General features: G+C 40.8%; 11 protein-coding genes, 2 long non-coding RNA genes and 1 other non-coding gene across 22 annotated transcripts; 10 read left to right on the top strand and 4 right to left on the bottom strand.

Annotated features, from left to right (window-relative positions):
- Positions 1-5,364: 5,364 nt before the first annotated feature.
- Positions 5,365-28,543, bottom strand: LOC117773953 (glycine receptor subunit beta-like). 2 transcript variants are annotated; one of them, XM_034606020.1, is made up of 11 exons: positions 28,311-28,543; positions 18,343-18,472; positions 17,293-17,399; positions 15,853-15,920; positions 14,935-15,161; positions 14,230-14,312; positions 13,201-13,338; positions 11,841-11,993; positions 9,177-9,325; positions 7,578-7,733; positions 5,365-6,222 (listed from the first exon to the last, which is right to left on the bottom strand). In XM_034606020.1, the coding sequence occupies exons 2-11, from the start codon at positions 18,465-18,467 to the stop codon at positions 5,929-5,931; spliced, it is 1,500 nt and encodes a 499-aa protein (XP_034461911.1). In that variant the 5' UTR covers positions 18,468-18,472; positions 28,311-28,543; the 3' UTR covers positions 5,365-5,928. The 2 variants fall into 2 exon arrangements, with proteins under 2 accessions (XP_034461911.1, XP_034461825.1); XM_034605934.1 differs by lacking the exon at positions 28,311-28,543 and adding an exon at positions 24,299-24,628.
- A 10,381-nt stretch (positions 28,544-38,924) lies between these two features.
- On the bottom strand, positions 38,925-44,854 carry gstt1b (glutathione S-transferase theta 1b). Of its 2 annotated transcripts, none has more exons than XM_034608516.1 (5): positions 44,450-44,854; positions 43,177-43,264; positions 42,945-43,095; positions 40,291-40,467; positions 38,925-39,236 (listed from the first exon to the last, which is right to left on the bottom strand). In XM_034608516.1, exons 1-5 carry the CDS (start codon positions 44,553-44,555, stop codon positions 39,039-39,041), a joined length of 720 nt encoding a protein of 239 aa, XP_034464407.1. In that variant the 5' UTR covers positions 44,556-44,854; the 3' UTR covers positions 38,925-39,038. The 2 variants fall into 2 exon arrangements, with proteins under 2 accessions (XP_034464407.1, XP_034464489.1); XM_034608598.1 differs by having other exon boundaries at positions 40,291-40,428.
- Positions 44,855-48,441: 3,587 nt separating this feature from the next.
- chchd10 (coiled-coil-helix-coiled-coil-helix domain containing 10) lies at positions 48,442-52,045 on the top strand. The gene is made up of 4 exons (XM_034609843.1): positions 48,442-48,642; positions 50,299-50,521; positions 50,738-50,879; positions 51,813-52,045. The coding sequence occupies exons 1-4, from the start codon at positions 48,602-48,604 to the stop codon at positions 51,830-51,832; spliced, it is 426 nt and encodes a 141-aa protein (XP_034465734.1). The 5' UTR covers positions 48,442-48,601; the 3' UTR covers positions 51,833-52,045.
- Positions 52,046-53,919: 1,874 nt separating this feature from the next.
- On the top strand, positions 53,920-62,336 carry ddt (D-dopachrome tautomerase). Its single transcript, XM_034609976.1, has 3 exons — positions 53,920-54,087; positions 58,324-58,499; positions 61,819-62,336. Exons 1-3 carry the CDS (start codon positions 53,980-53,982, stop codon positions 61,889-61,891), a joined length of 357 nt encoding a protein of 118 aa, XP_034465867.1. The 5' UTR covers positions 53,920-53,979; the 3' UTR covers positions 61,892-62,336.
- Positions 62,337-66,845: 4,509 nt separating this feature from the next.
- LOC117773386 (zinc finger protein 154-like) lies at positions 66,846-85,898 on the top strand. Its single transcript, XM_034605306.1, has 6 exons — positions 66,846-66,996; positions 67,417-67,997; positions 70,543-70,673; positions 76,297-76,494; positions 83,659-83,725; positions 84,923-85,898. Exons 2-6 carry the CDS (start codon positions 67,484-67,486, stop codon positions 85,813-85,815), a joined length of 1,803 nt encoding a protein of 600 aa, XP_034461197.1. The 5' UTR covers positions 66,846-66,996; positions 67,417-67,483; the 3' UTR covers positions 85,816-85,898.
- Positions 85,899-86,907: 1,009 nt separating this feature from the next.
- On the top strand, positions 86,908-101,409 carry LOC117773909 (zinc finger and SCAN domain-containing protein 2-like). The gene is made up of 4 exons (XM_034605793.1): positions 86,908-87,376; positions 92,903-92,991; positions 98,633-98,753; positions 99,613-101,409. Exons 1-4 carry the CDS (start codon positions 87,133-87,135, stop codon positions 100,728-100,730), a joined length of 1,572 nt encoding a protein of 523 aa, XP_034461684.1. The 5' UTR covers positions 86,908-87,132; the 3' UTR covers positions 100,731-101,409.
- An 11,602-nt stretch (positions 101,410-113,011) lies between these two features.
- LOC117770951 (oocyte zinc finger protein XlCOF8.4-like) lies at positions 113,012-143,998 on the top strand. Its single transcript, XM_034600893.1, has 10 exons — positions 113,012-113,543; positions 119,460-119,533; positions 124,469-124,583; positions 127,903-128,935; positions 129,157-129,209; positions 136,483-136,803; positions 137,498-137,601; positions 137,718-137,832; positions 142,186-143,193; positions 143,228-143,998. Exons 1-9 carry the CDS (start codon positions 113,282-113,284, stop codon positions 142,944-142,946), a joined length of 2,838 nt encoding a protein of 945 aa, XP_034456784.1. The 5' UTR covers positions 113,012-113,281; the 3' UTR covers positions 142,947-143,193; positions 143,228-143,998.
- LOC117776582 lies at positions 132,905-133,857 on the top strand. Its single transcript, XR_004616463.1, has 2 exons — positions 132,905-133,205; positions 133,296-133,857. It is a non-coding gene; the product is annotated as an uncharacterized LOC117776582 (long non-coding RNA).
- An 8,730-nt stretch (positions 143,999-152,728) lies between the features above and the next one.
- patl1 (PAT1 homolog 1, processing body mRNA decay factor) lies at positions 152,729-195,173 on the top strand. 2 transcript variants are annotated; one of them, XM_034603786.1, is made up of 22 exons: positions 152,729-152,837; positions 152,956-153,107; positions 170,150-170,273; positions 173,965-174,070; positions 175,496-175,723; positions 175,861-176,121; positions 177,194-177,282; positions 183,079-183,159; positions 183,988-184,188; positions 184,541-184,642; positions 185,140-185,226; positions 185,990-186,210; positions 187,165-187,309; positions 189,641-189,758; positions 189,862-189,959; positions 190,423-190,482; positions 190,582-190,727; positions 190,845-191,004; positions 192,213-192,338; positions 194,466-194,557; positions 194,647-194,796; positions 194,971-195,172. In XM_034603786.1, exons 2-22 carry the CDS (start codon positions 153,070-153,072, stop codon positions 194,990-194,992), a joined length of 2,655 nt encoding a protein of 884 aa, XP_034459677.1. In that variant the 5' UTR covers positions 152,729-152,837; positions 152,956-153,069; the 3' UTR covers positions 194,993-195,172. The 2 variants fall into 2 exon arrangements, with proteins under 2 accessions (XP_034459677.1, XP_034459748.1); XM_034603857.1 differs by lacking the exons at positions 152,729-152,837; positions 152,956-153,107; positions 170,150-170,273 and adding an exon at positions 167,818-167,955 and having other exon boundaries at positions 194,971-195,173.
- Positions 153,568-155,618, top strand: LOC117775546 (zinc finger protein 91-like). Its single transcript, XM_034608866.1, has one exon. The coding sequence runs from the start codon at positions 154,481-154,483 to the stop codon at positions 155,159-155,161; it is 681 nt and encodes a 226-aa protein (XP_034464757.1). The 5' UTR covers positions 153,568-154,480; the 3' UTR covers positions 155,162-155,618.
- LOC117776918 lies at positions 182,011-198,119 on the bottom strand. Its single transcript, XR_004616521.1, has 3 exons — positions 198,109-198,119; positions 196,886-196,888; positions 182,011-182,282 (listed from the first exon to the last, which is right to left on the bottom strand). It is a non-coding gene; the product is annotated as an uncharacterized LOC117776918 (long non-coding RNA).
- On the top strand, positions 197,460-197,550 carry trnar-ucu. Its single transcript is given in 2 exon segments — positions 197,460-197,496; positions 197,515-197,550. It is a non-coding gene; the product is annotated as a tRNA-Arg (tRNA).
- A 6,344-nt stretch (positions 198,120-204,463) lies between the features above and the next one.
- Positions 204,464-209,094, top strand: LOC117774349 (fibrinogen-like protein 1). The gene is made up of 7 exons (XM_034606759.1): positions 204,464-204,886; positions 205,763-205,931; positions 206,901-207,060; positions 207,167-207,264; positions 207,340-207,428; positions 208,384-208,589; positions 208,682-209,094. The coding sequence occupies exons 1-7, from the start codon at positions 204,830-204,832 to the stop codon at positions 208,905-208,907; spliced, it is 1,005 nt and encodes a 334-aa protein (XP_034462650.1). The 5' UTR covers positions 204,464-204,829; the 3' UTR covers positions 208,908-209,094.
- Positions 209,095-209,429: 335 nt separating this feature from the next.
- On the bottom strand, positions 209,430-267,498 carry mtus1b (microtubule associated tumor suppressor 1b). 6 transcript variants are annotated; one of them, XM_034603988.1, is made up of 16 exons: positions 267,064-267,498; positions 261,703-261,931; positions 247,726-247,947; positions 244,386-244,607; positions 239,341-239,508; positions 234,105-234,223; positions 233,439-233,759; positions 223,877-223,943; positions 222,172-222,295; positions 221,952-222,042; positions 220,815-220,920; positions 216,773-216,846; positions 216,074-216,172; positions 214,365-214,481; positions 212,796-212,893; positions 209,430-210,443 (listed from the first exon to the last, which is right to left on the bottom strand). In XM_034603988.1, exons 1-16 carry the CDS (start codon positions 267,436-267,438, stop codon positions 210,230-210,232), a joined length of 2,646 nt encoding a protein of 881 aa, XP_034459879.1. In that variant the 5' UTR covers positions 267,439-267,498; the 3' UTR covers positions 209,430-210,229. The 6 variants fall into 6 exon arrangements, with proteins under 6 accessions (XP_034459879.1, XP_034460046.1, XP_034460132.1 ...); XM_034604155.1 differs by having other exon boundaries at positions 267,047-267,178; XM_034604241.1 differs by lacking the exon at positions 267,064-267,498 and adding an exon at positions 260,450-260,535 and having other exon boundaries at positions 261,703-261,834.
- Positions 267,499-267,823: the final 325 nt, after the last annotated feature.

Genomic DNA, 267,823 nt, shown 5'->3' with positions numbered 1-267,823 from the left:
AAGCCTCAAGTTCATTTCTTCAGTGAGAATACCATTCTAGCTTTCAAGTAACTTTAACATACTATGGCCATCAAAACACACATTTTCACAAAATGTAATATAACACTACTTGTGTTTTGTGAAATGTGTGTTGACCCTTAGGGCCACTGTGTACTGTGACCTCTGTGTGCTGCATCCATTGATATGTCTGCACTGTAACCATACTTGATCCATATAAGAAGAGGTAGGCTACAAAAATGTTTGCGGCTCCAGAGGAATTTGACTAACAAAACCACTTATCACTCTGATTCTTTTTGTCTTGTGTGTTGATTTGTAGTTCAGAGAGATCCGGCAATTCCCAACATCTTTTCAAACATGAGGATGAAGTGAAGAAGGCATCAGCAGTAGCACAGGCAGCAGCCAATGAAATTGTGTTAAAACAAGTGCATGTGCTAGCCAGTGAAATCATGTTAATGCAAATACAGGTCCAGTCCTGGCATCTAGCATCTAACCCTAACCCTGTCAACGTGAGCCTGGAGAGAGGAGGCAGCTGGTCAACCTGGGGTGTGTTCATCTGGCTGTGGAGTTTAATTCCAGTTAATTTCTCCTTTAGCATTGCAAGGACAGCTAGCATGGCACAATTAGCATGAATACTGGCTATGTTGTGTGTCCTGAGCAGAACACTGATGGGTGATGTCGATATGACAGTTGTGCCAGCACCAAACGTCAGGCACACCCACTGTCAAGCATTAAAGCAACGTGTACATGTGTACATGTGAGTGTTAACTCAGCTCCTCTTTTTAGGATGCAGCCTTATGGTGGCTCCACAGAGCTCAGCTGCAGCACAGTATCAGCACCATGAAGAGAGACGTCATCTACCAGCTCTGTTGGTTCAGGATCAGCACCTCAGGCAGCAACACAAGACTCCCTAGGAGAAGACGGCAGGAGGCTCGAACTGCACTCGCCTGGGTGAGCTGAGAAACAGCCAAAGCCTCATGAACTCACCTATTTACATCAGAGTGATCCTCTGTCCTCTCATGTTCTTCAAAACTGCTCATGCGATTGACTTCAAACTTATACTTAATAATTTATACTTTAATTGGTTACCATTTAACTCTTTACTTCATGCTGACATCAATCCAATAATCTATGATAAGTGACAGCTTTATGATCAGAACATTATTAAACTAAGAACAAGTGGAAAAGATTAATCAATTTTAAATTTTAAATATTTTACTTGCTGTAACTATAATAAAAATCAGAAAAGGAACATGAGAAACATCTAACAGAAAAAAACATACTTAGTCAACTTGTAAAAAAAACAGACTAACACTGCTTACAAAAAAGACAGCTTGCACTTGATTGAAACACAATCATATTTAACTTAATCTACTTTTTATATTTTTCAAGTAATTCTTCACCTTCCTCTATTTTCTCTTCAAGGCAACCTTTAGAAATTCAACTAAGTCTCCCTTGTCCCCATTGTGGCATGAGGTTCATCATCATTTTCTATTGAGAGTATGTTTACTTGAACATTATCAGTTGTGCCCCCTGACATTAGTAATGACGGGAAATATGAAGAATAATTGCATGTTTATTTGGATCAAATCATATTCATGAGAGAAGTGTTTTAGTCAACAGTCTATTGAAGTAAATCAATCAAAAGCAGCAAGTTTTGTACATAGCAGCTGAACAGGCGACAGGGCCATCGTTTGATTAAATACACTGAGATAGATAATGTTGGAACAACAACAAAGTCATGTTTTTGGTTTGATACACTTAAAAGAGAGCTTCACTTCAAGAAAAAATATTTTAAATATACAAATGCAAATGTTTCCCAAGATTTTAATACATTAAATGCATGCAAGTAGAAAAGAAAACTTCAGATATAACATAAATTGGATGTTTTTCAACAACAATAAAGATTTGTATGAAAATAGTAATAAAAACATTTGAAAATTTCAGTCTATTGATAGAGGGTTAATATACCATTGCACTGCTTGACTTTCTTCTTCGTCTTTGTACGGTTTATTGGCGGATGGCAACCAACGTCAAGGTGCATTACTGCCATCTACTGTGGTGGTGCACCATTCCTGCAGGTACTGCATTACCAGGTGGATGTGTGGAGTGGACGGAGCATGCCCTATTACGTCTCCCCTATTTGAAAATCTATTTAATATATGGTCCCCCGGATAGGGGACGCATTATTCATTTGCAATCACCTTTACGAGGCTTCTACTTGGATGATTGTATAAATTTTCGCCTTTAATCAATCAAATTCATACCTAACATCTCCAAATAGAATAAAGATTTAGAAATTATTAAAAGTTTATGCTAAAATAAAAACAATCACAGTTTATGCTATACCACCTTGCATGGAAAGTGCATCAGTATACCTATGAGCTGAAAGTATTTTTTTTTTTTTTAAATCAATATTTGAGAGGGATCTATAAACTTTTCACGCAAATTTGAATGGTCCCTAAGGGTCCTCTTGTCCCATATATAAATGGTTGCCACCCTGACATTTGAGAACATACAAGTTGCTGGAAAAGAGCTTTTCAATCTCAATGGCTTCAATTGTATTTGTACAGTTTAATGTATTTGAAAGGTTTATTTAATAAAATTATGCTAAAATATATTTCAAATTTACTATCATTTAAATGTTGTAATAGTTACTTTTAATCAGTTCATTTCCTCAGTTAGTTGCATTTTGAGGTTTCAATATGAAAAAAACTAAAGAATTTATAGTATTTGAAAAGGGATGCCATGAATTTAGTAGTGTTGCAATGCAAGTATTAAATGATTATAAATGTATCTTGACACTTGCAAGTTTTTTAATTATCATGTTATAAAATAATTAATTAGAGTAGGATTATAATTGACTTTTAAATATAACTAAATGCTATTTCTTGAGCAGCAACAGTAAAGTTCACAACAATAAAGTCACAATATATACTCAATATTGGACTGGAAATACAACCAAAAGAACTTCCTCTTGTCCTCTTGTCCCCTGTCCTACTGTCCTCTTGTCCTTTTCCATCTGCTGTTGTTGTGACTCAATTCCTGCTGGTACCACTGGGGAGAGGAAGGGCGAGGCTACATGCAGGCTAAATTCAGACAACTTTAATTTTAGCTTGTGCAGAACAACTTGCTATTATAGTATAACAAGCATGCTGTGGTTGTATAAAACAACATATATAAAAAAAATATATAATTTGTTGTTTTGTGTGTGTTTGTGTGTGTGTGTGTGTGTGTGTGTGTGTGTGTGTGTGTGTGTGTGTGTGTGTGTGTGTGTGACATAACAAGCTGAGCCCTGGCCTTGGTCAAACAGGCAGAGGTTAGTATGACAAAATGACAGCGAGGGTGGTGGTCGTCACAATGCTTACTTCCTGTTGCCAGAGGGTGGAGCCATGACCACGACTGAATACTGGCATCTAAATGTCCTCAGGTTGGGACACGAACAATTAGGGGCAGATTGGACAATGTATATTTGAGGTAAATAAAACTTTGAGACCTATATTAATTGTTATTTTACACCACTTCTTCATGGGGGCCAGGTTTTGCGAGTTTTTGATCATCCAAAGTTTCTCAACAACAATTTCCTTTTTCATAGACATGTCATCAACAGGGCAATGCCATCTCACAACTTTCACAATGAAGCAGTGGATCCAGAGGATTTGGCATCAATTTTGGGAGCTTTCATATTGTCCGTCTTTATTTAAAGTTTCATAACAGTTCCTGTTGCCACAAGGTGGTATGTAGATGTTCTCAGGTTAGGACACCTATTAAACATGACGTTTGGTGTGGATTAAAGAACAGTGTGTATGTTATCTCACAATCTTCATAATTAAGCATCATCAGTCTTTAGGCTTTGCTGACCGCTTTCTGATCTGCTATGAAAAATACACCAAAGTGTAAAACATGTCATTACCTGTAGCCAGCAGATGGCACTATGACTATAACTCAATACTGGCTTTTCTTTTCTTATCTCTTTTTGTCCCCACTGACACATGAAAAGCGTCTTTGGAGCTCTTGAAAGGCGTTATATACATTAAAGCTATTATTATTATGTCAATGTCTTTCCATCAAGTTTCCTCAAATACAAAGCCCATCGACCATCACTGCTTGCAGCTTTAGTTATTATTATTATTATTAGTAGTAGTAGTAGTATCAGTACTAGTAATACATTATTATAACTGATGGTTCTGCTATTAATAACAGCATTATATCTAAAAGCAACACTACTATTATTTTCATCATCACAACCAGTCTGACAGAGCTCAAATATGACAGCTACACAACTGTTCCTGGTCCCCCTGTCTTCCCCCTCCCCTTATCTCTTCTCTCACCACAACCAGTTGAGGCAGATGGCTGCCCACACTAACTGTTGCCAGAGGTTTTTCCCCATTAAAGGGAGTTTTTTTTCTCTTCACAGTCACCAAGTGCCTGCTGTTTGTGGGAAATGTAACTTGAGATAACGTAATGTTTTAATTTGGTGCTATGCAAATTAAATTCAATTCAATAACACCATGGCTATCTCGTATATTTTCTAGGGACCACCCCTTTAGCTATTTTGCTACTTAAAAGTGCTTAAAGTAAAAGAGGGCATCATTGAGCCAACACACACACGTCCATTCCAAATCTCTTATCTATCTATTGAAATACTTGCAAGTCCAAACAGTGGCGCATTGATCTGATCAATATCAATCAACATTACTCTTATCAATAGATCAGTGTTGATCAACCTCATTCTCACTTAGGAAGACTTTGTTAAAGTATGGGAAATAATTCTTCCAAAACTGCACATTAAATTCAAAAAGACTGTCTCCCTATTGGGTTTGGCTTAGGGCTCCAGGAGGCATCTTTGTAAGTCTGAGGATGATATACTTACATGTGAAATGTATGCATGTATAGTTCAAACATACCACAATGTGCCGATTCAAGCTACTTTATCCCAACATGATCCTGTGTTATGTTCCTTAATAATAATCCCTAAAAAAAGGGTCTTTGCATCTTTGTTGGCAGGGACCGTTCAAGCCATGGCATCATCATTTAATGTTCCACCAAGATATTTTAAATTTTTCATAGGTGCTTCAATCTACATTATATTTTTTCTTATTTTACTACACAACAAATCTTAACCTTTTTGTTTTCACAATATACTATATCACTTCATCTTGTTATATGATGAAAACTAATTTTATCATTACAACATGAGAAATATCTTGTTATATCTTCATATTATCTGCTTCAAACGGATCTCCTATTAGGTCTTATCATGGTGGAAGCATTATGGTATTTTTGTAAGTAGTATTTTTATAAATGTTTATATTTTCTTTCTATTTGCTTATTGTGTTAATATTTTTGTTGTTACTAGTAATGTTACCCTCTTTGTAAAGCATTTATTTCTACATAATATACAGCTTTGGGGTATTGGTGGAAGCACATCAAGGTTAAGTTCACATTAAGCACAAAATGATGACAGAAACATGCAGTGCTTGCTAAATGCATAGGTTTAAAGGGGACTCAAGACAACAGCCCCAAGACTTTATAGTTGTGCCACTTTACATTACATGTCATTTAGCTGACGCTTTTATCCAAAGCGACTTCCAATTAGTGCATTTAACATCTATGAGGGGACATTCAGGGTTCAGCATCTTGCCCAAGGACACTTCGGCATGGGGTGGGATTCGAGCCTTCGACCTCCTGGTTCATTAAGTATCACAGACTGCTCTACTAACCCTCAGCCACAGCCGCCCGATTTTACAGTTACTCTTAGAGACCAGAGCCGTCTGTGATACTTAATGATCATGAAATGCTGAAAATCTTTATTTTATCAGTATAGAGTTGTGAATTTGAAGTCTATTTTCCGTTCAATGTAATATGAATATCAGTATGATCGGTATGTATCAGGATACAAACCATTTTATTACCACCCTTCTCCCCCTCTCACAAATAGACCGACCAGTAGACAACATTGAAGAAGAGGAAGGAGAAAGGGAAGAGGGCTCTTGCATAGAGGTCAACACGTTTGGCGGCAGCAGGTATGACAGGTTTAGGTGGTGGGGGTTTCTTGTTACTTTTGTTTTGGGACTTGAGGGCTCCTGACACTTCGACTGGTTTACCATAACAGTCAAAGTTGGAAAGTTCAAAGTCTCGAGGTAAAGATCCCACGATGCTGAAGTCATTCGATCGAAGGTCCGACTTAGAGGTGCAAACTTTCTTACAGCGAGTTTCAACCACCTGGTAAAAAACAGAGACTGATTGAAATTTGCCAATCGACATTGTTGCTCATGGAATTTTGCTGTATAAAATCATGGATAACTTAATTTAGTTCAGTCCTGACATAAAGCTTTCTAGTCCTAAAGGCTAATTTCTGCTCAACGTTAGATATTTAGATGAAAATGGACAGATCTTTTTGTCCATAATTTCGTTTGTATTTGTGCACGTCTTCTGAAAGGTCACAGTTACACAAAAGAGAAGGAGGAGAACAAAAAGAGTTGGACAAAAGAGACTAAATGGAGCTGTACCACCAGAGGTCATAGGGGCCAATGTAGCCAATAGTTCAAGTGGGACGATCATAGGACATGACAAAGAAATCACAACAATGGCGTAACTGTTTGAGGAGAGAGTGAATGTTGGCCAGAAACTATCTACGTATATGTCACTAATGAGGGGTACAGGGACAAACAGACACTTTTACCTTTTTCTCACAATCTCCTCCACAGTCGACATGTTTGTTAAAGGATTTTTGTCAGAAACCCTCTACTCTGCACTGTCCTCTAGTGGATGTCCTGTTTAACAACCATGCCAACATTAAGGAAGCATGGGAGTATGTGGGGAGTGACAGTTACATTGTTTGAAATGCATATTCTGTGTGTGCAGCATGCGACGGCTGCGCTGCAGATCTGCTGCATCTCACAGGAGTCTGTTGTTCACACAGGGAGTGTGTCTGTTGTGTGACTGCAGCGGAGCTGCTTTGTGAGGTTTCCTGTACAACTACTGTGTTTCCTATTTTAAAAGTAGGTTTCAATGTTTATCTGTTGAATATGCCACAAACATTAATGTTCTCAACACTTACTGTACCTGTTTCGAAGTAAAAGCATTTCAGTGTTTCTGTTGACAGAATCCATTCATTTACAGGGTTTTTTTGTTATCGCAAGACCGGAAGATGCACGGCTTCATACCATAGTGTCCTGGCATTTAGTGGAGTACATAACCCGACTTTTAATGCGGGAAATACAGTAGTTATACAACACAGCTGCCACACATGCTGCCAGGATGAATAACAGTCAACCGCGACACACAGCAGAACCAGGATGCCGCCATTCCATGGTGCAACCACTACCAGTGTGGCCCGGGCTTAAGGAGAGCCTCATTAACAATTCTTGCTGGGGCACAGGTATCCTACTGCTGTTCCTCACAATTCAAAATCAAATCAAAATAAACTTATTGAGGGGGTCTTACAGAAAATATGTAATTTAGTCTGATAATGATTAAATCATTTTTAAGTGTGAATGTGATGCTTATTGCAAATAATGTAAGCTACAGAGATATGTTCGTACATGTTGTTGCTCCACTTGGCCAAGTGTTTTTACCTGCAATGTGTTGACATGTATGGGTGTTCCACCTGTCCCATTCACTGTGTTAGTTTTATTTGCCTCCATCTTTCCTTCTTTCTCTTGCAAAGCTTTTTCCTTGTTGGCCATTTTAGTTTTCTCCTCCTCAATTCGTTTGGGGCTGTTCAGCATCACCTGTAGAGAAACAGAGGGTGGAAAAGACAGACAGACAGACAGACATAATTTAGTCCATTTGAATTTTTTGTTTATGTAAATACAACATACAGAGCATACCATCATCTTTTTAGACATTCAGAACCACTTAACTACAAGTAGATTCATTCATAAAAGAGCAATGTACATGTCTAACATTTGTAATCTTCATTTGATTATTTGCAAGAGTATCAGGAAGACAGAATGTTGAGCTCTGCCCTCCCATTCTCTCACTCTGCATAAAAGTGTAGGTACCTGAGGTGGTAGCTCGCTGTTACACTTTACAAAGATGTAACTGTATAAAAACATGGCATAATCCCATAATATTACACTTTACAAAGTTCTGTGGGTTAGCATGTACATTGTACATGTCCAGGCTTGCCTACAGAAATACTGACGACAATTTGAGAGGCTAGACTTTTATTGTCACTCTGACTGTGTATCTTGTCGGTTGATGTGTGTATGGATAGCAGCATAAGTGGTGAAGTATTTTTCAAAAAGTCACAGGTTGATATTAGATTGTCAGTAACCTCAGGGTAGAACGTTTTGAGATGTCTACATACAGTACTTCATTGCACAAGGCCCTATGCACTTAATGTGATGATTCTAGAAACTGTTTGCAAAAAATTGCCCATCAGTACAAAAACAATTGAAGGGCAGCGACACAGGGTTTTTATTCAGACGGGATGTCACAAAGAAATACCAAATGCTCTGTTTTCCTGTAGACACAACCCAGTGTCAGGACAAACAGTTTGTTGTGCAATTCTCCTTGGACGGGAGTACCATTTGTTTTGATTGGGCAAAGACAGTTTGGCTATAATGTGGCACCAAACAAATGTGCTTGCCCTAGGGTGGGAGGTGAGACTCAGCTTAATCTGTGTTGATAATAGTAGTTGGCACAGAGCAACCATTCAAGTGTGGCCTTTTTCAGTTTGCTACACATTTTTCTGCAGCTACAGCTGCATGTGTCTCAAAATACATTTTACAGTTTTTACATAGGCTATAAAATAATTTGCATGAATGTAAGCAGTGTCACTGATTAAGAGGTTAAGCTCATTGTGGGAACTGTTGGGTCTCTATAAATGTATGGTCTTGACCTTTTATGATCTGGCAAATGCATCCATTGATGTTTCTTGAGACATTAACCTTACTCAATTCAAGTGACACTGCTCTTGGTACCACTACTTGTACATTTATGTCAGTAAAATCAAACAATCAATCAACTTGACTATGTCAGTAGCAAATATATTTTTTAATTTAATTCCACCTACCAGTCAACACCCATGGCTGGTGTGCCACCATGGCTGCTTTCTCATTTCTCTACAGACTCTCTCTGGTCAAGGATGGTCTAACCCAGTCATAATATGGAGATGAGCTTTAAATGTACAGTTGTATTAATGTGAAAATTTGTGTGTTAGGACTGACCTGCACCACAGCATATTCCACAAGTGACGAAAACCCAAAAAGCAGACAGGTGATGAGCCAAATATCAATAGCCTTTACATAGGAAACCTTTGGTAGCTCAGATGCCAAGAGCATACTCTCACTGGACAGAGAGAGTACGGATAATATACCTAAAAACACACAGATGGTAACACATTAATGTAAACACTTGTGAATGATTGTTTCCAGTTAATTATTATTTGAGTAAATCAAATTTACTAAGAAAGACAGAAAAGGGGATTTAACACGGTTTGATAGCAACTCTGTATTTATTATGCCACCATTATGTTACCATGTAATTAACCATCAACAAGGTGTGGGATAGCAGTTTTACGGTGCAGTTTTGACATCCACCCATTCAAACACATATTCATACAGTTCCTCTATATGTAACACTGCCGGCACGACATCTCCTGAGCCACAGCCTGAGCTACAGCTGCCCAGAACCATGTTGCTACTAATCTTTTTTTTATATATATATATTTGATTGAGCATCAATGATACAAGGTATCCACAGAACCAGAAACAAGAGAAAGTCCAAGAAACAATGCTCACTTTTTTGTTATTATTTCCCCCCCACCCTATCTCTGGGTGATAGACGCAACAAAAAAAGGGCAAAAACAAAAAACACACAATTAAGAAAAAGAAAAAAAAAGGGATACAGAAAACCATGCTCAGGGCTCAGCCATCCAATTCCTCAGGTACTATATCCAGAGAGTCTATGAGGGACAATAAACAGTTCCAAACTTTGTCAAATTTCTTCAGAGAACCTCTAAGAGAAAACCTTAACATCTCCAGCTTTAGATCACGTAGAACAGATCATAAGATTGGGGCAAAACATTCTTCCAATTTAAAATAATTAGACGCCTGGCCAGCAGGGTGCGGATGGCTATGGCATGTTTTACTTCAGCTAAGAGTTCTTTGTTGTTATGCTGACACTGAAAAATATAACAGCTTTTTTATGGTTAGAGTCCGGCTTTGCAACATCTTTATATTTGCATTCGTTCTTTTCAGTTTCTTGAGTTCTATGTGTGCACACAACACTACGGTCTCATGCCTTTTTATGGGCAATGGCACAGTGTTTACCTATGCTTACTATGAATGTACTAAGACATGGCATTCATCAATATAAGACCAAAAGTGAGAATATTCTGCAGTTTAAGAACACTTTATAAATCAGATGCAGAGTTTCCTTAGGAAACTTTCTAAAAAGAAAATAATAAAGAAAAATCTTAGGAAGATACTGGTGAATGAGGGCCATTGATCTTGGACAGTCCCTTGAACACCTGTCACTAAAGACATGTTCACCAACCATGAACCAAATTTGCTCGTCTTTACCTATCATCACCTTTCCCTCCATTGTCCATAAAGACAAGGTGACAATATACACCAATGCTCAAAAAATTTAAGGGAACACTTAATCGTCACAGCATAACAGCAATTCAGTTAAATTTCAGGGATATCAATCTATCCATTTAGGAAGTGCAATGGAGAAGCAAAATCCAGACAACCCCCAAAAAGGGAATGGTTTTGCATGTGCTGGCCACCGACAGCTGCTGTCTCTTTATCCTTCCTGACTGATTCTTCTCTAGTTTTGTGTTCGGCTAGTGTCCTTGTCACTACTGGTAGCATGAGGCGTTATCTGCTGCCCAATAAGGGGGCACAGGTTGTCCAGCTCCTCCAGGAAGGCACATCCATACGTGCAGTCGCAAGAAGGTTTGCTGTGTCTCCCAGCACAGTCTCAAGAGCATGGAGGAGATACCAGAAGACCGGAAGTTACACAAGGAGAGCTGGACAGGGCCGTAGAAGGCCATCAACCCAGCAGCAGGACCAGTATCTGCTCCTCTGTGCGATGACGGACAGGAGGAGCACTGCCAGAGCCCTACAAAGTGACCTCCAGCAGGCTACAGGTGTGCATGTTTCTGACCAAACTGTCAGAAACAGACTCCATGAGGGTGGCATGAGTGCCCGACGACCTCTAGTGGGACCTGTGCTCCCAGCCAATCACCGTCCAGCTCGATTGGCATTTGCCAGAGAACACCAGAATTGGAAGGTCCGCCATTGGCGCCACGTTCTCTTCACAGATGAGAGCCGGTTCAGACTGAGCACGTGACAGGCGTGAAAGAGTCTGGTTTCATGATTTTGAATCCATCCCTCAATGGGTTGATGATTTTGGTTTCCGTTGACAGTTGTTACATCGTTTTGTTCTCAACAAATTATAGAATGTACATCAGTAAATATTTTCAACTTGAATAATTCGTTAATCAAGATCTGATGTGATTTAAGTGTTCCCTTAATTTTTTTGAGCAGTATTTAGTGGCCATTTGCACATCCTAGGTGTCTTTGATCTGGTGTAGAATTTCAGCAAAACACAGAGTCAAGGGAATTCTATAAAAGTCTTTTTTAGTCTGGAGATATGAGGACATGGACAGAATATTTTCCCTGTATTTGTCCCAATATAAGCATGCTGTGCCTATAAATTCAGAGTTTTGCATGGCAGATTCGAATTAGAAATTTTTACAGCAGAGTTATTATTACTTACCTGTAAGGGTTGGAGGCTAGATAATTGCTGCCCCTATCTGACTACTAAATTGAATGTCAATTTATTCAAACACATCATCTGAAACATATATTGGTGGTACTCACCCAGTGGCACCCTTGCAGCTGAAGCATCAGGGTTTATCCAGAATGATAACCAGGACAAAACAACAATCAACAAAGTTGGGGCATACACTCCCATCAAATAGAAACCAACCTGCCGACGCAATGTAAAAATCACTTCAACACAGGTGTAGTATCCTAGAAACAGACAGAGAATGAGTAATCGTGAATTACTCAAAATTAAATTAGATCAAAATACTTGTAACCATTACAGAGGGTAAGCAGAGGTACATGTTGGGCTTTATTAACCAACTCTTCTCAAGAGGAAATTTCTTCCTAAAGCCCACTTATGCCGTTTTTACAAGGATTCTGACATTCACCAATGTTTTCTTATCTGAGATTTGTTCTTGTTCTTTGTGGGCTTTTTGTATTCTACAATTGTATGATACCATTATTATTTATTAAAAAAAGATATAAGTTTTCAGTGCATATTTTTTTACTTTTACAATCTGTATAAATGTAAGTGTCTCAGAGATTGGGTATGTTGAAGAGAAGGAAGGTTATTCACAAAAATAGGCACTAATCTTCAGGTTTTACACACTGGTGTTCACATTTTAAATGTATCACGTTTCATGGTTTTACAGCTTCAGCTTTTAGTTCAAATGTTCCAATTGTGGAAAATCGAGCTGACTTCCTGACTGAGATGGTAGATCTCAGAGTCCAGCTTAACTAACTCTGTCGAGTCTGCCCCCTCCTTACTGCCCCCCTCTATCTTCTGTGTTTAACAATATTTCTATTGATTAAGATCTTACGACATCAACTATGCGACTTTCTTTCGATACAGCTTTCACTGAACGTGTAACTGCATCCCATGTATTGTTTTTTGTGTTATTTTGTAGCAACGCTGGTCACACTCTACAACAATGGACAGTTGAAGAAAATAGCCACTATGGCCACAATTTACCCAACTTCTAATGGCTACTACCAGTATGATAATGTACCATGTTACAAATCAAAAGTAATCTCAAACTGGCTTCATGAAAATTACAAAGAGTTCACTATGCCTTTAATATATATTATTTCTTTAAACATTTAATTATTCTGTTGATGAAGACTATAACTTATGGAAACCACAATGGCAGTATCATCTGTAGACGTTGCATGGAAATCAGTGCTTAGCAGGAACTAACTAACACAAATAACTCTTTCAGAAATTCTCTCAAAAAGGGTAGCATAACCTTCTCCCTTTCCACACAGCATCAAATGGGTAAAGATATGAATAACGAAAGTGTAAATCTCCAAGAAAGAGGAAGCTACCTCACACAACGAAAGGTTGGAGTTCTAAAACTGTTGATTTCATAGTAGTTACTAATACTATCTATGGTTGTAATAATTGATTACTAACCTGTTCCTTGGTAAAACTTTGTGCAGTTTCCATATTTTATGTCCTCTTGTTTAATGTCAAACTGAGGAAGAGCAATCTCATCCATCTGAACTGGGTCGGACTGCCACATAAACACAAGATCACTGGTGGTATAGCCAACTAAAACATAAAGAAGAAATTGTATTATTTATATTTTCAGATTCAGCTGCTTTTCCATGTGAGTTATTAAACCTTAGACAAATTAACTGTACAATAAATACTAAATCATGTTTATGATTTTAAAAATAATATTTGAAAATTTTTAGTTTTGCACTTTTCCTCCATTGCTACAGACTGGTTTGAGGCCCTTTTCTATTTATCGCTGGTTCAAGCAGCTACATCTGAATGTATGATTTACCTTATGGAGATTTGCACACATTCTAGTTATTAATTATTCCTGAATGTTTGGTAGAGTTCAAATTTCTCAATGTTTCTGGCTCACCAAGTTATCTCCCTTCAGTTAAAAACATGTCCATATGAGTAGGATTTGTGACATTACAACTAGTTTGGATTCCAGTCCTGGTCCAGTAGCAAACTTGTGTGACATAAAAACATAAGGCCAAAATATACTGAGAATGGACCTGTGAAGTAAGAGTTTTCCATTAGTTGTAGTTTGCATGCTTACATACGAATCAGTTGAATTACGTTAACCAAGTATTGTGCTTTTTGTGAGAAATAAAGCATATCAGACATAAATTATTATCTAAAACACGGCTAGAGGGGGTGTTTAATTATTTGGAATCCAGAATGGAGTGAGAATAATGTCTATAAATACACACAGATAAGCAGTCTGTATTTGTTACCATTGTATGTTTACCTCCAAACCATAATTAAATATTATTTGTTTGTTAGACTGCCACAATGGTTAAAAAGAATGAATAAAATGTCATTTTTCAGATCGATTCACTTTCATGAGATAAAATCCTGACCAAATAGACATTTGACTGCAGGTTTTTGATTGGAGTGTGGCTGTGAAAAGTGGAAAGCTTTTCTGAAGGTGTGTGTACTCACAGCTCTCCAGCTGCATCTTACACAGCTGTGTGTCCATTGGGAAGAGTGTAAGATCCAAGGGACAAGACAGCGTCACCGACAGCCTACACCACACAAACTCACAAGGTTAATCAAGAAACAACAACACAGCCCTATAGTATTACAGGATAATGCACACTGGATTTCTAATTTGTCACTTCTACCAATGCTGTAGGCTTTAGCACAATGGCATCATTTAATGTGCACTCAATAAGGGAGCATCTAGAGAGTTTGATCAAATTTATAAGTTTTTTGCAGCTGTGACTTGTGATTTAATGGATCTCCATTCTCTATTTCAAACAGACAAGCATCAACTGGGTCCAAATAACAAAAATTGATTTACTATCATCTAGTATTATGGAATAATAGCTAGAAATGACAAGTAGTTAAGTTTGCTTAACAGTGAACAAAAGAGCAGTGTGATCAATTTGGGGATGGTGGAGAGAATGTTTAGAATATATATTTTCAGGCTATATGACTAAATGATTCAGCAGTTTGTGCTTGTTCCCCAGTGTTTCCCTTTGCTTCAAGTTTAATTCCTGTGTTTTTCCAAGTTTGTTAACTACTAACTACCTAAGTTTTAAGTTTAGAATTTTCTCTTTTGGAGTTTTGGACCACCACAACTAAAGCAATCTATGGCAAACTGTATCTGTAACTGTATAATGGAAATTTGAAGTGTGTGACTACCTCATGCTGATCAAGACATCTCCATTCCGAAAGATGAACAACAGAATATTGTCCTGTGTGACATCATGGAAGTTAGCGTGTTTCTCGTTAGCAAAGAAAAGGTCTGGTTTCCACAAACACTGGAACATCTTGGGATCAACTGTTAGTGCTTCACTCTTAAAGTCAGTTGGAAGTCGTAGGCGCGGATCATTCCATCTCTGACGAAGAAATATATTTATTCTGTAGTCCTACAGAAAGAGATATTGTATTAATAACACATGGCAACCATTGTGACTCCTACTATTTCTAGTACTAGTGCTAGTACTATGCCACTAATAATAATAATAATAATAATACCACATTGTGTTTTACCAGTGGGAAATGGTTGGGTCCCCCATATTATGAAATGCATTATTAAAATTTCCTTAGGGATTTCTAGCAGCAGCTACACAGACAGAGATTTATAATTTGAAACAAAACTAAATTTTAAAAAGGTAAATCTGACAGCAATGTAAAACAGGCTGAACTTCTGTGCTTTGGAGTGCTGGTGGGATGCAGACTGATACAGATGTGAACTTTTGCAACTATTGAAGATGATATTTTAGGCAGCAAGAATGATGCATTGGATATCACATCAGGCAGGCCTGTGACAAGTACATTGCCAGTAGGTGGTGCTATGACTGACTGAATGTTGGTAAAGGACTCTTATCAAATGTGTGAAGTTCAGAATAGATTAGATAACACCTGTACATAATAGAGTTACAACAACGTTCTCTTTATTGGCAAAACATTGAAATTAACCAAGCTGTTCATCAAATACAAAAAACTTTAGAGCTTGGGCCAGAATAATAAACAGTAGAGTTTCAATATGGTCCTCACACTAGTCGATGCTCAGGCCCTATTGACATTATGTGTGTTTGTGGTGTGTGCATGTCTCACCATAGTGGTCTCCTGGATGGACCCAAAGCTATTAATGAAGATGTTTACCTTGGACTCAACCGGGATACCTTAAACACACATACACATGTAAAATTAATTTAAGGCAAGAGGACAATTGACAATTCTATTTTATGTAAAACCAGTTGTCCAGTTGTAAAACCAGACCCAGATGTAGTCCTGAACCTATAACTGATTTAATAATTGATAATAGTACAATTTTAACCGAGCAATTCTATTTTAACTAGCGCACCTTTTTAGCCTTATTGCACTGGTTTAGCAGCCTGGGAAACAGGCTGCTAAACCTAGAATATCCTAGATTAAGAATTTAATTAGACCTAACTTGCAATCATAGCCTAGTCATTGCAACTCATTGATTAATCTTTGAAATCCCTACTGATGACGTTACGCCTTAAAAGTTGCCGGTTGCTGCTGGGTAGCCTTTGAGTGACCCAGTGAATTTAGTAACCTAGAATGTTAATTTGTGAAGATGAAAAGGTGCCATCCTTTCATTTATCATTTACTCTCTCTTCTAACAGTTCTTATTTGGGGTGTTTTAAAAAAAGAAACATTACAAACACAACCGTTAAACATGAATATCTTATCTTGATTACACAATGTCTGCTGGAAATGAAAGCTAGCTTAGCTGAGTTTTCATAGCAAAGCCTGTTAGATGGAGCTGACCTCTGCTGCACTGTAGCATTTCCAATGTGGCATCATTTGCTAGGCAAAAGTGAGTAGATAGAAACAATCAAAACATAAATAATAGTATTCATTTGGCTATATGTTGCTTAAAGCCCTGACAGGGAACTTTTTATTTTTGAGGACAAAAGCGGCAGTGTTTCCACCGTCTCCAGTCGTATAAACCTCGGTCTGTCCAGCAGGTGCATTTGTTTGGAAAGGTGCGAAAGAAAAAAGACACAGCTGTTTGAAGGATGTATAGCGATGAGGTCATGCATCTTTTTGTTGCTGTATGATTGATAACTAATATAACATTGTGAATTATTTTTAGCACTGTTCATACTCTAACAGTAACCCTGCCATAAATCATCTCATCTGACCTTGCCAGTGGTCTGACTCGACCACAGACATTTAGAATAGTTTATCAAAAAAGCCAATTTTCTTTCCTTTGGTGTTGTAGGTCACACAGAGGCAGCACTGTTAAAATGAGACAGTTTCATAACCAGTTAAAAACTCCATCTAGTAGGATGTGTTTAATGACATGCTAATTACAACCCATCACATCCATAGTATTTTCTATTGGTTGACTGACATGTAAAGATTTCAACATTATGAAACTATTATTAAATCAGTCGAACATTTGATATGTTCAGTTGTAAGTGAATAGTGCATGTAAACTTGCCAATGCTGAACCAATGGTTACATGTATCCTTCAAAACAAGCCACAACTCTAAAAGAAAATGTAACCTGTAGTAGAATTACCTTGGAAGTTAGGTCTTATTCTCGGGTCATAACTGACCATCAGACGGTTCAAGATGTTGGAGGTGGAGTTAGCTGGAACCTGGGCCAAATCTTCTGGGGACAACTGGCTGTAAAAATGATTTTAAGGGAAACAGATGAAAATAGACTTCATTAAAGTCTAAAACAATGGGGAGATTGCAAGTTTTCTTTCTTCATTTAGACAATATAAAACAAACTCAATGTGAATGAGTAACATAGGCTGTTGGGGCTTTTCCTATTTTCTGGATAGTCTCCTTGCTGACGTCTGATCCTGTTAATTCCTTTACATCCATCTTTAAGCCTCAACTTTCAGTGAGTGGTCACATACAGATTGTTATCAATTGAACATCATTTGAGGACTTTAGGACCAAAATTCTTCATTAACCTATACATTTACTGCATAGCAAATAACCAAAGTATTCTGCTAATCAGTGAAATGACACATGTATTCAGTTTTATTTATTACACAAATTGATCTGAACACACCCTTTTCTTCCAGAGTCAGCTCAATTGTTATCACACAGATTCAATCACATTTCTATTCATCTTGAGACAGGGCCAATCACAACCAATTATTTGAAATATTAGGAGTGTCGCTAATGTATTTTTGTAGGTAGTCAAGATGGCTGCGACTGATGTGGAGAAGTCTGTTGAATCTACAGAACATTTTTAATGTTGTTACGCACGACATCACACATTGTGTTGCCCTGAGCAGCAGTAGCACTTTGGCCCAAGAAAAATTTCATCCAGAGGCAGAGGAAGAGGAAGAATTAAAATTACATAATGGGAAAAAAGTGAGGGGGTCTCAGTATTGTCAGGTATTGTCAGATATATACTATATATATGTGTGTGTGTGTGTGTGTGTGTGTGTGTGTGTGTGTGTGTGTGTGTGTGTGTGTGTGTGTGTGTGTGTGTGTACATGTCAGAAATATGGATAGTGTGGCATGCTAGTGTAATGGAACAACGACGAACTGAGAAGAAAATAATAGCAGTGTAAAGAGGGGATGTATTTGGACAATACAGTATACTTACGATGGACAGACAACTTGCTTGCCTTTCTTTCCTTTCTTTGTGGATTTTCCCTCTTTGGATGTGATCAATTGACAACAACACAGCAGCAACCCCATAAAGAAACCCAATCTCAATCCAGCAGCCATAGTACCTGAAAAGAGAGTAAATAGTGGCGTAAACACATGCTACATGTGACCCAAAATTCAATATTGACCTTAATAATTTGGTCAGAATGGTCTGTGAATGGCCAATTACCATTGTTCTTCATGTTTGTAAAAAAAAAAGAGTGCTATATAGTACAGGCGATATCCTTTCTAGAGACCCCAACTGATGCAATCATCACAGATCTGCTAAAACATAAGCATCACCTTAACAATTTACCTACAAAAAACAAAATACAAGTTTCTCAGAAATTGACATAAACAAAATTCTAACAAATCTATTATCATATCAATTGTCGATTTTCTTTCAACATTACAGAGAATCACATTCAATAAATTGTTTTGTCTTTGCTACTGACCACCACTCTACACAGGTGGAAATAAATTAATAAACAAACAAATCACCAGGTCAATCCAGACGGATTTTATAAACATTTTATCAACAATTTGAGTCCCTTCTCTCACCACTATTCTTTTATCAATTTAATTCCTCAACAATTAATCAACCAAACGAGTCCTAAAACAAAATATAGACCCTGTGCAATACTCCAGTTACATATGGATGTAGATTTGCAACAGTCGTGTCATGTTCTGAGGGTTTACTAATTTGTGAGGTGAAAATGGTTCCCTCTTCCCCCTGACTCTTTGTCAGGGTTTTTTTTTTTTTTTAAAGAAGAATGTAAGAGAAGAGTAGAACAAGAGCTTAGTGTAAGTAACAACTGAGCTAAATTGAATAAGAATGTGCATCATTCACCGACCGTTCTTAAGAAGGAATTCATTCTCAAAACCTACTGCTACAGTTTTTGGTAAGATAATTAAGCTAATTAAAATGTTCAGTCAAATGGTGGCCTTTTAATTCTGAAAAACATGTTCAAAACTCTCCTTAATCAGGAGGCGAAGTGAATCAGTGTTCAGAGTTTATAATCATGACACATATAGTAAACTGGTTAAGTATAAGATAATTATTAATTCATTACTTATGGAGAAGGGGTGAGATTAAATGAGTTTGTACTTCTTCTCACTCCTTTTCGAATAAGTAGATTAAATCGTTTCTTTTTTTCCCTCATCACTGTTTGGAAATTTATGTATATTTTCACTTGTTTCTTCTATTTACATGTTCGAAACAAATAAATATTAATAAAAGAAATGAAAGAGTACACCGGCAGTGCTGTGTTTCCAATGATGTGCTGCTCCAGCTCAGTAAACTCTGTCAAGCCTGCCCCCATCCCTTTCCATTTTCCTTCTCCCGTCAATATTTCTTTTGACTTCAGATTTGAGATGAAACTATTTTTTTCCTCTATTACTATGCAACTTTCACCCAGTACAGCTTTCACAGAAAATGTAACAACATCCCATGAATAGTTTTTTTCTGTTATTTTATACCCACTGCTGACACTAAATACAACACCTTTTCTTACAGTTTGAGTGCATTGAGCCACTGTCATAATATTTTCTTTCAGACATTCTTGACTTCTAAAACTTTCTTTTAGGTTTGTGTGATTTCTCTGTGTGCACACTGTTGAGGAATTTTTGACCATCCTCACACATTACTGTATACGCCACTATATACGATGCATATTGTATATTACACATTATATCTGTACAGGAGAATAGTGCCTGTCTAATTCCACAGATACTCCCTTCTCTCTCCAAGCAGTACCCAAGGTCAGGTTATAGATAAAGGGCCAAACAACACTACATTGTAGTGTCTACGTTCAGGGACTTTCATATTTAATTTGGATGTGCCAGACAGAGAGACACAAACTTTAACTTTTTTTGCATATTTCACCAGTGGCAAGACGTAAGGACACAATGTGATTTAGGAATACATATTGAGGCTTAACTGTCCAATAGGATGTGAACACCTACATGTAACATAGAGAGTCACAGCAATTCTAGCCATTAACGGATGTGCTGTTACAATGGGTGACACAAGTAGAGGGAGATATACTGGGAGGCTGTGGGAGACATCTGCAGACTTGGGGGTGACAATTGTTCATATTACTCTGTTAGCGTTTGTTTATTGTTCCACCTTCTGGTCTCTTTGATGCATCAAGTCTACATTAAAACCTTCTGCATAAGACATCAGCTGCTGCCTGAGTTCTCCTTTCACCAGATTCCAGAAAACTTCCATAACACACGACACTGCAGTCTCATGTCCTTTTATGGGCATTGGAGGCACATTTACCTATGCTAATTGCAAACTTAAGACATGGCATTCAATAATGTAAGAACACAGATGCAAACTATTCTGCAGTTTAAGAACACATCTTGAAATTATTTCTTACTAACATTCTGTAGAAAAAATTTAAGAAAAAACCCAAGACGATATTAGTGAATGAGGCCTAGTGCTCCGTAGTTAATCCAGACATGTATTTCCATGGAACTAATGAGAACCATATTTTGGGGGAGGTATAAACATTATTTATACAGGAGGTTTGCTACAGCTTGTCAAACTGGGTTGTTTGTCAATGTCAGGCATCATGACCAGGCCAAGGTCATCAAAGGGAGGCATTCCCTTAGAAAATGTGATTATTCAGCCTTAGTCATATCTATTAAGAGGATTTAGATACAACAGACCCCCGTCAAACAGTTTAAGATGCTGAAAAGGCATCAACTTGACCTTTTGGAACTCTTCCTCCCTAAAAACTTGTTGTATACAACTGATAGTTTACCATCTGGGTAAAAACATTACATAACTCTGCTCTTCTTGTGTAATGATCCAACAGACTCACATCAAAAACATTGAGGTTTTAGAGAAGGATGCCCATTATTCCATTACTACTTCTTAGCAATTCCAGCAGTTTTTATGTCAAAATTCATTTTGCCAAACTCAGCTTCTTGTTTGTATTTCCTAATAAATTGTTTCATGTCCTCTCAAGCACTTCTAAACAAAAAAATACAGGAGTACAGTCTTTGCCCATACTGCCCACCTCTGAAGAAGATATATTAACAGTTGTGGAATGTGTAGAATTCTTCCACTGCTTCTTCCACTGCTTCTTCCACTGTCTTTTTTAATCAAGGGAATTGTTTAAACTGCAATGGAGAGCTTATCTAACTAATTAATTAACCAAACTAGTTAGCCTGAACTAACAAGACAAGATCCCCTTTGAGTTGAACTAGTCTGTCTGGCTGATGATAAGCTCATAATTATGGGGTTGACGTATGAACTAATGTATACTTAGCTCATGTCCATACCATATCAGTCATGGAAATCCACTATCAAGTCTGCTCTAATCAGGATGTTAACCTTAAAATTGTGAACATGCAATAATGGCAGAAAGAATTCACTCTTTTCATCAGAGTCTAAATATAGTTTCAGTGAAATCTTTTCACCCTCTAAAATAATCTCTGCTCAGGGGCTTGTACGGGGGTCGAACCTTTGGGGTGGGGCTAACAGCGGTGAAGAAGCCAGATTGGTAAAGAATTCAAGCATCTTCAATCACCTCAAAATGAATACACGTTGGGCCTCATTCACCAACCGTTCTTAAGAAGAAATTTCTTCTTAAAGCCCACTTACACAGTTTTTACTAGATTTTAGATTCTGACATTCACCAATGTTTTCTTATCTGGGATTTGTTCTTAGGTAAGAACAGAATCCAAACCCACTCAAGAGCATTCTTACGCATAATTGACTGGTCCACCGGAAGTGGTTAAACTAGCAGAAGTTAGCACATCCGACGGTCCTTGAATGCACCTCGTAGGAAGATATCAGTGGACCTTTATTGCCTACATTTGAATTGAATAGAACAGTTTCCTGTTAAAATAGCACTGAGCATCTGCACTCGGGGGCTTGATTCTGATATGGAAGCCATCAATGCTGCCCACAACCCTGGCAAATGCTGCTGATCCTACAAGATGTTTAAAGACAGTCCCAATTCTTTGAAGTGTGGTGGAAAGCAAATTACTTTGTATTGGAGCATCATAATTTTGTTTGCCACCCTATGGATTATATCGTTTACCGTGGGATCCAAAGGCTCTTCTGACGACACGGTAAGATGTCGCTCTTGCCAGCCAAAGTAGGAAGACAAGAACCTCTAGGCCATGACCCCAACCATGGTCAAATGGTGAAGGTGAGAAACAGTGGGTCTGGAGAGGCGGAAGTTAAGTCTGAGGTCACACTGGCCATCAAAGTACAGTGCCAAGACAGGTACGTGGTGTTTCAGTACACAGTACTGAGCTAAAAACAGAAATATTGATACTGATAAAACAGTGTATGAAGCTAAGTGACAAAACAAAAGCTAATCGACCCGCACTAGACAAATCTGTGAGTTGTGGCGATTAAACATGTAAACAAGAGCAGAACAGATAATCACAGCACAAACTGCTGCAAAACAAGTTTATTTCTACATTTAAACATGATCATTCAAATCTTTTTTTTTTACATTAAACCATTAATTCTAAGTTAAAAATAATCATTTAAAATTGACTGTTGGGTTTTCCACCAGCCGGTGTTGTTGCTGTACGTCATAATCCTGACGTACAGTAATTACGTAACTACTGTTGTAGAGAAAATGCTCAGGGTAGAGTCCGAAAGTATTTTTTTCTTTTCCCGATGAGCTCACTATATAGTGAATTAGGGAATAGTGAGTGAATGGGTCATTTTGGACACAATTATTAGCCACACAATTTATTAGCCTGATCTCCACGCGATCAGGCTAATAAACGGACTGCCCCCCCTCCTACTTCCACCTGCAAGCCCATCCCCACACACACACAAAAACACATTCCTCCCATCCCCCTGACAATCAGTCAATATAATCGCTCTGGAGATGCACTATACACAAAAGCACTTTAAACGGAATGATGCAACTAACCAAGTGAATGTGAATGTACTTCTTTTAATCTTGGCTTTAATACTATTTTAGATATTATTTATTGCTGTCTTTTTCTCTTTTCTGACACTGTCATGCTTGTGAGAAACAGAATTTAGTTGTTTATGTGGATGGAAAATGACAATAAATGGAATCTTGTATTGATTCATTTTTGGTTTTTGACATTATAAGATATTTTCACAAATGTGTGTGCGACTCAGTACATTTCATTCAAGCCAGGAATTGAAAAACAGCAACTTATTCATTGGATTGGACAATAGAGACAGGCACATCATAAGTGTGATTGACATTGAGTGACATTGTTTTGTGACTGTTTATCACAGTGGCCTTTTTTCAAGAGTAGATACCACAAAAAGGTTGTTTTTTTTCTCCAGTAAACAAAGATGTTTCTACTCAGTTTTTTCAGTGCCTTAAGCCTGTGCAATAAAAGAGCATTGCTGAAGAAAAAAGAGAAGGGAGGAGAATTATCTCAAGCTGACTCAGCAAGAACAATCACACACACACACACACACACACGTTTACAAAGCAGAGACCTTGTCTGGCATGGGTACTGATTGTCTGGTATTAGTACAGATGTTTCGCAGGTATACACTCACACACTCAAACCTTTGACAGCTGTGGAAATCAGCATGGGAGGCCTGAAAGTGAGTAACACCCCAAAAGGTTCAGGTGATTCATTCTTAAAACTTTCTTCTCTAATGATGCATGTAGATCTGGCAGTAATTTGGCCTGCTAATACATGCCTATAGAGCCAGCACCCGTGAAAGCATAACCTCCAGTCAAATTAAGTAAATCCTTTAACTTGGGTCCGGGAATGGGACCACGCCTCAACCACTCCTAATTACCAATCAACCCTTCTTATACCTGGTCAAGCCATCCGGTTCCTTTGGTCTCAGATCTCTCGAAGACAGGCGGAACAAGCTTCACGCTCACCTCAAAGTCAGTAAACTCTAATGGATCCAGAATTGTAGATCAGCTCACCTGAATCGGAAGACGACCTGTATGACGACCTGTTCGAAGCAGAGTATCCTCCAGCCATCACTCAGGCAACAGCCAAACGTCTGCGCTCGGTGGTCAAAATACCACAGCCTCGCCGGCGTTTACATTCAAACTCCATCAGTAAGATATCACCGACTCCTACCGGGTATCAAGCCTCTTCCTGCCCGTCTACACGAGCTGGAAACAGAAAACGCCGCAGACATCGCACACGGGAGTCGGCACCAACAGTCTCCTTGTCATAGACAGCCTCCTCGCTCAGTCACCGGCCATCAACCACAACGTTGTGCGCCCCCCTCTCCATTCCAGCAGTCTCCTCATCCTCAAATCGAGCCCACCAGAGGTTCCTGAAAGGGAAACGCATTCCCTTCCATCGCAGCGACAATAATCCAAGGCTATTTCAACTATATTCAACTTCCACCAACACTACAGCAACAACAAACACTCACGAGCACCCAGTACTTCCGGGTTTCTCATCTGGTACAACCTCCACTGGTTGCGTCAGCCATGACGTCACCAAAACTCCGCCGCCTCAACAGCCACAGCCGCATCGTCAGCTCCCCCTGGTGGGGGACAGGTCGTATTGCCCCCTGCGCATGCTCCGTCTGTTTCTGAGTTTTCTCATGTAATATCAGCTTTCTTTTTATCCCTGTGTTCACAGGCTTTACAAAATCCCTGTGCACATGCATCCTTCCATTCAATTATCCCTTCCTCTTCTCTTCCTTCAGCTGCTCGCTGCAGTAAGACTTTTGCTCCCCCCTTTTCTTTTCCAATCAACACAACAGCACAAGAGCACCATATAGCACCTCAAACAGCGTCATCACAGGCTAATCAAGTTGCTCAGCCTCCTTCATTTTCCACTGGCCTATCCTTGCCTCCCTCCCATAATAACTACTCTCTTGCCACAGCAGCACCACCCATCCAGCCAGCTTCATCACTCACCCCGCCCCCCCCTCTTGTCTTCCCTGCATTACGTCACCAGATCCTATCCGGTAACGTAGATTTAGTGCAGCTACCTCATCCATCCATCATTGACACTAGCCAGCCTAGGGAAATGCAGACCAATCTCTGTACAGTTCTGTCATCCAGTCCCCTCTAGATCTAAGGACTTAACTCTTTCTCACTAGGAGATCTGAATTAGACGATTATCCCTCTATTGTGCTAGACATGGCCTTACGTTTTGTGGGTACAGGCTTCTGCAGCTACCATGTCCATTTTGCCAGCCAGGCAGCTGGCTGGATACAGCAGTTAAATCAGGGAACATACTGGGGCAGCTCGCACATCCCTCCCCACTGCACCCCCACATCCCATCATTCCTAGACCTGTCGACATATGTCCCTCTGTTAACGTCCCCATGCCAAAGGGCGTCGATAAGCATGGCAGGCCAGTCCTCTACAAGAGGGGCAGGATGGTGTGCAATAACTTCAACGACCCGGGCTACACATTTTCCTACTGCTGCCTCCTGCATGTGTGCTCCTTCTGTGGAGGCAGCCATGCTAGTAACACCTTCCCCCACAATCCAACCACATCAGCAGACAGAACAGCATATCAGCACACCCGTTAAGATAAATGTCCTTGTCACAGCGTTCCAGAAAGACAGTTTCCTTATTGGCTAAAGAGGTCAAAGATGGATTGATGATAGGCCCCTTCAACAGTCCTCCTTTTCCAGAGTTCCACATCAGTCCAATAGGCATGACCACATGAAAATACAAAAAAGAGGCTAATAATAGAGTTGTCTTCCCCACACGGCTCACACATACCAAACATTAACAGTCTCATTCTCATTCCTGGTTTCTCCATGCAATATGCAAGAATCAACCACATCATCACTCTCATCCGCTTGGCGGGCCATAGAGCCTGGCTGTCAAAAGCCGACATCACCAGTGCTGTTAAAGTCTTGTCCATCCATCCAGACTTCTGGCATTTTTTCGGCGTTTGCTGGAAATCTTTCGATTCACTTTCAGAAGCCGTGTGCTGGATTCTTACCAACAATTACAGACTCCCATACATGCTCCATCTTCTCTATGATTTTTTTGTTGTAGCCCCACCATCCTCACCTTCTTACTCTGTGCTTTCCACTCTTACAAGAGCTTTCACTGAACTCTGCGTTCTTCTTTCCAAACGGAAAACCTCAGGTCCAAGCACCTCCATTGAGTTGTTGGGCATGACCCTGGACTCAAAATCCTTCCAGGCATCACTATGCTCCTGTTTAACTATCTTCTGGCAGACAGATGCACCAAACTGCAACTATTGTCCCTCCTTGGCCATCTCAATTATGCCATCCACATAATTCCACAGGGGAAATCCTTCCTCTCCAACCTTTTGACCAAAGGAACAGCCGTCCCCTCTCTCCATGATAGAGTCGTCCCGGACAATGCATGCAAAATGGAAATGAGCCTGTGGCATCATTTTCTGTCCTCTTGGATCGGAATTCCATTCTTCTACGATGACTTCATCACTCACCCCGAGGATATCCGACTTTTCACAGATGCAGGTCCTTCCACAGGTTTCGGCAGCTATTGCAGATGGGGATGGTTGGCCTCTGCTTGGCCCCCAGAGTTTAAATCTCTCGATTCAGAGTCCAGCTGTCCTTCATCTGCCCTTTATGAGATATACCCCATAGTCATAGCTGCCATTCGCCAGCATGAATGGTTCAGGAAGTCCATACTTATTATGCAATTCCTGCGCAGAACATCAGTTCATCCTCAGGGCAGCCCACATCCCCAGTTACTATAACATCGTTGATTCACTGTCTCTGTACTCAGACTTTTGGCCTCAGAATCAAAAACGCACCTCATACCAGTCTCACCATTTTCAGCCACAATTTTTTAAAAGCTCCACTTGAAGGCATTTCACGCCACATACCACCTGTCCCTCTGACTCTTTTGGGGTCCGACATCAGCTTGGGTGGAAATGTGCCTGAGACGGAACCCCCGCACAGAGTCTCCATCTGCCCAGTCCACAGCCCATCCCCTCAGACCAGCCTAACAGAGACATTCTTCGTCCATCTTCATCCTCGCCCTTCACATTCATTCTTCCATCCGCAATATCCAATTAAAGCCTGAATTTCCACCAAAGGTTTTAACGATAATTTTATGCCGTCATGGGCGAAAACATAGAAGGAAAATGTATTACAGGTACAGGATTTAATAGACGAGCTAAACCAAAACCCTTCTGCATATGTTTTAAAGAATGAATGGAAGTTAGAGTGCTTTAAATGGGGTTATCATACTTTTGGAAAAGATCCTAGAAGTTGAGGTTTCTATGCTATGATTTAAACCGTAGCGTTGTAATGCGAGGTTCCACCATTTTTATTTACAAAGGAGCAGCTTCAATTTTGCCTTTTCATCCTCTGAAGGACCTTCACAGCCAGGTCCTGTGGTCGATGTCTTAACATTTTAACAGTAAAAAATATTATTGAATTGTTTATATTCTTTATTATGTATGATATTATGAAATATACACCTCTATATGTACGTATGTGTCATCAAGACTAGAAAAGCGCTACATAAATATAGACTATATAGTCTATAAGCCCAATTAGCGAGAGTGTTATTTCACTCGAGCAGAATTACAGTGAGAAACTACAGGGAAAGGGGGATGGAAAGGGGCTCAGGCGAGTAAAGTGATGGGGGGAGCTGGGGGGTGGATACTGCGGCGTTAGACTACACCGTCAGGACACAATGACACAGCTCGCTGGAGCTATTGTGGTCTCTCTCTCTCACACACACACACACACACACACACTCACACACAGATATCGCTCTCTATCTGACAGAGGGAAAACTGTAAGAACTCATTATATATTCCGCACACAGGTATAAAACAGGTTCTCTTAAACACATACTTACAAGGACAGGGCACATAGAAAACCTAAGCCCAAGAACGCTGATTTCCATTCTGCAATGAACATGATTTACTGACTCTTTTTAAACACACACACACACACACACAATGTATCAAACATAAAGAGACATTGCATTTCTTGAATTCCTACCTCTGGTTGGTTGGATTTTCAGTTCTGGTGCATTGCGAGTATCCAGTGGTTAGCCACTAAGATGCTGTCCTGGCTAGAGTCTGACTGTATGTCCTTTCTCCCCCTCTCTCTCTTTCTCTCTCTGCTGAGCTGTCCTGTCTGTGTTCCTTTATCTGCACTGCTCTTGCATCCTATTCTGAGTTCCTCTCTCCCTGCCTTGGGGGGAGTCGCACAGTACTGTTATTGACTCAGAGACTCTTAACACAAGTGCTGAAATTTCCACATCATTACCCTTCATTTTACAGAATAGTTCATTTCGAGGAAGTGCTAACACAGAATAAAAGAACAAAAGAAATTAAATTTAAAATAATTAATCAAATTCTCAATGAAAAGCCCCCAAATTGTACCCCGTATTAAACAATTCTGCAGTTGAATAAAAACCACAATAGCAGCCCATCAAAATTCCATTCACTGTTCAGCTATATAAAGTCTAACAGTACCACTGGATCATTTTATTGATGAGCTGTACACAACTGACTGACTCCACTCATAATACTGGGTGATGTAACATACAGCTTAATAAACACAAAGTAAACTAAATATAAAGAAAGTTAAAACAAGTACTGCAAGTCAGGATATGCAGCATAGATATAAAATGAAAAAAACCTGAAGCCCTCAGTCAGGAAAAATACAGTTCCTGTGGTGCAAGCTTTTGGTCCTGATGGGTGCATCCTCCTGAGAAAAGAGGGTGTCTCAGTAAGTTTGTGTCCATAATGGGAGGGATCTGCCGCAACCTGGAGGCTTACAGGTCCTGAAAGGAATGGCAGATTGCAGCCAGTGATGCTCTTTACAGAGGAAATGATTCGCTGAACTCTGACCTTCTCATTGGCAGTGGAAGCAGCATGGCAGATGGTGATGAAGGAAGGACTCAATAGCGTGAAGTGCACTATTGTCTTTGACAAATGACTGCAGCAGAGAGTTAGGGCTTTGCTGGGCTTTGTTGATGAGTGACTTGATGCTCAGCTTTCACTTGAGGTCCTGTGTGATCATGCCCAGGAAGCAGAAGTACTCTAAAGTATTTACCAGGGGAGTCACACAGGGTAATGGGGATTAGTGGGGCTGGCCTTCGTACTGAAGACATCCGTCTCCACTGTCTTAAAAAGTATTAAAGGGCCCATAATTTACACCTTTCTGGGATTTAATTTGAGGTATTGATACCCCTAAGATCGGTGTCATAGGCATAGAAATGATATGATATCCTCTTAAAATGGCTGATCACGTTTCCTCATGGGAGCACGCACAGCGAAAATCGGATGGGACCATGATTCGAACGTTGTGGGACTCCGTACAATAGTGGAGCCAAGGATGAGATGTTATTTCCAATGGAAACGGAAATTTGTCTATCTGAGAGATAAGACTTGAACCATCTAAGGGCAGTTCCAGATATGCCGACGCACTGCATGAGTCTATTGATGAGAATGTTATGATCAATGGTGTCAAATGCGGAACAGAGTCAAGGACCAGTAATACATTACAACCAACAGCATCGGCAGACATCAATAAATCATTAATAATTTTAAGGGGAGCAGTTTCCGTACTGTGTCGTTTGTGAAATCCAGACTGGAATTTGTCAAAAATTGTATTATATGTTGTCATGTTGTCCTGGCACCAAGATGTCAGGGCTCTGACCTCATCTCTCCATCTCATCGTCGCCGGTTATCAGGCCTATGATGGTTGTGTCATCAGCAAATTTGATGATGGTGTTGGAGCTGTGGGTGGCCACGCAGTCATGTGTGAACAGGGAGTATAGGAGAGGACTGAGCACGCAGCCCTGGGGGGCGCCGGTGTTGAGAGTCAGGGTGGATGATGTGGTGCTGCCTATCCGCACAGCCTGGTGTCTGCCCGTCAGGAAGTTCAGGATCCAATCACAGAGGGGGCAGTTGAGCCCAAGGTCTCTGAGCTTGGTGACGAGCTTCAAGGGCACAATGGTATTAAATGCTGAACTGTGGTCAATGAACAGCATTCTCACATATGTGTCCCTCTGTTTCAGGTGGGAGAAGGCAGTGTGTAAGGTGAGGGAGATTGCATCTGCAGATTACCTATTTGGCCTTTAGGCAAACTGAAGTGGGTCCAGTGAGTCAGGGAGGGAGGGAGGGAAGAGGTGATGAAGGATTTGACTAACCATCAAAGGACTTCATTATGGTGGAGGTGAGTGCTACTGGGTGGTAGTTGTTCAGGCAGAGGGTTTGGGGTTTCTTCGGAACAGGGACAATGATGGTCTCCTTGAAGCATGTGGGGAGTACAGACTGGAGCAGTAACAAGTTGAAAATGTCTGTGAACACATCTGCCAGCTGATCTGCACACACCGTGAGAGCTCGGTCAGGGATGCGATCAGGTCAAGGTGCCTTGTGTGTGTTAATTTGTTTAAGTGATCTCCACATATTTGCCCTGGATATTACAGGGGGGCAGCGGTCCTCCGTTTGTGGTCTCAAAGCATGCATAGAAGGTGTTGTTCATATGGGAGAGATGCAGACACCAACTCAGCTCTGCTGGTCTTCCTTTTGTAGTTTGTGATGGTTTTTAGTCCAGCCCACATGTTCCTAGAGTTGGAGCCCTGGTAGTGAGACTCCACTTTGGAATTCCCCGTACAGTAATCCTCGGTATCACACCATCAATGCATCTGATGATTTAGCTGATGGCCGAGTCCATTTATGTGTTTATGTTGATGACTGAAGCAGTCATGTAGAGCCAAGTCTGAATGGTCGCGCCACCGCTGAATGGTCCGATTCACCGGTCTGTCATGTTTGAGTTTCTGCCCAGAATGGAGAGCCCCTCGGGAACAATGGTATATTCCGGGATCACGGGGTCGAGCCAAGTCTCAGTGAAAACATCTTAACATATCAAAAATCAGACATGTCCTGTCTCAAAAAGATGCAGAAAAACTAGTCCATGCCTTTTTTACATCCAGACTTGATTATTGTAATTCCTTAGTATCAGGCTGCAGCAGTAAGTCGTTAAAGACTCGGCAGCTTATCCAAAATGCTGCAGCACGTGTCCTGACAAGAACCTCACCTTCAAGGCCCTTAATAATATGGCACCATTATACCTTAAAGAGCTGTTAGTACCTTATCAACCCACTAGAGCACTGCGCTCCCAGAATTCAGGCTTACTTGTCGTCCCTAAAGTCTCTAAAAGTAGAGTAGGAGTCAGAGCTTTCAGCTATCAAGCTCCTCTCCTGTGGAATCATATCCCACTTTCAGTTCAGGAGGCAGACACCATCTGTACGTTTAAGAGTAGGATTAAAACCTTCCTTTACGATAAAGCTTATAGTTAGAGCCGGTCCAGGTTAGTCTTAGACCTGCTCTTGGTTATGCTGCTAAAGGTCTAGAATGCCGGGGGACACATGACACAAGGAGCTGCTCTTCCCAGCTTCTCCTTCCTCTTCTCCCTTATCATATCAAAGAACTTAATATCTTATCAATACATGTTACTGACTTGACTTCTTCCCCTGAGTCCCTTTGCCTTATCGTCTGCAAATCTTTGTTTACACCGTGGATTATGATGGTGGATCGCGTATCAGAGATCGTGATCGTAATGGCGGATCCTGTATCGTGCTGGCTGATTGTGATAATATTGGTGGATCCTTTATCGTGTTGGCATCTGATAGTGGTGGTGGACCACGATTGAGGTGGCAGCTGATGGTGGATCCTGATGGCCGCAGTGGATCATGACTGTGGACTATAGTGGCCTCCGATCTTGACTGTGGATCATGATCGTGGTGGCTGCTGACCATGGACTATGATTACAACAAGACTGCTTGATATACAATATTTCTACTCAGATACTCCACCATTATTGACAATAATCCATCAATTCATTTACCTTCAATTATGCTACAAAGTGTTTATTCTAATCAATGCTGCAAATACCCTTATCTTTCTGATTACACGTGAGAGGGATCCCTCACATGTGGCTCTCTCTGAGGTTTCTACCTTCTTTTTACCCTGTTAAAAGGTTTTTTTTATGTAGATTTTCCTTACTCTTGTTGAGGGTTATGGGCAGAGGAGGTCACACCTTGTTAAAGCACTATGAGACGAAATGTGAAATGTGAATATGGGCTATACAAATAAAATTTGATTGATTGATTGAAACCATTTCATTACAGTTCTTCTTCTTCAGTTCTCCTGCTCCGAAGTTGTTCCAGCTTATTATCCAGAGACTGAAAATTAGCCCGAAGAATACTCGATAGTGGAGTCCAGTTTTCGCGACTAGGATTCCGGCCCACTACCCTTGTTTCCTTCGTCGCCTCTGTGCGAACCTGTATGGTTTGATCTGAGATCTGTTTACCAGTGGCCAATTAGATATAGAAGTTGATTCCAGCCGGGTAGGTCTGGATGGTTGAGGACCGGATGTTTTGAATAGAAAGAGCATGGGTGATAAAACTGCAAATAGACAGAGCAGGTGGTATGAGGAGTGAAATGCCTTAAAACTATTCCATCCGGTAAAGTAGGCTGAGAGAGTGCTTGGGGAGAGCATGGCTTCGTGTGAGGTGTAAACAAGGATTTCCAACTGTGGAGTTAGTTGAAAATCCTGGCTAAAATCGGTGGGACTGGTATGGGGTGAGTATCCGATTCTGGGGCCAAGAGTCTGAATTTCTGAAATGAGAACCGATACAGTGAATCGGCGATGTTGTTCTGGTACCCAGGGATGTTGGCTACCCTGAGGATGAACTGGTGTTGGGCTGAGATTAATGTGAGTCCGGCAGGAATTGCATAATGGCTGGATGACCTTTGTTGAGGATTTCTACGACTGCGGTATTATCCGTGTGAATGAGTATGGACTTCCTGGACCATTCATGCCCCCAAAGAATGGAAGCTTTGACTGTGGGATATATCTCATGAAGTGCAAATGAAGGACATCTGGAGTCTGAATCGAGAGATTTAAACTCTGGGGGCCAAACAGAGGCGAAACCATCTCCCTCTGCAATGGCCACCGAAACCTGTTGAGGGAGCTGCATCTGTGAAAAGTTGGATATCCTCAGGGTGAGTGATGAATTCATCATAGAAGAATGAAATTCCTTTTCAAGAGGACAGAAAAAGTTGCCACGGGTGCATTTGCATTTTGCATGCATTGTCCAGGACAACAATCATGGATGGCTGCAGCTTTGGTCAACAGGTTAGTGAGGAAGGATTTCCCTTGTGGAATTATGTGGATGGCATAATTGAGATGGCCAAGGAGGGTTAGTAGTTGCCGTTTTGTGCATCTGTCCGCCAGAAGATAGTTTGACAGGAGCACAGTGATGCCTAGATATATGAAATTAGTATTAAAATATAAACAAATTCCAAATGAATTAAACATTAAACTCTGACATCATCATCCTGTAATCCAGGACTTCTATTCTTCCATTCATCCCTAAAATTAAAGAATGGACAGTAGCAAATCATCTTCAAGCTCATCTAAATAGCAGTTACCTTTTTGAGCCATTTCATTGCGACCTACACATAGGAAAGAAACAAAAATCTAAATTACAAATGATCTCTTTATGCCAACACTTGACCTTTGGGGCTCAGTCTCTCACAATCTCCTTTGGATGCCGTTCAGCTACTTCAGTGTTCCAAAACTATTAACAGCCCTTTTCAAATCCGAGGACAGGACCAACAACTAAGCCTCCCAAGTCAAATACACCAGAGCATGGCAGCATCTGGAAATTTGCATCATGGCAGGATGCACCATCTCCCCGCTAGCATTCACCATGGTTCGCCATCAGTCTCCTCCCTCTGTGTGGCCCTTGACCATTTATGAAATCCCACCCTCCAAGGTTGACAGACTGGAGAGAGTGGTCGTTTCATTTGCAGAAAAAATGGCTTGGTGTCCCTTGGCCTTGGAGAGTGCAGTCCATTCTCCTCGTGGTTGAGGAGGTGCGCTACTAAAAGCAAGAGATGAGGTGTTAAAAGGTCATCTCTCAAGCAAAGCAGGATGCAATTGATGCAATGGGAGGGGGAAGAGAAAGTTCTCTTGGAACAACCTGTGGGACATCGAAGCACATCGAACTAGCTTCATTATACGAGCCACCTATGATGTCCTGCCATCTCCAGTTCGATTGGTAATGTTATCGCAATTAAAAGGCCAAAACACAACGCTGAGATGCACAACTGTAGATATTTCTCTTATCTGTTGGTGGTTGCCAACATCAAGTGGTGGTTGGCGTCTGTGGCAATTGATGATGCCACCGGGGTCTCCCAAACACACTCAGGTATATGTACTCTACAAAGGGATTGTATCCCCTAGTCCTGAAACAGAACTTTCTGCCACCAGATAAGGGCCTTCTCACCACTCACATCCTCCTTGACCTTTGATACCATCTCATTCAATGCTATTGCAATACCTGGTTGGTATTAGAACCAATGGCTCTACACTATTCTGGTTGACATCATAAACATTTTGTACAGGGGACAATGTGTGGTCTGCACCAACACCAGTCACAAATGGCATGCCCCAGGGTTTGTTGTTGGGACCATTTATATTCATTATATACATCCTCCCCCTTGGTAACATTCTCTCTAGATTTGGAATCATCACCCAGCTCCACTGGCTTCCGGTTCAACAAAGGATACAAAATCCTACTGCTTACCCTTCAAAGCCCTCCATAACTTGGCTCCCCCTTACCTTTCCCGTATTTAAACTCAGCACTCCCTAAAACACAACGTACTTCACTACACTACTATATGTACATAATTTACCAGATTTGTCCCGCAGTTTCATGATGCCTCTTTGCCTGCTTGATCCATCTTTCACTGTGCACATTCATGAAGCGGCTGTGGCTGAGGGGGTAGAGCAGTTGTCCTCTAACCAGAAGGTCAGCAGCTTGAATCCCAGCCCATGCTGAATCATCCTTCGGCAAGATGCCCCCCAAAAAATGGCTCCTCATAGATGTTGAATGTACTAATCTTAAGTCTCTTTGGATAAAAGCATCAGGTAATATAAAATGTAATGTGACAAGCATACAGTTTTCTAGCAGGTAGTCACATCCGTGTCACACAAACCTGTGTCATCCCCCTGCCTAATCAGCTCTGAAAGTGGAATATTATTCCCATCAAGTTTGGTGAAAATCCATTCATACATTTTATACAGACAGGGGTGAAAACAATACCCAATATTGTTTCACACGAATCTCCACAAATCAGCAGTGGCTCATTGACATGTAAAGGAACACACCCACAAACAGGCTACTCTGAACAGGGTTTTGAGAAGGGTGTTGTGGTACTTCATCCTTTTGGTATTTTGACCATACAAATGTTTTAAGGGATAGTTCATCCAAAAATGAAAATTCACTAATGATCTACTCCCCCCTATGCCGATGGGGGGATTGGTAAAGAAAAATTCAACTCGAAACAAGGTCATTTACACCATGTTTTAAGCTTAAATTTCCGCTGATATCTTCCAACGAGGTGCATTCAGGGACTGTCGGAAATGCTAATGTCTGCTAGCATAGCCACTTCTGGTTGACTGTTGGGCTTAAAACACGGTGGAAATGACCTTGTTTCGAGGCCATTTGAATATAGCAACTACTCTCCAGCCAGACATTGTCATGTCGTCTGCAATGGAGAAATTACATTACATTTAGCTGACGCTTTTATCCAAAGCGACTTACAATAAGTGCATTCGACCATGAGGGTACAAACCCAGAACAACAAGAATAGAGAAAGTACAATTTCTTCAAAAAAGCTAAACTACAAAGTGCTATAAGTAAGTGCCATTTTAAGTGCTACTAAATTGTTAGTTTTAAAAATGTTATTCAAGGTATAGTCGGAAGAGATGTGTTTTTAGTTTGCGGCGGATGATGTATAGACTTTCTGCTGTCCTGATGTCCATGGGGAGCTCATTCCACCATTTAGGAGTCAGGACAGCAAACAGTCGTGATTTTGTTGAGTGTTTAGCTCGCAGTGAGGGAGCAGCAAGCCGATTGGCAGATGCAGAGCGGAGTGGACGGGCTGGGGTGTAACGTTTGACCATGTCCTGGATGTAGACTGGACCTGATCCGTTCACAGCACGGTACGCAAGTACTAATGTTTTGAAACGGATGCGGGCAGCCACCGGTAACCAGTGAAGGGAGCGGAGGAGCGGATTAAGAAATGCATCTTAATCATCGAGCTGACCTTCCCCTGGGAAGAGGGCATGACAGCAGCCTATGAAAGGAAACACCTCAAGTACTCTGAGCTTGCAGCAGAGTGCCGAGAGGCTGGCTGGAAAAGACAAGGTCTTCCCAGTGGATGTTGGATGTCGGGGCTTTATCTGCGGCAGAAAAAGCTAGCTACTGGCTGTGGCTCAGGAGGAAGGAGAACTATTGGGGTCCAACAACCCCTTAAAGGCAGCTGCAGGGGGGTGGCGGAGGGAAAGTCCCCAATATGCCACTGTGTGCCCATCGGTAGATGTACTGGAAACATCCATGAGAAAATTTTAAGATATTCCCTCAAGCTGATCTTAAGATATCATATTCAAGACAAACATAATTAGAATTGCCCTCCTGTGACAAATCAAATTGTTTTGAATGAAATTGAATAAACATACTTTGTGAGGCCACCGTGACTTTGACTTTTGGTTGCCAAAAGAAATCTAAGTAAAAATAAATGTTTGTACCAAATGTGAAAGGATTCCCTGAAGGGGTTACAGCGATATCACATTCACATGGCAAAAATGTGCTTTGTGAGGTCATAGTGACCTGGACCTTTGACCACCAAATTCTATTCAGGTCATCCTTGAGTCCAAGTGAATGTTTGTGCCACATGTAATGAAATTCCCTATGGGCATTCCTAATTCTGTGTTAAAAAACATACACATATTTTGTGAGGCCACTATAATTAATTTTGATTCCTCTACCGCTTTTGTCCTGGCCCTGAGCCGGGTTGTGACAGTTAGAAATTCATCAGTGTGCTGCTGTAGCAGTGTTGCATGTGTTAACATTTAAGTTTTAAAATAAAAAAAAAGTAAGTCAAATGGTACTGAGTAGTACCATTAATTATACTCATCTTGCACTGTCAGCTCTCTACAGTATGTTAAATTTGTCCTGAGGAAGAAACTGAATGCTTAACTGCTCCTGATGCAAAATCAGCGTGTGGATGAGACATACATTGGAAAGAAAAAAGAAAGAAAGAAATTGTTTAGTTTACTTGTAATAAAAGGTTATATGTGGGTTTTCCACATGGTAACAGCATGGCATTGTTTCAGAAACACTGCCATGCTGCTATCTACCCCGACACAGCAGGAGAAATGACTCAACATCAGACACATGCTAGGTTTATCTTCAATCAATCAATCAATCAATCAATCAAATTTTATTTGTATAGCCCATATTCACAAATCACAATTTGTCTCATAGGGCTTTAACAAGGTGTGACATCCTCTGCCCTTAACCCTCAACAAGAGTAAGGAAAAACTACTTAAAAACCCTTTTAACAGGGAAAAAAGAACGTAGAAACCTCAGAGAGAGCCACATGTGAGGGATCCCTCTCCCAGGACGGACAGAAGTGCAATGGATGTCAAGTGTAAAGGAGAACATCAAGATAAAGGTTTTAGCAGCATTGATTAGGGTAAACATTTTGAAGTATAACTGAAGGTCAGTGAATTGGTGGATTAATGTCATTAATGGTCAAGTGTCTGAGGAGAAATACTATGTATCGAGCAGTCCTGCTGCAATCATAGTCCATGGTCAGCAGCCAGCAAGATCATGATCCACCATCAAGATCGGATGCCACTATAGTCCACAGTCATTGTCCACTGCCGCCATTAGGATCCATCATCAGCTGCCACCTCGGTCGTGGTCCACTACCAGTATCTGATGCCAACACGATAAAGGATCTGCCTTTGTTATCACGATCAGCCAGCACGATGCAGAATCCGCCATACTGGATCCACCATTACGACCTCTGATACGTGATCCACAGATCCTAATCCATGATGTGGCCACAGCCGCGGCCCTGGATCTGCGGACGATAAGGCAAAGGGACTCCGGGGAAGAAGTCAAGTAAAGTCTTAATCGACTTAAAACCTCAAGTAACCGTACTACTTACTTTCTTTCATTAGACAAAATAAGTCAATCAGTATTAGCAATGTTAATTCAAATCAACCAGTACAGAAGCGTCACAACATAAGTATCATTCATGGACTATGTTTTAAGCTGACTATAAAGTGCTGTGTGAAATTTCAAACTGACACAGCTGCCTATGAACATGTGACCTTTTCACAACACACTACTCTATATTATCCTCATGATGACGCAATGAAACTTTCAGTTTGGACCAAAAATCACTATGACTAACAAACACAGAGCACTATTTATTGAGGCTTGAAAGAACATCACATGAAACACAGCTGATTGACTGCATTTGACCACAGAGAAGATTTAAGGAAATATGTGTGCAGTTATCTCAAAGTTCACATTCCTCTATGTTACATAATCAGGCTGCCTGAATAAACAACTGCGCCTTTCTGCCTCCAAGGCCCGGTCCAGCAAATCACATGTTGCAATACTGAGGGAAAACATTCTGGTGCTTTTACTGCCACTGAGGGAAGTCCTCATACAAGGGTTAGGGTTTTAATGACACAATAAGAAAAAAAGTTGTTAAAACCATTGTCATGAACTTGTTCCCCATAGTATTTTATTCGTACCAGATTCATACAACTTACCAACGCTGATTGTAATGAGTTACCACAAAATTTACCAAGCTAGTTTAGACTGAACCAATGTTCTCTTCACATGAACAATTTGAGGATCTTGGGCTTGAAGAACTGCATCTTGCTGGCGTCCATCAATGTCACACTCTCCTGGGCTCCCAGGAGGGACTGGTGGGCGTCATCAAACAGCTCTTTCCCAATTGCAGCCTGGACTCTGTCCCGCCATGCACTCAGTTTGGGTCTGCCCTCAAACACATCCAGGCCGGATCCAACAGGCTGTCAGTGGGACAAAGGAGGGTAGAGAGGGGACCATTAATGTAAAAAGAGCCAACTCTTGAGCCACCTCCTCTGACTACTAACCCCTATGAGAGGTTGCACAAACACAAAACTTATAGTTTTGTTTCAGTCACAAAGCTCTCATCAACCTTGATCAGCAACTGTATTCTGTGCACTAACATCTCCATTTCCAACTGGGGGACTAGGAACAGAACAGATAAGTCACTTCAGCACAAATTAAAAACCAACAGCACAAATATGCTGTGATCTCAAACGCTATTTAGAAGCTAACTGTTGTGTTGTAATGGGGTTGTTGTCTGTGGGTTTTAGCAGCCAGCTGTTGTTCCCTCTTCCTAGTATTGTGTAGTGGCACATTTAGCATTTAGTGGTATTGTGCGGGACGGTACCTGCTTACTTTCACCACAGCTACTACTCTTATAGCATGACTGGATACAAAATACAAGCAGTGTATGTGCCAAGCTAGGTCTTGGATCGGAATGTAAAAATTTGTGTATTTTCAAAATGTAAAGCAGTGTCACTTTTCAACTTACTCTATGCTGAGATGTCTGATTCTCTCACTGGCTTTGGTTGTTTTCTCTTGTCTCTTTTTGGCATGCTGAATTACTTCTCCAGTGCTCCTCTGTTTATATGTGGCCCAAAACTTTTATGTAATGTTACACATGCTGGAACTGGAAATTTGCTGCAACACAGCAGTGTTTTCCATATAGTTTTCTTCCATATCTATCAGATTATTGTCTTGTAGTTGTTGTTCTAACTGGTCAATTTTGACCAGGATGTTTTAATTAAGCAGATAGATTTTTCTGCTCCCAAGTGGACAAAGAGTTCTTTAGTGACTGCTTGGATTTTTAAAGACATTTTAAATATTGTTTTTGTCTTGCCAGTAAAATGAAAAGGTATTATCACTTGCACAGAAATTTCCGACAACACAAGACATCTAAAACAGTGTTGATATTCAAACTGGTTGGCAGAAACGTAAATGACCATGGCCCTTTATCAGTCCTCTGGACTGGACTTAACTATTTTGGATGTTTACCTGCATAACCTCCACAATGGCAACCAGGTCAGCCAATGAGAAGTTATCTCCTGCAATGAATGGCTTGTCCTGGATAAACTTTTCCTCCAGGAGTTTCAAGGATCCATTTAAGTCCTCCAAGGCTGAATCCAACTTGTCCTGCGGGACATCCACGCCCAGAATCTTGGGAATCAAAAGCTACAACACAAACAAATATCTCGATTGGAATTACCTGCAAGAGCTGATTAAAAAACAAAAACTATTCAACTACGTATTTATTAATAGTTCCATTTTTAGCATTTTTCTCCACTCACCCTAACCAGTCGAGGCAGATGGCCACCCACATTGGGTCTGGTTTTGCTAGAGGTTTCTTCCACGTTTTTTCTCTCCACAGTTGCCTAAGTGCTTGCTCGTTGTGGGAACTGTTGGTTTTTCTATAATTTTAAGGTCTCGACCTTACTATGTAAAGTGCCTTGAGATAATGTATGTTATGATTTGGCACTATACAAATAAAAATGAATTGAACACATTACTTTTCCTTTAGTCTAACAGACGTTTTTCTTTCATTCAGCACAAGCTAAATGTATGATGGCACACAATGCTCGGTTAGTGACTATTAATTGTAGACTACTTTTCACGATCCATTGTGGGATACAATGAGTCCACTATATAGAGTATTCAAATTTTCTAATTAAACATTCAGACAGCACTAAAAAAGGGCAAACTCACTATATAGTGGACTTTATCATGAGTAGTGAGAGATCTTTGACACAGCCTGCGACTTTGCTACACAGTGCTACACATGGCACTACACATGTGTAGCACTTTTTCTATGAGAACAGCACAGACGTCAGGGGCAATTTGGGGTTCAGTTTCCTGCCCAAGGACACTTTGGTACGTGCATTTGGGTAGAATTGGATCACTGTCGACTGAAGTGTTGTGGAAGTAGAGCCTCATTTTTAGGATGTTCACAGAAAGCAGGAATTACAGTTAAGACCACACTAATGGTGTGTGAAAAGAAAATGACACAATACAAGACACCTTTTTTGAAAACCACAACTGAGCTTGTTTCCAGTAAGAGGGTATCATTCTATTTCATTGTGTTGGGATCAGTAACAGTGAATAGTGAAACAAATGCCCAGATATACTATAAAAGGCAATAGGAAACAAGTGAAATCTAGAGCTGCTAATGGTTGGGCCATGGTTTTGTGTGAAACCACACTTCGGCCTACATGTGCCATCAAAGCCGGAAGCAGCATGTCCCTCCAGGACTCCGTCTCCCAGGGGCCATTAAAAACCAGAGCAAGGAACTCAATGTCCCAGAGGGCATCAACTTCACACAGAGGGGTGGAAACCCCCCCCAGGGACACAGGTTTCAACTCCCATTGGTCACTCTGGACCCCATGACCTGTGAGGTCACCGGGCCAATATAAGCTAAGTTCTCCAGCTTCTCGCTCTCGATCTCTTCTTTTTCTACACTCCCTCCAAGGAGAGAAGGCTGTCGAGCCAGTTCCTGCCTCTTCCTACGATCCTTCCACAGGAGGGAAGGCTGTCGAGCCTCTTCTCCAGCTCACATCTTCTCTTCCCATCCAACTCTTCGAGAGGAGCACAAAGGTGCAGCTTCCAGCTCATCTTACCAAGGAAACCTCTTCGCACTCCAAGCTCTGCCAACCCTTCAAGCAGCGACTCGATGTCCTGCTGTAAGAACTTCAAACAGCAACTGAACTCAACCGAAACCAGCAAGACGACACAAAACTGCGAACTGCACAGCAACTTCCTTTTTCCCCTTTCCACGGACTGGTAACACATCTGGGCTTAATAATTATACTAGGCTAAGCAAGACTCTTTATTCGATTCTGTGTGAGGTTTATAAGTTTGATTTGTGGTGTTGTGATATTTTGGGTACAAGTTATTGAGAAAGTAATGTTAGTCTGTTATGCTCTTCACAGTCTTTCGTTGCATCCAATCTAGTAACTTCCTCTAATTTGGCACACACACAGACACACGCATAACTCTTCACCTCATTAGCTCTACAGGTCGTAAACATTCCAATAGGTGGGGGACGGGTGTTATCTCTTTGGCCAGCCACCATCTTGAAAGCACGCTGACTCACACAGACACACGCACATACCTATCTTTGTTTAGCAATTAGACCGTTAGTAATTTGTGTTTTTATACTTTATTATATTCATAATAAATGTTTTTCTTTCACAAATGTTTTTTTATTAATGTTGCATAAGTGAATTTCGCCAACCTCTACACTGTCAAGAACCCCATATCTTTCAACTTAGCTAACTATCTATATGGTAATTTTGGTTATAGTTATTAATTTAATTGTTAATCAGAGTTCCAAAATTTGTAGTTAGAACCTGAATCTATGAGACTTAATCAATAAATTGGCTATCTTTTCCCTTCCTTTGAAGGGTGGTGCCCCGAGGTAACTTTAATCAATTAAAGTTATTGTTTAATATTAATAATAAAATATTAATATCTAATATTTTATTTTGATAACCAAATTTATTGAATGCCGAAAGGCACACCATTTTATGGTATCACGTTTGATGCATTATGGCACAACAGGAGCATTGCCCTTATATACTTCCTCAAGCTGAATTCACTTCTTCAAAGCTGGAAGCTGGAGGGAAAAGCTCACACACAGGCGTAAGTGACCATACCCGGAGCCAGAACATCTTGGATCCATGCAGACGGACAGTTGTGTGCTGCCATGACAGATACTCGTTGATGCAAGCGCGTTGGTGGAGGTCAGCTGGGTACCAGAAATCCGGAGTCTTAAACTTCTCTGCCAGATACAGCAGGATGGCAATGCTGCAGAGGCAAACACCACTAATGAGCACCACACAGGACTCACATGCAGGACATATTACCAATAAATGTTTGAATTATCACCTCTCAGCCAGGCAGAAGTCTCCATCTCGCAGAGCAGGGACTTTTCTTATCAAGTTGATCTTCCCAAATTCTTCTCCATACTGCTCGCCTGAAAGAAATTTCAGTCAGTTGTCCTCTCCTCTTTCTCTATTGACGTCCTTGATCTATCGAGAGGGCCCCTTGGCCTTTAAAAATATCCAGGCCTACTCCTATTAGTCAGTCCGTTTTCAAATATACAGACGGTTGTTACTAATTTTTACAATTACTTCCATCATTATTGGCTGCTGTCGTGTTCTTTTATCCTTAGGTATGAGAAGGGTCGGTCTTGGTTCAAAAAGTATTTATTTAGAAGCAATGAAAAGGTACAGCATAGCTATGGGCACTCAATGCACAGCCTCGGCTTTTAGTCCGTAGCTCGGGGTAGTCAAGAGTCGCCCCGAACGGATGACAGGTGCAATATTTATAATAGTAGGTTGAAGGCGTGGTCCCAGCATCTTGGAACTGGAATCCACCAATGATGAGGAGCTGCTCCCAGGTTCGTCCCTCCTTTGATAGTAGCTGGGCAAATCTTCACATTCTGACAGTGTTAAGTTTTGTGTATTAAGAAAAAGCCTTTATCCGGCTGAAGCTTTATGAGTCTTTAGTAGTTTTGCAGATACGGTGTTGTTGTTCATTGGAGTGTGAAACATTGTGTTTCTGTTTTATCGACTGTATGTTCTGTGTGTGTAAGCATGCGTATTTATCAGACAAGACAACGCCTTTCCTATCTGCCCTTCAGAAGCTGGGGCAGCTGCTTGATTTCTTTCTAAGGCATAGGTCACAGTGTCTTAATGAGCACAGTGCATTCATGTATGTGTGATGTTGAATAAAGCTAAAGGAATACTGTAATATATATAAAGGTTTATGTATGAGAACAAGTTTAAGTACAGTGTTATTGTATGCCACGGATTACAGTCTTAACACTGCTTTGTTAATTTCGCAGAATGGTTTTCTTAAGACAACATCTTGAAAAGTCTCTTTCATTTAGAGCACTGATATCTAAAATGTTCAAACGACATTATATTATTGTATAAAACTGACACTTTCTTTGCACTTTCTCATCCAGCGGGCTGGGTACATACGAGTTTATGTGGCCTGTGAAGTCACTTACCACGGATCAAAGTAGAAGAAAGTTAACAAGTATAATTTTCTTCCTCATGTTTTTATCCAAAAAGTAGTGTGGCTTCTGTCCAACTTCTCTGGTCTGGATCTGGATGTGGCTATTCCTCGTGTCTGTGTGTGAACATGAACTTACCTTCCAGCAGAGACAGCTTCTTGAACTCAAAGGGGATGTTGTTCTTTGAGGCGAATATGTAGACGGAGCGGCAGGGCTGAGAGTAGAGGTCCAGGTACAGCTCCATTGCAATGACTGCTCCGCAGCACTGTTTCCTGGGTCTGTCACACTGATATACCGCCACAAGATAGTCCACCCTGGACAAAATACGTCATTCACGTCATGAAAAAAAAAACATGACGTGAAAATAAATGTAAAAAGCGGCGTCCTGGCAGAGTAAACGCCGCTTTTTAGAGTGACGAATTTTGTCCAGGTTTGTCCAGGTTGTGGACAGTGTTAAACACTATTGAAGAATTGGTGGTTTAACTTTAATCATAATAAGGACATGAAGAATGTAGTTTTTCACACTAGTCAACACGTCGCTCCCAAAACAGAACAACTTCCGTTGTTGACCCTTCACAATAAAAGTCCCAAACTGCTACACCTATGATGACAGGAAACACAAATTCACTGACCAACCTTCCACAATAAGGCAACTAAATAAAAGTTTACATAAATTACTTTTAAATAGCCAAACGTTACACTATAAAAACTAACTGGATATAGTTGATGATATAATAAATATGTAAGTTCGTTAGCTATATTATTAGCTATATATTAACTATGTATTGCTTGTTGTGTGTCTTTTTCCTTCGGTATCGGTAATCATGAAAACCGTGAAACCGTGATATTTCCTCTGACAATAATCGTGGCACCAAAATTTCATATCGTGACATCACTAGTGCAGAGTGAAGTTAAAAAGGCTTTGCGTTCAACCTAGCTTGAGTGATTGACTCAACTGGGGGGATTTTTTCAAACATAACATGTCTGCTATTTCAAAGGTCTGTTAAGCAATGGACACAATCTTCAGACCCAAATTCACAACTTTTCACAATAAAAGCAAAAAATAAGTATTGCAGCAAAAAAATGAATGTTGTGCTTTTATTTTGTAGATAAATTCCTTAGGAAGAAGGGATTGTATGAATGTTGCTGCCATGAGATTATCAACATAGTATATCTGTAGCTGTAGTTTATCCAAAGAGGCAGAAGATGACACATTCAACTCAGTCCGCAGAATGAAGATACACTGCCCCACCTCCACTGACTGCTACACAGCGCTGGTCGCTTGTTTATTCAATTTTGATTAATAATCAATGTATTGCACGTCCAAAGCGCACCCAATTCAATTATACTGCTTTACAATTTTTCACTGCTCTTTCTCGGACCAAACAGTTTGTGAGATATGGGTCCCACATACAGACAGACAGAACTTTGTGGAGTAAATAGTTTTGTAAAACTGATAATATAGTCTTATAGAACAGTGTTAAAATGTCTTGATCTTTCATCAGCCAATTCCAAATCAATGTTTTCTGTAATAGATAGTGTTTATATTTATCCTCTCTTTGCAGACAATACTTCTTGTGATACAAGAATTATGTACAAACTTAATTTAACTACAAAAACAAAAACAAAGATAACCAACAAATAGATGCGTGAGGTACTTATTCAAGCTACAATAACTTACAATAATGTCCCTTTAGTCCGTCATGCGTTGAAGAGATTTTTCAAATAACTTGTGTTCATTCTTCCATCCATTGAAATGGGACTTAATGTGAGGCCTAATGAATAAAGCAAGCAACAAAATCAAGTAGTCAATCAGAAAATCCATGTTGTTCTGCTAAATAGGTTCTCCAGCTTCAATCAACTTTAAATAGAATCACTTCTTTGACTTTAGGTAGGATCAACTGTGACAAACCCTCTTTTTCCTTTCCTAGGGCAGTACTGTGCTGATTAAACCTTTTCTAATAAAATTAATTTGTGAAATGCGTGTGTGCCTTCGGGGGGGGGGGGGGCGGGGGCAGTGCGAGACCCTAAGCGTCCGAAGGTTGGTCGGACCACCACTAATGAGCTTTCCGTTTTCATCGTCTTCTCGGCGATCCGAGGGCCTCACTAAACCATCCAATTGGTAGTAGCGATGGGCGGTGTGTACAAAGGGCAGGGACTTAATCAACGTGAGCACATTCCCAATCCATTTATTCCTTGTTAAAAAGTATCCAGGTGCTCATGCAGGAGCTCAGTTGAGTTCAGTCTTTATTATTCTGTCTGAAAGTTGGCTTGCAGCAAAACTAGACTGTGTCCAGTGATGTTTTTCTCTCTGTACCAGCACTGTGCAGGTTGTTAACAAAAGAGGAAAACTATCCTATTTTGTCTGCATATAACTTTTTTTTGTTTTGCCGAGTTATCAAAAGAGGCATTGTGTATCATTGAAGTAAAAAATTCATTTTTACTTTTTACTTTCGTACTTAAGTACATTTCAGAGCTTGTACTTTCTTACTTTTACTTGAGTAAAGGAGTTGAATCAGTACTTCTACTTTTACCAGAGTCTTTTTTTACACAAGTATCTGTACTTCTACTTAAGTAAAGAATATGAGTACTTTTGCCAGCTCTGGAACAGCCTTTTACTGAATTTTTTGCAAAAATACTTCATCTATCAACTGGGTAACATAAGACTTACCCAATACTGCCTTGTCTCCTACGAGCAGGTACTTTGTCTGTATTAAAGCCAGATATATCTCTATCTTGCTTGTTTGATAAAAACCTAAGTGAGCTTCTGTTTATGGAAATTATCAAGGCTGAGTAATAGTTTGTTGGTGTGCTAATCACAAATACCTGACTAAAAGCCAAAATGCCTTTATCATTTCATTACTATCATTCACATTTTAGGTCCCACAGTTCTGTTAGTATCCTTTATTAACTGAGTCTTTAGCTTTCAAAGAATAAATAATCAGTGTGGCAAAATAAATCCCACTTAAATAAAAGCACATTCTTAGCAAAAAATTACAAATTTTACTGTAATAGATGTAATTATGTGGAAAACAAGACCTGTTAAGATTTAGCTTCATTGTAATAAAGCAAAAGTACAAAAGGTTGCATGATGAAATTTGTGATGATGATTTAAGGCCCGTGCTCTCTTTATATTTTCTCTAGACTCTTCTCACTGCTACAACAGGGTGCTAGAAATAGGAGCACTCAGAGGAGGGAATAGAAAGCTGGCCACTTTTCTTGCAGACAGGAGAAATAGTTGAGTAGAGGAGTGAAACCTCTTGCTCCATGTCTTTACTCTCTGCTGTGTCTCAAAGCAGTGTGGAAGTTGAACCAATAATCAGACATGGTGGTATAGAACACTGGGTCGAAGGTGAGAAACTCACATCTGAGGTCTTTTGTAACTCAGACTTCTCTTTGCTCCTGTTGAAATGAGGGCTTATGTAATGTTGTACAAATTATATGCATGTCATTAAATGCACTAATTACATCATTATGTCTTAGCTCTGCAATTGTACAAGTACAACTAATACAATACTAATACTAATATGTAGTCATGCCGGTCTTATATAATTATTTATAAAAAATCTATCAAACCAACATGGCCTCATGGATTATATTTTTTATTGTCAACAAGGTTAATTTTCAAATGCAACAAACTCTGGAGCAAAGCATATTACGTAGCATTCAGGTAAAACTTCATTCGCATTAACAAACAAGTTCATCTTAATCTGGCTGGGTCACACTGACTGAATAAGAGGAATGGTTTAATATGGTTGTGGAGCTGTCTCTCTTATTATTCTCAGATCACATCTTATCATTTTAATAGTGACCATAGTGATTCAACTTTGTTGGCAGCCAATCACTATGGCCTTTCTCCATAATGAAGAGCAGCCACAGTAAGTCTGTTTTCCATCAACAGCCAAGGTGTTTCCAGGTGTTTTTTCACATGCCACAGTTTGTAGAAATCATGAAATGAATGAATGCTGGATTCCATTTAGCTGCCTCATTGTCAGATCCTTGGTATGAAAAACCAACCAAATATGTCACAAGCTCGCAGCTTTGGTGCACATGTGCTGCTGCTCCACTCCAGTAGGTAGAGCCCTGCTCAACCCGCAGAAGAAGCAAAGAAGATCACCCGTTAAGTCTCGCGACATTTGTGAACGCTGCAAGGTCAATTGCATGCACGTGAGCTGCCGGCCTGCCACTGACAGACACCCGGCGGTGACCCGAGCAGAGACATACGTGAGAATAGGACCGCATTTTGCAGAAGTTCACCGGTACGAGCTGCACTAATAGGTGGTGTGAAACATGGCCAGAGGAAGCCGCAGCCGCCCCCCAGCTCCAGCTAGGTAACACACTTTCCAGCCGCCTCCAGGGACACATTACTCCGGCTCACACTGTACCGCTGCGGCGTTCAAGGACGCTCATGTGAGCTGTTATAAGTGAGGCAACACGTTACGTACTGACACGTCACTGAAGGAGTTTATCTGACTGTTATTATTTATATCAATATGACTGTCTCACTCAAACAGCTGACGGTGTGTGTAGCGTAATGTGTAATTAGTGTCATAAGTCACTGAGACCATGTGAGGTAAGAGGTCCCCGCGGCAAACATGAGGGTGCGTTCAGAAAGTCCAAATAATCTGTCCTAACATCTATTCATTGACCCCGAGGGAAAACCTCACGAGGTTAAGGACATATTTAAAGGAGAAGCCGCAAGGTGTTAGGAAAGGAGAATCACGGCCCAGAGAGAATCCGACTCCAATATCACAGTGCGAGTTTTTAAACCAACTTTATCTATAAGAGAAGATGCATACTATACGGTACTCTGTGCTGTAGGCTGTGCGCCTTGTGGGCAAAAAAACGGTCTTAAATTGTACAGTGTATGCCCATCTTTAGGTTAGGGTTATGTCCTCACAAACCCTAACCTAAACCTAATTCTCTGGTACTCACAACTACAGAAAGTCAAGACTGTGCGTGTGTTCATGTGTGTTGCAAGTGTCGTTATATGTGGGGCAAATTAAATGTAATATTTGAATACTAAAACTTTAGTAGATTAATGGAAAAATCAGGTAAACATCCTATTAACTGAAGTACATCTGGACAGAATATTGCTTGTTAAATAGAGTGAGATAGGATGTAATATTTAGGTAACACAGTTATCCCATACTCAAGTGTAATGTTGGTCCTATTGAAGTTAAAGCCACACTGACTCTGTGGAAGTTAATGATGTTTCTTCATGAAATGCCACCTCAGTGTCCAACTTGAATGAAGATGCGTGACAGTCGTCTTGCCTGCTTGGCTCAGTTTGAATAACTGATCCCAAACAGTCAGTGAATCTTCTATGTAATTTAACAAGTGATTATTTCCGTGAGGAACAGTCATCATCATTCTCCTATGCTAACATCCCTTAACCAATATCACTTCTCATAAACTGGTCTTTTGGGGGTTTACTGTAGCTATTTGAAGAATTCACTGTCCGCTAACTTGTCTTGGACACATTACCTGATCCATTTTTCACTTGTTTAAATACCAAACAGATAGGAAGATTTGCTGATTTTCTCTGCCAACGAGGCTGAGATAAATCTATAATTATTGCAGTATGCTGTATGAAGATATATTTTATTCTCATATTCTACATTTCTGATCTGAGTCGGATATGAGAAGTGGTTGGGTGTCAAGGAGGGGAGAAGGGCTTTCGAAGTTGACACAGCAGATTAGGAATTGTCCCTCTAACCCTCTCAAAAGGTGCTTTCAGACATGAAATGATATGGAGCTTTTTTCCTGTCTTTATTCAAGAGCGTGGTCTTTCAGTTTGAGCGCATGACATGTTGAATTTATGTTCAGATTGTGTATGACAGATTTGTTGCTGTTGTGAACAACAGAGAATCTCCTCTGCATTGTGCATGTGTGACAGGAAAACTGCAGCGAAATTTCTCCGGATTTCCTCTGCAGGACATGTTGAACGGCTTAATGTACAAGAAATACGTTTTTTGGGTTTGTAGCCCAGCTCCATCTTATGCTCCAGCTCCAGCTCATCCGCCTCCTGCCTCCCTGGCCCCGGCTCCTGCTCAGTCCCAGGGACCTGGTATCATGGCCCAGATAGCTACTACAGCTGCAGGGGTGGCCGTAGGCTCGGCTGTGGGCCACGTTGTTGGCAGCGCTCTCACAGGAGCTTTCAGTGGCAGTGGCAGCAGCAGTCAAGAGCCCGCCAAGTCCTCGTACCAGGTGAGAGGTTGAGAGGACAAACCAAGGCTTCAACTAGTAACTAAAAACGATATGAAGACATTCTGAATGTGTATTATGACCCAGAGTGTTGTTTTTTGAGTTGTGACCAGTAGCCCCCTACAGAGGCCGACCTCCATCACCAAACCTGTCTGCTGCTTTTCAGCAGCTCTGTTGCTGATGTGAGACTAACTCAGATGTCTGTCGATACCACTGCAGGACCCTCCCCGGCCTGCTCCAGCCCAGCCAGCCCCATGTCACTTTGAGGTCAAACAGTTTCTGGACTGTGCCAGCAACCAAACTGACCTGACTTTATGTGAGGGTTTCAACGAGGCACTCAAACAGTGCAAGCACTCCCACGGTGAGTCTGTAGTGAATGATGGCTGCAGCTACACAACACAATTTTCCTCTGAGACCTTTTAATCTAAAGTGAGTTTTACAGTAAACAGGGTAGCCTAAAAACAAATAAATCTAAGGATGAAACTAATACACAGCCGTCAGAACTTTCTGCACTGCTAACTCACATATTCAATCCGTCATTGTCTGGTAAAATTACATAGAGGTGGTGATACCAGTGGCCCCATACACACCTGGTATTAATGTGATTTTTGTGATCCGATCACAAGTACAGGTGTGAACGCACTCAGATCAGATCGCGATCCGATCACGCAGGGCCACATTCGGAGGTGGTCTGGGCCACATGTGTCCGCATTCTTTTAGCAGTGTGAATGTGAATGCGTCCTGGGCCACATATGCAGGACTGCCTACTCAGCTGACATCTTCTGACCCGTCTGTCTGTGCCCATACGTGGATTTATTTCATGGCCATTGCCAAAATATCAACACTGACCACGACATCATGACTGATACTTTTCTTAAAAGGTGAAATCTTTCTTCATGCAGCTGCACAAGATTCATTCAGTGCCTCCTGACTCCTCTCCCTCATGCCAACAAACAGTGACAATTGGTGACATCTGTATACTGGGTCAAAACATAATATGGTTTTAATTAAGATGAATGACACATGTTTAAGGCAAGTGAGATCCGATCACAAGTGGTCACAGGAGACACATTTAATACGCATTTTAATGCCAGGTGTGAACACATACTTGGCGCTGGCCACTTGTGATTGGATCTCTCAGGATGGATGTTAATACCAGGTGTCAGTGACTTGAATAACTATCATCCAATTGGGGCAGGGGGGTCCGGATTCCTCCATCCTGGGAATAACAGAGATTCAATAAAACAAACATGAATTTAATAAATGTTTACCTTTTTTCCCTGCTTTTCTGTAGGTGTGACTTCACTGGTGTGAAGGACGGATGTCAGCTGCCATGACCAACAGATTTTAGTCATGAGAGATGCCACATAAACACACCCACCCTAACACACACACAAACACACATCTGAATGCTGCTCCTCAGGCCATCAGCATGGTGGTTCTGTTTGTTTTGTTGATCGAAGTGAAATATTTTTACATAATGGACCGTGACCTAGATTTAATAAACAGATGTTATCTATTTCTGTTAATATGAAGTGTCTGTTTTTCTGTTACACCCTTTTTTAAACACAAACTTTCCCTAAATGCAATGATAAATATTTTTATACCTCCGCAATGGCCTCAAGGCGCATCTCCTGAACGCCTTGAAGGAATTTTTTCACATTTGGCACCAACAGTCACTTAAACTTGGAAGGTCACTGTGGCTTCACAAAATATGTTTATGTTTCACTTGAATATGATATCTGAACATCAGCTTGAGGGAATATCTTCAAAATTGGTACAAACGTTCACTTGGACTCAAAGATAAAATTAGATTTTGGTGCATGGATGTCAAAGGTCAAGGTCAGAGTGACCTTACGTTCTTGTCAATGTGATATATTAGGACTGCTTGCAGAGAATTTAATTATATCTGACACAATTAACTCAGACTCATGGATGACCTGATGAGAATTTGGTGGTCAAAGATCACTGTGACCTCAAGCACACGTTTTGCCTTGTGAATGTAATATCCCAGGAACATCTTAAGGGAATTCTTTCAAATATGGCCCACATGTCTCACTGATAAGCTGATTAGATTTTGGTGGTCAAATGTCAAGGTCACGGTGGCCTCAAATAAAGATGTTTTTGGCCTCTTGAATGTGATATCTAAAGACTGTGACTTGGACTCAAAGATGAGGTAATTCAATTTCAGTAGTCAAAGGTCACAGTGACCTTATATGAATCCTTGGAAAAAATGATGTAGAAATATGTACATGGTAATGTTGGAGATAAAAGGTATAATACTGGGCAAGATACTGAGTCTAGACTTCTTTTCCAACAAGTATACACGGCTGCTACTGGAGTCTCAACAGTTAGTCAAAATAATTCACTGGAGATGGTCAGAGTTCAATGCAGTAGAGTTTATTCTTTTACAAGATGGCTCTGGAACCCAACTGAAGGCTGAGGTCCAAACCCTCTGCTTATATGCTCATCCTTGTCTGCTGTTGCCTGTTCAACCAATCAGGAGGTGGATCTCTCCACCTCATTTCTAGTTCAAAACTACTGATTCATCACGAACCTAATGGTGTCATATTTTCCCAAGTTAACTTTGTCGCCCCCTACAGTTACGTCAAGGGTCGATTCTAATGGTGTATTAAAGCAGTGGTTGTTGGTCCAATTTTGACTCCATTATAAATCTTGGAGTTTTGGAGGCCTCTGACTCAGGCCTTATTCAATTTCAATGGTCCTGACCTCATACTCCATTAGATTCGGGCGATGTCTAACTGCATTTTTTATAAATGATTGCATTTCCACACACTAAATATATGTTCAACAAACAACCATTCCATACATGATTACGTAAGGGGGCATACATTATTACATTTCTTTATGCTGGATATATGGTGCTGTCTTGTGAAAGCGTACAGTTGCAACCAGAAATCTGTTTCACATGGGCTTGACCTGTGCTGTAATCACCTGTATCATTATTAACCTGCCTAGCAACTAATTACATTTTCGTTCCGATAGAGACTCTCCCTGTGTCTGCTGTTAATTAGACATTGCCCCTGTAAGTTAGTATTTTACACTGTGGTGTTACTTGAGTTAAGGTTTCTTCGTGTACTTTAATTACCAGTAATGTCGATATGACGAATTAAGGGACCCTGCAGGCTTCATAGCGGGGTCACAGCGTCCGGTTGTGATTTCAAAATAAAAGGTTGACCTAAATAGTAACATTGAATGCATGCAAAAATCCACCATCCAAAAACAGGAAAATATGAATGTCACATTTCAATAGAAATCAATATAGCAAGCAGCGGCAGCAAGTTGGTTAAATCCTGACAAACGCAAAACGTGTATTTCGAAAATGTCAACCGGAAGAAGTACTGTCCGTTATTGTGTCTGATCCATAGGTTTTATATGGTCTGCCGACCTCGTCCTCACACTGAACTGGGAGCGCTGTGAAATATTGAACAGTGTTAAAGATGCCTTTCATCGAGCTCCAAACGAACCTGCCGGTCAGCTCCTTCCCTGAGGCATTCATGATGAAGTTGTGTAGCAACACCGCAGCTGCTCTGGGAAAACCTGAGGACGTGAGTTGTATTTCCACCTCTGTCCTTTTTATTTGTGGAACTACTTAGGGTGGAGGGAGTACTCACATGTACGTAGCACGTTGCTTTACAGCGTGTGCCTGACGCCTGTTGCTGATGGCAAACAACATTTTCAGTTCGGGACACGCAATATACCTGTCAATAAAATGCTACAGGGAAGTATACTGGAAATGAACTCCACAGCTAGACAAACACAACCCAGCTTTATTTAATTTAATTTAATTGTCTCAGTCATTGTGTATTAAAAAGACATGCTATGAGCAGAAACGCCATGAAGAGAATTATATCTGAAATGAGAGACTATAACTAAAATATAATTATGTTTTCGTCATTTTTTGCCACTCCAACTATCCCTACCGCTTTACCATAAAGGCACAAATAGACGCGCAACAACAATCCAAGGGGAGGTTGCTTCACCGTGCTCTCACACATGACGGCTCACTTTACTGCGGTACACTGCCGCTGAAGTCTGTTGTCAATTCTCCGGATTTTACTCGGAGGTCATGTCTGAAAACGGCTTATGTTGCCACATAAAAAGCGAATGAGCCCTCATTGTTATATTTAATTGGGGTGTATTGCACTTGTAAAAATATACTTCATTTGAACTTTATTCTTCTTCTCCTCTTTTCACCTTGCATGTCACACCTTTACCTTACAGCGCCTCTGGCTCATTAACAGGACACGACACTAATGACTCCCGGACTGCGACTTCAATTCACAGTTAACTTTATTGTGACACATAACTTCGACAGCTCTCTCAGAACACGACAGCTCTCTCAGAACACGACAGCTCTCTCAGAACACGACAGCTCTCTCAGAACACGACAGCTCTCTCAGAACACGACAGCTCTCTCAGAACAAGAGCGAACCCTTTCTGGCAGCCTGTCTTACAACTGCCGCAGCTGTCGTTAAACATTCGTGCATACTAAAGTAACTACAGCCACGACTGGTGTGGCTCATACACAACACTCATGACAAGTTAAAGGGTTTAAGTAACAAAAATAAAAGTGCAGAATAGCCAATGTCAGAATAATATATCACAGGATTCTCAGCACATTAAATCTGATGTCAGAGGGTCCCTGCATGTGGACACAGTGGAGGACCTGATTAAAATAAGTCTCAAGGGAACTACCTTGGGGGAGGTTGATGCCAAGGAGGCTGTACACATGAGGTTCAGCCAGGACAAAAGAGCAAGAAGGCCCAACTACAAGGGTTGGCCTTCAGAGGTGCCAGGTCCTAGTGGTCCTCAGGGGGATGTGCTCTAAAGGGAGGGGAAGAAGAGGCATTCTGTAAGAGGAACTTCCTTGTTTACTTGTTTTGTTGTGGTTGTTATTTTGTAGATTTTCATTTATTACCAAAACATTTATCAATAAAACAGTTAAGATGGAGAAAAAATATGAATGTGTTGTGTTGTATGTCATTGTAAGTGAGCCTTAATTTTGTGCTGGTGGCCCTAAAATATTCAATAAGGAGCACCAGTGCTACCAGTGGAAAAAGTTAGTCTGGAGCCCTGACATTGTAATGTCTATTTATGAGGGGAAATGGGAATAATTGCATTGCAGGTCGATTTAAGGGCGCGCCTCTAAATTTTCTGCTTGTGCTCCGAAACCTTTCAGTAATGGGCTACTATCCTAGTAAAAAAAGTAAGTCTGGAGCCCTGCTATTCATTATTCAATGATTGTTGATTTGATTTGAATAATTCAATTGAGTATATATTGATTAACAGAATTGATTGTTTGTGATTTAAATTTTCTTTGCGGTCTTTTGTACTTAGGTAAATAAGGGTTGACTCTCTTACCAGGATATATACAAATTTTGACAGGTGAAGAAGCCCTGTCTGGCGCCCAAATCTTTTATTTTTTCAATTTAGAAAAACTACGCTACAACTTAACCTTGTACTATCGTACGGTGTCAAAATTGAACATCTAATAGTACTTCCACATAAACCGATTTTATCAGACCATAGTTTAATAACCTTAGATTTCTCATTATCAGACTACACACCATCAATGAAAAACTACTTTTCTAGATGTCTACCTGATAGTGCTGTAGCTAAATTTAAGGAAATACTTCCAATTATATTTAACCCCCTACTGTCCGTCGATATACAGTAACCAACGAATTCTTTAAAAACCCTAGCTCCACTGAGATTGACCATCTTGTCGATAGCTCTGTAAACTCATTACGATTAAAATTTGACTCCGTAGCGCCTCTAAAAAAGAAGCGTCTCTAAAAGTAGAGTAGGAGTCAGAGCTTTCAGCTATCAAGCTCCTCTCCTGTGGAATCATCTCCCACTTTCAGTTCGGGAGGCAGACACCATCTGTACATTTAAGAGTAGGCTTAAAACCTTCCTTTACGATAAAGCTTATAGTTAGAGCCGGTCCAGGCTTGTCTTAGACCTGCTCTTAGTTATGCTGCTATAGGTCTAGAAGGTCGGGGGACACATGACACATGGAGCTTCTCTTCCCAGCTTCTCCTTCCTCTTCTAGCTCCTTAACACATCAAATAATCAACTGCTTGATATACAATATGTCTACTCAGATACTCTACCATTACTCACAATAATCCATCAAATTATTTACCTTCCATTATGCTACAAACTGTTTCTTCAAATCATGCACATGCAGAGGGGGGGCGGGAGGTGCTGGAGCACCTGCCCCTTTGCCCTTGATGCCCAAATGTGCCCTTTTGTCAGATGCCCTTTTTTTGCGTGCGTGCGTGCGTGTGTTTTCAGTTATGTCGGCATATGAGCCTTTTTCCATGTGCCCCTTTTGAAATTTTAGCACCTGCTCCTCTAGAGGTCTCTGCACGGCCCTGCTTCTAATCAATGCTGTAAATACTCATACACACAAACAAATTCTGATGTTCTCCTTTACACTTGACATCTATTGCACTTCTGTCCGTCCTGGGAGAGGGATCCCTCACATGTGGCTCTCTCTGAGGTTTCTACATTCTTTTTACCCTGTTAAAAGTTTTTTTTTTTTTGCACATGGCGTAGCTAACGCTCTCAAAGCACCCACATTGGGTTGCGCTTTCATCAGCTCTTTGAAGACGTTGTATGAATGTGTGTCTGCAAGCTAACAAGTTAACTTTTGGGACAAATTACTTTTTAAGCCGATTAATGGTTACCTCAATGTTGTACCTTGTTCTGGAAGAGTGTAGAATAGCCGTTGTCCCTCGGGTCTCAAGCAATGTAGTAAGACTGCACATCGCCTTGTATCTGGCCATGTTTCTCCTCTAGCGTTAATCAGTAGCATGTGGTTATCAAAGATTTTCCACTATGTTTCAAATAGTATTGGCAGCTCACCAACGTAATGAAGAAAGGGTGTTGGACTTGGTACTGAAGCGCTCATCCTCGTTGCCAATTTGTTACATTTTGTGTGAGTCAAGCATAGGAGACAAGTGTATGGTTCTTGAACTGTTAGGGGCTTTATTGAGCAACTGCTAACAATGCCGACATGGCTACATGTTTCCCTTACACACACATTCTGCTTCTCTCTCGTAACTGCTCCTGTACTCTCTACCTACTGTAGCTCCCTCTTCTTTTACTCTCTCTATAGTCTCACAGTGACACTTACTGGTAAGGGGTGATACAGCAGTAGTAAAGCACAGCATAAGCATTCACATTAAATTCTCTTTGTTTGTAAACACAACACTCATATCATTAGCTCTGAACACAAAATATTCTAGACTGGGTGTAACCCGACAGTATAATGAGACACTTTTAATACAGGTGTATGAATTGTTTGCAGCTGTAAATGTATGTAGGTAAGGACAGCCACAGCAGGACAGGAACACACATTTGCACATAACAAATGTTAAAGACTAGTTGTAGACAACATAATGCTGGGCAGCTGAGGCAGTGCAGGATGACTCATTATGTGGATGACTCATTATGTGGTGGCCTCTCTGACACAGCTCCAGTGCTGACCTCTCAAACGGATGCTGGTATGACCTTCTTTCCCAACATCCAGTGTAACTGTTACTGATTGAAATGGAGACTGTGGTGCAACAACTTAACTCAGGGTGTCTATACTATAACAAGGTGGGATAAGAGTTCAGATGTTGATTCAAGGCCATGTTGGTTGGCTTTGACACGCAGGAGAATTAACTCAAACCTCTCATTTCTATGTGTAATTTGTGCTCAAGCTCCCGTTATGATGATCAGTGTTATACTGACTCAGCCTCACTAATGTTGTCTTGGTGGTTGTCTTTCAGAGGATGAATGTGGTGGTGAAACCTGGGCTGCCAATGCTGATGGCAGGCTCTTGCTCTCCATGCCTGATGCTTTCAGTGTCTGCCATCGGTGTGACTGACTCCGCTGAGAAGAACAAGGAGCACAGTGCCAAGATCTTTGAGTTCCTGACCAGAGAACTTGGTCTGACTGACGACAGGTCAGCTCTGCCAACACACTGCACCATCAGGTTATTTTAGAGTAGTAAAAGCACAGTCTGGAGAACAAGGCCTGCTCTTGTTCAAACTTTTATTTGATGATCTTTTCATTTCTTCACAAATTCAAAAGACCTGTTCTCTATAATTGTATTTCTTGGTTATGTAACAGAGTTGTGTATATGTGGTGAACTCACATGTTTGAGAACAAAACAAAATAGTTTAACACAAACTTTGTTAAAAAAAAAAAAAAAGGAACTGAACTAAAAGACACTAGTCAGAACTTCAAAAAGCTGTTAGGCTGTATACCTAAGAAGGCTATTGAAGACAGTCAATCCATCTCATCGCAGAGCATACAGTAGTTTAAATATCAGTCAATCAATCTATCTCGCTGTTGACAGACGGCTAACAGTATGGCACAGGACAGACTGTTAGGGAGCTGACCTGTTAACTTTCATTTTGTTTGGCCTGGTGTGAAAGCTGTAAGGGGAACTTTGGTGTAGAGTTAACAACTGGATTTAGACTGTCTGAGAATGAGGGTCTCTCAGTCCTCTTCCAATCACCTTCTTTCTGTGGTCTGGATCGAGTGAACTGAACCAGGTGTAAAAAGTCTTTGTTATAACTACAATGTACAGGAGTTAAACTGGGCCGAAGCCCACTGGACCTCCATTTGCTTCAATATCACAGTGTTTAGAACACACACACACACAGAGACACTTTTTTAAAACTTCTTTCAGACTGTATCTCTCTGACTGTAGAATTTAGCTTGTTTGGTTTTTTTACAACATCCACATGAGTTTTGATTTACATTTCTTGCAGTCTCTACACATGAATGTTGATGTTTCCTTACTGCTTGCCTCCCACATAAGATCCAATAGTTCCAACTGAGGCTAGGCAAAACCTCTCAGGACCAGGATGGTGCTACTTGTTTTCACGATCCTTGATAAGCAGTTATGTGATGTGTTTTTTTGGGATCCAGGACTAAAGGGTGGATATTGTTATAATCCAGATTAGGGGTGAGCGATATATCGAATATACTCGATGTATCGCGGCTTGTGCCACGTGCGATGTATAAAATGACTATATTGCGACCATCGAGTACAAATTGTCAGGTTAATGTTTTAAGCCGTCAGCATGAAATTCTCTCTGAGTTTCGCTTCTCTCTTCTCATGCCCCTCTCACAGCAGACTGCTCACTCCCCCGCCCATCCAGAAAACTCGACTGCATGCATGCATATTTTTGTACATAGACTGTATATATAGAGTTTTTGTATCAGGAGAAGAGAGAAGAAACTCGTAGCGAGTTAAGTTTACATATACACACAGGCTCCGGGGCTCCCTCACTCACTCACTGAGCTGAGAGGTGCATTCACGTGAAGCAGCTGGTCAGTGACTTTGTTGAAGAACAGTAGAAACAAAGAGTGAAAACACAGTTTCCTCTATGATCCATAGCTGCTCAATGATCAGAAGGCATGCCCTGACATTTATATTCGAGTCAAAACAAGGTCACACCGTGTTTTAAGCCTAAATGTCTGCTGATATCTTCGGACGACGTGCACTCAGGGAGCGTCGGAAATGCTAACGTTCGCTAGCTTAGCCACTTCCTGTCGACTTTTATAAATTTAACATTTTTACAGTGATTAAGAGGAGATTTCAAAATATCAAGATATATATTGTGTATCGCGTTATAGCCTAAACATATCACTTTATATATATATATATGTGCGTGTATATGTATATATATTTTTTTTTTAACCAAGGTGTAGTCGGAAGAGATGTTTCTTTAGTCTATCGTGGAAGATGTGTAGACTTTCCTGAGCAAACAGTCGTGATTTTGTTGAGTGGCTAGCTCACAGTGAGGGAGCAGCAAGCCGATTGGCAGATGTGGAGTGGACAGCCTGGGGTGTAAGGTTTGACCATGTCCTGGATGTTGACTCGACCTGATCCTTCAGTGAAGGGAGCGGAGAAGAAGAGTAGTGTGAGTGAACTTAGGTAGATTGCAGACCAGTCGAGCTGCTGCATTCTCGATGAGCTGCAGAGGTCGGATAGCACTAGCAGGTAGACCAGCCAGGAGGGAGTTGCAGTAGTGTAGGCGTGAGATGACCAGAGCCTGGACCAGAACCTGTGAGAAGGGGACGTATTCTCCTGATGTTGTGCAGCATGTATCTACAGGAGCGGGTTGTTGCAGTAATGTTTGCAGGAAGGGAGAGTTGACTGTCGAATGTCACACCCAGGTTCTTAGGAGACTGGGTGGGGGCTACCACGGAGTTGTCAATGGTAACAGTAAGGTCAAGGGTGGAAGAGCCTTTCCCTGGAAGGAAAAGTAGTTCAGTCTTGTCAAGGTTAATTTTCAGGTGGTGTGTGGACATCCACTAAGAGATGTACCACCACCGACTCTGATCAGGTTTGTGGTATGATCGAAGTCATGCAGGTATTTGAATCTTTGGACAACATGGACAGAATAGGACTGTGATGCAAGGCCCTGTTTGTCAGCAGCAAAAGCATCCCTTATATGAACTTCTTTTCTGCATTTGATGCTGAAGAAATGTTGAATTTGACTGAAGCACCAGATAGTCTCCATCCCTTGCCGAACAGCATTAAAGACTCAGCCGCCCCATCAAGACCAATAGAGATGGCTGCAGTTACTAATAGCATAGTTAGCTGTCTCTCCCCCTGTAACTAGGAGAACTCTGACTACTTTCAAAAGGGCTCTTGTACTGCAGCTAGAATTAATAAGGTAGGAAGTGCATGAATCCTTTTGAGGCTGGTTCACTTCATGAAGGACTCCCAGGTGTTTTCCTTTGCATTTTGGGCAAAGTTTTTGTAGGTCATTATCCAAGGCACTGTGCTCACATGCACATCTCCAGCAGCGCCCTTTTTCTTGGATCTACTTACGCACAGCATCCTTTCATACCTGCAGAAAATCTGGACAGACACATAAGTAATGGTCAGGAACACCACAGAAAGGATAGTTCTGACCACGACGTGAAGCAGACTCGTTTACAGGTTGCTGAGTTTAGTTCTGAAGATGGCTAGTATAGTAGCCACTAATAACAGTAACACAAATTCATACAGTGCATCTATGTGCAGAACTGTCTCCATCATACATCATTCATACACTGCCAGTACATGTTCAGTATCTTGCCCAAGGACATTTGGGAACAAAGAATAGTGGATGACCAGCTCTTCCTCCTGAGCCACAGCCACCCCAATGAAATGTTGCTGAGAAAGATCTCACAGGCAGTAACTGGTCATGTAGTTTGAGTTGTATTCTGTGTTGTTTTCATCTTTGAGTAAATGTTTGACCGTCTCCTCTCATTGACAGGATTGTAATTCAGTTCCACGCGCTGCAGCCTCACCAGGTCGGGAAGAAGGGAACCGTGATGAGCTTCTTGTGAAGGATGTTGTTGTTTCTGACACCGGTCGCGATCTCAGTCCTAGCAACAGACGAAGTAGACAGACAAAATCAGTTTCAATCTCACAGTAAAGTAACGATTGTCACTTTAAAGGCACTTACTGTATTTTCTTTTCATATCAAGGTCTACTATCAAACAGGATACTAAGAAGTTCTCTTTTGAATTATTTAAAGACTAACATTTACTTACAAATGACTTGTATAACAAAGTGTTAAAGAAGACAGCACTAGAACTACAGGGAATAAATGTCACTATTTTCAACAAAATCATTTTGAGAAAACAGAATTACATTGTTTTTTCTTTTTTTAATGCTCAGAATATTGACTTTAATGTTTGTGATGATACAAAAAGTAATGTGGCCTGATCATCTGTTCAGAGGTTTGAAACAGAAAATATATTTTCATTAAAAACATGGAGATTAACTGGACTCTGGACTCTGTGTGTCTCTGTGTGTATCTTGTGGCCTCTAGGAATGAAAACATGTATGAAACTGCTGTCAGACTGATTTCCCAAATTGATTCAATTCCAATCCACAAGGTTTCGATTCTAGTCAATCTAGATTCAGTTAAGGATATTTCATTGTACAATACCAATTTTGCTTGGATATAAAAGGATTTCTCAGAGACCTAAAGCTGTAGACAGCAAAGAAACCTCTAACTTGGTGCATTGTTAAAAGTATTGAGGTAGGACTCCAACAATATTTGTTGACGATATATTGCCCCAGACATTATTGCAATTAAATTATATTATTGTAGTTGTTTTGAAACCACTCGTAAAATGATCATTTATAGCATAATCATGCAATACACCATTTGAAAACGAAATTAACTTAGTTCTTATGAATATTCAGTCTGACATTTTAATTAAAAATATTAATATCCTAAATAAATAAAATATGAATAAAATAAACCACACAGAACCAAAAGAATAAATAAAATGGACTATCTGGCTCTGTAAACAAATTACTCTTGAATAGATATTAAACATCAGAGATGAAGGAGCAATGGGGGTATAAGAGCGGCAACAAGGATCAAGTGACAGGATATATGTAAATAAAAGGGATTTGGTGACATTCATTGCAGGAGGGATTAACAGTACAGCTGTACTGAGAAATCACAGTGGTGGAAGCGTGGGGGAGAGGGGAGGCTGAGACTATAATCAACTAATACAATCATGCAAAAAACTGGATTTGGGTAGTTTACTGAGGATCCAAGGACAAAACAGAAATAAAGTAATATGGTGTGCAGATTTGAATGCTCACAGTACAATATGGGGGGGGGGGGGGGGTTCACATACAGATGCAAATGGGAAGATAATAGAAGATTTGATGGATGAGAGGGATTTGGACTGTATGAACAAGGGTAGTGGAACAAGGATTAACATAACTACAGGGACTGAATCAGCATTAGACATTATACTAGTGTCTTATTTCTTTGGCTAGGGTTAGTAGCTGGGAGGTTTGGACAACAGGCAGCGATCACTATCCAGTATCATGCATTATGGGAGAAAGAGTGGATGTGAGACAAGGTGGTGGAATCCCAAAGTGAATCTTTGGGAAAGCAGAGTGGGAGAAGTTTAAAAATCTGAGTGAGGAATCAATGACTAGGATAGACTTCTGTGAAGATATGGATGAAATAAATAATCAGGTAAGGCTAAGGCAAGCTGGAGGAACTTTTGCAATAAAATAGGTGAAACAACACCTGTGGGAAAGATATGGGGAATGATAAAGAGGATGGGAGAAGACAGAAGAGAATGAGAATATCTCATTATAACATCTGATGAAGAAACGGCCGTCTCCATTTGGGAAAAGCCAGAAATAATGGTCAAATCATTTGCAAGGAAACATAGTTCAGAGAATTTATCAGAAGAAGGGAGAATGAACAATGAATCAGTATACAGGTGTGTTAGACAGGAAAGAAGAAGCAGGTGGAATAACAAATAACAAATCTAACTTTGTCAGAAATGGTGAGCAATAAATAAATCAGGACCAACCTCTCAAGGGAAAGATCAGATTTGTTATGACATGTTAAAGCATCTAGGGGAGGGGCCATACTTGAAACTGCTGCATCTCTATAACAGCTATTAAAGTTTGGGAGGAGGGAAAATTACCTAGTTCATGGAAAGAAGCAGTAGTGATCACGATAACAAAACCCGGAAAGGATCCTTCCGAACCCACTAGGTATAGGTCAACAGCAATAACATCAAACATTTACAAGATAATTGAAATGATGATAGCAGACAGATTATCATATAAACTTGAGAAGAAGGGAATGTTGGCAAGCCATCAGAGTGGTTTTAGGAAGGGCAGGAACCCCATAGACACAGTGATCAGGCTTGAGACCGAAATACGAAAAGTCCAGGCAAACAAAGAATTAGTTCTGGCAGTGTTTTTTGACATAGATGATTGGGATTGTTAATCAAATTGCACTAGATGGGGATTGGTGGAAGACTTTTTAACTGGATAAAGGATTTTCTGTTTGGAAGAAAAATTCAAGTAAGGGTTGGGTCAGATTTATCAAATAAGTACACGGTAAGAAATTGAACACCTCCAGGGAACAAGCACATTACTCTTTATAATAAGGACAAAATGACATCTTCTCAAAGGTACCAGTAGATATAGTAGATGATGGGGCACTGTGGAAAAGAGAAAGAAACATGGAGTACACAATAAGGAAAGTACAAAAAACAATTAATGAGGTGGAGGAGTGGGGTTATAAGTGGGGGTGTAGATTCTCAGTCGAGAAAACTGTCTTTTTCACCAGGAAAACAATTGAGAAAGGGTTGAAGTTAAGGATGTATGGGAAAGAACTAGAAAGGCTGGGCTCATTTAAATTCCCGGGTGTTCTTTTTGATGCACGTTTAACATGGGCCGATCATATCATGAAAAAGAGGAAAGATGCAAGAAAGTATGAAATGTGATGAGGTGTATGACTGGTAGGGAATGGGGAGCAAGCTGTTCAGTGATGAGACAAATGTTTGTGACTTTTTCACCCTACGAAAGAAGTTTTGCAGGAATGCTGGGAGAACGGGAGATATCAAAGGCACAGCTTTAGTCGAGTAGGGAATGAGTGTACGTTTCTCGGATTCATCCTCAGTCCTAGCAAGCTTAAAGTCCCTACATTTAAATGGTCGTAACCAGAACAACAAACCAAGGAAGTCAGGTCAAATGTCTATGTGTTTCAGCACATTTAGGGGTGAAAGGAATGAAAGGTGGATGAGCTGGCAAAGATAAAGAAAATATAGAACTGCAAATTAATATTACTAAGGCAGAGGAAAAACAATGATTTGGGAAAGAAACAACAAATTGTGGCAAGAAAGGTGGGACAGTGAGGGGAAACTAGTGTGTACCAAATTCAAAATAATGTCAAAGTTAAGAGGATAGGTAGTGTTTGACAAGAATTTTCCAAAAAAAACATTTTAATATCAAAGTGAAAACAGATTTTTACAAAATAATGTCAATTAATTAAAGATATATAAGGTAAAGTAAATGATTGCATAAATATTCACCCCCTTCAGGTCAGTATTTGGTAGATGCACCTTTGGCTGCAATCACAGCACTGAGTCTGTGTGGATATGTCTCAATCAGGCTGGCACATCTGGACACTGCAATTTGTCTCCATTCTTCCTTGCAAAACAGCTCAAGCTCTGTCAGGTTGCTCGGGGATCGGGCGTGAACAGCTCTTTTCAAGTCCAGCCACAAATTCTCGATTGGATTGAGATCTGGGCTTTGACTTGGCCACTCCAGAACATTCACCTTGTTGTCTTTGAACCATTTCTGTGTAGCCTTTGCTGTATGCTTGGGGTCGTTGTCTTGCTGGAAAATAAATCTTCTCCCAAGTCGTAGTTCTCTTGCAGACTGAGTCAGATTATCCTCCAGGATTTGGCGATATTTTTCTGCATTCATGTTCCCCTCTACCTTTACAAGCCTTCCAGGGCCTGCTGCTGAGAAGTATCCCCAGAGCATGATGCTGCCACCACCATGCTTCACGGTGGAGATGGTGTGTTTGTGGTGATGTGCAGTGTTTGGTGTTCGCCAAACATAGCGTCTAGTCTGATGGCCAAAAAGCTAAATTTTGTCTCATCAGACCAAAGAACCTTCTTCCAATTGACCTTGGAGTCTCCCACATGCCTTTGGGCAAATTCCAGGCGAGATTCCATATGAGCTTTTTTCAACAGTGGCTTTCTCTTTGCCACTCTCCCATACAGCTTCGACTGGTGAAGAACCCGGGCAACAGTTGTTGTATGTACAGTCTCTCCCATCTGAGCCACTGAAGCTTTGAACTCCTTCAGAGTGGTCGTAGGTGTCTTGGTGGCCTCCCTCACCAGTCTTCTTCTTGCCCGGTCACTCAGTTTGTGAGGACGGCCAGCTCTAGGCAGATTTAAACAAGTGCCATACTCCTTCCATTTCTTAATGATGGATTTAACTGAACTCTGTGGGATGTCCAGTGAGTTTGAAATCTTTTTGTAGCCATCTCCTGACTTATACTTTTCAATGATCTTTTCTCTGAGTTGCTTGGAGTGTTCTTTTGTCTTCATGTTGCAATTGTAGCAGGAATCCTGATGAACCAGAGACTGGACCTCCCAGACACAGGTGTTTTTATACTACAGTCACTTGACACACATCAACTGCACTCGGTGATCTCCATTTCATTAATTGTGACACTGCTGGCATCAACTAGCTGGACCTCTGTTGAATTAGGTCAGTCACTTTAAAAGGGGTGAATATTCATGCAAACACTTATTTTACACTTTATATTTTTAATTAATTGACATTAGTTTGTAAAAATCAGTTTTCACTTTGACATGAAAGAAGCTTTTTTTTGCAAATTCTTGTCAAAAAAGCCAAATTATATTGACCATGATTTCATGTATAAAAGCAACAAAAGGTTGAAACATCCAAGGGGGGTGAATACTTTTTTTTATAGGCATTGTATATGGAATATGGGTAAGAGAGCACAGAACAGGGTGCTGTTGACTTTCTTAAGGGATACAGGGATTTTCTATAGGATTTAATGGGTAAATATAGTATTTGAATTTATCTTTATATATATATATATATATATATTTACATATTATATATATATAAGGCAGGGGTCTTCAACGTTTTTCAGGCCAAGGACCCCCAAACTGATGGAGAGATGGAGCAGGGACCCCCTACTATATATTTTGTATAAAATTGTGTTTTATATTAAACTGGGCCTAGTGCCATGTATAAACATAGCTACCCTGTTATTGTGCATTCAATACTAAGCTATTCAAATAATACACAGGTTCGTATATTCATGTTTTTATTATTGTGTGTCGCTGAATGTGTGCATTGCTGAGTGAAAGATAACGTCTTCTGCCTCCATTTATCCGTTCGCTACAATATGTTGGATTCATGTTAATGTGTACTTAAAGACATTTAAATTAGTGGGGGAATTTTTTTTTACAATTTTTAAAAAATTAAAAATTGTCTAATCAACCCAAAATTTCGCGGACCCCCTGTTGAAGACCCATGATATAAGGGATGTAGAATGTAAGCCTTTTTTGATCCACAGAGCAGAAGGTGGCGGTAATGCACCATTATGCTGGATGCCAGCCGTCGTAAAACAAGAAGAAGTAGAAGAAGAACAAAACAATGTGAGAGTTTCCGGACGGTGCGCAAGTCAACACTCCACATCCTGGCTGTCTGGGCTTTTCTACATTAGTTTAAAAACAACAGTACCTATTTGTGACGTACTTCTGCTCGGACAGTTGCCCTACTCTTCATATCAGCGTCGTCTGAAAGACTGGGGTTCATCTCTATCTACAGTGACCATGTCAGCGGCCGTGGACTTCCATTCTCAGATCGCCTCCATCATGGAGGTTATGGCAAACGCGGCCGTTGCTGAAATCTGTAAAGTTGTGGACGACGGATACTTGGTGATTCACCTGGAAATGTCCCGGAGCCAGAAGGAGAACGAGTTACTGCGGAGGAAGATCAGACTGCTGGAGGTGCAGATCGGCCGCTACCGAGCGGAGAGAGTGAGGGGAGCGGAGGCTTCCATCAACAGCCGCTTCCACGGAGTCCGCCAACTCAACCGGCAGAGCAAGGACTCACCGGCCGGTAAGTTACCACACAACCTCACTCCACTCCACCTGTTTACATATGAACCCAGCAGTTTGTGTGGACGTTCACGTGCCTGTTTTTGTGTAGCCGTTTTCATATATGGCGGGTGTCCGCAGAATTTGGTCTGGACTTTTTCCGGAGTTTGCCTGTCAAACATGAACAAGCGGGAGATTCTCCGCTCAGACGCGTTCACAACAGCACAGATGTTTTCAGAACATTCCAGCCACTATCACTAAGAGCTGTCTTGTTATCCTTGTCAGTTCCTTCTACTTGTATGGCACCGCTTTGTGATTAAAACGTCACCAAGACACCCCCTCGCGTTCCGTGCATGCTGGTGCGTGTGTATAGCAAGTGGCCACCTAGCGGGACGTCACCCAGTGGTTGGTTAACTGCCGTTTTTGAAGCCAGAGTTTCTAATTTGATCAGCAACATATTGGCGATTTGGAGCCAGGCTGAGCCTGACGTTATCATGTTTGTACCTAAAGGAGGATCTGGGTCTGACCTCTGAACTCTCAACCCGAGGAGTGTAAACACAATAAAGACCCTGGCAACAAGAAATCCTAGTCTTCCCCATCTGCATGCCGGGGGGGGGGGGGGGGGGGGGGGGGGGGTCCTTGGTCAAGATACTGAATCGCAAATTGCCCCTCATAGAAAAAAAAAAAGTGCTGTCCATAGATGCACTGTATGAATGTGTGTGGGAATGGTTAAATGGCAAAACTGTACTGTAACCACCACAAAACACAGAGTTAATGCTGCTGTTTAACCACATGTAAGAAGTTACCAAACATTTTGTTGAACTGAACTATCATCACGTCCTCGTGGACTCTTAACAACTCACATTAATGCAGCTCACATCATTTAAACTAAGTCACATGTGGCAGAAACAAAACAAACGTCATGTTAATGTTGGTTATATTTACCTTTTTTATTGAGCTTAACTTTAACACCTGGCTAACACTGGTTAACAGCCCTGAGGGAACTGGTAGGCCTAGCATTGCAAAGCTATCGGCTAACTAGCTAGCTTAGTTAGCATCGTAATTCACATTCACTGGTACAGTAACTAGCATATTAACACTTTCCTCTTCTTCAGTCAGAACACATGGGAGAAGTTGGTCTTTTTTGAATGGCTGTCTATGTAGCCAGTTATTTCTTGGAGCCAGTTTGAGCCAGCCCCTGCTGGATTTCCACAGTATTACACCTTTAAGCACTTCATCTTTTGGAGCCGGAAGCTACATGCATTTTTTATATACATTCTATGGTGTATGGTGAGGGGACCTCTGTCTCCAGCTCAGCGGAAATCAACAGGACAGCAGTATATGTCTTTTCAGGAACACAAACAGTCTCTAGTGGTCAGACTGTTGAGCGACTTGAGTTGCCCCAGGTTTCAAATACAAGATTTCTGGGAATTATAGTTGATGAAACATTGAGCTGGAGAAAACATTTTGAGTTGGTCAACAGAAAAGTAAATAAATCTATTTGTATAATAAGGAATATCATCTTGTCTTCTTCTTCCCCTTTTTTTTATTATAGCCTAATTCATCATCTTGTAATTTTGTATGGGCAACTACTTTTCCTACTGCCCCTACACACAATGCTGGTCCTCCAGAAATTTGTTAGGATATCTACTCGATCAGAGTTACACACCCCATCTGCACCTCTGTTTCAGAAATTGCAGATTCTTACTATTTAGGATTTCAATATTTTTTTAATACATTATTATTAAAAGTACTTTTAATACATGTTTTTATTTTTAAGATGCACTCAACTGAAGGTAATATTCCTTAGCAAATTCAAGATTTACTTAACTCTTCAATCTTCAGATCTTCATCCTCCTAGATTCCACACTAGCAGAGGTACATTTTTTTTAAATTAGATTTAGAGGAGCTAAATTATGGAATGGCTTTTCACAGGTGGCAAAGAGCTCTTCTTTTGTAAAATGTTATAAAAGATGCTCAAAAGACCATTCAATTGCTGCTCTATAGCTGTCTTCTTTATGTATTGTTGTCCTTAGAGATATGATTTGCTTTTTGCTATTGATTGTTATTGCTCAGGAATGATCTAACAGTGTTTTAACTTCATTGAAGAAGCGACGCCCTGTCTATCCATGAAGACATGAACATGAATTCTGCAGTTAATTAGAAAGATCAGTGGGGCAGAGTAGCTGAGTCACGTTAGAAATAATGGTGATATTAATTTGAAGTCATCGCCCAGCCCTATGTGATGCATTGACATGCATGTTTGTTGACGCGTGAATCGTTATTGAATCGTGAGGCTAGTGAAGATTCACACCTCTACTAATGACCTCTACTAGTGGCTCTACGACTAATACATATCTATAGCCATTCACACCTTGACTTGAGGGACCCCATTAACCCACTAGCCGGTGGGGGTTTCAATGACTGTCTGTTTTGCATACCGACTCTCGACATTGGCACTGAAACCTCCAGTTAGTCAGTCAGAATTGACAAAGCCTTTTGGATGAGAGGGGAAACTGGGATGACTGAGAATCTTCACAGATATTCTCCTCCTAATGTCCCTCCAGGCCCCTCTCTGCAGGGCAGGACCAGGTTCCTGAACAGAGGTAAAGGGATTCAGCAGTGTGTGCAGAAAAGCCAGCCTATCAACCTTGACCAGGATCCTGATCAGGAGGTCGTTACCACTGCCAAGACTGAGGTATCTATTCCACATTGCACAAAGACCAGAAACCCATCTTCTCATGGGCATCTGTATGCAGGATCCCTAAAAGTCTGACTTTGACATAGTAGCAGACTGTGTTCATCCAAGCTGCCTTGTTTGATATGTTCCACCAGGACTCACCAAAGTTAGTTGTGATTTTCAAAAGTCTAAAGGGGGGGCACTCAAACTGATGGTATTGTAGTTAATGTAAAATGTCTAAACCAGTACATGGGGATGTCCAAGCATTTGTTTTTCATATTTTACTATGGCAATCTAAACTATTTTACACTGATTGAATGTGAATCACCACAGACATCCAATCACAGATGTGACTTCAAAAGATTATGGTTCGGTGGATTGTCACTTTTTACTCCAGTTTGGACTGTCCCCATATCAAATTTTCACTAAATGATTATCGTGACTAAAAGAATTCCCAATAACTTTGTTCACATCACATCATATATTCAAAAAAACTTAAACAAAAACATTCTTAAATATCAAACCCTCTAAATGACTGACATGTAACATGGTGACTGAAGTAGGCACATGTGACAGCTATTAAAACTACAGTATTCTTACAACTGCTGCCAAACATTATCATATAGCAGTCAGTTATGCAGGGAGTGACACCCACTAACCAGTCAACTACAAACTGATATATTAACTTGCCATCTGAATAAACTGGTCAGTTATATCTCACACTACAAATGATTGTGAACTCAGTACTCTCACTTAAGCTGTATTCAGACATGACCTCCAGGTAAAACCCGGAGAATTGGCTACTGAGTCTACCCAGAGTCTGCCTTTCACACATGCACAACCCAGCGAGAGGCATTTTGCACAGGTGCTTTCACAACAGCATCAAATCCTCTGCGTTATTTAGGTGAGAGGTGGAGAATCTGGGTGCAGCAGACAGGAAAGTGATGCATTATATTTCTTTACACTGTATATACCGGTTTAATTATATTTAGATTTTTTCTATATATTGCAGTATATTTCTATTTCTTTATATTTCAGACTTTGAAAGAATTTAAATTAAATATTTTGACATCTCAAATAAGACATGTCAATGTATTAAAATAGAAATTCAGATAAAATAATGTTGATTCAAAAATAAAGGCTATTATAGAACTGAAAGCCTGATTTAAAAACTGACAAAAGCACATGGAATATTATGCTCAATAAAGAAAAGGAAAAAGGTTGAGCATAGTTTATGTACTTTTAGTGCATGAGAGTAAGGAAGGTTTCTCTATACTTTGGACTCATTTTGGATCATAAAGCTTATCAAATGTTTTGCATAAAAAATAAATTAAATGCACGGACAACATCCCTGAAAAGAGATGTCAATTATTAAACACAATCACTTGAAACAAAATATAAAGTGCATCTTTCATAAAAAAATGAGGGCTCTTATAGAACTGACAGGCTGCTGTATGCGAGTGCATGCAACAATGTCCGTTTCATATTGAAATTGCAAGCTATTTGTTTAGTTGCTTTATTGTGGAAGCTTTTTGTTTTTTTCTTGTCATTCCTGTCTGTTGGGACACTTGTTGTGAAGGGTCACCAACGGAAGTGGTTCTGTCGTGGAGAACGTAAAGAGTAAGAGAGTAAAGAATTAATAAATGGGCATGTTGTCCTGGTTCACCCAATACACTAATGCCTCGCAGTATATATGTAAAGTAAACCCTCGGCTACAATATTATCATCCAGCCACTGAGCCGTCAAACTAACTGGACTGACGTCTGAGGTCCATACAGTGCATCCGGAAAGTATTGACAGCGCTTCACTTTTTCCACATTTTGTTATGTTACAGCCTTATTCCAAAATGGATTAAATTCTACATACAATACCCCATAATGACAAAGTGAAAAAAGTTTGTTTAAAATTTTTGCAAATTTATTAAAAATAAAGAACCAAAATATAACATGTACATAAGTATTCACAGCCTTTGCTCAATACTTTGTTGAAGCACCTTTGGCAGCAATTACAGCCTCAAGTCTTTTTGAGGCTTTTTGTTGTCCTGTTGGAAGATGAACCTTCGCCCCAGTCTGAGGTCCAGAGCGCTCTGGAGCAGGTTTTCATCAAGGATGTCTCTGTACATTGCTGCATTCATCTTTCCCTCGATCCTGACTAGTCTCCCAGTTCCTGCCGCTGAAAAACATCCCCCCAGCATGATGCTGCCACCACCTTGCTTCACTGTAGGGATGGTATTGGCCAGGTGATGAGCGGTGCCTGGTTTCCTCCAGACATGACGCTTGGCATTCAGGCCAAAGAGTTCAATCTTTGTTTCATCAGACCAGAGAATTTTGTTTCTCATGGTCTGAGAGTCCTTCAGGTGCCTTTTGGCAAACTCCAGGCGGGCTGTCATGTGCCTTTTACTGAGGAGTGCCTTCCGTCTGGCCACTCTACCATACAGGCCTGATTGGTGGAGTGCTGCAGAGATGGTTGTCCTTCTGGAAGGTTCTCCTCTCTTCACAGTGCAACGCTGGAGCTCTGTCAGAGTGACCATCGGGTTCTTGGTCACGTCCCTGACTAAGGCCCTTCTCCCCCGATCGCTCAGTTTGGCCGGCCGGCCAGCTCTAGGAAGAGTCCTGGTGGTTCCAAACTTCTTCCATTTACAGATGATGGCGGCCAATGTGCTCATTGGGACCTTCAATGCTTCCGAAATTTTTCTGTACCCTTCCCCAGATCTGTGCCTCGATACAATCCTGTCTCGGAGGTCTACAGACAATTCCTTGGACTTCATGGCTTGGTTTGTGTTCTGACATGCACTGTCAACTGTGGGACCTTATATAGACGGTGTGTGCCTTTCCAAATCCTGTCCAATCAACTGAATTCACCACAGGTGGACTCCAATCAAGTTGTAGAAGCATCTCAAGGAGGATCAGTGGATACAGGATGCACCTGAGCTCAATTTTGAGTGTCATGACAAAGGCTGTGAATATTTATGTACATGGGATTTTTTTGTTTTTTATTTTTAATAAATTAGCAAAAATTTCCCAAAAAGTATTTTCACGTTATCAGTATGGGGTATCGTGTGTAGAATTTTGAGGAAACAAATGATCCATTTTGGAATAAGGCTGCTGCATAAGAAAATGTGGAAAAAGTGAAGCGCTGTGAATACTTTCCGGATGCACTGTATGTCTGTGGTAAAACTTACCTTGGCATCTATCAGACTATGAATGTGTGCGGCGACCACATCATATCGGGCAGGGACACATCTGAAAAGAAGCGGCGACTTTTTTTCCCCTCACTAACGCTGGCTGCAAGCGCTTCGTATTCTCGCCAATCATTGTCGTCGCGATGACAGACTCTAAAGTGACATATGAGATTGGTAGTGTTAAAATTTGATAATTTCTTTCCCTCTCTCGGAACCTTTGCACATTTGGTGCAAATTGCAATCCCACAGTCGATCTTAGAAAGTGTAAAAAACGTCCACACCGGCGCAGTTTTCAGTTCCGATGTAAACACATCACACTGGTATGGACAGGCACAGATGTATGACTATATGAGCGTGACCAGGCACGCTGTGTTTATCGGACGTTTTATCAGCTATGATTTCCGATTCTGATAAATAAATAATAATATAAAATTCCCATTATCGAGCCGATAATATATTGGACCGATATACTGTATATCATGCATCTCTACTTCATGATTAATCATTTACACATTATCTGGTCCAGTGTCTGTTTTTCTTGTTATTATGACACTAAACTGAACTAAACTATCTCAGTTTTGGACTGTTGTCAACAGAGGGGGACATCAGAGCTTTTTGTGGTGTGTTAATGATGTCACAGTGGAGGAGGAGAAGCTTGTGAAATGTGGATGTCAGTAGTTTATTCAGCCCAGAAGAAAACCTGAGGTGTGGTGTTTGGTGTAATCAGTTTGTGACTTGAATACATTTTCTGGGTTTTCTCTACCATTATTAGACCTAGGCTCTGTGTCATAGCTGAATGAATAGAAGTATCTGTGCTGAAAAGTCTCTACTCTGTAGAGACAATATGTCGGGTTCAAAACGATATGTGTTTTCATGGAAATTAGGTTTGAAAAAGTGGGGATCATCTTATATATGAGGATGAGACGATGATGTTTTCATTACATCAGATATGTTTGGACAGAGAGAGTACAAGTGCTAGTAGCCTTAACATTGGTGAGTAGATCCACAGTGTCTTTGTTTGATTGACATGTGAACATACAGCATGCTCTCATGCACACCTGCCTGCCTAGGACAGTAAAACCTTAATGGGTTTTTAGATGGTCCACTGTCCCACTAATTTTTCTCTGTGCTCCTCATGGCTGGTTGACTGTGACAGACTGGTCCGTTGTCATTGCATTGGTGAGAGCACACAATGCTTCAATGATGGAACGGCAAAAAAAAACACAGTTACAGAGTAAAATAAATAAAAAATGAATGTTTTAAATGTGGTTGAACAAATTAAATTACCATGAACAATTGATGGTCAATTACATTGAATTATAAGTATTTCCATTGGGGTGAGGATGTTGCTGTTATGCAGTACAGCACATGCAAGTTTTTCCAGGTGTGGAAAACTTTTTTTGCACATGCAAAGCACACCTTGCTGGGAAGTTTATATGCATCTGTCAGCACCAGCAAGGCTCTTGAGTCATCAGTACCTACAGTACATTTGTTCAGACTAATGAGCAGGGGAAATGTCTGTCTGTCTTTATATATGAGCTGTCTCAAGATTTAGGAAAATATGCTTTAGATACCCTGTTAATTTACTTAAATGTAAGGATAAAATACCTTGTATTCATGATATTTCTTTAAGGGAATCCTGGTAATAATATTTCATGTTAATATCTTTGTGAAGGGACCAGTCAGTTGTCTTTGAGATTGACAGCTTCACAGTCGCCCTTGTGTAGTAAGGCCCGCCGGTTCCAGGAAGAAGAAAACAATCCAAGCATGTAGAGTACCTTCTGTCTTTGCATTGAAATGGATCTATCAAATATTGTTTCTCACATGTTTATTTCTATCAAACCAGGGTGTTTGCTGTAAGGTCACAGTGAGATACATACATGTAGTTGCAGGACTGTTCTCATAACATATAAATAAGTTAGCATTGCATGATTCTGGTAGTAGAAGTACAGCGCTTGCAGAGGGTATGCATGATTGCCCCTCTGATGCTTAAAATTTACCTTGTTTTGTAAGGCTGCCATTAGTATGGAAACCAATAATTATCATAATTCTGTGTTGTTTGCTATGTTAATATGAATGGATATGTATACAGGTTTATTCTTTTTTAAGGGCTGGAACTATTTTAATAAATTATTAATCCCCTCATTGATTTTAATTGTTTAGTATATGATCAAAAAAATGCAAAATAAATAATTGTGTTCTGTCTCGTTTGACCCAGATTTAAAACTCGTTTACAAAGATATATGAAAATGAGACTGGACATATTGTTTCACTGTTTTTAAAAAACAGTATGAACATTTTCTGAAATGATAAATCGATTACACATTTTCTATTCTAACATATTTTCTATCAATTAACTACTACAGTAAAAGACCAGTTGTTTCTGCTGTAATAGGCAGGAACAATCAGTCAACATGTTACTTCCAGCGGTAGTTGTTTTGAATGAGTTTGTCCTCTCAGTCAGCAGGGCTGCAAGAGGAGGGGGAGCTGCACATCATCAAGGTGGAGGGAGCGATGGAGACCATGGGCACCACCGATGAGGCGACCCCAGACTCAGGCATCCGCACTGGAGGAGGCGTCAACTCTACAACCTCACTCCATGCAACCTCAACGGACAGCACCGATGGCCAACCGACAAGATGCAGCAACGTAACGGAGGTCAGTGCATCTGACGTCATCACCTTTGTTGTCGGCAGGACAGCTGAAACTCACGGTGGCAGGGACACCACCCGCGGCCTCCTGCTGACAGGAAGTGATGTCAGAGCAGGGGAAATTCAGCCTTTGAACTCAGACTGTCACTTGATAGCACGCAGGGATGCTGTGCCAATGTCTTGCATTGATGTAACAGATAGCAGGAATGCTACTGTGGCTGCATTAGATACCTCCAAGTCCTCTCTATCAGAGGTGATAGTCATTCATGGAGGGGGGATGTCAGACAAGGAGGGACAGGAGTGTGAGTGGTTACATGTAGGCCAGACAAATAGAGAAGCAGGCAGTGGCAGACCTGAACAAACTACATTACCCCTGATTCAGTGTGCTGGACTGGAATCAGTAGGACACAGATCAGTGCAGGCAAGGTCTGCTGTCCCTGTTGATGACAATCCAGGGACATCATCAAGCGATAACTGTGATGCACCCAGTCTGGTTCTGCTCCGCCCTGTGCCCCCCCCCAACCACAGCCACAACAAACTCATCTCCAGCAGGTGCCACCCCGCTTTGTACCACATCATGGCCATGGATCGTCCGTACGGCTGCACCAGCTGCAGCAAGCGCTTCTTCCTGCAGTCTGACCTGCAGAAGCACATGGCCAGGCACACCAGGGAGAGGCCATACACCTGTCTACTCTGCGGCAAGAGCTTTGTGTGCCAGAGCCAGCTGGACATCCACCGCAACGTGCACACCGGAGAGAGGCCCTTCCCCTGCTCTGTCTGCAACCGACGTTTCTCTCACCCCAGCAACCTCAAGAGGCATGAGAAGATCCAGCACTGAGCACAGACACCAGACCACCAGAAGAGGTCCCCCAGACAAGTGGCTTTGACTCCTCAGAGCTTTTTATCAGAAACAGGAGCAGATTAAAAGAAAAATGCAGATCATTCAAACTGTCACCATTATTATGCCTACGTGCCGGCGAAAGCCAGTGACGTGAGGCATTATGTTTTCGAGTGGTCCGTCCGTCCATCCCATTCCTGTGGTTATCTCAAGAATGCCATTTTTTCAAATTTGGTACAAATATTCACTTGCACTAAAGCAGTGGTTCTCAAACTTTTTCTGTCATGCCCCACTTTGGAGCTAGAATATTTTTCATGCCCCACCCGCTCCCCTGCCCCAACAAAATGATGACAAAATGGGCCAAGTTTAACATGTGTATTTACATAACATACACATGAACATTAAATTCACATTACTTTCAGGAATTTCTGATGTGCAAATAAAAAACCTTTTTCAAACAACTTCTTGTGACATTTGCCACTTTTTTCAAAGAATAGTGCATTAACTTTGCTTAAATTCAACTTAATTGAAGTACTTTTGGAAACATTTATCACTACATTCCTCCATCAGTCTGTACTTTTTCAAAAATAGAGAAAAAATAAATTAAATTATAATCACTTTGTTACAACGATGATAAAGCTCAACCATGTGACTGGGGTGTAATGTTTCTAACTGTCTTCTTAATTTGTTGGGTCTCTGTCAGCTGCCACACTGGTCTCTCCTCATGTCCTCCTTCATTCACTGTGAACCCAAGAGCAAGACAGGCTTCATCGTACTTTCTTTTCAACTTGGTTTTTGAACACTGTATCTTGTTTGTCACTGACTGGCTGCTACACGTGAACGAGCTCTGATCTCACTGTGTGTGTCTCTCTGAGCGAGTGAGTGGGGGCGGAGCCCCGGGGCCTGTGTGTGTGCACGCTGTCTGGTAGTGCACGCGCACGCACACGCACACACAAACACACAAACATTTGCCGGCTCCTGGTATTTCATGCTGGCCTGATACGATGATGATTTAACAAATTAACGTGACGTTCCCTCACGTTCAACATATGAAAACTGATTCGTAAAGTTCCCCGTTCACGAAAATATGCGCGACATGCACAACACTGTACAGGGAGTTTATGATTTTCTTGGACATGAAATCTGAAGATCAACTTAAGGGAATGTCAAATTTGGTACTTAACTGTCTTCACTTTAGGGCTGGGCTATTAACTGAAAATGCATCGAGACCGACATTTATGACCTCTAACTGACTTAATTTTGCTCATGTCAGTTAATTGGGTTAATACTTTTTTCGCTCAGCTATGACGTCAGGGTTAAAGTGACCAGGGGTCTCATTTCTAACCTTTGCGTGTGCACAAAACGGGGCCTGAAAGATGCTTACGCCACTTCTCACACATACATTGGGATTTATGATAACAAACTTGACAGGTGAATCAGCGCACTTCTACGCTAACTCTGACCCATCTGTACGAACATTTTGGAGATGGGAAAGTGGCGATGCAGATGTGAGGTGGTGAACTGAAGCCAGATTATTGATCCACTTCATCATTAACATTAAAACCAACAGCGTTAGTTGCGACTGTTCCATAAGACCCTTCAGGTTTCAGGCTCGGTTCTTTCTGTCGTCCTCTCTCACTCACTGTATTATCCACAGCAGCAGCAGTAGTGTATCAGTGTATTTTCTTTATTACTTTATTACTGATCACTGCTGTCCCATAAAATCACTCGTCACCTCCACCTCACTAACAAACACCTCGATGTCAGTGTCAGAAAGTTGCGCTTCTTTTCATCGCGTGATGCCATGATTCACCGTTAAACCCATTGGTCAGCAGGATCATTTTATATTCACGAGCAGCTTTGCATTGACCATTTATGGTTGAATGTGGGCGTGTAGAGGGCCGAGTGTGAGGCAGATCCACTTACGAAAGTTTCCACTGTGATTTATAAAGGGAACATCGCATTTTGTATGCGTACGATATTTTTGGCTTTTGTGCGCACATACACTTTTAGTATGAATCCTACGCACTGTTTTATAAATGAGGCCCCTGAACAATCCAAATTTACAATCTAACACCATTGATTAATAACTAAACAAATGTGGGACTCAGTTTGTGTAAAGCACGACAGAGACGTGCAGATACCTACACCGACACACCCCTGCAGATTTTTATTTTTCAGAGTAGCTTGTTGACCGGCGCTGAGTAATGTGCTAGGGGGATTATCTTTGTAAATAATCGTCATTAATCGTAATATATAATCGAAATAAATGTGATATTGATTTGAAGACATATAGCCCAGCCCTAGATCACTTGGACACAAAGATGAACTGATTCGATTTTGGTGCTTGGAGGTCAAAGGTCAAGTTCACCTTGACCTCACATACCTGTGAATGTGATATATTCGGTCTGCCTATAGGGAATTTCATTACATTTGGTACAATTCCCCTTGACTAACTGATTAGATTTCGTTGATCAAGGGTCAATGTACAAAAAACATGTATTTGAATGTGATATCTCAAGAGTGCTTGAGGGAACTTTTGATCTGTTGTTACTTAGACTAAGTTTTTCAGATAAAATTATGATGATTCAGTGGTCAAAAGTCACAGTGACCTTATATGAATCTGGAAAGAAAAGTATCAAATATGTAAATACATGGAAACTGCACTGGTTGGTGGAGGCATACAACCGCTGTGCGGTAATTCTTGTTGAAATGCAGGTAGTCTGAACTCTGCGACTAAGACTGTAAAACTACCACATAGAGAATTACAGACTGTAAATACTCTGAATGTTAACTGCAGAAACAACAATGGGCCTCATTCACTAACCTGTGCGCAGAAATGTTGTTACTCTCCGCAGAAAATAAGTGCGTGCGCGAAATCACCGCAGGCTTCATGACACGTGTGCACCAGCCGATTTTGTTCTCACTACCATGCGTATGTTTGTGAATCAGACTCATTCTAAATCGATAGGTGCGTGCCCGCTCTCTGTGATTAGCATACTGCCACTCCTCTATTTCTCCATATAAGCACATCCGTTTGTCATGAAGAGAGCGGTGTGCTGAACAGAGAAGTTGAAGTTATGAGAGAGAAAAGGAATTTCACAGCAGAAATTGTAACAATTGTGTTGGAGGTGGAAGCCACAAAAGGAACACTTCTCTTTAGCGTTTCTTCCAGAGTGACAATGTTTAAAGAAAAAAGAAACCTGGGCTGCAATAACTGAGGTGCTGAATGCTGTGTGCTGCACAGAGCTGAGCACATGCGGACGTGGACTCCTTATATAACACCGCTGCTTCAGGATCAGGACAGATGCACATTAAAGGTCCGGCCGTCCTGTGTCTCTGTCAGGGTCTGCTTCCTCCTCACTCCTCTGACATGCGCTCACTTTACACTTTAAGAATAAACACCATCACTGATCACAAGTTATTAGGACACGTACAGGACTGATGTTAACTTCGTGTTTGTTTGATTCGCTCTAGAGTTTTTTTTTTACTTTTTGTGCTGCACAACATGAGACGTGACGTGACGCGCACAGTCAGGACATGAGGGTCATGAGTAATACGTTATGGCATACAGGTTTAGGGGAGACACTACAGGTGATTACAGTCAATTATAGGCTAATAAACAATTTAATGAAAGCCAAAAGTGTTACATTTCAATATGAACATTCTTATATCCTTTATTGGAAACTAAATATACAATATCAACTGGTATAGTTGAAGATTTTAATTATGAAAATATGAAAAAAATGAAAAGTTGTCAATTTCATAGTAATTTAATACATTTGGTCAATGCATTAGTAAAATAAATTATTGTTGTCTATTAAAGACTTTTTTAGAGTTTTAATATATTATGCATTTGGTTAAAGGGTGTGTGTGTACATTTTCTAGGACAGCCGGGACTTCATTTGTGCGTACTCATGGTCTGAGGAAGTTCTAAATTTGTTCGTACTCTGTGAACAAATTTAGGTAAGAACATATTGATGAATCCCATTTTTCTTTCAAAGCATGGTTTAAGCACAGATCTCTGCGTACGCACTGTTTGTGAATGTCCAATGTCCCTAAATTGTTTTTAAAATAATAACAGAAATAATGATTTTAGCATTAAATCTTTAAATCCTAACATCCTATTGAATTTGGTCTGTAGCCTGTTGCTTTATTGAGCAGGATAAAGGGGGCATGGTATTCTTTCTGTAGAAAAGAAGCATATATTAAATATTTTGAAAGAGCCGATTTCTCTTTTCATGTCAGATCTGTAAAGTGATACATTTTTCTTCCCCTCGTGTGAGAGAATAATGGTTTTAACTTTGAAGCTTTAAACTTCATACAGCAGATCTCATCCTCTTATTTCCAAATTGTATTCATACCAGCTACATCCATGAATTTCTTAATATCCACAAAAACTCTTCACATACAGGATGTCACTTAAAAGAAATCAAACAAGAGTTCCAGCGTCTGTGCTTGTTCAGTGTTGGAAATAAGATTATACTTTTGAACAGTGGTTCCCAATCTAGGGCTCAACAACCCCTGCAGGGTTGCAAGTCATGAGAGGAAGGTTGCAAAATTCTTTCCAGAAAGCAAATTCTTTTCAAAAACCATCTGAAATATAACATTTATATAGTTACATTTAAAATAAAACCATGCAATAATCACCAGCCTTCTGATTTCCTTTGTGTTCACGTAACTCCTGAGGGGATTATGACAGATTAATGACAGCATTAGCTGCAGCAGGTTCATTTACTCAACGGCAGGAAACATAGGCACATAAGGGAGTTTTTGTGAACTGGATCAATTTAATACCCTTTGGGATAATGAGGCTTAAAAGTCTCCGTTACTGTTATTTTTGGGGTTGTGAGCCTGAAAAGTTTAGGAACCTCTTATGTAGAACTCCCTAAATGATTAAAATGAGCTAGGGAATGAGGGGCTGAATCAATGTGCTCTGTGCGGCTCTACAGTCAAATAAGATTTTACCCTTTGAAATGGTAAAGCTCATGTTTGGCTGCGAAGGTGCACCTTCAACTTGGCCCAGGACACATCCACGGTTTTCTTCTCAGTGTTTCACACACATTGAATGATTTATTTTTGATTTATTTGATCTAAGTGACAAGAATTAATCAATCAATCAAATTTTATTTGTAAAGCCCATATTCACAAACCACAATTTGTCTCATAGGGCTTTAACAAGGTGTGAAATCCTCTGCCCTTAACCCTAAAAAAGAGTAAGGAAAAACTACTTAAAAAATAACTTTAACAGGGTAAAAAGAACGTAGAAACCTCAGAGAGAGCCACATGTGAGGGATCCCTCTCCCAGGACGGACAGAAGTGCAATAGATGCCATGTGTAACGGAGAACATTAAAAAAATAAGAGTAAGTTACAACATTGATTAGAATAAACAGTTTGTAGCATAATGGAACTCAAATGAATTGAGGAGTTATTGTCAGTAATGGTAGAGTATCTGAGTAGGTATAAGAAGCTCTCGCTTGAACAAACAATTGAAGTCAGTAGTAGTAGTAGTCATAGGTTGTAGCTTCAACTGTAGAGATGTCTTTGCTTTCATTGCAAAGCCTCACTGTCTTGACATTGCGATATAGGTAGAAAAATAAATGGCATATTAACACCACTAATCCCAGCAGGGATATGAACACAGTATATCAGATATTTATTTAGATGACAGCAGATTTAAATTATGTTTTATTTACAGATATGAGTGTTTCGGTGCATTGAGAATAAATAATCATAGAGTTCTTTTTTATCTAAAAATTATGATTTTTTAAAAATCATCACACTTTAGTATTCCTCCTTTTCTTTTGCACATATTAACCCATAGGGTCAGAGCTGTGATGATTTTAAAAGATTGACAGTATGTGAGCAGCTGGAGCAAACTTGTGGTGTAGTATTGTGCAGTAAACTGTTTTAAAAGCCTGGGTGAAGATTTCCTTGTTGAACATTTCCACCTCAGGCATCCTGTCACTCATCCTCTCACACTCATCACATCATTTTAAAGATGTAACTGCATGTTTAATCATTTAAATGCATATCTTGTAACCAGAGCTAGTAGAGGGAGGTTTACTAACAATTTTATATACTTGTACAAATATCCACACAGTGAAGTGTAAAGGTACCAATAAATCATATTTTCAGAGAGTTTAATTGTATGGTTTCATTTCATTAATAGTAGTGCAATAGACAAAGTGAATAACTGATCAGTTTATATCGAGCACATACAGTATATTTTACACATCAACCCAATGACTCCTGTCTGAAGTAATAATTATTTTGTATGTCAGAGCCTCGTGGTTCTTTTTGTCAGCTAAACGCCTTCCTCCTTTTTCCAGGGCCAGGGACGTCTGAAAAACACAAGCAGTCCTCAGAGCCCGGAGGAAAAGATGCATGAAGCGCAAGGTATCCTTCTGTTTTTCATTTCCCATTGTTTTCTTGTGCTGGAAACGCCACTGACATCACTTGGACCTGCACCAAGCACCATCACTACCAAGCACTGGCTGCCCAAACAGTAGTGAACCATTTTCTGTATAGAACACATCCATGTTTTCCTCCTTAGCTGCTCTGTGATGCTTCATATAAGATTGAAAGTTGTTTCTGATAACGGAACACATTTCACATATACAGAATCAGAAGCGTTTTTTATTGCCAAGCAGGTTTACACATAAAAGGAATTTTCTGTACTGTATTTGTGCACTGCATTAGGGCTGTCAAAATGAATGTGTTAGCGCGTGATGATTAATTTGTGGAATAAATTTTTTTAACGCCCCCCCCCCCCCCACCACCACTCACTCGCTCAGAGCGACACACGCAGTGAGATCAGAGGTCGTTCACGTTAAGCAGCCGGTCAGTGACTTTGTAGAAGAACAGTGAAACAGAGTTTCTCTGGTCACAGGGGTTCAGTTTGTGTATGCGGAGTTCCTGCTTATTGCACAGCACAGAGCACAGTAGTTTGTTGATTTATATTGTGAAACTTGTGACTACATACACACCTGTTATCAGCTTAACTTCTTACAGCACCGTCAGACTTTTTATTGCAGGTTTTTGTTCCATGAAAGAACAGAATTGCTGTAAAAACATCTGCTAAATGATCATCACATTTTAAAATGTTTCTGATTTTATGACACCATTTTTCTGCAACAACCAGTTGATTAATTGGTTTATCGATTATCAGAAAAATGATTTGCAACTGTTTTGATTATAGATTCATATTTTTTATTGATTTTCCTGGCAAAATGTCAACACAAATCCTCTTTACAGCCTCCAAAATTTCAGCTCTTCTCTGTTTTCTATCTTTATGAACTGTTTTTCCTTGGGTGTTGGTCATTGATCTGAAGCCGCCTCCTTGGATTCTGGGAAACTGGGACAAAGAAATTTTATAGACAAATCCATTGATTGATTTAGAAAATAATGGTAAAACTGATTGATATTGAAAATAAGCACCTCTAGTTACTACTCAAAGCTGGGATGTCAACACAGAACACTGGTTATTATGCTTCTTTAAGCTGACATGTAAAAACCTTATATAGTGCACCATACGTGAAAAGAATACAGTAAATATGTTTCTCTCATTGTGTTTCTTTGCTGTTGGTTCATCAGGTGACACCCCAGAGAAAGAGAGACCTCCCCACACCCTGCTGGACTGGCAGGAGAGCAGTGAGACTGAAGATATGCAGCAGCCATCTTGCTCCAAATACACACTACAGAGTGTACCAGCAAACTCCTCATTCAGTCAAACTAGGACAAATGTGGCCTGTGCCTTCCCAGCTGTCCCAAGAATGCCTGAGTGCAACAGGGACGGGGTGAGCCATGAGTCTAAACAGGACATCATTGTAATAAACTCAAACAGCTGCAGGGAGGCACCGTCTTCTGGACGAGGTGGAGGTGACAGAGCTGATGAAGAGACACCTCTTGGCAATGTCAGGTCCCAGTATCAGCCACTGCTGTGTATTCAGATCAGTGACTCCCCCAGTGAAGTGATCTTTAACAGCCCCCCTGTTTCCATCGCAACAGTGGACTCCCAGCATCAGCAAACACAATATTCATGGTCTGAAATGGGCCAGATGCACAGTGCTTGCTCCTCCAGTAAAAACCACCTTCCAGAGTCTGGTTCAGCTCAGACCCAGCAGCAGCAGCAGCAGCAGCAGCCCTGCCTCGCCTATGCATGCACCTACTGCTCCCGCCGTTATGCCCACCAATGCCAGCTGCGCATCCATGAGCGCGTCCACACGGGAGAGAAGCCATACCAGTGCACCCATTGCGGGAAAAGCTTCGGCCAGTTCTGCAGCCTCAAGCGCCATCAGATGGTCCACACGGGGGAGAGGCCCTTCCCCTGCCCACATTGCGGGAAGCAGTTTTCAACCTCCACCAACCTGAAGGTCCACCAGAGTGTCCACACTGGGGAGAAGAGGTTCCACTGCTCCAAGTGTGGCAAGAACTTCTCCTTCCTCAGCAACCTTATTAGACACCAGGCTCTGCACTCTGTGAAGTAGAGCCAGGTACACCCTGTATGTTCTTTTGGGGACAAAATAATATGAACAGCTTACAGTAGGATGCAACCAGAACAAAACCACAATGACCCAGGGCTGTTTGTCATATTCACATTTTTGTGTCATGCTTACATTATAGTTTCATGTTCACGTTGTGTAACGTGCACATTATTTCACATTATTGTCATGTGCACATTATTTCATATTATTGTAGCATGCACACATTACTGTGTCATGGTCACATTATCATGTGCTGCTGATTAATGTAAAGACATTTAATCATAGTTTGTTATGTCTGAGACATCCAGAAATTCTGTATTTGTTTACCTCAGTGAAAGTTGGACCCACAGTTACCCGCCACTCTTGTTACTCTGGTGTACCCAACATGGTGAAACATGACAAATGAAGGAACCAAAGTTCTGCAGCTTCTGCTATACAACATGAACTGCCTGTGCAAGTGGATAACATTAATGCTACTTCTTTAACTCTGATGCTGAATGTTTCCACCTCAATTCAGCTAAATTTTTTAAAAAGTTTTCAAAGCACCTAAAGGTTTAAGTAAACACAGATGGAAAGCAACAGTTTGACCACCGTGATTAGTTAATGAATTTTGTTCCAGCCTTCAACCAGAGCCGCTGAAGCAGCAATAGAGGGACAGGGAAACTGACTTATGATGAGAGACATGGAGGAGGAGGAGGACAAAGGTCAATATGCTGCTGTGGGAGAGGCAATGAGAAATGAAGAAAACAGGTTTTGATAAATGGCTTCGGAGTTTGACAGCAAACAGACATACGGTGTTACTGTTATGTCTCTCTATCTATATATATATATATATATATATATATATATATATATATATATATATATATATATATATATACATACAATCGATGTATAGAGCTGTTGCCATGTGTAATTTATGGTACAACTTCGAATAATCTTGCCCTGTCCGTTTTTCCAAATGACAGGCCTGAGGACTAACCTATAGGACTAACTGGCAGATGATGATGATACGATACAGAACTGAAGTTGAGTGATGTTGTGTACAATTATATTTCAAATAATAATTAAAAAGAATTACTGTAACGCACAGACCAGTGTTGGGCTCGTAAACCTGCGTGTTTACTCCAGTGGTTACGGTTTGAAGAGGAACCCGGATGTAAACAGAAGCCGCCTCACCGATGAGCAGCGGACACCAGGATGAACATCTCGGACAGTTCTCGTCACCTGACCATCTCCTCTCGCGTGTGTGACTGCATGAGGCAGAAGAACTGTCCATCACACACATAGGTGGTCGTTAGGCTGGGAGAGCCGGTGAGGATGGAGGCTTGTGTTAACCTGCATTCTCAGCTGGCCTCTGTCATGGAGGTGTTAGCTAACGCGGCGGTGGCGGAGATCTGTCAGCTGGTGGACGACGGCTTCGCCTCACTACGGCTGGAGATCTCCCGGAGCCGCAGGGAGAACTTGGCGCTGAAGAGCCGCCTGCGGCTGATGGAGGTCCGAGCCGGGGGGAGCTCCCACACAGAGCCCTTATCGTCCATGGTGGTCACCTGTGCTCGGAGAGGTTAGCTCGCTCCACACTGACATGGGTCCAGTCATAAATATAACATTTTAACATCATGATATTGCTGCTGTTTGCTCTGATGCTCAAATGATCCGAGCAGTTCACAGATAAGTCGATGAGCCGATCCACATTCATTTAAACAGCAAGTAATCAGAATATTTGTATTGTACCTAATGAATATCAATTTAACCGTGTCAGCTTGTGCATTGTAAGAATTTGATGTTTTAGTCACGTTGAATAATACACTGAATACTTGTGGATTGTTGATCTTTAGATAAAGTAAAAACCTTTGAATGAATTGCTCTATTATATGGAGAATTATAATTGACACTCTTTACACGGTATTTTGTAGTCTTATTGATACATTTCGAGAAATAATCAGCAGATGAATTGATAATGGTAATAGCACTGCATTTATTAATGACCACTAAGTACTTTAAACTATTGGTCACAATCACCCACTAACACATTCATACACCAATCTGATTCTTGAGACATGGGACAAAACACATTCAGCAGTTGGAACTGCTATTGTATTCAACACAATTATCCCCTTCGATTTAATCTAATAATTATTATATCAAATCTATGACACTGCATGTCCACAGAGAAGGGTTCAATCATTCATGTGCATTAAAATGATTTGATATATGAAAATATGTTTTAATGATTAAAAAGAGCTTGTTTCATCAGAAGAAAAACTTAATAGTATCTCATATCAGAGCAAAGTTGTTTTGAACGACACATGCATATTTCACAGGGTTTCAAAGTGTTTTCCCCTCTTTATGTCAACCCTGTCAGACTTTAGTAGAATACAAGAGACATCTTTTTGCACGTGCGGACGTGTCCATGTGCTGTATATGTGTATGTGTGTGTGCATGTCAGAGGGGTGTGTAGTAGTGAGTGTGTATTTTGTAAAATGGGTGTCTGTGTGTGTGTGTGCATGACAGGGCATAGTGTGTGTGTGTGTGTGGTGGGGGATGAGACAACAGGTAAGGGGGGTCAGAGATATGGAGAAGGTGACAAAACGCGATGGGAAAGTGTAGGATGTTATAAAGTAATAAAATGTATGTATGAGGGTTTGAGACAGACATGGGAATGTGTATTAGAGTACAAATGAGGGGGTTAAAAGATGTCTCGTTGTTAGATTGAGGTGAACTTCAATATTTGGTCAAGGAAGTTGTTTTTTATTTTATCAAATGGGTGGAAGTAGGGGGGAAGGTGACAAAACATGAGGGTTGTCGTGTTTCCAAAGGGGGAATTTGGAAGTGTGTGTATGAGGGTTGAGAGAGAGTGGCATGGGAATATGTATTAGAGGGTTAAAGGATGTCTTGTTAGATTGAGGGGATCTACCATATATGGTCAAGGACAGCAGAAAGTCTGCACATCTTCTGCCGCAGACTAAAAACACATCTCTTCTGACTATACCTTGGATAAAAATACATAAATAAATAAAGTAGCGCTTTAGTAGCACTTATATGGCACTTACATATAGCACTTTGTAGTTTGGCTTTCTTGAAGAAAATTGTACTTTCTTGATTCTTGTTGTTCTGGGTTTGTACCCTCATGGTTGAATGCACTTATTCTAAGTCACTTTGGATAAAAACATCAGCTAAATGATATATAATGTAATGTAATGTGATGGAAATTGTTTTATTTTTTCGAATTTTGGGTAGTAGGGGGATGACAAATGGGAGAGATATTCCAACAGGGGATGGAAATCATTGTTTTGTGTTTCCAAAGAGGCATGTCATGAAGTGTATAGGTCATTAAGAACACACGTGGGGTGGTGTCAAATGAAAATATTACACTGGGGAGACATTTATTTAGAATTCCATGGATTCTGTTAGAGTAGAAATGAGCTGAAACCATATCACCCCTCGTATTACATCAAAGATGCACACAATAGGGACTACAGTGCCGGTGATGAAGCTCAGGACATGTTAGGGGAGCTATATTCCGTTGGATGAGCTCGAACTCGGAATGATGTGTGATTTTATTTATTTTAGAATGCGGGTATTGAAATAAAAGAGTTGATAGAGAAGTATTTCCTGTACTTTCTAAAGGTTTCAAAACACAATAATGCTGGGTTGTAGATTTTGTCTACAAAGTATCAGGAAGATCTGTCTACAATATATGCATTATTTCCGTGTTGAATTTCTATGTAGGGCTCATTGAGATCATAACACTGTTTTGAGAGGTTTAAAAAACACATGATCGGGATTATTCATACTATAACAAATACCAGGATGAAATACACTGCTCTAAGGATCTTTATCTTTTGGGACCTTTTCAAAAGTAATGCAAAATAACCTCTGCTGGAGGAAAGTAAAACAAATGGTCGAGAGAGAGCGAGTCTTGCCCTTATACAGTATATAGACATGTATTGTCTTCTTCTGACATTCATTAAAATGTAATACGATCAGGCAATATTAAGTGCAGCAGTCACTCTGAAGGGTCCATTTTCACATTGCACCTATGAAGAGTGCATCCATGGCAGACATGGTCAAATATGTTTTTAAATCTAAATGTAAATATGTCCTTGGTCACAACCTTGATATGTAAACACCTTCTTCCAATTTCAGAGGATATTGTTTAAAATGGTTTTTTGACCATTTTATTCTCCTGAAGTAGGTTCTGTTATAGCATCTAGCATCAAGCTGAAAAGAAAATGGCTGCTACATGAACTCCATTTGCTTTTTGAACAAAATGCCTATCATGTAAACACCGTCAGATTTTCTGTCTGACGGTGTTTACAGGCAAATTACGGAGTTGAAATTCAATGGGAATTTGAGTCAAATATGGGAATAGACTATTAGTTTGTCTATTAATATATAAATGCTAAATATGTGGCATCAGCATTTTCTGTTTTTTGAATTGCTTTTTGAATTGATAGTTATGAATCAGGGTTTAGTTGAGGGAACATAGGGCTTACACACACATAATTCAAGGTACATAGACACACCTTATAGGTCGAGTGAAAATGAATTTTAGTTTGGTGTCTGATGGTGTTGACACAAAATTAGTGAAGGCAAGGCAAAAAGCAAATATAAAACAAAAAGTTCTGAGGTATCAAAGCATAGCTCAGTAGCTTAGTACATGGTAGATACATACCTGTAGTTTAATTTGTCTGAGCTTAAGGTTTATTTCTTCAATATTGGATCCTGTTTTGTCCCACTTCTCAAGAATCAGTGATCATATATACACTGTTAAAAAAAATGAAGGGAACACTTAAATCCCACATCAGATCTTGATGAACGAATTACTCAAGTTGAAAATCTTTACTGATGTACATTATATAATATGTTGAGAACAAAAATACGTAACAACAGTCAATGGAAACCAAAATCATCAAGTAAAAAAATTGAAGTCACAGGCTGATCCATTTCATTATGTGAATCAGTACTGTGTATGGCCCCCACGTGCCTGTATGCACTCCAGACAATGTCTGGGCATGCTCCTGATGAGTCGGTGGATGGTGTCCTGGGGGATCTCCTCCCAGACCTGGATCAGGGCTTCAGTGAGCTCCTGCACAGTCTGTGGTGGTACTTGGCGGCGTCGGATACAATGTATCATAACGTCCCATAGATGATCAATTGGATTTACTATAGGTCAGGGGAACATGAGGGCCAGTCAATGGCATCACTGCCTTCGTCATCCAGGAACTGCCTACACAGCATTTCATCCTGGTAACTAACAGCAGTCAAGGTACCGTTGGCTATGACATGGAGGTCTGTGCGACCCTCCAAGGCTATGCCTCCCCAGACCATCACTGACCCACCGCCAAACCGGTCATGCTGGATGATGTTACAGGCAGCATAACGTTCACCACAGCTTCTCCTTTTGTAGGGCTCTGGCAGTGCTCCTCCTGTTCCTCCTCGCACAAAGGAGCAGATACTGGTCCTGCTGCTGGGTTGATGGCCTTCTGCGGCCCTGTCCAACTTCCGGTCTTCTGGTATCTCCTCCATGCTCTTGAGACTGTGCTGGGAGACACAGCAAACCTTTTTGCGACTGCACCTAGGGATATGCCATCCTGGAGGAGCAGGACTATCTGTGCAACCTGATTAGGCTTCAGGTACAGCCTCATGCTACCAGTAGTGACAAGGACACTAACCAAACACAAAACTAGAGAAGAATCAGTCAGGAAGGATAAAAAGAGAGCAGCTGTCTGTGGCCAGCACATGCAAAACCATTCCCTTATCGAGGGTTGTTTTGATTTTGCTTCTCCATTGCACCTGTTGTCACTTTAATTTGCATCAAAGCAGGTGAACCTGAATCATTATCACTTGTGCTTCCTAAATGGAAAGATTGATATCCCTGAAGTTTAACTGACTTAGTGTTCTACTGTGACTGTTATGGGAGTTTTCTGGAAGCTGGTGAAAGGAGAACTCAGGCAGCAGCTGATGTAGAATATTTTAATGTAGAATTGATGCATCAAGGAGACCAGAAGGTGGAACAATATAACGCTAACAGAGTAACATGAGCAATTGTCACCCCCACGTCTGCAGATGTCTCCCACAGCATCCGCATATATCTCCCTCTACTTGTGTCACCCATTCTAACAGCACATCCATGAATGGCTAGAATTGCTGTCACTCTCTATGTAACATGTAGGTGTTCACATCCTATTGGATAGTTAAGTCTAAATATTTATTCCTAGATCACATTGTGTCCTTACGTCATGCCACTGGTGAAATACGCAAAAGAGTTGAAGTTGGTGCGTCTCTGTCTGGAGCATCTGAGTTAGATATGAAAGTCCATAAGCGTAGACACTACAATGTAGTGTTGGTTGGTCCTTTATCTATAACCTGACCTTTGGTACTGCTTGGAGAGAGAACAGAGTATCTGTGGAATTTAGACAGGCACTATTCTCCTGTACAGATATAATATACAATATACATAATATATAGTGGCATAATGTGTGAGGATGGTCAAAAATTCCTCAACAGTGACGATTAAATGTTCCCTTAATTTTTTTGGAGCAGTGTATATATAGTGCTACTATATTCACTCACTTATGGATAAACCACCAGGGACAATAGCAACTTTGGTTCAGGATGCTTAGACATGCAGACTGGAGGAGCTGGGATCAAACCACAACCCGCTCTACCTCCTTGGTTAATTTTAGCCCTAAAAATGACTTTTCAACACTCTTTCATCAAGTGATCCAGTCAAAGCTTCAACAGAAAACGTGATGATGGAGAAACAGAGAGTGGCTCATCATAATTCAACAGAATTATCTGTGTTGATATTATCTACATCATGCAGATGTACAAAGGAAATAATTAGCATATGTACTGCCCACAGCAATACCTGGTAACAGTACTGAAACATACAGTACTACTGTGAAGAATGATTCTGTCAGCACAATGAAACAATAAACAATAACAGTAAAAAATACCAATGCAGACATTTAGTGTTAGCTTTTTTGGAAGTCTAATTACCACCTCCATTGTAATGAACACAGTTTGTATTGGTTTAACCGTGAACATATTGTAACAAGCAACTTTGATTTCCTATGAACAGATCATCGTTTTGAAGAAGATGGTTCTAACATTACAAAAAGAGACGTCGGGTCCAGCACACAGGAGAATACTGACTGTCAGCAGTCACAGGTCAGTACTGTCCGCTGCCTCGGCTCAAATTCCTGTGAGGTGGAAAGAGCTAGAAACACGAAATTTGGCACAATAACTCGAATTGATGTGCGTCAACCTTCCCTGAACCATTGCCTCAGTCGGCCACATGGTGTTGCTGTAGTCAAGCTTTGAAAAATCAGTTCACAGGCCACGCCCCTCACACCATAAGTCCGTTTGACTCGAAATTACACACAGGTCTAGCCAATGGTGTTCTAAAATTTAGCAAATATTTAAAAACAGTAATCTCACATCTACATTTTGTTTTTTGAACCATTCAACAACAAATTTGGTATACTGTATTGTGAGACTGAAATACACACTATGTATGCTGATGCTTCTAACACGCAACAGGCGTAAAAATGAAAAAAAGGAAACATCTCTCCAGGTAAAAATGCAGAGAACACACATAGAAGACACAAGACTTCAAGAGAGTTTGTGGTGATAAGAACTGATGAAGATTTCTGGGTGCTGTAAACAAAATCATGTTATCCACGCAGCAGAGTTAATACGTCACTTCCTGTCTCTGCTGCTCCCGGCTGCCCCACCTCTCACGTGAATAACGCAGAGGATTTGATGCTGTTGTGAACGCGTCTGTGCAGAGAACCTCCCGCTGTGTTGTGCATGTGTAAAAGGCAGACTCTGGGTAAACTGCATTACCAATTCTCCGGATTTTACCCGGAGGTCATGTCTGAAAGCAGCTTTAGACTGAAGTAAACCAGCTCAAGTGACTTTGAAGCATGAAACCCGCTTATTGCTTCTTGCCTCACAATGACACCTTTCTGCCGAGAACCAGCAGGAAACGCTAACCTCAAAGACTCCGGCGGTGGCCAATGGTGACCGTCGTAAAGCAGACACAATTCCAGAGCAGCTGTAAAGTGTTAGTAAGGACAGTGGTTCGTTTTCCTTATGTCACTTCCTGTCTGGAACATCTGTGACGTCTTAGAACTGAAAACTAAATTAAGTTTGGGTTTGTGCATTGTGAAAATACGCAATTTCACTTTTTACAGTTAGATTTGGACCATCGTTACAGTATTTATAAAAAACACAAGACAGATTGTCATCTTTCACAGAACACTCAGACATTAGCGTGAAGCAAGGCAAAGTAAACTTCCTTTTTGTAAGTGATGGCACTATGCAGCATACAGAATGACAGTGGGTGGATTTGAACGCCACTTTTCTCATCCTCTCGTAGACTGCTTACAACAATCGTTGTTCAGAAAGAGCTAGGGGCATCCTCTGTTGTTATCTGAGATGGACCAGAAAACTACATAAATAAATTGATGTATATATTATGCCACAGTCCCCATAACAGATGCAAAACACCACTACCCTCTTACCACTAACCATCTACATATGAACCACGTCAAACAGTGCAGAAACAGTCAATGGATAAGAAACACAACAGAAAAGCCAAGTCTTCAAAACAAACCTCGGACTCAGACACTGAACAAGGTTGCCTGTGACACAAGATATGAAAAGAATCATGAAGCTGGAAGGAGACAACAGCTGGTGTCACAATTTACATCTGCAAAGACATGGACACAATTTACTCTGAGAAATATTTTATATAGTCTGTGAGAACGTGCATGAGAATGTTAACCATAAGCAAGTTTAGCCTCATCTGTGCGAGCACCCCTAAAAATATAACGTCGCCAGATTTATATATATTTTTAAATCGATATATATTTTGGCCTGCATTTCAGACATTTGGGGTTAATCTTTGGGTTGTAAATGTATTAAATTAGTAAATTACTCTTGTTGGGATGCTTGAATTTAACGTAACGAGTTGTCATCTTCATATCTCTCTTCTGCTCCTATGTGTCTGTGTGTGTAATCCCCTCCTCCTCTCTTGGTGAAGAAAGAGACAGAAGCTAACGGGATCTAAATGAGAACAAGAAATGAAAGGAGTGCACGTACAATCAGATGGTAAAAACTTATAAAGTCTGGTTATAGTTGCATCGTGTGAATCTACATTGATACATTTTGTAAAAGATGTAAGAAAAAATAACCTTATTTATACAACACGGAAGAAAATGTCTGTTTTTCCAGAGATGGATATCCGAATATTTCTTTCAAGAAAACTGCTAGGTTCAGGTGAGAGATTGAGGTCAAAATGATGTTACCTGACTGCATTGAACACAGCAACCCAATATTTAAATAGAACATAGATTTGCCTCATCTTCCTACTTCTAATCATATTATAAATTCTTTGGCTGTTATGTTTGCCATCTGGTTGACAGCACAAAGAGGGAAAGAGGATGATAGAGAGACAGAGAAGGAGAAGGAGCAGGATGGACAGAGAGAAAGATATCACGAACAAGGTGAGAAAGTGGTTAGGTGGTCAAGACCACATAGTTATAAATCCATGTTAGCCATTGTTTGGCCCACAATCATTACAGTGGACTTGTTCTGGCTTTCATTCCTTTTTTGCATTGTAAAGCCAGTCACACACCATATGAGACTTCTAACACACACATATTTATCGTCTCCTTACCATGAGTTGAGTTGCTTGCCGGTCCTGTTGCACAGATGAGGTGGATGAATGTTTGCGTGTGGTGTGAATGTGTGTATATGAGGTGGCCTTTCGTCCAGTTCAAATCAATGGCAGCTTAATGTATAGTTAGTACAATTATGTAGGAGTGTGCGGTTGAAAACTGTTTCTCCACGGCGCCTTTGTCCTTTGTCGCACACCTGGTTCAGTTAACCTCTTGCCGGCCGTATGCTACATCATTGGCTGGTATTAGTCTCAGCCCCTCTAGAGCCTAAACATGCTCATTAAATATAATTGCTCCTACAGGACTTATCGATGATTTTACGTTACTAAGCAATAACTACTGTTATCAAATGTGTCCCCTTCACAACCTCAATTTTAATATATTTGCATTATAAATACTGTTTGCTTTATTTATGACCAGCAGGATGGACAGAGAGAAAGAGCAGAAAGAACCAGGGGAGAAAGTGGACAGATAGTGAAGTCAAAATTGTTAGTGTGGCACAACATACAATATGTTAGTGGACTTCATTCTAAACATCACATCTTCATTTAAATGCTTTCCTAGTAAACAACAAATGCTATTGTTTAAATAAATTAAATTCAAGGAGAAAGAGATGAACATGGAGATTCTCTGAAAGCTCAGGGAGTGAGAGGGCAGATCAAAGAGACAAATGAAAAGACAGAAAGAGAGCTGCATACAAGACACCAAGCTGAAGCAGAGAGTGCTCAAGATGACTTTTTGATTTAGGGGATAAGGACACAGGTCCAAAACTTTCAAAGCTTTCTAAATACCCATACGATCAGATTGGAACCCAAAAAAGAACCTTTTAACAGGATTGGTTCAACAGCTTTAAAAAGCCGGAGTATTCCTCTAGGAAAAATGCGGCTTTCTGCTTTGCTTGCCGGGTATTTGGTAACATTTTTAGAAATGAGGTATTTGTGAATGGTGGGGTCAAGAAGAGGAGAAAGGCTCTGAGCATGTTTCAGAAACATAAATCCACCCAGTCAAGGACAGTATAGTTTGCTGGAACAGCTACAAGTACGGTCTGTCACACCGATATGTTGTATAGCAGATAGAGACAGACCGTTCTACTGAGATCAGCGAGAGAAGCGAATACACATATGTGCATGTCAAATTCTCATAGGGGCTGAGCACCCCTAAAAGTCTGATCCGAGAATCATCCCTGCACTTAAATATGTTACTATCGACATAATCTGTGTGCACACTTAAGTATGATACTATGTACATAATTTGTGTGCACGCTCTGAATACCAGGAAGCCCCACCCTGACTTGATGTTTGAACTGATCTTTGCAGTTTTCCTATAAATATTGCAATTATTCTTTTGTTTTTTTTATGAACACAAATCTCAAATCCACAAATCGCAGTTTTGGTTTGTGTATCATTGTCTGCATTTTAAATTACCTCTATTGTAATAAAATATTTTGGTCATTGTAAGGCCTTACAGTACAGTATTTTACATCTCACTTTATTTTTAGAGATTGGATAAGAGCTGTATTTTTCACTGTATTAATGTCAGTTATATGACAGTATATTATATATTATGGCATATGTTATATGAATCTTGTTGAGGGTTAAAGGCAGAGGATGTCACACCTTGTTAAGCCCTTGTTAAGAGACAAAGTGGGATTAGTGAATATGGGTTATGCAAATAAAAGTTAATTGACTTTTGATTGAATCTTTACTCAAAGGTTCAGAAACAGACTTTTTTGGAGAGAGAAAAACTTTAGCACTTTCACTCTTGTACTGTATGTGTTTTGTACACACACCATGGAAACAGACTTCACACATATTCAGAACAAAACAAAACAAGATCCAAAATGAATCACTAAAAAACCACAAAGGATAGGGTCAAAATAACAGAGATCCAAAAGAAATAAAAGGAGATTCAAAATGTCAGAGATGAAAAATGACTAGAAGGAGGACACACCACTTCTGATAATCCTTCCATGTGTCTACATAGATTTGCGGGATAAAATGGTGTCATTTACACCGTGTTTTTATCCTAAATGTCCGATGTTCTCCTCATGTTTGCACGCACACACCACACAAGCTCTCGCCTAAGGGAGAACTCGCGATAGCTTCACACCTATGTTTACATGCTACCGGAACTTGCTGAACACAACAGAGAGAGGTGCTCTCAACATTTGTGTTTGTTTGTTGATAAAGGTACTATAAAGGTAAACAAAGAAAATAAATTGATAAATAAAATAATTAATAAATAAAGTAAATAAAGAACATACCTCTGTCCTTGGTAGTGATGCGGTCGGCAAAGCTTTAGACTTCAATAGAAGTTTTACAGTTTTTCTTTCTGGCACGTTTGGACGGTAATCCTCGTGTGAATATTGTTCACTACACACCCGGCCTGATCTGAGTGAATAAACGAAGGAGCCATTAGCCACAGCCGTATTCTGTATGGTTCATGTAATGGTAGTCTGTGGAAAGTCACGGATCTCACTCGCTTCTGTTGGTTGAAGCATCCAGAGCACACTCAAACCATGATTTTGTATATAAGCACTATTAAAAGAGGCCACAACGGTTTGGTCACAGTTTAAACACCTAAAATGTTATTTTAGAACAGACAAAAGCACTTGTTGATTGCTGAAACTCCAGCAACTCTCTCTCTCTGTTGTGTGTATTGCATGTTCCGGGAGCATGTGAACATATGTGTGCAGCTATCGCGAGCTCTCGCTGATCTCGCCTCGCACCCCTTGGGTGAGAGCTTGGGCAGTGTGTGTGCGTGAACGTGAAAGCGACATTCAGGCTAAAACCATGGTGTAAATGACGCTGTTTCAAGACAAATTTGAATGTCGGGGCTTACGGACACCACAGGAGCAGTATGGAGGCACTTAACGTTTGAAGAAGAGCTCAACATTTAATTCAACTGTATTAGATTTGGTTGCAACACTGTTTACCCCTGAAAGTGTTTTGTGGACTCAAACACTTCATCCCTTTAAGTGGCATTTACAAAAATGTGCATGTAATCTACAGAATGCAATTTTAACAAATAAATTATACTCGATAACTTTGCTAATCTGATATCATATTTGTAGAGCAGCATGTTTGTAGTGCAGCAGCAGTAAACCCATGGTTTCTGTCTGTCAGCCAGTGGATGGGACAGACCAGCAGCTGGAGCCGGAGGCTGCTGTGGTGAAGAAGGAAAGGCTGGAGGAGGCGACAGTCTGCTGTGTGCTAGAGGACCATGAGACAGCAGCTAACAGCAGCAGTATGTATGAACAACTCCAAACACAGACATGCTGCTCAATGTAGATCTCCTGCCCCCAACTCACTTTTCCTTTTAAAGGACCAGTGTGTACGAAAGTGATCTATTGGCAGAAATTGATTATATAGTAGTACGAATTGTTGTTTTCTTTACCGTTTTTATGACAACTGAAGGCTACCACAGGTTCTCTTTCATGTTTGGAAGGGGATGGTGAGGTGAGGGGTGTTCAGCTGAACATGCAACTTCACCACTAGATGTCACTAAATTCTACAAACTGAACCTTCAAGTTATAACAGCAGTGTTTTTCTTATCATATTCTAGGAATTGAATCATTAGGACATCACTGTGAAGTCAGAAAATGACATCATAGTGTATCAATGCAGTAACCCTGGCAACCAATAGCATGAGAGACACAATCTGCAGTCAATTTAGCTTAAAAAATCTTTTGTCATCACATAGTATACATTACATCATGATGACACTATTTAACACATATTATGAAATGGCATTATTACAATATAAAAAAGTTTGCATTGCCTGATTTGGGTATGTACAGTGCACACACAGGGTATTTGGTTTGTATCTATTCAAATTGTTTATTCCCTATATGTTTGAATAATCTTGTGTATTTTTCTTCTGACAGTCAAAGTAAACTTTTAATATGTTAAGCCAAGAACAAGCTCATCATGTGTGATTTTGTCTAACATCAGCTTACGCTTAAAAAGCATCTTTTGGTCTTAAAGTGTGGAGTATGGATGGATGGATGTGTTCTGAAAGTGTTGATGCTGTTACATATTAAGTTTTAATGAGAGTGTGAACAGATGATTGATAACAAAAATATGTTTCTCTGTTCATTCCTCAGTTGGATCTCAGTCTCTGTCTCATGCTGCTGAAAACAGAGACAGTGGTTCCGCCCAGTTTGAAAAACAGGACTTAGTTGGACTTGAAGCTCAGCAGGAAGAAGAGCAAGAGGAAACGAGTCCGTATACTCATCTTGAGAGCCATAGAGCCGCACCAGGATGTCCAAACAGAGACTTGACCAAGGAAGACAAGCATGTTGTGGATCTCAGAGACTTTACGAGTACAGATCCTAATGTACACACTCCACTGATCAAGAAACTGGTGTCAGAGCTGCCTTTAAATACAAGTATGTGTGGTGCTGCAGCAGACTGGACGGAAGCGGTAATGTCAACACCAGTGAAACTGGAGGCCTTCTGGTCGGAAGCCTTTAGGACATGTGATGCTTCGGTCTCTGTCACTAGAAGCCAGTGTGTAAATAACAGTAGATTAACTTACAGTCACCAAACAGACAGACAAGAGGCATCTCTCGATGACTTGTTCTCGACTACAGAGGTGGCCCACTCTCTTACGACTCCCCATAAACATTCCACAGATGGAGTCGTAGGCACAGACGAGTCACTGTCTACCCGTTGTTTTCCTGTCCTTAGCAGCGGCAGCAGCTTTGGGAACTCTTCCATGTCAGACTGGCTAACGGGCCCCTCCTTCAGTAAGGCCTCCGCTGACTCCAGGAGCACAAGCTTCCCCAGCAGCACAGAGCAAGCGTTCAGCTGCCAGCAGTGCAGCCGCCTCTTCTCCACTTCTAGAGACTTGGTGGTACACCAGCGCTCCCATTCTGGGGAGAGGATCTTCCACTGCCACCTCTGCACAAAACCCTTTGTCCATCCACACCAGCTGAAAACCCACCAGCGGGTGCACACGGGGGAGAAGCCGTTCAGCTGTGCACAGTGTGGTAAGCGCTTTTCCCAGTCCAGCCACATCAAGAGACACATGAGCGTTCACACAGGCGAGAAGCGCTACAGCTGCAGCCTGTGTGGGAAACGCTTCTCGCAGGCCTGCAGCCTCAAGGTGCACCAGGCTGTGCACACCGGAGAGAGACCGTACAGCTGCAGCAAGTGTGGGAAGAGCTTCTCTGTTCTGGGAAATCTGGTCCGCCACCAAAGTCTCCACGTCCACATCTAAAAACACACACACACAGGCTGGCCTGGTGGGCGAGCAGGTGGGCCTGCTGCTCGGTGGGGTCTCTCCGGAGGTGAACAAGCGTAGGCCTTGAAGCACACCGGGGACCAGGAGTGGGGTGTCTGCTTTACCACCACCTGTAGACGAGGGGCAGGCGTTGACTTTTCTGCCGACTGGAGACGAGGGGCAAGTGTCTGCTTTAGCCGCTGACCGCAGACAAAGGGCAGCAATTGGTCGGACCCGAGCCCATCCTGTCGCTGTCCAGCTGCAAGCCATCGCTCTCACCTCAGTCCCCTCTAGAAATGCCTTGGATTACCCTGTCGGCAGCTGGGTCTGCCTCTCTGCCTGGAACTCATGGGCCTCAAACTCCCATCTGCTCACCATCGCCTGCTCCTTTGCATCGCCGAATTCTCCTCCTCCATTTGAGCCAGCACCGCCACTGACTGGAGTTGTGATTTACTGGCTGTTTTGGGCCCAACATCTTCATTAGTTAAAAGAAACAACAAACATAAAGTCAGTCAACTAAACATAAAGCCCGAAACACAACCTCTTCAGGTGGCAGCTCAGCTCAGAGTGTCTCTGGGTCTCCTCTCCATGCGTCTGTCCCTCGTGGCAGCTCTTTCAGCTGTCTTTTAAACTGGGGAGTATTAAGCTAACAGCTGTGCTATTTACCCCCCTGGTACAGCTGGAGGGGTCACTGAGTTGGATGTCTTATATGTGTGTGGCACCGCTTTTTCATCATTTCTTTTCATTTTTGCGTCCGTCGCATGTTTCAATCTTCATCAATCCCCCCACTCGCTCACGGTGAATCCAGCCAGGGATCTCCTGCTGTGCGCTCACATTGGCTCCTCTGGACTTTCTGCAGATTTATTACTAGCGTCCCAGGTGGAGAAAGTCACTAGAAACTCTGGAGCCTCTCACTCGGACATTTGATTTTCACACATACACATCCTCCGAAGAAACTGCGGAGGATCTGGGGAGTTCAGTGCATGTCTGAAAGCAGTTTTATCAATGATTATTATTGGTCTTTTTTATAGATGAGAAGTTTTGTATGTATTTCCACATATTTCTAAACACTAGGTGTTGTTGGAACAATAATTGTGCTACATAAAACATAAAGTGAATGTTGACTTATAAAGTCTTAAGTCTTATTGATGAAGAAATCTCTTTTGCACAGTTTTCTGATGATGATGGCTGAATAAAAGAATGGATAAATCTCGATGAGCCACAGTTGTCCTTTCTTTAAGTTTATTATGACATGGATCTGTCGACAGAGAAGGTTGTTGGTTTGAAAAGCTTCCAGTTCAGCAGAGGCTTTAGAGTAATATACCCTCTCGAAGGAAAAAAGTTACAAGCCTGCATTTCCTTGGATCTCACTCTTTCTATTCCGACATCATTTATTCTTCATTCAACCTCTGTATTTATGACAAGGTTACCAAAAATTATGTATTATTTTTCTTGTAGTCAAGCCATTTTAATTAATTTAATTTATCTTAATTTTATTTCACTGTTTCCAAAATGTCATTTAAATTCATCTCAGAACAAAAAAGGTTTGTGTCATCTACAAAGAAGATAATTTAAAAAACATTTTTGACATTCTACAATTGTCATTTAAATACAACATAAACAATTCTGGACCCAGAACTGGACCCTGTTTACCTTCAAAAGTTCAGAAAACGTATTATGCATAGAAACGTATTGCCACCTACTTATTTAAATAAAATACTGAATACTCCTCTGATATCATATTTATCTAAAAATATTTTATGAATGGTATCAAATCCTTTTTGCAGGTCTATAATAGACCCACACCATATATACCAGGGGTATTGAAGTAAATTCAAAGGGGTCCAGTTAGAGAGAATTTCCTCAAGGCAAGGTCGAAACATTCTAATGTCTAACATGCATTATGATTCAGTGCCATATATTTTGATGTTGCCTAGTAGTTGTATCAACATCTGTATTCTGTATGAAGTCAAAAATGGACTGTCAAATAAAATAAAGAGAGTACAATTCAATAGTATTTCAACAATGTTTATTCTTAATTTTCACATTGAACTGGAGGGTACTCTTAGAACAATAATAACATAATAATATTCTCGTTTCAAGTAAGATAAGGTTTGCATTTAAAAAATAAAATAAAAGTGCTTAATTTTAGTTTGAGTTTACCCTTTTCTTCTTTTTTCTTAACTACATTTCACATATACATAATCTCAACAAATATTAACAACTAAACACCTTTAACACCTCCTTTTCTCTTTGTTCCCCACTTTGTCTTGTTCAATGAGAGAAGTAAACTCTACATTGTGCTGCTAGGATTTACTACTACTTATGCTAGGCTTGATCCCACAAGTAAATATTCAATTTCTTTGCAATTTCTTTCTTATGGTTTTGTAGTGGAAAATTGCACTGACCAGTGTCTAAGGTAGTGGAAATCCCCCTGACCAGGTGTCTCACTGCTGTGATACTGTCTACCTGACAGGATGGAACCCTTATTTGGTGGTGTCTCACTGCTATGACCTTGATCAACAGGGTGTATGCCCTTATTTGGTGATGTTTTCTTCCAACTGCTACAGCGGACGGACAGACACAGATGATCTCATGTCTTTCATGTCTTTTTTCATATTATATTTTATGAAACGCCTCTTTGTATAAGTTCTGGCTTTTGTGAACTTGCGGCCAGTTCCATTTTGAGCACCCGTGCTTGTTGTGTAACCTCTGCAGAGCTTACTATTATAAAGACTCAAAGGAAACTCCAGTCTGAGAATTTCATTATTTCAAATCTCAAGATGAATTTCCATCACAAACTTGGCGTCACGAACAGGATCCCTTGAAAGATCGTCTGGACCCGAGAAGTTTTCGGTGGCTGATCACCCAGGAGAGAAAATCTTCTGCCTCTACCTCCAACAGTTAAGAGAAGAGAGGGCCGAAATAACTTGCGTTCCGGACCTTCTTCACAGGGATCCAAAGACCTCTCTTTGGTCATCTTATATCTGGTGAGATGTTGAAATTCTGATTTTCATGACTGTATAGATGATTTCTCAAATACAAAATCAAACATAAGAAATAATACATTTAAAGGGTTTTATTTGGAACGGGTGTATTAGTCATTCTCTCTGGATTATTGTGGATTAATGATGTTAATCTGACTCGTCCTTGTGGCAATCATCCTAGTTGAAGGCATTTTTCTTGTTTTGCCAGAGAAAGAAACAAGGATTCGTGGAGACGTCCACGTCTTAAATTGAGTGTTCAAGGGAAATTGTAGATGTGCACGATTTCATACACTTAATTGATAAGGATGGGTAACAAGGGAAGTCAGGGACTTCAAAACCCAGAAAGTCGAGTAATAATAGTTTTCCTAAAATAACCTTATTCTGATTGTTATCAAACCAAAAGAAAAAAGAAGAAAATGGACAGGTTGCCTTAAAGGTCGCCTACAAAGTCAATAATGTCATCACAAGAGAAAGAACACAACTAAACAAATAGCTTAAATGGCTCTCTGCCACATCTCCAGCCCTAACAACAACACCCATACAGCACCCGATGTGACCTGTTGTATGACCCAGCCTGCATATGTGCACGTATGTGTGTGCGTGTGTAATCAACACAGAGGCATCCCCATACCTGACACCCTTGGCAACGAGCCAGGGGCTTATGAAACACATCTGAAACAGGCCTTCCTGAATGGTCTGCTCCCCCCACTACGGGCAGACGCAGGCCACACCTGCATTGGGCTTGAGGATGCTCGCTTGACAGAGGTCAGATGTCATGCTGAACATGCTGAACGTCAACACAAAAAAACCAAAGACAAAACTCAGCAGAAAAAGAATCAACAACTCCAGAAAGCACAGCTAACCATGATGCAGGCTGTGTCAGCCCTGTCAAGGCCATGCAGACAAGATAACGCTGAGAGCGGAGCCAACTTCACTGTACCAGGAAGAGAGGGGCGCGGACGTGGCCGTGGGCGAGGCTTCTCTGTACACTGGGCAAGGGACTGCCCCCAGCAGCGAGAGGAGGGGGAGACAAGAACTTTCACTGCCAACTGAACTACAGAAAGTGAGGAGGAGGCAGACGGGGGGGAGACGACCAATCTACCCGCCGAGGATCAGAGAAAGGGAAGTGAAACACACACACATACATGCCAAAGCAATGAAGAAAACGCTTCATCTAAAAATGTCTCCAACCTTCTGTTCTCCAGCCACACGCTCATTTGTTGTGACTGAAAATCACCTTCATTCTTATGCAATGTTGTCCAGCCCCTCTGATGTTTTCTCCTTTACTTTCAGATCTGCCTGAAACACTGTGGGCAAAGGACAACTATAATGTGGGCAAAATCACTCCAAAATCTGATTATAGGCCATGTAAACAACAATATCCACTCAGACAGGAAGCAGTGGAGGGGATACGTCCTGTTTTTGAATCCTTTTTGCAGGCTGGTGTAATTGTCCCCTGCCCTGATTCACCGGTCCGCACTCCACTGTTCCCAGTTAAGAAGATCAGAGACAAAGGTCAACCTACTGAGTGGCGGTTTGTGCAGGATCTGAAGGCTGTGAATGATGCTGTAATTGCTCGATCGCATATTGTTCCCGACCCATACACGCTGCTTTCCCAAATTCCATCTAATGCAGCGTGGTTTTCGGTTGTAGACTTATCCAATGCTTTTTTGTTAGTGTTCGTGTCCACAAGGACAGCCAGTACTGGTTAGCTTTTAATTTTGAAAACAAGGCCTACACGTTCACACGCCTATGTCAAGGCTACTGTGAATCTCCATCATTATACAATCAGGCTCTCAGGAACAGTCTTGAATCCCTCATCCTCACTCCGGGTTCAGTTCTCTTGCAGTATGTTGATGATCTACTAGTTGCCAGTCCCACACAGGAGCAATGTGAAACAAATACGATCGCTTTGCTGAGACATCTGGCTCGTGAGGGCGATAAAGTCAGCCTCAGCAAACTACAGTTTGTTCAACAAACTGTCACGTTTCTGGGTCATGTCGTCACCAAAGATGGCAAATCCCTGTCTGATAAGAGAGTAGAAGCTATTGTTAACATGCCTAAACCCTTGACGAAGAAACAACTCATGTCATTCATCGTAGAACGTTCATTCCTGACTTTGCTCTTCTTGAAGCCCCTTAGGTGCTCTGTACCATGGCAAATCACTCACTCCTCACGAACGTGTGGTTTGGACTCCAGAGGCAGACAAGGCATTTGTCACACTGAAGAAGACGCTGCAGCAATCTCCCACTCTTGCTCTCCCTAACCCTGACAAACCTTTTGTTCAGGCTGTGGATGAGAGAGACCGCTGCATGACTTCCGTCTTCCTTCAGTCTCATGGTGACAAATATCGCCCTGTCGCCTACTTCTCCGCCAAACTTGATCCGGTGGCAGCTGGCCTTCCACGTTGTTTGCGTGCAGTGGCCGCCTGTGAAAAAAGCCGTCCTTGCCTCACGAGACATAGTAGGTTACTCTGACTTGACACTCCTTGTTCCTCATACTGTGTCTCTCATTCTTACAGAACAGAAGACCTCAAATCTCTCTGCTGCTCGCTGGTTGCGGTATCACACTGTTCTTCTTGACATGCCCAACATCACAGTGAAACGCTGTTCAACTTTGAACCCAGCCACGCTTCTTCCACTTCCGGATGACGGGGAAGAACACAACTGTGTGGCTGAACTTCAAGTCCAGTGCTCCCCACGACCTGTCCTCTCTGACGAACCTCTTTCTAACTCTGACTTGATTCTGTATGTCGATGGGTCCGCCTCACGTGACCCTGTCTCTGGTACTAACTGTGTTGGTTTTTCTGTTTGTTCAGATAACGAAGTTCTCCTCTAGATTTCTCTTTCTCATCACCTCTCAGCACAGGCAGCAGAGCTCATCGCACTCACGGAAGCATGCAAATTGGCTACTGGTAAAACACTCACAGTCTACACTGACTCCAGATATGCGTTCGGTGTAACTCATGATTTTGGCGCCCTTTGGCAACACACAAACTTCCTCACATCTTCTGGTAAAAAGATAGCACACCACGGTCTCATCACAGATCTTCTGTTTGCCATTTTGCATTGTTAAGAGACATTATTCCACGATGGGGAATTCCTAGCAGAATTTCCAGTGACAATGGCAGACACTTCGTAAACGAAGCTGTCAAACAACTCGGTTCTCATCTAACTATGGATGTGCGAACACACTGTGCATATCATCCAGCCAGTGGTGGAGCTGTGGAACGAGAGAACGGCACACTCAAAACTAAACTTGCAAAATGCTGTGAAGACACAGGTCTCGCATGGACAAAAGTCCTGCCTCTGGTGCTGATGTACATGAGGATGAGAAAACGAACCAGATCTAATCTTTCACCTTATGAGATTCTTTTTGCAACTCCTCCCCACATTAGTGTGGATCCTCCGTCTTCTCCGCTTCCATCCACAGACTTGTGTGATCATGATATGTTGTCCTATTTCTCTAACCTGACTTCTTCTCTTTCAGACATCAGGAAACAGGTGGCAAGAGCCCTACCAGGTACTGCTCACAACCCACACAGCAGTGAAAGTTGCTGAAAGAGCCACCTGGATCCACGCCAGCCACTGCAAATGAGTACCAGCTCCATCTGACCAGCTGACGCCTTCAACTCAAAGCACACACACTGATACTTCCACAGGTTGAGAAGCACCAAGAGTGAATGATTAACCACACGAGCGTTCTGCCACAACACAGAAGAAATCTGCCTGACAACTGAGACCATGGACAGGCCATGGCATCGATTTCGACATCCAGGGTTGTGTGGCCTGAGAGGCTCACTATACGTGTTACTCATGATCTCCTCTATTATTGTTTTGCACATTATTCTGTCTAGATGCACTCCTGTAAAAGTCTCTGATGATCTAACGAACTGTCTTTTCCTACGGTGTCCTCTCAGAACCATCCAGCACATGCAAATTTGACTAGACACAAGAGAAGTGATTCAGGTCCCCTTGATCCGTAACTTATTCCCCATCCCTCCCTACCTGGACACTGACAGCACAGATGGTTCTGATGATGATACTCAATTTTAGGTTTTTTTTATGTTATTTTCTCCCCCCTGTGTTTCTTAGTGATTTCACTAGACAAAAACAGCTACTGCAATTATCCTTTCAACTTCATATTTTATGATGCTTTAATTTGAATCTCTGTGAATTTTTAAGGTTGATGTGAGTTACTTTATCAAGTTTGTACATACTTAATCAATTTTTACTTCCTAGCAAGAATTAAAAAGTTTTTACTGGATATTTTCAACCTTAGATATACTGTATGTTGACATTTAACGTTTTATTACATTTTAATATGAGTTACTTTTGCCAGTCAATACAGTATGTTAAATTTTGATAATGGTTAATGAGATGATGATGTTGTTTGACCTGATTTCCTTCCATTTTCATTTTAAATGCTTGCTCAATTACAGGAAAATAACTTTTTTTTCTTTCCACAAAAACAGCAGCGGCTACCTATTGCACCTCCCCGCCATGCATCGATGTTCTAGAACCTCTCCGTGGTGGATGTGACCCTGTACGTACGCAAAGTACCAGGGTTGAAGACTCGTCGATATTCTTCAATGATTATGATGTCGATTATGATGTTTCTTGATTATTTTTCGTTAGTGATCATATTTTTATTGATGATCAAAGGGGGAAGTGTAGTGGAAAATTCAACTGACCAGTGTCTAAGGTAGTGGAAATCCCCCTGACCAGGTGTCTCACTGCTGTGATACTGTCTACCTGACAGGATGGAACCCTTATTTGGCGGTGTCTCACTGCTATGACCTTGATCAACAGGGTGTATGCCCTTATTTGGTGATGTTTTCTTCCAACTGCTACAGCGGACGGACAGACACAGATGATCTCATGTCTTTCATGTCTTTTTTCATATTATATTTTATGAAACACCTCTTTGTATAAGTTCTGGCTTTTGTGAACTTGCGGCCAGTTCCATTTTGAGCACCCGTGCTTGTTGTGTAACCTCTGCAGAGCTTACTATTATAAAGACTCAAAGGCAACTCCAGTCTGAGAATTTCATTATTTCAAATCTCAAGATGAATTTCCATCACAGTTTATTACTTGTATCATAGCTTTTGTTAAATACTAAGAATACTCTGATTTCCCCTTGCAATTTTTAATTAGACTGTCAACTGCCTTTCATGTATCTTTGATGCCATTTCTACTTTCAACCACCAATTCACTATAATGTTCCTCTTTACTGATTCTGATAACTCATGTCACTTTGTTTTATATACCTTTTATTTATTTTCAGCTTCCTCTGTTCTATATATTAAGAATTCCCTATGCAGTGTGTTTTTCTTATTACATGCATTTTGTAAACCTAGAGATTACTTGTGGTTCTCGGATTCAGTTGATTGGGAGGTAAAGCCTTCAGCTACCAGGCTCCTCTCCTATGGAACCAGCTCACAGTTTAGGTTTGGGAGGCAGACGCCATCTCTACATTTAAAGTTAGACTTAAAACATTACTCTCCTTTTTCATTCTGCAGGTATCTCTGACTCTAGAGCTGCAGCATCCAGATCTAACACTTCTACTCAACTAAATTACCTATGTCAAGGAAGTTGTGTTCTCATCCCTGTTTGTTTATTTGGTTGTTTTTAGGGGAGGGAATTTAATGAAGGAACTCTTGAAATGTTGGCATGGATGCGTACATAGGGACAGATCCAGGAAGTTTTATCACTTTATTTACTTTCTTAAACATTGTGGTTTTTGACATGTTCCTGTATTTTCCATGGAATGATTCATGGATCTTGATGAAAAAATAAATCAGGCACATTTAGGGAACTGGGGCCTGTACTAGAAAGCAAGGTTACTGGCTTATCAGGGTAAGTTCAGAGGTAACTTTATGACGTCGGGAGTAACATTGTGGTTTGTGCTGGATATACACTTAATGATTTTAGAAATACCAATTCCAACTCAAACTGTACAAGTACATTGTCTGCGATGTGAAGCCGAAATTTAAGATTTATGTGCTCAGACTTTACATTCCGATCGTCAACCACAACCTGACTGCTCACACTGTGCTTGTAAAATGCCACAGAGCCCTTCTGGTGACATTTAGGTGAAGAATTATTACGAGGCCACAGAATAATAACGAGTGGGAACTAGAGAATTTGTGCACCGTACACTCTTTGATTGAGGCCGCACTGTGGTGTAAACGTTTGCAATAACATAGGGCTCTATCCTCTTTACTGGGCAAAGTGCAGTTATGTACCAAGAGCATGACTGTGCACTTTTGGCATGATGGTGACAGGAAGCAGCTTGCGCATCTGGAAACAGGGTGAGATTGAGATGTAGTGGGTGTGTTCCCGTTGGGATAACCAGACATAGTTTTATACTTTTATCCTCCCCTTTACCTTGTGACAGCCCCCCTCTTTCTCTCTCAATGACTCGTGCAGTCAGCCCTCAAGAAAATGACCACACAAATTATTTTAAACTACAAAATACATCTGTCAGACTAACTGTAATTTGTTCCTGTGGTTTGTGTTATAGTTTGTGCCAAAAAAGGTAATCACATATCACAGCATGAACTATATTAAAATTTTCTCTTGAGATTATTTTATTAGAAATGTAACCCTGCTCAATCTGCACCTGCACTTTTTTTCACTGTTTTAGATGCTCTGTTTTAAATACAGTTATACTTTAAATAAAGTTTCAATCATTTGATACTTGTTCGGAGTTGTTTATGTCCATGAACAGTATTTGAATTGTGAGATCTATATGGTAAACATATGGACATATGTGTAGATTGAATATGGTTCAGTTTTTATTCTGCATTAGTGCATTTGTGGTGATAAGGGGCCTGCACTGCGAAGGGAGGTTACTGGCTTATCAGGGTAAGTTCAGGGGTAACTTTTAGTTAACCGGTACTACTACCGTACTAAGGAGGTTAGGTTAATGGGATAGTTCACCAAAAAATGAAAATTCCCTCATTATCTACTCACCCCTAGGCCGATAGAGGGGTGGGTGAAGTGTTTGAGTCCACAAAACACTTTTGGAGTCTCAACAGTGTTGCAGCCAAAGTGACCCCTTCTTCAGACGTAATAAAACAACAGAAAAAACATCCTCCATAGTGCAGAAACCACTTGGTGGTGTCATCCAAGTGTCTGCAAGCCCTGACATTCATATTCGACTCGAAACAGCGTAATTTACACCATGTTTTAAGCGTAAAAGTCCACTACAGGAAGTAGCGGTGCTAGCGGACATAGCATGACTAGCGATGCGAATGCGCACTCCGTGCGTACCATTAAAACAGGCTTATGACGCCGTTACGAGTCAAATATGAATGTCAGGGCTTACAGACACTTGGATGACACCATACGACTAGTATGGAGGCATGTTAGGTTATGATAATGACTGAATTTAAATTTTTTCTGTGAACTATCCCTTTAAAGATACATAAAATATGAACCCATTTGTCAGTAAAAACAATAGTCTAACAGTATGAGAGCTGATTTGAAATAACCCTTGAGTATTAAATACATTTATATAGGTATGAGAAATCCAATATTCCCCCACATCGTCTTTGGAGAGTGTAGTGGGAACTTGTGATTAACAGAGGAATCAAGAAAAAGAAAGTAGTCTTTCTAGGCTCATTCAATACCTGAAGGTGAATGCTCTTCAGTCAACAACAAGAAGCGCAAAGTCTCTCAGTGCAGCCTGGCTTTTATGATTTCAACCAGAATTGTTGAACATATGTCACTTCTCTTGCCATGCTTACATTGTATGGCACTAGGCCAAGTTAAAAGTGTTACATGAACAGGAGACAGGGTGAGCATCAAACTATGAGGCTGTGGTTTAAATAGAATAGAATAGGATACAATAGAATTGCAATGCCCTGCAAGGTGGTATAAAGAATGCATGTCCTTGATTTTTACCAATACAGAGAAAAATAGTGAGAACTATTTTCATTTTTTTAATCAGCACTTTTCTAGTCTTGATGACCACTTATAGCGCTTTTCAGTACAGTTTAATGCCATTCATACAGTGCATCTATGGGCAGCCCTTTTTCTATAAGGGGCAATTCGAGGTTCAGTATCTTGCCCAAGGACACTTTGGCATGCAAATGTGGAAGACTGGTCACGAACCATCAATTTTCTGGTTAGAGGACGGCCGCTCTACTCCCACAGCCACAGCCGGCCCTTTAGAAATACAAAATATGGCACACATTAAATGGTGCCAAATTTCAGTACCTGTGAGCGCATCCAGGTGAGAGAGTATGTATACGTTAGTGACAGTGAAAGAGACAGTATAAGTTAGATAAAGAGCGAGAGAGCGAGACCATATGACTCACCCCTTAAATCCTATTTACTGCTGCAGTAACTGCAGCTATCATGAGTTCTCGTGATACTTGCAAGTTCTCACAAGACAAGATCAGCGAGAACTTGCAATACTCATGAGTTATCGCGATAACTGCACCAGTAACTAGGAGGAGGATAGCAGAGGACGTTTAGGCTAAAAACATGGTTTAAATGATGCCCTTTCGAGTCAAATTTGAATATCTGGGCTTATGGACACTTGGATGACACCACGGGAGCAGTATGGAGGCATTTAAAGTTATTTTTGGGTGAACTATCCCTTTAATCTTGACATAATCCAATGTCATTGACCTTGTCATGCAATTCCAGTGGGTGGGCTGCTGATCCTTTTCTGTGACATCACTCCCATGAAGTAATGTGATTTCAGTCCCATGATATCCATGCTAACCTGTAGTAAAAGTCCTGTAGACTAAATTTCGTTAGAACATCAAATAAACAGACTGAAGTTTAGGTGTCCCACATTCCCCAATGTCCCAGATTACCCAAATTAACCCTACTATAGAATCTTCATTTGTAATATGATTGAAATGTAAGTGCATTTTAATGTGACAACACTTAGGATCCTCTTATTATAGTCTCTCTATATTATGATATTTGGCAGTCTATATTTAGAATATCTTTATTATGCTCTATTAGTTCATCATGTGCACTCAGTGGTTCTTAATGTGGGTGTGTTTGATTAAAAGGACTAATGCAATTCCTGGTTTCCACCATTTATCTGTCAGATTTGGCTGCAACACTGTTTACCCCAGAGAGTGTTTTGTGGATTCAAACACTTCACCCACCCCTCCACCGGCATAGTGGTGGGTAGATGATGAGTGAAGTTTCATATTCCAGGGGACTATCACTTTAAAGCCTGACGGGAAGCTTCAAAACAGAGGAAGATCACAGACACTATTCTGATCAGAAATGAACATGGTTCATGTTTCTGTGAGAACAATGATTTTTCGGATTCAGAGTAACATCAGTGTCAGGTTGGGAAAGGAAAGATTCTGACTCAGCTGACTAAAGTAAAGTGAACAACAAACTGACGTCATCAGAGGGCGACTCGTGCACTTCATAGAGACACAACATTTGAGCTGCACACAGTCGGGGACTGCTCCAGGTATTTTACATGTCTCTCCGATCACACACCAGCGTGTGGATTTGTTGACACCCGAGCCCTGACGCGCACACCTGTCCGCGCACGAACACAGACACAGCCGAGACAATGATGGCGGACTGTGTCGGCTTCCAGGCGCAGATAGCCTCGATCATAGAGATACTGGCCAACTCTGCGGTGGCGGAGATCTGTAAACTGGTGGACGATGGCTTCGCGGCGCTACGTTCCCAAATGGAGCAGGAGCGCGACAAGAGCGAGAAGGAGAACGACGCGCTGCGGCAAAAGCTGCGAGACATGGACGTGAAGATGAGGAGCTACCAGAGGAAGATGAGGAGAAGAATTCAGCGGGAGGAGTTCAGGCCACCCGAAGGTAAAGAGGTGGAGGAGACATTAGTCTGAGGGAGGCAGGACACACACACATGTCCTCATATACACTGTCATGAAACCACACTAACTTCATGAATGTTCCAACCTGGTAACCCATATTTTGTATCTTATTGATGACCTTTAACTGATCTATGAAACACGAGCAATGATACTAATTGCAGCTCATTCTACCTTTGTAACTGGCCTCCACTGGTCTGCAGCTGAGTAGACACTGTTGGTTTTCTTTGAGGTTTCCACATGACCTACTGGTGCTGGGCTCCGGTTCATTCCTGTTCATCCCACTGTTGTATGTGGACATGACCTGACTTCAGTTTGTCTTGTGTCAATAGAAGCACATAACTGAAAACCAGAGTGACCCTCTTCGATAGCTTAACAGATTTTCCATCTCTATTGTATTGAAATAGATATTGTATTCCCATATCTACAATGAGAAAGTTATTGGCTTCTGTAAGTAATTTCAATGTAAGGGAGGAATGACAACAAGATCCAAAGTCCCCCATCTTTGAGGCTTCAACAGTGTAATTTACCTCTGACACTTCAAGTGGTCAAATTCCCTCGTTGTGTTGTTCCCTCCACCGCAGCTCAGCAAAGAGACACTTTAATGTTTACTGATGGTTCTTTCTCACTGCTGTCATTTTTTTCCCAGAAGCATCAGCTATTTTCATAGAAAAAGCTCTGATAAAACCACTGCCCAGCACCTGCTCAGCAGCAAACAGCAGACAGATGCAGTTGAGAGACAAGCTTCTGAACTTAGTGGAACATTTAGTAGCTCAAGATACAGATATATCCCTCAGGAGGTGGTAGAGACCATGGGCCTCATTTATACAACTGTGCGTAGGATTCATACTAAAAAGTGTACGTTCACACAAAAGCCGTAATATGGCGTACGCAAAAAAAGATTCAGATTTATAAAAAACGTGCACACCTGAAGGCAATTTTCTATTTATAAATCACACTTATAAAGCACCTCATGAATTTTAAATCATCCTGCTGACCAACGGGTTTCTACGGTGAATAATAATGAATAATGGCATCAAGTGATAAGGAAGAAGAAGCGAAACTCTCTGACACCGACATCAAGGTGTTTGTTAGTGAGGTGGAGGTGAAGAAAGACATATTGTTTGGTGTCCACAGCAGTGATGTCATTAATAAAGAAAATACACTGATACACTGCTGCTGAAAATAATACAGTGAGTGAGAGTCAGTATGATAGAATGAACGGTGCCTGAAAATAAAATCTTCGCTAAAAGCTAGTTTCATCCTAATCCTTCCATTCGCTCACTCCTCTTTCAGTGCAAGTGCATCCATCACACAGCAGTACGCATGTGTGTCACTGCAGTATTTATATATTTAGAGCAATCAGACCGATTACTTCACATATCAGTGGATCCTAGATGTCATTTTCCTCCTATATATGCAAATAAACATATGTCATTTCTGAAAAATCATGTTGTTTTTAGCCAGTCTGACTATAAAGAAAAACAATCAAGTATTTTCAGTTTATTATGACTATATAACTGTAGCAGGTCAGAGAATGTCGAGCAGGTGGTCCTTCATTGTGGCCCAGGATACATTTCAGGTTCACATTGCTTAAAGAATGTGTGTCATATATGTCGTAGCACCTTGAAAGTGGTCTGAGTGTTCAGATGTCAAATATGTCTTCAATGCATCTTTGAGAGCTGTTCGCTTGTGATCGGATCACCAGAGACAGATGATAGCCAGTGTGAACAGGGCCTTAGATTCTTAGGTAAACAAACATCTGCTCAATGTGAAAATGAAAAAAATATTAATAAAGAGACTCAAAACAAACAATAGCACAGACCATAGATTGTATAGAAAAATGGACATAGACTGTGTGTGAAAGGTGAAGGCAATACGGAAGCAGCTGCATTGTTTCTAATGGCCAGCAGGGGACAGTTCCACTGGTTATAACAATATGCACAATTTGACAAGTTAATGGTCTAAATCAATAGTTTCAAGTGTCCTTAAACATTAATGCTAGTGTCACTAGTGTGTGATTGACAGCTGGTACTAAGACCTGGCAATTAATCAGGACAGATGCGATGCGTCTTTGAGTCACCTGGTCATGCTTTTGGTAAGTGTTTTTTTGATATAAGCCGATTTTCACTTGCTAAAATTAGTATCCCAATTAATATGAATGTTAATGTGAATTATTAATACAAATTAACCATAACTTTCTACTTTGTCATTGATTAGTTCGGGATAATTTTTGTATTACGTTGAACAGGTAAAAATAGTTGTATGTAACCCTAATATATTACAGCCTATTGTTTATGTAATTGTTGTATTAATAACAATAAAAAAGTAATCTAGTAAGAACTTTTCATTTATTAAAACATCCTCAGTTTATAGGCACCACTGGCAGACAGAGAGTAGGCAATAGATTTGTTGTGTCCTTTTTAATTGACATTAATATTGTGATATCACCCGGTAGTTTTACTTTTTGTCAAGGCTTATGTACTTTTGTATGTTTTCTATCAACCTGCCAGGGACTGCAGATGAAAAAAAAAAAGGTCAAGGTCACGGTGGCCTCACAAAGTATGTTTATGTTTTTCTTGAACGTGATATCTTAAAGGGGACATAGCATGCCCATTTTACCACAAGTTGATATGGTTCCTTGGGGTCTTAATGAAATGTCTGTAACATACTTTGGTCAAAATACCACAAGGATCATATAAAACAGCACCCTTTTTACCCTGTATAAAACAGCCCTCCACAGAGTGACCTGTTTTGAGTGCCTGTTCCTTTAAATGCTAATGAGCCAGCTCCCCCTCCCCCTCTCCCCCCATGATTTTAAACGATATAAATTACATATTTTATATGATATAAATTATCAATATGCATCCCATACTTTGTATTCCCCTTCTGTTGTCCTGGAGTTTTAATTTTCCCAATCACATAATTAAATGTCCCCCTCTGCCCATCCACTACAAGCACACAAGCAGACAGACAGAGAGAGAAAGAGAGGGGTGGGGGGGGGGGGCTATGAAGACCATCATTTACCCCCGAACCCCGACATTCAATGGGTACAACAACAAGCGGAGAAAGCAGAATCGCGGGCTGACCTTATATATACAGTCTATGTGGCTGACCAGCGCGGAGAAATGCACGTCCCGTGTGAACAGCCAGGCGGCTGCGTGCTGGAGAACGGCGCTGCGCTGCCTCGCTGCGGCGCTTCCGCGTCCGGTGTAAACCCGGCGTAACTACTGTAACCCGGCGGAACTACTGTAACCCAGCGTAACTACTGTACCCCGGCGGAACTACTGTACCCCGGCGGAACTACTGTAACCCGGCGTAACTACTGTAACCCGGCATACAGTAGAGCTGAACACTGCGGAAGTCTTCCACACTGCTGGCTGTGTGGCGCTGACACAAATTCCAGCTCACGCACGGGAGAGCGAGCGGTCGCGCCCGAGCAGCTGCTGCAGCCTCCCAGTCCCAACGATCCAGACAAATGCCACATGTGAGTGAATCGCGGGCTGACCAGCGGAGAAATGCTCGTCCCATGTGAACAGCCAGGCGGCTGCGTGCTTGGGAACGGCGCTGCGCTGCCTCGCAGCCTCGCTGCCTCCGGTGTAAACCCGGCGTAATGAGTGTGGGGGGACGGGGGGGATGAGGTGGGGGGTGGGCCAAGACCATGTAAGGAGACTTCCAGTACCTTGTTACGACACAAAACCCAGGAAGCTCAATCGAGTCGCTCAAGCATGACGTTTCTGACTTAGAGGAACCATAACAAAACGCGCGAGTGTTTTTTTCCCCAGAGTTTTTGGGTTGGTAGACATGCCAGATACCCACATTAACCTGTAGAAGCACTAACAAAGTGGAATTTGCATGCTATGTCCCCTTTAAAGATCAGCTTGAGGAACGTCTTCAAATTTAGTACACACTGATTCAATTTTGGTGGTCGGAGTTCAAAAGGGCAAGGTCACGTGACCTTATATTGTCTTGAACACAGTATATCAACAATGCTCAAAGGGAATTTATTTACATGTGGCATTCAGTTGGATTCACGGATGACCTGAATAGATTTCAAGGTCACTGTGGCCTCATGCATGTTCTTGGCCTCTTGAGTTTGATATTTCAACACCTGACTTGAGGGAATTTCTTTTGATCAGTTGTCACTAGGACTCAAAGATGAAGTGATTGCATTTCAGTGGTCAAAGGTAAAAAAAAAAAATTATATAGAAAAATGTACACTGAAATTGCAGTGGTTGGCGGATGCATACAACCGCAGTGCGGTAATTCTAGTTTCTTTTTGAAACTCCACTCTGTTGGTCCTTCACAACATACATTTCTCTGGTTTGATTTTTATATAAATAACAGAAAAAATGTGTTGTTGTGCACTGATGTAAATCAGGTCCACTAAAATATGAAAAAGACAAACAGACATTTTTGATGTCCCTACATTAATAAAGACTGCATGTTTACTTAGTAGTACTTTTCTTATCTTAACTTAACTCATCAGACAGACATTTTTGGCCTTATTAGTTCTTTATCCTAGGTTTGTTTATTTAAGATTGTTTCATTTGCTTATCTTAAAGGGATATTTCACCGAAAAGGGAAAATGCACTCATCTCATCTACTCACCACTATGCCGATAGAGGGGAGGGTGAAGTGTTTGAGTCAAAAAAAAACACTTTGGGAGAACACCAAATCCAATAAAATTAAAGTCACTGGTGACCACTAATTCAAACATTAAAAACAACAGAAAAAATACCTAAAATGCCTGGATACTGCTTTTGTGGTGTCATCCAAGTGTCCGTAAGCTCTGACATTTATACCATGTTTTTAGCCTAAATGTCCGCTGTTATCCTCCTCGGAGACCGATCACGTTCCCACGTACACACCGGAAACACCACACACACTGCACACAAGCTATCAAGGGCACCTGTGGGATACGTGTCAGCATCGCTAGCATCGCTACTTCCGGTAACTGACTTATAGGCTTAAAACACGGTGTAAATGACGCTGTTTCGAGTCGAATTTGAATGTCGGGGCTTCTGGACACTTGGATGAACCACAAAAGTAATATCCAGGCATTTTAGGTATTTTTTCTGTCTTTTTTAGCATTTGAAGAAGTGGTCACAATTGACATAAATTTTATTGGATTTGGCTGCAACGCTGTTTACCACTGAAACTCCCAAAGTGTTTAGTGGACTCAAACAAAGTGAATTTTCCGTTTCAAAACAAAGTGGTTCCGTTTCAAGACTTCCGTTACAGTCCCTTTGTAGAGTGTACATACTGTACCTGAGATGACATGAGTTGGAGTGAATGTGCTAACTGAGGCTTCCAGGATGGTGTCATGATGGCACTTGTTTTATTTTAGAGCATAGAATTGAGAATATCCCTTATGTCACAGGAACAGTGTCAAACACTGTCCCATTTTATAACATAGGGCAAGATGGAGAATATCCCTTATGTGTTCTGCACTAATTAAGATTACAAGCACCAGTTTATGTTAGGGGTTGTTACCAACCACCAGTGGATGTTGGGGACATATCTTCAGTTGTGTACCATAGCGTCATCCGGTATTTCGGCCTTTTAATCACAAGACTCCTTCTTCTAAGGTAGGTCCACCACACGCTAATAAGGCCTGGGTCCCTAACATTTTGGGGATGTTTCCTCCTGATCCAGAGCTTGATGGTGGATGTTGCAACAAAACCCCTGCAGCCAACCTCGACAGGGCAAACTATTACCTACCTTGGGAGAGACTTACTTTACAACCAGTGAGGATGTATCTGAGGGTAGATGGAGCTGAGCATAGCAGGCAGGGTGGATCTTCATTTAGCCACTGCTGGAGGTTTTGAGGTTTTGAGGGTGTAGAGGCGTAAAAGCTTCATTGGACAGTACTTGCTCAGGGTCTTGTGTTATTTTCCAGGACCTGATGACCATCAGCCTCTGGTGTCTCTTCATGCCTCCTCAGAAGAAAAATCCTTTCATCACATTTCAAAGGTAAAGATTAATCGCCAGAATGTTTCTGTGTTTCACTGAAACCACATCAACACACAATGGGCCTGATCTACTAAAGGTTTGCTCGTGTAAAAACATGTGCAAACTTGATTTCACCTGCAAAAAAACATGCAAGCTGATCTACTAACGGTGTGCACTGAGAATAACACACGCTGTCCATTCAGTACGTTTGCCTTAATAAATATGCAATATCGGGCATTTCTACCCGAAATATTGGGAGTAGTAGATGCAAATACTTTAATTTAGCACATTTATTGTGATTTACAAAGCCTGAAAACAATTGCAGGGACTGTGACTGCGTCTATATTTAATACGTTTGAAAGGTAGGTGCTAATAGGCACCGCGTTGCGCATAGATGGCTGCAGCCAAACAAAACTGAGCATTCACAGCCACAAAAGAACAGAACATTTAACTCAAGCCTGAAGAAGAAATTACATTGACATTCATTATGTCTTCCTATTTCCCTCTTTTTGCCAACATTACATTTTTAACTGGGGGTTTTCTTTTTTTCGCAAATTGTGCTTGTCTCCAGTGTGTTAATCTCCTCCGGTGCACTCTCCTCCCTCTACATTCCCCAGCTACTCTGTTGTGGGGCTGCTTGTTTTGAGAGACCTCACCAATGCCTGTACCCCATCTTCGATCCCTCTTGCCAGGGCACTGATGGACATAGTGAGCGTAGTGACCTGCTTCCTCCTCTTGAGCTGCTTCCTCCTATTGAACTGCTTCTTCCTATTGAGCTACTTCCTCTAATTTAGCTGCTGCTTCCTCTTGTAAAGCTGTTTCCTCCTATTGAGCCGCTTCTTCATATTGAGCTGCTGCTTCCTCTTATTGAGCTGCTGCATTCTTTTATTGAGCTGCTGCATTCTTTTATTGAGCTACTTCCTCTTATTGAGCTGCTTCCTCTTATTGAGCTGGTGCTTCCTCTGATTGAGCTGCTTCCTCTTATTGAGCTGCTTCCTCTTATTGAGCTGGTGCTTCCTTTGATTGAGCTGCTTCCTCTTATTGAGCTACTTCTTCCTATTGAACCACTTCCTCTTATTGAGCTACTTCCTCTTATTGAGCTGCTCCCTCTTATTGATCCGCTTCCTTCCTATTTTCCGCTTCCTCCTATTGAGCGAATTAAGGCTCGAACCCGCTCTTTGCCGCTTGCGGCTATATTTATTATTTGTAGTCTGCCGCCTCGGCTCAAATTCCCGTGAGCTGGAATAAGCTAAAAACACGAAACTTGGCAAAATAACTGGAATTGATGTGCATCAACTTTCTCTGAAACATGAGCTCATTCGGCCTCATGGTGGATCTATAATTAGGCCTCATAAAAGTCTGTCATGATAATTGGTCAAAAAACACCATAAAGCTTTGCCCAGGGCAGGGCTAAGCGGAAATTGGCAATAACTCTTTAAATACCTGTAGTTGTCCAATCATCATGACACTAATTAAATATGTTTATACCATATTGTAGAATAGCCGTGTTTACGCATTTTAAGTTTTGCCCATAGGGAGTACCAAAAATAGCAAAAACGTTCCTATTGAGCTGCTTCCTTATACTGTGGCCAGCTGTGGCTGAGGGGAAAGAGGTCCTCCAACCAGAAGTTGGTGGCTCAAATCCCAGCCCATGCTGAATCATCATAGATGTTGAATGCACTAAGTGGAAGTTGGATAAACGCGTCAGCTAAATGACGTAAAAATGTGCTGCTTCCTATAAATGAGCCACTTTCTCCTATTGAGCGAATTAAGGCTTGAACCTGCTCATCGCCGCTATATTTCTTTTTGTTTTACCCACAGCATTTACTTTCTCACAGATACTCTCCCATATCGCGTTTCTTCGAGTTATAATAGGGTTAGGGTTAGCTTTGCTATAGCTCAACAACATGTTTGTTTGCCACTTCCACTAACACCTCCAATTCCATGGCATTAAATTTCGCTTTGCGCTTGCGGTCACTCTGCTCTCAGTAACGCTCCATGGCAGAAACCAGTAGCGCACGCAAAACACCCATTTAAATACTACTGCCTCTACCATGTTTGCACTTGTTATCATTTGCGCAATTATTTTTGGTAGATAACCCGCAAAACGCCCCCCAACCAAACAATCTGTTGTAATGCACACAATTTAACATTCTTTATTTGGGATCTTAGTAGATCAGGCCCTATGTTTTTGAAAGAGAATCCACATGATTTGATGAGAGAACATGAATCAGAGAAATGACATCATCTACAATCCTCATGTACCCTGCAGAGATTCAGATGGAGATGCTGTTTGCTGACTGTTGTTTTTTGTTTGGAAGTTGAAAAGTTCTTAAATGCCTTGCCTCCCTCACAGTCTATCACAGCTATTTGTGTAACAGAGGGTTTATTTCTCTGTTTTGACGTCATGCATTTCAGTTAGCCAAAGTGTACATCGTCCCAGATTATCTCGCATCAAGAACAAATAAATTAAAGACATAGAAACGTCAGTGCACATTGATATATTAGGGCCCTGGTGACTGATGTGTTTGAAAGAGTCGTGACTGTCGTGTTCTTTTATCCCGAGATATGAGAAGAGCCGGTCTTGGTTTGGTTCAACAAGTATTTATTCAGAAGCAATGAAAAGGTACAGCATAGCTATGTGCACATAGCTATGGGCACTCAATACACAGCCTCGGCTAAGTCAGTAGCACGGGGTAGTCAAGAGTCGCCCCGAACGGACGACAGGTGCAATATTTATAATAGTAGGTAGAACTTCATTGGTCAATAACGAGGGGGAGTCACCGTGGTTTAGCCCTGCCTCTCTCTTGCTGGTGCGCAGGCGTGGTCCCATCCTCTTGGCCCTGGAGTCTGCGAATGATGAGGAGCTGCTCCCAGGTTCGTCACTCCTTTCATAGTAGCTGGGCAAATCTTCACATTCTGACAGTGTTTGGTTTTGTGTATTAAAAACAAGCCTTTATCCGGCTGAAGCCTTGTGGGTCTTCAGTAGTTTTGCAAATACGGTGTTGCTGTTCATTGGAGTGAGAAACATTGTGTTTCTGTTTTATCGGCTGTATGTTCTGTGTGCGTAAGCATGCGTATTTATCAGACAAGACAACTCCTTTCCTATCTGCCCTTCAGAAGCTGGGGCAGCTGCTTGAATTCTTTCTAAGGCATAGGTCACAGTGTCTTAATGAGCACAGTGCATTCATGTATGTGTGATGTTGAATAAAGCTAAAGGAATACTGTAATATATATATATAGGTTTATGTATGAGAACAAGTTTAAGTACAGTGTATTGTATGCCACGGATTACAGTCCTAACAAATCCCTCCTTTCACACCATTTTATGGTGTGAACAACTTACTGGGGATCATCCACGAACTCCCCAACCTCCATCTCATCCAATGCAAACTCATCACTATCATCACCACTCAACAAAGGCAACTGGTAGGGTGTGGGATGGGGCATGTTTTCCTTGGTCAGAGCCGTGGTGATGAGTCTGTTGAGCAAGGTCCTAAAGCAAGGGATGCAGCAGCAGCCACAGGTGACTAGGATAGCTGCAAAGATAGCTAGGGAGAGGAGGCAGGATGCAATTAGCCCTTTCCATTTGCAGAATGCCGTGTTCATCCAGCTATCTAGGGGGTTGTTAATTCCAGAGTCTGCGGCCATGTCCTGTGCCATGGTGCATAAGGCGGAGAGGGCCCTGGTCACCGAGCCATCAGGGGTGGTATTGTTGGGGATAAATGTACAACAAGAACTTCCTATCATAGTGCGCACACCACCCTTTTCTGCCAGTAGGAGGTCTAGGGCCATTCGGTTCTGTGTGACCATAAGGGAAGTAGGGGCGAGCAGTTCGGATAGGCCTGTTATGGTGTCTCGAGTAAGGTTGGTGAGGCGTTGGAGATTGAAATGGACATAGTTAATGCGATCCACGTTTTTGTTGGGAGCATGCATACCTAACCTTTACGTCTAGCCACTGATGTAATACGCAAAGGAATTGGAGTTGGTGCCTCTCTGTCTGGAGCATCTGAATTAGATATGAAAGTCCCTGAGTGTAGATACTACAACGTACTGCTAGTTGGCGGTTTATCTATAACCTGACCTTGGGTACTGCTTAGAGAGAAGGTAGTATCTGTGGAATGAGTTGGGCTGGTCTTCATGGTGAACAGATTTACTGTATGAGGATAGTCAAAACTTCTCTCAGAGTACTCTGAAGTAAAAATAATTAAAGACATTTTTATATCACATCCTCTGCCTTTGTCCCATATAACACTGATGTGACAAACAAATTAGCAAACTAAATGAGGATGGACTATGTCAGAAAGTGAACATAAAAAAGTTTCAACATGTGTCCTTTTCCAGTGTAAATATCCCAAGTTTATGTTACCATCACAGACGGCCACAGATCAGGCCTGATCCATAGGTCTAAAAGCAACACTTCCAGGTCTTTCCATACATGAATACATTCATGTAACAGCATGAAGTGACCACGTCAGTCAGCCGCACGTTTTAGCTCCAATATTTACATTGTTATATCTACATGAGGACAGGAGCAGCAAGAGGAGCATTAGTAGTTTTGACACATTATGTTTGTGTATATACTGTAGGGTTAAGCTCATTAGCATAAACACAACAGATGCGCCTACTACTTTCTGTCAGTGTCATCTTAGTTCTGATGTATTAACCTCACACCAGTGTTCACAACCAGAGCACACTGCTCTCTGTACTGTAGTCTGTGAGGAGTATTAGAGCATCAGATTCTGCAGCTGTAGCTGAAGTCTTCCTTCTGCTATGAATGGAGTCATTAGGGGATTACAACGAGCCAGCAGACCTGGGATCAGTTGGTAACAAGTAAATAAAAGTAGCACAATAAATGTATCTAATTGTGAAAGAGAAAAAGTCATGACTACATTTTAAGTTCTTCAATAAGTAAGTAACAGAGTAAAAGTTTTTTTGTCCTGTAAACCTTCACAGAAGGGTGAAACCAAGGTGATTCCTCTGGTGAAGCAGGAGAAAGTGGAAAGAGACAACTGCAACCTGGACCTCAAGGTGGAGGTGAACATAAGGGCAGAGTGTGGCCTGTCAAATGGTGAGTGCTTAATTTGTTTGTTTACAGCCATTACTCTAGTTTGAACATGTTAATTTTTGTGTAAAAAGATGTGAGGATAAACTTTAGAATAAACTAGAGGTTAACTGGTGAAACATTTACACCTCGTCTGAACTTTTTCTCCATCAACACTACCTAATTTATTGGTTAAATAATTAGAGTTATCTGATGAGTTTGAAACATGTAAAACCTCCTGCCTTAAGCCATGGAACTAAAGAGAAGTTCAGAAAACTTCAGATATTTACCATAGTAGCAAATGTACCAGACAGATCTGCTTTCTGTTAACATCATGTTTTATAGATGCTTTTCCCCCTCAAAAAGCTTTGCAATTAGTTTACCTCTCCACCTTAGCACCCATAGACAGACCATCCAATCAGGATGTAGCATTCACCCATTATGAAGCACTAAAGGTGTGATTCTTCACCATCCTCACAATTCGATTACGATTCACTAGTCAACAATTCGATGCATCTTGATGCATCTTGATGCATCTTGATGCATCTTGATGCATCACATCCTCAATTTTTTATAATGCTGCACATGGCTGCTTTTTCATCAATTGATACAGTATAATTGTTACTATCATTACAAGTGTGCTGTAATTTATAAAATACGTTTTTCAATTCAAAAATCTGACTACAGTCTAAGCCTTAAAAAGAAAATGTTTGATTGTAGCCTTTACCGTATCAGTGTGGTCCCGCCAGGCCCCCCTTTGTCAGTGCCACTGCATTGAGGCGCATCACTCTGTGCTGGTCAACAAGTGATTCTGCTCCTCTAACCTTTTCTAATCACTCACACGTGGAGCTGATCTTTATGATAACCTTGTGAATTCATATTTACATGTACCCGGATAAGTGGAGTGATGCTTCTTCTGCAACAAGGAAGTTAAAAGGCGCACTGTGTCATGTAATAATTTTTGGAAGAATCAATCAATCAAATTTTATTTGTATAGCCCATATTCACAAATCACAATTTGTCTCATAGGGCTTTAACATGGTGTGACATCCTCTGCCCTTAACCCTCAACAAGAGTAAGGAAAAACTACTTAAAAACCCTTTTAACAGGGAAAAAAGAACGTAGAAACCTCAGAGAGAGCCACATGTGAGGGATCCCTCTCCCAGGACGGACAGAAGTGCAATGGATGTCAAGTGTAAAGAACTTCTCTCGTGTCTGCATCCTGTGTGTGTGTTCAAGTTTGTGTGTGCTCGCCACTGTCGCTCTCCAGACACAAACTGACAATCACATTTATTTAGTTATCAATTGATAATTGATTGAAGTCGGATCATGAATCCAGGTCACTCCAGTCACTCTAACCCTAATATCTTGGCTGTGTGTGTCTCGTGTGCTGTGTGGCAGGAGAACTGGGTACAATCAAAATGTTGGACTATTTTTGTGTTGGTGTTTAAATTTGTGCCTCATCATTTCTAGAGCAAATAAAAAAAACACAAAGTAAACGTGAACTACTCTACAGGTCCTAATAAGTTCTGATTAGTGTTGGTGTTCATAGTTAAAGTGCAAAATGTGCATACACCATCGAGGGAGTTAGGAGGGAGGATACATCAACAGGACACCCCAGCACGCTAAAAGACGACCGGGTGTTTTCCTGAAGCAGCAGTGGAAACATTTTATCGATTATGTTCTGCCACTGCTATGGAGCTTTTTTCCTATCTTTATTCAACAGCGTGGTCTTTCAGTTTGAGAGCATGACTGGCAGGTCTACCTGCTAGTGCCATCCGACCTCTGCAGCTCATCCAGAATGCAGCAGCTCGACTGGTCTTTAACCTTCCTAAATTCACTCACACTACTCCGCTCCTCCGCTCCCTTCACTGGTTACCAGTGGCTGTCCGCATCCGTTTCAAAACATTAGTATTTGCCTACTGTGCTGCGAACCGATCGGGTCCAGTCTACATCCAGGACATGGTCAAACCTTACACCCCAGCCGTTCACTCCGCTCTGCATCTGCCAATCGGCTTGTTGCTCCCTCACTGCGAGCTAAACACTCAACAAAATCACGACTGTTTGCTGTCCTGGCTCCTAAATGGTGGAACGAGCTCCCCAATGACATCAGGACAGCAGAAAGTCAACACATCTTTAGTAGCACTTAAATGGCACTTACTTATAGCACTTTGAAGTTTGGCTTTCTTGAAGAAAATTGTACTTTCTTGATTCTTGTTGTTCTGGGTTTGTCCCCTCATGGTTGAATGCACTTATTGTAAGTCGCTTTCGATAAAAGCGTCAGCTAAATGTAATGTAATGTAATGACTTGTTGAATTTATGTTCAGGTTGTGTATGACTTTCCATCAAAACCCTGCCCTTGCACTCAAATAGCCCGTTTGCACTTAAATTTGCTCTGCTTCGGCTCAAACTGTGTGCTTGCACTCAGATATATTGTTGCTCACACGGATTTCTTGCGCTCCACCTTCAGCCCTTCTCCGCACTCGTGAATAGTCTGCTCTCAGATTTCTCCTGTGCTCTTGGATTTTTTTGTGGAACAACCCTGTCAAAAGTTTGAGCAGAAGCAGAGCAAATTTAAGTGCAAACAGGGGCTATTTGAGTGCAAGGGCAGGGTTTTGATGGAAAGTCATACACAATCTGAACAGACATTTTTCAAGGAACTAAAATGTTTCCTCAGATTGATGTTTGCTTGCACTTCAACTGTGGTCAAAAGACTAGGGGAGATTAGGCAAATTAGCCTGCTGAGGTATAAACAACCAATAGCTACAACAAGCTGTTCCACTCCAATAAACAGGCAGCAGTAACGCAGACGACTCTACAACAATGATAATCCTATATAAATTGTGCAAAACTAAAATAATAGTAAGCATGGAGGATCTTAAAATTGTGCTTTCAAAAATAGAAATGGTGTAATACTCGACCAATCAGGCATCTTCAGTGCTGCAAGCCCCCACCCCAAAGGTTCCTGTACTTTTATAAAGGTACTAGCCCCTGTGCAGGGACTGTTTTGGGCCTAAAAAGACTTAGTTTAGACCCAGGTCTCTGTAGTGGAAATGCAAAGTTCTTGCATAGGTTCCTACTTCCTGCAGAAAGTTCCTGCTGTGAAAACGCAGCTGAATTGCCAACACATCAGAGAGGTTTAAGATGCTCAACAATCATCAGATCCTGAGCTCATTTAATCAAAAAGTGAAACTTCACTCACAAAGTTTAATCCCGATTTACTCTTATACTCATGTATGTACATTGAGCTCTCTAAATTCAATTCATCAGTTCTCTGAGTTGTTCCTTTTTCTTTTTCTTAAAATCCACTCACCCTGTTGCTCTCTGACTTTCTGCACCTCCTCAGCCCTGGAGCCCAATGAAGAGATCCCCCACGGTAATGTTGGTGACACGAGTGTCATCACCCCTTCCACCCCCTCCACCAACCAACCCTCTTCCTCTCCCACTGACTCCACAGTGGATCTGACCTGCCAACCACGAGCCAAACATAAAGCCACCGAGGTCCTGGGAAACAGTTTGGCAGGCAGCAGTGGGGGCCTCCCGGGCCCTGAAGCTGCTCGCAGGGAACTTGGAGTGAGCCTTACAGATGGTGCTCTGAAGCCAGAGATCCAGACAGATGATTGCATGGAAGAAGAACTTCATCTCTCTCAGCTGTCAGCTCCTGTAGCATCAGATGAGCCCAGCCCCGACCGCCTCCACAGCCTGGGCCTTGACCTGGTCTGGATGCAGGAGAGGGTCAGCCATCTTGGTGCAGCGTATGCGGTAGCACAGTTGGGTTTGGGTAACACAGAAACTGGACACCCCTCTGCCTCCTTTCCGTCACAGGGAGGAGGAGACAGTTTAGATTGTCCTCCAACTATGCTTTTCACAGGTGGAGCTCATGAAATGGCTGCTTTTGCTGCTTCTTTTGACATGGCAGCTGCGGCCACCACTGCTGCAGCTGTTGTCACTGCACCACCTCCACCCCCTCCCCCTTCAGCTCCTTCTGCCATAACGACCAGCCAGAGTCGACCTTATAGGAGCGGCGCTACCTCTTCTAAAGATCCTGTGTCGTGTGCAGTTTGTGGTCGTCTTTTCCCAAGTGCAGCTGCCCTGGAGCTGCACCAGCGGGTGCACACAGGGGAGAGACCCTACACTTGCCCCCACTGTGGAAAGGGCTTCGCCCAGCCCAACAACCTGCGGGTCCACCTCCTCATCCACACCGGGGAGAGGCGTTATCGATGCACACTGTGCGGGAAGAGTTTCATCTCATCCAGCCACCTGAAGAGGCACCGCACAGTCCACACGCAGGAGAAGCCCTACAGCTGCTCGCGCTGTGGACAGTCCTTCAGCCAGATGTGTAGTGTTCGCAGACACCGGCAGCAGTCCCAGTGTGGACTGTAGACTGACCCCCGGATGAGGTGGATGAAATCTTAAACTGATCCCCACCTGAAGGGTGATTCACTCAAATCCCTTTATATGGGAATTCATGCATCTTATGTAAGCATGAGCAAACAAGAGAAGGTTGTATCCTGTGATATCATGACATGTAGAGTTGATATTTTTCCTAGACCATAGAAGTAATATGTGAACTCTGTTTTAAGGTGGCTTTCCCTTTCAGACCCTCAACCTTTTCCTCCTCTATGCATCAGACAGAGGATCACAGAGTGGACTGTACAGGAGTGTCTCAGTGTTGACACCACTCAATCCATCCTTTTATCATGAAATGGTCAAGTTTATGACTGACCATTCGGTTTACATAACTTACTATGGTGGTATTTGAGTAATGAGTTGACCTGTAAAATTGACTTAAAATACATCAAACTTTGACCACAATTTATTACAAATATCTAATCTTGCCTTATTCAACTGTGGTTTTATATTTCCAGACAGTTTCAGCTCTGTTGTCTGTTTTAGAGCTAATCACACACAAGTGTGCAAAGGGTTTTCAGTTTTTTCGCTGGAAACAGGGGGGACATGTTAGCTCAGTTAGCTTAGCTCAGTTAAAAGAGAAACATCTACAACTCTGAAGCAGCTTTTATTTTATGCAATCATCGTATGTTGTGATGAAAAATGTGACATCAGGATCAAGTGGCTGTTCGTGAGCTGAGGGATGACGGCACACAGTGTTGCTAAACTCTTGTCACAATATTTATTTATTCATTCATTCATTTTAATTGCAAGGGACAATGTCCGAAATAGATTATTAATTTGCACTTGATCTGTTGGACCAAGGTTAGCTTTGATTTGTGAATATGGGCTTTACAAATAATATGTGATTGATATATATTTAAGTTTTCCCTTGATGCGATGGCAGGAACTGCTTCTTAGCGAGGGATCTGATATCAGATGGTAGTAATGATGATGATGCTACTCACAGCTGGTTGTAGCTAAAACAACCTGCCCAAACTAATGACTACGGGTCGAGCCATGCATGGATTGCAAAGAAGGTAATTTGTCCTTCATATCAAACTCAGCAGTGATCCCACACACAGAAATGTTTAGTTGTTCTGTTTTTGTTATACAAATTCCTATTGATTTCCTTCAGTGTTTTTACAGTGTCTTTTACCATATCTCTGATCTACTCTCTGACAGTTACTCTGAGACAAACTAACACTTTGGAAAAAGATTTGTCCACAGCAGCATTAAGACTCCCTCATAAATTCCCCTTCTGATAAAGGTTTCAGCCACTTAGATATTAGCTTACATACCTCAAAACCTGCCTGTACAACTGAATTTTTTTCTTGTGAAAGCTGAAAAATCTGGATATGACAGCAGCGTTTTGTTGTCCTTTACCTTGACACCCTGAAAGACGTGAGTCTGTTATTTTTCATTGCTGCAAAAAAATGTAGCTGTCATTTTTTTATATATCTGAGTTTATGTTTTTGTATTTATGAATTGTCTCATAAGTCTTTATGCAGCCTGGAGGCTGGAGTTTCCTCACATCTGCTTAACACTGTCTGATAAAGCTATAACTCTTTATGCCATCTGGTCAGACTTTCCACTTATGGAATGCTGTCTTAGTCAAAATTAAATTAATTAATTAATAGGTAGATAAATAAATATGGCTATGAAATGAACCCTGAAATAAAAATATATGGCAATAAATATAGCATAACATAAATATAGAACTGAATCCATTTACATAAATAAATAAATACAATTACTTATTTCAAAATGATGTTTTTGAAAAGACGACATTTATTTATTTCACGGTACATTTATTTCATAATACCACATTTAATTATTTCATGGGACTTTTATTTCATAATGCCACATTTATATATTTCATGGGACTTTTATTTCATATTGCCACATTTAATTATTTAATTGGACTTTTATTTCATAATGCCACGTTTATTTATTTCATGGGACTTTTATTTCATATTGCCACATTTAATTATTTAATTGGACTTTTATTTCATAATGCCACGTTTATTTATTTCATGGGACTTTTATTTCATAATGCCACATTTATTTCACTGCTCTATTTATTTCCATTCCTAATATGCAAATACGGGGGTCGTGGTTATCTTCAGACCAAAGCAACTGCACCAGATCACGCGAGAAAAAGAAAGAGCTTCGCCATCCCTTCGAGGGGGTTTTCAGCCTCTCTCAATAATTCTGATATGCTCTTCTCTGAGTCAGACATTGCTCCTTGCACCCGCCAGAAGTTTTATTGCATTACTGTCACCTTCAGGTGGTATATACTTATGTGATATCTTTCTGCTGCTGTAACATTGCAAATTTCCCCATTGCGGGACTAATAAAGGACTTCTTAATCTTAATATTCTCCCTCCCATTCAGTCTTGACTCAGTGCTGTTCTGGTGCAGTTGCTTTGGTCTAAAGACAACCAAGCCCCCTGCATTTGCATATTAGGAATGGAAATAAATAGAGCAGTGAAATAAATGTGGCATTAAGAAATAGAAGTCCCATGAAATAAATAATATGGCATTATGAAATAAAAGTCCCATGAAATAAATAAATGTGGCATTATGAAATAAAAGTCCCATGAAATGAATAAATGTGGCATTAAGAAATAGAAATCCCATGAAATAAATAATATGGCATTATGAAATAAAAGTCCCATGAAATGAATAAATGTGGCATTAAGAAATAGAAGTCCCATGAAATAAATAATATGACATTATGAAATAAAAGTCCCATGAAATAAATAATATGGCATTATGAAATAAAAGTCCCATGAAATTAATAAATGTGGCGTTATGAAATAAAAGTCCCATGAAATGAATAAATGTGGCATTAAGAAATAGAAATCCCATGAAATAAATAATATGGCATTATGAAATAAAAGTCCCATGAAATGAATAAATATGGCATTAAGAAATAGAAGTCCCATGAAATAAATAATATGGCATTATGAAGTAAAAGTCCCATGAAATGAATAAATGTGGCATTAAGAAATAGAAGTCCCATGAAATAAATAATATGACATTATGAAATAAAAGTCCCATGAAATAAATAATATGGCATTATGAAATAAAAGTCCCATGAAATAATTAAATGTGGCGTTATGAAATAAAAGTCGCATGAAATAAATAAATGTGGAATTATGAAATAAAAGTCCAATGAAATAATTAAATGTGGCATTATGAATTAAAAGTGCTGTGAAATAAATGTCTTTTGAAAAACATCATTTTGAAATTAGTAATTGTATTTATTTAAGTAAATGGATTCAGTTATATATTTATATTATGCTATTTTTATATATTTTCTGCCATATATTTATTTTAGGGTGTATTTCAAAGCCATATTTATTTATTTATTTTTAATTTAGACTCAAACGGCATTCCATACATAAGAGGGGATATACACCTACTTAGAACTTTTTTATGGACAGACCATCATTAACTTGAATACATTGTGAGATAAATCCACACTGTTGCTTTAGATGAAAAATTCAACATAGAAGGTTAAGAAATGAGAATGTCATGGCTGATGGTGAAATGCTTCACATCAACCATCTATAAATACAACACCAACTCCTCATTTTCTTTTATTTGCTGTATTAGGTGTAAGGAAGCTGTTCCAGTGGAACAGGGAAGCCTGTCCTGTGCAGTACTGTCAATGAACCACATTGAGATTTATTGGAGACCAATTTAATAGCGAATAAGAACAACTCTGGAGTTGTTGGGAGATGTTTTTTGATGACCCTAGCTGTCTCTAGTCTTTTTGCTGAGCTAGGCGAACAATGTGCTGGACTTATCTGCCTTTACTCAGATATAATATTTGATATAATATATTCCTTTCCTACTGTAGGTAAGACAACAGGAATCTATGAAAGAAAAAAAAATCTCAAATTACAGACTTCCTTTAAAGCACTTTAAATGTCCCCATAAAATCCTTAAAGCCATGATACACAGTTTGTTCCTCATAATGTATTCGTCCCATATAGTCCACTACTCATATTGCTACAGTATCGTGAATGAGTGGCCTTCTCAGAGCCACCTGCTGTTGAATGGTAAAATTCTTTGTTAAATCAACCTTGTAATTCAGACCTGCACTTTCTCATGTATGATTGTGTCCTGATTATATGTTGTGTTCTGATGATTGCGTCCGTCACACTCACTGTCAGTATACAGTATGTATGTACATGGAGGGGTACATGTAATGATACCCCTCTGCTGCTTTGTTTCCCCAACTGGGCAGTGCGATTAGAATATTTCATTTTTTAGATACAAAGCCCAGTTGAAGTTGACTTTCAATTGTTTAAACATGTTCACAGGTTGAAGCCTAAGCTGTAACTGTTTTTTTCATGTTAATTCTTGTTCTCAATGAAATATCAAGGAAGTACGTACTGTAAAATGATGCAAGGTAAAACATATATATCGAAGGGTTGTGTTTTTGTGTGTTGGTGTTTGGATGTCATTGGCACTAGCTGTAGGGAACACAGCTACAACAAATGTTTTGTCATTTATTATTCGTTCATGACCTGTTCCAGTGTTTAAAAATGTATGGGTATCATTAAACATGTAAATGGTTTGCGATGAATCTGCCTGTGCTGTCGTCATTATGTATGTGCTGCTATCTTTCAGTAATCTGGACTACTCATGGAATCTGTTTTGTTTTCAGATGTTCAGATTAAAACATGCTGGCAGGAGGGGGAGTTATTTGTCTTTCAAATGACAAAGTAACTGACGTCCAGTATGTATGCGTCTGTTTTGCCCAAGTGGTGTTTGAAAGTGATACACTAAATCAACCACAAATGTACAGGTTTTATGTAACAGCAGATGTCCTCCGCTTGTTATGCTACATTTAAAAAATGATACTAAATAAATTCTGTGCAAATAATTTACATAAGTGTCAACGCAAAGTGTGTCTGCTGTTATTTCAGACTTCATTTACACAGTTTGTAACAGCCGAGCAGATGAGTACCTTAGTCATCTTTCTCTTACACCACATACAAGAACAAAACAAGGCAAATTTTCTCTTACCACAAATACAATTATAATGACAATAAAATCTGTAGGGCAATATGATGTGAATATGCTGGATAGGTCCCTCACAATCTTGTTGAAATTAAATTGTTTTGTTTCAATCACTCCACTGCGGCTCAAAAGGAAAGACCTTGGAAAAAGAAAGTAGGAGTTTTGGAAGGCATCTACTTTGATGTGTCTTAACCCAGGTGCCATACAACTAGAAGACACAGATTAAAGGGATACTTCACCCAAAAATTTTAATTCACTCATTATCTTCTCACAACTATGTCGATGGAGGGGTGGGTGAAGAGTTCACAAAACACTTGGAGTTTCAGGGGTAAACAGCGTTGCAGCCAAATCCAATACAGTTGAAGTAAATTGTGACCAATTCTTTAAATGTGTAAAAACACCAGATAAAAACATAAAATGCCTCCATACTGCTCCTGTGGTGTCATCCTAATGTCTGAAAGCTCCGACATTCAAATTCAAATTCAAATTGAAACAAGGTCATTTACACTGTGTCTTTAGCCTAAATGTCCGTTGTGATCCACATGCGAACGCGGCTCCGGAGGAGGATAACAGCGAACATTTAAAGTCAAAGTCAAAGTGAACTTTATTTTCATCCAGATCATACAACAAGAGATGCACAGCAGAACGAAATTGTGTTTCTCCCAGCTCCATGTTCAAATATGAAGGCAAGTAACAGTAATGTAAACTTGACACTGGTAATATTAAAAAGGTACTTGAGTGGTGAACATTGAATTATTGCACAAAAAATAGCAGCATTTTAGAAGATATGAGTTTATGGGAGCTGAATATATATGTTAGCCTGAAATTCAGGCAAGTTCTGAATTTCTGACATTTCCATTCCAGTATACACACACCTTGAGTTACACTTTTTACCAAGAAACTGAGCCTCAATTTATTTTCCAAAATACTTGAAACATTTTTTTTGAGGTTTTGAGATTTTGTATTCAGATGTTGATACATTTTCATAGTTAAATGAGGCTGTCAACCTGCTGACGAAGAATAAAGAAACTTTTTCAAACAATAAAACCTAGTCTAGTGTATCACTATCGTCATTCATAATTTGCGCTCCAGTAGGTGGACTGATATGATGATAAGCCATTTCAGCACTTAATCAAATCACACTCCTATTTGTAATTACAGTTCACATTACTTCTAGTCCAGAATGTTTTCTCACTTGCTAGAGTAGTAATTAAAGTTATCCACAATAATAATCTCACTTTGTACTAGTCAGCATTACATTCCAAATTTTTTAGAAATCCTTAAAAACTCAGAATGGTCATTCCTTTCATTTCTGATGTCTCCAAGTCTTGCCGTGCAAATAAGACTGGTGCTCGAGAAAACTTAAGCTACACTGCTCTCAGAGGCTGCTATGGTTTCACACGCTGTTATTAAGCAACCAAAACCACTTGTCCAATTAGAAATACGCCTCACTGACTAAACTAAACCAACTAAATTCCCCAAAAAGTAAGAACAAAGATAAATGGATTTCCTTTGTAAATCTCTCTAAGTTGCTGTACTCTTGGATTTAATGCAAACCTTGTCCTGTCTGTGTGCATCCCCTCCTTGAACTATAAAAAATGAAAATTTCACAATCCAAGAGCTAAATAAAATAAAACTTTTCAGAGTGGATCAAGACCTAGGTTTACCTATTAAAAGTAAAAATGTATGAGTATTAAAAAACAGAGATTCTGTTGCCAAACCATCTCTACTTTGAAACAGCTGGGCATCTTTCAGAGGTACTCAGCAGGTATTTGACCTGTCGTGTGCTTCCTGCATTTGAAAAAAAAATGTTTTTTTCATCTCTGTGCACTGCAGACACACTTGAAAAGATAGGTGTGTCGTAACAAATATGTGCTGTGACAGTGTTGTTGTGAGCATCTCCATTGACAATAATGAATTTGTGCATGCAAAAGACATTCCACCTGACCCTATGTTAAACTGTTTAGATAAAAAAACAAAAACATAATGGGCACCATTTAGACCATTACAGGTAACACAAGATGACATGAATACCTGCAAAGCATGATTACCTGATTTAAGGGCTAAGCCATTTCTTTATTCCTTTATTTCAGATCTTCTAACTTTATATGGTAAATTTTATATCCATAAATAATCTGTGAAAAAACACAGTTAAGCATGACAAAATTAAACATTAAAAGCACAGACAAATTTATGTACAAAAAAAAACATGTATTTACACATTTTCTTATGGTTCTGATCTTGTTATATATTCAGTGAATGAAAGAAGCTGGAAATAAATCCTTCTCCGGCACTTTAACCTTTATTTAACCGGATATGACGCCATATGTTTTGGGGCGGGGCTTGTCGGCAGAGGAGAAGCCACCACAGCTTAGCGATCGTTACCTGCAAACATTTAGCACGTTAGTTTTCCATCACTGCTGTTATGGTTTAACCAAACATACAACTTTTCCTATCCCCACCAGAGGAGTTAAACTGTATTTCACCGACTGAGCAGCCAGCGAGCCACTGACCGCGGGAACAATGTCCAGCCGTCTGGCCTTCCAGACCCAGCTGGCCTCCATCATGGAAGTCCTGGCTAACGCTGCCGTGGCGGAGATCTGTAAGCTGGTTGACGATGATTATGCCGTGGTTAGTTTGCAGATGTCCCAATGTCATAGAGAGAACAAATCCCTGAAGAGGAAACTGCACCTACTTGAACTGAAGATGGCGAGAGGGAACGCCGAGCGGAGGCTCCGAGAAAGCTCCACGAACAGTAACCGACCGAGGGTGCAGATAAACAGCGGCGACAGGCGCCGGGAGTCCTCACCGTCCACCGGTGAGATAAGAGATACTGTTCAATACACCATTTTAGTCATTTTGATATGAAATAGTAGGTCAACACAGGTGTTACTAATGGCATTAATTAAAGTACTGCTCTATTTAGTGGGTTAGGCTTGTATTTAACTACTGTTTCATGTCAAAATGGCTGCCGTGAAAAGGGTCTATTCGATTCATTCAGTTTTAATTGTATAGCACCAGACCACAGCATACATTATCTTAAGTACAGCAATGTCTAAATCTGTAGCTGTTTTTCCAATCAAACACACTTCAAGCTGGTGTGAGTATGCCCATATGTCTTTACCCTTGTGTTTGTTTAGTGGTTGAAAAGTTTAAAAAAGCAAACACTGAAGATGTTTACGTTTAAAGATGGTGTGTGACCAGTTTGACCACAGTGCGTTTGAAGATGACACTGTATTGCGTTACATTTCATTTAGCTGACGCTTTTATCCAAAGCGACCCACATTCAACTATGAGCGTACAAACCCAGAACAACAAGGATCAAGAAAGTACAATTTTCTTCAAGAAAGTATCCACTATTCCCACTGTACGTGAGAGAGAGATAAAGGGAAATTGGACAGAGGAGGCCACCTCGCAATTCTCTATGCAGGGTTTTATGCTTCCACTGTCATGTCACTGACAATTTCCACTGTCATTATTTCTAAACACACATTTGTCTGGTCTTTGGTTAGGTGGAGTGTTTGAGCGGCAGATGGATATCACTCTGTGGTCTGACAGAACTGCTACACGCAACACAGTCAGCCAGGCAAACCATTCTGACAACATCCAAAGTATGGTAAGCACACCACGTGATTGTCCTGGGACGCTATTCTGACGTGTGCATATATTGTAGCTGCAGGAATATGAAACGGGCTCTTGCTGACAGACTGGTAAACCTTCTCTGTTGTGCAGTCTCCAGATGTGGAGCTGGTGGAGCCAGATGTGATGCTGGTAAAGGAGGAGAAGGTGGAAGCAAACATGTCTTGCATTGAAGAAACAGAGGACGTGCCACTTATAGGAGATGATGGTGAGTACAGACAGAATACTGATGTAGCGTGGGTTTTCTAAATTGTCGAAAAACAGAGTTGGGCACCATACAGGACTTCTGTCAATTAACTAAAATATATAACAGTTGGAGAGCTAACCCGGATAGCTTGTTATCCTAGCTACAAAAAGGGATTCAGTTCATCAATTGGTATTCAATTAAAAGTCAAATAACAATCGAATCAAAGAAGTATGAGTAATAAACAAACATCAAATACTTATATTCACCAAAATATCAATTTATCAATAGAAATTAAATTCACTTTCAGAGTCCAAATGTGAAAATTAATGTCCATTAATTAAACAAATGATAGAAGGACTCCAGATAATAAGTGATCTCTGAGTAGTGTAGGTGATAATGTGTGTGTGTGGGGAGTTTGTTCAGGGGGAATGGTTTATATATTGTATTCAGTTCCGTTGTATTCAGTTGGGTTGTGTGAGTGGAAAATGAAGGTAATGTGTGTGTAGGGGTGTGCGATATGTATCGTCTACGATAATATCTTAATTGTTGTTTTAACGATGTGCAAGCTCACGTTATCGAGATAATGATGATCCATCCACCACGAATTCACGCTCTGCATGTCAACTATATTTGGCTGATCAGATGGAGCCCTGCTGCAGATGATAAATGAAAGGCATTCAGATCATTGACAGATTTTTCCGTCAGTGAGCGGTTGATTATATAAAAGAATTATGAAGCTTATTTATGATCCCAGAACCTGAGGGAAGTTCTCTCACTCACTCTCTCACTCTCTCAAATTCTGACCCTACCATCTGAATGTCGCAGCTGAAATCGAGACTCATCAGACCAGGCAACGTTTTTCCAATCTTCTATTGTCCAATTTTTGTGAGCCTGTGCGAATTGCAACCTCAGTTTCCTGTTCTTAGCTGACAGGAGTGGCACCCGGTGTGGTCTTCTGCTGCTGAAGCCCATCTGCTTCAAGGTTCGACGTGTTGTGCGTTCAGAGATGGCTGTTACGAGTAGGGGTGCAATGATTAATCGACGTAGTCGACAAAAATCGATGACAAAAATAGTCGCAGACGAATTTAATAGTCGATGATTCGTTGGTTACGTCATAGCGCGTGTTTTTCGTGCCGTGCAGCTGAACTAAACGTTGTTTTACCGGAGGTGCTGATGGAAGTAGCTGAGGAGTGAGCCATCTCGCTCCCTTCCTGTCTCTGAAAGTCGCGAATGTGCAATAGCGACAAAACATAGACCAATGGCGACGTCCGTTGCAACGGCATCGCGTACCAGAAAGTCCAAAGTATTGGAGAATTTCACCTTTAACATAGCCCGAAAAAAAACTACCTGCAATATTTGTAAGGCGGACCTGCTCAATGGGAGCACGTCCGTTATGCACGAGCATTTGAAGAGGAAGCACGTTTGACATCGTAACGTAGACGATGCAGACTCGCCTCGGTAAGATAGCCTGTTATCTAGCTTGCTATATAAACGGAGTTGTCTTGGCAACTCCCTCAATACCTGTGTGCAGGATTGTAGAATCCATTACAAAAATATGGTTTGAATATAGATTTTTTTTAACGAGTTTAAAAGCGTAATGTTATCCTATTGCCTGACAAAAGTATTTTTTAATCACAATTATGCAGTCCGAAGAAGACTGTTTGTTGATGTTTTTATTGCTGCTACTTTCCATGTACCTTTGTTTACATTAGCACTTTGCCTGTCCTTGGTTTTAAATGGACAAACACTTGATTTTTCTTTGTTTTTGTATCAATAGTAGCCTAATATGCAGCAAAGTTTATTAAAAGACATTTTTGAATTTAGTATCGATCTTTATAGTCTTTGTTTTCAGTCGTCACATGCCGCAATAACCTAAAGCTAAATTTAAAAGCTGATGGCTCAATAAGAGCAATTGAGAATTTGTGTGATTCATAATCCGATTAGTCAATTAATCGTTTCAATAATCTATAGATTAATCGACTATCAGAATAGTCGTTAGTTGCAGCCCTAGTTACGAGTGGTTATTTGAGTTACTGTTGCCTTTCTATCATCTCGAACCACTCTGCCCATTCTCCTCTGACATCAACAAGGCATTTTCGTCCACACAGCTGCCGCTCACTGGATATTTTCTCTTTTTCGGACCATTCTCTGTAAACCCTAGAGATGGTTGTGTGTGAAAATCCCAGTAGATCAGCAGTTTTTGAAATACTCAGACCATCTGGCACCAACAACCATGCCACATTCAAAGTCACTTAAATCCCCTTTCTTCCCCATTCTGATGCTCTGTTTGAACTTCAGCAAGTCGTCTTCACCATGTCTAGATGCCTAAATGCATTGAGTTGCTGCCTTGTGATTGGCTGATTAGCTATTTGTGTTAACAGGCAATTGAACAGGTGTGCCTAATAATAAAGTGGCCAGTGAGTGTATACTCACAAACAAACAGTGTGATCGGGCACATGTTTAAACTCAGTCTGGGTAAAAACAACTGACAACAGTCGGTAAATTACTGACAGAGCCGCTAAAGACTGTAAAAAAATCCAGGAGAGTTCAGCATTGCGACAGACTTAACTTTTGTACTTTAACCCGGACAGAGAAGATCACGGCCCAATCCAAGCCTGTCAGACAGATTTTTGAATCAACTTCATCAGGCTCCAGGGATCAGCTCATTTGCCCCTTGTCCAGGAAAATTGTGAGAAACCATCTGGTTTGAAACTTCCACTATTTAGTTAAATTTGTCACTTTTCTTCCTCTTTTAACACATATGTCCAAAAACTAGTTTATCTTTGCAATTATTTCACTCCTTCAGTTTCTCTCACTCCTCAGTTCTCTTCCATGCTGATTTTGTTTGATTTTCATTGTCTATTCAATTTTCTCCTTACTGTTACACTGTAACATGTTCATATGAGACTATTTAGACCTGATAGATAATTCATTGGTATTTAAACGCTCATTTTAAAATCAATCCATACTCGAAATGAAAATTATATTTTCTGCTTTTTAATATTACTATTGCATCTTTCACTCTTAAGTTTTCTTTGCTCTTCAATGGAGTGTCTTCCCATCTTTATTTAAGCTCATGGTCTATTCAATTCCACAGCACAATTTTTTCATTTCTTGTTTTAATTGTTTTAAAACCCCCCCAACCCTGGCCTCTCTCAAACAATTCTTGAAATCTGTCTGCACTCAGATATACTGTTGCTGGTCATTATGGAAAAAGGACAAATATTCTCTCTGCTGCGCTTGTATTGGTCTGATAGACTCTCAAAACCTGCGAGGGATGTGGGAAGTGAGCACTGAACTCTGGTGCTGTTGACCAGTGGCATCCCTTAACAGCTCAAATCAGCTGAAACAACAGTTCGCAAAATGTCACTGTGTCTGCAGTACTTAAGTGACTGGTGGTTATTGTAGGCTTTTGCTAATAAACCTGTTTGTTGGCTACAACCTTAATAATCCAAGTATAAGTGGATTAGTTGGTATGTTTTCATGCAAACTATTTTCATGTCCCTCTTCAGTAAAAAAAAAAAAAAAAAAAAAAAAAAAAGACTTGGTGATAGTCATCGGGTTAAGTTGTGTGGCAAACAACCATCTTAATCATTGCCTACACTGTGTATTAATTTGGACAATCAAATTAGCACAAACTGTGGTTTGACCGTGGCCAAATGATAAATGAAGCAGAAAAACTGTAGTGTAGCTTTTAGGGGTGTAACGGTACATGTATCAAAACAGGAAAATGTCAGTACTGGCCTTTTGGTTCAGTACGCACGTGTACACATGAGGGTTCTCCACAGCGGAGACATTGTTGGTGCCAGCAGGGCCACCCTCTCTGCAAACAATGTGGACTGTGCTGCTTAGACACTGGTAAATGCCTTTATTTATTTATTTATTTATTTATTTATTTATTTATTTATATATTTATATATATATATATAAATTTAATAATGTACACTGTTGAACGGTATGAACAATCGCTCTGTAAAGGCAGATCGTAGTCATTTTATCGTTCATGATCTAATATCACCATATCACACACCCCTAAATGTCAGAAAAAGTAACAGCAGTTAAGTAAATCACTCAAACTTTCATATAAGCATCACATGTGAACAGTAATAAAGAAAATTCTGTTTCATTTTATGAAATGTTATTAAATTATTTACAGAGCTCTTTAAGAAAAGTTTATGGTGACGAGTGAAGTTGAAAGTTAACTACCTAGTTTGTCTGCAGTGAAGATTAATAGTCAATGTTCTTCATACAATGAAAAACAAATTTGCTAAATCAGTTAATCTTACAGTGGTTCTACTGACCAAAATGAGACCATCAAGAGACAGTGTATAAAACTTTTTTCTCTATCCTTTGCCCCATCTTGTCTCTTTGAAGGAGTGCTGAAATGTGTCCATCGTGGAGTTTCTGGAGAGAGACTGAGGCTTGAAGAGCAGGATACCCAGATCCAAATCAGCAGGACCAGGCCTACAGGCAGCAACTGCAACAGCAGCAGAGGAGTGGAGGTCAGTGACTCCTCTCCTCTTCTTAACTGTGAACTCAGTAACTCTGTTGAGGATAAAGACTCCCTGCAAGAAACCATAAACCCACAGCAGTATATCGATGACAGCAGGGACTCACAGTTTGACCTTTTGCGTGACAATAAAAGTGCTAACTCGTTGGTTCAGGAGTTTTTCGATGAGCCCTCAGGGGTTGGGGTGGAAGGACAAAGGCTATCTTGTTCATACTCGATGGCGGCGGCTGATTTCCCATCGACCTCGTCAAGTGTGGATGGTGGTGCTCGTTACGGCACCGGTTTCCTGCTGTCCCTGCCCTTCAGCGACAGCAGCTCAGTACATCATCGAACCAGCACCAAGGAAAGACTGTTCGTTTGCAGTTACTGTGGCAAAGCTTTTAACCGGCCAAAGAAGGTAGAGATCCACCAGCGTATCCACACGGGGGAGAAGCCTTTCAGCTGCTCAACATGTGGGAAGATGTTCTCCGAGGCTGGGAACCTGAGGAAACATCAGCGAGTCCACACTGGGGAGAAACCGTACAGCTGTGGGATGTGTGGCAGAGGATTTGCCTGGATTAGAAACCTAAAAACACACCAGCAAAAGAGCCATCCTGAAATTTGTACTGAAGAAGAGACCCGGTAACGAATCTGAACTGTCCTCTGAGACAGAAAAACGCTCTGCTCAACAGATTGAATATAAACACTTTCAAGTTTCACATTGTAGTTAACTTTATAATTCTTTAAATGTGTCTTTGTTTAGAGAATTTGATGAATTAGAATTATAAAGTCTCTGTTGCTAGTCTTCAACTGAATCCGCTAGGGATGCAACCTCTGGACAGAAACTTTGAACTTATGTTTAGTTTATGGTGACTTAGCAGTCCCTCTCCTCAGTGTCCTGGTCCAGTGAAGGTTTCAAATTGAAAGTTAGCGATACATTTTTACTTGTGTATATGGGCGTATACTGTCTTGTTTCATTCACCTTTTACTATATAAATGCTTTGGTGGTACACAGCTGGAGCCATGAGGATCTTCTCTGCTGGAGTTTATACTGTACTTGTACTGGATCCCAACCAACACAGAGTTTGTCTGTCTCGCAGCACTTTCTGATTTCCTCACTGTATCTGTGGCTCTCAGCTGCAATCTTATTGGCTCCCACTGAAAAGTAAATTATTAGAAATGGTTCACATATAGCAGGAGACAGTTAGCTTGGATCTGTACATTGATTTGTTGACCGCAAGAAATATATTGTTTCACCACACATAGATGATATGATGATGTTCATAGAATGAAAGTGGGAATAAAATTGTCTTAATTGTCTCTGCTTTGGAAAACGGTCCTTGTTTATTGAATGACCGCACAACAAATGAACGGTTAAAGGTGGGGAAATTTATCAATTCTAAAATGCATTGTGATGTAGACAGTTCTCCATTGCATTGACAAAAATGTTAAATTAAAAGTTTTATGCTACGTTCATTTTGTAGCTCCGGTCGCCTTTTGCGTGCTGGAGTATTGAGCGCCGGAGTGTCCTCCCTCCCTACTCCCCCTCTGGTCTACACTCACTTTGCACTTAAACAATAAACACCAACACTAATCAGAAGTGATTAGGCCCTGCACTGTACTTGAAGTTTACTTTGTGTTTGTTTGATTTGCTGTATGAGGTACACATTGAATAAAAGTCCAAGATTTTGTGCGCACGTAGTTCAGCTTCACCACGCGAAGCCAGGACATCTGGGTTTAAGTGACCAGAGCGATTGGGATTCATCTTCCGACACATCAATTAATAACTAAATACACTGCTCAAAAACATTAAGGGAACACTTAAATCACATCAGATCCTGATGAACGAATTGTTCAAGTTGAAAATCTTTACTGGTGTACATTCTGTAATTTGTTCAGAACAAAATGATGTAACAATCAGTGGAAACCAAAATCATTTACCCATTGAGAGCTATATACAAAATCATACTGAAAATCAAAGAAAAAAACTGATATCTCAGGGTGATCCAACTTGGGTGATTTCTATCACAGCAACTCATAATGTTACTCAGTACTGTGTATGGCCCCCACGTGCCTGTATGCACACTCGACAACGTCTGGGCATGCTCCTTATGAGTCGGTGGATGGTGTCCTGGGGAATCTCCTCCCAGACCTGGATCAGGGCATCAGTGAGCTCCTGAACAGTCTGTGGTGGTACTTGGAGGCGTCGGATGGACCGATAAATAATTTCCCATAGATGCTCAATTAATTTAGGTGAGGGGAACGAGAGGGCCAGTCAATGGTATCAATGCCTTCTTCATCAAGGAACTGCCTACACACTCAGGCCGCATGTGGCCAGGCACCGCCAAACCGGTCATGCTGGATGATGTTACAGTAAGCATAACGTTCACCACAGCTTCTCCAGACTCTTTCACGCCTGTCACATGTGCTCAGTCTGAACCGGCTCTCATCTGTGAAGAGAACGTGGTGCCAATGCCGGACCTTCCAATTCTGTTGTTCTCTGGCAAATGCCAATCAAGCTGGACGGTGCTTGGCTGGGAGCACAGGTCCCACTAGAGGTCGTCGGGCACTCATGCCACCCTCATGGAGTCTGTTTCTGACAGTTTGGTCAGAAACATGCACACCTGTAGCCTGCTGGAGGTCACTTTGTAGGGCTCTGGCAGTGCTCCTCCTGTCCGTCATCGCACAGAGGAGCAGATACTGGTCCTGCTGCTGGGTTGATGGCCTTCTACGGCCCTGTCCAGCTGTAACTTCCGGTCTTCTGGTATCTCCTCCATGCTCTTGAGACTGTGCTGGGAGACACAGCAAGCCTTCTTTCAACGGAACGTATGGATGTGCCTTCCTGGAGGAGCAGGACAACCTGTGCCCCCTTATTGGGCAGCAGATAATGCCTCATGCTACCAGTAGTGACAAGGACACTAGCCGAACACAAAACTAGAGAAGAATCAGTCAGGAAGGATAAAGAGACAGCAGCTGTCGGTGGCCAGCACATGCAAAACCATTCCCTTTTTGGGGGTTGCCTTGATTTTGCTTCTCGATTGCACATTTTGTCAATTTCATTAGGATTTTGAGTTGTCCATCCGTACGCGATACCAGGTACAAACATTAACTTGGACTCAAGGGTTGTACGTTCACTTGAGCTTTGATTTCATTTCAGTAGCCATGGGTACAAGGTCATGGTGGCCTCAAGAAGTATGTATTTCTTTCTTGTACATGATATCTCAAGATCAGCTTCAAATTTGGTACAAGTGTTAATTTGGACTCACGTGAAATCCAAGTGAAAGTCAAGACGGCCTGTCACTACATCTGGCACAATTCACTTGGACTCACTGATTTCGGAGGCCAAAGGTCAAGGTCACAGTGGCCTGAAAAATAATGTTTTTGGCCTCTTAAATGTGATATCTAAAGACCAGTGGTGTATTAAGTACTTGAAAGCCGTACTTGAGTAAAAGTACAGATATCTTACCTGAAAGTGACTCCGGTAAAAGTAAAAGTCACCCGTAAGAAAATGACTTGAGTCAAAGTCTCATACTAAGTAGCTCATACTAAGTGTACTTAAGTATCAAAAGTATCTGGTGTTGAAATGTACTTAAGTATCAAAAGTAAAAGTACAAGTACCAAAATCAAGTGCTTTTTATGGTAGGCCTACACAGAAACAAAACAACCGAAAATTGTTCTCTTCAGGCTTTATTTCAAGTGACTGAATTAAATTATTATTTATAAAATAATATAGAACTCATACATGATGAACAAGAGACATTGGAAGTGATGAAACTAAGAATGTAGTAGTCAAAATTGTTACTGGAAAACTATCAAATTGAAGCTGAATTACTCTTTTCTGATTAGATAACATTTTCTCACCCACCTGAAAATATTTTTTTCTGTTTACTAAAGAGCTGGCGAGACGGGGAAACCCCTGTTACTGAACAAACACTCTATGGCAATGTTTACTGTCAAAATCTAGAGCTTTAACCTGTTAACAAAGTACTTTAACCACTTTTTTAAAAAAAGTTTGGGTTTTATTGTTACCTTGCCATGACAACCATGCCATATAACAGGTCTTAAAGTCACACTTGTAGCACATGAACTGACAATGCACAAAATTACAAAACCCAACAGCGTTTTTTTTCTTTTCGTTTATATTTACAGTGATTGATAAAGTCTGATTTTGAGACCCGTTTCACCGTGCAACTACACAAGCCAAACCTCTACCAAAGTTTACAATTTTCTTTTGAAATAAGCAGATCTAAAAAAAGTTATAACAAAAATATACATATACTGTATAATTTTACAAATTTTTAACCCCAGATGCTGAGGTTGGCTGCCACTCAGGCGTTTAGTCTCATGGACATTGTGTGTCATGTGCAGTCATGTTGTGTGTTGTGTTGTTTTTAACATCACACGGTCTCTCTTTGTCGTGTGCAGAAGGATGATGAGCCAGATGTGGTGCTGGTTAAGGTAGAGGAAGTGGAGCCACTGTCGGAATCTCAGAACCGAACAGACCTCAGCATACAGGAGGGTGAGTGGACTCATGCATTGTGAAATTCAACTGACATTACCCTATTGGATCTTAATACATGAAATACATGCGCCTGCCAAATCCTCTTTTGACTGCTATGGCTATGGCAGTTTATCTATTTCAAAACAAAATGCACACTTCCTGTACGTTGGCAAAGGAGATCAATCATTGAAAGATCAACTTGAACAAAACATGTTCATCATTTATCATAATCATATGTAAATGCCCCTTCTCATGTCATGGCAGCAGATTAAAAACAACATCAAGTCACTATCAGTTTGTATTGGTCAGCCATTGATTTACACACACTGTAGCAGCATGGAGAATAAACCACATAGTACAGCAGATCATTTGAAAATGTCAGGTTGCGCAAAATGGCAAATGAGAATCCAAAAGCACGACACTTGAGCAGTTTTAGGAGTAGCAAGAGTTCAGGTTTAATGGACGAGCAGGGGTCAAAACCAGGCAGACAGTCAGAGATAGCAAACAAATCCAATAGGGAGCAGGCAAAAGGGAATCCAGGGTCCAAGAAGGCAGGTCAGAGCGGAGATCAGGCAGAGCAGTGAAACAAGAGATAACGCTGGAAAGCTAGGAAAAACACACTAGACAATCTGGCACAGAACAGAGGAAATGGGCCGGTATATATACTGGGTGACTGATGACTGATGGAAAGCAGGTGAGTCTGGGGGTGGGGCAGGTCAGGTAATGGGATCCGTGGGAAGAGGTGATGCAGAGCAGGGGGGAGTGGCTGAGTTCTGAAATGACATGAGAATTAGTATATGGAAAACAAGATAGCAGAAAAGAAAAATACTATGAGCTGACTGAAGTTGTGACAGAAAAGCCTGAAGAAGCTACATTTAATCGTGTGTAGTTGATTGATTGAGTGTGACAAAGAAAGTCACTCAGTATCCTTCTCTGTTTATCCAGGGTTGGTAGAGTCGAGCACAGATGACTACAGAGGAGGGCTGCCATTTGATGACACCACGCAAGCTTCCACCAATCAGCTTTTAGACCTGCAGGAGTCTGGGGGGGGCTTCTCAGAGGTCAGCTATGGCCATTCTTCACTGTGGACGAATGGGGGTAGTAAATATTTTCATGACAACAGCCTCCCAGGGCCATCCTCACACTGCTCCCCCCTGCCATACCTGCAAGGCACACTCATTAGCGCAGAGGCTGGCAGCTCTGGGAGGGGATTGGCTGTTGAGAATTCATCAGGAATGTTATTGGCTGTTGAAAGCTCCAGAAGCTTCCACGCCTCCTTTGAGCCTCAGGGTCCTGTTATAGATCTGTCAGAGGAGTCTAGCCCTATTCAGGCTCTAGGTCACACACAGGGGGCGCAGCTGTCTGTTCAGGCGTCCCAACCATGCCCAGGCCCAGGTCCAAGTAAGGGTCAGGGCAGTTACTGCAGCACTAATATGCATCAGAAAATCCCCAGGAAGAGGGGATGCATATGTAGGTTCTGTGGGAAAGGGTTCAGCTCACAGGCAAACTTACACTCTCACCTGAGGACTCACACTGGAGAGAGGCCATATGGCTGCACAATCTGTGGCAAAAAATTCTCCCAGTTCTGGAACCTGAAGATCCACAGGAACATCCACACGGGGGAGAGACCGTACCAGTGCCCTCTCTGCCCAGAGAGGTTCTCTGACCCCAGCAACCTGAAAAAGCACCAGAAAAGACACCAGCCAAAGACATAGACCTGCAGTCAGCAGCATCTGACATCTAGAACTAAGCATTCATAAATACTAATGAAGTTTATTGATAATATAATAATAATTATAACAAGACCACATGTAGCTCACTGGAGCCAAAATATTCACAGGAAATTAATCTTAAAGCATCACCTGTTCACTTCCAAACAACATGAATGTCTCGATATTTCTCTAAATTGCTTTTCATATAAAATGTTTCAAACAATATCCAACATAAATGAGTAATGGTTGTTCCGCCTTGTAGACTTGTAGTACATTGGCCCACATAATAAATAGTATAATGTCCATTTCCACTGCATGAATTAATTAGTTCAACAGCAGAATCGCGTCATCATCACCACTCTGCTGAGGACACTTTCTCCAAAGGACAGAAATGTATAAGTCTTTGGGGTCTGTGTCCATAAGCAGCTGTTTCTGTGCTGTAACTGTCCATGTCCTCCATACAGGTAAAATGTCTGTATTTACATAGCACTTTTCCAGTCTTGATGGCTCCATTGGCCTCATTCACCAACTGATCTTAAAGGGCCCATATTGTGTCAAATACATTTTCTAGGCTTTTACTATCCGTAATTACTTGAAGGGGGTCAGTAGGGACCCTCAAAGTATGAAAACCGTCAGTCCATGGACTTTTGCACTCAGCCCATTCTAAGAAATATGTCTTTGAAACGGCTCGTTTCAAACTTCGGAGGTAGGATGACGTCAGCTACTCCTCTCTCTTCTGTGTCCCAGCCGGTACCAGTCCAGCCTCCGAATCCACCACCCCCACTCCCCACCACCACCCCTCTTCCCCTCCACACGGAACGCGACACCAAGCAGACATGTTGCTCAGCCAGCAGCTTGTTAGCTACCACAGGCTAACCACAACAAACAACACTGAATAAACACTGCAGTGTGGAGGGATGCAAGGAAGAGAATGTGCCTGTGCACATTCCTCCTAAGAACGATACTATTCAAGACTAGCGGTTACGCTTTATTTTATCTGACGCACTAGAGCATTTCAGGAAGAGAGTCTGTCTGTGTGTGCTCGGCTCATTTCACCACACTGGTAGATGTGGTGAAATGAGAGCATGCGGTAAGCAGTGTGGGTTAGGGTTAACCCTAACCCACACTGCTCACCGCATGCTCTACATGCAGCAGTAGACGTTACTAACTCCGTACTGTAACTCGGGACTGAAACTCTGTACTGAAACACTGGTCGCGTGTCACTCAAAGTGCAGTCAGCCAATCAGAGGAGGGGCTCATAAATAATTAAAGAGGCAGGCAAAAACAGCCTGTTCTGTCTGGTGCGCCAGAGAGAGGCAGAAGAGGGGGCATGTAAATACACATTTTTTTACTTTAAACCACTGATATATCATCTTAGGGGTACCAATACCTCAAATAAATCCCAGAAAGGTGTAAAATATGGACCCTTCTTAAAACCCACTTTCAGCAGTATCAGTGCATTTTCTTTATTGATGACATCACTGCTGTCCCATAAAATCGCTCTTCACCTCCACCTCACTAACAAACACCGCAATGTCAGTGTCAGAGAGTTTCGCTTCTTCTTTTCATCGCTTAATGCCGTGACTCACCGTGAAACCCATTGGTCAGCAGGATAATTTTATATTCATGAGGTGCTTTGCATTCACCATTTATTGTTGAATGTGGGCATGTAGAGGGCAGAATATGAGGCTGATCCACGTACGAACATTTCAAGGTGGACTGTGATTTATAAAGGGAACATTGCGTTCAGCTGTGCGTGTGCACGGTTTTATACATCAGATATTTGGTTTTTTGCGTACGCCATTTTCCGATTTTGTGCACACGTACACTTGAATCCTGAATCCTATCCACTGTTTTATAAAAACAGGCCATAGTGCAATAACTGATCCCTTTTCTAAAACACTCTTTTTGAGTGCTGTTAAGTTCCTGTCAATACAAATAAAATATCCAGTTTGCATAATAATGCAAACACTGAAAACAACCTGAAAAAAACAAACATTTAAATTACAAACAGACACACTGACCCTGATCTAACCCCATAAAGAAACATACACACACAAACTTTGCTCGCTGACGGTGCTGACATTGTGTAAGTTTTCAGTACATATTGACATTTTTCACTTTTTTAAGAATGTTTGCAAACGAAAATTCTTTCAAACCAAATAATCGATCAGAAGAGAAAATTATAGTGAAAATAGTCATTAACTGCTGTTGGATACAAAACATTTGAAAAGAGCTGAACCATAACCACCTAACAGTAACATCTTACTTTTACATTAATAAATAAGTGATGATAAACTGATTATATAATATTTAACAGTATAACAGTCACAGGGCTCATTAAATGCTTTTATTACTTTTGTTTTCTTGATAATACAGATGTACTTTTACAGAGTAACTAACAGTGTGGTATTAGTACTTTTACTAAACTGAAGGATGTAATTATTTCTCTATCACTGATGCTACCACGTAAACAAACATACCTTTTTTGAAAACACATCAATGCTTTAAATGTGACAAATCTGTGCAGGAAGTGTTGGCTTTCACGCAAAGTATCTTAACATTGAAGAAAATTGTCAGAGTTGATTTGCAGTCTGTTTGTGTTGTGGTGAGTGTGTGTGATTCTTCCTGGACAGATGATTCACATTAAAAGCCTGCCAGGAACAGTAGCATTATTATGCCCTTTGTGCAACAAGTACTCTTTTCATGTGAAACATCTGTGCAAAACATGTTTGGAAACAATTAGTGAATAAGAGTGTTTGGGTCTGTTTGTGTTAAAAAGAGAAAGTGAGAGCTGCAGAGTGTGAGGATGGATTACTCATTCATTGCACCTGATCAAATATGCTAATAAAACATGGGAAGATAGAAATAATAGTCCATCTCTGATATGAGCCTGTTTCAGATACTGAATCTTTGCATTGCAGCCCGAGATGCAGACATATCAATCACACAGATACAAAACAAGAAAAACTCAGCCACTGAGATTATGAGATATTTTAGACATTCCAGGCCAGAATTCAACAACTGTTTAGAGAATCATTCACTTGGTAATCTTGTCTGCATTTTATTACAATATATTTAAGTTGTTGTCTTCCAGTGGAAATGCATTCAATTGCTCATACTAATACAGGGTCTGTGAAATCTGTCTCTTTGTTTTATCTACAAGAAACTCTCTTCTGGAGGAGTGTGTTTTTTAAAGTATTACTGTAGCACAAATGTATACAGCTTTTTCTATTGTGTCACGATTTTGTAAATTCCTCCTCAGTGTCCTCAGTTTGTAATGTAAATAATTAAAACTTTATAAAAAAACATCAACATGAATTTGTCTTTTTATTATACATTACAAAATTGTGACACAATATTTTTGTTAGATTTTAAACTCGCACAGTAAATCATTGTAATTCGTAATGAACATTCCTTTGTTTGCAAGTAGAATCAGATCTCAGTGAATTTGTGATGCACATTGGTCCCTTGGGGTCTCCATTGGTATTTTGTATCGTGCCAGCCCCCAGTGTGAACCTACTGCCAGTGCTGTAATGTGTTTTACAGTTCAATCCTGTCATCAGCGGCAGTTCACAAGTTAAGGCAGACCCACACTGGCAGAGGGGTATCATAATCCTCTTCAGGGCTCATGGTTATCAGGAGTCCCCTCTCACAGTCAGCGGAGTTAGAGCACAGAAAAGGGACACTTCAACATTTTGAATAAAATGCATGAGCCCCCTTTTTTCTTGACTCAAGGAAGTCATTGCTGCAGGAAAACTAATTCCAGTACATTACTCTATGTAAAAGAAGTTTGTCAAGATTTCATTAACTTCTGTGTATGGATTGAACAAACAAGATTCATGGTCATTAAAAAATCTGCAGACCTAAACTGATAGGTGAAGGGCTCAGTTGGCACAGTGCTACATGAATGCTGACTGTTGATCCTCTCTCACATGGACGACCCTGCTTCTGCGCTCCCTTGCATGAATTTACAGAGTAGTGTGACTATTTCTTGACATTAGCCAGTAGTTACACTACTCCAAGTTCTCCACTTAACTCAACTTATGGAGGTCATATTAATCTTCTCATCTAAAACTAAGAGAAACAAAGAGGCATATTTTCCAACCTGTGTTTTGTTGTTCATTGAGTCCCATCACCCTGGTGAGATGTAAGTCTGAATGAACCTCTCTCCTCCTCCCTTCCCCTGCCCAGTCTGCAGAGCCTCAGCCGACCCCCATGATATCAGAAGATTCCAGCAGTAAAGTGGCAGTCAAACGCCGGGTACCAGACACCAAGACGTCAGCCAACCCCAACGCACAACCACCAGCAGCGCAGAGATCCAGTAACAGCACCACACTCAGCTCCGAATACTCTCTGTTTGAGCTCGAGACCTTCTTCACCCGCTGGGCTCCTGATAATGACTCGGTGTCCACCCCCGGTGGCCCCTCATGTTCTTTCAGCGTTGATGACTCAGCAGAGTTCGACACAGATGGAGTAACTATTGTAGAGGCTGAGCCATCAGTCTCCTCAGCAGTGAGGATTAGTGGAGGGCAGAGTTTGTCCTCTGCAGCTGGATGCTCCACAGTTCACATCCAGCCCCCCGTGTCACAAGGTAACTAGCCATCTTCTTTCCTATCAGACACTGGCAACTGCAGCAACTACACATGTATATACAGGAAGTCAGGATTCTGAAGTGCAGCAGAGACATTCCTGATACCTTTTGTTTAGATAAACACATCCACAATGAGGTGGCTGCATTAGGAAATGTATCTGTTCCTCTCTGTTTTGGCTCATGACATTTCTACATCCAAGATGGATCTTTTAGAAAATATTCTCCAGGGTATAAATGTCAAGCAAGCTTTTCAAACAGGGTTAGACCACAGGTCACTTAACCGGTCTCAGTAGATGCACAAAACAGAATGTATAAATATGTGTTGTGAATATTTTTAAAATGTTAAAATGCAGCATGTGAAGAAGTGTATGCAGCAGTGTCCCATCACATAATGACATGGAGGTAAGGTGAGCTCTCTATCCTTAAAGTTGGCCTAGAATGAAAGAAAGAAAGTGTGTGCATGTTGGAACAGATGGCAATGAGAAGATCAAAAAACAGGTTCAGTTTGAAGGCTTGGTTTATACCCGTGTGTAGGATGGACACAGAGACAATGCTGTGGCCTACGTGAGTTTAAAATGTATACTTCTGTCTTGAATCGACACTTGAGGTACGGTTTATGTTGGGCATAGCTTGCGCTGTAGACTAACATGCACCTCGCTAGAAAGTGGAAAGTTTAGTTTTTATGTCTCAGTGGCTGGACAAGCTCACATGTCTCAACCTCCCTCTGCTTCAGTCAGTTCGGTGGGAACAGACATCACAGCTTCTGATGTCTTTTTTTCTGCTTTGCAGTGATTAGTTAGATTTAGATGTTCAATATTCATTAGCATGTCAATTACCATTGTTTTAGTTACACGGACAGTGACTTAGATGGCAGACAACATGCAGAATACACCATACTGTTCCCTTTCGAGGCAGGATGTTACACGTTTGCAAAGTTAGTCAAACTGTGGTACGATGTATAATTCATCTTGTTTTTAAGATAACTTTCTCTTTGCATCTTTTTTTATTGAGGTTTTTATTGATTCAGTTGATAGGTCTGCAACATTAGCTGTGTATGTGTGTATGTGTGTGTGCTGTGAACAGATGGTAACAGAGATTATGCTTCACTCAGCATGGCAGAGGAAAAGAATAATGCGTAACAAGGCACACATATACATCTTGATGAGCGGTATATCGCAAGTTTGGGGTGGACTGTACTTCATGTGTGGATTCTCCTCCGATGTGAAAGAATGATCGGGGCAGAATCTGCTGAGAGGCCAGTAAAAGTTGTATTACCTTTAATAAGCTACATGGTGCTCATGTTGTAGATACTGATTTGTTGTAGTGATGTGAATGTCTCGGGGAGGATGGAGTAATGACAGAGGGCTGAATCCATGTTTTTTCTGCGGCCTGCTCTGTCAGCAGGGACTTCTGTGTCTGTACCTCAGAGGATCCAGGTTCCATCTTCCCAGCATCCATGGAGCAGAACACCAGCCATGATTAAAAGTGCACAGTCAGTGAAACAGCAGCAACACAACAATCCCTCTGCACAGAGCACACTGTCCTCCAGCACAGCTGCTGCCCCTAACAGTAACAGTGGTGATAAAACAAGTGTCTCTGGTATCACCTCAACCTGCAGGACAATGAGCTCCACTGTGGCTCCACAGTCAGCTTTAGCTCTCAGGGGATCCCCAGCACTGTTGGCAAGCATTGATTTAGCAATTGCTGCACAGCAACGAGCCAGCCTCCTGAGTCACCACAGTAAAAGCCAGCCTGCCAGTATCGCCTCCGGCGAGCACCGCAGGAAAGGCTATGTATGCCAAGCCTGTGGTAAGTCCTTCTCCGGCTTGTCCAACCTGGAGGCCCACGAGAGAGTCCATACGGGGGAAAAACCTTTCCGCTGCGACACCTGCGGGAAACACTTCTCAGAGGCAGGGAACCTGAAAAAGCACCAGAGGGTTCACACCGGGGAGAAACCCTTTAGCTGCGAGCAGTGTGGGAAGGGTTTTGCCTGGATCTGCAATCTGCGGACGCACCAGCAGTCTGCCACAGGCTGCGGATCACAGCTGAGGTGAGCATAAGGGCTGATCTCACACACTCTGCTGATTTTAGTAGTATTTCACTCACACACACACTAACACACACCTTGTACATCTATCTTAGTGAGGACACTCATTGGCATAATCCATTCCCCTAAACCAATTCTTCACACCCCTTTGAAAGTGCAATGCACAATGTTTTCAATCTCTAAGGTCTCAGCTCAAAATGGTCCTCACAGAGATATCTGTACAGGTACACACCCACACACACCCACACAGATACCTGGCCTTTCTTCAGTGTGAAACAGTGGCACAGCAGCAATATGTGAAAACATCTAATGTTTTGTGTCTTGACCAAAGTAGGTTATGTTGTTTTTAGAGTCATGTTGGTTATGTTGTTTTGGAGTTGTGAGTTGTTCCAGGCACTCACTGCTTTTTTAATGCAGCTTGATTTGAAAGTCAGCACGTGGAAGAAAATGGACTGCAGACTGTGGTTGTTTTTGAAATTGACGCAAGTGTATCATTGATTCTTTTGATAAATGGGCCAAAGTGTTGCCCGGTCTTCCTCCAACCTGTTCTTGGGTTGTTCTCAGAAACACAATTCACACGTAAGTAAAACCACAGTTAATTGCAGGACATTAATGCAGAGGTGTGTGATAACATTACATTACAATACATGTCATTTAGCTGACACTTTTATCCAAAGCGACTTCTGATTAGTGCATTTAACATCTATGTGGGGCAATTCATGGGATCAGGACACTTGCCCAAGGACACGTCGGCATGGATCCGAGTCGCTGACCTACTGGTTGGAGGATGACTGCTCTATCCTGTCAGCCACAGCTGCCCCAGCTGCCCATGATAACAACCATGTTCAGCCTGTTTGACAAAGGATTGAATGGAAAGAACAAATGTTCTGCATGTGTGTTTTACACTGTATGAAGACTTTTAACGGTGCCAGCTCAAGCCAAAATCTTGTAATTGTTAATATTGAAATAAAATTGAAAATAACAGTCCAGATTTCACCGTAATACATTTTGTTTCTCAAGTGCAACAACCAGTCCTTGTGCATACATAAGAATAATGATTTAAAAAGTTCTGAGAGTTGGAGGCAGGACAGATGCATGAGACCAAGAAATGATCTGAGCAGTCAAGATGAATTGTGTAGCTGTTTGGCAGGCAGAACCTCACCTGTTCAGTTTTAAATCAATCAAATTTTATTTCTATAGCCCATATTCACAAATCACAATCTGTCTCATAGGGTGTAACAAGGTGTGACATCCTCTGCCGTTTACCCTAAACAAGTATAGGAAAAACTACCCAAACAATCCTAGCAATAGCGGGGGACAAAGGTTTGACCTGGAGGTCAAATATCATCCTGTTAGACTTCTTTCATCAAAAATGAATATGGACAAGTATGATTATGCTCAGGATTACAACAGCATATCTCATTCTGCTCCTATAAATCTGTTTACTTGCATTTTTTTTGCGCGCTATCAAATCTATTGTCAATGTAATTTCATAAACACAAACATAATTTTTATACATTACAATAAACAACTTGGACCAGCCACAACGATTCAGCTCAGAAAATGTGTGCCCTTCCAATTCAAAACTAAATAAATATGTGTGATGCATCTCCACTTCCTCCCAATGTAAAAAGATTAAGCCAAAATGTCTCAGAAGCGGGCACTGCCATCTTGTGCTGGTGACATCATTTAGTGACAAGAGTCTGCTCAGTAGTAATCTTAGAGTGGAGTCTAATTTGTATAAAGACAAATTCCATATAGGGAATGTACAAATGTAAAAAAACACAGAAGCTGAAATTAACATCTACAAGCAAACTTCACATATATATCTTCCATAAAAGGATACATTGGAGAGATATATTAAACACAATAATAATTATCTTTTGTCATCTAAACAAGGCCCATTAACTGGCAGGATTTACCATTCCAAATATACAGTACTGAAGATGTGGTAGCAGGGCCCAGTAGGACTGCAGGGGTGTACTTTACTGCCCTCTATTGCTTTTGTTGTTAATTTAATTTCAAGGAATTATTTAAGTTGTTTCACATTCAATGCAGAATAGTTACTGCACATAATACATATAAACAGATGTCTGACCATTATTGATGCAAACCTAATTGAACCCTTTCCTTTTTGTTCTCGAATGTTTTTTATAAGGTTGGGCACAACTTTAACTCTTAAAATGGGTTTCAGATACTTAAATCCATCCCTGATTGTAACAGACTGGAAACAGGCAATCAGACAGTGACATACTGATGCCTTCAAGGTCATACTATTAAATGATATATGTCATGTAAGTTAGTGACCAAATGACTACTGATGCAAATTTAAAGTTATTCTTTGATTTGCCTTACCGTGTCAGAGCTTGATGAGATCATAAAGAAAACATGCAAAATTTCTGCTATTTGACTGTAAAAATATAAAACAATCAAAGGCAAGTATATCTGTGCAGGGGAGTCACCTGTCGTTTTTTCTGAGATGACTGACCTCATGCCAAATGAGAATCAAATCCAAATTGATCTATCTGAATCAAAACTGAATGAGCAGAAATTAAGGGAAGTGAACTGAGCTGTAGTGAAAATTGGATTTTGTATATTTATAATGTCATAATGCACTATACTAGTGTCTGTTCTTAATCTGTTTACCAGTGGTTGGTTGGTTTCTGGAGCGACTTTGGGTTGTGCCCGGCAATAGCCACCACCTCGTTACACCCTAACGTTGGGGTAATCGGCAGTTCGGCCGGGAGCCTGTGTCCATCGGTAAAGACAAAAGAAAAGTCTATGGTGTGGTAGCTGAGTCTATGGTGTGGTAGCTGAGTCTATGGTGTGGTAGCTGAACCCCACAGTCCCCAAAGGAGTCTTTGTTTTCCGGGGCGGCTTCGGGCTGCATTCAACACTTGATAACTAGAGCATATAAAGAATAATGCTCCGATATCCACAAATATCAGTGATAAATGTTCCTGATAAATGCTGATGAATTAATGTTTGAAAATTTCAAAAGAATACATGATGATTAAATGAGCAATGTTTTTTAAACATACCTACAAGATTAATGCGCTAAATAGGAAGTAAAGTTTTAATTTGTATGTGCTGACATTCCTGTTTTTTGAGGAATTTACTACTGATAGCTGAAGTAATCACTGTTTCTCTGAAACAGAGCTAGTCTCTTGACCAAATGAAGAAAATCCATCAAGGATTTCAGATACATTAGATAATGTGTGATATGCTTGAGGGAATTAAAGGAATGTGCTATGAAGTGTAACATTTTGTATTTAGATCCTTTAAATTAGTAAAAGTACATAATCATCAACAAAATATAAGTCTAAGTGTAAGTATATTCATTGTGTGAAATCTTTATCTTAGCAGCATAAGCGCTAAAATAAGTAGAATGAAAATAAAATAATGAAAATGGAAATACTGTAGAGCAACTGTACTCAACTACTTTACCACTCAGATAGTTAAGTTAAGTTTATTGTATCATAACACTATACTGCAAAAAAGATAGATGACCTTGGAGTTCAGATCCAAAGGAGAGCAGGGAGAGACAGACAGTATCTAAACTCTCCTCTTCTGTTTGGGACATACGATGAAAATAGAGGACAATAATCTCTACTGTTCAAAATCAGCAATATAGAGTAATAATCACTGCTGTTCAAAATCAGCAAATTGTAAAACACATTACGACATGAAATTTAAAATGAATAAGTCCAATTTATTTAAAGTAACGCAGTGAACGAGCACTCGCTGGAGGTTGCTGTGCCTCATGTTCTATTGTATGAAAGGTTTAAAGCCATTAACTAAGAAGTCACTCTAATTGTGTTGTGTATGAAACTGATCAAATGTAAAGAAGGGGACCACTTCCAGTGGGCGGTGCAAAAGCGAACACCCTCGTCATAAATTTTTTCTCACAAATGCAGAACAATGGTGACCGTATGGATTAAAAAAAATAATCATCAGATGTTGACATAATGTCAGAGATGAGAGGATAAGTTATTGAGATGGAACAAAAAGAGAGAAAGAAGGCAATTTGCTTGCCACAAACTGTATTTATTAAAGAACAATAAAAGTTAGTGTAAGATTTGAATCTTAGAGAAAATATTTATATTACTTCACTGTTGTATCGAGCTTATGGGTGATTTGGTAAACTGAATTTGAGAGGTGGAATATTCAGACTTTAAGTCTGTCGATTGAACAATTTGAAACATAATGCAGATAACTTTGTAGAAGAAATAAATGAATAATCATTATCAAATCAATCTCACAATTTGTATGACGCAATCACTTAAGTTATCAACAACTAATCATTTAAAATAAAACAATTTATATATAATCCTTTTTAAACTTGTAGTTTCACTGTGCTGTCTACAAATAAGATACTAGTTCTGCATTTATCTTACATAACTTTCAGGAAATTGAGTATCAACACTATTTAAATTGGAAATTACCAATTCGACCTTATCTCTCTTTACACTCAATTAAAATCATTGATTTCACTTTTAAAGTTTTGTTTACTGTTTTATCCATCACCCTAATACAAACAGTACCAGCTTGAGTGGCATTGATGTTTGCAATGAGACCTGTCTTACAGTGTTACTGCACAGGAGCATTCAATTCTACAGATAAATACAATACAATAAACTAATACAAAAAACTTGTTGAAATATGAACACATTTTGAATGTCCACATTTTGTATGGTGCACCTTGACAATTCAACAGTCAAAGTGATTTGTACAGAGTGATTTGTACAGAGTAATTGACACACATCCACATGTTGCTGAGGTTGTGACATGTGTCAAAATACATTAAAGAGATGTTGACTATATGCCAGCCAAAGAGAGAAGCTGTATGCATTCACACCCAACCAATAACAAGTCTTTTAGCTAAATCTCTACATAGTTCATCTTAATGTTGAATTTTCTTGCCTCACAAAGTGAAAGTTAAAGCTAATTCTAAGCTACCTGCAATTAAATAGTATCCCTTGCCTCCCAGAGCGATAACAGACCTGATTCGATCTCTGCTGGACTGAGGTGTGTTGGTAGAAACCACCAGTTCTTTCAATACTCCCGTCCTACAAATCCAAAACTAAACCGAACTGATGAGTGGAGATTTGTTCAGGATTTGTAAGCTATTAATGATATCCATTGTTAAGATACCAATTTGATTTTTGCTTCATTGCTGCCAGATTCAAATTATTATACAGTTGTCGATTTGAGCACAGATTTCTCTTTATTCCACTAGGCCCAGACAGCCCGTACTTGTTCAGGGAAGGTCTGGTGGTGTATGCAGCAGAGGTAAAACGTGAACTGATGACTATCGCCTGCCTGGTGGCAGCACACTCCTGCCGTATGCTGATGACCTGTTGAAAGTCTCCCTGTCAAAGGACACTCGTCGCTCTTACTCGATTTTGCTGTTTCAAAGACTTCCTGAATGTGGTCACAGAGCATCCCTGGCTAAGCTACAGATCTGCTCGCCAGAGGTTACATATTTGGGAAACGTGCTGAGAGATGGACAGCACCTTTTGTTGCCTGAGAGAGTATAAGTCTTGAACAATGTGCCTCCACCTAAGACAAAAAAAGGCATATGCTCTCTTTCTTGGGAATGGCGACCTATTCTAGACACTGAATCTACTATTGTCCATTGTGCTGTGGTTGGCACAGCACAATGGACAGAGGAGATGGACAAGGTTTTTAATAACCTCAAAAGGGCTCTCTCCAGTGCCCCCTGCCTTGGATTCCCTGACTACAGGCAGCCATTTTGCCTGTATGTTTGTGAGAAGAACAGTAATGCCACAAAACAAAGCCCTCACCTAAAATTAAAGTGCTCACCACATCTGAACCCAGATACTATTCTTCCTATGATGGATGAAAATGATGAGCATGACTGCTTGTTGCAGACACCAATACTAAATTCCGATTTGATTCTGTATGGACGGGTCAGTAAGCCGACCGTCTGACAAATGAATAAATAGAAAATATTGCTGCACTGTAATAACTGATTAAGAAGTGTTGGAAGCATGAGCGTTACCTTCTGGTACCTCTGCTCAAGCTGCGGTATTATACGCCCCTTACAAGAACTTGCATTCTGACAAAGAACAGAGTTGCAACCATTTACACTGATTCTAGATATGCTTTTGGTGTTGATTTAAGTAAATTCTAAAGATAAGAGGTTGTCCAGTCTGTCAGTGTTCCTGTTGCCCACTGTCACTCACGGCCCATCACAGGTGGAAAAAGAGGGGATCAATGAGATCACAACGGTTTGCACCAGGCATCACATAAGTTTCGCACACTTTAATGCATTATTTTTCAGCAAACTTGGAGAAAATACCGCACAGTGAAACACGATCATTTGTTACCTTCGTCAGCTCCCTTTATAAATATGGAAATAGATTTTGCAAATATGCGAAGCTATTAGAGCTACAAATACTTGCTAGTACTGATAAATCAGGTTGAAGCTTTCCAAACTTGAGACAAGAAGAGATATATGTCGTTAAGTGCCCTTAAGAGGATGCCGTTAGCTATAGATAGTTCAGGTCAGGATGAGAGAATGAAATCCACAATAAAAGAAACGCTGATCAAAACAATGATGACCACTAGTTTTAAGTGGCCACATACATTGCCTATTGTGCTTTATTCCATTCAAATCACACCTAGTGCAAGCCCACCTTTGACACCCCATAAAAAACTCTGCTTTGGACTGATGTGTATATGTGAGAGTATGTTAATAAAACTAACTAACTAAATAACTAAACCAGACCTTCTTTCATTTACAGGTATCAAGCAGACTTCTAAAACCTTCAAATTAACCTATTCATGCCTTTCATCTAGGACATTATGTACTAATCAAATCTGGAAAAGTGTCTCTATCTCATATAGGTGAAAAGGTCCGTTTCAGGTGCTGTTAACAACCAGAACAGCCCTTAGGGTCTAAGGTAAAGCAGAATGGATCCATGTTTCAAGATACATGCTAGACCTTCCCCCATGAAGAGGTAATCGTATAGAGCAGGGGTCTTCAAACGTTTTTCAGGCCAAGGACCCCCAAACTGATGGAGAGATGGAGCAGGGACCCCCTACTATATACACTACCGTTCAAAGGTTTGGGGTCACTTAGAAATGTCCTTATTTTTCAAAGAAAAGCACTGTTTCTTTCAATGAAGATAACATTCAATTAATCAGAAATACACTCTATACATTGTTAATGTGGTAAATGACTATTCTAGGTGGAAACGTCTGGTTTTTTAATGAAATATCTACATAGGTGTATAGAGGCCCATTTCCAGCAACTATCACTCCAGTGTTCTAATGGTACATTGTGTTTGCTAATCGCCTTAGAAGACTAATGGATGATTAGAAAACCCTTGTGCAATTATGTTAGCACAGCTGAAAACTGTTTTGCTGGTGAGAGAAGCTATAAAACTGGCCTTCCTTTGAGCTAGTTGAGTATCTGGAGCATCACATTTGTGGGTTCGATTATACTCTCAAAATGGCCAGAAAAAGAGAACTTTCATGTGAAACTCGCCAGTCTATTCTTGTTCTTAGAAATGAAGGCTATTCCATGCGAGAAATTGCGAAGAAACTGAAAATTTCCTACAACGGTGTGTACTACTCCCTTCAGAGAACAGCACAAACGGGCTCTAACCAGAGTAGAAAGAGAAGTGGGAGGCCCCGGTGCACAACTCAGCAAGAAGACAAGTATATTAGAGTCTCTAGTTATCTGAGACTGGCCAATAAAAAGAAAAGATTGATATGGGCAAAAGAACACAGACATTGGACAGAGGAAGATTGGAAAAAAGTGTTATGGACAGACGAATCAAAGTTTGAGGTGTTTGGATCACACAGAAGAACATTTGTGAGACGCAGAACAGGTGAAAAGATGCTGGAAGAGTGCCTGACGCCATCTGTCAAGCATGGTGGAGGTAATGTGATGGTCTGGGGCTGCTTTGGTGCTGGTAAAGTGGGAGATTTGTACAAGGTAAAGGGATTTTAAATAAGGAAGGCTATCACTCCATTTTGCAACGCCATGCCATACCCTGTGGACAAGCGCTTGATTGGAGCCAATTTCCTCCTACAACAGGACAATGACCCAAAGCACACCTCCAAAATTATGCAAGAAACTATTTAGGGAAGAAGCAGGCAGCTGGTATGGTGTCTGTAATGGAGTGGCCAGCGCAGTCACCAGATCTCAACCCCATTGAGCTGTTGTGGGAGCAGCTTGACCGTATGGTACGCAAGAAGTGCCCATCAAGCCAATCCAACTTGTGGGAGGTGCTTCAGGAAGCGTGGGGTGACATTTCTACAGATTACCTCACAAATTAAACAGCTAGAATGCCAAAGGTCTGCAATGCTGTATTGCTGCAAATGGAGCACTCTTTGAAGAAAGCAAAGTTTGAAGAACAAAATTAATATTTCAAATAAAAATCATTATTTCTAACCTTGTCAATGTCTTGACTATATTTTCTATTCATTTTGCAACTCATTTGATAAATAAAAGTGTGAGTTTTCATGGAAAACACGAAATTGTCTGGGTGACCCAGTGATTTAAAAGTTATGATTTAATGTATCACAGTGGTTTGTGGGACAATATATCGTCCAGCAGGGTTTGTTATAGAGAAAGGCCTACCATAATAATTTTCATGATGCACCAAGTTAGAAGTTCCCTTGCATAGTTACACATATAAAAACCAAAATTGGTATTGTACAATGATATATCCTTAACTAAATAGATATTGAATCAAATCAAATTGAGACCTTGTGAATCAGAATTGATGAATAATAAACAAATAGATAAATATACATTTTTATTTTGACTACCTTTGCATCTAATTTTGAATATTGGTTTAAGAGGTTGCTTCTTATATAAACAATCTGGTGGACATTACAAAATATCTAAGTCAGTGCTAGCAACAATACTGCAGACTTTGATTTTAAACACTAAGTCAGACTAAAACATTTCAAATAGGACATTTGACCTTTCTGATGCATTTATCTCTTAAACAGGTAGATAAGATTATAAAATATGTGGTTGAAATAAGGTATTTGTCTTTAAGTACAAATGTGTAATTCAGCTAGCCTGTAGTGGCCTACACTGTAAATGTGAGACCCTGAAGTCTATCAGGATCATATTTCATAGAAATGTTGTATCATGATTGAAAAAAAAATAGTTGTAGTTGATAATTAGTGAAAGTTGGAATGATATTCCTGCTAGGATGGAATCCATATCACAATTGCATCGTATGTTCTAGTAACCTCTTCATGGTGGTGACCCTAATGCTGATGGGTAGGACTCTAACAATTTGTTAATCATGATGAAGGTTAATGTGATTAAGTTTTTGATTTTGATTGAAGCGGTTAAGTCTTGTATGTTTAGACACTGTCTCCTCTACTTGAGGCGTAGTGCAGTGCGAGAGCATGGCCAAGGTCAGAGGCTTCACTCCGTAGACAACATAGATATGAGAAAAGGGTCCAACTCTGAATTAGAGGGAAGATTTGGTGCTATACAATTGAATAATAATGGTTTGAATGTAATTTTGGTTTTGAAATAACTTGTGTTTGTTGAAATGTTGATGTATGTTGATTTATATTGTGTGTTTCAATATACGTAGTAGTTATCTTTATGTATCACTGGTCCTTAATATATAAGGAAGACTTATCAATGATGATCATTTTGGAGCTGAGAAGAAGTATATATAACGTAAAGCAGCCCTGGCGGTTTAAAAATCCACTGACTTGCTCCGACAAAAGAAGAAGACAGAAAAAAATCCTGGTGTGGGTGATTAACATTGAGGTTTATCTAATCGGATTGTTTTGCCTGAAGAATTGTTCTATTACATTCAAGAAATATGTCCCATTTGTACATTATCTGATTGTTATATTATCATGTATTCTTTGAATAACATCTTGAAAATAAGCAGAAGGACTAATTGGTTGAGAGATGTTTGCCTGCCACAGCCCCCTTTTATAGGGGGGTTCAAATTAAATGCTTGATGTGGTGAGACTGTAATGGAAAATTTTACCATTATACCACACTATATATTAGCTCTGCTTATTGCATACTATTTATGTTTGTGTAACTGCCAAGATAACATCAGGGCCACAAATCTGAGACTGTGCTCTTCTCCCCCCACCAAGAGCTCGAAGAGGCCTTCAGCCTGTGTCTGTGTCTTATCTCCTTGGATTTTACTATTCACTCAGTTCACACACATAGTTCACATACATACACACACACATAGTTCACACACACACACACCCACACACGTAGTTCAACTCTTCACACACACACATCTCTTCACTGCATCTGCATAAAAAGCACACGCCAGCAATTGTTTCTTTGTCATTCCCTCTGCAGAATGCTCTTCGCATGCTGTATGAAGTATACTTAAAAGACTATTATTCTGAAATCTCTTTATTTCAGAAGTCTCACCAGGTCAAATTTCCATCACAAGACTTCATGTTGAATTTACACTGTGTTTTATCCATTGTATTTGTATCAATCACTCAAATTTTATTTGTATAGCCCATAGTCACAAATCACAATTTGCCTCATAGGGCTTCAACAAGGTGTGACATCCTCTGCCCTTAACCCTCAACAAGATTAAGGAAAAAACTACTAAAAACCTTTTAACAGGGTAAAAAGAAGGTAGAAACTCAGAGAGAGCCACATGTGAGGGATCCCTCTCCCAGGACGGACAGAAGTGCAATAGATGCCAAAATGTAAAGGAGAACATCAGAAAGATAGGGTATTTGCAGCATTGATTAGAATAAACACTTTGTAGCATAATGGAAGGTCAATGAATTGATGGATTATTGTCAGTAATGGTCGAGTATCTGAGTAGACATATTGTATATCAAGATGCCTTGTTGTAATCATATTCCACGGTCAGCAGCCACCATGATCAGGATCCACCATCACGTTCGGATGCCACCATGGTAATTTCTGCTCATCCAGTTTTGATTCAGGTAGATCAATAGCTATTAGAAGGTCATTAGTGACTTTTGCCAAGGCTGTCTCCGTGCTGTGATTGGCTCTAAACCCCGACTGAAAGTCTTTATATACATTACTTTCCTGGAGAAACTCACACAGCTGATTGGCTGCAACTTTTTCAAGGATTTTAGACAGGAAGGGGAGGTTGGATATCGGTCTGTAGTTGGCTGAAACCTCCGGGTCCAGGGTGGATTTTTTTAGAAGGGGTTTGATTACAGCTAATTTAAAGGACTGTGGTACATATCCTGATGATAATGACAGATTGATTGTGTTCAGTAACGTACCATTTATTAAGGGCAGAATTTCTTTAAGCAACTTTGGTAATGGGATCTAAGATACAAGTTGTGGGTTTAGATGATGAGATTATTTTGGTCAGCTGATCAAGGGTGATCAGAGAGAAGCTGTCTAAATAAATAACAGGATTCTCAGCTGTTTCTGAGAGTTCTATTCTTGATGGTGTATTAGTGCCAACTGAGGGCAGGAGATGGTAGATTTGATTTCTAATAGTTAGAATTTTATCATTAAAGAAGGTCATAAAGATATTGCTATTCAGGGCTCCCACTCTGGGTTCTCTCTTTTCTTTCTCTCTGTCTGTCTCTTTCTCTCTCTCGCTTTCTCTCTCCCAGACAACAACAATTATTATTATTATTATTATTATTATTATTATTATTATTATTATTATTATTATTATTATTATTATTATTATTATATGAACTGTTGCTGCTGTCATTTATATCTTTAACATTATCATTTAAATCTTTACATCCATAATTATTACTCTTATTGTGTTCATTATAACAACTAGTTTGTCTGAGCTGAAACATGATGGTTCTGCCTTTTCCTTTTCTCTCTCTCCCCCTCTCCTCCCCCTCCCCACTATCTATCTCTCTTATCTCCCCTCTTTTCGACCCATCTCTCCTCTCCTCCCCATTTTTCTCTGGTCCCCCCAACCGGTCGCCCACCTCTAGTCTGGTTCTGCCAGAGGTTTCTTCCAGTTAATAAGGGTGTTTTTTTCTCTCCACAATCGCCAAATTTCTGCTCATTGTGGGAACTGTTAGGTTTCTCTATCATTTTTAAGGTCTTGAGCTTCTATATAAAGTGACTTGAGATAATGTATATTATGATTTGGCGTTATACAAATAAAATTGAATTGAAAACACCCCCAAAGCTCATAAAGAAGCATTTGACTGCAGTGCCGTGTGCACACACATAAATCACGGAACTGAAAACTAAATTGGGGCACAGTAAAACAAACACAGTGCAGCTACATTAGGTGCCTTTGGCTCGGGCTGGGTTCCAAAACTGAATTCCTGCCAGGTTTAGAATTGGGTTGTATCGGAGGCGCTTGCATCTCCTGGGTCATCTCTAATCTCAGAATCAGAAATAAACTTGCGTTTCATAATTATCAGGATTCAATTGGACGGAACATTAGAACTAAACGCCATAGCTGTAAAACCATGGAACTATGTTTGTGAAACCTAAAGATGAGTCACTATTTTTGTGAAAGTGTTCACCTATTCAAAATGTCAATGTGTTTAAAATCTCTGAGACACTTCATTACTGTCATTACAAGATAAAAGTGATCAAATATTATGGTCATTTATATCTAGTTAGTACTGTTGTCTCTTTCAACTCTTCACCGAGGAAGCGCGAAATTAAAACTAAATAGCGACACCGCCCCGGTCTGTGCCCAGATGCGTGCCCGTTCACGTCGCTCCATGACGCACGCTCAAGTGGACGTCTCGGCTACGTCACTTGCGCGCCGCCTGGCTTCTGATGCACTTCTTTTCCCGAAAGCCTAAAGATAGATGTTTCGATTTCAGGTGAGCATCGTGTCCCAAAAAACTCACGTTCCCTTTTGTGAGTCTCGGTTGTAATGGTTCACTGAGAGCAGGCGGTCATTCTAAACCGCTGCATGTGTTTTTACAAGGTGTGTGTTGTCTATTGTTTATGCGCCTGCCATATTCAATCCGGTTGGTGGCGGCCTGAGAAGCAGCTAGACTGCCTGGCTGGTGACTTGAGCCGCAGGGAAAGGGAGCAGTTTCTCAACATTGGTGACAAGATATTGGCTTCTTGTTTCATAAATAATTATCCGGTGTTAGATAGTAGTCATAAGCTCAGCGTAGACCGTATCATATTAGTTTTTAGGGCAGCAATTTTCAAACGACGTGGGTCCTACGTGATGTAACGTCAGCATTAGCATTTTCGGCTAACGGCTTTGCCTGCTCCCTTCAGGGTATCAAGGGTCGTGGCTAGGAGGTCCTGGATTGTATTTACTTAGAATATTTAAAATTATACCGTCATAGTGGAGCTACTAACGTGTACACACAATGTTTTATAATGTTAATACCTCGTGTTTGTTGTGCATCTGCATTGTCTGAGTGAGAAAACACGCTCGCTAACTGCAGATATGACACAACATGAATATTACGTTACTTTGCTGTTCTGTTGAAGTATGTCCAGAGGCTCTAAAGTAAACCTATAATTTACTCGTGACAAACATGAGTGTTTAAGGTAAACAGGATTCTAAACTCGGTCTAAACTCTTGGCATACTTAAGCGCTTTAGCTACATCATGCTACAGGGAAAGTTTTCATCCATCCGAGTTAGATATTAATGGAATCTAAGTAATACATTCAATCATATATAGTGTTTTCATCGGCTCAACCCCACCCGTTGGTTATATGGTGTAATGTGACAGCGTGAAGCCCAATTCAAGCTACGCCGTAGGCACGCATGGGGCCGAGCATTCATAGTTGCGCGTAGGTGAATGTGAGCCGCGCTGCAATTACACCGCCGAAACGCTAGTGGCACTAGAGCTTTTATGCTGGTGTTGAGTGTCTTCCGTTTTCTGGTCCACTTATTTACAAATTCTCTGGCCTCTCTGTTTACTTCAAAACAATGGAGAGATTTTCTAAGCTTATCATGTTGTAGTTGAAACTGATGGAGGTTAAAGCACAATCATTTGTTCTTAAAAAACTGCAGCGGAGAAAATAAAAACGTCTGTGTTCGTTCCTTCACCTCAATTCAACTCTGCAATTCTACCAAGCGGACCAATCCCAGCTCTTGCGGTATGCGTCGCCACGCCTTCTTCAGACAATGATTCATTGAGAGAAAACCCCGCCAATGATCTGAATATCTTACATTTTCTATCTAGGGCAGCAGGGCTCCATCCGATTGTCCAAATATGTTGACATGCAGAGCGGGAATGCATGGCACATGGAGCACCATTTATCGCAGTTTTTTTTTAATCTTTTGCGATACATATAACGCGCATGTTCATATCGCGAGGAGGATACATTTTCGATATATTGTGCAGCCCTATATAACATCATCAAAATTAAAAGAATCAGGTCTTAAGACTAGTAATTATTTAATTTAGCTAATGAAATGGATTACATAGGTGCCAACTGGGGCGGACTAGGAAAATAATTCAGGCTGGGGAATTTGACTCCTTTTCACGCAAAGCACCAGTAATGCATTGTCCTCTGCCATCTTTGCAGTGATGTCATCTTTGTATATTTCCAAGGGCTTTTACTTTGAAATTCTACAACATATTGTCCTGATATTGTCTTGGTGACAATCTGAGGTGGTGTTTTGCAACTGTTTTGTTGCTTGAATTTAAAGGGATAGTTCACCTAAAGATGAAAATTCACTCATTATGTACTCACCACTATGCCGATGGCGGGGTGGGTGAAGTTTTTGAATCCCCTAAACACTTTTGGAGTTTCTGGGGTTAACAGCATTGCAGCCAAATCCAATACAATTGAAGTAAATGGCGACCCCTTCTTCAAACGTAAAAAGTGTCCGTAAGCCCCAAAATTCAAATTCGACTTGAAACAGCGTAATTTACACCATGTTTTGCAGCCTCGTAGGAAGATGTCAGCGGAAATTTTGGAGAACAACACGTTGTAAATGACCTCGTTGGAGTCGTATATGAATGTCGGGGCTTGCGGACACCTGGATGACACCACATGAGTAGTATGGAGGCATTTTATATTTTTTCTGTTTTATTCAGTCTGAAGAAGAGGACACCATTGACTTCAATTGTATATTCTGCTGCCACGCTGTTTACCCCTGAAACTCCAGAATTGTTTTGTGGACTGAAACACTTCACCCACCCCTCCATCGGCATTATAATGGTGAGTAGATGGAGTGAATGTAAATCTTTCAGTGAACTATCCCTTTAAGTCATGGGAATGTGATAAATAATGAATTTGTTTTCTTGTTTGTTTATATCCATTGTTGTTATTACTAGTACTACTGTTAAAAACCTAGGGCCCTATCCTCATGCGAAGCACAGTTAAATGTCCAATGTGCAGGGAGCCTGACTGTGCATTTGGTAGTATATATCTAGGTGACAAACCAGACATTGTTTTAAACTTGAGACAGACAGACAGACAGACAGACCCCTAAACTATCTATCTCCCTTTCCAAATAAATATTTAATTTCTGAGGATAAACTTACTTAAAGGGGAGGATAACTATGTCTTTATTGATGTTATTAATCTAGTCAGCTAATTGAGCTTTATTACCAAATTTATTTAATAATTTTCACCAGTCAAAATGTTACCAGTTATAGTACTCAAAGAATTGTATTTCTTTTACAAAAAACTTTGAATTTATAACTGTAGTTAACAAACCATTAGAATATTAGTGTTTCTTGAGAATAATTTACAAATGTGTCATTTACACTGGTTGTGTTTATACTCCTGTCCGTTTTTTTTTAATGTGCTAATTTTTATTGCAAAAAATTAACTCGACAGATTACCACAAAACCGGGTGGAAGGATGTGGTATGGGTCAAGGAAGAACTCTTAAGATTTTGGTGCAAATCTTAAACAGGGGCAGATCCAGATTTTTTTTTAAACCTTCATATTCAGGTAACTGATATCTATGGGTGTGTGAAATTTGGTGCAGCTTGATGGAATTTAAGAAGACTGGTGGGCCTTGGTGGAGGTATGCCCTCTACTGAATGCCATTCTAGTTTACTTATGTTTTTAGATGTAGCCACACTTGAGTACTACCATCAATTGTATCTTATACACTGTCCATTTATATGATGCTTGTGTAACGCAAAAGTAAATCAAAATGTCCCAACTCTTCAACATTGGAAATGTGTCTGCAGCAATATAGGGCTGCAGCTATTGATTAATTTAGTAATCAAGTATTCTATCGATTAATTGAGTAATCTCATAAGAAATACTTTTGCAGGTGTCTGAGTGTGTGTGTAATTGAGTTGAGTCAACATCTTGATGCCCCCCCCCCCTCTTGTTAGACACTGACAGACAGCTGACTGTAATTTCAGTTTTTACTAAAACATATAAAAATATGTTTATTACTTATTTGCAGGGATTTCCCCAGAAGCATTACTTCCCTCTCCACCGATCAACACTTACTAGCGGCGGAGCTAGAGCCACCGGACATTCTTACTTCTTGTTAAAGCCCTATGAGACAAATTGTGATTTGTGAATATGGGCTATACAAATATAATTTGATTGATTGATTGACTTTCTGGTACCTATGTTCTGCATTTGGGCTGCACGAAAACATGCAATATGCGGTAACGTTGTTTAATATTGCGATGGCGATATGACATGCGTTAAATATACAAACAGTCCCTGGCTAAGGACGCAGATACCACAGACGACTCCACAGCCTGGAGAAGGCGCACAGCCCGGCCACAGCACCACCAAGTCCTGGGCAGACACCAGGGAGCCATGCACAGCTCCACTAAGCCCACTTACAGTGTTAATTTGGGGTCTTTTCATACATGTTTGGACTGTGAAAAGCTATTTTTTTTACAGTTATTATTGGCTCAGTCAGCCATTTACTGCTCCTCTGTGCTCTATCATTCACTCTGTGCGCTGCGCCAACCACGTCAGACCAATCAACTGCTCATAGTGATGAATTTATCTCGGGACAAACATGATCACTAGACGTTTTCACAGTCAAATGTATTCAGAAGAGGCGGAGCGAGATTTGACCGAGACTTGCTCAGTCAAATCTCTGTTTTCAACTTCTGTTTTCTCTTTATTCTCTTCTTCCGAAAATGATTCATTGACGAAAAACCTGTCAATGATCTGAATGTCTTAAATTTATTATCCAGGGCAGCAGGGCTTCATCTTATTGGCCAAATATATTGACATTAGAGGTGTGGAAATTTCATGATTCTTAGATGCACCGCGATGCGGACTTGGACGACCATGCATCGATGCAGTGACTGAACATAATCGTTTCATGTTTTCCGCTTCGTTCATTGTTTTAGCGATGTCCTGCCGCTGCACAATTATAACCAGCACTGCTTCAGGATCAGGACAGGCGCTCATTAAAGCTCCAGTCATCCTGTGTCTGAGTCTCTGTCAGAGTCTGTTTCCTCCTCACTCCCCCTCTGACCTGCGCTCACTTTACACTTAATAACAATAAACACCATCACTGATCTTAGGTTATTAGGACACATACAGGACTGACGTTTACTTTGTGTTTGTTTGAGTTGCTCTAGAGCAGTGGTCGCCAACCCGTCGATCGCGATCTACCGGTCGATCTCGCAGTCTTCACTGTCGATCCCGAACTCTCTGGACTCACTGGCTGCGGTGGTGCCGCAGATCAGCTGTGTGTTGGTTGTCTGTTGTTCACACGGCAGCGTGTCCGCTACTGGCGGCGGAGCTGCTAGTTTATCTACTGCATTGCCTTAAAAACAAGTCGGTTTATGTACTAAACTAAACACCAGGACACTACGGTATGAAGACGCGCATCTTCCAGTCTGTCGATAAAAATCAAAGCCCTGTTAGAACAAATTAATGGATTCAGAAAGTGAAACGCTAGAGGGCTTTTACTTTGAAAGGGGTTCGGGAAGTGTTGTAAATACGTTTGTGTCATATACAGATAAACATTGTGTTTCACTGAAGAATAACAGATAAAATGATCTTTCACTTGAGTTTTAATCCTTATCTGTTTTTTAAAAATGTTAAAACCACTTTCTGTATGCGTTTCAAAATAAAAGCACTCCAGTGTTTCTGTTGACAGAATCCATTCTTTTGTTTAAAAAGGTTTTTTTATTGTGAAATATTTGCAGGAGCGGAAGATTCACGGCTTCATACTGTATAGTACTTGTATTTATTTGAGTACAAGGGACTACTTTCATACAAGGAAAAGGTAATATTTATGGCCATATTCAAGGCAAAGCCTATGTAAAAACATTGTGCTGCAGTAGCAGCTCCTGTGCAGAACATATTGTTGAACTGAAGCTAAATATTGTGCACTGAACAGATGCTGTAAATATGAATTGATATTAATGTGAATATTGTGCATTGAATACATAAAGTTGCACAACCGCCTTTCTTTGTGTATATTTTTGCTCGTACATTCAGCTTTTAACAGAAATTGCAAAAACTAATAAACATGACCCTCCTAAGTGGGTTTTTTGGAAGATAGCAGGGTGGTAGATCTCAGCATACGTTTGGAATTAAAAAGTGATCTTGCGCTCGAAAAGGTTGGTGACCACTGCTCTAGAGTTTGAGACACATGTAACGTAACATGACGCGCACGCGCAACAGAGTTCATGTTTGCATTGTATTAACTGATGAAAAAGCAGCCACGTGCAGTAATATAGAAAATTGTGGATGTGAAGATGCACACCTTTAATTGACATACTGAGTGTGTGGCGTAAGGAACACCAAATACAGAGTTTTTGCCTTTTTTTGCGATACGTCTATCGCGCACGTTGATATTGCGCTGACTGGATTTTCGATATATCGTGCAGCCCTATTCTGCATCCCTACCACCTTTATCTGACCCCGTTTCTTCTTCCCCATCTTCCCTGCTGTCTTTGCAGTCCCTGGATGAAGACTGTACGCTGGAGGAGGAAGATGTGGGATTGGCAGCAGAGGAAGATGAAATCGACCAGTTCAATGACGACACCTTCGGAGCTGGGGCCATCGGTAAGTCTCACATAATTAAATTGGAAATGTGTTTACATTAAGTTACTGTTCTTAAAATTCAAGTGAGGATTCCTTGTGCCTCAAAGACCTTAATTTGTGTCTGCTCTTCCATTTTTGAATTGACCTTTTGTTGATAAAAGAAAAAAAATGTTTGTTTATTCTGTTAACACAAAAAGGTTTAAGAGAAACAGAGGCATTATGTTTTCGGGTCATCCGTCTGTCTGTCCAATTCTTCTAAGCACAATATCTCATGAATGCCTTGAGGGAATTTCTTCACATTTGTTACAAATATTCACTTGGATTCAAGGATGAACTGATTAGACGGGAGGAGGGGTTGGGGCGCGCTCTCCGTTTGACTTAACACTGTTTACGGAGTGCACAGCGCGAATAATGGTGACAAAGAGGAATGATAAATTACTAACAGAGCCGCTAAAAGCTATCGCATATCTGCCTAATATCATGCAGCCCTACTGTTTACCCCTGAAACTTCCATAGTGTGTTGTGGACTCAAACACTTCAACCACCCCTCCATCGGCATAGTGTCACGGTGATATCTAAAGATCAGCTTGAGGGAATATCTTAAAATTTGGCACAAACATACACTTGAAATTGGATTTAATTTTAATAGCCAAAGGTTAAGGTCACTGTGGCCTCACAAATTATGTTTACGTTTTTCATGAACATGATATCTGATCATCAGCTCAAGGGAATGTCTTCAAATTTTGTACATGGACTCAAAGATGAACTCAAAGGTCAAGTTCACAGTGACCTCACGTCCCTGTGAATGTGATATATTAGGACTGCCCATAGGGAATTTCATAAAATCATCTAACAATTCACTTAGACTCACTGATTAACTAATTTGATTTCGGTGGTTAAAGGTCAAAGTCGCGTTGACATCAAAAACATGTTTTTGGACTCTTTGGAAATTTCTTCATCTCTTGATCAGTTGTCACTTGGACTGAAAGATAGTGATTATGTTTCAGTGGTAGAAGGTCAAAGATTCATATAAGGTCACAGTGACCTTATATGAATCTGGAAAAAAGTCTGTAGAAGTATGCACACGGAAACTGCACTGTTTGGCGGAGGCTTACAACCGCAGTGGGGTTGTAAGCCTCTAGTTTTTTCCATGCTTTAATTTCAGATTACACTGAGACATCATAGTATTTAAATTTCAGTTACAACAGATGAAATTAAGGTGTTTGAAAAGTTTAGAGAAGTTGTTTTCAGCTGTTGTTCGGTGACTGTCGTTAACTACAAGATCACACTCATTTGTGAATTTGCCTTTGAGACACAATTTATAAACAAAAAGGCTAATCTGCCTTTAAATAGCACAAGTTTGTATATAAATAATATAAATATAATATAATATAAATAAAAGTCTCTGTCAACCAATCACACTTTCTGCGTCTTCTCCTTTTACAGATGATGACTGGCAGGAGGAACACAAACGCCTCTCAAACCTTGATGACCGGGATGGGCAAGGAGCCGGTGCAGGAGGAGGAGGAAGAGGGATGGAGAGAGAATCAGATTTAGGAGGAACAGATGACTCATCCTCTTCCCATCTCTCTACCTATGCAGGCCATCATCCCCTTCCATCTTCTCTTCCATCACTCAACTTCTCCTCGTCTTCCTCTGGACTGCCTCCACCAGGTCAGTCATGTGATTAAAGGAGATTAACCATCAGTGCTAAATTGATTGGATCACGACACAATTGCTGGCCAAATAATGTGTTTTTTGCTCTGACATGGAGCACAATAATTCAGACTTTGGAAAATCTATAATTTCAGATGTAGAGGATCGAGGAGGGGAAGGTGACTTGGCTGAGTCACTGGCCAGACTCATCCTGGAGGCAGACCCAGCCATCGCTGGGGTCGGAGCCACTGAGAGGCCCTGTCCATCCCTGAGCTCCACAGCATCCACCCTTACCACTTTCCACAGGTTGGATCAACCCAGAGTCCTTCCGCAGCACTCCATCCCAAATCCCACCCACTCACATCAGCCTCCACAACACCCTCAGCACCAGCTGCCTCCTGGGCCCTCCACCTCAGGTGAGAATGAATGCAGTACTTTACTTAAAATTGCCTTTGTGCTGTCAAAAGTTACTGCAGGACACATTATGTTTTGTCTGTTTATCGCGTTCTCAACCCAGTATCACAAGAACACCTTGTGGGATTTTTTGCAAATTTGGCATAAATATTCACTTGGATTTAAAGATGAACTGATTCAGTCTGTAAAGATTCTCAGTAATCCAGGTCATGGTATATCCAAGTGCTAAAAAACAGGTCAACTGGACTTGGTTGAGTCCAGTTGACCTGTTTTTTAGCACTTGGATATTAACTGATTCAGTGTTATTGGTCAAAGGTCACTGTTACCTCACAGAATAAGCCTTTAGTCATATCCCAAGATTAGGCCCAATCCCTTTCACCCCTTCTCCCTACCCTTGTTTTCAAGGGTTATCTTGCCCTTTGAAACGGAGTCACAAGGGGTAGTGGTTGAAATATTCCGCTACGAATGTGGACAGCACTTCAAGAAGCCGTTACATCTTCAGTAGTCGTTGCGAAAACCCGACACGTCATCAGTAGTCGCCGATGTAAACAGACGCAACAAAAGTCATTATAATAACATTGTTGAGATCTTAAATAAACCAATGCTATTGTTTGCAGTTACTAAAGATATTACAATTGTTATCATAATTTTTAAATTATTAATTTTGAAGGGGGAAAATACTACATTTGTGGGTCTCTCTCCCAACTTGCTGGTGAATCGCAAGGCATTCTGGGAAATTCTCATAGCCCTCTGTTTGAAGTGTGGGTCTGAAAAAATCTCAGTTTTGAGGGCTGTACTGCCCTAGACACTTGGCCCTCCACCTCTGTCCCAGCAAGTATTGGGACAGCCTACCCCTACACGTGAACGTGCAAATCCCCCATCTAAAACCACACACATAGGTAATCCAATAATTCACTGCATTTTGTTCAGTCTAAATTGTGCAGTGGTGTTATTGTTTATCCCGGATTATATCTTCTGTTTTGTCTACATATGGTTCTTGGTATTACATTGCTATGGAGTGCTTTTGGCTTTACCAAAATCTTCTGCATTCTAATGAACCCTGTACTACTCCAGGCATCCCCCTTGGTCCTCCTTCAACATCAATGCTCAGCTACCAACAGCAGCAGCACATGCTGCGCAGAGGGTCTGCTCCAATCGCCCAGGTAAGCTTTCGTAGGCCCTGTTCAGACCTGGTATTAACATCCATCCTGAGAGATCTGATCACAAGTGAACAGCACTATTCACTAGGGTTGCAAAATTCCGGGAATATTCAAAGTTGGAAACTTTCCATGGGAATTAACGGGAATATACGGGAATTAACGGGAATAAACTGGAAATTTTGTGGTTAATTTATACTAACTGTATTTACCTTGTCATATACAGACATACATATAAACATTTTGTTTTGTCATAAGCTGATTTGAGCCCTGAGGAAACTTTGGGCACTTGACTATATGCTTCTGCATCTTTGTGGCATTCTTAACATAGGTCTTTGCACAGTATTTGCAAATGTACACAGCCTTTCCTTCTATATTGGCTGGGATGAAATGTCTCCACACATGAGATAGTGCACGTGGCATTGTTCTGTAGAATAAGATGAGAAAAAAGCTTGTAAAAAACACTAATGCAATGCCAGAGATATAAATAGTTAGCTAAACAATTGGAAGCGTCTTTAAAAATATTTTGCAATTGATGGATAAATGAATAGAAATAGGCTAGATGAACAGATGAACAATCCTCAATCAGCATGCTAATATATTTTCCCCAGTAATATCATCAAAACTTACCTGACTAGTCCTTGGGCTAATGCAATAGTGTGACCTCAATAGCTGTAGTGTGCAGGATGCTGGGAATTATCTGTGCATGTGATGGAAGAATGCACTGTGCATGTGATGGAGAAATGCACAGTGCAGGGTTGAAATACAATGTGCAGCGTGTGCTGCATTCCATACATCTTTAAAAGTTTTGAATGGTGTTTTTATTGCTCAGCGTTTAATTTGCGATAAAAAAACATTTTTTTAAATTCCCAAGCTTAACTTCCCATGGAAAGTTTCCGGAAATTTACCGGAAATTTTCCGCCCCTTTGCAACCCTACTATTCACACATAAAAATTTGTCCTGAATGTCTCTCCTGTGACCACTTGTGATCGCATCTCACTTCCCTTCTTTATATGCAAATAATCATGTATGTTATTTGTGTTTGTGAAAACCAAATGGGGTTTTTACCCAGTTGGAGAGGCTTCAAATATGGCCAATGACGGTGCATTTGTGTGTGACAGTGTGGGTGTGTCGACATGAGCGAGAGAGAAAGAGTGAGTGGAATCAGAAAGGGGCTGAATCATATCACTCATAATGTGTTGGTCAGTGTTGATATTGTTGCGGCGGCCACAAACAAATCCGTGTTTGAACTGGCCACAATGCATTTGCATTTTAACAGCAAAAAGAATGTGGCCACTTGCTTTCTCGAACACCTTCAAATGTGGTCTGCGTGATCAGATCACAGGATGCATTGAAGACACAAATGGGTGCGTTCAGACTTGTACGTAGAGCTGACCGGTTGTGTTTCGATCACTCGGGACATGTCAATACCAGGTCTGAACAGGGTTAACCGACTGTCATTAGCTGCTTTCAGACATGCAATGAACTCTGGAGGAGGTGTATGTGTGAACTAGTGTTGCACGGTATACAGATACTAGAGAGGTATCGCGCTACCCAGCCGTTAAAAAACGTTACCATACCTTATTTATTAGTATCGGTACTTTATGAATGACGCCCAGAGCACAGCGGCAGGGGAACAGCTGCGCCGCGAATGGCTGCATAAATATCGGTACTATACAGTCAGTGTTGTGCAAGTTCACTACTCTCATGAACTAGTTCAAAGTTCAGTTCATACAAGTAAACATGAATAGTTCACGTTCATAGTTCACCATTTAAATTCTGAACTAGTTCATAGTTCAGTTCATTTCATAGTTTTAAGGTGGAAAGTGAGAATGAAAGACTTAACTTGTTTTTTAAAGAAAATTTTATCCATCACTACCCCTTGCCTTAAACTGTACTTCATATGTATCAATTCCTAAAAGAAATGTTTTTTTTAATTTTTTTTAATTATTGCAAATTTTGCCTGTTTATTTATTCATACCCTGCAAACAAAAGGCACAACAAATCATAGTGCTATGCCTTGCTATGAAACCAATTATTAGGCTAGACCTTAAATTCTATCATTTAAATTTATAAAATAAATGTGTGGACAGAGGACAAAAAGTATTTTGGGGGGTTTGTTTTATTTGTCTGTTGCACCTACCTTTACAAAATGGCTTCAGTTAAATTATGTAGGCTATGTAATATTGTAAAAAAAAACATGAATGAAATGAAAACATGAAAATCAAGATGGCCATTTTTATCAAACAGCTCAAGAGAGGTAGGTTGTTAACTTTTCAGACAAAGTCCTGAAATACTAACTTGGACAGCTTAACAAGTACTGATGACATGCATTTGAACATCAAAAATTCCTTTTTAACTCTTTATACTGTAAACTGCACCCCTGTAGAACTCAGGTGCCCCTCTGTTATGGGACTGACACTCAAAACTCTGAGTAAACAAACATGTAAACAATGTTCTTATCAAAGAATCACACAAGCTTGCTTAGTCCACAGACTAGACTACTGCTTTTTGTTAGCAAAGTTGGCATCTCCCAAACTGTTTCTGCTGGGGCTAAAGATCTGGCCACCAATGCTGAATAGCCTCTCTACTGGAGCGCTCGAAGGGAGTGCTGTGTTGTATTTGACAAACAGCTTTGTCAGTTTTGGTAAGACTATGTACTCCGTGAAGTCATCATTGGTCTGTGCATCCAGGTAGATGTCCACCTCAGACCTTTTGACACTTGATGGGCGGTTAAATTTGAAAAAGGATGACCTTTTGCTCTCAGAGCCACCAGATGACTGGGCTTGATTAGAGTCATTAGCTATGTCAACAGATTGAAATTCTTGCTTCAACATCATGCGATATTGCAATCGCTTAATCTCATCCTCCACCCAGTCCATCTTGAATGCTGGCAGTAGTATAGCTGCCAGTATGTTTTCTCTCTTTTCGAGCATGCCTTCCACTCTTGTAGAGAGTGACTGTATCATGTTCTGGATGAGGGGACGACATGCAATTAAACCTTGCGTAGCCGTAGGCTCGAAACTCTCATCCAATAGGCCATTCAAATAATTTTTCAGCTGGACAATAGTGGGAGCCAGGAACCCAAGGAATGTGTTTTTCTCCCCCTGAAGGATGTTCAGGGCAGAGGCTAGGGGGCTCATCACATTCACAAATGTGTGTATGAAGTTGATTTCTTCTGGAGTAAATCGACGTAGGCCAAACTCATCACAGACAGTGTGCAGGAGGAGTCTGTCATATTCAGGATCCGTAGACAGACTGGCCTGGGGAATCATAGTTGCTATTTTAGACAGTCGCTGCATGGAGAGGAACATAGAGTTCCAACGTGTATCATTTGGTGTTACAAAGCCAATCCCAAGCTTTTCCTCAACAAAATCGGAGGCTTTTGGACTTCTTTTCACTCTGTTCCATAGAGCAGATGCCTTTGAAAAGACGGGCCTCGCTCGCGTTTCAGTTGCTTCATCAGCTGCATCAGTAATGGCAACACTCTCTCCAAAACAGTTGAATGCTTTAACAAAATTTGAAGCGTTGTCCGTCACAGTGCACACAATTTTGTTTGAATTTTAAACTCCTTATACACATCTGCCAACACTTTTGCCAGCACATCATATGTGTGTGCTCCTCTGACACGGCGGCATGCAAGGACTGCTGACCTTCTCTGTGATATATCATTTTTGTCCAGCCAATGAATGGTAATGCCCATAAATCCTTTGTTGACAGCTGACCAACAATCTGCTGTTGTGCAAACATGGTCAATATCAGCAAGTTCAGCTTAAGGTTACTGATAACCTCACTGAATTCTTATTTAACAGTCCCTGAACCTGCCTTCTTGAAGGCACACGTCTGCCTGGTTGCAAACCATTCACTAGTCTGATGAGGGCTTTTCCACTTTACAAAGTTTGTCTACCTGTTGCTGGGAAATCATACCCTTGAAGGCTGCAGACAATGTGGTTTGGGTCATTTGGCAGGGGGTCTTGGTCTTTTTTTGACTTTCAATTACTTGGAGATAACTTTTTAGGCTAGCTGGATGCTTCAGCTCCACATGCCGTTTTAAATTAGATGCGGATGAGGCTGACGTCCGGACTTGCTTTTTCAGCGCAGGAGGACACAATTTGCACAGAAAGGTGAGATTTTTACTGTCGGAATCTTTATCAGACAGTGTGTAAAAATCCCGCAAATAATAATAAGGTGCATCGGATGTAGTCGCTGAGTCTGCGTCTCTGCTTTCACTTGCCATTTTTATATGAGACCGAGAGCTGTTGTCTTGGAATACGTTGTTTGTTTGGACTACATGTGTGTGCGATGAATCATGGGTAACGTAGTGCGAAGTCGAGTTAGTTGGTTTAGGTTAGGCTACATCGCGGAAATTTTACGGGCACTGAGCAACGACATGGTGCAAGCATTCGATTTAGACAGCGTCTCTCCTCAGGAGAAGGAAAACATTCCGTAACGTTTTAGCTAGATCTCAGATAATATGAACGTGTTCACAGTTCAAATTCATTATTTGTCATTAAGTTGCGTTCAGTTCATCGTTCTCATAAAAATGAACGTGTTCAATGAACGCCGCGGTTCTGCTGTGAACCGCGGGGGGAAAAACGGAGCCGGTGGGCTCCGGGTGTGAATTTTTAAATATGAGCTGTGTATTTCCTGTGTGTGCAATGCTTTGCTTTCACTCCATGCAGGCGAATCTGCAGTGCCTCCCTGTAGCCCAATGCTATAAAATGAAGGCTATTGTCACAAACCCACCTACATGCATGAATACAAACAAACAAGAAAACACTTGACATGTGTAAATAATTAACATACAGTAAATTACATTGTAAGTCTGGCATTTCAGCTAAAACCCAGGATTAGCCTACACACTACTGGTAGCCTCACAAACTAATTAGGCCCTCTGCCAAGCTGCGAAAGCAACCCAGGATTTTTTCAAGGCAAAGAAGTGGAATATTCTACAATGGCCGAGTCAATCACCTGATCTCAATTCGATCGAGCTTGCATTCCACTTGCTTAAACAACTTAAGGCAGAAAGACCTGCAAACAAACAACAACTGAAGACAGCTGCAGTCAAGGCCTGGCAAAGCATCACAAAGGAGGAAACCCAGCGTCTGGTGATGTCCATGGCTTCAAGACTTCAGGCAGTCATCGCCTGCGAAGGATTCTCAACAAAGTATTAAGAATGAACATTTTATTTAGGATTATATTCATTTGTCCAATTACTTTAGTTCCCTTGAAAGGAGGGGATTATGTATGAAAATTGTTGCGATTCCTAAACCCTTCCTCCAATCTTGATGTAAATACCCTCAACTTAAAGCTGAAAGTCTGCACTTCAATAGAATCTCGATTATTTAATTTCAAATCCATTGTGGTAGAATACAGGGCCAAAAATATGAAAATTGTGTCGCTGTCCAAATATTTCCGGACCTAACTGTAATCTCTTGATAAATAATTTAACACTGTCTGTCACTCACTTGTGTTAACACTGTTCTCTCACTGGTCCCACTGCATGAATTGACATATCTTTTATACAAAGTGTTTTGGTATGTTTTTTTTTCAAATCAGATGTTTGCAGTGTTTTCTACAATGTCGAACTCCACTTTGTATTACTACTTTTTTGAAAAACAAGTTTATATTAAGATTAAAATCATTTCGTGGACTTGACATCATACTATCAGATGTATTGTATTTAATATAACTGTTGTGCCAAATAAAAAAACATCACTGCATTAACAATGATTTAAACTTAATTTGTGTAAAATCCTTTTGTTTGACTTGAATTTGGCTTGAATTCTTTCTCACCCTCAGATGAACTCTCACAGTATCTGGGAGAACAATATGGGGTTCGGGCCGGTCAGTGTCACCCCAGGACTTGTCACGCACATGGAGGTGAGGGTCACTCACTCCTCTATTTCTTCTTCATCACTGTCTTGTTGAATGTCTTTTCATCAGCTTGTGTTTCAAGGCTTGACATGTGAATTTTCTATATTGTATTTTTCCTTGAGAAAACATGTTAGAGGAGACATTATAGAAATACATACTAGAAAAAGTTAGGTTTTTAATTGTCTGCCTCAAGCTTTTTTTTTTGTTCCTCGTCAAGCTTTTTTAGGCCCTGATCCTCATCTCAGTCCTGTTAATTAGATTCTTGTGACGCCTTGTATTAGATCAGCAAGGCTAAAATATGCATTTAACTTTAGAGGACAAATCCCAGGACCAGCTTCCAAGAACAATCATCTCTGTCGTGATTTCTTGTCCAGGTTGGGGGAATTTATGTTTTGTTTTTTTAATCTGAGGAGAATCCTTCAGGTCCTGGAGAGAAAGCTACAGTGTCTTCCTGCATGATGGCTAACTCAAGATCAGCTTGCTAATCATTGGGAAGTGAAAGGACTTTAAGGCGATTAAATATGTTTTTCATTACACTGCTGTTTGCTGCAGTGTTTTGAACAGCAAATAAAAGCCTTATGAAATTGTTGATACATTTCTAGCATACGGTTATTTTAAGGTTAATTGCCATTTGATTTTTGCATTCAAGACTTGTTTTGCTTTTTATTTTTGATTTGATTTACAACCCAAATTCAAATGAGAAACAATAGTACAACAGTTTTTCTCTTGCATTGTGTTTAAAATATGATGTGCACTACTGTATTTACAGTATGAATATCTCATCCCATTTTATATTTTTCTCATGTTAAATTTACCACCTTCTTCCTCTTGCAGGATAGTCCACTAATGTCTATCATCAAAGAGGTGGGCCTTCCTAAATTACCTCCTCGGGGTAGGAATGATGAAGGACTGGATTTGTCAGAGAGGGTACCACCACCTCGGTCTTCTTCCCCTGTGATTGGTTCCCCTCCGGTGAGGGCCGTGCCTATTGGGACCCCGCCCAAACAGCCAATGAGCCACAGTCTAAATCATCAGGTATGAAGACAACTGTTACCCTAATACTGGAATTTTTCTCTGTCACCCCTTCCTTTTCATTAAGGACAAAAAACACAAAATCTCATGTCCTTTTGCAAAGTATGAAATATAGTATCGAGTTGGTGTAGTCCCTTAGCCCCATCATAATTTGTCTCAGTCTCATTATTTAGTCAACCCCAATGTATTAGTATTATATACTTTCATGGAGCTGTCATGTTAATCATCTTTATATACAGTCAATGGTTGTAGTAGTAACTTGGCTGCAGTATTGTTTTACACTATGTTAGCACTGTCTAAGTTAACCTCGTCCTCTTAACTATACATGTGTGCACATCTCTATCTGTATGTGTAGGCGCATCATCCCACAGCAGTTCATGTGAGAGCCCCGGTCCAGCACAGATACCCTCCTCCTTTTCCTGAGCGTCTGTCACCCAACACCCTCCTCAACTTAGCTGTAAGTTTTCCCTTTATCCTCTGTCCATCCTTTCCTCAGTTATTCAGCTCTGTGTGTACATGAAATCCTATAATGTGCTCAAAGTTTCCTTGAAGTTTTAATGGCACAACACGAGTCAATTTGTAATGATAAACTGTGCTTATTGCATCACAGAGCTTTTCATAGTGTTCATGTTGTGTTTTTCTTATATATTATCGGCTGCTGTTTTACAGAGAGATATAAGCAGAACTTCCTGGCGTCTCTGCTGGTAGTCATGGGCATTGCTCTCTACACATATCCCTCTGTAAAATGAAAAATCGTTTATTTTTTATTTTTACACTTTGTTTTTTTTGCTTTTTATTTAAGAATTTTGTGTAATGTAAAAAACTAATTTCCCAAGATTTCACCCTTTTTCTTTTCTAAATAAAGGAGAAAATGAGGGTAACAAACTTTCCATCTTATTTATTCCAAGTTATCATGAGCTATATGTAAAGTTTATATCTACTGATTATGCCCAGAACTCTCCGCTGTGTCGCAGTCCCTTCCCTCCTGGAGTTGTTCCAGTTCTGTCTCAGATTCAACGGGCCAAGCTGCTCAACTCTCAAGTAAGTATCACACACACACTCACACAGGCTTTCCAGACTGGTGATGTGCTACTGACTCACTACTTAGATTTACATGACAACTCTGGAAACAGAATAGCAGAGAGCTTGTAATGATTCTTCCTGAGAAATGTGATGAAATGCAGAAGTAATGGAATACTGAAGACTGAAATAATTGTGCAAGAGAAAAACTAATAAATGACATTCTACGAAAGCACCACAAGAATGAAGGTGGACTTTATTTTTCTAAAATACACATGGAATGACTGCTCTTACATTTTTAGAGAACTGAAAGAGTAGACAAAAGGAAAAACCCATTCACCTCAAATTCAAAATGAAAAATCGAAACAAATCCAGCCCAAATGGTGTCTTATTAGCTGTTTACTGGCTAGGGTTTGTACAAACTCACTAAATTATGTAAAGCTGATAACCCCACATGAAAGGCAGAACTTGGCAGATTAAGAAACTGCTTCTCAATCAGGAAAGACACAAATTTGCTGTAGACAAGTCAATTTAAGAGATGTCTAGGGTCTATGAATAGCAGCCATTCTTGACATTGAAGGTGGTAAAGAGCGTAGTTGTGAATGTCATAGACTGCGGCCTCAACTTAATACCCAGGTAAGGCTAGCTGAAGGTCGTCCCCTTCTTGAACTTGTACTGTAAGCTTTATAACTGACACAGGATCCCCAGTAGTTAATTAGTTCATCTCTGAATCACAAGTCCCCCTCTCACACTCTTCATCGTCTTGGTATGTGTCTCTCTCCAGGTGGCTGGTTTTGCCCATGGCGGGCCACCTCCTCCTTTGTTACCAGGTGGTGGAGTTTTCAGGCCATTCTTCGGGGGCCCTCCTCCTCCACATGGTCACCGAATGGGCCCACTGCCCCCTCATGGTCCCCCTAACCACACGCCACCCATCCGCCACAACACCACCCACCTCCACCCTCAGCACAGACGCATGCTCACCCAGCGCATGCAGAGCCGAGGAGGGTAAGTGTGTTTGTGTACCTAGAGCTGCAGTGTCACACAGCACTGTGGTCCTGTATCACCATCAAAAAGCAAATGTGATTCTCAACACGCCCCTGAGCAGGTGAAACATGTAACACTCAACTTGAAAACTTGCCAGTCACCTTTAAGTACAATAGGGCGCACAGCCTGGCCACAGCACCACCAAGTCTGGGTCAGGCACCCAGGGAGCCATGCACAGCTCCACTAAGTCCACTTACCATGTGAAAAGTATTTTTTTTACAGTTTTTAGCAGCTCTGTCAGTAATTTACTGCTCCCCTCTGTGTCTCTATCATTCCTGCTGCGCACTGTGCGAACCGCATCAAGCCAAACCAAGCGTACTCCATCTCCTCCAGCTCTATACAACGTCTAAAAGAATGAGAGTGCTCTGAAGAAAGATTTCACTCATTTAGAAAAATATGGATCATTATTTGATGATCACTGTTGATATTTAGGCATCATTTAAACGTGTGTGTGTGTGTGTGTGTGTGTGTGTGTGTGTGTGTGTGTGTGTGTGTGTGTGTGTGTGTGTGTGTGTGTGTGTGTGTGTGTGTGTGTGTGTGTGTGTCAGGTTCTGAGACTATCATAAATAAGCTACGCAATTCCTTTATATAATCAAACGCTCGCAGTGATGAATTTGACTCCGGACAAATGTGAACTAAACTCCACAGAAGCATTTTGTCTTGAGGAGGCGGCACAAGATTTGCAATTCTCTTCTTCCGACAATGATACATTGACGGAAAAACCTGCCAATGATCAGAATATCTTTAATATATTATCACTGGCAGTAGTACATGCAGAGCGTGAATGCATGGCACATGGAGCACCATTTATTGTAGTTCAAGCAGTCTTTTGCGATATGTATATATCGCGCATGTTATTGCGATGATAATACATTTTCGATATATTGTGCAGCCCTAATCTCTGCCTCCTTGCAGGGATCGTGGCAGGACTGGAGGGGACCGGCACAGCAGGGACCCCTACAGTAATCTGATGACTCAGAAGGAGAAAGAATGGGTAACAAAGATCCAGATGATGCAGCTGCAGAGTACTGACCCTTACCTTGATGACTACTACTATCAGGTTAGTTACTCACTTAGGTGCCCTTTTAATGGTTTTAATGATTTGTATATAACCTCAGTTGAGTTAAGTGCAAATAATATTAAGGGCTTCAACTAACCGTTATCACCCCCAAAGAGGTTATGTTTTCTGTTCGAGTTTGTTTGTCTGTTAGTTAGCAGGATTACACAAACTTTACTGGACATATTACCACAAAGTTTAGTGGAAAGATTTGGTATGGGTCAGAAAAGAACCCAATATTATTTGTTGCAGATTCAGGAATATTCTTTCACGTCAACATTTTCTTTGTGTGTTCCCCCTGCATTATGTGCAACTTTTTTTTTGATCAGATCAATAATAGGAAAGGGAAAAAAGGCTCAAATCCGTGTATCATTCGTTCTTTTCATATTCAATTCGAAAACCAAAATTGGAAAATTAACAAGCAAGTGATTATTTTGTTATTCATTTATGAATCTGAAACAAAAAAAACAAACAATGGTTTGTTTTCCGTAGTTTGGATTTTTTGCTCTGATCAAAAATAGGGAATGAAAAAACGGGTCACGGGCCGACCTTGATTTTAATATTTAATTTTTATGATTTGTTTGACCTGGAAGTCAGTGTCTTCTTGTGCTGCACGAGATAAACTAACAACAAGTGATTGAATCACTCTCTAATTGGTCTCGACACCATGGCTGGAACCATACGCTAATTTAATTAAAGACTTGTTTGAAACTGGCAAGATGCATGCAGAGATTTCCACCACGCTGCAGCAGATGGGTATCCAGCGATGCTCTGAAATGAGTGTTAAAAGATTCTGGGCCTGATCTACTAAGATCCTAAATAAAGAGTGCTAAAATGTGTGTGCATTATAACAGATTGCACGATTGGTTGGTAGGCGTTTTGCAGGTGATCTACTTAAAATAATTGCGCAAATGATAAGTGCAAACATGGTATTTATGTATTTAAAGTGTGTTTTGCGTGCGTTACTGGTTTCCGCCATGGAGCATTACGGAGAGCAGAGTGATCGCAAGCGCAAAGCGAATTTAATACCATGGATTTGGAGGTGTTAGTGGAAGAGGCAAACAAACATGTTGTTTAGATACAGCAAAGAAATATCAATACAACTCAAAGAAACGCAATATGGGAGAGTATCTGCGAGAAAGTTAATGCTGTCGGTAAAACAAAAAGAACAACCAATGAAATTAAGAGAAGATGGCAGGACATAAGAAGAAGAACAAAAGAAAAAATAGCTCATAATAGAACCTTGGCAAATAAAACAGGTGGGGGGCAGGTGGAAGAGATGCCTCTGACCAATACTGAGCAGCAGGTGCAGTTCACTCTCTATGGCACGAGTGCTCAGGTGCGACATTCAGGCCATTGTAGCGCACACGGAGTGCACACCAAGCAGCTGGTTAGCACTGTATCTGGTGTGACGAGGGCCATCAGTGCCCTGGCAAGAGAGGGATTATTTTTGCTTCTGTCAATCCAAACATGCTAACGCGAGAAAAAAAATGTCTCTCCGTCGTCTTCCATGCTGTCTCCCCCTTACCACAATAACTTCAGCCATCTGTGCGTAACGCTGTGCCGATGAGCACCTACATGTATCATACAAATAAAATATCAAAATCAAGTTCGGGCCGTGACTCGTTTTTTAATTTCCTGTTTTTGATCTGAGCAAAAAATCGAAACTACGAAAAACAAACCATTATTTGGTTTTGGTACCCGATTCCTAAATGAATAACGAAATAATGACTTGTTTTTTAAATTTCCGATTTTGGTTTTCTAATTGAATATGAATAGACTGAATGATACACATTTACACAGATTTGACCCGTTGACTTATTTTCTTTGATGAACTTATAAATGGAAAAACCGTAACACTAGTTGGTGGTTGTGGTTAACTCTGTGATGTTTCATGGATTCATGGATCTTGATCAAAAAAGTCAGGCCTGTTTTTCCCTGAGCCTTATGGGAGATTTTCAGATTGCTTGTTTTTTCAGACCAACCATATGCATGGGTGTTATTTTACATAAGTGCCTGTATGGATGGTGTGATCATTTCTCCCACTTCAGTTTGGCCTTACTCATTTATGATGTTTTTACTGATACTGCTCTGTTGTTGATCTGAAATTAACCTTCTCAGAATTCTCAGATTTGAGGATTTGTTGAAAAAGACATCACTTGTTTGACATTTTAATGAACTAGATGGTAGTTTAATTAAACGATTACTGTTATAAATCCATTATAAATGAGTTTTAACAATAATGTAAACAATCATACCTTGCGCAGAGTCCTGTACTCAGTTTTAACATTGGAAGAGAATGTTGAGTGTGTTTGTGTGTGTGTGTGACATTAGAATTACTATGAAAAGATGGAGAAACGTCAGGAAAGAGAGAGAGACAGCAGCAAGAAGGAATACACCACCAAACTCATCACACCACAGGTTGCCAAGGTTGAACACACCTACAGACCAGGTAAATGACAACAGAGCACACCAGAATATCTTCTCTCCATATAACATCACCCACATGGACACTTGAGACCTGTATTGAATCTTGCCTGGTATTGTGTCAAAAGTTCAGTTTGCAGGATCTTTGGGTAAACTGACTGTCTCTAGTGTCAACAACCCCCGCAAGATGATTGATGCTGTGGTGACCACTCGCACAGACGACGAGGTCAGTTTGCATATGAACCGGTTTTCTTTTATTTTGAAGTAATTTAGTCAGTGTTCTACAGTGTTTCCTGTGGAGGTTTGGGGCAGGGGCATTTGCTGTACATGTAAACAAATATATATGCACATTGATTCAGTTAAGGATAACTGCAGCAACTAAGGATATGTCATTGTACAATCCCAATTTCGCTTGGATATTATGGGTGGGAATATGTAGGCTTTCAATTCGATTTCCATTCAGAGGGCTACGATTCGATTTTTTTTTTTTATCACTGACTACTTGAGGTGTACATCTTTACTTGGCTCATGATTTGTGCTTTAAAAAAGTATTGTAAACGGCTGTAATTTACAAAATTAAGTTTAATAAGGTGTTCCCCCTTGGCAGCATTGAGGTAGTACTGTGGCCCTAATTTAAAAACTTAAAAGTTCTGCTGCTCACTCCTGACTTCCTGTCTGTCTGCCTTTAGGAGAAAAGAGAGAAGCAGGTTTGGAATAAGAGGCGACAGATCCTGTACACTGTGGAGAAGGTATGAGAATGGCTGTGCATGTGGAGACAGATACAACCCTGGATCCTAAATACACCCCTGTGACCCATTTCTGTCCTTCCATCCAACCCTGTCCTCCAGATGTACAGTTTGCTGCTGGAGGTTCAAGACTTTGAGAAACGTTTTGTCCAGGCCCCAGAGGAGGACAGGGAGGCTCTGCTGGAGCAGCATAAAACCAACACAGTGCAGCTGTGCAACTCTCTGCGAGAGAAGGAGTGGGATGATAGGTAGGATGGAGGGATAGATTAAACATAAGTATGAGAACACCTGACTACAAGAGCTGCACATAGAAGTTCTTATATGTGAATCTACACACTAACTCTTTTTCTATTCCTCTTGATAAGAGTAAGTGATGAGCAATGTGTGATGATCATGTCAGTGAGGAAGGGCAAGCGGCTCATATCCAGGCTCCTCCCCTTCCTGCCCTCACCCCAGGCCACCGCCATTGTCATGGCGATTGCACGCAACCTTCCTGCCCTGGCCAAGAAGGACAAGCAGGACCAGGTAATGATTTCAAGATGTTCATCTTGATGCTCCTCAAAAACAACAACATTCCTTAAATATGATTGGTTATGGTGGAAAAGTGTCTCTGCTATACCCTAAATGTTCATGTTTCATCTCACAACAGTGTATACATTTTAATGACTCTGTGCCAGTGACAGCCAGCCCGTACCCATAGACCCTGACGGAATTTCTTAATATTTGGTACTTGCACTAAAAGTTGAAATGATTAGATCTTGGTGGTCAAAGGTCAGTCACTTCCTGTTTTTGTGAATGAATGAATTTCATTGCATTTGGCACAAACACTCATTTGGACTCTTGGATGAACTGTTTAAAATATGAAGGTCAGCGAAGTCAACGATTCGAATGTACAACGATGCATCAATGCATTTCAATTGATCACATCCTCAATTTTCTATATTACTGCAAGGGGCTTGCTTTTTTATCAATTAATACAATCAGTAATATGATGTCCCTTTTTTATTTAGAAAGTGCTTTAAAAATATTATTGACTGTTACTGCTATTAAGTGTGCTGTAATTTACTAAATGAATAAATTAAAAAAATCAGGCTCCAACAGTAAGTCTATGACTGTGGTCTGATTTGACATTCAATCAGTTTAGACTTGTGTGCCCCCCCCCCCCCCCCATCATAATCTGCGGGAAGAACTTCTCTTCTGTCCCCAGCCTGTATGTTTGTGTGTGTCTGCTCGTCCCTGTTGCTATTCACACAAACTGATAATCATGTGTATTAAGTTATTAATCAAGGATGTTGGATCATGAATCTGTATCGTTCCGGTCACTTTAACACTGATGTCCTGGCTGTGCGTGTCATGTTATAAACTCTAGAGCGAATCAAATAAACGTCAAGTACTGTACGTGTCCTAGTAACTTCTGATTAGTGTTGGTTTTTATTGTTAGTGTAAAGTGAGCGCAGGTCAGCGGGGGAGTGAGGAAGAAGCAGACTCCGATACAGTACAGGATGACTGGACCTTTTAATGTGCGTCTGTCTTGATCCTGAAGCAGCGGTGGTTATAATTATTCAGCAACGGGACGCTAAAACAATGTACGTAGCAGAAAACATGAATCGATTATGTTCTCTCGCTGCATTGATGCACAGTTGTCCATGTCTGCATCGCGATGCATCTAAAAATCCAGAAATGCTCAGAACACATTGTTAACCTCTACCACTCTCGGTGTGTGTCCGTTCCAGGTGCTTTGCTGGTTAGTGGAGCCCCTTTCTGCTGTGATCCAATCACTCTCCAGCTCCGCCATCACAGACCTGCTCCAGGAGCTTCAAGGCAGCGAGGGCCAACTGGCCACAGTACTGCACAACAAGGTACACACACAGCAACTCAATAACTTGAGAGCAAAGAAGAAAGAACAATGACCCTCTGGTCAGACTGATAAATAAACCTCTTTCCACATGTTGTCCAGTGATAAAGCCTAACTATTGGTTTAAATGTTGCAATGCAACCCCTGCAGCCAACCTCCACAGGGAAAACCCTTGCCCTCCAGTCATGTTATTTTGCCTCAGACGCCATGTCTGTATAGGCTTCATCAACATTACCCAGGGTACTGTCAATTGTACGAAGTAGACGACATGCAATTTGTGGGGGGGGGGGGCTATAAGCTAAATATTTCCCAGTCTCTGGGTTGCTCCAGCTGACCAATCCTGGTCAGCGGAGGAGACCCTCTCTGTCCCTGTTCCTCTTCTCGGACAAATGTTGTCGGTGGAACTACACTCGGTGTTTTGGATGGCAAGGCATTGGTAGCAGTTGTCTTTGTTTCAATTGTTGCTGGCAGGCATCTGAGTACTTAGTTGTGTCTCCACGTTTACCTACCTTGGGAGAGACCTACTTTACAACCAGTGAGGATGGGTCTGAGGGTAGCTGGAGTTGAGCATAGTAGGATGGATCTTCATTTAGCCACCACTGTAGGTTTTTGGGTGAGGGAAGGACGTCATAGGTTGCTTTAAGCAGGAAGCCGATCCTCCTTGCTTCCATTTCCCACAGACTGAGCCTGGGTCGGCAGAAATGTTGCCTGTCTGAATCTTTTTAATTATTGTCTTCGCTGTATTAGTCAGTGAAACTCTGCTTGAATAATGCCCCCCTTGATTAGATTGTCAGTCATTGTCTGAAATGCAGCATTAATACTTTTTTGCAGGCTAAGGGCGCTGAAAAAACAAACTACATTTCCCATAATGCATTTTGCGTTTATCAGAGAATCGCAATGAATTTCACATGTCACATGTCTTGAAAACTATGACATATAAAACGTGCCCAAATCTCATCCGGCTCCAAAGTACGCTGCCTGCAAATGTCCCACACTGGCTTAGGGGTATATACACACATGTCATATCCGGTCTAAATGGAGATGGAATTTGTCCACCAACACTGCCTGCGTTGTTAAAGATGCCATGAAAGTGATGACAGAACTTTTCATCAGTATAATTTGACAATTTATTAATCATAAAAAAGACTGAATACTTGGAAACAACAGTGATCATGTGTCATGTTGACTGCCTCACGAGTCACATGACAGCTGTCCCTCAGAAGACAGAATAAGAAGGGAAAAAAAGATTTGCAAGGGCAATCGTGTTTATTGTTTATTTTGTTTTTCTGAGAAAAAAAGAGGAACAGAAATCAAATTTTTTTGGTGTTGCTAGAAATCCAGCTGAAAATGTTTTATAACAAAAAACTGACATGCACTGAGGGCTTCACATTAAAAAGAGATATATAATGTAAAAATCGACTCGCTGCAATAATTTCAGTAAAATTTTAACAGCATTACAAACTGGATACCGCCCAACCTCGCACTGCAAACCAATGAGACCTGATTACAGTCCATTCTCAAGACTACAGAATGACTCAACACCTGTTTTGCGTGAGAAATAAAGACACACTTGAGGCATTTTGTTGTCTTGTTCACTTGATTTTGAGGTAGCTAGTAACTAATGTTTTGTGTGGTCAGAGCCATGGAGAGAGTGTTGCAACCAGAGTTAAGTGTAATGTTAACTAGGCACAGTTAAGAATGACTTTATTTGTGAGCTGGGGTTGTACTGGGAGGGAGAGGAAATCTTAAGTATTAAGAGACGAACAGCCAGTCAACGCTTCCTGCGTGAGACTCTAAGGTATGAAGCTTTGCATCTTCTGGTCCTGTAATAACAATAAGAACCTTGTTAGAACAAATAAATGGAGTCAGTCAACAGAAACGCAAGATTGTTTTTACTTGTGTTGCAATACTTTTGTTGTGACATATTCTTCAGATAAACATTAAAACTGTGGTGAATCATAATTTTCCCTGTGAACTGTACATGTAGAAATAGGTGAGATCTTGAATTTCTAGAAGAGCAGCTGAACCACACTGCTCACGCAGGCAGTGTGGACACACACACACACACACACACACACACACACACAAACAGACATCCATTACACACACCTCTCTGCTTGTTTCTGTCTAGTTTGGTGTGACACTTCTGTATCTGATCCTGAGTGAGGGAGAGAAGATGCAAAGTTCAGACCCCAACTGTCAACTCATGGATGACAATCGATGGTAAGTAATTAGTGCTGTGACATCAGTGTTAATTAAAAATGTCCCTATTCTCTCTCTTACACACACACTGAACCTCTCTCTCTGTCCAGGACTGAGTTGGTATTTGCTGTGACAAGGGAGCTGCTCAGTGTTCCCTCCTCGTCCCTCTCTCCTCCCCTCGTTACCCCTGCCAACCTGCTCTCCCTCTTCTCCCGCTATGTCGATCGGCAGAGGCTGGAGCTGTTACAGAACAAGTTACAGTGAGTTACATCAACACACAAGCATACAAGGGGACATACAAAGGTTAAGAAGCTGGTTGTACTGAATAATTCATTGTTTTAGCTTTGAAAGGATTCTGAATCTTATATGGTATTAATGTTACTTGGGTGATGTCATGAATAGTAAACTAATAGTGTGTTCTTTGCCTTTCCCAGGATCTCTTCATTGTCCAGGTAGAAGTTACTGCAGACATCAACACGAGATCTTCCCCTCCCGATGCAGACCTTTCTTTTTGTGTGTAAGAGGGAATGGTGTGAGTGAGTTATGAGGTGAATCCATTGTGGGTAATTTTAATCCAGCAGAATCTCGTGTGTGTGTGTGTGTGTGTGTGTGTGTGTGTGTGTGTGTGTGTGTGTGTGTGTGTGTGTGTGTGTGTGTGTGTGTGTGTGTGTGTGTGTGTGTGTGTGTGTGTGTGTGTGTGTGTGTGTGTGTGTGTGTGCGCGAGCGAGCGAGCATGAGATGGCTGAAAGACGATTAAAAATTAAATCTGCATTTTAAAATATCTTGTTTGAATTATGCCTGTGATGAACCTTCAAATTAAAAATATTTCTATTATATAAGAATGTGGACTCCGGTCTTTCCTATACATCATAATTTTTAATGTCTTGGTCTAGTGTACTAGGGCTGGGCGATATGACTTCAAATCAATATCCTGATTATTTCAAACTGTAACCTTACAATTAATGAATGATTTTTTTTTACAACACCCCAATAGTACGCGTCATTCGGCGCATTACTCAGTGTCGGTCTCTCCTGAGTGACTCTCCTCCTCTCCTCACTCACACGTAGAACTGATCTTTATAATAACCTGCTGAATTAATCATTTTGTTCCTGGATAAACTAAGCCGGGGCGTCGCTTCTTTTGCAACAATGAAGTGAAAATACTGCGTTGCATCACAATCTGCGGAAAGAACTTCTCTCCTGTCTGCAGAAGTGTGTGGGACAGGAGGGACACACTCCTGCACGTGTGTGTCTCCTCTTCCCTGTTGCGCTTCACACAAACTGATGAACACATTTATTTAATTATTCATCGATGTCGGATCATGAATCCGTATCATTCCGGCCACTTTAACCCTGATGTCCTGGCTGTGTTCGTGATGTTACCCCTCGTGTTGTATGCGAACCGTGCAAGCAAAATGTTGGCCTTTTTTCCAATGTGTTCAAATACTTGTCTCCTAAACTTTAGTTTAGTTATTTTATACTTTGTATATTACAAATATTGAATTAATAGTGTAAATAGTGAATATCCGCCAATCCTCTTGTCTGTGAACACCAGATCCTCAAAGCGTAAACTGCACATACGTGACGTGATGGATGAGGTCCTGTTGTTTTCACGTTGCCATCATCAACCATTGCTACAGCCTGACCTTTCAGCTCTGTCAGACTGGTTGTTATAATTAGAATAATAACTGACAATTATACATGTAGAGATGTTTTAAATGATAGCAGCACCAGTTAATATAATAATAACGATGATGATAAATAATTGTCATCTGGCTCCTGCAGCTCTGGAGTCAGAGATACCTGCACAATATGAGAGAGAGAGACACAGACTATGGGAGGCAAAAAACAAAGTTAGTGACTAGTTTGACCTTTATGAAAATGAAAACATTCAAAGTACAACACAAAGATAAATAATGAAACAAAACCAACATACAGTAAAAGGAGAAGGGAGGGGACTTCTTTCAGTGCTGTAAAAAGTGCCACACCTAGATATTAATATTATGCCCCTTCCAAAACACTGGCTTTTTGAAGAGAGCCAAAGGAAAGCCTCTGTAAATAATTGTCACATATTGTTGTTCAAATCCTGCAATATAAAAACATACAAAAACGTTTAAAGAGAGGGGGATGGAAAGCTTTTCCAAACTTTTTAGCTAACCCTAATACATGTATACATACAACATATAATAATAAAGTGCCCTATCATGTGATATTGGTTTATGTCATTTGTAAATCCACCAATGAACATGCATAGCTATGAACAAACATTGAATGAAAATAAATGTTTGCAACTCGAGCATTTCCTTATCTACACTCAAACCAATAAACTACTTGAAACGGAATTAATACAAGCTTATGAAGTTCATGTGTCCTGCAACACCCTGCAACTAAGAGAAGGAAACTGAACATGTAGTATTCATATTAATATCATCTAGGCTGAAAATTAATTTCAGAACTCTATAGAGTTCACACTGGTGGCATAACAGTGGCATAACAGTGAACAGCTTTAAGCAGCACTCTATGTCTCCACTCAGATTTCCATGGCTGTGTGCCCAAACGAAGGCTTTTGTTTGAGATACAGTTCAGTGGACTGGTCTAAGGCATTAAAGGCCCGGCCAGTGGAGCTGTCCCTGGGTCCTTGGGTCTGGTCTGACGGCAGGGTACCACCGTCGCATAATTCTCGGCCAGGATAACACACTCGCAGAGTTTACTTGAAGAATGTAACGTACGTTATTTATTTATCTTTTCATACCCGATTGCGTCAACCTATTTGACCAGATTTGCCGATTAAGTCAATGCGCCCTATGCTTGGCTGGGACATTAAATCCGCATGGTTTTATTTTGTCAAAATTCTTGTCAAACTTGGTAGCATCACAAGCGTCAGAGAAAGTTTATATTGTATAATGATAACAGTGATGCCACTGGCTCCGTGGCGCAATGGATAGCGCATTGGACTTCTAGTCGAGCATTGAGATGTCATTCAAAGGTTGTGGGTTCGAGTCCCACCGGAGTCGCATTTCTTTTTTGGATTTTCATTCGGACACAAAGTTAATATAAATGCAGCGCCAAGCACTCCAATTATTAATGTGGTGTGGCCATCTGATCAGTAGTGCTAACTAATATTAGTTCCACCTAGCTCAGACACTTTTATCTGTTTATTTTGTATCCAATGTTTATGTACTTCAATCAATCAATCAATCAAATTTTATTTGTATAGCCCATATTCACAAATCACAATTTGTCTCATAGGGCTTTAACAAGGTGTGACATCCTCTGCCTTTAAGAGTGAGGAAATTCTAGGAGAATCTATGATGACCCTCTGGTCTTTTTGAGTATTCACTTGGTTCATCACAAGAGCAGCAACAACAAAAGAAACTATGCCACAATGTGCACAATTTCGAGTATATATTTAGAATAAAAGACTGCACATGGAGAGGAAAATAGTGAAGTAAGAATTTTCAAAAATTGCACTATTGCACAATTTGTTTATTTTTGCACATGACAATAAATCATTTGAATTCTTTTGGTGGTATAAAAATAAATAGCACTTCGAAATACACAAAAATCTTCACACAAAACTGAAAAGGGCTGTTCTAAAAAAAAAAACCTGAATACATTAATGATCTTATACATTATTATTATTATTATTATTACTATTATACTTACCAAACACACACACACAATAACTGATGGTGACTTAGTTTCAGTGCACCTACAACCCTCCTTTCACATTTGAGGGAGGGCTGTCTGTATCATGTATTGATAAAGATCTATCAGCGTAGAACAAACTAGTAGAATGAATAGTTGTTAGATGAGGAGCCTACAATCAAAATTATGCAGTTACTGTTTAATGCAGAACTCTACAGGCAAAAAAACATGTGTTTCATGTACTGGTCAAGTTTGAGATTTTGGTCTATTTTGGTTCCATGTCTTCTTTCACTCTTATGGAAAGAAAACTTCCAAAAATACACATGTTGATGGTTTTGGTTTTACCCTCTGTCTGTTTGTATCAGTAGATTTCTCCTAAATTCACCACTCAAGCTAATCTGCATATTTAAACAGAACATTTCTTGATGCAAGTCATTAGCTGGGGAAGTTACCTAATTTGCATATCAATGTGGCGATTGTGATGACATTATCATATACAAATTTGATTGTATTCACCTGTAGTGTCTCCCCTTAATTGCAGTACATTAGCCTGTATGCCCTAACTTATTACATTAGCTAGTAGCTCATGCATGTACATTAAAGGGGACATAGCATGCAAATTCCACTTTGTTAGTGCTTCTACAGGTTAATGTGGGTATCTGGCATGTCTACCAACCCAAAAACTCTGGGGAAAAAACACTCGCGCGTTTTGTTATAGTTCCTCTAAGTCAGAAACGTCATGCTTGAGTGACTCGATTGGGCTTCCTGGGTTTTGTGTCGTAACAAGGCACTGGAAGTCTCCCTACATGGCCTTGATAAAAGTAAATAAAAAGTATGGGATGCATATTTGATAATTTATATCATATAAAATATGTAATTTATATCGTTTAAAATCATGGGGGGAGAGGGGCCCCTCCCCCCTCTCCCCCCATGAGGAGCTGGCTCATTAGCATCAAAGCCCACGATTAAAGACCCACCAGCTCACGTTTCAAATAGATTTTCTCCACTCAGCGACGCACCCGTTGAGAAGAAGCAAACTCTGGTCATTGGTGACTCGGTTCTGAGAAACGTGAGGTTAGCGACACCAGCGACCATAGTCAATTGTATTCCAGGGGCCAGAGCCGGCGACATCGAATCCAAACTGAAGCTGCTGGCTAAAACTAAACGTTAATACAGTAAGATCGTAATTCACGTCGGCAGCAACGACTCCCGGCTTCGTATGTCGGAGGTCACTAAAGTTAATGTGGAGTCGGTGTGTGCTTTCGCAAAAACGATGTCGGACACAGTAGTTTTCTCTGGCCCTCTTCCTAACACAACAGGTGATGACATGTTTAGCCGCATGTTGTCTTTTAACCGCTAGCTGTCGAGGTGGTGTACTGTAAATGGTGTGGGCTTTGTAGATAATAAAACTTTTTGGAGGAAACCTGGTCTTGTTAGGAGAGACGGCGTTCATCCCACTTGGGATGGAGCATCTCTCTTATCTAGGAATATTACCCAGTCTATTAAATGACAACCCAGAGTTGGGACCAGGACGCAGAGCTGCAGTGCTAAACACTTCTCTGCGCTCCCTCTGGATCAGTCGCACAACCACAAACCCATAGAGATTGTGTCTGTCCACCGTCCCGTTACATTATTTAAATCAAACAATAACAGAGGGAGAATTCCACACAAAAATCTAATACAAATTAACACAACCTCTGCAACAACTCAGGAAATAAAGACTTTTAAATGTGGTCTGTTAAACATAAGATCATTGTCATCAAAGGCTATTTTAGTTAATGAACTAGTCTCAGATCATAAAATAGATTTATTGTCCCTCACTGACACCTGGCTGCATCCTGATGAATATGTCAGTCTAAATGAATCTACTCCCCCCAGTCATGTAAATACACACGTTCCCAGAGAATTTGGTCGAGGAGGTGGAGTTGCTGCTATTTTTAACTCCAGTCTATCAATTAATCCTAAACCTAAACTAAGCTACAACTCATTTGAATGTCTTGTTCTTAGTCTTCCACACCAATCAAAGAAACACCAACAGCCAATCATATTTGCTGTAGTTTACCGTGCCCCTGGGGCTTATACTGAATTTTTAACAGAATTCCCTGAGTTTTTATCAAACCTAGTCCTAAAGACCGATAAAATTATTATTGTTGGTGACTTTAATATTCATGTTGACAATAATAAAGATAGCCTTAGCGTAGCATTTATTTCGCAATTAGACTCAATTGGTTTCAGTCAGTGTGTACACCAACCTACTCATTGTTGTAACCACACACTTGACCTTATATTATCATACGGTGTCAAAATTGAACATCTAACGGTACTTCCGCGCAATCCAATTCTATCAGACCATAATTTAATAACCTTCGATTTTTCACTATCAGAATATATGCCACTAATAATGAACTCATTTTCAAGATGTTTACCTGATAGTGCTGTAGCTAAATTTAAGGAAATAATTCCGATTACATTTAAACCCGTATTATCCGTCGATATAACCAACAAATTCTTTAAAAACCCTAGCTCCACTGAGATTGACCATCTAGTCGATAGCTCTGTAAAGTCATTATGATTAACATTAGAATCCATAGCACCTCTAAAAAAGAAACATATAAAACATAGTAAATTAGCTCCCTGGTATAATTCCAAGACACATGAGTTAAAACAAGTATCAAGAAAACTAGAAAGGAAGTGGCACTCCAGCAACCGTGTTGAAAATCTCCTAGACTGGAAGAATAGTGTTAAAGCATATAAGAAGGCCCTCCACAAAGCAAGAGCTGCCTACTATTCGAAACTTATTCTAAGAAGAGAATAAAAACAACCCCAGGTTTCTCTTCAGCACTGTAGCCAGGCTGACAGAGAGTCACACCTCCACCGAACCCAGTATTCCTCGATCCCTAAATAGCAATATCTTTATGAATTTCTTTAATGATAAAATTCTAACTATTAGAAATCAAATCAAACATCTCCTGCCCTCAATTGGCACTAATACACCATCAAGAACAGAAATCTCAGAAACAGCTGAGAATCTTGTTATTTATTTAGGAAGCTTCTCTCTGATCACCCTTGATCAGCTGACCAAAATAATCTCATGTTCAAACCCACAACTTGTATCTTAGATCCCATTCCTACAAAATTACTTAAAGAAATTCTGCCCCTAATTGACAGTTCATTACTGAACACAATACATCTGTCATTATCATCAGGATATGTACCACAGTCTTTTAAAATAGCTGTAATCAAACCCCTCCTCAAAAAACCCACCTTAGACCCAGAGGTTTTAGCCAATTATCGTCCGATATCTAATCTCCCCTTCCTGTCTAAAATCCTAGAAAAAGTTGTAGCCAATCAGCTGTGTGAGTTTCTCCAGGAAAATAATATATATAAAGACTTTCAGTCAGGGTTTAGAGCCAATCACAGCACAGAGACAGCCTTGGCAAAAGTCACTAATGACCTTCTAATAGCTTCAGATCAGGGGTTTGTGTCTGTCCTCGTTCTGTTAGATCTTAGTGCAGCATTTGACACAATTGACCATAATATTTTATTACAGAGACTAGAACAGTTAATTAGCATTAAAGGAACCGCCCTAAAATGGTTTAAATCCTATTTTTCAGACCGCTCCCAATTCGTGCAAATTAATGATGAGTCATCTGTGCGCACCAAAGTTAACCATGGTGTTCCACAAGGCTCTGTGCTCGGCCCAATTTTATTCTCATTATATATGCTTCCACATTATCAGGACACACTCGGTAAATTTCCACTGCTATGCGGATGACACCCAGTTATACTTGTCAATAAAACCTGAACAAAGTAATCAAATAACTAAACTCCAAGCATGTCTCAAGGACATAAAAACCTGGATGACCTGCAATTTTCTCTTATTAAACTCAGATAAAACAGAGTTTCTAATACTTGGCCCTAAACACCTTAGAGATACATTATCTAATGATATAGCTGCGCTAGACGACATTGCCCTTGCTTCCAATGAAACAGTCAGGAACTTGGGAGTGATCTTCGATCCTGATTTATCCTTTAATTCTCACTTAAAACAAATTTCTAGGACAGCCTTTTTTCACTTGCGTAATATCTCCAAAATCAGACATGTCCTTTCTCAAAAGGATGCAGAAAAACTAGTCCACGCCTTTGTTACATCCAGACTTGATTATTGTAATTCCTTATTATCAGGCTCCAGCAGTAAGTCGTTAAAGACTCTGCAGCTTGTCCAAAATGCTGCAGCACGTGTCCTGACAAGAACCAAGAAAAGAGACCACATTTCTCCTGTATTAGCTTCGCTACACTGGCTTCCGGTTAAATCTAGAATAGAATTTAAAATTCTCCTCCTCACCTTCAAGGCCCTTAACAATATGGCACCATTATATCTTAAAGAGCTGTTAGTACCTTATCAACCCACTAGAGCACTGCGCTCCCAGAATTCAGGCTTACTTGTCGTCCCTAAAGTCTCTAAAAGTAGAGTAGGAGCCAGAGCTTTCAGCTATCAAGCTCCTCTCCTGTGGAATCATCTCCCACTTTCAGTTCGGGAGGCAGACACCATCTGTATGTTTAAGAGAAGGCTTAAAACCTTCCTTTTTGATAAAGCTTATAGTTAGAGCTGGTCCAGGCTTGTCCTAGACCTGCTCTTAGTTAGGCTGCTATAGGTCTAGAAGGTCGGGGGACACATGACACACGGAGCTTCTCTTTCCAGCTTCTCCTTCCTCTTCTCAATCGTTATCACATCAAAGGAATTCATATCCCATCAATACATGTTACTGACTTGACTTCTTCCCCGGAGTCCCTTTGCCTTATCGTCCGCAGATCCAGGGCCGCGGCTGTGGCCACATCATGGATTAGGATCTGTGGATCACGTATCAGAGGTCGTAATGGTGGATCCAGTATGGCGGATTCTGCATCGTGCTGGCTGATCGTGATAATAAAGGCAGATCCTTTATCGTGTTGGCATCAGATACTGGTAGTGGACCACGACCGAGGTGGCAGCTGATGATGGATCCTAATGGCGGCAGTGGACAATGACTGTGGACTATAGTGGCATCCGATCTTGATGGTGGATCATGATCTTGCTGGCTGCTGACCATGGACTATGATTGCAGCAGGACTGCTTGATACATAGTATTTCTCCTCAGACACTTGACCATTAATGACATTAATCCACCAATTCACTGACCTTCAGTTATACTTCAAAATGTTTACCCTAATCAATGCTGCTAAAACCTTTATCTTTCTGATGTTCTCCATTACACTTGACATCTATTGCACTTCTGTCCGTCCTGGGAGAGGGATCCCTCACATGTGGCTCTCTCTGAGGTTTCTACGTTCTTTTTTCCCTGTTAAAAGGGTTTTTAAGTAGTTTTTCCTTACTCTTGTTGAGGGTTAAGGGCAGAGGATGTCACACCTTGTTAAAGCCCTATGAGACAAATTGTGATTTGTGAATATGGGCTATACAAATAAAATTTGATTGATTGATTGATTGATTTAAAGGAGCAGGCACTCAAAACAGGTCACTCTGTGGAGGGCTGTTTTAGACAGGGTAAAAAGGGTGCTGTTTTAAATGATCCTTGTGGTATTTTGACCAAAGTATGTTACAGACATTTAATTAAGACCCCAAGGAACCATATCAACTTGTGGTAAAATGGGCATGCTATGTCCCCTTTAACAAGACACAATGTTTGTTTTTGTCTTTTGGCTAATTAGCTGTAAACTCTTTGTTCATCACCACTCACCTCCACACAAGACAAGAAAAACCACCACAGCTGGGACAGGAGATGGCAGGTGGGAGGTGGGAGGTGCTGCTTGTCTGATGTGACTGTGATGACTGTGTGCTCACCACTGTGCAGGAGACCTGGAGCGAGGGCAGGGAGGGATATTTACATTTTTTAGACAATCAATATATTTGTTTGACAGGGAAGCTGTGTGCAAAGAGGAGTTATTATATTCATTTATTTAAAAAGCACCCCTGACAAAGGGCACTTTCACAGGCTCAAGCACCCTTTGATGTCAATGTGTGCACGTGTTAGTTCTGGTAACATAAACGTGAAAGATCCTGCTTAGAGCCAGTATTTGGTTTTGTCCATTCTGCATGGGCTAATGTATAAATATGTAGATGCAACATGGTGGACTCTGTGGCAAAAGACCCACCGGTGAAGTAGATATAAAGGTCTCATTGTAAGGTAACAAAAATACAAGGATATTAGTTTCAGATGATTATGAACTAATTACATATTCTTCATTACAAATTCTACCCACTGGACCTTTAAACTATTTATTTATGTATTGATATCAGCGTATGTTTATTTATGTATTTATAAAAACAGTAATGAATAAGTCATGTTTATGAACAAATATGTCATTGGTATCAGAGTTGTCATTTCTGAGGATTCAGACAGTTTGAAGGTTCAAAATGAAGCAATATGAAATGATGTCTATTAACTCCAACCACTAGATGGAGGCTACTTCACAAAAAGTCAGACTATGTGCAGTCTAATAATCTCCAGCTATACAGAGTCATGGTGAGAACGAGCAGTGAAGTGATATTGCAACATCCAACAGCCAAACAGGACATATAAGAGAGGAGGGGTGTCAGTGACACAAGAGTGTGGCAGTTTGATTCAGTTACTGATTGGATCGTTGATTATGGGAACTCCGAGGACATCAGTGGCCTTTCTTCTTCAGCTGGCTGCATGCATGGCCGTAAGAAAATCAAAATTCTCAGTATATCATCATACATTCTGTGATTTCTAAGCATTTCTAAGAATAGTTTTTGTTAATTGTGAAGATTTTGAGATATTTGTCTGGAAGAGAGGTGACTGGAATTTATTGTGTGGTGGTCACATCACTTGAGTGAGTAATCCACAGATTTCAGAGACTATTTTTTGGTAGAGAGTAGTTCTGCTCTTTATTTTTCAACATTAAGACAGCTTAAGACAAGCCATACATGGGAGGACCATGTGGTGTGCATTGGGTCCACTGTAGCTTTTTGGATTCAGGGTGATGGCTCTGTCACTATAATCACTGCTCTTAATAGTTCAGCTGCTTGAGCTTAGTGTTACCTGGCTGCCTCCTGTCCTAACAATGCATACATGATGAAAACATGTTCAGTAGCTCTAATCTGGTGCAGATTTGGGTATGCTACCTGATCAAATTGAATATTGACATGTCTCTAGAACAGTGGAAGAATAGATTACTTGAGGATGTGATATAAACCTTTAAAAAAAACGTCATCTTTGCTATGCCTTCATTTCAATTTACGTTCACCTGCAAAAAATTGTTTTGTTTTTTTATATTGATTGTAGATTCTCTTCTATTTGAAAAGCAATCCTTCAAATAAAAATATGAGTATCATTTAATCACCCCCTTTTCCTGACTCGCTGAGAGTGTATATGATAATATAAAGCTGTATTTACAGTAATGCACATCCACAATATGCCAAGCAAGTAAAACATGTAGTATTTATTCTTTCCATAAGGGGTGAAGGATTTATCCAGTTGTAACTTGTTTGTAGTTTCTCGACTGGTTCTAACTCTAAGTTTAAATTCGCACTCGACTTGTCTTTCTGTCTCTATCCAGGCCCCTGTGCCGTGTGAGGACAAGGTGGCCAGTTTGGAAGTGGAGATCCAGGGTCTGGTGAACGTCATCAATGACCAGCACCGCTACATCCAGGAGCTTCACAACAGCCAGGCCCAGCAGCTGGAGAACATACCCAACTTACACCTGGGTCCCGAGAACCAGTACAGAGGTAGGGTTAGATTTCTATGAGAGATACATACGTTTGGGTCTGCGCATCATTAGCTACTTTCAGACATGCACTGAATTTCGGATAATCTCTGGACCTTCTCCAGAGGGGCTGCACTTTGCTCAGGAGGTAGAGTGGTTCATCCATTAGCCAGAAGATCGGCAGTTCCATCCCCATCTCCCCCATTCCGTGTACTGAAGTGTCCTTGGGCAAGATACTGAACCCCCAAATTGCCCCTGTAGGTTTGATCTGTGAAAGTGCTGCACATTGATGCACTGTACTTATGTGTGAGTAAGTGAATGGTAAAACTGTACTATAAAGCGCTTTGAGTGGTCATCAAGACTAGAAAAGCGCTATACAAATACAGAAGAAATACAGACGAAAAAACTCAAATGTTCGAGTGAGAGCTTCTGGACTTTCTCAGCCCCTGATAAAAGGGACAGATGCAAATATGAAAAAATACACATGAATGCCCCTTTTCCACTGGGCAAAAACCTCACTAAGACCCACAAACAAATTATTTGCAGCACTGCAGTTCATCTCAACTCTAAAGAGCTTTTTAGCCTTTTCCCCCAATTTAGCTCATTGTTTTATTTTAACAGCTCTTATTAACCAGCCAGTTGGTGAACACAGTGGAGCATTTTGCATTATTTAGCAACACAGGTATTTTCCACTGCAGTTGGTGGATACCAAAAGGGAGAGAATATGACTTATGTAGGGAATCCACATGAAAGCTTATCTTGCTCTGTGCCTACTGTATGTTAATAAGCTGCTGTAAGTTAGCTGAAAAACTTTAAAAGGAAATAACTCATGTGTCCAAGAAAAACTGAATGAAAAAAAACGATATTTGCAAATCATAATGGAGCAAACATTTATCAAGCAGCAAATCAGTAGTTTGTGGTAATGACCCTGCAGTTTTTACCTGTGTTGAATATTTCACCTTGTAAAGATTACGTTTGTGTGTATGCAAAGACTGTTCTGAGGTGTTTGCAGACGGTAACGTGGCCAGTGGGCTCTATGTGATCCTCCCTGACGGCTCTCCAACTGCTCTGAGTGTTTACTGTGACATGAGCAATGGAGGAGGATGGACCGTCTTTCAGAGGAGGAGAGATGGCAAAGAGAGCTTTGACAGGTGTGTTTGTGTGTCAGCTTTACAAATATAGGAATTCATATGTTGTACGTGTCAAGAAATCTGACATTGCAAATGAATGTGTGATCCATGTGTCCACTGTGTGCAGAGAATGGGTGGAGTATAAGCACGGATTTGGAGACCTCTACTCCCCCGATGGAGAATTCTGGCTGGGAAATGAACCTCTACACTATCTCACCTCCCAAGGTGTGTACACATTAGTGTTTGGACGATATATCAAGCCTAATCCGATGGTTACCCATGAAACTCTGTGTCTTCTAGGAAACTACGACCTACACATTGACATGGAGGACTTTGAGGGAAATCAACGCTTTGCAGAGTACAAGAACTTCAAAGTGGAAAATGAAAAGGTAACACTGAGAAAGGAAATGGCTTTCCTTATGTGTTATGGGTGAGGGTTTTCACTGCAAAATAAACCTGATAAGATGCAAGGTTTTAAAGCAAGCTTTCATTTTCAACCAGCTTTCTCACTCTCTTAAGTAGAATTTCACTTTTTTAGTAAATTCTGCATAATGGATTAATTCTGTACAATTAATCGTATCCTGTCCTTTTGTAATCCACTGCACGCTTCTCCTGTCCTGTACAGCCTGTAACAGCTGTGTCTTTAACCTTGTCATCTCTTCTTTTCCATAACAGCAGATGTGTTATTTAGACTAGTGTCTTTGTATTTTATGTCCTTTGCTATGGAGACAGCAGCAATGATGTCTGGCTCTAGGTCTGCCAGCTGTGTTCCATCTCTTTTATTCTCCACTCAGCCTTTTCGGTATCTCCTTATTTATTTATACGTCTACATCTCACTGCTCCTTCATTTTCCTCTCAACACTTATCCTATTATCGCTATCATGCTCAGTCCCCATCTCTTCTTTTCTCTTCATCAATCTCACCCCCCTTGTTTGTATATTTTTATGTCATTTATAATCACACTATCAATCAATTAAATTTTATTTGTATAGCCCATATTCACAAATCACAATTTGTCTCATAGGGCTTTAACAAGGTGTGACATCCTCTGCCCTTAACCCTCAACAAGAATTAGGAAAAACTACAAAAAATAACTTTTAACAGGGTAAAAAAACTTAGAAACCTCAGAGAGAGTCACATGTGAGGGATCCCTCTCTCAGGGCGGACAGAGGTGCAATAGATGCCACATGCTACATATTACTCTACTCAAAACAATCCTTATAATGCTTTCTATGAAGAAATGAAAAATTTTACTTTCACTCCAGATAAAAGTGTCAGTGTAAATACACTCGTACCGAAGATTATTTCAGAGCATTTAGGTTTTTCTCCTCTTTCCACTCAAAGGACCAGTACCAGATACATTTGGGAGAGTACACTGGGAATGCAGGGGACGCGCTGGTTGATGTTCACACTCCCCCCTCTGCTGGGCAGAAATGGACAGGACCAAGTGGGGTCAAATTCAGTACCTTTGATCAGATGAACAACAGCGATCAGGAAAACAGCGACGCCCAGTGTATCAGACACAGCAAGTCAGGCTGGTGGTTTAGCAGGTAATGGACACACTCTTCAGTTTTACTCACACTTTGTCAGTTCTCAAATTAACATGTATTCCACTTGTGTTTCTCTTTTTTTATCATTACAGGTGTGATTCAGGGAATCTGAACGGCCATTACTACAAAGGGCCATACCAAGCCATGGCTGAGGACGGGGTGGTGTGGTATACATGGCACGGTTGGTGGTACTCCATCAAATCTGTAGTCATGATGGTGCGAGCCGCTGACCTGAAGCATCCACTGCCAGTCATCGCTCCATTACTTGGGCAACTTGACAGCATAGGCAGTGATGATGATGCTGCTCGTGGCCAATAGGCTGAAAACAAGTGAGGAAGCAGCATGGGTCCACTCACTTGAGCTGAGAAACTCTCTTGTTTTTTTTATCTTTTCACGTTTGTTACAGGTGACAAACTGGGTGAAGACAGTGACATGTTCACTTATGACTGCTGTTTGACTTTTACCAGTGTATTAATGTTATCATTTGAAATAAAACGTTGATTTTTAACTCATATTGTATTTATTCTGTGTACAAAGTACAATATAACATATTCCACTGAGGCATTTTGGTAACAAACAAACAACAAAACAAAGGGACATTTCTTTTTTAAATTGTTGTTAAACAGAAACCAGTGTCAGTCAGCTAAGGAATGTCTGGGAGTTTTCACTGTGGAAATGATCCCTGGTGGGGGTTTTATGGTGAGAGAGATACTAACTGATCAGTCAGTAGTTAGGCTTTGCCTTGTTTCTATTTTGGGCACATGGTTGTTTTAGGTGTTTGATCTGCTTTATCCCTTTGTCAGAGAGAGGTTCAAGGGAAAGAGTTAATGGGGAGGGGGCTCTGAGACTGTATGTGTGTCTGAACTGGCCTGCTCAGACTTAACATCCAAGGGTGAATACATTCCACATAGTAGCTTAAGTTAGAGGTTGTGAAAAGCTTACATGGAGAGACATTCATTCAAAGGTTCAATGAGGTCCCTTCCTCCGGTTTGCCCACAGAAGGACAAGTACCAGGACAAGTTCATCCACTTCGTCTAGAGGTCCAGAGCTGTCAGTGATTGAGCTACACTCTTTGGCGGAGGGAAAAAACTCTTTAAATGTGGGGAAAATGACTAAAGTGTCCATCCAAATCCACCAAGAAGTACCTGTTAATTTCTGATTGGCCAAACCCAGACAACTTTGAGACCTTTTCCACAAAACTACATACATACATACGATTTTTTCCCCCAACCATCTCTCAAACAGAAGGAGTATAAAAGAACAGGATGAGCTGTACAACACTGGAAAGACAACAAAAAGGTACGGATAGTCGTAACGAGAGTGAGGCGCTATTTACAGACCCTGAGGTTTGCCTGATATCTATCTATCTTTTTTCAGAAAGATTTGTTGATGAACCAGGCGTTTGGTCGAGACTGATAGAGAGCAAGGCCAGTCCCCTGCTCAGACTCAAGTGCATCAGTTCCACTGCAGTCTTCTTGCTTACAAAATAAGCATCTTTGAATGTAATTCATTTAAAATGTACAACTTAACTAGGTGATTAATATCCAACAACACTGCTGAGTTTCTCTTCCATCCTTCCAAGGCTTAAAAAGGTGATAGGGGGCCAAACAAGAGAAGGGGGGTCGCTGTTTGCTATGGGGCTATCTAGGCGATAATGGTGTAGTCGTGGGGAAGGAGGCAGAGTTCCTCGGTGAGTCGGAGGAAGAGGTGGGTGAGACGCGGCGGGGACTTGCCAGCAGGTCGCCATTGTGCAACTTCCACAGCAGCTCCTCTTTCTCCATGGACAGACGCTTGTTGACCTTGGACTCTTTCTGCAACGTCTGCTGGAGTACGGCCTGTTCATTGGACAGCTGCCTGCAGGGGGAGACAGAGAGCTGTGACGCTGCAGGGAGACACAGTGATAGAAACAGAGCTGAGGGGATCTGGAGAACCAGGATGTAATAACTGTGTCATACTGGTCAGTTCTCCACAATCAAAGGGTCAACGAGGTCAGCTAACAAAATAAACTCATATCACATATCCACGTTTTCACAGGTCAGATGACACACTAATCGCTAAACAGTATATTTAATTCACGAGCAAGCACTAGATAGTATAGAAGCTTTTATGCAGACCCATGTGATTCTTTTCACCGGTGTATTATGGTTTATTTATATATATCCATATTTATATTTACATAGAGCTTTTCTAGTCTTGATGACCAAGATTCAAGACTTTATTTATCATGTGCAAAACAATTACATACAGCAGTCGCGGGCAATGAAATGCTTGGGCCACATGCTCCCTTCTAGCCTTGCTCAAAGTATTTAAAAAACCACACAAGCAAAAAAATGTATATTAAAAAATAGAATATAAAAAATAAAATAAAATATACACTCACCGGCCACTTTATTAGGTACACCTTGCTAGTACCGGGTTGGACCCCCTTTTGCCCTCAGAACTGCCTTAATTATTCGTAGCATAGATTCAACAAGGCGTGGCGTTTAAACAATGCTCAATTTGTACTAAGGGGCCCAAAGTGTGCCAAGAAAATATCCCCCACACCATTACACCACCCCCACCACCAGCCTGAACCGTTGATACAAGGCAGAATGAATACAAGGCAGGATGGATCCATGCTTTCATGTTGTTTATGCCAAATTCTGACCCTACCATCTGAATGTCGCAGCTGAAAATCGAGACTCATCAGACCAGGCAACGTTTTTCCAATCTTCTATTGTCTAATTTTTGTGAGCCTGTGCGAATTGCAACCTCAGTTTCCTGTTCTTAGCTGACAGGAGTGGCACCCGGTGTGGTCTTCTGCTGCTGAAGCCCATCTGCTTCAAGGTTCGACGTGTTGTGCGTTCAGAGATGGTATTCTGCATACCTTGGTTGTTACGAGTGGTTATTTGAGTTACTGTTGCCTTTCTATCATCTCGAACCACTCTGCCCATTCTCCTCTGACCTCTGACATCAACAAGGCATTTTCGTCCACACAGCTGCCGCTCACTGGATATTTTCTCTTTTTCATTCTCTGTAAACCCTAGAGATGGTTGTGCGTGAAAATCCCAGTAGATCAGCAGTTTTTGAAATACTCAGACCATCTGGCACCAACAACCATGTTCCACGTTCAAAGTCACTTAAATCCCCTTTCTTCCCCATTCTGATGCTCTGTTTGAACTTCAGCAAGTCGTCTTCACCATGTCTAGATGCCTAAATGCATTGAGTTGCTGCCTTGTGATTGGCTGATTAGCTATTTGTTTTAACAAGCAATTGAACAGGTGTGCCTAATAAAGTGGTCGGTGAGTGTATATTATGAACTAAAATAAAGTATATTACTACTGAGTAGACTGAATCAATGTAAGTAATACTGATTGGATGTGCAAATATTGCAAGGTGCGAGGTTTAGAAGAATGACAGCCCTGATGCTGCGGTATTGTTGGCCAGATGGCGGCAGGCACAACAGTTTATGGCTGGGGTGATAAGTGTCTTTAATGATCCTGTTGGCCTTCTTCCTACACCGTCTTCCTGTAGAGGTCCTGGTGATGCGCTGGGCAGACTTCCCCACCCTCTGTAGAGCCTTACAGTTCAGGGCAGTGCAGCTGCCGTACCAGGCGGTGATGCAGCCAGTCAGGATACTCTCTATGGTGCACCTGTAGAAGTTGCAGAGAATCCCGGAATCCATGTTGAGCCTGCAGAGGGAGAAGAGCCGTTGTCTGGCCTTCTTTGTGATGTTAAAACCAGAACCTGCTAACTCTCTCCACCGTAGTCCCGTTGATGGTGAGGCGGGACAGTTATTCTCCCTGTCTCTTCCTTTGTCCACGATCAGCTTCTTCGTTTTACTGACGTTGAGATGAAGGTTGTTATCCTGGATGTCAGGGTTTTGACCTCCTCTCTGTACATACAGTGATCTATGGGCAATTCAGGGTTCATTGACCATCTGGTTAGAGGACGGTCGCTCTACTCCTTCAGCCACAGCCTAGTTATTGTTAGTGTTGAATCCTCGGGCCTAAAAGTGAAGACACCTCCCTCCTTACTTCAAAGTCAGTGAGCTGAAACTCCACAAACATTACAGAGAGGTCGTTACCACTGAAATGTGTCTCAAAAGAAAATACACTGACTCCAGATGGTCACAGAGTGTAAAGCCTGAGAGGTTTGATTAAGACAGATAGAGTCACTGGACAACTAACTGGAGTGGCAAAACACACACACAGCAAGGGCACATACTTGGAGAGAGCAGCATGTTTGTCATTTCTGGCCTTGTAGTCCTCGTTCTCTTGCTGAACCTTCTTCAGGCACTCCTCCAGTTTCACATTAGTCTCCAGCTGCAACACACATGTAATCTGATGTGATGGGGGTTCCTATGTGTTTCATATGTAAATAGAAACAGTACTCAAGTAAAAGTTATTGTTTACTTTATAATTATAATTTCAAGTAGAAGTAAAAGTACTCATAAGTACTTGAGTAAGAGTAAAAAAGGATCTCATAAAAAACTACTCAAGTAAAATGTATTGCGTTTTAACAGGATATTAAGAGGTAATAACATAGTTAAGTGCACATTGATTGTAATGAATAAAGTGACACATTGAAAACTAGGCAAATGCCGAAATATATGCTGTTAAGCACTGTTTGCTTTCAAACATCAAGAAAAAAACGTCACTGAATCCTCATAGGAAAGGCTTGGATGCAGCCTGCATTGTGTGTGCACATGCATTCAGTTTCCAAACCAAACTGAAATTTTACTTTAAAATGTTAACCTAATTAACATAAGATAGGAAGATGCAGACATTCAGAAAATGAAAATAATATTCCAATAAATGTAACAAAAAAATTCTATGACATATAATATACATCTTTCAAATTAGGTCGTAAGATAAACAGGTGAAGAGCACAAATATATGCACATGGTTTTGGTTCAGTGCCATAGAACAAGATAAAAGCACATATATATATAAAAACTATCAATCCCTGCAGGAGTGGCTTAGATGCAGTCATTCAAAACAATGTATTCCACTAAATAAAGTAAATCTTTACAATTTAAATAATGTAACATAAATTAAGACCATAAATATTCACTAGAATATCAGTAATAGACACATTGCTCTCTTTTTTCCACTTGTTTTAAAAACATCCATCTTTTGAATCAAGGTCTCGCCTATCTTCTTCACATACTGCACTGTTCACAGCTGAATAGATAATAAAAATGATCTTTCACCAGTTTTAATGTTTATATGATGAATATGTCACAAACATAAATATTTGCAACACTTCCTATACCCCCTTTCAAAGTAAAAGCACTCAAGTGTTTCTGCTGTTTTAACAAGGTTTTGTTTGAACAAGTTTTTTTGTGTTTTTGCAGGATCGGAAGATGCACAGTTTCATAGCGTAGTTTCCAGACAAGTAGTGTATAACTGTACTTTTATTCAAGGAAAAACAGTGATCACACCTAAAACCTCAGATGGACACGCCGTGTCCACTCATGTGAGTGTAAAAATTAATAAATCATAGACATAGAAAAGTAGCGAGAAGTGTGTGACCCAATGTAACGGACTAGAAGTATTTTTTTTTCATCATAAATGTAACTGAGTAGGAGTGAAAAGTATTCCGCAATACAACTACTTTCAGAAGTACAATTTACTGAAAACTCAAGTACATATAAAGAAGTAAATGTAATGCGTTATTACCCACCTCTGCTCATAGGTAATATTTAAAATTTCATCAAATCTCAAATTGAATGAAAAAGTGTTTTTTACGTTATTGTGGGCTTCTTATTATATAAGAAAGATTGATCCTTACCAGTTTGTCCATCTCAATGAGCTTCTTCTCCTTCTGGTGCAGCTGGTTGTTCTTGATCTCCAGTACCACCTTCAGACTTTCAAGCTCCTGCTCCAGGTACAGTGTGTGTGAGTCCTTCTGCCACACACAAACAGCAAACACACAAGTTAGAGCAGGTTATGTGAATCTGTGATGCTCTACAAAGAAGTAGATGAAATGTCTTGTAAACAAATGAACACTGGTGGGCCAGAGGATGTGATGTGATGCCTAAAGCAATTGTGGGATTCTTCCTAACCAACAGAGAGAGGTGGTGTTAGCATAGTGCCTTCTCTCCAGCTCACTCACTGCTGGTTGTACTTCACTGAATACTTGCATCTACAATGTAATGATGCACGATTGATTATTTGGGTTTAATGACTCCAATTAAGCTCGTCTATAATGACTCATGTCTCCCCAGGGCTTAAGGAAACTTGTTTCAAGGGAGGAATGTATGGAGCGAAATCTATACCATAACTTAACAAACAAACAAACAACTGCAGGTGCTGCTGAGAACCAAATTGCAGGCACCAGGAAGTCAAGAAGATGCCACTGTCACACACAATTCAATTCAACTTCATTATATTTGTATAGCGCCAAATCATAATATACATTATCTTAAGGCACTTTATATAGAAGGTCAAGACCTTAAAAATGTATAGAGAAACCCAACAGTTCCCACAACGAGCAGCACTTTGGCTGACTGTGGAGAGAAAAAAAAATCCCTCATTAACAGGAAGAAACCTCTAGCAGAACCAAACTGGATGTGGGCGGACATCTGCCTCGACTGGTTGTGGTGAGCAGAGAAAAATGGGGTTGAGAGGGGAGATCGGTGGAAAAGACGGGAGAGAAGAGAGAGAGATAGATAGGAGGGGGAGGAGAGGGGGAGAGAGGAGAGAGAGACCAGGAACACTTGTGCACCATCATGTTTCAGCTCTGACAGACTAGTTGTTATAATAATAATAATAATAACAACAGTCACGATCAGACTGACATTATGGGCGAGAGAATGAACCATAAATGTCTGAGTAAGGGCGCACTCCAAATTTAGAGGCAGCTGGTTTGACTACAGAGATACAAACGACAGCTGGTTTGACCACACTCCTGACTACTGCACCTCTATTCTCTTGATTCTTGGTACCTGCAAATTGGCTCACAGCGCCATGTGCAGTTGTGACGTGGAGGGGGACATTTGTGAGAAAATCCTCAGCATGATAAATGGCAGAGTATTTGTGACAAAAGTCACATTGATATTTTTTGTGTCTTACTTGTAGAATATCTTTTATTAACAATATTCTTTATCTTGGGATATTTTCTTTTGCACTTGCAGAAAATACATTTTTGTTCATGTAACATATATTTTGTTGTACTTGTATGAAATGTGGAAAGCTATTTGTTTCTGAGGCATCATCTATTAGAAACAAGTAGTGTATTTGTTTGTCAGATGTGTTTTTATCTTTGCAAAACCGAAATGCATTAGTTTGTTAATGGTGCTTTGTATTTGCAAACCACACTGTGTTTGCAAATGAATGGTGGGGAATTTGTGAATACATTTTTATTTGTTTGTGAAGTTATGGCATAGATTTAGCTCCATAGAACTGTAACTGGACAGAATCTTATTTATGTGACTGCATGTATTACACTAGGCTGACAGTCCCTCATTAATTTCCCCTCCAGCAATACGGCCGTCTTACCAGATTCTTGTCTGTGAGTATTCGCCTCCTCCTCTCCTCCTCTGCCTGAAGCTTCTCATTCAGAGCCTCCTTCTCAGCCGACAGCTCAGATATTTTCTCCTGGTAAGAGAAGGACACAGACATGCATCATTCACCAGTGGACATTGAGTTAAGATTAATCTAAAACTATCAATCATGGGGATTTTGTTTCATATGAAACAATAAATTCATCTTACATATCTCGTTTCCCATCAGGAATCTCTGTCTTCCTTTTGTCACAGATTTGTTGTGTGAATGGTTCGCTCCCAACATTAATTGTTAAATTGCAAGAGGTTTGGCATGGCAGCGCACACCTTCTTACTACATTCAAATTTTTCTATAATAAATTCTCAGCATGCTCCCAATTTTTTTTAAAATATAGAATATTTGTGGTTAGCAAGATTTTTTGCATGTTTTCCTGACCAATCTGGAAACATCTGTGGTCTGATTGGTGCTGCAGCTGTGTGCAAAGCACTCGACCTCTAAACAGCCTGCACTGTAATTCATATCAGCTACATACATTCAGTGTGTGCATGCACATTGTTCACATTGGTCCACATTTTACACACACTGTTATCAAGTACAGCATGTTTCTATTTCCAGTAATGTTAACCAAAGGAATTCAGTATGACAACTCCAACTTTTTGGGGGTAAAAATTTAAATAGGAATGAAACATATACAGAGAGAGAAGTTTCAGTCTGTGTCAGTGTTTTCTCCAGGTTCTCCAGATCTGTCAGCTGGATCCTCTTCAACTCTGAAACACACACAACAGCATAAATTAATCATACAAATGTACATCAATGAATAACTAATCTTGAAAATATTAATTTAATCTATGAAAACAATTATTGCACAAGCAGTACATTTATCTATGAGAGGCCCTTTAAGAGATAATAAATACTTGGTCTCACACAGACCATCATACTCTCTCAGACACACTATTATAGTCTCTCACATCTACCATCATACTCTCTCACATCTACCATCATACTCTCACATGTACCATCATACTCTCACATGTACCATCATACTCTCTCACATCTACCATCATACTCTCTCACATCTACCATCATACTCTCACATGTACCATCATACTCTCACATGTACCATCATACTCTCTCACATCTACCATCATACTCTCTCACATCTACCATCATACTCTCACATGTACCATCATACTCTCACATGTACCATCATACTCTCACATGTACCATCATACTCTCTCACATGTACCATCATACTCTCTCACATCTACCATCATACTCTCTCACATCTACCATCATACTCTCTCACACACACTACTATACTCTCTCACATCTACCATCATACTCTCACATGTACTATCATACTCTCTCACATGTACTATCATACTCTCTCACACACACACTACTATACTCTCTCACATCTACCATCATACTCTCTCACATCTACCATCATACTCTCTCACATCTACCATCATACTCTCACATGTACCATCATACTCTCACATGTACCATCATACTCTCTCACATCTACCATCATACTCTCTCACACACACTACTATACTCTCTCACATCTACCATCATACTCTCTCACATCTACCATCATACTCTCTCACATGTACCATCATACTCTCACATGTACCATCATACTCTCACATGTACCATCATACTCTCACATGTACCATCATACTCTCACACACACTACTATACTCTCTCACATGTACTATTATACTCTCTCACATGTACTATCATACTCTCTCACATGTACTATCATACTCTCACACACAAACTACTATACTCTCTCACATGTACTATCATACTCTCACACACACACTACTATACTCTCTCACATGTACTATCATACTCTCTCACATGTACTATCATACTCTCTCACATGTACTATCATACTATCATACTCTCACACACACACACTACTATACTCTCTCACATGTACTATCATACTCTCTCACATGTACTATCATACTCTCACACACACACTACTATACTTTCTCACATGTACTATCATACTCTCTCACACACACTACTATAGTCTCTTACATGTACCATCATACTCTCTCACACACTACTATACTCTCTCACATGTACTATCATACTCTCTCACACACACACACACTACTATACTCTCTCACATGTACTATCATACTCTCTCACACACACACACTACTATACTCTCTCAGATGTACTATCATACTCTCTCACACACACACTACTATACTCTCTCACATGTACCATCATACTCTCTCACACACACACTACTATACTCTCTCACATGTACCATCATACTCTCTCACACACACACACACACAGTACTAGTATTGTCTGCCTCGGGACAAACCAGTGTGTCCCCAGGCATAACGCCCTGCTATATTTTTATGTGTGTGTCTTTATATACAGTCTAGGGCAGTGGTTCTCAACCTTTTTTCAGTGATGTACCCCCTGTGAAATATTTGTTCAGCCAAGTACCCCCTAACCAGCGCAAAGTATTTTTGGTTGAAAAAAAGATGTAATACACAGCGCTGTGCCATCAGTGTCTGATTTATTAAACACTTACATTTTATTGAATATTTATTAAATACATTTTTTTAAAGGATTTTTGAATGGATGCTAATTTTAAATACATCTTTAAAAAATATCACGTACCCCCTGGAGTACCCTTCACGTACCCGCAGTACCGAGTACTAGTACCCCCCATTTGAGAACCACTGGTCTAGGGTGTGTATGTATATTTATATTAACATAAATTATATTTATTACAATATAGTATTAATATATTAATACATATTGTATTTTAAAGTGGCCATAAATATAACTTTTATGATGATGTCATTACACATCACCATTTGTCTCTTTACCTGCATCATTCAGGTGGGAGGGACAGACAGACAGACAGACTACTGCCCATCACCCGATAGTTCTTCAAGTTAACTTTTAATGTAACTACAGCCTTTCTAAAGTTTCTGCTGTGGACAACTATTTTCCTTGTATAAAACTAGTCCTAAGGTATGAAGCAGTACATCTCCTGCTCCTGCAAATATTTCACAATTAAAAGCATTTAAAAAACAAATGAATAGATTTGGTCTACAGAACGCTGGTGGTGCTTATATTTTGAAATGTGCACAGGCAGTATTGCAACATTTATATTTGTGACAATTTAAAAGATAAACATTGAACTGTGTTGAAAGTGATTTTTCTCTGTATATTCTGCCTGCGAACCACGCGATAGAAAACTCGGCGAGACCTGAACCGCGGCTCGTCAGGCGAGGGAAGTGCCCCTGGTGCACCTGGACGAACCAGGTCTGAATAACCGACGGCGTGTCCTCCTCAGACGCAGGCCCCTGTTGTGTGGCTGTATTAGAGGAGATCTCTGTGGATCCAGCATTTCTGACATTGTTGTATTAGTGGGAGAGTTTAAAACATTCCCCAGGAAGTGCAGTGCGGCTCCGGGTCCAACATGTTCCCTTATGGATCTGTTGATTTGGAAGGCGGGACATGTCAGTGAAACCAGGCCTCATCAGAGATAACCAATCAGGAACTGAAAATTCAATGTAACTTCCGTTTCAATCACTCTCTCTCACACAAACCATCACTCTCTCTCGTACACACTACTATTCTCATTCACATATCAAATCATTCACTGTCATTTTGTTCCTCACACATGGTTATTTGCATTCACGTGTACAATTGATTTCTCTTACATGTGCTATTATTCTTTCAAATATAATATATCTGTGCAAGAGAGATCAGTGTTGTGTGTATGAGGTATGATAGTAAAAAAAAGAGAGTATGATGGTACAAGTAAGAGACTATAGTAGTGTGTGAGAGAGAATGATGGTATATGTAAGAGAGTTTAGTAGTGTGTGTGTGTGTGAGAGAGTATACTGGTCTGTGTGAGACCAAGTAGTAATTATCTCTCAAAGGGCCTTTCATATTTATCACTACAGTCAGTTTAGTATGTACGGTTGTGTGTCATGACAAAGTTAAAAAGCTGGGCTGTCATTTGTCATTTTGTCACTTGAGCGGCAAATGAGGAGCAGCACCAGACGTTTCATCATGAAAACATTTTACTCTTACATCGCACCATGCACACTACATTTGTCCAACACTTGCCTTATATAAGGGTGGCTGTTATCATACCATCATACCATTTACAACACTGAACATTCATGCTCATTGTGTTAAGAAAATACATTAAACCATTTTAAAAAAGTACAATCTTAATTTATATTTACACACACCTAAATAGATATAAATCACTCAACCAGCACAAACAAACTCCCCTTATTTATTTATATTGCTGTTGTACAAGAGAGGAGGTGTCCATTATATGAATCTGTGGATTCCAAATCTCTGCTAACAAACTTTCTTATTTTTCCTTACTTTATATGTATGCAAATGAAAAAAACAACAACAACTGTGTTTGTGTATTACTGCTTGTAGATACCCTCCTGGAACTAATGACAGGTGTGTGGGGTAGAGGTAGGTTATGATAGATAATGTTTTTTTACTGTTGGCATTCACTTAATGTCAGTCTCCAATTTTACTTCTAAAAGATCAAATATTCTGCTGATATTTAGTCATAAACCACTGCATATTTTCCAGCTTAACAGTGAGATGGAACAGCCCAAGTACTTAATTTAGTCATATGTTTATCACTTTATGTAGTAATAATATCCAAAAATTAACCAGACATCTCGTAATGCTGCCTCGCCATTACACGCACCTTGTATTGAGGTGTCATACTGCTTTTTGACAGACTCCATCCTCTGGCTTTGACTCACTTCCAGGTTCTTCCTCTCTGTTTCCTGCTGGCTCCTCAGCTCCTCGACCTGAAGACAGCAGACACCGGTTATCAAAAAAAATGTTTGTGTCTGTGGGACAGTGGAGATGCTACTACAACAAACACAGATATAGCAAAACAAAGGTACATATATCAAAGTAAACAAGGTTAAACACAGATTCTTACATGGATGAAAAGTATGAAAAATCCCATCTCTGATCATGTTGTGCTGTATGACGTTACTTGAGCCTCATATTCATAGTCATGCTAAGATGCATCGTGGATGTCACCATGGCAACAGTCTAACCAGAAGGTCAGCGGTTCAATCCCAGTCTTCCCTAGTCTGCATGCCGAAGTGACCTTTGACAAGATACTGAACCCCAAATTGTCCATTCTCATAGAGAGACTGCTGCACATAGATGCACTGTATGAATGTGTGTGTGAATGGGTGAATGTAAAAGTGTATTGTAAAGTGCTTTGATTGGTCAAGACTAGAAAAGCACTATATAAATACAGAATATTTACCATTCACTCAAAGCACTTTACAGTGCAGTTTGTGCGATTCACACACACAGTGCATCAATATGCAACAATTTCTCTATCACACATCACTCACACACTGTAGGATTGGGGTGCAGTATCTTCGCCCATGGACATTTCGGCCCACGAAATGGGGAAGACTGCGATTGAACTGCCAAACTTCTGGTTAGAGGATGACCTGCTCTACCTAAAACCCAGCTGCCCCCAAGAGTCAAACCAATGTCCAGTGAACCAATCAGAGTGGAGACAGGTGTTGCCATCGTCTTATAATAATGGTCAAGTTTCACACACATAGACCACATGTCAAACTGCTTCCAAAGGACAGCAGTTACAGTTCTCAGTAAATGGTCTGAGGGACTGATTCTCTATGTGTCAGGTTGCTTTATGAGGGGTAGTGTCCCTGTTACCTGACATCTTTAACTCTGTCATTATTTCAGAAGAAAACCAGATTTTTACAGGACTAACAGATAACCACTTGTTACTGTTTATGCCTAACATGAGTGACAGCAACAATAATATTTTAAATGTGTGTGTTCTCACCTGCTGCTTCATCAACATGCGGCACTTGTCAGCTTCCTCCTGGTACGTCTGGTGGACATTGTCCCACTCTGTTTGGTAAAAACTTCTCAGTCTGTCACGCACACAGAAAAACACAATTAGAAACATCTTCAAAACAGTAACATCTGCAGGCTTTAACTTTCAGTAATAACAGTGTGGTAACACTGCAGAGTTATAGCTTTCAGCAGAGGTGAATGCGTACCTGTCTTCCAGCTGCGCCAGCTCCTCCTTGTGCTGCTCCTCTAGCCTTTTCAAAGCCTCTTCCAAGCAGAGGCGCAACTCCTCCCTCTCATTCTCCAGACGTTCACAGCACTGTGATGATGTGACTAGAAGGAGACAACGAGAGAGTGCTGGATGTTAGTTTGTACCTTTGAAGGAGCATCAAGGGTCTATAGTTTAGATTTGTTGCCTGAGAAAATTGTGTTGAACCTTTTTAATCACATCAAACCTACATCCATATTTCACTCAAAAGGGAAAATCACAGATGATCTCATACAAATAGTCCTAATGGTTCAGAGTTCAGTTGATGGGAATTAATGGAAAATAAGAAAAGACTGAACTGATCACCTGTTTACTCCACAGGATATAAGCTAAGGTAGAAATCTCTGTGAGTGAATGTGAAGCGTGTGGAGACAAGATGTGCTTTGCTACTATTTTGACTTTTTACTGTTTCACCATAAATCATATTCATATCCACAGTACACACCAGTACAGTCATCATATTACAGTATGCAATTCTAGAGAGGACTGAGATGGGACAGGCCCAGAACAGTCAGCGTCTCCACATGTGACAGTCTTCCTCTGTGTGTGTGTCTTGCTCAACATTCCAATACAACCACATTCCAATTTAATTACTCTTACGACAGACATAGCATCCAACCCCCTGAAACATCTGCAAGTCAGCTCAGAAGTGTGCAGCAGGACTCATTACTCTCATGACTAATTTAAACACTCAACAAGCCCATGCACGCTTCCCTCCATCTCTACCAATCACCATTCTGATTCCAGTTTGTTCTTAGTCTGAAATATTTATCAGAATATCAAGATAGACTGATAAAGATCTCTGAATCTCTCTGTTTTTGACTTGGGATTTCTTTCTCTCACTTTCAGCTGTCAGATCAAAGCACCTTACATGAAGAGCTTTAATCTCAAGAGCCACATCACATTCTGCATTATTTCCATGTTGCTCATCTTAATTTTACTCACCATCTTTCTGTAACTTTCACTATTTTTTAAAATTATTTAATTATATAGTCTTTTAAAAATTTCTTTCCAAGTTCCTTTTTTTATTGTCTCAAGTCTCAATTTGACATGATGCCTTATGTTTTATATTACATTTTTCTTACTGTTCAAATTTGCTGTACAAATACTTAATTAGCTCATCTGATGCACTTAAAGGTTCTTGAATAAATGATTAAATCATTATTAGAAGTATTTCAACCTAGAAAACTGAGCCTCTCCTAGCTATTTCAGTTTGTACTCCGGATTTTAGTCCAAAGCCAAAGCAGGTGGCAGAGATTCTGCCAAATGAGAGAGTCAGTTTTTCTGGTTGTTCTACCTCACATTGACCCTAATGTCTCAAAATGTACCTCGTTGATGTTAATGTACAATCTCTTCATCCTTGTGTACACATTAAAAAAGTCATAAAAACCAATGTAGTCAGCTCACAACATGTGCAGAGGCTTCTCCTGCTCTGGGTCTTTCCCAGCCCTGAGGAGCAGCTGCATCAGTATTAAACCACAAATAACACTTTGTTTTTAATGGCTGTTGACCTGCCCTTCATAAGCTTTGTGTACAAGTGTCGTATGCAACGAACAAGAGAGAGAGAATGTGCAGGGGTAGAAGCAAGCAGCTGGCTGCACGGGAGTATGTGCAGTAATGTGCGTGCAGTAATGTGTGTCTCTTACCCAGCTCATCTCGGAGCTTTGCCAGCTCCAGTGATAGCTCCTTCTTCTGCTTCAAGGCCTCTTCACACTGCAGAAAACAAGATACTGCATTTAAACAGACTTACTTAATATACAAGCAGAGGCGCTGAAGCTGTAGTTAGATTTCATTCATACATTTTTCTTCCTCCCTCACAATAATAATCAGCTCTCAGCCGCTGTAGTGTCAGTGCACTGTATAAAGTTGTATATTTCTAACTAAAGGCTTGGACAACAGAAAGTCAAATACTCTATCAAGTGGACTATACTGTAAGTAAATTATTATTTTGGAAACAGCCTCATGCTCTCAGAAAGCAAGTGTAGACTTTGCACTCATCAAAGGTGAGTGATTGTAATCATAGACTTCACACTTAACGACAGGGGAGTTGTTTTAGAGCAACACAGGGGAAACATGGGTGGAACCAATCCTATAAGACAATTAACAAAACAGTATCCAGCATCTTACATCAGTGACTGAACTTCTAAAAATAAAAAAGTATAACTCTAATCAAGGATGAACAGATGTCTAAAAAAAACTAACACACACACACACATGTGCAAACAAGTGGACAGCCACACACAGTTGAGATGAGCATATCAAAGTGCACCCATGAGCTCTAAAAGAGAACATTATGATTCTATAGAACCATGTCTTACCCATGAATTACCGAAATATTTACTCTCTCTGGTAAACACATCAACACTAAACAACTGAAACTTAGCATCAGGAGGAGTGCAGTCTGTAAATCTGAGCGTTTGTGCTCCTGCCTTCTAGCTTTCACACACACACACACACACACACACACACACACACACACACACACACACACACACACACACACACACACACACACACACACACACACAGTCATAAAGTCCATCTGGGAAAGGTCAGTTAAGTGAAAGAGCAGATAAAAGACCAGAGACAGCAAGTAAAGAAAATAAGCTGCTGAGAGAGCACGACAGTGGGAAGAGGTGTCATAACAATATGAGATAAGGAGAGTTCAGTGCACATTGTTACCTCGGTACGATGTTTCAAAGCTTATTCAAAACATTTGTGATCCAGATAAGGCAGGGTCAGATTGTTTGGACTGATCAGCAGCACCCAAGACAGTGAATGTGTCAAAGTCGAAAAAAATACATGACGACCCCTGAATTCCTGTGACCCACTGATACAATTCCTTCTGAATCCCTGACCCTCTGAGAAGAGCCACGGCCATGAGAAGACAAAACAGCAAAGAAGTAGATATAGAGCAGCACACAGAAACACATCTGGGCGAAATGCACACACACCTTGCGTCGATGGGGGGGGGGCTTCCTGGGCTTTGCAAGGGATTTGCCGGCCGTGGAGCCCATGACTTGATGAAGAGAGACACACTTAAGAACACAGACACAAACCCTCTCTCTCTCTCACACACACACACACACACACTAATTCTGTCCCATCAAAAGTGGAAAGTGACTCTCTCTCTCTTTATTACACTGCTCACTCTGCCCCTTCCACTCCTCCCTCCAACAGTTTCTACTCCTCCTGTCTACACACTGTATGATAGAGGAATGCAAGTTATTTCTGCACCAGATTTACATATGAAACTGGTGCAACTGCATTCATCTACATTTAACTAATGCCTCTCTTCTTTTTTGGTCAAAGTTTTGTCCCAATAATTTTGGTCAAGTTTGGTCAAATTAACTCAGTCATTTCTAACTGGTATTAACGTATGTCTTAACTTGTCCTAAACTTTTTATTTGTCCAGTTTGGTTTTCAAATTTAGTGCTAAATTTAACAAGAAGAAGTGGAAATGAAAAGCAAAACAGAAAAACAAACCAAAAAGTGGCAGCCATTAAAACCCAAGTTTGTTTTGTAGTAATTCTAATAAGGCCGACTCTCCTTTACAGATTTTGATGCTATTGTATATTACAGGTCTTGCTGCCATTTCTTCTTCTTCTTAATGGTGGTTGGCATCCAGCTTACAAGACCCCTGTGACTCTTAGGAAAGAAAAGAACCCTGACCTGTTCTCTCTCACCCTCACCTTCCCCTCCCTAATATGTTACACCTGTGTCTAGTTAACCTCACTTCAGTTAGTATACTGTATACAGTCTGCGTTTACCCCTGTCCTGTGCCAGTTCGTCTCGTCTTGTACGTAGAGTTCCAGCGTTATACCCACGTCTTGTCTTGTGCTTTTCACCACGTTTTCGTATTTAGTGACCTAGCCTTAGCCTCACGTTTTTTGGATACCTCTGCCTTGCCTTTTTGCCCTGGAAAAAAAACGACCACTGTTTTTTAAACTGGACACTGTTTCAGAGTTGTGCTTTTGGGTCTTCCGTTCACATACTCAGTCATTACAGCACTATTTGTATAGATCTGTAAAAAAATCACTATACTCATTCATTACATTCTTAATTCACCTATCAGATCCACTTTATCTAGGAGTAAAGACAGGGACAGGTTTAAATAGTCCAAGTACAATTCTAGCAGGGCGGTGAGAGATGCTAAATGTTACATTAGCATCTGACAATACTCAGAGAAACTCCAACACCAGTTCTCAGCTAATGACTCTGCTTCTGTCTGGAAAAGGCTCAGACAGATCAGAAACTACAAACCTTCAGCCCCCCACTTCTTTAATGACCTGCGCCTGTCCAACCAGCTGAACGAGTTCTACATTCGTTTTGAAAGACAATTGGACAGACCTGACCCCATCCCCCACGATGACCAGCCCCCATCCAAGAGCATCACCAACACCAGCTCCGCAGGGGTATGTGACTCTCCACACCTGCCCACCACAGTGCCCCCTTCCCCCTCTACCAAAGTGTCACACCTTTCCATCCTGGAGAAGGACGTTAACAAGCTCATCAGGAGACAGATCCCCCGCAAAGCAGCCGGACCTGACTCTGTCTCACCATCCATGCTGAAGAACTGTGCCGCTCAGCTGTCTACAGTGTTCACAGACATTTTTAATACCTTACTGGAGACATGTCAGGTGCCAGCCTGCTTCAAATCCTCCACCATCATCCCCATCCCCCAAAAACCAAGGACCACAGGTCTTAATGACTACAGACTCGTTTCCCTGATTTCTGTGGTAATGAAGTCTTTTGAACGCCTTGTCCTGTCCCACCTCAAGGACAACACCAACCCCACCTCCTAGACCCTCTATAGTTAGCCTACAGAGCCAACAGATCTGTACACGATGCGGTAAACATGGCTCTCCACTTCATCCTCCAGCACCTGGACTCCTCAGGAACCTATGCTAGGATCATGTTTGTGGACTTCAGCTCTGCATTCAACACCATTATCCCTGCTCTGCTCCAGGACAAGCTCTCACAGCTTAGCTTGCCTGACTCAATCTGCAGGTGGATCACAGACTTCCTGTCTGATAGTAGGCAGTGTGTGAAGCTGGGGAAACATGTCTCTGACCCCCGGACCATCAGCACCGGAGGCTGTGGTCTTTCTCCTCTGATCTTCTCCCTGTACACGAACAGCTGCACCTCGAGTCACCAGTCCGTCAAGCTCCTGAAGTTCGCGAGCGACACCAACCTCATCGGACTCATCTCTGGAGGGGACGAGTCTGCTTACAGGTGGGAGATTAACCACCTGGTGACCTGTTGCAGTGACAACAACTTGGAGTGGAGATGACTGTAGACTTCAGGTAGAGCCATGTCCTGCTGGCCCCCACCACCCTGTGTGACTGTCCAGTGGACACGGTGCAGTCATTCCGCTTCCTGGGCACCTTCATCACCCAGGACTTGAAGTGGGAGCTGAACATCGGCTCCCTCACGAAAAAAGTCCAGCAGTGGATGTACTTCCTGCAGCAGCTGAAGAAATTTAATCTGCCAAAGAAGATGATGGTGAACTTCTCCACTGCCATCACTGAGTCCATCCTCACCTCATCCATCACCATATGGTATGCTGCTGCTACTGCCAGACTACAGCGCATCATTCGCTACGCCGAGAAGGTGATCGGCTGCAACCTGCCCTCTCTCCAGGACCTGTACGTCTCCAGGACTCTAAGGCGTGCAGGTAAGATTGTGGCCGAGCCCTCCCACCCCGGACATGGACTCTTTAAGCCACTTCCCAGGAGGCTGCGGGCCATCAGGACCATTTAACTGAACTGATGTCCCTGACTGTGACACTTGATACTTTACAAATAACAATAACTTTACATTTTGCACAATCCATCCTGCTCATAGTATTTTTTATTTAGCTTATAGTATTTTTGTTATTTTTATTTACAGTATATACAATTTTTCTATTTTTGTTATTTATAATTGCACAAACACACCACAAAAAAATTCTTGTATGTGTAACCCAGCTTGGCAATAAAACCCAATTCTGATTCTAATCTTTTTCCTCGCTCTTTACCTCTAACAAATACCTTCAGGCTACACAAGCATCCACGGAGCCACCCCTGCATAGACTACTGATGGACTAATTCTAAGACCGAACACACCAAGTTTCAATCAAATTTTATTTGTTTAGCCCATATTATTCCCTACCTGACCAAAGTTATGCCTCTGACATTTTCTATTCTCCCAGCATTCCTCCAGCACTACTTTGGTAGGATTAGAATCACTGTGTCCGTGCAAATTAGTCCCGTAATTAGCCATTAGTTGCATCCTTCTTAACTCCAGTGGCATCTCTCCCATCTCCACTTGCAATGCAGGTATGGGTGAAGTTATAAACTGCATATCCTCAATGCTTATGCCTTAATGACATCTACTTTCCTCAGAAGAAGATTTAGCTGCAGACCCATACTAGCATAATCCAAACCAGACCTAATCAATGCCATATATATTCTTTTCAATGAGGCACAATTGTCTCCCCAATTCCTGCCAATTAAACAACTCATCATATTGATTACTTTTTTGTATTTATCCTCCATCTTTTTAATAAGATTTGCCCATGTTAACCATGAATCAAAAATGACTCACAAAAATTTGAACGATTCAACCCTCACTAATTCTATATCATACATCCTTAGTTTAACCCCATTGTGGCAAGAGACGTTGCCACTGGGGTCTCCCAAACACAGCCAGACAACAAGCAGTCACCACTTAACATTAGTTATTAACATAAATCCACTAAATCAACATAAATTGTCCCACACATAACCTTTTCAGGTTGCTCGGCTCAGCTCTGTCTCTGTGTTTTCTCCAGTCTCCTCCGTGTGCCTCTCTCTCTCCCTGTGGCAGCTGCTGCCTTTTAAATCGGCTAAGAGCCATCAGCTGCGCTGATTACTCCCCTGGTACAGCTGGAGGTTCTCTCTGAGCCACCTCCACGGCCACATCCATCTTCAATTCTTTCCCTAGTGAAAACGACTTGGTGTTTTTTACACTGAGAACGTACACCGCCAATCATAACCCCACTCCACCACCTCATCAATTGCTTCTTGCACCTTCCTAATTGCATGATCGATGTTCCTCCCTTATTTCCAAAAGGCTCCATCATCCGCAAACAGTGATCTTCCTATATCTACTGGTAGTTTAGAAAAGACGTAATTTATCATTAAGATGAAAAGTAGATGAAAACCACACTGATGACTTGAGGAGAGGAATGCTCCTCTCCTCTCAAGATCATATGATGGCCTTTTTGTTACCATCCTCTCCATTTTTTTGTATACATTTGATGTTAGTGCCAAACAAATTTGATTGATTGAGGTTCTCTCTCACGTCTTCCCATGTCAATCACATTAATCCTAAATAATTCAATGCTGCTTTGACAACTAGTTGTATTTTATAATTTATTTTACCTTACTTCAGCCGTGCCATTGATCACTCGTGCTATGAATGTTACTAGAGCCTTTTTTTCCACATAACTCCTGTCATTACTCCTTGACCCTTTGTGGCAGTGTTCTATTCTCTGGACACTCGTACAGCGTCTGCATATGTGATCCCTTGTTCCACCCTTACTTTTTGGATTTTATTCTCTAGTCTCATCACCTCACACCCACCATAATCAACACTATGGGCTCCTCTACAGGTGCAGCATTTTGACTGCACCTGGTCCACATTTTCCATACTCATGGTCACCCCTACACCTATCACACCTCCTCTTCACTTTAGAGTCTTTGGCTGTGTGTCCAAACCTTTGGTCGTTAAAGCATCTCAATGGCATTGGCATATACATCCTCACTGGAAAACTTACAAAACCTAGAAATATCCTCTCAGGTATAGCCTCTCCCCCAAAGTCAATCAAGACTGTTTGTCTTTTTTCCCTCCAATTATTGTTGTTTCAGTCTCTGTGCATTCACTATCTTTCCCGCGTTGATATTCTTCTTTAATTCCTCCATACCCACACTCAATGGTACATCCCACCAGTAAGTTGCTATCATTGAGGACCTTCACAAATAGGATCCCTCCTATCTTGTTTGCCAGAGATGTTGTCCACATAAACAGGGTTGATTTTCTTCATGCTTTCTTGAGCCTTTTCAATAAACTTTGTAATTGTTGAGGAATTTTTGACCATCCTCACACATTACTGTATACGCCACTATATATTATGTATATTGTATATTACACTATATCTGTAGAGAATAGTGCCTGTCTAATTCCACAGATACTCTGTTCTCTCTTTAAGCAGTACCAAAGGTCAGGTTATAGATAAAGGGCCAACAAACAGTACATTGTAGTGTCTACGTTTAGGGACTTTCATATCTAACTCAGATGTGCCAGACAGAGAGACACCAACTTCAACTCTCACTAACTTCAACTCTTTTGCGTATTTCATTAGTGGCAAGACGTAAGGACACAATGTGAAATAGGTATGCATATTTAGGCTTAACTATCCAATAGGATGCAAACACCTACATGTAACATAGAGAGTGACAGCAGTTCTAGCCTTCCATGGATGTGCTGTTTGAATGGGTGACACAAGTAGAGGAAGATATACTGGGGTAGATATCTTCAGACTTGGGGGTGACAATTGCTCATGTTACTCTGGTGGCTTTTGTATATTGTTTCACCTTCTGGTCTCCTTGATGCATCAAGTCTACATTAAAATCTTCTGCATAAGACATCAGCTGCTGCCTGAGTTCTCCTTTCACATGCTTCCAGAAGACTTCCATAACAGTAATGACACAATGTTTATCAGGTCTATCACCCTTCTCCCTCACTCTCAGACCTATCATCATTGTCACTTCTAATTCTTTTTTTCCAAGCTTGTTTTCATTCATCCGTGCCCTCACAGACCCCTCATCACACCCATCACTTTCTCCAAAATAATAAATTTCTCCCCGGCTGCCTACTTCTGATACATTCACGGAGCAGTCGTGCTTAACCATCACCAAAGAATTTTCAACTAGATTTGAATTTCCCGCAATATTCCGATTCTTTCCTTGTTAGCATCCTCTTCCATCTTCCGCCATATGACATACATATGAAACTCTCACAAAGTGCATAAAACAGAAGAAGTTGTACTTAAAGCGTCATAACTGTGGGGTTTACATGTAGAGTATTCGTATAACCCTTACACAACCAAACAAAAAAAAATTATAAACCGTGCTGTGAAGAAAGATTTTACTAAATTAAGAAGTGTTGATATTGTGGTGGTGGTTACAAAAAATCAAACAGAAATGAAAAAAAACATTTGAATTTGTATTGAAACTGCAGCGCATCAGAGGAGTTCAGCTGAGAAGGAGGTCCTTCATATATGGTCCGGGACAGATTTGCGTTCACTCTGTTAAAAGAATGTGGACACATGTGGCCCAGACCACTTCTGAATTACCACATCATTATTGTCCAAAATAACAATAATGATGGTGATAAATAATATTTATATAATAATCGTTGCCAGCTCTGGAGTCAGAGATACCTGCAGAATATGAGGGGAATTTAGAAGTAAAAAGTTCTTGGTCATCTAGGCCTTAATGTTCTTGAGACATTCCTGAAGTTTAACTAAGTGATTATATTAATCAGGCTTCATAGATAAGTACAGCTGGGTGTCATCTGCATATAAATGGAAGTGTATGTGGTGCTTCCTGATGATGTTGCCTAAAGGAAGCATTTACAAAGTGAAAAGTATCAGTCCAAGTACAGAACCTTGTGGAACTCCATGACTAACTTTTGTGTGTATGGAAGAGTAATTGTTGACATTAACAAATTGCAATCTATCTGATAAATATGACTTAAACCAGCCTAATGCTGTTCCTTAATCCCTACATGTTTCTGTAACAGAATCTTGTGATCTATGGTATCAAATGCAGCACTAACATCCAGCAGGACGAAGGACAGAGGGAGGTCCATTATCTGATGCCATGAAAGGTCATTAGTAACTTTTAACAGTGCTGTTTCTGTGATGTGATGAATTCTAAACCCTGACTGAATGTATTCCAACATACCATTACTATCTAAGTAATCATATAGCTGGTTAGCAACAGCTTTTTCAAGGATTTTGAAAACATTTGCATCATGTGTTGAAAATGGCAGCTGGGTGTAGATTCGGATCATGAGTCTATCCCTGCTGCCTTCTCCCTAAAAACAGCCATTACTCCGGTCTTGCTATACAAGCATCTCACACACAGTACTTTAAATAACAACTCTGCCATATCACCGGCAACCACTCAGTGATGTTCTAATAATAGACTGTGGGTGCTCTGCTCTATTTTGCCAAATGGAAAGGATAGTGTGCAGATAACTGTCCATTAACATGTTCTATTTACATGTACAAACACATCCACCATGGCTTTAAATTGACGTGGTGTGACAGTAGAAGAAAGGAATGAATCAAACACTGTAGTCACACGATTTATACCTAATAATTCACTCGAATAATTGGTTAGAGTCACTACAAAGAGTCAGTATAAGTCTGACAGAGAGTCACTACAGAGTCACTTTAGAGAATCACTATAAAGAGTGACTACAGAGAGTCGCTACAGAGTCACTACAGAGAGTCACTATAGAGAAACACTATAAAGAGTCACTACAGACTAACTTCAGAGATTCACTACGAGTCTGATAGAGAGTCACTACAGATAGTCACTATAGAGAATCACTATAAAGAGTGACTACAGAGAGTCGCTACAGAGTCACTACAGAGAGCAGAGACCTGCAGCATTTGCACCTACGGAGAAAGTTCATTAATTTCAATTCAATTCAATTTCTATTTAAACCAACTATTAAAATGTCAGTGACAAGTGACAAAGTAAATGGTTAACTCATATAGAAAAGCATAACAGCCACTGTTTCACTCTTATCCCTTCACCCAACTTACTTCTTGTTGCCACCAATAAAAAAATCACAAAGAAATCCACTTGGTTTATTGAAAGACCGAATAAAATCACTGCCTGTTCCCATTTGTTTTAAATATGCAAATTGAGCAGCTTGGAGTGATTTCTTCATTATCGTTCTTTCAGCAACTTCTGAATCATTATCACCAACAGAAGCACTCTAATAACTCTCACACAGATCCATGTCTATGTTTTAGTAGTATTTTACACTGATGCCAACATACTGTAATAATGTACAAATAATGTGTTCCCTTGCAGTTAATAAATAAGATAGCTTTTGTTCCACAGCAGGCGGTATGAGTATTTTCACTATTTGTAAAAGGAGTACCTCGGTGAAGAGATGTTGGATGACTGTAGCCAGAGCTTCTACTCTCTTATTCCCCTGGACAAGAAGCTTCCTCAGCTGGTTGATGGCCTGGTTCCTCTTCTCTGCCTGCTGTTTGCTCTGGTTTTGTTTAGCTGTAATCACCGTTCCCTCCGCCGCAGCCACCCGGGCCACACCAGGTTTGGATGCATTCTGTATGCGGCATCCAGTTTTGGGGCTGGACCGAGACCCGGTTCTCGCTTTGAATCCAAGCCTTTTGACTTCAGTGACAAGCAGTGGGAGGACAGCCGTTACTGGCAAATTTGTATTCACCAAGTTTGGTACCTGGCAAGACACAACATAATGCCAATATAGACAATTATCAGAAGACCTAAGACCTGGTTTTTAGAGAAAGATAATTGTTCAATAAGCAAAAAAGAATTAAACTATTCACTTTGGAGATTAAGAAAAACTATTGGCAACACCAGGATTGAGAGTATGTCGACTGTAGATTGAGGACAAACATGAACAGAGAGAATGAGGATGTTGTGGATAGATACATCCATATGCCTCCTTTTACTGATTAAATCCTACAGTGTAATACTCACTGTTTTTTCTAATGATTTTGATTTAGTGTCTTTCTTTTGACTGAGCTGAATTTGGATCTAACAAAAAAAGAAGAATGCGTACCAGTTCAGGTGGAGGCTGCAGCTGGTTCTGGCTGTTTACTTTGGCTGGCGCTGCTGCCTGCGAGCTGCTGTTGGTGTTTGTGGGCCTCGCTGGAGCCTCCCGAGGTTTGTTTTTGTCCACTGCAAGAGAACGATGACGTTTAATATGGACAGCCGGCACAGCGTTCAATATGACGTCTTCACTCAGCCCATTAAAAAATCGTGACAGTAAATTATGAAAACACAAACACACACGTTTCATCCATATTGAGTCTGTATGTATTTTTACATAAATCTTGAAATTAACCCCTTATGCAGTGACACATTAAACCCGTCAGATGTGCATTTCTTTTGTTTAAAATTAATTTTAAAAGTCTTTAATTGATTTAAATGTAAAATCTAATTCAATTAAATTCCATCTGTGAACCCTCAGGTCCCAACAAGGCCCTGAAGCTGCTGACGGCTGCCTTACACTGCCACCTGCTGGAAGCCATAGAACTCTCTGATCAGTCATTCAGAATGAGGAAAATGTGTATGGGTGTGAAACCGTGATGGAGACTAGGATGTGGGAACATGTTATACAAATGCACTGGGTACTCTTCTCTTCTTCAGAAACAGAGTTTCTAATACTTGGCCCTAAACACCTTAGAGATACATTATCTAATGATATAGCTGCAGTGGACTACATTGCCCTTGCTTCCAATGAAACCTGATTTGTCCTTTAATTCTCACTTAAAACAAATTTCTAGGACCGCCTTCTTCCACCTGCATAATATCTCATGAATCTGACATGTCCTTTCTCAAAAAGATGCAGAAAAACTAGTCCACGCCTTTGTTACATCCAGACTTGATTATTGTTATTCCTTATTATCAGGCTCCAGCAGTAAGTCGTTAAAGACTCTGCAGCTTGTCCAAAATGCTGCAGCACGTGTCCTGACAAGAACCAAGAAAAGAGACCACATTTCTCCTGCATTAGCTTTGCTACACTGGCTTCAGGTTAAATCTAGAATAGAATTTAAAATTCTCCTCCTCACCTTCAAGGCCCTTAATAATATGGCACCATTATACCTCAAAGAGCAGAATTCAGGCTTACTTGTCGTCCCTAAAGTCTCTAAAAGTAGAGTAGGAGTCAGAGCTTTCAGCTATCAAGCTCCTCTCCTGTGGAATCATCTCCCACTTTCAGTTCGGGAGGCAGACACCATCTGTACGTTTAAGAGTAGGCTTAAAACCTTCCTTTACGATAAAGCTTATAGTTAGAGCTGGTCCAGGACCTTGCCTTGGACCTGCTCTTAGTTATGCTGCTATAGGTCTAGAATGTCAGGGGACACACGACACATGGAGCTTCTCTTTCCAGCTTCTCCTTCCTTATCACATCAAAGAAATTAATGTCTCATCAATACATGTTACTGACTTGACTTCTTCCCCGGAGTCCCTTTGCCTTATCGTTCGCAGATCCAGGGCCGCAGCTGCGGCCACATCATGGATTATGATCAGAGATCGTGATCGTAATGGCGGATCCTGTATCGTGTTGGCATGTGATAATAGTGGTTGACCACGATCAAGGGGGCAGGTGATGGTGGATCCTGATCGTGGTGGCTGCTGACCATGGACTATGATTACAACAAGACTGCTTGATATACAATATGTCTACTCAGATACTCTATCATTACTGACAATAATCCATCAATTCATTGACCTTCCATTATGCTACAAAGTGTTTATTCTAAGGGGAGAGGATGTTACAACTTGTTAAAGCCCTATGAGACAAATTGTGATTTGTGAATATGGGCTATACAAATAAAATTTGATTGATTGATTGATTGATTGATTGATTGATTGATTGATTGATTTTATCACCATATGGCAGCGTCTCGAAGTAGGCATCATGGCTGGCTGCACTATCCCCCCTCTACTGTTCACCATGGCAATGGAAGTGATAATTAGAGCTTCAAAATGGGTAGTAGGTGGCGAAGAGCAAAAACACCAATCAGGGCCTACATGGACGACATGAGAAACCCTGACCACAACAGTACCATGCAGCAGACGGTTGCAAGGGAAACTTGAAGAAAACATCACATGGACCAGAATGAGGATCAATCCAAATCAATAAGCATTTCAATAAGCAAAGACAAGAGGTCTGATCACAGGTTCTAAATGAATGGAGAATCCATTCCAACAGTGTCTGAGAAACCTTGGACGATGCTATGATGCAATCCTCAAAGAACGAAGGCAGGTCCAGCAACTGAAGCAGGATGTAAACAGTGACCTGAAGAACATCGACAAGTCCATGCTTCCTGGCAAGCTTAAGGTTTGGCTTGCTACCCTGACTGATGTGGCCACTTAAAGTAGTTGATGTTCCAAGGTAGGTATATGTGGAGACACAACTAGGTACTCAAATGCCTTGCAGCAATAATAGATACAAAATGAACTGCTACCAATGCCTTGCAATCAAAAACATCAAACGTAGTTAAAAGGACAACATTTGTCCATGAGGAGAAACAGGGACAGAAAAGGCCTCCTCCAATGACCAGGAGCGGTCAGTTGGAGCAAGTCCGAGACTGGAACATGTCTGTGAATGTGGCCTGACCTGATACTCTGGTCCAAAACCCTGCGCGTCGTCTACTTCGTAGAATTGACAGTACCCTGGGAGGATAATGTTGATGAAGCGAATGAGAGGAAAAGGCTGCGGTATGCAGACATGGCATTTGAGGCAGAGCAACGAGGCTGGAGAGCAATAGGTTGCCCTGTGGAGGTTGGCTGCAGGGGTGTCCTTGCAACATCCACCATCAGGTTGCTCAAAGATCTGGGGATCCATGGACAGGTCCTGTGCCAGACCATAACAGAAACATCACACACTGTAGAACACTGCAGCCAATGGCTCTGGATCAGGAAGAAAGATCCCAACTGGGCCCCAAGATGCTCGGGACATGCACCCAGGTTTGATCAACCTGCGGTGGGCCTGCCTTAGAAGAGGGTGTCTTGTGATTTAAAGGCTGAAACACCTGATATCCCTAAGGTACACAACTGAAGATATGTCCCTAACATCCGCTGGTGGTCACTAACATCCGACAACATCAACTATGCATTAATTAGTGCGGCAGAACGTAACTTGTCCTATGTTCTAAAATGGGAAAGCGTTTAGTTTAAAAAGGCATAGAGGTAATGATGTCTGATCTACTGAGTGGGCCACATGGCTTTCATAGTATTGCCATACAAGCCAGTAGCCAGTCAGATTTACCTTGAGCCTCAGCGTACCCTCAAGTTCGGCCTGTATCATTGATTAAAAGGCAAAAACACCTGATGACGCTAAGGTGCAAAGGGAATTTATGTCCCTAACATCTGCTGGTGGCCACTTACACCTGCTTACATCTACTGGTCTTGGTAACCTAAATTGTGCAGAAGACCTTCAAACGTACAAGGGAAATTCAACAACTTGTCCTATATTCTAAATTTATGGCAATATTCAAGGCAAAGCCTATGCAAAACCTATTGTTGAACTGAAAAGCTAAATATTGTGCATTGAACAGAAATAGCTAAAATAGTAAATATGAACCTCCTAAGTGTTTTTTTTGGAAGATACCGGGGTGGTAGATCTCGACTTAAGTTTGAAATTAAAAAGTGACCTTAGGCTTGAAAAGGTTGGTGACCACTGCAGTAGAAAATGGAAGTTGCTCTTGTTTTGTTACTCTAAAGGTCTGAATATGGGCTTACTCTAAATTTAGAGGCGGCTGGTTGGACTACGGTGGTAACAACGATGGCTGGCTTGACCACAGTCCTGACTCCGGACTACGGGAGGTTGAAATACTGTAGGGTGAATTACTGCAAACACTCATATTTAAAGAAGTTTTATCAGCACCAACTACTACTACTTTTAAAGACCAACATCATCAATACCCTACAAGCAAAATATTAAATCTTTTCATGCAAGAAAACATCCAAAATACGCATTTAAATGTTTATTTTACTAAACTTTGTGCAGGTAGATTTCAATCACAATCCATATCTTTAAAGGCTTGTTTTTTCAAAATGAGTTCTTTTCTCAAACTCTAAACCACGAATCTCCTCCGCAGCAGTACTTAGATAAATTAACTTTGCAGTTTCAGTCCTGTCAATATACTAAAGGTATTTAAAAAGGGGTTTACTCATATATCATTCACAGCTTTATAGATTATTTTTTTTACCTGACATGGCAGATTGATTTCTTTATGGCTGTTGACAGTGTTTTCTGATTTATAAAATAATAAAACCAGATCTCCAAAATCTGTTTAGTAAAAGCTATGGCTCTGATATGTCATCACAATGAAACAAGAATCTTGAACCTAGCTTTATCCAATGTTCAGATTTCTGTTCTGCAAATGTATATAACACACATTTAAGTAGATAATGCATCATTTGAGTATTTAAACATAGAATATCCGAAAACTGATAATTCAAAGAAATATTGTCTAAATATAAGCAAATTAACTGGGGAAGTTGCATTAGTGACGCCTGTCAGAATCTTTTACTGGTTCACCTGTCATGCCTTCACCTAAGCAGTTTTACTGAGTCTCGATTTGAGATTTAACACAAGCTTTTGAATGTTTCTCAAGCTTTGCATACACATTTTTAAAGAAGTTTTATCAGCAACAAGTACTGACACCAGCTTTTAAAGAGCTGCATCATGTGAACTCCGTTATAAAATAACAGAACAAAAGGCAAAGGCATCATCCTGGTTTGGCGCTAAACAGAAAGCTGTTCTGACAACACCTTCAGTGTTATATAGTGTGTGAGCTGTAACAATGCAGGATGGTTGTCAGTGTCATGGTTACACTCTCACACACACCATACCCTGTTGCATGTTCTATGTCACTTCCTGTTGTTCCACTTGTCTTTGTTTACTCTAGGTAGCCAGTTCGTATTCCACGCAGCGTTCCAGCGATCTCACCAAGTCTTGTCTTATGTTTTCTCGACCACGTTTGCCTGGATATTTTGACCTAGTTTTTGCCTCACGTTTCGGATACCTTTGCCTGGTGATCTTGACTCCCTGTGTACCGAACGCTCCCTGGTAATAAAGACCACTTCTTTTTGAAAACTGAACTCTGTCTGCAAGTTGTGCTATTGGGTCCCAGTTCTAGTACGGAACCTTACAGTCAGTGAGACTAATGTTGTCTTGAGACGCTGACACACAGCCTTTTACACACTAACTTCTAAATTTACACAATAACATCAACACTCACACACACACACTAACACTTAAACAGCCTCTCTCACATACTCACCTATACTGTTCAGCCGACTCAGTCTTGCTAGGCCACTTCTTTGCAAGGGATACTGGGAGTCCTGTTTCGTCAAGCCCTGATTCGCAGAGGGAGCAGCCTTTGCTGCTGTCTGACTGGCAGCTGTTGTCTTGCCTGTGTTGCTGTTAGTGGCTGCTGGTGCCTTCAGACCTGCAGGGAAGATGCAGAAGAAGTCAAAGCCCATTGCAAAACCAAGGTGTTTTTTTGTCCGTCTCTCCACTAGGGATGTCACAATATGAAATATTGGTGCCACGATTATTGTCAGAGGAAATATCATGGTTTCACGGTTTTCACGATTATCGATACTTTAGAAGGAAAAATACACACAAAAATATGGCTAATAAATAGCTAATAATATAGCTAATGAACTAAAATATTTATTATTATCATCAACTATATCCAGTTAGATTTTATAGTGTCTCGTTTGGCTATTTAAAAGTAATTTATGTAAGCTATTTTATTTAGTTGCCTTATTGTGGAAGGTTGGTCAGTGAATTTGTGTTTCCTGTCATCATAAGCAGTGTATCTGTTTGGGACTTTTATTGTGAAGGGTCATCGACGAAAGTTGTTCTGTTTTGGGAGCTACGTGTGACTAGTTGTGAGAAACCACATTCTTCATGTCATTATACTATTACCATTGCAATTCAACATTTAACAAGTAGAGAGAGAGAGAAGGAGAGAGAGAGAGAGAGAGAGAGAGAGAGAGAGAGAGAGGAGCCTCTCCTTCGGAGCTGGTCAGAAACCAAAAGTAAACAAGGATTTTTCCTCTCGTTGTGAACTCAACGAGTTTTTCAGCCAGCAATGGTGCAAACAAGGCTGTTAAGTCAGTTACCTCTTCTGATCTAAGTTTTCAGTGGCTCACACACACAAAAACGTGAAGAGAAGCAGGACACCATAGTTAGATATAGTAGTTTTTACAATTCTTACGGTTACCGTGACGTTATGAAACCGCGGTTATCGTAAAACCGGTTAATCCCGACATCCCTACTCTCCACTTGGGGGGTGACTGTCAATCTTGTCACAGTTTAGGTGGCTACAGTTGTGAGAGTGAGTCCACCCATGGGCGGCTCTTGGCATAGGCGACATGGACGGTTGCCTACGGCACAAAATGCAGAGAGGGCGGCACAAGAGGCTGATTTATCATGACGTGATACATGCAATGTTAACCAATGCAGTAACGTCACACCATCATCCTCTTACGCCGGGTTCACACCGGAAGCAGAAGTGCCGCAAAAAGCTGTCCGCCTCCTTTCCACGCCCATGTTAATCAATTAGGCTGTTCACACCGGCAGCGAAGCACCGGCTATTTTTTCGCTCGCTGCAAGCCAGAAACCACTCTGAAAATCGATATTAAATGATATAAACGATATAACTGATATATTATATATTATATAAATGACTAAATATGCATCCCATACATATTTTCTTGCTGTTCTCCTGGAGTTTCAATTTCCCAGACTTTTGCCCCCACATGATGAAGTTTCCCATCTTTAATTATGTACTTATTCCACACATTTGTCAGTTGTGTCTAAACAGACAGACACACAAAAGCACACAATCGCTTGTGGGGGGGTGGCGGCTATAGGCTTGCGTAGGTCAGTCACCTGGGAAGATCATCATCATTTACCCCGAACCAGCGCAGAGAAATGCTTCCTGTGTGAACAGCCAGGGGGCTGCTCGCACGAGAATTGACGCTTCCACCTCCGGTGTGTGTCTGCGGGGTTAGACTGCGGTTACAGTCAAAGATGAGTCAAAAAAGGATTAAATTATCGGATTTTTTTGAGCATGCAGTATCTTTGAGGGTATTCTGGAGAATATTCTGGACAGTATTTGTCTTTGTTTTGGATTGTCGCAAAAATAATAAACATACATTTTGTATAAAGCAAGCATATTTATCCACTCCCATGTTGATAAGAGTATTCAAAACTTGAAAAATATCACTTTAAGGTACATTTAGAACAGATAAATGTGCAATTAATTTGCGATTAATCGCGATCAAATATATTAATCGATTGACAGCCCTAATACAAATACATGTAGGCCAAGTCTGTGTATTCAGATTAGACTGGAATTATGTCCGTATTTGGTAATATATAATCATATATATAATATAATCTAATAATAATATACAGTATAATCATCAACATTGGTTCCTTGTCTCACACACCTCCATGTCACCTGCACAGTGAATATGAATGAAATATTATAATAATAATCATAATCATAATAATAAACTTTATTTATAAATGTTTATACACTTGCTTTACATAAAATAGAGAAAAAATTATAATATAATCGGCAACAGAATAAAAACACAATAAATCATATATGAAATGTAAAATGCAGTGAAAATCAAATACAATATCAAAGTTTTAAATTATGGAAAGGCCTTTCGATAAAGGTACGTTTTAAGAAGTGTTTGAAAAGAAGACACTGATTTATGAAGCTCCTCAGGCAGGTCGTTCCAGAGTCGAGGAGCCCTGACAGCAAACACACGGTCACCCCTTGTCCTCATCCTTGACTCAGGAACAACCAGCAGGTTCCTGCCTGAGGAACTCAGGCTGCGCACAGGCTCGTGAGGGGTTAATAATTCTAAAATGTAGTTAGGGGCCAGGCCATGAAGTGCCCTAAAAGTAATCAATAAAATCTTAAAATCAATCCTAAAACTGACAGGCAACCAGTGTAGGGAAGCTAAAATAGGAGTGATATGCTCTCTTCTCCTGGATTTAGTTAAAAGCCTTGCAGCAGCATTCTGTACAATTTGGAGCCTATTGAGTGTTTTTTGCTTATGATATGTTAAAACACCATTACAATATTCAAGCCGTGAAGAAATAAAAGCATGTATGATGATTTCAGTGTCTTTAAAACTCAAGATCAATCTGATCCTTGATATATTCCTGAGATTGTAAAAACATGTCTGAACAAGTTTGAACATGGCTCTCAAGCTGTAGGCTGGGATCAAATATGACACCAATGTTTGAGGTGACAGACCTAACATTGTTGGATAGAGGACCCAGAGATGACTGAATTTGGGAATGTAAGTGATTTGGGCCAATAATGAGAATTTCAGTTTTGTCAGAGTTCAATTGAAGGAAATTATTTGACATCCAGTCCTTAATATCTGCTAGACAGTTAACTAAACAGGACAGGTTTGTAGGGTTGTTGGTCTTCACTGGAAGATATCATTGTGTATCGGCTGTTATTAGCAAACTACTGACTACAAAAGATATTGAGATACAAAGACATGTAGGCTAAGTCTGTACATTCGGATTAGACTGGTATGATGTCCTTATTTGGTTATAATCATCAACATGAACCTTTTCTCACTCACCTCAATGTCACCTGCTCTCCCTGCCCTGATAGAATCCTCTTTCTCTCCTTCTCTCTCTCTCTCTCTCTTTACTCTGAATGCAGCACAGTGAACATGAAAGAAATATTATATCACTACGGGCAGCTAAAGTATGCTGGACCAGTTGTGTTTGGATGTCTGTGTATGCACAAAAACAGGAAAGCAAAGGCACAAGCAACACTCATTAAAATACGATGTATCTACCACTGTTTTTGTTGTTGTGCTTAAAGTTAGCGCTAGCATTAGCTGGGAGAGCGGAGCCGTATACAGAAGTATACAGTGATGTCATGACGTGGCTCTTTGAAAGGCACTGGCCTGTGGTAAAGCAACTGAAAACCAGCACTAGCACCAGCCCGGACTGGAACCTGGTTTGCGTTGGTGGAAAAGTGATATTGGACAAATCGCATGCAGAGCTGCCAGAAACAGTATATGAGCTGCACGACACCGTAATTCCTTAATCGTTCAAAGTTTCATCGTAACTATTTCAGACTGCGGTGCTTTTTTGCTTGTCGTCATAGTATAACAGTTTTATAATTATTATTCATCGGCCAGTTTACAATTCAGTTTATTGGGGAGGACAATTTGACCATATTTAAACTACTAAAATATTTGACTATTATGACTACTGTCCTGCGTTTAACACAAAGTATGACTGTCTGTCTCATAACTTTCAGACATATACTGAACTCTGGAGAATCAGAGGCAAAAATGAAAAAAAAATCTCCCAGTCAAAAAGCAGTGTCATACATGTAGTCGACACCGACGAAGATGTCTTAAGTTTGTGGTGATAGGTGTCTGTGTATCACATCATCTCTGCCTGCTGCACCACCTGTTGCCTGAATAATGTGGAGGATTTGTTACTGTTGTGAACGCGTCTGTGCAGAGAACTGGGTTGTGCATGTGTAAAAAGCAAACTGCAGGTAAAGTCTGGACCCAATTCTTCTGACTTTATCTGCAGGTCATATGTGAAAACGGCTATACACCAAAGATGATAAGGTATCTCATGTCTACAATGGTACCTACTTTATGAAAATGAAAACATGAGCTGGGGCATTAAATACAAATGCTTACATAAATTTACATAACGTGTAAGCAACTTCTTTTAAATGCAGGATTTTAAGAAGTCACAGAAAAAAGTTCTTCACAGTTTTCACTGATATTTTCTGCAATTCATAACTGCATTCATTAAAATCATTACAAAATATTTTTAGTGTTCAGCTGTTTATTCTTGGAGGGGTACAGCTGGAGCTTGAGGTGTCTAATTTTGGTAAATTAAACTTTTCCTTTTGCCCACTGTTCCTTTAGCCTTTAACAACAAACAGCAGTCTTGTGGAATCAACAGGATGGCAGACAGTAAATTCATCTTACAGGTTCATGTGCAAAACAAGAAACAGCATTTAGGTCACTGGTCCTACTCACATTTTCTCACTTAGACTTACACTGAGTCTAACAATGAACATTAAATATAATCTGCATCAACAAACCATTAAAGAAACACCACCAACTGTCAGAGCAGCCATCTAATGGTCCCTGAAAATACACAGGATGAACAGCTCTGTTAAGAGCGATCACTGCTGATAAACAGCCTGCTAATTAAACTGAAACTCACAAACACAATCAGCCTCTGAAATGCACGTCATAAATTTTTGGGCGTGAAGGAATGAGATTACACACTAACCTGTAGCCATGGTCCTTGCCTGCAGAGACAGTGTTCTGGTCCTAATGACAGGAGCCTTTGGAGCAGCAGTGTTAGCACTGATGACTGTGTCACTGGGAGTACAGGTGCCTTGGGTTGCTGTTGTGCTGGAGCTGGGGGGCTTTGCAACACTCTGGCTGCCCATGGGACACATGCTTCTACTGGGCTGCTCATCTGGCCTTGTCCCTGTTGGTGCTGGAGAAGCTAAAAGATAGAAGATACATTGGAAGAGGTTAAAATGCTTTGTGTAGTTTGAAGAATGTAACTTTATAATGTGGCCATTGAAATAGTTGGCATTCTTATCTAAATGTTGTAAATCCTATTTATAATAATAAACATCCAATAAAAGTGGAATCAAATCAAAGAACAGACTGTAACCATGGACACACCTTATCATCCAAACCAGACTGAACAATAGTTCCACAAACATCAGCAAATTATTGTTTAACCCTATCTGGGTTTTTTCTTTAATATTTTCTTTTTAATATGTCCCTACTTGGGTATTTCACTCCAAAACATGCTAAATGTGGTAGGAAGTGACTTGGAAGATGAGTGGAGGTGCACTACACCGACTCTGATACATCTAAATACAGAGCCTGAATATTACCATGGGAACTAGGAATATCAAACGTAATCAGGTTGCCATAACAACCTTGTGATGTGTGTTACTGTATGAGTGAGGAGTAGGAGAAAACATGTGGAGCCATTTCCTCAACTCCAAGTTTTGACTGCATCTTATTTTAGAGCAGTGGTCCTCAAACCTTTGCTGTCATGCCCCACTTTGGAGGAGGAATATTCTAAATGTATTATGTACTTTTTCAAAAAAAGACGAAAAATTAATTAAATTTACAATCACTTTGTTACAAAGTTCAATCTGTAACTGAAAAGAACACATGCAGACACTTGGCAAGAAAGATGGGCATGTCACTTTATGACAATTCAAGATTTATCACTGCATTAGTGGCTGCAATGAGATTGTTTTGCACTGAACATCATTTCGAAATGGGGTTGCAGGCTTGATAATGCCACTCTTAAGTCATGTTCAATGTTGAGCCTAGATTTGTACTTTTTTTTTCAGTGACAGCAGAAAAGCCAATCTCACAGAGATAGGATGTGGCAAAGGGAAGCACTATTCCACACAGCCCTCGGCCCAATGAGTGGATGCTCCTGCTCCACACCAAGCCAGAATTCACTCAGTGTCTGTGCTGTAAACCTCAGCCTCAGGGTCGAGTCAGATGTCATCTCAATGAACTGGTCCTCTTCAGTAGAGCTGAAATCAGCAGGTGGAGCTGCATTGAATGGATCTCTCACCCAGTCCTACTGAGCAGTGTTGTTTGGAAAGTACTTTTCACAGAATCCTCCAAAGGGAAGAGATGTGCTCCTTAAGATGTGGAGTTACTGTAGTGGCTCCAATATAACTGGTTTCAGCAAACTTACTCAGATTCTCAAAGGTATCAGTATTTCCTTGATCAAGTCGCCTGCCCCACATCTCAAGCTTTCGGGTGAATGCACTGATCTTCTCAGCCAGGTGTGGAAGGTGCTTGTCTCTGCCTTGAAGCTGAAGATTTAATTCATTCAGCTTTCCAAATACATCGCTGTGGTAGGCCAGTTTAATCAGAAATAGTTCATCACTTAACTTGTTTGCAAGTTCATGCATCCTCTCCTCCAACAAAAACACCCGAATTTCCTATCTGAGCTCAAAGACTTGCGACAACACTTTACATCGCGAGAGCCAGTTCGCTTCGCTGTGAAACAACACTGCTGAATTTTGAGCTCCCATCTCCTCAGAAAGTGCACAGAACAGCCATGCTTTCAGGGGTCTTGTTTTGATGAAATTGACCACGTTAACATCAGCCAAAACCTTGTTTAGTTCAGGGCTAAGCTGCTTTGACACTAACGCTTCTCTGTGTATAACACTCTGGGTCCATTGTGCATTTGGCGAGACCCGCTTGATCAGTGCCTGCAACCCCCTCCCTTTCCCTGCATGGTCTGTGCTCCATCCGTGCAAAAACCTACACAGTTCTCCCAATTCTGTCCATCTTGGTTGGGTAAAAGTCAAGAAGCTTAAAGACGTCGAAAGTAGAGCTCAGGCTCTACTTTGGTAATTCTTGCAAAACAGCAAATCCTCACACAGTGACTCTGATGTGACGAAGCAAACATAAGCAATAAATAAGCAGTCTTTATTGCTATCAGTAGCCTTGTCCATTTGTAGGGCGTCATTGAGAGGGGAATAACCTTCAGTTTTGAGGTCCTGGTCTCATCAAGCATCGACACCATTGACACCATATCTAAAGCTGTGTAGAGTATAAGATCCTCTGCTATCGTGTGTGGTTTCCTGCACTGGGCAATTCTGTATGCGACTTTGAATGATGCCATGGTTTACCGAAGTAGCGTTCACAAAGCTTTGTTCCTGCTGACGATATTCATCAAGTTTTCTCTGAAAAAACTTGAGTGGCTTATTGATGTGACTGGGGTGTAATGTTTCTAAGGCACATCCCATTTCACCCCTTCTCCCTACCCCTACCCCTTGTTTTCGAGGGTTATCTTGCATGGTTAGTGGTTGAAATTTTCCCCTAAGAATTGGGACACCACTTCAAGAAGCTGTTACGTCATCATTAGTCGTCGTGGGAACCCGACACATCATCAGTAGTCGCCGATGTAAATATATGCAACAAAAGGTTCTGCGGGGATGTCATTGTAATAACCTTGTTGAGATATTAAATAAACCAATGCTGTTGCTTGCAGTTACTTAAGTGACAAACCTTTAATATCCAAATAACATCTATGCTAATGCAGGTCAATAACATTTTTTGGACAGGTTTTCGTGCTTTCCCTCCGTACTATGATAATAATGTTATAGCACAATGACGTTTGTCATTCATCCAATGGAAATTGAAAAACTTGGATGCTCTGCATTATTTCACATATAAATCAAAAGCAGACTGCTTCAGGCTGCTAGCAGTGGTCTGTAGTCAAGTATTGTAATTAGAGGACCAGTTGTCCGGTCTTACTTCTTCTTGGGTGTTAACTTAGCAAGCAAGAAGCAAATGTTTGCATTAGAGGCCCCTGTCCCCTGTATCTGTCCCCATATCTGAAAATATGATGTTTAAAAAACGTTGCAGGGACCAGCCGTGTGTGTGTGTGTGTGTGTGTGTGTGTGTGTGTGTGTGTGTGTGTGCGTGCGTGCGTGTGTGTGTGCATGCGTGTGTGTGTGTGTGTGTGTGTGTGTGTGTGTGTACAATGGAGACAGAATCTTCACAAGCAGCGGAAAAGAGAGGGAAGTTAAGCCAGCAGTAAATGGAAACCACACCAAAGATCACACCTTTGCTTGTGGCTCCATTGTTTTCGTTGCTTCCCAGTGACAGAGAACTCAGGCTTGTGGGTAATCCCTTAACAGGTAGTTTTGACAATGTGGGTACAACAGGTCGTCCAGCCGACCCCAGTGCTGGCTGCTGATGGGCTGTTGGTTTGAAGAATGGGCTTGCTGGACTCCCTGCAGTCAATGCAGATGCTTGTTCTGCGGTGCTGCGAGGTTTGGGAATACCTGGAAAAGAGAGAATATACAAAACAATAATTGTGTTATTTTTAAATTGAAATATTGGATGTCACGCTCAATTAATAACAGGTCAGATGGACTCCATTGGAAATAGAAGCTCTATGTATAACCTAACAATCACATGTATAGGTGAGTACACATATGACCACTGCTAAAAACTTCAATTACCAGGGTGAAATCAGTTTCCAACAACTCTAAATAAAAAATCATACAAAGTTGAACCTTTAACAGCATTTGACACTGTCCATAGGTCTTTATGTGAGCCAATGTAAAAGAGGTGGTTAATCATGTGACATATTGTAGGCAGTTAGCACCTACACAAAGATACAGTAACCAAACCCTGCACTGGAAAACTTCTCTATCTTTGACCAGAGATTAAGTAACTCAAGTGAATTCTAGATGCAACATGTATACTGACAGTTTACTGGCTCAGGGCCTTAAACCTTCCCAGTCATTCAAACTCTCAATCTTAGTTAATCTACCTTTTTGTGATGGAGAAAATAACTTTTTGAACCACCAAAGCTACGCAGCATAGGCATCCACCCATCCAATCATCACAGTCAGCAAGGTTCTTTCTTAAAACTAACAGAAGGATTCTCCTGAAAATCGTTGCTTTTGTAAGTCAATGATTTAACAACTTATACCAATTTAGCATCTGTCAGAGCTCAGTGTCAGAAAATGAAACACTTGTTGTTCCGCATTAATGCCAGCAGCACAGGTTGTCACAGATCTGGATCGATGTCTGTTTAATAAGTACACTGTCGTGTTACACTTCACATCTCTGATTCCAGAATGCCGACATGCTATCTAAAAATCGTACACTTTGTTTTGTTCAGTGTAAACAGGCACAGGCAATGTAACGACAGGTGTTCATATCAGTGATATACCAGGATCTCTATGGCTACTGGTTTTAAACCAAAATTGCACCAGCAACAGAGGTGGACTGGCCGTCTGGACCTTTCTGGAGAATTACAGCATTTGCTTGCACGCCAAGTAAACACCCAAGAAGAAGTAAGACCGCAAACACAGAGCATGACAGTACACGAGAGAAACAATATGGATAAAAATCCAAGAAAATGGAAAGAAAAGGATGGGGCTGAAAATGTTAAAGAGAAAAGGCTTAAATCCCTGGAGAGTGATGACTAAAAATGTATGCAAATTGTCAACAAGCGTTGCATTTCCAGCAGCAACAGCACATCAAATAATTGGAGACTTTTTCAAGACTTGTTGAATCAACTTTAAAGTGGCCCATTTAAAAAAGATTCTGTATAAATGAGAGGGTACCGAATGCAAAATTCTCAGCTTAAAATGTTGTATGCACCCTTAAAGAGTATCAGTTGACTTTTCAAATACATTTCTAAAATAAAATGTTTATTTGTTGATAAATTTGTAAGTTACTCTTGGGTTAAACCCACGCAAGAGTATTCGTGCTGCTTCACGGAGGACAATATGACAGAAGACCAACTTTAGCTGCTAGGATCGCATTATTTCCTGTCAATACAGAGATGTCTATTGCGCATGTGCTCGGGTAGGACAAAGGTCCGCCATCTTGTCTGCAACCAGGTCCCTTTCGCAGCAGTAGTAGTAGTAGCATACATAAAGTCCAATAGCCCCATTTGAGTGAAGAAGTGAATGTTGAGGGCGTGGGCCAGAGTGCAGCTGCACAAGATGCGCAGCCTCAGCCTGGTATGGCCACCTTTCATGATGATGAAGGACTGAGCTGGTGGAAGTTCCACAGGTAAGTACAGTGCAAGTGGTAAGTACTGTATGAAACACAAGTATATCCAGGTTGCTCCCTTTCAACCTAGTGTAACGGTGTGGCTGGTGTTACCTATAAACTTAATTTGTACTGTACTGTGTGGCAGTTGACCAAAGACATGAACAAAGATAATGATGTGTACCTTGGAAAAGTGTCCATAGGCTGTGGAGGTTGTTGGTTCACTGACACTAAAAATTAACCAATAAGGCTTTAGACAATCATAGTGAATAACTTTATACCCAGTTTGAGGATCAAGTTTATTTTTCTGTGTAGTTGGGTCATCTAGATCTCCACACTAATAAGGTTTGAACTTCACATGTTTGTTTAAAGGGGACATAGCATGCCCATTTTACCACAAGTTGATATGGTTCCTTGGGGTCTTAATGAAATGTCTGTAACATACTTTGGTCAAAATACCACAAGGATCATATAAAACAGCACCCTTTTTACCCTGTATAAAACAGCCCTCCACAGAGTGACCTGTTTTGAGTGCCTGTTCCTTTAAATGCTAATGAGCCAGCTCCCCCCTCCCCCCTCTCCCCCCATGATTTTAAACGATATAAATTACATATTTTATATGATATAAATTATCAAATATGCATCCCATACTTTGTATTCCCCTTCTGTTGTCCTGGAGTTTTAATTTTCCCAATCACATAATTAAATGTCCCCCTCTGCCCATCCACTACAAGCACACAAGCAGACAGACAGAGAGAGAAAGAGAGGCGTGGGGGGGGGGGGGGGGGCTATGAAGACCATCATTTACCCCCGAACCCCGACATTCAACGGGTACAACAACAAGCGGAGAAAGCAGAATCGCAGCCTGACCTTATATATACAGTCTATGGGGCTGACCAGCGGAGAAATGCACGTCCCGTGTGAGCTGCCTCGCAGCCTCGCTGCGTCCGGTGTAAACCCGGCGTAACGAGTGTGGGGGGGCGGGGGGGATGAGGTGGGGGGTGGGCCAAGGCCATGTAGGGAGACTTCCAGTGTATTGTTACGACACAAAACACAGGAAGCTCATTCGAGTCACTCAAGCATGATGTTTCTGACTTAGAGGAACCATAACAAAACAGAGTTTTTGGGTTGGTAGACATGCCAGATACCCACATTAACGTGTAGAAGCACTAACAAAGTGGAATTTGCATGCTATGTCCCCTTTAAGTGGTACTCTCGCTATTTTAAAATATGGGTTTGAAATACCAGGTAGTACAGGTGACAGGTGATATCACAGGCGTCTGAATGTTAAGATTACATACAGATCCTTCAATCACAGTATCCTCGTCTTTGTTGCTGCCAGACCCTACCAAACATTAACCCTAACCCTGCACTCACTTTACACTTTAACAATAAACACCGACACTCATCACAGGTTATTAGAACCTGAACAGTACTGATGTTTACTTTGTGTTTGTTTGATTCGAGTTTATGAGACACATATTTAAACACATTGAAAATGTGACAAGCAAACACACACACACACACACATTGATTATTGGGAAGGACCTACCTTAATATTTTTAAGAATGTACCAAGTTAGAGGTTTGCTTGCACAGTTTAGAGCTTTTGTTCTCTGAGATTTCTTTCGTATACAGGGAAAAATATAATCAATATTTAAGCAAATCAAATGGAATGAAACCTAGGGACAGTGACAAATTTTGGGTTCACCTAAATTCTGTGCTGGTGCACCTAAATAAAAAAGTTAGGCAAACCAGTGCAACCAATGTTAAAAGTTAATCTGCAGCCCTGATACAAAAGGTATGAATTACTTATAATTTATAAAATCAGTAAATTCTTTACTTCTTTAAAACCTTCGGAAACCAAATTTCCCCGTTGGTGCAGTTGTCAGATGGTGGGAATTATCAAGTGTGTGACACATTGAAGACCTTGATTGAAAGCCAGTGTGAAGGAGAATGGTAAAAATGGATGATAACAAGGGTTTTGCATGAATAAGAATACAGGTGTGCCCTTCGATTTTGGCTTGCCCTTCGGTGTGCCTTGGGCAGAAAAGGTTAGAAAACCACTGAAATAGATGATAAGGTGCTGTAAACACAACAGCCAATCAACATCAGTTCTATTGTGTGTTGGGACCTGGTATTTGTGAACTATAGTTCGGCCTACATGTTTAGCCAAACCCTGACCACATGTTTCTTTGTTCTGGAGACAAAACAAAGCCTCCAGAACTCAGTCTCCCAGGGTGCTTCAACTTCACACCGAGGTGTTAAAACTGCCCCTGAACACAACTTTCAACCACTATTGGTCACTCTGGGCCCCATGACCCATGAGGTCACCAGGCCAATATAAGCCCAGTTCCCTCTCTCCTCTTCCTCTTTCTACTCAACTAATAATTATACTAGGCTAAGCAAAGAATGTTTATTCTATTCCGTGTAATGTTTCTGAGTTTGATTTGTGTTGCTGTGATATTTTGGTTATTTGAAAATTAATGTTAGTTATGTTATGCTCTTCACAGTCTTTCTTTGCATGCAACTAGCTACTTTCTCTAACCTGGCACCAACACACACACACACACACCACACACACACACACACACACACACACACACACACACACACACACACACACACACACACACATGTGACCTCAGCCACATGGTGTAAACACCAGGGGGTCTTTGTCTTCATAGTGGCCAGCCACCATTTTGAAAGCACACTCACTCACTCACTCACTCACTCACTCACTCACTCACACACACACACACACACACACACACACATCTGTATTTAGTAAGTACACCTTTAGTAGTTTGTGTTTTTATACTTTTATTATCTTCATAGTAAATGTTTTTCTTCAACAAATGTTTTGATGTCTTCATTAATGTCTTCATTAATGTTGCATAAGTGTGAATTTTGCCAACCTCTACACTGTCAAGAACTCTATATCCTTCAACTTTGCTAACTATCTATATGGTAATTTTGGTTATAGTTATTAATTTAATTATTAATCAGAGTTCCAAATTTGTAGCTATCTTTTCCCTTCCTTTGAAGGGTGGTGTCCCGAGGTAAATTTAAACAAAATAAAGTTATTATTTAATATTAATAATTTAATATTAATATTCAATATTTTTTCTGATAACCACATTTATTGAATGCCCAAAGGCACACCATTTAAGGGTCTCACGCTTAAGGTATCATATGCACAACATGTGATACCCTGGATAATATCATGAATTAAGATTAAGGCAGCGCTGCCGGGGGCTGGGCTCGGTCAGAGTCCAGGGTTGTTTTTTAGTCACAGTCCGTCCCTGATCAGCAATGTTTTAGCAGAGTTTTAGCGTTTTGAAAACTCCAGTAGTGTGGAAACCAGGTAAACTAAACTAAACTTGAATATATTAGTATTAACTCAGCCTGTATTGATGGGGGTACTGAGACAGAGGAACTGTGGAAAGTTCTCCAAGATGCTTGGAACAACCAACTGTGCACAAGTGTACCGACTGAGGTGAACTAGTGCGGTTTTAAAGGCAAATAGTAGTCGCATTACATACAATTTATATACACGTTTTTTTCTGTTCACTGCAATTTTTATTGAATTGACTTATGTTGTCCTCACAAGTGGCTCTCTTCCTGGTATCTAGTGGATGAAGAGAAGTTTTCAGGATTCTATAGTTATGGAAATGTGAAATACAATGTCTATCATCATTTTTGTGGCCTGAATTATAACGTTCTTTCCTCAGACCAAAGCAAAATGAATTATCCTCCCTCCATTAAATGTGTGTGTGTGTGTGTGTGTGTGTGTGTGTGTGTGTGTGTGTGTGTGTGTGTGTGTGTGTGTGTGTGTGTTTGTTCTCACAACTTTAAAAGGCTGTTTTAGGGTTATGGTTAGAATTTGGTTAGTAGGCATTTAGCTGTAATGGTTAAGGTTAGGGTAAGAGGCTAGGGATTGCATTATGTCATTGAAATTATGAGAACTTGTCTTCCTTATGTTGATAAAAAACAAGGCATAATGTAAATGATTGTTTAGACATAAGGTTAGGTTCAGGTTAATCTAAGGTTTACTGTTACAGCCACCAAAAGTATGACATATATAATTTCACATTGTTCGGTGTCATTTTCCAGACATCACTCGTGTCATATTTAGAGTCTGTGTTGGACAAGGATGTTTTAAATGACAATGAGGATATGGAGCCTGATCTCCAGCTGAGCATGGAGGCCCCAGCAGCCCTGCTTGTCCCAACTACATCAGGACTGCTGCCATGGGTGGACAGGTTGCTACAGTGTTAATTCTGTCACCTTTAAGCCAGACATCAATTTGTGGGTGGACACTAAGGTTTTTGAAATGGCCTCTTCTACGGTGACCATGTGATCCTTTTGGACGCAATGGCTGTCAGGTATAGTCTCATATAGTTTAAAAAATAACACTGAGCCTGCTTGTAGTGGTTTTCCGGGCTGCAAGAAATCTGACATTGGTACTGTTCAAATCCTAATGTACTAGAACAATATTACAGTCTATTATTTTAGCATAATGGCTAAGTGCTTCCCAATGTATTGTTGCCTCTGCCTCCTTCTTTATGATCAGCTAAGTTAATTTATTGGTTTATCACATGCTTCATTCCTCCTTCACCTATTTGTCCCTTAAGGTAAGGACATGCGCATGAGTTATGTGTAAAACTCAAGTCCATGGGTTGAGCTGTGGGTTTTCATGGAGCCTGTTCAAATCTGACTTTGAGAAACGCAAAAGCAGGAAGCTGTTTTACCATAAAACACGTTTGAATAGAAAACGGTAATCAGTGTCAACACGTTCCTCTGATACAACAATAGAATTACTTATGTAAGATTCTAATTATAAACCACACTCTTAACTGTGATGGCGCATTAACTTAAAGAAGTAAAAGAAAAAACAAAACCACAGCTGAGTTCCTGGTGTCCCCACTTCATTCAGGACAAAGGGTTAACATGAATATGCCTTGACTGAATGATACTGTGACATTACAGCTCGAGGAGCAGGCTTAACATACATGAAATACCATCAAATACAAATAGCACTTGAGCAGTCTTTGGCAGTGACAGGACCCAAAATCACTTAGGACATGTGACAGTTCCTGTCTCAGGCATGAAGACTCACTGGCACCCATTAAAACAGACAGTCCAACAAACATGTTAATAACTACACATCAAAGTTATCCTACTTCGCACTCATTTTGTCCGAATAACTGACAAAGATTGTGGACATTTGTCCACAGAAATAAATTAATTCAAACTTTCCCGTACTTTGACTTACACTTCTACAAACATGAGCCCTGTCTTGCAATGAGGAGGTGGAGAGAGAGGGAGGGAGTGGGGGGTGGGTAATAAAGACAGATACACAAACACATACACACACACACCATTGTAATACAATCTTTGTGGGTACTGGCAAATTAAATAATGCATTACTAACTATGTTAACCATTACCTAACCTAAACCTAATTCGGTCCCTAACCCTAATCAAAGTCCCATACATCATATAGTCTTTTAAACCTGTGAGGTCCAATATTTTGCTCCCTACAAAGTGGTTGGACTCCACTGGTATAGTGGGCTCTTGGTTTTTGGACCCCACAAATGTAGTAAAACAAACCCACACACACAGTGTCCCTGGTGGTGAATGTAGATCAGTAATAAAACGTGTACTATGACTGAAGCCAACAGGAAACATCTGGCTTCATTTGGCTTTGGTTCTGACATGCCAGAGGAGAGATCAGATGCATTCAGTTACATAAAAAACTTAGGTAAGAGTTGGCTTACTGTAGATCTTCCTCGTGCTTACGATTGACACACAAAAACACACATGTAATATGTACAAAATCATCTGATTACACCAATCTGGGTATTTTAGTGACTCTATGAAGGCACATGAAAGTACGAACAGGACATGATTCTGCTTTCAACTGCATGACTCTAGAAAATTATAGTAACTGACAGTAGGAAGCTAAGTTATCCCTCTAATATGTCTGAGTTGACTTTACAGTGCACGGACATGAGGGGGAAATGATGGCTGTTTGAAGAAACTGACAGGGAATGGTCAGTAGTAATGTCAGGTATTTAAGGACATGGCCTATCACATGCCAAGCATGAGCCCTTGGTTGCTTTCATGACTGACATGACAGATTTCATGTCCCCCTCATGTTCGTGCACTTTAAAGTCAACTCAGACATATCAGAGGATAACTTAGCTTCCTACCGAAATAAGATTTTAGTCTTATATAACACTGAGTGATCAGTTCTTCTGTCATGTCTTCAGAAGGAGCCACTGATTTGTTACATTACCTGCCTATAGAATGACAAGCAGTAACACATTGTGAGTTATAATATGCAGTTTAGGAACTATGTCATCTTTCTCAGGCCTCAGTCCTCTCTGTAAGAGTTTATATGCAACATAGCAGGTATTGTGCCTTGCATTCACCACAAATGATGGATTGACATTACCAAACCCAGACTTCAACTGTGGAGTCAATGTATAAATCAGCACAGCAAACAGAATAGACAACCGTAGGCTGCAGTGTGCATTAAAATGAAGAGTAATGAGTCCGTACAAAATTCAAAATGGCATGACATTCAAAGGGCACCATTGATGGCAATCTCAGTGTGAGATAAGGGGTGCGTCTTTCTCCTGTGTATCAGCAATGAGGACAAATGAGTTTTTGTCCATCAGAATGTGACTTGTACAAGAAGCAAGATCTGGTTTCTCTCTCTCACACACACACACACGAACACTGGCCATACTATATTTGTGAAGACCTGTCATTGACGTAATGCATTCCCTGGTCCCTCACCAAAACTGTAACCATCATAACTAATTATTTAAATTTAAAAAAGCAGGAAGAGGAGGAATTCCACATAAAATCCTAATAACATTTTATACAACAAAAAAGCAAGATGATTTAATGTAGAATCTTGAACAAAAGATCATTGTCATCCAAGGCTGTTTTAGTAAATAAAATAATTTCTAATCTTGGCTGCACCCTGAAGACAACCTAGATCAACATTCTCCCCCTAAATACTCACATTTCTCGAGACTCTGGCCGTGGAGGTTGAGTTTGTATTTGTAACTACAGTTTATGATTTAATCTCGATAATAAAACTAAACTATAACTCATTTGAAAGCCTTGTTCTAAGTCTATCACGCCCATCTCGGAAAACACAACAGCCAATTCTATTTGCTGTCGGTTACCATGCTCCTGGGGCTTATTCTGAAATTATTATTATTATTGTAGGTCATTTTAATATTCATGTGGACATTGATAATGATAGCCTTTATTTCAATATTAGACTCAATCAGTATTAGACTCAATTGGTTTAAGTCAGTGTGGACATCAACCTACTCATTGTTTTAACCACACCCATGACCTTGTTTTATCATATGGCATAAAAATTAAACATTAAATTGTGCTTCCACATAATCCTGTTCTATCAGACTATAATGTGATAACCTTTATTGTCTTGACTGGACTACATGTTATTAAAGCTGCTTTCAGACATGCACTAAACACCACAGTTCCTCTGTATTTTTTCCAGATGAGGTGCATGTATGAACACAAATACCAGAGTAAGATGCTCTGCAGTTTCTGCAGACTTAATCTGCCTGGTGTCCTTGTATAAAGTCCGTAGAAATCCAGGAGATGTCGATGTGTGAACAAAAGATTAAGGGAACACTTAATCGTCACAGTATAACACTAAATCAGTTAAACTTCAGGGATATCAATCTGTCCATTTAGGAAGCACAAGTGATTGTGAATCAATTTCACCTGCTTTGGTGCAAATGAAAGTGACAACAGGTGTAATGAAGAGTCAAAAGCAAGTCAACCCCTAAAACGGGAACGGTATTGCATGTGGTGGCCACAGACAATTGTTCTTTCCTTATCGTTCCTGACTGATTCTTCTCTAGATTTGTGTTCTGCTAGTGTCATTGTCACTACTAGAAGCATGAGGCTGTACCTGAAGCCTAATCAGGTTGCACAGGTAGTCAAGCTCCTCTAGGATGGCACATCCATACGTGTGGTCGCAAGAAAGTTTGCTGCGTCTACCAGCACAGTCTCAAGAGGATGGGGGAGATACCAGTAGACCGGCCACGACACAAGGAGAGCTGGACAGGGCTATAGAAGCAGTGGCGGAGCCAGAACATTTTCAGTGGGGTGGCCAGGATGGAACTTGTGATAATTCTGGGGTGGCTTAAAAATCACTAAATCACTACATGAACATAAAAATGTGTTTGAGTAGAAGATATGGGGCTATATAAAGGCAACGCTCACACTACACAAATGTCCAAATGTAGTGCAATATACTGTTGGTATTTGTGAACAATAGTTGGGCCTAAATGTGTAGCCAAAGCCTGTAACCACATGTTTCCTTTGTTCGGAAGACAAAGGAGAGCCTCTAGAACTCAGTCTCCCAGGGTGCTTCAACTTCACACTTCAGGTGTTAAAACTGCCCCTGAACACAACTTTCAACCACTATTGGTCACTGTGGGCCCCATGACCCATGAGGTCATCAGGCCAATATAAGCCCAGTTCCCTCTCTCTTCTTTCTTTCTACTCACTTCTCCTGGAGGAGAGGTGTAGCTCTCCAGATCACCCAGCCAGGGAGAAACTCTGCCTAACCAAACTCTTCCAACCTCCAAGCAGGTTTGCCTGGAGCAGACTGCTAAAACCTTCCAAAAGGCAGCGACGCGAGAGCCTGCATAAGAGCTTCAGCACGAGAGCTGCATCGACAAATGTCTTACCAGCAGAAGAAGAATATTGCAATGACATATGACATGCGATAAATAAACATAAACAGTCCCTGGCTACGGTCGCAGAGACCGGCCGCAGCGCCACCGGGTCCAGGGCAGACACCAGGGAGCCCACTTACAGTGTTAATGTGTGATTCCAATTTATCGCTCCTCTTGTGGCTCCCTCATTCGCGCCGTACGCTGCGCCAACCGTGTCAAGCCAAACCGAGCGTGACACTAAATACATTTACTAAGTTTACAAAGTCTGTTGTTTTTACCCAGACTGAGTTTACACATGTGTCCGATCACACTGTTTGTTTGTGTGTGTGTGTGCGTGCGTTTGTGAGAGAGCAAGGAAGAGAGAGAGAGAGAGGAAAAGAGCGAGCGAGACGGCTGATGAATGCGCTGCTCTGAAGAAAGATTGAACTCATTAATAAAAGTATTGATTATTGATGATCAGTGTTGATATTGTGGCGACAAACAAATCAACTTTAAACTGTAGCGAGAGGGAGACACACACACACACAGAGAGAGAGAGAGAGAGAGCAGCAGAGTCTGTGTGTGCGCTTTTACTTTCCCCTCAGGTTCTGGGATCATAAATAAGCTTCACAATTCTTTTATATAATCAACTGCTCATAGTGATGAATTTAGCCTATAGTGATCACTCACAGGATGTGCGTGCAGGTTAAGTGTCTGGCAGGGTGACTGTGCCAGTGCAGGAAGGTTCCGCACGGGGGAAACCACTGACGGCTGTGACGTGTTGCGTGGGGTGGGGTGGCCACTATATTGTGGCCAAGATTCAGCTTGAGGTGGCCACGGCCACTCTCGGCCACCCCCAAGCATAGAAGGGCATCAGCCCAGCAGCAGGAGCGATATCTGCTCCTTTGTGTGAGGAGTAACAGGAGGAGCACTGCCAGAGTGTGTTGGCGGTTCCTGGATGACGAAGGCATTGATGGCCCTCACGTTCCCCTGACCTAAATCCAATTGAGCACCTAGTTATGTATTGGAGCTCTCTGATGCCTTGATCCAGGTCTGGGGAGAGATCCCCCAGGACACCATCCGCCGACTCATCATTATGAGTTGCCTTGATAGTTGAATCAGACTGTGATTTCAATTTTTTACTTTGATTTCCGTTTGCTTGTGAATCCAGCCATCAATGGATTAATGATTCTGATTTATTTTGACCATTGTTGCATCATTTTGTTCTCAACAAATTATTGTATGTACATCAGTAAAGATTTTCAACTTGAATAATTGGTTCATCAAGATCTGATGTGTGATTTAAGTGTTTCCTTACATTTTTTGAGCAGTGTACTGTATGTATGTAAGACTTTCAGTCATGGTTTAGAGTTCATCACAGCACAGAGACAGCTTTGGCAAAAGTCACAAATCACCTTCTTAAAGCTTCAGATAAAGGGCTCGTCTCTGTCCAGGTTTTGATAGATCTTAGTGCAGCACTTGATACTATTGATTATCACATCTTACTGTAGAGACTGGAACAGTTAATCAGCGTTATAGGAATCGACCTAAGATGGTTTCAATCTTATTTATCAAATTGATTCTAATATGTGAAAATAAATGATGAGTCACCTGTGCCAACATAAGTTAATCACAAGGTTCTTCAGGTTTCTATGCTCGGCCCATATTTATGTAACTTACTCATGCTTCTATTAGGAAACATTATCAGGAAACATTCTATACATTTTCACTGCTATGTGGACGATATCCAGTTACAGTGTATACTTATCTATGAAAACAGAGGAAAGTATCAACTAACTAAACTCCATGCATGTTTTTATTTAAACTCAGACAAAACAGAAGTTTTAATACTTGGCCTTAAACACCTCAGTAATGCATTAATGATATAGCTACTCTGGATTGCATCTGGGAGTTATCTTTGATACGTATTTGTCCTTTGATTCAAATTCAAAACATATCTCAAGGACTGTCTTTTTTTCATCTACGTAACATTGCAAAAACCAGGCACAACCTGTCTCAAAAACATGCAGAAAAATTAGTTGCCTTCGTTACCTCTAGACTTGATTATTGAAGTTCCTTAATTATAGGCTCCACCAGTAAGCTTGTCCGAAATGCTGCAGCACGTGTACTGACAAGAACTAGAAAAAGAGATCACATTTTTCTTGTATTAGCTTCACTACACTGGCTTCCTGTTAAATTTAGAATATAATTAAAAATTCTCCTCCTCACCTAGAAAGACCTTAATGATATGGTACCACGGCCACATCATGGATCGTGATGGTGGATCGTGATGGTGCATCGCCATAATAAATCATGATAATAGATCGTGATTGTAATGGTGGATCTTGATGGTTGTTCGTCTGTCCATCCGTCCATCCCATTCTCGTGAACACATTATCTCAAGAACACCTCAAGGGAACTACTTCAAATTTGTTACAAATATTCACTTGGACTCAAGGATGAACTGATTAGATTTTGTTAGTCGAAGTTCAAAAGGTCAAGGTCACAGTGACCATACGTTTTTGTGAAGGCGATATATCAGGACTGCCCGTAGGGAATAATATTACATCTGGCAAAATTCACTTGGACTCACGGGTGACCTGATGATAAAATTTGGGATTTGTGAATATGGGCTATACAAATCAAATTTGTATTGATTGATTGATTGATTGATTGATGGACTGATGGACTGATGGATGCATGGATGCATGGATAGAATGTCGGATGGAAGAATGGATCAGACACACACACATACACACACATACACACACACACACCCATAAGGACTTCAGTCAGACCGGCCGTGGCCTCTTCCATGCAGAGGTAAACATCCTGCTCTCTGGAGATCCCGCCACCAGCAAGTCCCTGCTGCTGCAGTACGTCATCTGTACTTTCTGAACTGTTCCTCTCTTATGCAACATTACAGCTGATGCACACTTAACATAAAGAGAAAAAAATTCACCAGCTGCACACACACCAGTACTGGTGCATGCCTGTCCATCAGCGATTTGTTCACTGTCTGTGACAAAGTGTGGACAGTGCGGACCACTCGCAGCTGCGCAGTGTCAGGCCACTCATTTCCTGAGTTTTTCTTCCAAGACACACACACACACACACACACACACACACACATGCATGCATGCACCGACAGACAGACAGACAGACACGCGCACACACAGGTAGTACAGATGCACAGTCCATCTGCCGCATGCTGTTGTGTATTTACTTCAGCTTTTATTAAGTATGGTTCTGCTCTGAAAAAGTTTGAAAATCTCTACATACAGACAGAAAACATGCTAACTCACCCTGGCTCTGACTTTGGGTCTGCCTCACTTTTGTTGGAGATCCAACCCCACTGCTCTGCCGAGCTTCTTCTAACATAGAGCCGTCAATCTGGGCTTGCTTGGGCCCGGTGCTCCCCCGTCCTGGAGGTCCAGTCCCTGAGCCTGGAGGTAGAGCTGGTCCAGAGGCCTTATCCAGCCTAGGGCCTTTCCCCTGCAGCCTGGCATTGGGCACCAGTTTGGAGGAGACTTTCTGTAAAAAAAGCTGATGTTTAGTGACAGTGTCCCAGGCGAGGGGTCCCAGCTTGGAGCTGCGCACCGAGACCATGGTGTTAGCCATTCTTAGCTCAGACTCAGAAATGTGAACGGAGGGAAGGACGAAAGGCAGTGAGGGAGCAGAGGGGAGGAGTGACTAAGAGAGTGTGTGTTAAGACAGAGGGGGAGGAAAATAGAGAGAGAAAAGGAAAGATAGGGAAAAGGAAAAGCTGGAGTATGTGCTACAACCACCAGAGAGGTAAAAAAAAAGTTAGTTGCTATTGTGTTTTACATTCCCCCTGAGAATCCTGGCTCTGACCAAGACAATTTTTTCTCTCTCTCTGGGCCTCAGCCACTCCCATTCCTACCCCCCTCTGTAAACACCAGCACACATGGAGTGAGTTTGTGGATGAGGGTCTGGCATCTTTCCCAGTCTTTTCAGACTACAACTCATTGCTCAGCCCTTTGTGTAATGAAAAAAAAAAAGTATACTTGGGTCAAGACATTTTAATATAAAATCCCTGATGTTTTTTCATTCAAAAAGCCTGTAGCACTGTCACATTCACCTCCTCAGCCAAAGACAAAGAACAGTAGGCAGAGATCGTTCACAGAAGATGAAGGTGCCTTTTTTCCTGCAGAGTTAAAAAGCTGAGCTCATGAATAACTGTTATACACCATGTACAGCATGTACTTGATGTGGTAGCTGTCTGCTCAGCTGGGCCGAACTGATACTCTGTTTGCTAATATGAAATGATAGGGTGTATTAAAGCACACGTGGAACTCTTAGCAGCCAAAAAATAAATGAAGTCAGAGAAGGTCATCAGAAAATCTACTCTAACCACCCAGACAGCTTAACACATGCCACATCACGTACTGAGCCAAAATTATATCATCAAGTCATCATTGATGAAATACACAGTCTGTGCATGATCAGAGTGCACAACTGACGGAGGGAGGTAGGGGAAAGGAAACAATCTCTTGCGGATTTTAAGTTTTGACCTTGTTTGACTTGAATCACAGGCAAAACACATAACATCACATATGACCAGCATCACACTAAACAGGATCCATAAATTCTCCGATTCTATCAGACCATAATTTATTAATCTTCGATTTCTCATTATCAGAATACATGCCACCTTTTCTAGATGTCTACCTAATAGTGCTGTAGCTAAATTTAAGGAAATAATTCCAATTACATTTAAACCCGTATTATCCGTCGATATAACCAACAAATTCTTTAAAAACCCTAGCTCCACTGAGATTGACCATCTTGTCGATAGCTCTGTAAAGTCATTACGATTAACATTAGAATCCATAGCACCTCTAAAAAAGAAACGTGTAAAACATAGTAAATTAGCTCCCTGGTATAATTCCAACACACATGAATTAAAACAAGGGTCAAGAAAACTAGAAAGGAAGTGGCGCTCCAACAACCGTGTTGAAAATCACCTAGCCTGGACAGATAGTGTTAAAGCATATAAGAAGGCCCTCCACAAAGCAAGAGCTGCCTACTACTCCAAATTAATAGAAGAAAATAAAAACAACCCAAGGTTTCTCTTCAGCACTGTAGCCAGGCTGACAGAGAGTCACACCTCCACCGAACCCAGTATTCCTCCATCCCTGAATAGCAATATCTTTATGACCTTCTTTAATGATAACATTCTAACTATTAGAAATAAAATCAACCATCTCCTGCCCTCAGTTGACACTAATACACCATCAAGAACAGAAATCTCAGAAACAGCTGAGAATCTTGTTATTTATTTAGGAAGCTTCTCTCTGATCACCCTTGATCAGCTGACCAAAATAATCTCATGTTCAAACCCACAACTTGTATCTTAGATCCCATTCGTACAAAATTACTTCAAGAAATTCTGCCCCTAATTGATAGTACGTTACTGAACACAATCAATCTGTCATTATCATCAGGATATGTACCACAGTCCTTTAAATTAGCTGTAATCAAACCCCTTCTCCAAAAATCCACCCTGGACCCGGAGGCTTCAGTCAACTACAGACCAATATCCAACCTCCCCTTCCTGTCTAAAATCCTAGAGAAGGTTGTAGCCAATCAGCTGTGTGAGTTTCTCCAGGAAAGTAATGTATATGAAGACTTTCAGTCGGGGTTTAGAGCCAATCACAGCACGGAGACAGCCTTGGCAAAAGTCACCTATGACCTTCTAATAGCTTCAGATCAGGGATTTGTGTCTGTCCTCATTCTGTTAGATCTTAGTGCAGCATTCAACACTATTGACCATCACATTTTATTACAGATACTAGAACAGTTAATTAGCATTAAAGGAACCGCCCTAAACTGGTTTAAATCCTATTTTTCAGATCGATTCCAATTCGTGCAAATTAATGATGAGTCATCTGTGCGCACCAAAGTTAACCACGGTGTTCCACAGGGATCTGTGCTCGGCCCAATTTTATACTCATTATATATGCTTCCACTAGGAAACATTATCAGGACACACTCGGTAAATTTCCACTGCTATGTGGATGACACCCAGTTATACTTGTCAATAAAACCTGAACAGTGTAATCAATTAACTAAACTCCAACCATGTCTCAAGGACATAAAAACCTGGATGACCCGCAATTTTCTCTTATTATACTCAGATAAAATAGAGATTCTAATACTTGGCCCTAAACACCTTAGCGACACATTATCTAATGATATTCCAATGAAACAGTCAGGAACTTGGGAGTGATCTTCGATCCTGATTTGTCCTTTAATTCTCACTTAAAACAAATTCCTAGGACCGCCTTCCACTTGCGTAATATCTCAAAAATCAGACATGTCCTTTCTCAAAAAGATGCAGAAAAACTAGTCCACGCCTTTGTTACATCCAGACTTGATTATTTTAATTCCTTATTATCAGGCTCCAGCAGTAAGTCGTTAAAGACTCTGCAGCTTGTCCAAAATGCTGCAGCACGTGTCCTGACAAGAACCAAGAAAAGAGACCACATTTCTCCTGTATTAGCTTCGCTACACTGGCTTCAGGTTAAATCTAGAATAGAATTTAAAATTCTCCTCCTCACCTTCAAGGCCCTTAATAATATGGCACCATCATACCTTAAAGAGCTGATAGTACCATATCAACCCACTAGAGCACTGACCTCCCAGAATTCAGGCTTACTTGTCGTCCCTAAAGTCTCTAAAAGTAGAGTAGGAGTCAGAGCTTTCAGCTATCAAGCTCCTCTCCTATGGAATCATCTCCCACTTTCAGTTCGGGAGGCAGACACCATCTGTACGTTTAAGAGAAGGCTTAAAACCTTCCTTTACGATAAAGCTTATAGTTAGAGCCGGTCCAGGCTTGTCTTGGACCTGCTCTTAGTTATGCTGCTATAGGTCTAGAAGGTCAGGGGACACATGACACACGGAGCTTCTCTTCCCAGCTTCTCTTTCCAGCTTCTCCTTCCTCTTCTCCATCCTTATCACATCAAAGAAATTAATATCTCATCAATATATGTTACTGACTTGACTTCTTCCCCGGAGTCCCTTTGCCTTATCGTCTGCAGGTCCAGGGCCGCGGCTGCGGCCACATCATTGATTATGATGGTGGGCCGCGAATCAGAGAACGTGATCGTAATGGTGGAATCCTGCATCGTGCTGTCTGATCATGATCATATTGGTGGATCCTGTATCGTGTTGGCATCTGATAGTGGTGGTGGACCACGATCGAGGTGGCAGCTGATGGTGGATCCTGATGTCGGCAGTGGATCATGATTATGGACTATGGTGGCATCCGATCGTGATAGTGGATCCTGATCATGGTGGCTGCTGACCATGGACTATGATTACAACAAGACTGCTTGATATACATTATTTCTGCTCACATACTCGAACATTACTGACAATAATCCATCAATTCATTGACCTTCCATTATGCTACAAAGTGTTTATTCTAATCAATGCTGCAAATACCCTTATCTTGCTGATGTTCTCCATTACACGTGGCATCAATTGCACTTCTGTCCGTCCTGGGAGAGGGATCCCTCACATGTGGCTCTCTCTGAGGTTTCTACGTTCTTTTTACCCTGTTAAAAGGTTTTTTAGTAGTTTTTACTCTTGTTGAGGGTTAAGGGCAGAGGATGTCACACCTTGTTAAAGCCCTATGAGACAAGTTGTGATTTCTAATTATGGGCTATACAAATAAAAGTTGATTGATTGATTGATAAAGTCAACAGAGGTTATATTACACAATGATGGAATACATGGAAAAGATATATTTTCATGTTAAGTATATTTGATTTATTTGTTAATGTGATACTATATCATTTACACAATTCAATGACAGATTCTTTGATGATTTAACTACTGTAGTTAGAGGCCGCAAATAGAACCACGACCAAACAGGTCCTTGTGATGACCAGTGACCTTTAAGTATATGCTGATGCACAGAAAACACTCATATTATAAAGGTTACTGTATGTGTAGCAGAGCTGACCTGTGACACACCCTGTGCTAAGACAAACCCTGAGGCAGCCAATTATAGAGAACGCTGGGGCAGGTTTTAAACCTGTCACTGGCTCAGTGGATCTTTAAAAACCACATACCAGAGACAGTGCACCTAGTGTTCATGAACCACTCCCTCATTTATAACACACTGCACATTTTAACCACTTACAAAGCAGCATGAAAAGTATAATACACCACAACAACACAACTTGGTATAATCAGATTCATCAGATTATCCAAGATCACTGCTCTTTGATAAATGTCAGGTTATTAGTTAGCTTTTAGATTGCATCCCTATATATTGGATGCCTCTAGCTATGTACCTACCTATACCAACCAGCCTAAACCTACCTACCTCTAACCCGTTAATGCTCATGCAGTTCACCCTGCCTTAGTACAAACTGAGCTCATGTTAAAAATAACAATCCTGAAGATATTTTTATATATACATATCACACTCCACATAGTGCAACACAAATCTATTTCACAATGACTTGCATAACTTGCATCTAAAACCAGAACAGTTTTTTTATTACTCGTTGGCATTTGAAATAAAGATAACATTTCAATACTGTATGTCAGCTGTCACTGCACACATGAGCTGAGGCAGAGAGGCTTAGTTCAAATAAAACAGAATTTGCTCACATGCTCAATATGCTCACCCTGCTTTGAATCCTTGGTTTCTCCACAGCCTCTGTCATTATGACCTCCTCTGTAACCTCTGTTGGGTCATCCACAGAATCCTCACCAGCATCCTCACTTAGATATGTCTTCACACTCTCAGCTGTTCCCTGTTGATCAGGCACTTCCTGGACAACCTTCCTGGGAATGTCCACAGGTCCTTCCTCAAACACGTCAGACCCAAGAGAGCTGAACGAAGTAGAGATCTTTTGACTAACAGCTCTGCTCTTCTTTTCTGGCTCAGCAGAGTCACTGGCTGCTGTCTTAAGGATGGTTCTGAGGTTACTGCTCTTTCCGTTGATGGGTTTCAGCACTGTAGACACTGGATCTGCAGATGACCTTTGACTATTACCCATAACCCCAGTCTGTGGTTCCTCCCTCCTGGGAACAGCTTTCCTTCCATTAGCTGGAGCTGAATTTTTCTGCTGAGTAGAAGAGAGATATCAAATGTTAGGCACATTGATAGGTGTACAAATCCTGATATATGGACATTTTCCAGTAACCCTACACAACCTGGCTGGGTGTTTTAGGTGGGGATGGGATGGGCCATGACCGGACTTTAGCCTTCACAGTTTTTAGTTTGGAAACTCTCTTTGCCTCCACACTGGATGGTTTGATGACTGTGGAGGCAGTGGTCCAGGGAGCAGGGGTTGGTTTGGTCCTTGTTGCTCTGGCAGCCTGACTGGTGTTGGGGCGGGTGGGTTTGGAGCCCACTGCACTTTCAGTGTCTTCGGGAAATGT

The sequence above is a fragment of the Hippoglossus hippoglossus genome, chromosome 1, assembly GCF_009819705.1.
Source record: "Hippoglossus hippoglossus isolate fHipHip1 chromosome 1, fHipHip1.pri, whole genome shotgun sequence".
Taxonomy (NCBI): domain Eukaryota; kingdom Metazoa; phylum Chordata; class Actinopteri; order Pleuronectiformes; family Pleuronectidae; genus Hippoglossus; species Hippoglossus hippoglossus.
The sequence above is the reverse complement of the archived record's forward strand: the minus strand, read 5'-3'. Positions and strand labels throughout refer to the sequence as shown.

Bases quoted from the DNA above. Each gene is read 5' to 3' on its own strand.
- gstt1b (XM_034608516.1), bottom strand. From the start codon at position 44,555: ATGGAGCTGTACCTGGACCTCTACTCTCAGCCCTGCCGCTCCGTCTAC. The intron at 43,265-44,449 runs GTAAGTTCATGT...AATTTCTTTCAG, and splicing joins GAAGCTGTCTCTGCTGGAAG to GCGAGCAGTATGGAGAAGAA. The intron at 39,237-40,290 runs GTAAACATCCAA...TCCCACTGACAG, and splicing joins CCATTGTGGAGGTTATGCAG to CCTGTTGGATCCGGCCTGGA.
- LOC117770951 (XM_034600893.1), top strand. From the start codon at position 113,282: ATGATGGCGGACTGTGTCGGCTTCCAGGCGCAGATAGCCTCGATCATA. The intron at 113,544-119,459 runs GTAAAGAGGTGG...GTTATTTTCCAG, and splicing joins GGAGTTCAGGCCACCCGAAG to GACCTGATGACCATCAGCCT. The intron at 128,936-129,156 runs GTAGACTGACCC...TTTCCCTTTCAG, and splicing joins CAGCAGTCCCAGTGTGGACT to ACCCTCAACCTTTTCCTCCT.
- LOC117773386 (XM_034605306.1), top strand. From the start codon at position 67,484: ATGCCAGCCGTCGTAAAACAAGAAGAAGTAGAAGAAGAACAAAACAAT. The intron at 67,998-70,542 runs GTAAGTTACCAC...ATGTCCCTCCAG, and splicing joins GAGCAAGGACTCACCGGCCG to GCCCCTCTCTGCAGGGCAGG. The intron at 70,674-76,296 runs GTATCTATTCCA...TTGTCCTCTCAG, and splicing joins TTACCACTGCCAAGACTGAG to TCAGCAGGGCTGCAAGAGGA.
- ddt (XM_034609976.1), top strand. From the start codon at position 53,980: ATGCCTTTCATCGAGCTCCAAACGAACCTGCCGGTCAGCTCCTTCCCT. The intron at 54,088-58,323 runs GTGAGTTGTATT...GTTGTCTTTCAG, and splicing joins CTCTGGGAAAACCTGAGGAC to AGGATGAATGTGGTGGTGAA. The intron at 58,500-61,818 runs GTCAGCTCTGCC...TCTCATTGACAG, and splicing joins CTTGGTCTGACTGACGACAG to GATTGTAATTCAGTTCCACG.
- LOC117773953 (XM_034605934.1), bottom strand. From the start codon at position 24,356: ATGGCTGGAGGATACTCTGCTTCGAACAGGTCGTCATACAGGTCGTCT. The intron at 18,473-24,298 runs GTGAGCTGATCT...CTCTCTTTTCAG, and splicing joins CAGGTCGTCTTCCGATTCAG to GTACTATGGCTGCTGGATTG. The intron at 7,734-9,176 runs GTCAGTCCTAAC...GTTTCTCTACAG, and splicing joins TGGAATATGCTGTGGTGCAG to GTGATGCTGAACAGCCCCAA.
- LOC117774349 (XM_034606759.1), top strand. From the start codon at position 204,830: ATGGGAACTCCGAGGACATCAGTGGCCTTTCTTCTTCAGCTGGCTGCA. The intron at 205,932-206,900 runs GTAGGGTTAGAT...GTGTATGCAAAG, and splicing joins TCCCGAGAACCAGTACAGAG to ACTGTTCTGAGGTGTTTGCA. The intron at 208,590-208,681 runs GTAATGGACACA...TTATCATTACAG, and splicing joins TCAGGCTGGTGGTTTAGCAG to GTGTGATTCAGGGAATCTGA.
- chchd10 (XM_034609843.1), top strand. From the start codon at position 48,602: ATGGCCAGAGGAAGCCGCAGCCGCCCCCCAGCTCCAGCTAG. The intron at 48,643-50,298 runs GTAACACACTTT...TTGGGTTTGTAG, and splicing joins CGCCCCCCAGCTCCAGCTAG to CCCAGCTCCATCTTATGCTC. The intron at 50,880-51,812 runs GTGAGTCTGTAG...GCTTTTCTGTAG, and splicing joins ACAGTGCAAGCACTCCCACG to GTGTGACTTCACTGGTGTGA.
- mtus1b (XM_034603988.1), bottom strand. From the start codon at position 267,438: ATGGGTAATAGTCAAAGGTCATCTGCAGATCCAGTGTCTACAGTGCTG. The intron at 223,944-233,438 runs GTACTCCTTTTA...TGTTTTCTGCAG, and splicing joins TCCAACATCTCTTCACCGAG to TGTGAAGAGGCCTTGAAGCA. The intron at 222,043-222,171 runs GTACGCATTCAC...TGTGCGTGACAG, and splicing joins CTGGCGCAGCTGGAAGACAG to ACTGAGAAGTTTTTACCAAA.
- LOC117775546 (XM_034608866.1), top strand. From the start codon at position 154,481: ATGTTTTTTCTGCGGCCTGCTCTGTCAGCAGGGACTTCTGTGTCTGTA.
- LOC117773909 (XM_034605793.1), top strand. From the start codon at position 87,133: ATGGAGGCTTGTGTTAACCTGCATTCTCAGCTGGCCTCTGTCATGGAG. The intron at 87,377-92,902 runs GTTAGCTCGCTC...TCCTATGAACAG, and splicing joins GGTCACCTGTGCTCGGAGAG to ATCATCGTTTTGAAGAAGAT. The intron at 92,992-98,632 runs GTCAGTACTGTC...TCTGTCTGTCAG, and splicing joins CTGACTGTCAGCAGTCACAG to CCAGTGGATGGGACAGACCA.
- patl1 (XM_034603786.1), top strand. From the start codon at position 153,070: ATGCTCCACAGTTCACATCCAGCCCCCCGTGTCACAAG. The intron at 177,283-183,078 runs GTAAGCTTTCGT...TCTCACCCTCAG, and splicing joins GGTCTGCTCCAATCGCCCAG to ATGAACTCTCACAGTATCTG. The intron at 190,728-190,844 runs GTAGGATGGAGG...CCTCTTGATAAG, and splicing joins GAGAAGGAGTGGGATGATAG to AGTAAGTGATGAGCAATGTG.